This window comes from Dama dama, chromosome 18 (genome assembly GCF_033118175.1).
Source record: "Dama dama isolate Ldn47 chromosome 18, ASM3311817v1, whole genome shotgun sequence".
Taxonomy (NCBI): Eukaryota; Metazoa; Chordata; class Mammalia; order Artiodactyla; family Cervidae; genus Dama; species Dama dama.
Window position 1 is genome coordinate 56,171,836 of NC_083698.1, and position 288,358 is coordinate 56,460,193.

Sequence of the window (288,358 nt, forward strand, 5' to 3'; positions counted from 1 at the left end):
ATTAGTGTTTGTTTGTTTTTGAGCAGAAGATGAGACCTAACTTTCCTTGCATTCTCTAAATTTAGCAGAGTATCCAAGACACATAGAAAAATTTGAATAATAGGTTATTAATGAATGAATTCAATAATAGCAGACTCTGGCTTACTACTGAAGCTGAGAACAAATGACCATGAATTGAAGATAAGAAAATGTTCATCGTTCAGTTTAAATACAGGTCTGTTTCATCTATGTGGATTCTTAAATATGGCTCTAATACAGATACCTGTTAACTGGTTGACCTATGATATAATGCATTAATACAATAGTTAAAACATGATATTCATTGTAGAATTTTTATAGGCCTACCATTAAAGAGAATATTATGATATACACAACTTTTTATATCCCATTTTAATCATTTTTCATATTTAGATATATGTAAACATATACATACATATGTAAAAGGAAATAGATGGTCATACTAATTTTACTAGGAGAATAAAATAATAATTATTCATTTATACATGTCTACATCGCTTTATGCTTTAAGAGTTAAAGAAGACAGGATTAAAGTAGCTTCTTTAAGCTTTAGAAAAGACAATTGAGTAGCAATGTCAAAATCAATTAACAATGATATTTAGAATGTCAGAGTAAATTCAAACACTCTGATGTTATTTTTTTCTAAATCCCATGAGAAGAAATTTTCATTTAGTCTAATCATAAAAAGTAGAGATTGCCTAAGACCAACAAACTTAGATCTGCATTCTAGTAATCAAGGACGGCGCCTATCATCAAAGCATTAGACCATTATTCTCTCTTACTATTTAATCAGAAACTGGTAATTGTCATTTGGCACATAAATTAAATTCTTTGAGGCATATTAGATGATACTCTAAGATTTAAATAATGCTTTTCATCTTTAACATAATTTATAAATATGAAATAAGTAATTTTGCACAGTGGCTATTTGAAAATTTTATCTCCCTTGAAAGTGATTATGCTTAAAATTTCTATTTAGTGGCATTGTATTTAATTGTGCAAACATTACACCTCACAACTAAACTAATCCATCACTTTCTTCCCAATTACTCTTTACTCTGATACTAAATGAGATAAGCATTAGATACTTACATAGTAATTTTATCAGGGACAAACTCAACCAGTGGACAGCTTTATCCTTCATATCTTGTTCTTGTGCTTCTGGGGGAAATTCTCAATGACGTAGTTCTATTTCTTGGAAATAAAGTGGACAACAGTCTTTAACAGCAAGCTTCAGTGGGAAAAAATGTTCACCATTAAATATATCACATGAATACCATGTCATTAGGGTAATGAAAGTAATACTACAAAAATACTACATTATGTATTGTCTTTCCAATTGCTTTGAATGAACAGAGACCCATTCCAGCACAAGGCGAATAATGGGGATTTATTGTGAGGGTACACTGAAATTATACAAAAACAGATCTCAGTGACCCAGATAACCATGATGATGTGATCACTCACCTAGAGTCAGATATCCTGGAGTGCAAAGTCAAATGGGCCTTAGAAAGCATCACTACAAATAAAGTTAGTGGAGGTGATGGAATACCAGTTGAGCTATTTCAAATCCTAAAAGATGATGCTATGAAAGTACTGCACTCAATATGCCAGAAAATTGGAAAATCCATCAGTGGCCACAGGACTACAAAAGGTCAGTTTTCATTCCAATCCCAAAGAAATGCAATGCCAGAGAATGTTCAAACTACCACACAATAGCACTCATTTCAGATGCTAGCAAAGTAATGCTCAAAATTTTCCAAGCTAGGCTTCAACAGTACATGAACCAAGAGCTTCCAGACATTCAAGCTGGATTAAGAAAAGGCAGAGGAACCAGAGATCAAATTGCTAACATCCGTTGGATCATAGAAAAAGCAAAAGAATTCCAGAAAAATATCTACTTCTGCTTCATTGACTACACTAAAGCCTTTGACTGTGGATCACACCAAACTGTGGAAAATTTTTCAAGAGACAGGAATAATAGACCACCTTACCTGCCTCCTGAGAAACCTGTATGCAGGTCAAGAAGCAACAGTTAGAACCAGACATAGAAAAATGGACTATTTCCAAACTAGGAAAGGAGTAAATCAAAGCTATATTTGGACACCCTGATTATTTAACTTATATGCAGAGTACATTATGCAAAATGCTGGTCTGGATGAATCACAAACTGGAATCAAGATTACTGGGAGAAATATCAATAACCTCAGATATGCAGATGACACCACCTTTATGGCAGAAAGCAAAGAGGAACTAAAGAGCCTCTTGAAGGTGAAATAGGAGAGTGAAAAAGCTGGCTTAAACCTCAACATTAAGAAAACTAAGATCATAACATTTGGTCCCATGATTTCATGACAAATAGATAAGGAAACAATGGAAACAGTGACAGACTTTATTTTCTTGTGCTCCAAAATCACTGGAGGTTATGCCTGCAGCCATGAAATTAAAAGATGCTTGCTACTTGGAAGAAAAGCTATGACAAACCTAGATACCATATTAGAAACCAGAGACACTAGGCCAAAAAAGGTCTGTATAGTCAAAGCTATGGTTTTTCCAATGAGTCATGTATGGATGTGAGAGTTGAACCATAAAGAAATCTGAGCGCTGAAGAACTGATGCTTTTGAACTGTGGTGTTGGAGAAGACTCTTGAGAGTCCCTTGGACTGCAAGGAGATCCAACCAGTCCATCCTAAAGGAAATCAGTCCTGCATATTCATTGGAAGGACTGATGCTAAAGCCCCAATATTTGGCTACCTGATGTGAAGAACCAACTTATTAGAAAAGGCCCTGATGCTGGGAAAGATTGAAGACAAGAACAGAAGGGGACAACAGAGGATAAGATGGTTGGATGGCATCACTGACTAAATGGGCATGAGTTGGATCAAGCTCCAGGAAATGGTGAAGGACATGGAAGCCTGGTATGCTCCAGTCCACGGGTTGGACACAAGTGAGTGTCTGAAAAACAACATGTACTGGAATATGCATAATAAGAAAAAACATGTTTGTGAGAATCACATTAAAAATTCCCCAAGGAGAGAACAAGATGGCGGAGGAGTAGGTGGACATGGAGTACATCTCTCTGCAAGGATACATCAGGAATACACCTTCAGACACAAAAGTTCATGCAGAACACCAGCTGAAAGCGGACAGGAGTACGTGACTGGTGGAAAAGAATATACAGAACCAGGCAAAATTCAGTAGGGTGTAGGAACTAGGAGGGAAAACAGGAGTGTTAGCAGGAATGGACCTGCCCTTGGTAGGGGGGAGGACTGAAGCAAGGGTCTGATCCCCACATCAGGGCAATTGTCTGAGTCAGAGGAGAAATAAAAGGCTGTGAGTGAAACAGCTGATCTGTGGTAGCCTGAGTGGAATAAGAATCACTTAGTCCTTGCAGCAGCCATACATACCCCGGACAGGAATGCTGGTCCCCTGGAAGGTAAAGCAGCTGGTATCTGGAGTTTAGGGATTGTGGAGCAATCCCAGGGTGAGGGCTGCTGTTGATGCAGAGAGACGGATCGAGGGGATGTGAGAGAGGAGATTGTGGGGGAAATTCCTGTGGAGGAAAGCGGGCAGCCATGGAAGCAAGGTGATACTGCTAAGTCATGCATAGAGGGTGGAGCCATCACCATAGCTTCTCTCTCCCCACATCAGCAGCTGAACAATAGAGAGGCTGGCCCATGCCTTCCACACTGATCCACAGAGTAGGACCCCATCCAGGGTGCCCTTTTAAGTGTCTGACACACCAGTCTACAGAGTGGGACAGCACCAGGAGGACCCCTCTATGTGCCTGATGTGCTGAACAACAGAAGGACCCCAGGCAAGGGAACCCTCTGATTGTCTGAATGAGCAGAGCTACAGAGAAAGACTGGCCAAAGAGGCCTTCTGATCGCCAGCTACAAAAGGCTCAAAAAAGACTGAAAGGGCCATAACTCCTGCATCAGAGGGTGTCTCTGCACACTTGGCACTGCCAGGGTCCCCATAAGCCAAGCAGCTGCACCGCCTTCACGTCCAACTCTCACTGGGGCAGAGCTGCCACAGGCAAAACAGTCCTGCATCTGTGAGCACAGGGTTGCTTAGGTCGTGTCCGTCTCTTTGTGACCCTGTAAACTGTGGCCTGTCAGGCTTCTCTGTCAGGGAGGGGGGTTCTCCAGGCAAGAATATTGGAGCGTATGGGCCAAAGCTGGTTGCCACACCCTTCTAGAGCACTATATTTCTTGCTGCCCTGGCCGCCAACTCCCCTGAGTACCTGATGCTGCCAGATTACCTGCGACCCAAGCGGCTGCACCACCTCCCCCCATGGCCTTCACAAGGGCAAACCCAAGTCCTCCAGGGCAGCCTCAGGAGCAAACCCCAGTGGACGACCCTCATGCAGAGGTGGAAATAAAACCACAATTGAAACCCAGGGGCAGCATGGCTAAGGAAGAAGACCCCAAACCTTCCCACCAGCTGTACAAGCTGCAGATTAAATCCACACGATCAACTAGGCAGACTCTGTCTATGGAATATGTAAAAGATCATTGCGAGCTCCCACAAAAGAAAACACACTAGTTCTGATAGCTGTGGACATTGCAGGCAAGAACACACAGGAATAGAACCAGAATAGAATCTGAGCTGCTCCCACTGCAGGTCCAGAGATGAGCACAGTGTTGGAGGGCATCCTAGGAAGACAAGGTGGACTGTTACTCCCAGCAAGGGAAAGGACTTTGACAGCAGTGACTTAAGAAAAACATTACTCATTTTTTGACTTGTTCTGTAGAAAATTTTGGATTTTTGTTTCTTTTCTCCCCTCTGTTGTAGTTGTTGATTTTATTGGCACTATGAAATCCAATTAAGCTTTTTTTTTTCCTCAGTCACACTTTTCATTGTTGTTATGAACATCTGCCTCTATGCTGGGCTTTTGCAGTTCTGTGGAGTTTTCTTATATCTTTTTCTTTTCTCTTTTTCTTAATTTTAATTTTTAATTTTTTTAACATATTATTATTTTCTCTACATTTATTCCTTTGTTTGCTTTTCCTACTGTTCTTTCCCATTGCAATAAATATTTAACATATATAAATCTTTATATTCCTCTATTTAACTTTGCATATCTATTCTTTCTTTCTTTTCTTTCTCTCCTTTCCTCTCAATGTATTTATTTAGTCTTATTTTAATTGCTTTATTCCTCAATTGGCACCTTGCTTTAGCTTTGTTTTCCAGTTTGTGCTTTAGTTAGTTTTGTTCTGGTAGATAAAATTTTTGGTTTCCTTTGTTCGCTGGGTCAATCTATTTTACTTTATTTTTGTTGGACTGTTTTGATTTTGCTTATGGGAGTATGTGTATATGTGTATATTCAGTCACACTTTTTAGTTGTTATAAACCTTTGCCTCTGTGTTGGGCTTTTGCAATTCTATGGAGTTTTCCTTTTTCTTTTTTTCTTTCTTCTTCCATTTTTTTTTCTTTTCTCTTTTTTATAATTTTAATTAAAAAATTTTTTAAACCTATTATATTTTTTCTACATTTATTCCTTTATTTCCTACTGTTGGTTTCCCTTTGCAGTAAATCCTTAATGTATATAAATATTCTTCATCTACCTCTATTTAACTTTCCATATCTATTCTTTCTTTCCTTTCTTCTCAACATATTTGTTAGTTTTGTTTTCATTGTTTTATCCCTCACTTGGTACCTTGCTTTAATTTTGTTTTCCAGTTTGTGTTTTTGTAGTCTTGTTCTTAAGTGGTAAATATAATTTTTATTTCCTTTGTTTGCCAGGTCAATCTACTGTATTTTATTTTGTTGGACTGTTTTAACTTTTCTCATGGGTGTATATGTATATGTGTATATTACATTGTTTTACTTATTATTTGCCTGATTTTGTAACTGCAGTTTGTCTGGGGTTTATCTTTGGTTTCTCATTTTTCGATATTTGTTTTAATCTCACTTAGTGTTGTGGAATCTCCATTACTGACCAGAGATCAAGCTCTAAGGCTTTGGATTGGGAGCACTCAGCCCAATGCCCTAATGCCCTGTGGTAATCTGTTAACAGAAAACTAACCTTAGGGCCCTAGGGGTTATCAAATAGTGAGAACTCACACAAAGGAAACCACTTGAATATAAAACCCAGCATAACCCAACCATCAGTAGCATGCATTTTAAACAGCAAAACATTGGTAGCTTGATAGGGATTGCATTGAATCTATAGACTACTTTGGGTAGAAGAGCCATTTTGGCAATATTGATTCTTCCAATCCATGAACACGGTATGTTTCTCCATCTGTTTGTGTCCTCTTTGATTTCTTTCATCAGTGTTTTATAGTTTTCTATGTATAGGTCTTTTGTTTCTTTAGGTAGATATACTCCTAAGTATTTTATTCTTTTTGTTGCAATGGTGAATGGTATTGTTTCCTTAATTTCTCTTTCTGTTTTTTCATTGTTAGTATATAGGAATGCAAGGGATTTCTGTGTGTTAATTTTATATCCTGCAACTTTACTATATTCATTGATTAGCTCTAGTAATTTTCTGGTAGAGTCTTTAGGGTTTTCTATGTAGAGGATCATGTCATCTGCAAACAGCGAGAGTTTCACTTCTTCTCTTCCTATCTGGATTCCTTTTACTTCTTTTTCTGCTCTGATTGCTGTGGCCAACACTCCCAAAACTATGTTGAATAGTAGTGGTGAGAGTGGGCACCCTTGTCTTGTTCCTGATTTCAGGGGAAATGCTTTCAATTTTTCACCATTGAGGGTGATGCTTGCTGTGGGTTTGTCATATATAGCTTTTATTATGTTGAGGTATGTTCCTTCTATTCCTGCTTTCTGGAGAGTTTTAATCATAAATGGGTGTTGAATTTTGTCAAAGGCTTTTTCTGCATCTATTGAGATAATCATATGGTTTTTATCTTTCAATTTGTTAATGTGGTGTATTACATTGATTGATTTGCGGATATTAAAGAATCCTTGCATTCCTGGGATAAAGCCCACTTGGTCATGGTGTATGATTTTTTTAATATGTTGTTGGATTCTGTTTGCTAGAATTTTGTTAAGGATTTTTGCATCTATGTTCATCAGTGATATTGGCCTGTAGTTTTCTTTTTTTGTGGCATCTTTGTCTGGTTTTGGAATTAGGGTGATGGTGGCCTCATAGAATGAGTTTGGAAGCTTACCTTCATCTGCAATTTTCTGGAAGAGTTTGAGTAAGATAGGTGTTAGCTCTTCTCTAAATTTTTGGTAGAATTCAGCTGTGAAGCCATCTGGTCCTGGGCTTTTGTTTGCTGGAAGATTTCTGATGACAGTTTCGATTTCCTTGCTTGTGATGGGTCTGTTAAGATCTTCTATTTCTTCCTGGTTCAGTTTTGGAAAGTTATACTTTTCTAAGAATTTGTCCATTTCATCCAAGTTGTCCATTTTATTGGCATAGAGCTGCTGGTAGTAGTCTCTTATGATCCTTTGTATTTCAGTGTTGTCTGTGGTGATCTCTCCATTTTCATTTCTAATTTTGTTAATTTGGTTCTTCTCTCTTTGTTTCTTAATGAGTCTTGCTAATGGTTTGTCAATTTTGTTTATTTTTTTAAAAAACCAGCTTTTAGCTTTGTTGATTTTTTGCTATGGTCTCTTTAGTTTCTTTTGCATTTATTTCTGCCCTGATTTTTAAGATTTCTTTCCTTCTGCTAACCCTGGGGTTCTTCATTTCTTCCTTCTCTAATTGCTTTAGGTGCAGAGTTAGGTTATTTATTTGGTTTTTTTCTTGTTTCTTGATGTAAGCCTGTAATGCTATGAACCTTCCCCTTAGCACTGCTTTTACAGTGTCCCATAGGTTTTGGGTTGTTGTGTTTTCATTTTCATTCATTTCTATACATATTTTGATTTCTTTTTTGATTTCTTCTATGATTTGTTGGTTATTCAGAAGCGTGCTATCTAGCCTCCATATGTTTGAAGTTTTAACAATTTTTTTTCCTGTAATTGAGATCTAATCTTACTGCACTGTGGTCAGAAAAGATGACTGGAATGATTTCAATTTTTTTTAATTTTCCAAGACCAGATTTATGGCCCAGGATGTGATCTATTCTGGAGAAGGTTCTGTGTGCACTTGAGAAAAAGGTGAAGTTGATTGTTTTGGGGTGAAATGTCCTATAGATATCAATTAGGTCTAGCTGGTCCATTGTGTCATTTAAGGTTTGTGTTTCCTTGTTAATTTTCTGTTTAGTTGATCTATCCATAGTTGTGAGTGGGGTATTAAAGTCTCCCACTATTATTGTGTTACTATTAATTTCCTCTTTCATACTCGTTAGTGTTTGCCGTACATATTGCGGTACTCCTATGTTGGGTGCATATATATTTATAATTGTTATATCTTCTTCTTTGATTGATCCTTTGATCATTATGTAGTGTCCTTCTTTGTCTCTTTTCACATCCCAGAACTAGACCAAAGAATTTCACAATTTGTATGGAAATACAAAAAACCTCGAATAGCCAAAGTAATCTTGAGAAAGAAGAATGGAACTGGAGGAATCAACCTGCCTGACTTCAGACTCTACTACAAAGCCACAGTCATCAAGACAGTGTGGTACTGGCACAAAGACAGAAATATAGATCAATGGAACAGAATAGAAAGCCCAGAGATAAATCCACGAACCTATGGACACCTTATCTTCGACAAAGGAGGCAAGGATATACAATGGAAAAAAGACAACCTCTTTAACAAGTGGTGCTGGGAAAGCTGGTCAACCACTTGTAAAAGAATGAAACTAGAACACTTTCTAACACCATACACAAAAATAAACTCAAAATGGATTAAAGATCTAAATGTAAGACCAGAAACTATAAAACTCCTAGAGGAGAACATAGGCAAAACACTCCCCGACATGAATCAAAGCAAGATCCTCTATGACCCACCTCCCAGAATATTGGAAATAAAAGCAAAACTAAACAAATGGGACCTAATGAAACTTAAAAGCTTTTGCACTACAAAGGAAACTATAAGTAAGGTGAAAAGACAGCCCTCAGATTGGGAGAAAATAATAGCAAATGAAGAAACAGACAAAGGATTAATCTCAAAAATATACAAGCAACTCCTGCAGCTCAATTCCAGAAAAATAAATGACCCAATCAAAAAATGGGCCAAAGAACTAAACAGACATTTCTCCAAAGAAGACATACAGATGGCTAACAAACACATGAAAAGATGCTCAACATCACTCATTATTAGAGAAATGCAAATCAAAACCACAATGAGGTACCATTACGCACCAGTCAGGATGGCTGCTATCCAAAAGTCTACAAGCAATAAATGCTGGAGAGGGTGTGGAGAAAAGGGAACCCTCTTACACTGTTGGTGGGAATGCAAAGTAGTACAGCCGCTATGGAAAACAGTGTGGAGATTTCTTAAAAAACTGGAAATAGAACTGCCATATGACCCAGCAATCCCACTTCTGGGCATACACACTGAGGAAACCAGATCTGAAAGAGACACGTGCACCCCAATGTTCATCGCAGCACTGTTTATAATAGCCAGGACATGGAAGCAACCTAGATGCCCATCAGCAGATGAATGGATAAGGAAGCTGTGGTACATATACACCATGGAATATTACTCAGCCATTAAAAAGAATTCATTTGAACCAGTCCTAATGAGATGGATGAAGCTGGAGCCCCTTATACAGAGTGAAGTAAGCCAGAAAGATAAAGAACATTACAGCATACTAACACATATATATGGAATTTAGAAAGATGGTAACGATAACCCTATATGCAAAACAGAAAAAGAGACACAGAAATACAGAACAGACTTTTGAACTCTGTGGGAGAAGGCGAGGGTGGGATGTTTTGAGAGGAATCCGGTGGAGAGGGAGGTGGGAGCGGGGATTGGGATGGGGAAGACGTGTAAATCCATGGCTGATTCATATCAATGTATGATAAAACCCACTGGGAAAAAAAAAAAAAATAAAAGCTCATGGAAGAATGCAAAAAAAAATAAATAAAATAAACAGCAAAACAAAAACACAAACCCAATCATCAGTAGACAGGATTACTACTTTACTCAGCCCTACCCATCAGAGGAAAAACAAACAAAAACTCAACATAAATCTCACCCTATATGAAGCTTACACAAACCACTGGACCAACCTTAAGAGGGCAGAAACCAAAAGGAAGAAAGAATTAAACCTTCTTCAAGCAAAGAATTAAACTTTATTTGAAGCCTGGAAAAAGGAAACCTCAAAAACAATAAGTTAAAAAAAATAAATAATGAAAAGGCAGAGAAATACTACACAAGTGAACGAACAAACAGAAGTCCAAATAAATGAGGAGAAAATAGGCAAACTACCTGATAAAGAATTCAGAATAATGATAGTAAAATGATCAAAAATCTTGAAAACAGAATGGAGAAAATGCAAGAATCAATTAAGAAAGAACTAAAAGAGTTAAACAATAAACATACAAACAACACAATTACAGAAATTAAAAATACTCGAGAAGGAATCAACAGCAGAATATCTGAAGCAGAAGAACAAAGCAGTGAGCTGGAAGATAAAATAGTGGAAATAACTTATGAAGAGCAGAATAAAGTAAAAAGAATGAAAAGAACTGAGGATAGGCTCAGAGATCTCTGGGACAATATCAAATGTACCAGCATTTGAATTATAGGAAAGGAGCAGCAGCTGCGCTTTGCTGGAGCAGCCGTGAGAGATACCCCATGTCCAAGGTAAGAGAAATGTAAGTAAGAGGGTAGGCGTTGTGAGAGGGCATCAGAGGGTAAACACACTGAAACCATAATCACAGAAAACTAGCCAATCTGATGACACAGACCACAGCCTTGTCTAACTCAATGAAACTAAGCCATGCCGTGTGGGGCCACCCAAGACGGTCGGATCATGGTGGAGAGGTCTGACAGAATGTGGTCCACTGGCAAAGGGAAGGGCAAACCACTTCAGTATTCTTGCCTTGAGAACCCCATGAATAGTATGAGAAGTCAAAATGATAGGATACTGAAAGAGGAACACCCCAGGTTGGTAGGTGCCCAATATGCTACTGGAGATCAGTGGAGAAATAACTCCAGAAAGAATGAAGGGATGGAGCCAAAGCAAAAACAATACCCAGTTGTGGATGTGACTGGTGATAGAAGCAAGGTCCAATGCTGGAAAGAGCAATATTGCATAGGAACCTGGAATGTTAGGTTCATCAATCAAGGCAAATTGGAAGTGGTCAAACAGGAGATGGCAAGAGTGAATGTGGACATTTTAGGAATCAGTGAACTAAAATGGACTGGAATGGGTGAGTTTAACTCAGATGGCCATTATATCTACTAATGTGGGCAAGAATCCCTTAGAAGAAATGGAGTAGCCATCATGGACAGCAAAAGAGTCCGAAATGCAGTACTTGGATATAATCTCAGAAATGACATAATGATCTCTGTTCATTTCCAAGGCAAACCATTCAATATCATGGTAAACCAAGCCTATGCCCCAACTAGTAACGCTGAAGAAGCTGAAGTTGAACGGTTTTATGAAGACCTACAAGACCTTTTAGAACTAACACCCAAAAAAGATGTCCTTTTCATCATAGAGAACTGGAATGCAAAGGTAGGAAGTCAAGAAACACCTGCAGTAACAGGCAAATTTGGCCTTGGAGTGCAGAATGAAGCAGGGCAAAGACTAACAGAGTTCTGCCAAGAGAACACACTGGTCATAGCAAACACTCTCTTCCAACAACACAAGAGAGGACTCTACACATGGACATCACCAGATGGTCAACACCAAAATCACACTGATTATATTCTTTGCAGCCAAAGATGGAGAAGCTCTATATAGCCAGCAAAAACAAGACTGGGAGCTGACTGTGGCTCAGATCATGAGTTCTTTATTGTCAAATTCAGACTTAAATTTAATAAAGTAGGGAAAATCACTAGACCATTCAGGTGTGACATAACAAATTCCCTTACAGTGGAAGTGAGAAATAGATTTGAGGGACTAGATCTGATAGACAAAGTACCTGATGAACTATGGATGGAGGTTAGTGACATTGTACAGGAGACAGGGATCAAGACCATCCCCATGGAAAAGAAAGTGAAAAGGCAAAATAGTTGCCTGAGGAGGCCTTAAAAATAGCTAAGAAAAGAAGAAAAGCAAAAAGCAAAGGAGGAAAAGAAAGATATTCCCATTTGAATGCAGAGTTCCAAAGAATAGCAAGGAAAGATTAGAAAGGCTTCTTCAGCGATCAGTGCAAAGAAATACAGGAAAACAACAGAATGGGAAAGACTAGAGATGTCTTCAAGAAAATTAGAGATACCAAGGGAACACTTCATGCAAAAATGGGTTCAATAAAACACAGAAATGGTATGGACATAACAGAAGCAGAAGGTGTTAAGAAGAGGTGGCAAGAATACACAGAATTACTGTACAAAAAAGAACCTCACGACCCAGATAATCACAATGGTGTGAGCACTCACCTAGAGCCAGACATACTGGAATGTGAAGTCAAGTGGACCTTAGAAAGCATCACTATGAACAAAGCTGGTGAGGGTGATGGAATTCCAATTGAGCTATTTCAAATCCTGAGAGATGATGATGTGAAGGTGCTGCACTCAATACACCAGCAAATTCGGAAAACCAGCAGTGGCCACAGGACTGGAAAAGGTCAGTTTTCATTCCAATCCCAAAGAAAGGCAATCCCAAAGAATGCTCAAACTACCGCACAATTGCACTCATCTCACACGCTAGTAAAGTAATGCTCAAAATTCTCCAAGTCAGGCTTCAGCAATACATGAACCATAAACTTCCAGATGTTCAACCTGGCTTTAGAAAAGGCAGAGGAACCAGAGATCAAATTGCCAACATCCATTGGATCACTGAAAAAGGAAGAGAGTTCCAGAAAAACATCTACTTCTGCTTTATTGATTATGCCAAAGCCTTTGACTGTGTGGATCACAGTAAACTGTGGAAAATTCTAAAAGAGATGGGGATACCAGACCACCTGACCTGCCTCTTGAGAAACCTGTATGCAGGTCAGGAAGCAACAGTTAGAACTGGACATGGAACAATAGACTGGTTCCAAATAGGAAAAGGAGTACATCAAGGCTGTATATTGTCACCCTGCTTATTTAATTTATATGCAGAGTACATCATGAGAAACGCTGGGCTGGAAGAAGCACAAGCTGGAATCAAGATTGCCGGGAGAAATATCAATAATCTCAGATATGCAGATGACACCACCTTTATGGCAGAAAGTGGTGAGGAACTAAAAAGCCTCTTGAAAGAGAAAGAGGAGAGTGAAAAAGTTGGCTTAAAGCTCAACATTCAGAAAACTAAGATCATGGCATCTGGTCCCATCACTTCATGGGAAATAGATGGGGAAACAGTGGAAACAGTGTTAGACTTTATGTTTTGGGGCTCCAAAATCACTGCAGATGGTGACTGCAGCCATGAAATTAAAAGATGCTTACTCCTTGGAAGGAAAGTTATGACCAACCTAGATAGCATATTAAAAAGCAGAGACATTACTTTGCCAACAAAGGTCTGTCTGATTAAGGCTATGATTTTCCAGTGGTCATGTATGGATGTGACAGTTGGACTGTGAAGAAAGCTGAGCGCCAAAGAATTGATGCTTTTGAACTGTGGTGTTGGAAAAGACTCTTGATAGTCCCTTGGACTGCAAGGACATCCAACCAGTCCATCCTAAAGGAGATTAGTTCTGGGTGTTCATTGGAAGGACTGGTGCTGAAGCTGAAACTCCAATACTTTGGCCACCTCATGCAAAGAGTTGACTCACTGGAAAAGACCCTGATGCTGGGAGAGACTGGGGGCAGGAGGAGAAGGGGACGACAGAGGATGAAATGGCTGGATGGCGTCACCAACTTGATGGACATGAGTTTGAGTAAACTGCGGGATTTGGTAATGTACAGGGAGGCCTGGCATGCTGCAACTCGTGGGGTCACAAAGAGTTGGACACGACTGAGCGACTGAGCTGAGCTGAGCTGAGAAGAAGGAGAGAAAAAGAAAAGGGTGTGGAAAATTTTTAAGATATTATAGTTAAAAATTTCCCAGACATGGTAAAGGAAATATTCAATCAAGTTCAAGGGGCACAAAGAGTCCCATACAGGATAAACCCAAGGAGAAACATGCCAAGACACATGGTAATCAAACTAACGAAGACTAAACACAAAGAATATTAAAAGCAGCAAGTGAGAAGCAACAAGTAATATAAAAAGGAAATCTCATATGTTTAACAGCTCATCTTTCAGCAGAAACTCTGCATACCAGAAGGGAAAGGCAGGATATATTTAAAGTACTAAACCAAGATTACTGTACCCAGCAAGGCTCTCATTCAAAATTGATGGAGAAATAAAAAGCTTTTCTGACAACAAAAGTTAAGAGAATTCACTACCTCCAAACCAGCTTTACAACACATGTTAAAGGGACTTATATAGTCAAGAAATAAAACAGAAGAAAAAAGATCTACAAAATCAACCCCAAACAATTAAGAAAATGGCAGTAGGAACATATATATCAATAATTAATTTAAATGCAATTAGAATCAATGCTCCAACCAAAAGACACAGACTGGCTAAATGGATACAAAAAGAAGGCCCATAGATATGCTGTCTACAAGAAATCCACTTCAGACCTAGACACATTGACTGAAAGTGAGAAGATGTTAAAATATATCCCAAGCAAATGGGAAGCAGAAAAAGTTGGAGTAGCAATCCTCATACTAGACAAATTAGACCTTAAAATAAAGATTACAAGAGACAAGGAAGGACACTCCATAATGATCAAGGGATCAATCTAAGAGGAAGACATAACAACTGTAAATATCTATGCACCCAACATAGGAGCACCTCAATACATAAGACAAACACTAACAGACATAAAAGGAGAAATTCACAGTAGCACAATAGTAGTAGGAGACTTTAACACCCCACTCACACCAATGGACAGATCATCAAAACATAAAATTAATAAGGAAATACAAGTCTTAAATGATACATTAGATGAGATGGATCTCATTGATATCTTTAGGACACTCCATCCAAATGCAGAAGAATGCACCTTCTTCTCAAGTGCACATGGAACATTCTCCAGGATAGACCATATCTTGGGTCACAAATAAAACCTTAGTAAATTTTAAGAAAATTGAAATTGTATCAACCATCTTCTCCAACCACAATGCTATGAGGCTAGATATCAATTACAAGGAAAAAAAAAACACTGTAAAAAACACAAACACATGGAGATTAAACAATGTTTCTAGATAACCAACAGGTTTCTGAAGAAATCAAAAGGGAAATCAAAAAATTTCTAGAAACAAATGACAATGAAAACACAACAACTCAAAACCTATGGGATGTAGCAAAAGCAATTCTTAGAGGGAAGTTTATAGCAATACAATCCTACCTCAAGGAACAAGAAAATCATCAAATAGAAAGCCTAACTTTACACCTAAAACAACTGGAAAAAGAAGAACCAAATAAACCCCAAAATTAATAGAAGAAAAGAAGCAAAAAAGACCCGAGCAGAAATAAATGAAAAAGAAATGAAAGAAACAATAGTAAAGATTAATAAAACTAAAAGCTGGTTCTTCAAGAAGATAAATAAAATTGACAAACCTTTAGCCAGACTCATCAAAAACAAAAAAGAGAAGAATCAAATCAACAAAATTAGAAATGAAAAAGGAGACGTTACAACATACAATGCAGAAATAAAAAGGATTATAAGAGATTATTATGAACAACTATATGACAATAAAATAGATAACCCGGAAGAAGTGGACAGTTAGAAAAGTTCAATCTTCCAAACTGAACCAGGAAGAAATATAAATTATGAACAATCCAATTACAAGCATTGAAATTGAAGAAGTGATCAAAAATCTCCCAAAAAACAAAAGCCCAGGACCAGATGTGGTATACATACACAATGGAATATTACTCACCCATAAAAAAGAACACATTTGAGTCAGTTCTAATGAGGTGGATGAATTTAGAACCTACTATACAGAGTGAAGTAAGTCAGAAAGAGAAAAATAAATATCATATTCTAACACATATATATGGAATCTAAGAAAATGGTACTGAAGAGTTCATTTACAGGGCAACAGTGGAGAAACAGACATAGAGAATAGACTTCTGGACATGGGGAGAGGGCAGGAGAGGGTGAGATGTATGGAAAGAGTAACATGGAAACTTACATTACCATTTGTAAAGTAGAGAGCCAACGGGAATTTGCTGTATGGCTCAGGAAACTCAAACAGGGGCTCTGTGTCAACCTAGAGGGGTGTGGTGGGGAGGGAGATGGGAGGGAGGTTCAAATGAGAGGGGATACATGTATACTTATGGTTCATTCATGCTGAAGTTTGACAGAAAACAACAAAATTCTGTAAAGCAATTATCCTCAATAAAAAATAAATACATTAAAAAAAAATAAATTTAAAATTAAAAAAAAAATAAAATTCCCCCAAAGAGGGACTTCCCTGGTGGTCCAGTGGTTAGGGCTATCTTTAAGTGCAGGAGGGTATTGGTTCAATCCCTGGTTGATCTCACCTGCCTTTTGGCCAAAAAGCCAAAACATAAAACAGAAACAATACTGTAATAAATTCAATAGATTTTTTAAATGGCCCACATTAAAAAAAAAAAAAAAAAACTTTAATAAAAAAATTCCCCAAAGAAAAATACGAATGTCTTTTTTATGCTCTTGGTATATGCCTACATTAAGTTATAGGCTACTAGCTGTTTAATCATCCAACTGGTTGTAGACCAATTAATATTGGCCATAATGGCAGGGTTACATGGTACAGGTGGCAATATAAGGATTTTCTTACCAGAGAGCTGAATAACCTCAAATCCTTAGCAAGTGTCCAAAGGGGACATATAAGTAGCAGGAATCTGATGTCTATCAGAAGAAAGGCAATGCAACTCTCAGTGAAGATGAAATTTCAGAGTTTTCCCAGTACAGAAACCATAATATATGGAGCACTAACAATGTGAGATGTGCATTATATATATTAATTTTTATTTAACTATTATAACAACATAGGAAGGTATGTATTATTGACATTACAGATGAGGCCCCCAAATTTAAGGAACTTGATCAAGTTCACACAACTAGTAAGTGTTAGAACTAGAATATCAACTGAGACTTGGCTGATATTGAATCTAATTTATTCCTCAACAGTACCACACTGATTTTCACAGGAATTATAAAATCAATTAATTACTACGAGTTGAATTTCATGTGATGAGTCACAGGTAACAATCTCTCACTCTTATTAACTTGGAGTATATTAAGGTGGAATATATTCTCCTACTTGGGAGAGAAGAGAACAAAAACTACATATTCAGGGATATGAACTATGGTGCTGGAGAAGACTTGAGAGTCCCTTGGACTGCAAGGAGATCAAACCAGTCCATCCTAAAGGAGATCAGTCCTGGATGTTCATTGGAAGGACTGATGCTGAAGCTGAAGCTCCAATACTTTGGAGCTTTGATACGAAGAGTCAACTCATTGGAAAAGACCCTGATGCTGGGAAAGATTGAGAGGAGAAGAAAAGGGGGCAACAGAGGATGAGATGGTTGAATGGCATCACTGACTCGATGAACATGAGTTTGAGCAAACTCCAAGAGATAATGAAGTACAGGGAAGCCTTGCGTGCTACAGTCCATGAGTTCACAAAGAGTTGGACACGACATAGCGATCGAACAACAAGAAAAGGATATGAAAGAAATAGTTATTTTATATGACTCAGAACTCTTAAGAAGTAAAAGTCAGGTGCACTCAGCATAAACAAGGTTATTAGGAATAAAGTCAGGGAGTACCTTGTCCCTTGTCCTCTGTCTCCCAGGCTGGTGCTTCTTGAATGATGCCATGTTGTCCCTCTGTTTGCTGGCTTTCCTGCTGAATAGCAAGCATTCATTTTATAACTAGGAGAAAAAATATTAATAGTTCAAATCATAAAATATAAACAATAAAATCAAACAATAGATACAGTTTATTATCTCCCAATAGCATTTTGTGTTCTATGGAACAAATTAAGTGTTAATAAATATCTCTTTGGAAACCACATATAGCACCCATTGACTCCAAGAAGAATTTATACCTTTGATCCTAGATCAGAATATTTTAAAAATTGTAAAAGCCTTCACACTAGAATTCAGCATAACAGTACTAATATTATTATATAAAAGAGAAAACTGTCTTTACCTATTAAGGAAAAACTTTTGAATTTTCTACATTGCCACTCAAATTTTTATTCCATGGCCAGGGTGGAGATTGTAGTGATAAAATAAAATAAATAATAATAGAGTAAATTATATTTCTGAAGCATATCATGTTCTTCTTTTAGTGATATATGTTTTTAAAAGTGTCTCTGAACCTATAAATTGAGCTATCTGGGGAGAAAAATACACAAACATATGTAATGGCAATAATGTGCTTTTTGAGCATTAAGGCTTTCAAACAAACCCCTATCCTTGAAAGATGGCTTGCTTGGTACATCTGTTATCTAAAAAGGAAAAAGCACTGCTAAATGAGTTGTCTTTTATTTCTATTTTTAAAAATCTTATTTTTCTTTTATTTTTTAAATTGGAGTATAATTGATTTACAATGTTTTGTTAATTTCTGTTGTTCAGCAAGGTACTTCAGCTCTACATAAAAATATACTTTTAAAAGTTTCTCTGAAACCTGAGAGACTATTTATAAAATTCAAAAGACTACAGGAAGTGCTTGCTCTTACACAGGCAATAAAGATTCCTATTTTTCCCGAGAGGTTACAACAAATCTATTCCTTTTTATGAAAACTTGCCTTCTCAGCCTGTGGAATTCTCTTGAAAATGTGTTTTGCCTTATGAGTAATGTAATTTCAGCTACTACTTACATCTATATAAGGCACTTTACTCCTATGATACTAAAAAGCAGTATTAGTCACTCTAGACTTTCCAGCTATCACCTCTGTAAGATCCTTCTGGCTAATACCAATGAACATATTCTATACTCTAAATCTCTTTTCCTCCCTTTCTCCCCTGGAAAATATAATTTCTATTTAAAAAATCACAAAGTGGTAAAAATAATTTATTCATTTCCAAAAAGGAACTTAAATGCAAATATGGTCTCTTTTGCAAAAGCTGAAGGATCAAGTGAATAAGATATTCTAGCAAAATCTCAACTGTTAAAAGTTACAGAGGATAGAGTCTATTTATTCTATAACATGAGATGACTAGATGGCCATCACAGGTGTTTCTTCCGCTTCCACATCATAAAGTAAAAAAGGAAATTTTGAGATCATAATGTATTATTGGTCCCAACAGACAATAGTGGCATAAGTCTTCTGATCTAATTACCACAGGGTTTCTATTATCTCTCTCTTGAGAGCTCTAAGACACACTAACTTTAAAAAAAACTGAAGTAAAATAGTATATAACATTGCATCATTATGACAGTTACCTTGAACTCTTTATCAGGTAGATAATTTCCAATTGACAAAGGTATTTTCCTGAGGGTTTTATCTTGTTTTATTTGGAACATATTCCTCTGTCTCCTCATTTTGCCAGACTCTGTGTTTGTTTCTATGTATTAGCAAAACCTCCCTAGTGTTGAAGGGTGGCCTTTGTCTAAGATGCGTCTCATAGAATCCAGAAGCACAATCACTCTGGCCACCAGAGCTAGGTGGTCAAGAGACATCCAGGTTTGGGCTGTGTGTGCCTGCCTGCTGTGGCAAGGGAGGGGGCGGGGCTCTCGAATGGCCCCCTTGCTGAGTTGCATAGCTGTGGCTCTTTGGGGCTAGATGGCCTCCTGGTCGGGTGTGCCAACTGGTGCTTGCAGGTGAGAGAATTCCAAAGTAGTACCTGTCAGTGTCAGTATTAGCAAGGTAGAATGAGATCTCAAAAACGGTGTCAGCCAGCATCTCCCTTTCTAGGGGGGACCCCAATAGGCTCCTGCCTTTCTGGAAGATGCTTTAAGATTGGCAAGTGGATCTCCTTCACTTTTTCAAACAGATGCTTTTCAAACTGTCTGTTGTTCCTGTTTTGTTTTTTTGTGCTGCAAAGTGGGTCTGCAAATGAACCCTTTAAGATTGGATTCTTCATGTCCTATAGTACTGCAGTTTTCCTGGATATATCCTTGTTTTTCAAAGCCACATGTTTTGGAGGCTTATCTCTCCTGCATGGAATCTGAGGGCTGGGATGCCTGATAAGAGGCACAAGTTCATGACTCTTTGGAAGAAATTCCATAGTTTTCAGCCCCCTCCCAATTGTGGATGGCTCACCAGCAGTAGGGTGTTTCTTTGGTGAGACTATGTCTTTGCCTTCACTACAATCTCAATGCTGCTCTTTTATCCTTTCTTTTGGAGGTTCTGTTTACCAAGTGTTCAGTTCTTTTCAGAGGAAACTATTCAGTAGTTTCAGAGGAAACTACAACTATTTGTGGTTGTAGATTTGTTGTGTCCGTGGTAGGAGGTGAATTCACAATCTCCCCATGCTGCCATCTTGAACTGCTGTCTAAGACATACTAGCTTTTCATCTTTAGACTTCTCTTTCATTCACCTTTTTCCTTCATTCCAGATAGGGAAGAAATTTTAACCTTAGGGGTAGAAAAAGCTGACTTTGTTGAAAAAAATCGAATCCCTTTGCCACATGGCATAGTTGAAACTATCAAGAGAAGAATCTTCCATCTGTTTACATCTCAAAGCATTATCCCCACATACTTATTCAGATTGATCTTTTCAGCAGATATCTTTGCCTGCTGGAGACAAAAATGTCAAAGAGATTGGGAAAAACTGGTGTCTCTTTATATAGTAGGTCCTTTTTAGAATCATGGCTCAAATCTTTAAAAGCACTATATAAACTATATAAGTACAACTATATAAAGTACATTGTGCAATTCCTGAGACATAGCAAATGTTCACTTAATAATGTGTATTCTTGTTTTATTATTATAAGTCTAGGTTTGCAATTATTTTGAGTAGAATCTGCTATCAGGGTAATGTCACCCAACTTCAAATCCCATGTAGGTTGACCTAATTCCTAAGGTACCCAAGCTCCAAAATTACCATCTTCTCATTGTTTCCAGTCTCTTAAATTCAACTTTAATTTCTTTACTCATTTATTCATATAGTCATTCATTCAACAAATATTCAATGAGATGGAAAACTCTATACAAAAAAATACAAAGAATAAAATACTATTGTGCTAATGATAATTAACACAACCCTACCTCCATAAGAGTACTGTCCAGTGGCAGACAGAGGTATTAATCTAATAATCACCCAAGTGATTCACCCAAGCAGTTTCACCAAGTGAAACTGCTATTATAATATGAGCTGGGAAGGAAAATTATGAGATTATATTTTTAGAGAAGTCAAGGAAGCCTGCAGTGCTTGATCTGAGACCCCTCAAAATGTCTCACACTCCTGCAGATATCAACTAGACATTAATAACAAGGAAGGAAATAATGCTCTAGGCAGTGAGAATGACATAGACAAAGACCCTAGAGTGGGAAAAAAGTGCCAAGAACTTACAGCTTGTAAGACTATAGGACAGAGAGGACAAGAAAGGAGTCCAGAGCAAGATGAGGTTGGGCAGTTAGGTGTGAATGACAGCATCCAGGCTCTTGAGATGGACTTTATCTGGACTTTAGCTGGAAATTCACAGTACAACTGAAGTTTGACAACACAGGAGTGACATGAGAGCAATGGACAACAAAATGGGGCAGAACAAGTGTAAGTGATGGACCTGGGAAATGGCACTTTTCACTTGCACTGAAGAGATACAAAGGGCTGAGATGTCAGCCTACAAGAGAACAGAATAATAGCAAGGAAAAATGGTGGAGTCTAGGAATATTTAGGAAGTGAAGTCAAGATCCATGCTAATAGATTTCATACAAGACAGTGCAGGAGAAGGAGGTATTAAGAATGAGAACAGATGTATACGCTGGGATCTGAGTTGCAGAGAGTAGTTTGGAAAGAAGTGTTTTTTAAGGAGAGAATGATGTAGGCAGTGCCTTTCCATTTTTGGCTTGTTTTACACATTTGTGTAAAATAGCTACTACTCTGATGACAGTTTGCCCATAATTCTCTACATATTTGTAATTATTTCTCAGCTAGAAAAAGTACAAAACTTAGTTTGACTTAGTTGCCTTTCTACACCTCCTATGATTATTTTATTATACAGGAGTAATCAAATTAATTTAACAAAACGTTAGCAACTTAAAGGATCTTATGAGACTTCTCATGACATTTTGAAAGAGAAAAAAGTGAAATAATTACAGAAATATTGGTAACTTCTTAATATATATCAGATTTTTTTTTCTTTTGGCTAACATAAAAAGAAAAATGTATCTTCTACCAGTACTTTAGAAGATACAGATGTACTAGAATGTGGTAATAGTAGAAATTCATCATTATCTCCTAGCCTCTATGGTATTTTTATAAACTGGATTTCTATTAGTGCTTTATTCTTATTCAATCTCACAGCCTGTAAAGGAGCACATCTAATTTAAAGTTGTTGCTTATATTCAATGCCATGGCATGCCCAGAATAAAGTTTGATAGTGGTCTTATATCCGCTATCACAAACCTATATAAATATGCATCTTATTTCAAAGTAATAAAGATGTCTCTGACTAGAAAATGGTGAGGGTGATTCCTCCCAAAATATGTTAATAATTAAATAGGGAGTAACTCTGTTTTGAAGATCAATAAATATGTATTCCATACAAAGTCATAACTTTACAAAGGTGTAATCCATGTTAAACCCCATCTCCAAGTTTCACCAAGCATACGTTCTTGGTTTACAATCATATATATGACAGTTAAATTACATGTTTATCATTTTCACTGAAGACATTTGACATTTATAGGTTATGGTAAAAACAAATTGGGTAATTTTGCTGCCTTAAAAAGACAAACCCACTACAAAAACTGTAAGTTCTCTGCTTTCAAAGGAGAATAGTTTTGGTTTCCAAATGTGAGGGGATTTTACTTATTTTTTCTTACATACATAAAATACAAGGAATTGTAGACACTGATCTGCTTTGTCTATCAAATTTTTATAAGTAGGATATATTAGTTTTGGCTAATAGTAACAGGAGACAAGTCCTTCAGTGACTTGAATGAAATAAAATAATTAAAGCAGGTCTTTTGCTGGCATAATCTGTGATGTTATCCTCAGGTTGTTCTAATGAAGCAGACTTATTATGTATTGCAGTTTATGACCAAGCTTAGAGATGTCTCCAAAAGAAGAAATTTACGCCTATCATCCCACATGGGTTCTTTTGCACCTTTTCAAGGGCATTACGATATTGTTTTGTATGAACATGATTTTGTTCCTTTAAGAAAGTTTAGGTCCACATTTTCTCTTTAAATGCTAGAGTAAAAAGGACAGCTTCACTTTCAGGTCTCTACATTCTCTTTAAGAAAGGGAGGTGAGAATTAGATCGCACAGAACCCTCTATCACATTTAAGCTATGGTACTGCAGAATGCTTGTTAGAGATTCAGGCTCTGAATTATAAGGTAAGTATCCTTGTAGTGTCTGCAAGTTTGTGCACTCCTGTAAAAAACCAAAGCTTAAGTGGGATAGGGGATTCCTTATTTACAAATGAAATTAATTTCAAATATGTTAGTATTCATTGTGTAAATTAGAAAAGCCCAAAATGATGTCCTCTATTTAATAGATCACTAGGGCAATATATTGTGACAGTATTATTTTGGATCCAGCTATCAAATATTGGATCAACTATTTTGTCCCACTATAATCAAAAGCCATTTAACTGGAGAAATAAGAGTGAAAAGTCAGCCAGAGTCTCAGTTTTACTATAATTTGTTTAATACACATTTTTTTATTTTTTTTATTTTTTTTTTTCCAGTGGGTTTTGTCATACATTGATATGAATCAGCCATGGATTTACATGTATTCCCAATCCCGATCCCCCCTCCCACCTCCCTCTCCACCCAATTCCTCTGGGTCTTCCCAGTGCACCAGGCCGGAGCACTTGTCTCGTGCATCCCACCTGGGCTGGTGATCTGTTTCACCATAGATAGCATACATGCTGTTCTTTTGAAATATCCCACCCTCACATTCTCCCACAAAGTTCAAAAGTCTGTTCTGTATTTCTGTGTCTCTTTTTCTGTTTTGCATATAGGGTTATCGTTATCACCTTTCTAAATTCCATATACATGTGTCAGTATGCTGTAATGTTCTTTATCTTTCTGGCTTACTTCACTCTGTATAAGGGGCTCCAGCTTCATCCATCTCATTAGGACTGGTTCAAATGAATTCTTTTTAATGGCTGAGTAATATTCCATGGTGTATATGTACCACAGCTTCCTTATCCATTCATCTGCTGATGGGCATCTAGGTTGCTTCCATGTCCTGGCTATTATAAACAGTGCTGCGATGAACATTGGGGTGCACGTGTCTCTTTCAGATCTGGTTTCCTCAGTGTGTATGCCCAGAAGTGGGATTGCTGGGTCATATGGCAGCTCTATTTCCAGTTTTTTAAGAAATCTCCACACTGTTTTCCATAGCGGCTGTACTACTTTGCATTCCCACCAACAGTGTAAGAGGGTTCCCTTTTCTCCACACCCTCTCCAGCATTTATTGCTTGTAGACTTTTGGATAGCAGCCATCCTGACTGGTGCGTAATGGTACCTCATTGTGGTTTTGATTTGCATTTCTCTAATAATGAGTGATGTTGAGCATCTTTTCATGTGTTTGTTAGCCATCTGTATGTCTTCTTTGGAGAAATGTCTGTTTAGTTCTTTGGCCCATTTTTTGATTGGGTCATTTATTTTTCTGGAATTGAGCTGCAGGAGTTGCTTGTATATTTTTGAGATTAATCCTTTGTCTGTTTCTTCATTTGCTATTATTTTCTCCCAATCTGAGGGCTGTCTTTTCACCTTACTTATAGTTTCCTTTGTAGTGCAAAAGCTTTTAAGTTTCATTAGGTCCCATTTGTTTAGTTTTGCTTTTATTTCCAATATTCTGGGAGGTGGGTCATAGAGGATCTTGCTTTGATTTATGTCGGGGAGTGTTTTGCCTATGTTCTCCTCTAGGAGTTTTATAGTTTCTGGTCTTACATTTAGATCTTTAATCCATTTTGAGTTTATTTTGGTGTATGGTGTTAGAAAGTGTTCTAGTTTCATTCTTTTACAAGTGGTTGACCAGTTTTCCCAGCACCACTTGTTAAAGAGGTTGTCTTTTTTCCATTGTATATCCTTGCCTCCTTTGTCAAAGATAAGGTGTCCATAGGTTCGTGGATTTATCTCTGGGCTTTCTATTCTGTTCCATCATTTTTACTACAATTTTTACTACCATTTTTCTTGTGACCCAGAGCAAGAAAATCTGAAAAATCATTGATGCTTCCAATGTAGTGGGGGTTCCTGGGAACCTTGTCTCCTCATTCCACAATTTGCACTGCCATCTCTTGTTCCTTTCATATTGTACATCACACCAGAAGTGTTATTGATGCTATTTTTGTTGATATCACAGGCCCTTGTGTTTCCTTTAAGCATAGTCCTTCAATAAGCATATTAGTTATTTTATATGTACCTGAAAAAAATTCAAATATTAAAATAGGAAGACAGTTTTAGCTTTCACTTTTATTTTGCCATTATATACCTTGCTACTTAAATACAGTAGGATCCCTCTGTGCCAAACAAAGTGTGAATAAAAACGTCAACTTCTCAGGTTTAGTACAAGAATTAAATGAGATAACAGAATATATTATAAAGTATCCAAAACGTTATAAATCTCAAAAAAGGGAGAAGGCTTCTCCTATATTTAGCTAAACTTTAAAATATGAAAAATATCTCAAATAGTTTTTGGTTGAAAACTCACATGAATTGCCTAGGAATCGGTAATAATGAAAGTATATTTTATAGCTTATATGACACACCTAAAGCAGTGCTTGGAGAGATATTTAATAGCCTAACCATTTATATTACTAAAATATAGATGTACATATATATATATAATGAGTATCCAACCTAATCAGTTAAAGAGCAGTAAGGCAAAGGGTATGAGTATATTGGAAAAAGTAATTGATGGCAAACACTGAACTGAAAAATAGAACGTAGTTATCTAAGAGATGACTCTATAGGAAAATAAAGAATAAAACAGATAAATCATTATTTAACATAAAAAAGGAAAAGACAAACATACCAAGCATAAAGATGCAAATTTTCACAGATGACATTAAAAAATTATAAATTACTTTGCTCATCTCTGTAAAAATTAATTTACAAAAGTAGATAAATAATCTAAGATAACCCAATCAAGATAGCATAAAAAATTGAAACCTACAGATTACCATAGAAGAACTAGAGAAACTTGTCAAATAACTTCTCACCTCCCATCTCCATAACACAAACACATTGAAGTTAATGCATTAATCATAAATAAATTCTTCAGGAAATTCATGGAATTCCATAAATTATTTAACTAATACAAAACTATGCAATGCAGGAGATGCAGGTTTGATCCCTGGGTCAGGAAGATCCCCTGGAGGAGGAAATGGCAAGTCACTCCAGTATTCTTGCCAGGAAAATCTCAAGGACAGAGGAGCTTGGCAGGTTACAGTCCACAGGTTTGCAAAGAGTCAGATATGACTGAGTCACAGAACACACACACACACACACATGATATCTCCATTGCTCAAGAGCATATTTAACAAATGCAAACATAAGTAAAAGATTAGCAAAAAAATCAGTTTCCCTTACTGGTCATAAATCCTAAACTAAATATTAGCAAACAGAATATAAGGGCATAACAAAATAATAATAATCCATTACTAATTAGTCTTACTAGATTCAGATATAATTCAATATTGAAAGAATATAATAATATAATCTGCAGAGTAATATAGATTCAAATATTAAATAATTATAATCACTTATCAAATGTTAAAAGATATTTGATAAAAATTTAGCACATTTGTCTTAAATGGTACATAGTAAGTTTAAAATTATATATATTTATTTGACATTAAAAATATGTATATAAATTTAAACATATTAGATATAAATCTGGACTTCCCTGGTAGCTCAACTGGTAAAGAATCTGCCTGCAATGCAGGAGACCCCAGTTCTATCCCTGGGTCAGGAAGATCCCCTGGAGAAGGGATAGGCAACTTACTCCAGTATTCTTGTGTTGCCCTGGTGGCTCAGATGGTAAGGAATCCGCCTGCAGTGTGGGAGGCCTGGGTTTGATCCCTGGGTTGGGAAGATCCCCTGCAGGAGGGCATGGCAGGAGGGCAGTATTCTTGCCTGGAGAATCTCCATGGACCGAAGAAACCAGTGGGCTACAGTCCATGGGGTCGCAAAGAGTCGGACATGACTGAGCTACTAAGCACAGATATAAATCTAAAATTTACAGTATTAATGTGGTTATAGATTTTAATGTGCAGTGTTTCTATCAAATTTTGAAACTGCATGTATATTCACTATTACCAATCTTGTTTAACATTGTTTTGGACATAACAGCTTATGTGATTAAATGAAAGAGAGAAATGAGATAAGAAACAGGTGAAAGTATCATTATATATCAAAAACAATAATGTGTGTCTGGAAAACTAAAGTAAATCAACTGAAAAACTTTAAAAATATTCATTTTCACTAGAGGGATTAAGCATAGAGAGATATATTTTTAAAGTGATGTTCAAGATTCACATGGAATAAATTTTAAAACTCTCTTGTGGGACATAAAAATAAAATTTGAATCAATTAAAAGGCAATATGCTGTTTCTGGCTAGAAAGGCTCAGGAAGATAAAATGTTAAATTTCCTAAATTAATATTTAAGATATAATCTGTTACCAATAAAAACCACAAAGTAAATTTTTTTGAACAAGTGAATTCTAAAGTTCCTACACACACACTTTAAACATAACACAAAAAAGAAAAAGAAGAAAAAATTTCAGTAAAGTTCAGGAAATCCTACTGGCCTGGTGAAAGATTAAACAGAGAAACCATAAAAGAGGAGAAAATAGATCTTAAATTAGACCTCATACATATATGTAAGATTTCAGCATAAAACACTAGTGAGTTTTTATTATGGGTGAAATAATGAATTGTTAAAATCCATACATCTTGAGAATATAGAAAGCTACTATCTATAACTTACACTAGAATTAATTCAATATTTAAATATTTAAAAAAATGCAGCAGCATAAGAAGAAGGTACAACTTTGGCATGAAGAAGACCTTCCTAAATTTTATATGAAAAAATGGAAGCCATGAAAAAAGGTATACAAATTACAATAAAGCAGTCTCCTTGGGAGTATATATCATTACAGAATCAAAAGCAAACATCAAAAAGAAACAAAGCAAAAAACAGCAAAAAAGCAACATCATCTGACAACACCTGGTAACAAAGGGAAGGTCTCCTTCAGACTTCCTTCAAACTCATTAGAAAAAGAACATAAAATGACAGAAATTGTACTGGCACTAGTGTAAACAATCTGCCTGCAATGCAGAAGACCTGGGTCCATCCCTGGGCTCAATCCCTGGGTTAGGAAGATTCCTTGGAGAAGGGAATGGCTACCCACTCCAATATTCTGGCCTGGAGAATATCACAGACTGTATAGTCCATGGGGTTGCAAAGAGTCCCACACGACTGAGTGACTTTCACTTTCACTTTTCACTAGCGGTAAAGAACCCCCCTCCAGTGCAGGTAGATGCCAAAGAAAAGGGTTCCATCCCTGAGTTGGGAAGATCCCCTGAAGGAGGGCATGGTGACCCACTCCATTATTCTCGCCTGGAGAATCCCATGGACACAGAAGTCTGGTGGGCTACAATCCCTAGGGACGCAGAGAGTCAGACACAACTGAAGTGACTTCACACTCACGTACAAAGAGCAATTCACATAAAAAAGGAAAATATGTAGGAATAATAAAAAAGTTAATCTTGCCTTTTATCCCAACATCATAGTGGTCTACTGCTCTCTGAAAACTCATATATACTGAATAACTTACCTTAAGTATGTTTTAAGATGCATTTCTAAGTTCATAGTAAATTGAGGAAAATCTCAAAGAACCTATTTAGATGAATAGAGATATTAAACTGAACAAATAAGCAAATGCTAAACAAAGTACAAATATCCAAATCAGGGAACTAGAGCATTAAATATTAGGATGCTTAATTCTCAAATCTCTGTTCTATACATGTATGGAAAAACAGAAGCTAATGTTGGACAAGGAGATTTTAGAGTGAGCCCAGGCCCTCTAGCACGGCTGTCCAACAGGACTTTCTACATGGACGTTTCTACTATAGCGGTGCTCGCCAATACAGTAACCACTAGCCACCTTAGGCTGTACTTGAAATATGCCTCATGCAACCATGGATACAATGTGTAGTTTTATTTATATTTAATTAATTTACATTTAAAAAGTCACCCACGGCTAGCACCTAAGTTATTGAACAGTAATAGCTAAGGACCCTCAACATTAGTAAAAGATGGGGTTACAAAATAGGTTTCTTCCCATGTAAAGTAAAGCTAACAATGAAACTTGCAACTTGATTATTTCTGGAACAACTGTGTGTAGAAGAAAGAGGAAAACAAATAGTGGTTTAAATGTATATTACTTGCTGGCTATATGAATCTTAAGTAAATATATTAAATTAGACATATTTTTGAGTTCAAAATAAACATATTACAAATATAAATGGGATGAAATGGAATTAAAATTTTCAAATCTATTACAGGAGAGAAAAACTAAATGAAAAAGTTGACTATTAATAAAGAAAATTAGAAACAGAAAACAAAGATAGAAAAAGAAAGGGAAGAAAGTAAACGATTGTAAAAATAAATTTAAATATAGTAAAAATTATCTTAGTAAGGACTAGTAAATTAATTCAGTTGAAAAGCAGATTGTCTGACTGGATTAAAGATCCACTCCAACTCTGTTCATTGTATTAAAATGTGTATTCCAAGTTTAATACAGAAAGGCTGAAAATGATGGCTTGGAAACATATACAGAAAAATAGCAAATTAAGGAATCCTAAGGTACTATTATCAAGATAAAACAAAAAATATTTTAAGGTGAGAAAAATTATTAGAGATAAAAATGAAAATATAAAGATAATGGTTTCAATTGACTTGGAAGATATTAAAATTCTAAATTTAGATGAATCTGATTAAACACCTGACATTATTAGAGATTAACAGACTGATGAATCCATCATCACAATGGGTATTTCAACACACCACTTAAAAATTAGTAAGAATAGAGATATCAGTGATACAGTTAAGAAGCAAAATTTAATGAACATACACAGAACTATGCTATCAAGAGTTACAGAAATATTTTTGCAAATAAAATTTATTAAAAATTAATTTCACAAAATTTCAAAAATTGATACTTAATAAATACCTCTAACCACAATACAATCAACTTAAGGATCAAATACTAAAAGATAAATAATCCATATCATATATTAAAATCTATTTCAAATTCATTAAAGTTACAGATGTGAAGAATGCAAACTTAAAGTTATATTCTTCGAAATATATCAGGCACATCTTACTCGTTTAGAAATAAATAAATATTTCTTAAAATAGTCCCAAAATGTGTAAATAATTTTGAAATGTTGAAAAATCTGATTCTATTAACAACTTCTGATTATCAAAACACGATAAAGTAAAAGTAAAGAAGAAAATATTGAGAATATTAGAAAAATGAAAATCTTTTCAATTTTACCTAAACATAAATAACTGTCATAAATGATTTTTAAATATGCAATCAATAAATGTGTGTGTGCGTATACATATATATATACACGTATATATTAATAGGTGTTTACTAGAAGAGAAAACTAAAAGAATGATATATGAAAAAAGTTTAATAATGCTAATTTTTGTTAAGGATTGGAGTAAAGATCACTCTCATTAACTGTTGATAATACAGTATCTTTACATAGATACACACACATATACATGACATTGCAAAATAACATATATATAATAACATGCAAATAGACTAAAAAGGATTGCCTATTTATAAAAAAAGCTATAAATTCATTAGAATTGTCCTGAATAAGCATTTTGTTCTCATATCCACAATTAAATTCTTGTAGGCTATAAGTAGATTAAACAAACCAAGAGCAAAAGTCACTAATGAAAATGATACTAACAAAAAAGAAACAAAATTGTATGTATGACTTGATTAAGAGTTCAAACATAACATTTGAGTTCTACTGTCCATAAAAACTGAACCATACTACCAACTACCTAAATCACGTTTTATCAAATTATTAAAAGACTTGGTCTCATTTGTTCAAAGACTGAATCATTAAATATAATAATTAAACATGAAATTGAATTATTGTATATATTCTTTCCATAGTGAAAAAAAAAAGAGTGCTAACATCTACTACAGAAATTTGGTCCATTGAAGTCTTCTTACAAAGAAAGTACTTTTTCATCAGTAATTCAATCTGATAAAAATATTTGCAAACCTATGCAGGGGCAGCAGGCTCATTAACAGAAGGTTATAAAAGTTCTTAAACTTACTCCCAAATGTAGTTTCTTTGAACACTGAACAAAAAAAAAAAAAAAAAAAGAAAGAAAATAATTCAATAGAAAAACCTGTGCTACTGAAATGCTGAGTCCATAATTCTTCCCAAATGTACAAGAACCTGTCCAAATAAAGTAATTTCTGTACAGTTTCAGCATTCTTTTCAAATTTCTATTTCTGTTGGAAACATTAGGTTTACATCAATTCCCTAATACTTGTAAGTCTGAAGAAATGAAATGCTGCTGCTAAGTCACTTCAGTCGTGTCCGACTCTGTGCGACCCCATAGACGGCAGCCCACCAGGCTCCCCCGTCCCTGGGATTCTCCAGGCAAGAACATTGGAGTGGGTTGCCATTTCTTTCTCCAATGCATGAAAGTGAAAAGTGCAAGTGAAGTCGCTCAGTCATGTCTGACTCTTAAGGACCTCATGCACTGCAGCCTACCAGGCTCCTCCGTCCATGGGATTTTCCAGGCAAGAGTACTGGAGTGGGGTGCCATTGCCTTCTCTGGAAGAAATGAAATACTTGGGCATAAAAATATGACTATGAATACACTCACATACATACACACAGTTCTCAAAGAACTTAGCATTTAATCCCTTTTAGAAATATTTTAAATAATTTTGCGGGGTTTTTTTTTTTTTTTGGTGTAAATTTGCCTTTGTAGAATTTTTAAAACATTTCTCAAATATGACATTTCCAGCAGCAGTTAATTTTCTTTTTAAATATACAATGCATATGTACCAAACAGGTGCCCAACTTCCTGACTGTTCATCAATGATGTATGTGTGCTAAATTGCTTTAGTCGTGTCCAACTCTGTGCCACCTTATGGACTGTAGCCTGCCAGGATCCTCTCAGTCCGTGGGATTCACCAGGCAAGAATACCGGACTGTGTTGCCATTTCCTTCTCCAGGAGATCTTCCCAAGCCAGGGATTGAACCCACATCTCTCAGGTCTCCTGCATTGGCAGGCACATTCTTTACTGCTAGCGTCACATGGGAAGCCCTGTGTGCTTGATGGATGTCCATATTTGCAAATGGTAACTATGAAGTTTCTTTAGCATTATATTTCATGAAAGATTAAATTCTTCTACTGAACTTATGGCTCTAAATTTTGTTTAGTGACCTCTTCACACTACAATAGTATTTTGCGATCATGTGATGGTTAGAAAAAGCTCTTCCAATTATAGATTCATATTTAGACTATTTAGATCCAACTCACTATTGTAGGTGGGCTTCTCAGGTGGCACTAGTGGTTAAGAGCCAGCCTGCCAATGCAGGAGACTTAAGAGACTCAGGTTCGATCCTGGATTGGGAAGATTCCCTGGAGGGCATTGTAACCTGCTACAGTATTCTTGCCTGGAGAATTCCACGGTCAGAGGAGCCTGGCTGGGACCCATAATGTCACAAAGAGTTGGACATGACTGAAGTAACAGCACGCATGCACATGCACTAATGTAGGTAGTTTTGGTATCTAGAGCAGGCAGATGAACCCATTAACTTTCATTAAGTGTAACTTAATAAGAAATATTTCAATGTATCTTTGTTTACTTGACATCTTAGCAAAAGTCTATAATTTACAGTCAATTCTTCTAGAAACCACTTTCCCTCATGACTCACTGACTATTTTCTCCTCTTGTGATATTGGCATTTCTGGCCCATCATTCCTTAATTTTCTATTTGACATACTCCTTCTCACCTGCCCTCTGAATTTTGCAGAGTTTCAGTGCTTAGTTTTAAGTCCTTTTCTCTTTTTTAATCTGAAACACTCTTCCTATAAATTAATAAATTTATTTACAAATATTGAGACCTCCTGTAAGCTATATATGATCTCATTGAGTTTTGCTATATATAGACTAATTATGTTTAATTTTATATTTTAATCTAATATTTCCTTTTAAATTTAATTCCTATAGAGTGAGTGAGGTCGCTCAGTCGTGTCCAACTCTTTGCGACTCCATGGACTGTAGCCCACCAGGCTTCTCTGTCCATGGGATTTTCCAGGCAAGAATACTGGAGTAGGTTGCCATTTCCTTTTCCATTTCCAGTCATGTCTGACACTTAGTGACCCCATGGCCTGTAGCCCACCAGGTTCCTCTGTCCTTGAAATTCTCTAGGCAAGAATACTGGAGTGGGTAGCCATTCCCTTCTCCAGGCGATTTTCCCAACCCAGGAACTGAACCTGGGTCTCCTGTATTATAGGCAGATTCTTTACTGTCAGAGCCACAAGGAAAGCCCCACCTAATTCCTATAGATCTCTGTCTAAATAATATTCCCACTTTAATAATTAATAGATATCTTATTCTCAGTATATCAAGCTGACATTCAAATAAAAATATAAAACAACCAAAAAAAAGAGAATTTATAAGATGGTGACCATAGCCATGAAATTAAGAGATGCTTGCTCCTAGGAAGAAAAGCTGTGAAAAACCTAGACAATATATTAAAAAGCAGAGACATTACTTTGCCAACAAAAGTCCATCTAGCCAAAGCTATGGTTTTTCCCCTAGTCATGTATGAATGTGAAAGTTGGACTATTAAGAAAACTGAGTGCCAAAGAATTGATGCTTTTGATCTGTGGTGTTGGAGAAGACTCTTGAGAGTCCCTTGGACTGCAAGAATATCAAACCAGTCAATCCTAAGGGAAATCAGTCCTGAATATTCATTGGAAAGACTTATGATGAAGCTGAAACTACAATACTTTGGCCACCTGTTGCTAAGAGCTGACTCATTTGAAAAGACCCTGATGCTGGGAAAGATTGAAGGTGGGAGGAGAAGGGGACGACAGAGGATGAGATAGTTGGATGGCATCACTGACTCGACGGACATGAGTTTGAGCAAGCTCTGGGAGTTGGTGATGGACAGGGAGGCCTGGGAGGCTGCAGTCCATGGGGATGCAAAGAGTCAGACAATGACTGAGCAACTGAACTAAACTGATAAGAATGTGTTCAAGCTCACTCTTAGAGGATTCAAATGAAAACAACATCAAAATATCCTTTTTCAACCAATAGACTGACAATAATTTAAAAACACGACAATCCTTTCTCTCCATGGGGCCAAGGAGAAACAGGCATATCCATTCATTGTAATGAAAATCAATACAATCTTCTGAGAAAAATTTTGGCAATTCACAACAAAAGTTCACACATGCTTTCTTTTTGATCCAGTAATTACAATTCTTGGCTTCCCTGGTGACTCTGTGGTAAAGAATCTGGGGTCAGGAAGATCTCCTGGAGAAGGAAATGGCAACCCACTCCAGAATTCTTGCCTGGGTAATCCCATAGACAGAGGAGCCTGGCAGGTTACAGTCCATGGTGTCACAAAAGAGTTGGACACAAATTAGCAACTAAACATTAAAATAACAATTACAATTCTAACAATATAAAAATACTTAAGTACAAGGTTATTCATTGTATAATTGTTTATAAGGGAAAAATATAAAAACCCTAACCTATAGTAAAGCCACAGAGACTGTATCACATGAGGAAGACCCAACCAGTGATCAGTAGACTCCTTGATTTGAGGATATAAAGGGGAGAGTCTGGAAAGACCAGAGTATTAATAGGGAGGATTGACAGAATGCTAGTGAAAAAGGGTTGCCCATAGAGAGAAATTGAGAGGTCCATAGACAGGCCCCCATAATACTTATTAACAGGTGTGTGAGAAAGAATCACCCAGTAGACTAGAAGTAAGCCGTGTTAGCACTCACATGGGGCTGAAAAACAGTGACCTAACTGGAAAACCTCATGATTCATGGAGCACTAGGCAGAGTATGCAGCAATCTTGCCTCAGCTGCAGGGAGTAATTAGTGATAAATTGAGCTGTGCTCTCTTTTCACCTAACAAGTTAAAAGGAAGACCCAAAAGGATTTGTCTATTCCCAAGTAATTTATCTGCATACCAGGAAAGCTCAAGGATATTCATGGGAGTTGTAGGAAAAGAAAAATATCTTTCTCTGCTCACTTAGGTTCTTCAGCTGGAGCCTTATAAATTAGACTGCCCAAGAAAGATTAGGAAAAGAAAAATAAGCTTGTTTATTAACATGCACAGGGTGCATGAAACATATGGGAATACACAAGATGAGTAACTCAAAGATTTGGTTAGAACTTGGGCTTATATAGCATCTTAGTAGTAGAACAATGCAATTTTTAGAGAAGTAACATAAAGGAAAAAGACCTTCTGTCTCTAGTGTTGGCAAATTGTGGGAAGGCAAATATCTAGGAAACTAATGTCAGGTTAAGTCTACTTAGTAAAATCTCTTATACAAGTTTTTCTGTTGCTGTCACTAAGCTGATAAAGGTGTGACATTAAATCTAGTGATTAACTTTTGTCCTTCTTGATAGAGAGAAGAGGGTATCTTTATAAATGTACATGCTGCTATCACGCAAATAGGGGAAGATAGAGAGATTTCTTATATCTATTTCTTCTCAATTGCCTTTAGCTTAAAATAATACTTGTGCCAAAATGAAATATTTGGAGTGGCATATTCCATCCCCCTACATAACACAAACATATTCTGCACTGAATAATGTGGGATGTTTCATCTCCGAGGAGAGCAGCTCTGCCAAAAATTGGGGCTGGCCAACAATAGACAAAAATCTAGTTTCAAGGTTTCTTCTTAAACCATTTGCCTTATTTTATGGATTTAATTGTGTTTCTTAATAACACATATTGAATTCCAGACTCCTAAATCTGTGAATGTTATCTTCTTCTGAAATAGGATCCTAAAGATATAATCAAGTTAAAATGAGGGGGGCGGGTAATATTGGATTAGGGTGGGCTTAAATCCAATGACTGACTCACTGGGAAAAGACCATGCTGATGAGAAGGGCAAAGACTGGAATGATAAGTTTGTAAGCCAAGAAACACCAAGGATTGCTGGCAACCACATGAGGCTGGGAGAGAGGCTTGGAATAGATTCTCCCTCAGAAATTCTGTGAGGAATCAACACTGCTGACATCTGAGTTTTGGGCTCTTAGCATCCAGGACTGTGAGAGAATGAATCTGTTGTTTGAAGCTCCATGGCTTTTGGTATCTTATAAGATGGCCCCAAGGAAGTAACAATTAGCAGGTATAGAATTCTGGAAATGTTCATTGGCCCTCTGTTTAATAGTTAACTCTAGTAAATTTTGCCTTAAAGGGGAAGATATGTAATTAATTTGTAGGTATATGCAGCTAATTTGTAGTTACTGAATTTTTCTGCCTTATAGACAGTGGGGAAATTTCAGTTTTAAGGTGACACAATCAAAAGAAACAGAGATAAGAAGCTTAGAAAACTGAGGCTCTTCAGAGAGAGAAACTGTGGAGTTATCCAGTGATTAGATATGGTTGCTGAGTAACTTTGAAGTTTTATGCTGTTTTGTGCTATGCTAATTGCTACCCACATTCATGACCCTTGGGGTTTTGGTCACAAATTGTATCTTGTAATGCACTCATTCTCACCTGGGTGATTCTAAGGGAAGGTAAAGGACATTAATAAGGGCCTGGTAGGGATAAAAAATAATAGGAATCTGTTCAGCAGGAGACAAGATGGAGACTGATTAGAAGTAGAGCTGAGTTACACATGAATATAGGGCTTCCCCAATGGCTCAGCAGATACAGAACATGCTGGAGACACAGGAGCCATGAGTTCGATCCCTGGGTCAGGAAGATGCTCTGGAGAAGGGAATGGCAACCCACTCCAGTATGCTTGCCTGAAAAATCCCATTGACAGGGGAGTCTAGCAGGCCACAGTCCAATGGGCTCTCAAAGAGTCAGACATGACTGAGCAACTAAGCACGCATGCTCAGACAAATATATGAAATAGCCTTTTTCCCTTAAAAAAAAAAAAAATTCCTGGAGGTTTGAGGAAGAAAACTGGTTTTCCATACCATATTAAATGATGGTAGGATGAAATTAAATTAAATACTAATTGGATTTCTTAAGTGTCTTTTGCTATCAATGCCCTTCCAGGAAAAAAAAAAAAAAAATGGCTTTTAACTATGTTTTATTTTTTCAATTTTATTATACTATTTAGTTCTTATCATGTCTAATAGGGGTCATTCTGTCTTTTTGATAATTTTGCTTAGTTATGCTATGTTGATTTTATATCTAGCCTTCAAAGTGACGTATCATCTAATTTGCCCCATTTCTAAATAAACAACTTTCCTTTATCTTACCTTTTTTCTCGTCCATTTGCTCTACCCACACCTATCTCTAGCAACAACCAATCTATTTTATGTTTCTATGAGTTTGGTGTTTTTGTTTTGTTTTCAGATTCAACATATAAGTGAGATCAAGCAGTATTGTTCTTTCTCCATCTGATTTATTTCACATAGGATAATGCCCTTGAAGTCCATCTGTGCTCAGTTGCTAAGTCGTGTCCTATTCTTTGGCCCCCCATGGACTCTAGCTCTCAGACTCTTCCGTCCATGGGATTTTCCAGGCAAGAATATTGGAGTCAGATGCCATTTTCTCCTCCAGGGGATCTTCCTGTCCTGGGAATTGAACCCATGTCTCCGGCAGTTCCTGCATTGGCAGTTGTATTCTTTACCACTGAGCTACCTGGGAAACCCTGAAGTCCATCTATGGTATTGCAAATGGCAAGATTCCCTTCTTTTTTATGGTTGAATAATATTCCTTTGTATACACACACACACATACACACACACACAGACACACACATCACCCACACTTTCTTTCTCTAGTCATCCATGGGTAGACACTTGGGTTTTCTCCATATCTTGTCTGTTGTAAATAATGCTACAAAGAATGTGAGAGTGCAAATATCTCCTCAAGACAATGATTTCACTTCCTTCAGATACATGGCTAAGGGTGAAATAGCTGGTTCATATGGTAGCTCTATTTTCAATATTTTGAGGCACCTCCATCCTGTTTTCTATAGTGGCTGCACAAATTTACATTCCCAAGGCTTTCTTTATCTTTTGTTCTATATATTAGCATAGATGTTATAGCACTTTATGGTTCATCAAGATGTCCATGTATACACATTTACTTATTCCTAAAGGAAAAAAAAAATGAGTTTTTAGTGAAGATTTTGTCTTCCTCTTATAGATTAAAAAAAGGTGGGGTGGGGAGATTCAGAGAATAATTTGCTATTTCCTCAATGCTGGAATGTGGCAAAATTAGAAATCAAACTCATGTTTATTGGCTCCAATTTCCATGGTCTTTCAGTATAATATATACAACTTTTTGAAAAATTTACTCTTGAGTTTCACTTACTAGGATATAATTAATATTGTTAAATTGGCCAGCCAATGATGTTTTTGAACTCTAAAATTCTTTTGCTCTGTGGATGAAAAGAAAAGCAAATAGAAAAACATGTATTTTTCTAATTTGAAATAAGGCAATCACTGACATATGAAAGAGAATTTCAGAGGAATTACTGGTTATACTACTCAAAATATTATAGCTTTCCACATAGATGATTTCAAATTTCCATTCAATAAAAAATAGTAAAAGCCTGAATTTCAAGGATAAGGCATCCTTGAATTTACAATCCTTATACTTCTGTTGTTATGCATTTTGACAGACATTTCATTAATGTTGAAAACATACATCAATAGTACAAATTTAACTTTAAAGAGTAAATAGAATAAATGTCTTTGTGCTGGAAAGTTACATTTACTTGTAAGAAAACAAGGAAGTAAATGCAACATTTCTCTAATCCTCGGTTCATTTCTTATTACAACAGTCACTTACATATCTGAATGTCTGATTTCACAGACATTACAACTATTTTGAATTATACCAGCCTACACAGTGCCTTGATTAAATCAAGATATTTTTCAGCATAGGACAATGTGCCACTGATTTTTGACCTTCTAATGTTCTAAAGTGTCAAAAATTTAAAAAATGACCTTTATGCTGTAATTCATTTGCCATTTTGTGGCAATTTCATATTTTCTCAGTTTATGAGGGTCATATACCCAATGTAAATTTCTTTGAGATTAAGTGAGTCATTTAAAAAAATCATATTATTTTCCAGGCTGAATGAAGGCAGCTATTTATATTGAACTATATACTGAAATGTCAATTCAGTTTTTTAAAAAAATATTGGAGTATTTGAAATATGTGGAAACTTTAAAAATATTTAACAATAAAGAGAAGCATTTCAAATCTTTTGTGTCCATCCTATAAATCAACATACAGTACTAAATTGTTTTTCCCCAGCAAAATAATACTCTCATTAGTTTAAACAAATTGCTACACACAGTTTCTTAGAGAAAACCCGATTAGTAAAAGTGAGGTTGTGTTCTAGATATTTTGATTGTTCTGTGGCATATAGAACTGTTTTAACTACCATCCTCTTCCATACATAGTTCAAAACACAGCACACAACTTAAAAATTCAGGCATTTTATTTTCTTGGCAATAAATCTAATTGAAATGCAGTAGCAATTTACTTTTACTATATAAAATAAGTGGAAAATAATAATGTTTATTTGAATAAGAAATTCCACATTGCCTTAACAATGTAATCAAAGTGGCTGAAAACTGGCCTTCTAAACAATTAAGATGTGAAACATTCTTGATTTATTCCTCTGTAAATAGGGAAACATAAGCTCTGTAAAATTAGTCTCTTAAAATAACCTCAAAAATGAGCCCATTTAGGAGATAATAAAAACAATAGAGAATGAGTAGTCAGGTATGTAAGCCGTGAAACATTTTTTTTCCCCAAATTGTAATTGTATTCAAAATTGAGAAGAAAGAATGAAACAATATTACAAACTCAAACACATGGCTTAATCCTAGGCATCATTCTCCCTTTTCAGTTATTTGCTTCCTTTTGAAATCCACATGTGTTCCAAATCTGTCTGATAGATCAAAGAAGCAAAGAAAAATTAAGAGGAAAAAAGAAGAAAGGAAAGAAAGAAAAAAGGATGGAAGGGGAGAGGGAGAGATAAAAAGAAGCAGAAAGGAAAGAGAACAAAAGGGTGAAAATGTACATTTTTAACTACTGGACAAACACAAATGTCTGTGGCATCTTGGACCTTTTGTATACGCTTAACAAACTTACAGAAGGGGCCTTATAAAGAAATTTAAAGGATTTTAACTATAGACAGTTAATGAGTCTTAAAATTAAAACAGAGTTTGTTCTCAAACATAAAGAGTACTGAAAGGGCTTCTGTCTGTTCGTTTGTTCTCACCTACTTAGCAGACTTTTCATGGCTCCTTTTATCACATATGGAGAGTTTGATTAGGCAATGGGCTTTGGGATCTGTGTCTGCTGGTGGGTCTTTTTTCCTATGTGCAAATGCAGAAGTCACATGAGATTTCAAAAAGTTGCTCCATCATAGGTACCAGAAACTACCAGCTAATAAATTGTTGCTTTGCTCCATTTCAGCTCAACCTTAACTTTAACCTCCCAAACTCTTCATTTGCATTGAATTTGAATACAGACAGAATTATATCACATTTGACGACCTCTAATATTTTTCTCAGTTGGAACTTGGTGTCTTTTATTGCTCTATGGCAATATGCTATTGCTTCTAAAAACATTTTTAAAGGGCTTCTATCTCTTGCCAAGCCTTTGCTATCTCATCTGCACTCTTCTAGTTTTATGTGCTCTCTGGTTTCATCACTCTTCTTGGGTCCAGTGTTGCTCAAATTGGCAAAGTCCTTTGAGAACAGAATACTCCATAAATTCACAGCTTAAGTTCAAGCAGCAGGAACAGGATAAGCTAAGTGGAAATGTGCGAGTGCTGGCTTGTCACTTCTATTGATCCTCTGTTGCCCCCAGTTTTCATTTGCTATCTGACCTCAGAGGGAAGGATTTTCTAGACATATCTTTGTCCTTCATCTTTATGAAAGCTCATCCTCACCTGGTTAGTTATTATTTTAAAAGGTAACTGACAAATAATTAATCCTCAAAAGTCTGACTTTGCTCAATTAAAATTCTTCCTACCATCACCAACAATGTTAGCTAAATTATAGCACTTGATCATCTGCTACATGAAGATTTAACTATTGAAAATTTAACCATCAACTCAGGATAATGACTATTTAGAAGACCAGGATCTTCTTAGAAACATATATGTCACATCATGGAACCACATTCTCTAATTATCCTGAGGATTAGACTTTCTAATTTTGCTTTAACAGACTTTTCTCAGTGTGGAGAAAGGTATACAGATGTATGAACCTCTCAGACACTAAGTACATTATCAGGAATTGGCTGGAAGTCAGAGTTACTCTCAGACACAAATATAAGGTTCAGTCTTATTTTGCATTCCTTAAAATCAGGAGGAGAATGATCTTATTCTTCTTCAACTTTGAATCCCCTATCCCTTTGAAAGAGAAAATGCTTGGTATCTTTGAGAGTGATAAAATATATCCAGAATACTTCTATAAGCTCTCTTAGGTCAGGAGCCATAGCAACATAGTGATGGAGCCCCAAACATACATGTATACGGTGGACGCCAACTGTGTTTTTGTTGAGTTAATTGTCAAATGTAATATCAAATAATGATGACAACGTGGTTGAGAGTGGATTATTGATTTAGAATAATGAGGCTTAAAAAAAAAAAAGCAACAACAGAAAATATAGGACACTCTCTAAGAAGAAACACAGCTAAGGGGTTGACAAGAACTTACCTTATAAATATTTAATTAAATAGCTGTGATAATTTAGTATAGTAATAACACAAGGTCAAACGAATTCAATAATGGAGCTGAATAGAAATCTCAGTAACAATCTACACATTTGGAAACTGTATAAATGTAGAAGTGACACTGGATAACAATCGCTTTCAAATTTTCTGAGTGCTAGGAGCATTTGTCTTTTCTAATAAGGCAATGCTTGGTAGACTCCTGGATGCGGGCTGGTCGTCAGAAAGACTAGGCTATGATTAGAAGCTTGGAACTTTCAGCTTCATCCCCTAACTTCCAGGAAGAGGATAAGGACTAGACATTGAGTTAATGATGGATCATGCCAATATGAGGGAACCTCCATAACAACCCCAAAGGTAGCAGGTTCCAGGAACTTCTATGTCAGTCAGCCCATGCAGGTACCTGTTCAAATACAGCATGGAAGTTTGATGCCCCTTCCCACATACTGTATCTCGTTCACCTGGCTATTCCTGAGTAACACCTCTTTTTGTTTTAAACAAACTGGTAATCTAGTATGTAAACTGTTTTCCTGAGTTTTGTAAGCTGCTCCAGCAAAATCAATTGAACCAAGGAGGGAGCTGGATTATAATCAGTAGTAGGGACCTCTGATTTATATCCAGTGGATCAGAAGCACAGGTAACAGGTACTTGCAATTGGGAGCTGAAGCTGGGGGTGTGATGTTGTAGGGCTAAGACTTTAAATTGTGGGGTCTGATGCTATCTCCAGGTAGACAGTATTAGAATTGAATAAAATTGTAGGACACCCAGCTGGTATGGCAGATGATTGATTAGTATACGGGGAAAAAAAAACTCCACACACATTTGGTGATGTATCAGAGGAGAAGTGTTCTGTGTGAGTAGTAAAGGAGAAAGGAAGAGTATAGATTTTCTTAACAGATTTGTTCTTTGAAATTTTTAAAAATTGATTTATAATCTATTAAGCAAATAATGTGATGAACAGTATATGTAGTCAATGCTATAAATTTCCCTGTAAGCACTGCTTTTGCTGCATCCTGCACATTTTGATAACTTGAAATTGATAGCTGATAATCTGATGCTTTAATATTGCATGTGAACTTTTATTCACTTCAATATTTAAAACTATTTCTATCCATATTTATCCCATGTGTTATCTAAAAATGTGTTGTTTAATATCCATGTATTTTGGTAATTTCTAGCTGTTTTTCTGTTATAGGTTTTTTTAATTCCATCGTGGTATGAGAACAAACCTTAAGTAATTTCTATTCTTTTCAATTTTTAAGGTGTAATTTATGACCTAGAGCATGGTCTATCATGGTGAATGTTCTATTCAGAGATTGAACAGAATATGTGTTCTGCTATTGCTTGATGAAGTCATTAGTGTGTGTTATCACTGCTGTGTCCGACTCTTTGCGATCCCATGGACTGTGCCTGCCTGCCTGCCAGGCACCTCTGTCCATGGAATTCTCCAGGTAAGAATATTGAAATGGGTTGCCATTCCTTTCTCCAGGGAATCTTCCTGACCCAGGGATCAAACCCAGATCTCCCGCATGGCAGGCAGATTCTTTACCATCTGAGCAACTGGGGAAGCCCTGGTGAAATCGTTGAAAGATGTCAGTTACATCCAGTTAATTGATGGTGTTGATATATTGATTTTCTGCCTGCTGAATCTGTTCATTCCCAATGGAGGAGTATTGACGTCTTCAACTATAACAATGGAGTCATCTGTTTATTCAAGTAGTTCTAATAGTTTTTGCTTCATGAATTTTGATGTTCTATTATTATATACATATTTATTAAGGATTATTATTCTTCACTTTCATGCATTGGAGAAGGAAATGGTAACCCACTCTAGTGTTCTTGTCTGGAGAATCCCAGGGATAGGGGAGCCTGGTGGACTGCTGTCTATGGGGTCGCACAGAGTCGGACACAACTGAAGTGACTTAGCAGCAGCAGCATTGTCTTCTTGTATTGACATTTTTGTCATTATGTGAAAGTGAAAGTTAAGTCGCTCAGTCCTGTCCGACTCTTTGTGACCCCATGGACTGTAGCCTACCACTCTCCTCCGTCCATGGGATTTTCCAGGCAAGAGTACTAGAGTGGGTTGCCATTTCATTCTCCAGAGGATCTTCCCAACCCAGGGATCAAACCCGGGTCCCCTGCATTGTAGGCAGACGCCTTACCATCCGAGCCACCTATGTAACCCCCTCTTTATGCCTGATAACTTTTCGTGCTCTGAAGTCTGCTTTGTTTGATATTAATACAATTGATTGGGCTTCCCAGGTGGTGCTAGTGGTAACGAATCCACATGTCAATGCAGGAGACATGAGACCCCGTTCCATCCCTGGGTCGGGAAGACCCCCTAGAGGAGGGCACGGCAACCCACTCCAGTCTGGAGAATCCCGTAGACAGAGAAGCCTAGCGGACTATGGTCCATAAAGTCCCAAAGATTCAGACACAACTGAAGAGACTTAGCAGGCGCACGTGCAATAAAACCGATCACTCAAGATTAGAGTTAGCTTGGCCTATTTTCAGCATCTCTTTACTTTAATCTAAGATGTCTTAATATTTAAAGTAAGATTCTTGTAGACACTATATTAGTGTGGGCTTGTTCTCTGATTGGCTTTATCTGTCTTTTAATTAGTATATTTAGACCACTGACATTTTAGTGATCATGGATATAGTTGGATACATATTTTCCATATTATTGTCTTCTACTTCTTGCCTTTGTTCCTACTTTTGTCTTCCACACTTTTTCTGCCTTTTGTGGTTTTAATTGAAGATTTTATATGATTCCATTTTCTCTCCTTTTGTAGAATACCAATTGTATTAAAAAAACAAAACTTTTCTTATAGACGAGTGACATGCTTCTTTCTGCTGATACTCATCCCATGGCTTGTTTCCTTCTGTGTTTTGTGAGCTCTCATCATAAGCCTTTCTTTTCTTGATCTTCCTCTGTGAAAATCCCAAGGGACTAAAAGTGAGATTTACACTAAAGAAGATTCAGGTTTGCTCCTGCCCTGATTGAAGAGGTTTTGGTGACGACTTGAAACGACGTGAACTCTCCTGCCTCCACTCCTGCACGCTGAAATACACTCTCACATAGCAGCACTTAATCCCAGGTTTGGCTTGGGTGTTCATGCCTTAGATAAAGTCAATTTACAGGTTAATTTACTCTTCACTGCTTCCTACTCAGGTTTCAGCTTACAGCTTTGTTGATTACTTATGTTAGCTCTTGCATAGGTTCCTTATTCCTTGAAACCCAACAATGTATTTATATGCAAGATTTAATTGTTTTGTAGGAGAAGGGGTCTTCTGAGTGTCTAATCTATCACCCTGCTGATAACAGACATGTATCATTTTTTTTAATTCTATGAAATGTCAAACATTAATTTAAGTCAAAAGGATTACATGCCTGTCACTCAAATTTTCTTTAAACTTGATGGAAATATATAACCATCAGCATCTTAAATTTGCAACTCTTAAATTAGTTCAAATCCCTGTGACTGAGAATGTATTATTTAAAATGTGTCATGCTGGTGACTCAGGTCATTCTTTAATCACAAAAAAATAAGATAAGAAATAGTAAAATAAGTACAACCTTCCTAATAATGACTTTCAACACATAGTCAATCTATAAGGAAAAAAAGCAATTACCTTTCTGTGTTGAGTGTTTTGACACCATGAATATTATACAACCTATTTTGCTGAAGAATAGTATCTTCTTCAAAAAACAAGACTTTTTATAAACTTACATGATTTAATATTTGCTTAGCTATATTTCTGTGCCTTTTTATTACACACTTCCTGGATATTAACAGAATTTGCAAACACCAGAGTCTGAGTATCACTATCAATTTGCATTAACATAAAACTCTTCTTCATACTGTCTATAATTGTTTCATGCCTCATAAATCCAACTTGGTCCCTGTGTATTAATTTATCCATAACTCTTTCAAGTCTTGTTGCCAAAATCTTGGCATATATCTTTATAGCACATTTAGTTATTTAAATGGACCTATAATTTTCCAGACTGTTATCCCTCCCTTTTCTAAATTAGCAATAGGTACTTTGCTCATACCCGGGGAAAACTCACCTTGTCCTGTTTCCTCCACAAAAACTGGCCATACAAGGTGGCCAATTTCATCCTGAAATTATAAAATGACTCATTGGATAACCACATTCTCCTGTTCTTTGCCCTCAGCAAGTTTTCAAATGTCATTTAGTGAAAATTAATTTGTTTCCACAGGATGTTCTAATCAGTGACATTGAGAATATATTTTCAAGCATTTCTTAGCTTTTAAAGTTAGCAGGAAATAAATCCACTGGAGTTATGACACCATTTTTTCCCTTTATATAAGACCGATAGAAATGAGGAAATATACTCTGCGATGGCAGCATCCTGGGCCTATGTTCCCGGGGGCAAAGCATACTTAGATATAGGACAGACACTAGGGTGAAACACTATGTTTGACTGCTAAGGAAATTGTTCCTTAGAGGCCTGAAAAGTTAATGTGTCTCATTAAATTATGACCATGGAACAGTACCAGGTTGCACAGAAAGTTGAAACTAGAATAGGCTGGAGAAATCATCTAACAGTACAAAATCATTTCATAAGTAAGAAACTGAGGCCCAGGCAAGTTATGTGACTTGGTGCAAGTTGCACAAATAATTAGTAAGGGATTCAAGATTAGAATTTAGTTTTCTAATTCTTTGATAGAAATATTATTCTATGTAACACTCAGAGAATAGTAGGAGCCTAATTGTACTTTGAGTAAGCTTGATAATATATCTTTTAATTAAAAAATAGCTTACATAATTAACATTTTTAACATATTTTAGATGTGGGACACATTTTTAGGAGGTGGGACACATTTTTAGGAGTTGGGGCTCAGGAGATATTTCACAGACCCCATCATCTTGGGACTCATGTTTCAAAGGAAGGAATAAATATGTAGTTAATTACAGTATACTATGCAGTGAGATAAGGAGAATAGGTGGACAGGAGCGAAATCTGAAAGCTTCCTATTCTATGTTAACTAATTCTGACCTTATCTTAAAAGTCAAAACAATACTGATGGATGCCAAGAAGTTAAGAACTAAAATAAGTTCATTGTTTCAGAAAGCTCAACCTAAGTCAGCATTTTATACATTGGTTAGGGTAAGAAACAAGAGACCAGTCAGAGGGCAATTACATTATTAACAAATAAATACAAAGAATAATACAGACACACACAGACACAAAGAATCATGAGTGTCTCAAAGTTATTTTAATGAATATAAAGAGAAATGAATAGTTTGAGAATTTTATATAAAGAGAAAAGAATAGTTTGAGAATTTTTTAAGGACACAAAATTGATAGATTTAAAGATTCGGGCAATTAAGTACCATATACAATGATAAGGGACACCTCAGGAGGGAAATATTGGGCCTGGGGGAATAAAGTGGTCTATTTTACATGTTGATATTTTTTACTTGTTGATTTTAAGATATCTGTTGGATATTTAGGTAAATATTTTCTGTGTATGTGGTAAAGCAGAGTCTAAAAAAGATTTGGTTTAATGATAGCAATTTATGAACATAAGAATAAGTGTAAATTGAACATATGGATATGGATGAAATGTTATAACTTTAGAATTAAAGGTTTAACATGAATATGTGAGATACCAATATTAAAGATGACAGAAAAAAATTAAATAGAGTGACCAGAGAAGCAAAAAATAAATTAAAAAAAAATAAATAAAAAGAAGGTATTATCTTGAAAGACCATGATGAAGAGAACTTCAAAATAGAGACAATGCCCCAAACGCATTGCAGAGAGTTTAAGTGCGATAAGCATTCAGATGGTTATCTTGGGGTAGTAACACAAGGTCTTTGGTGACGTAAAAAATATTGTTAGTTAAACAGTAAGAGAAGAGACACATTAGAGAATTGAGGTATTAGTGAAAGTTTTAGATGTGGAAAAATGCATTAAATCTACTTCTTCATACTTCTCTATGAAAGAAAGAAAAGAGAAAATTAGAAAACTAGAGCTGGAAAACATACAAAGAAACAAAAACAATAGGAAAGAAGTTGAGAAATTCTATTACAATGTTAAAGTTACACACTGTGCAAATGTTCAAGTTGGGAGAAAGTTTAGAGGCTTATTCATGCCTGTTCACACACATAAATAATGTCCAATGAGGAAAAGTTAAGTAAATAACCACGGCCAATCAGTGACCTATGCAGGACCAAGTTGAGGTATCCACAACAAACAAGGCATTGATGTGTGTTCTATTCATACAGTAAGCAAAGTGTTTTGTGTGTGTGTTTTGTTTTGTCTTGTTTTGTTCACTGTTGTTATTTTTGTTGTTAAGAAACTGTTCTGACTGAGGCAATACTTGGATATTTCTGATCAAATATAGAAGAATTTGAATAGATATGTTTGTTATGGTTGATGAACACAGATATGAAAAATGATTGTTTCTGACAATTTAGAAAACAAATCAGGACCTGTGTATGATATATGTGAAATGATTCTGGGGAGAAGAAGGAAGTGGACATTTTAAATATCTTTTTCAACATATTATAAGGAAACTTAACTGTAATAATATTATAGTTTTTGTTTCCCAGTTTCTGCCCTTACATTCAGTCATTATTTCCTTGAATCACTTGATATGACATTTTGTTTTTTAAGGATTGTTGTTGTTGTTGTTCAGTCATTCATTCACACCCGACTCTTTGCCACCCCATGGACTACAGCACGCCAGGCTTCCCTGTCCTTCACCATCTCTCAGAATTTACTCATACTCATGTCCATTGCGTCGGTGATCCTGTCCAAACCTCTTGTTCTCTGTCATCCCTTCTCCTCCTGCCTTCAATCTTTCCCAGCATCAGGAAAAGTCTGTTGTTGTTATTCAGTTGCTAAATTGTGTTTGACTCTTTACAACCCCTTGGACAGCAGCATGCAGGCTCCTCTGTCCTTCATTACCTCCCAGAGTTTGCTCAGATTCATGTCCATTGAGTCAGTGGTGCTATCTAACCATCTCATCCTCTGCTGCCCCCTTCTTTTGCCTTCAGTCTTTCCCAGCATGAGGGTCTTTTCCAGTGAGCTGGCTCTTCGCATCAGGTGGCCAAAATATTGGAGCTTCAGCTTCAGCATCAGTCCTTCCAATGAATATTCAGGGTTGATTTCCTTTAGGATTGACTGGCTCCACCTCCTTTCAGTCCAAGGGACTCTCAAGAGTCTTCTCCAGCACAAAAATTTGAAACTATCAGTTCTTTGGCACTCAACCTTCTTCATGGTCCAACTCTCACATCCATACATGACTACTGGAAAAACCATAGCTTTGACTTTACAGACCTTTGTTGGCAAAGTGATGTCTCTGTTTTTTAATATGCTGTCTAGATTTGTCATACCTTTCCTTCCAAGGAGCAAGTGTCTCTTAATTTCATGGCTGCAGTCACTGTCTGCAGTGCTTTTGGAGCTCAAGAAAATAAAATCTGTCACTGCTTCCATTTTTACCCTTCTATTTGTCATGAAGGGATGGGACAGAATGCCATGATCTTAGTTTTTTGAATGTTGAGTTTTAAACCAGCTTTTTTACTCTCCTCTTTCACCTTCATCAAGAGACTCTTTAGTTCTTTACTTTCTGTCATTAGTGGTGTTATCTGCATATCTGAGGTTGTTGATATTTCTTCTAGCAGTCTTGATTCCAGCCTGTGATTCATCCAGCCCAGCATTTTGCATAATGTACTCTGCATATAAGTTAAATAAACAGGGTGACAATGACAGCCTTGCCATCCTGCTTTCTCAGGTTTGAACCATTCAGTTATTCCAGGTAAGGTTCTGTTGCTTTTTGACCTGCATACAGGTTTCTTAGGAGACAGTTCAGGTGGTCTTGTACACTATCTCTTTAAGAATTTTCCACAGTTTGTTTTTAAGGATAGTTCCACAGCTTAATGACCTTATTCATCTATTACTATTTTTATTTAAAGATGTACTTAGACTTTATCAGTTCTTCTCTGAAGATGAGTTCTAAAGGCATGAAGCATTGAAAAGTGTAGACTTATCTTTAAAATCTGTTTTTTGTAAAATCAGTTTTACACACATTTCTACCTAAATAGGACAGCGTAGTTAGTTTATGTGTGCTACATCCTGAGACATTCGAAATACCATTAAATATTAATATCGATATTAAACAGGAAAGCGTGAGATGGATGCCCTGAGAGCAAACATGGGCTCTGTATCCTTCAGTGCTGATCCCCAATATCTAGCTCCCATCCTGAAACTTAATAAATGTAATTGAGTGAAATAAATGAGAAAGTGTTCCCCAAAAGGTGCAAATATATGCATCAGAATATGGGACACTTTAGCTGGGGCATCTTTGCAATAAATTTACAGAATCTGTATGTGGCTGTGGTGAATTATTTATCACTATTATAAATATTTGTCTCCATTTGCCCAGGACAATCTCAGTCTTTTACACCAATTGTCCTGTGTCTGGCCTGGTTAGCAACTCCTATCATTTTCAAAGATGCACACGTTTTAACATCAACTTTTATACTCATATTATTCACTAGCTGTACTCTCCAGCTGACTCAGTAACTAAATTCTTTCTTTATTTTCTTCTATCTTGGATAATGTTACGTTTATCAAAAATAACTTGCAGGAAGTAGAATTGGACAAGTTCAGGCTAATAGGTATTTGAAAAGTATAGGTATACAATCTAAATAGCTCAGAAAAAAAAAATTAAGTTTTAAGCAGGAGACTGCCTGCATTACAGAAGATCTGGGTTTGATCCCTGGGTTGGGAAGATCCCCGGGAGAAGGAAATGGCAACCCACTCCAGGATTCTTGCCTAGTAAATCTCATGGACAGAGGAGCCTGGCAGACTGTAGTCCATGGAGTCACAAGAATAGAACATGACATAAGCAAATAAGCCATCACCATATTTTCTAAATCTTATAGAGTCATTAGAAAAAATGTAAACTAAAAAATGCTGATAAGAGTAAATATGTAGAATTTGGAACTTGGAACGTCCTTCTGCGTGCTTAGTTGCTCGGTCATGTCCGACTCTTTGTGAGGCCCATGGACTGCAGCCTATCAGGCTCCTCTGTCCATAGGATTCTCCAGGCAAGAATACTGGAGTGGGTTGTCATGCCCTCCTCTAGGGGATCTTCCCAACCCAGGGATCGGACCCAGGTCTTCTGCGTTGCAGGTAGGGAAGCCCCCAGTGTTCTTCTATGGGCATTTGAAATTCTGAATATGGTACTAGAGTGCAGAAAAAATTTGGGTTTCATACTCCAAACAAAATAAAGCTTTCACAAAAGTGCACAGCAGTTACTATATTTGAGAAAGTTAGTTGCATATTGTAACAATCTTCTCCTTGATGGCAACATGCTACTCAAGAAGGATTATATTTTACTAATTCAAGGTTTAAGTTAGAAATGAGTAAACTTCCATGGTTTTACAGTAAGACATAACTGAATTATACAATGTTTCAATCCCATTCAAAACTGTATTGAGGCTCAAATGAACTGGCGCTGGATATCAAAGCAGATACGGACCCCTGCTGACACCTACTGAAAAGAATCCATAGTTAGGTGAGGTTGAAGATCCTAACTACTCTATTAAAGTAGATACCACTGGGGCTTTAAGAAAGGTTTAAAAATTACTCCTATAGAATCAAAGGAGTAAACTGTAGTTATTCTCACTTTTGGTCATGTAAAATCCTTTCCCATTTTTATCTGGCCTTTAAAGATGAGTATCAATGATTATAATCAGTATCAGATCATACCTACAGTGTTCTAGGTGCAAATTAAATATTTTATTCCAGATGACACCAGGAAATAATTAAATTACAATTTTCCTATTACTGATGAGGAAACTCAATCAATATTAAGGATATTAGAATCAGAAACATTTTGAATAGCATCTGATTTGGTGATTCCAATTATTCCTGGTATAAATATGCTCTGATGAATATTTTGTATACAATACTGACAACTCTTAGACAACTGCAACTGTAACTAACCCAAATAATTATTTCAATTTTCACTATTTAGCAGAATTTCTGAATGCCTGGTATTCTTATTTTCAGTGTTACTAGACAGGGAAGGATATCTCTTCGAAAGGACTATCATTTTTGAAACTTGCCCTGCTGTGTAAGAATACATTTTCCTCTCATACTCTTTAAAGCCTCTACATCCTCACTAACACATCTTATCATCTGACTGTTCTACCAGGAGAAATTCATTGTTGCTATATTATGTCATGCTCAGATTCAAAGTGAAGCTTAGCGTATTTTCACTTGTTTATTGGCCATTTGGATACTCATTTTTGTGAATGTTATATTAACATCATTCATGCAAATTTTATTTAGATTTTTTTGCTGTTATTGTTGCTTATCCTTACTGATTGGTAATTATTTATATAATCAATACTATTGTGTCATATGCTTGCAGTTACCTCACTTGTACTTGCACATTAGCAATGTAGTGTCAAAGTTGTTCTGTTCTTCTATTTAGTGCTTTTTTTTACAGGTATAACTTACACACTATAACATTAACATTTCCAACAATCGAGGTGTAGAGCACCTGAAAAAATGCCCTCATGACCTTTTGAAGACAAACCCTTCTTCCAGTCTAGTTTCTTGGGTTCACTGACTAATCGATTTTTGGTTTCTATACTTTTGCCATTTCAAGGCTGTCATATTAACATAAATGGAAACATATTTTACACAGCCTCTTAAGATGTAACTTCTTCCACTTAGAATACTGAGTCTGAGATTCATTCATGTTATGTGTATCAGTAGTTCTTTTTTTAAATTCCTTGAAGCATTTTGTTGTATGGATGTACCAACACTTATCTATTGACCCGTTGAAGGACATCTGGACTGCTTAAAACACAAATGGAATTGGAATATCTCTGACAATTGTATGGAGAACCAGATGTCCACTGGGCCACACAGTTATGCTCAACAGAATATGGAGTTTATGAACTTCCTTCATAACAGGCAGCTGCATAAAATAAATATATGTTTTCTTTTACCAGTTGTCTTTATGGTGCCTTATGTTCTAACTAGACATGAAACTGAACATATATTAGGCAATAAAGGGAATGATTCTATGTCTGGTAACAGAATTTCACATAAATGAATTGCTTTTTCTTAAATGCATGGCTAAAGTTTTTCCAAGAAAAAATCATAATTAACGTTTACTAAAATCTCAGAGTATTTCTCATAAAATGGTTAAAGCTATAATCACATTATTCAGAAGAAGTTAGGAATCATTTTGAGAGGAGGGGATATATATTTTTGGGACAGAAAATAAATTATTTCCTTATGAATATACTTCTAAAATGATTATGCCTCAATAAGCTGAGGCAACTTTTTAAATAAATGTTAATTGGTTAACTTTATTGTTATGTATTTCTTTGATTAGGGAAAAGTGAATTTTTTTTTTTTAAAGATAACCCATATTGCTAATGTAAAACTAACTTGGTTTTTAGTTTTGTAGTTAAAGGAATTTTTAATAACAGTTCATTTACAATATATTTTAGGATTCTTATATTTTGAATTTATTTGATTTCTTCTAAATATGTAGGTCATTGGGTTCAGAGAAAAACAGTTCATGATTATCTACCTTTTAAGCTTTTGGAATTATGGTAAGTATAAATTGATAAGAAAGTTTAGTTTCTATTCAATTTGATAAGCTAGGAATGAAATAAGAAGCAGCAGCAATTATTTTTAATAAAACAACCACATGAACCCTATGCTTTTGATTATGAAATAAAATTTTTACTTAAGAACCTGCCCTTTACTTTGAAATATCATCAGCTGGGGACAGACAACAAACTTTAATAAATACTAGGCAATCCTTTAAGGCCTTTGTGAAAAACAGATAAAATTATTACTTAGTTTATTTAAAAAATGAAATTCAACTACATATATATATATATATATGTAATTTTCACTTTATTTCATGCCAAAATATTATAATATGTAACAGAAAAGCATTACATGGATGTAAATTGCTGCCATCAAGTGGCTTACATTCCACTGAGAAAATGTTAAATGATAGTGGGAGTTGGGGGAGGTAATAAATATGGAGAATAGACCAGATATGGGATGATGATAATACAAAATTGTTTGCAGTGACTGAATGTGCCAATAATTTGAACAGGTCAATCAACAGATCACAGAAAATTGTAGAGGAGTAGAAAACATTAGTTGATAAAGGATAAGAAAAATCAGATAAGTATACAGGATAAGAAAATTAGCTGATATTTTAAATGGGCAGTTTTTACTTTTTGACAACTTCATTAATATAAAATACTAGTAACTCATGCAACTAAAAAAAAACTTTTGAATAAAGGAGGAAAGTTGGGAAAAAAGAAAGCAAGAGCAGTAAAAATTATAATTGAGCAACAGATGGTTAGTAAAGTATGTGGTATGAAACTTGCTCAGGCTGTTATTGGGTTACTGTTACTCTTAAAACAAATTATCTCTATGATGATAGATTTTCCAGTGTTGCTTTTTACTCTTCTAGTGTGCCTACTCTAACACAATGGCTATTTCCTCCCCCAAATCCAATAACCAAGATAAGAAAACTCTTTTGATTGGGAATGAAGCCACCTTGGCATTTTACTAACTAGAGAGACCTAGACTACATCAAAGCTGTACTGCCTCCAAATCCCCAGAGGTGGGACTCAGGACCTAGCATTACTAAATCTAGGATTAGACTCCCTAGGTGATAAAAGACATATTATAAACTTTTGTTCGTTGCAATATAAAGAAATCATTCAAAATGATTAAATAACTAGGTTTTACAGGCCAAATCATTGAGTCTTGTTTCAAAGAAACAGAAGTAATGAATTTTTAATCTTTGAACCTGAATTTCCTTTTATTCTCATTCTTTCTCCTGACCCAGGTCTTTCAAAATTCTTGTTTTTAACCATGTAGGAATTAAATTTTCCTTGAGGATGAGGACTATGACATCATCAAGTCTAGAAAGGAAGTCTATTTTAATCCCCAACTGGAGTATGAGGATATGCCTCTGTATTTATTAATGTTTTCTCTCTCTCATTCAGTAATCCCGGTGTCTGACATGAAAGAATCAGGATCTTTCTGACCCTGATTACTTACTGGACTTCTCAATACTACACAGGGCTACCTGCTGCCCCTCTGCAGGTTACCCTTTGTCCTTCCCTTACTTTCTGTGGTTCAGATCTGGGTGTACACCAGTATCCATTCACCTCTTCTTTGATAAAAGAGTACTTTTGTTGAGGAGAGTAGGTTCTTCAAATTTCTATCAAATGTTTCATTTTCTAAAATTGGGCTTTCACAGGCTATTTTATAGTTGGTAAATGAAGTCACAGCTTATCCACAGATTTGCCATATCATATAGCCAACAATTTATCCAATAACTTATCCAATCACTGTATATGTATATTGTATACACACCTATGTACACATACATATGTGCATGTGTATACATATATATGGGCTTCCAGGTGGCTCAGTGGTAAAGAATCTGCCACCCAACACAGAAGACAGGAAACACGGGTTCAGTCCCTGGGTCAGGAAGATCCCCTGGAGAAGGAAATGACAACTCACTCCAGTATTCTTGCCTGGAGAATCCTATGAACAGAGGAGCCTGGTGGGCTATAGTCCATGGAGTCGCAAAGAATTGGACACAACTGAGCATACAGACACACATCACATCATACATATATATACACATTGATAGTTAATAGTTGCAAGTTTTATTCTCTTATTGTAGAAATTAGCAGTGCCATGCAACAGAAACTAGGGGACATATGTATACCTATGATTCATGTTGATGTGTGACAGAAACCTACAAAATTCTGTAAAGCAATTATATTTCAATTAAAAAAATTATTCATTTTGAAAAGTGAACAATATTTATTCTCTTTAATCTTTCTTCAGATCCCACTATATTTTAATCAAGAATTAATTTCTCTTTATATACAGACTCTCTCCTTAATTTAAATAAAAACTATATAAAAGTAAATGCTGCAACCATACTGCTCTTGTTAATGATTTATAGCAAACTCTGTATTAAATTATACTCAAAGAGAATCTTTTGAAGGGCTCATTCAATTACATGTTGCTCACTAAAAGGAGCCAAATGCATCCGAGTGTGACTTTTGGCAATGTCGTTAACAAAAAGGCAGTTCAATATGAGTTAATTATAGTTATGATGTCTTTTATAAACAATAATGATAACTTTAGCACTCCATCATCGTTAAGATGTAAGCAGTTCTTGTAGATTGGTTTGAATTACAATTATATAAAGCCAATGAATTCAATTGTTAGCTGATAACACACTCATCTTAGAGATTAAGGAAGCAGAGTTTCTTCCTGCCTTCCTTTCAGTTCTGTGCCAGCCACTTTCACCTTCAGGAGATCACATAGGGATGGTCACAGTCACCCACCATTCCCCCCAGTTCCCCACACAAACAAAAAAAATGACATTAAAGTCACAGCATTATTTTCTCTATGAACTATCATAAAGAACAAAGGAAGAAAAATATACTAGCATTCACAGTTGGTGACTCAGCCTACCAGACATACAGACCTCAGACTTAGACACGAGGATCACAACAGCGTGCTGAATCAAGTCACTGAGACAGATTTCTGCCACAACTTAAAGGCTTAGGTATGGAGTAACAAACAATAAATGCTTGCTGAAAGAATGCATGATTGAAACAATATAAAGCCAATAACAACATTTAAGGAACCAGACTATATTTTAAGCTAGATTCAAAAAGGGAATGTTAAGAGAAGCTTTAAAGAATCAAATCCAATATTCATGATATTGAACTGAATTAATAAAATGTCTTAAGAATGCTAGATTTAACTTTTCAGTCTCTCATGGAAACTACTTTTTCACCTTTTGAAAGGTATCTTTTCCATCACTCTACAAATCTTTGCCCACTCTGACGGTTTTCTCTCTACTGTCATTCAACTTTGCCATGAAGACCTCAAATATTCATAACTAGGGGCAATTCTGATGGCTATTACTTAAAAATCAGGGGTAATGTGATAAAAGTTGTGACTTTTATATGTAACTTTAGGATTGAGCCAAAGAAGGCAGAGTATTACATATATATCTTTCAAAACTTAGTTGAATGCTTACACTGTATATTGTGGAAAATTAAAGCTTTTAGATAGAAAGTGAGCATGTGTTGTGCTGTACTAAGTCGCTTCAGCTGTGCCTGACCCTTTGCGACCCTATGGACCAAAGCCCTCCAGGCTCCTCCGATGTGGGATTCTCCAAATAAGAATACTGGAGGGCGTTGCCATGGCCTCCTCCAGGACATCTTCCTGACCCAGGGATTAAACCTGCGTCTCTTACATCTCCTTCATTGGTAGGCAGGTTCTTTACCACTAGCACCACGTGGGAAGCATCAGAAAATGAGCATATCTGACCTAAATAGCACAAACTTATACACCAAAATTGGAGAAGGAAATGGCAACCCACTCCAGTATTCTTTCCTGGAGAATCCCATGGACAGAGGAGCCTGTGGGCGACAGTCCATGTGTTGCACAGAGTCGGACATGACTGAGTGATTTACCATTAGCATACACCAAATAATGAGAAAATGTTTCTAGGCACTAATAAATGTAAATGCTTGATATGTGTCCCATAGGACATGAAGAGTTCTGCTGACTGGACCTTATTTGCTTACTCTGATCTTATTCAGAATCCATTTTGACATCAGATACATTTATAAGGAACAGAAGTTTCTAAGCATTGTATCTTTTGGTACAGATAAGTGAGACACAGAAGGATAGAGATTAGAAACAAGAAATGGGAGTATAAATGTGAGTACAAATGCTTTGGTGTTTTTGTAGTGGCCCAGTCTTGAGGACAAACTTCCTCATAGTCAAGCAGGGTCAAGAACAATAAACAATTTCTGGTATAAACTGAATCCCAGGTTATAAGGAAGCAATGCCCTGATGATTAATAAATTGGCCCTTCCAACAGATTCAGTCTTGGTTCTTTGCAATGCTAATGCTTATCTCTGCTCCCCCACACAGTACCACTGGTGACTTCATAATAGCAGTGACTTTTTTTTTTAATGATACAAGGTTGTTAACTCAGTGAGCAATCAAACAAGAATTATCGAGCCTACTATTCTTTTATTTCAGTTCAGTTCATTCTCTCAGTCATGTCCGACTCTTTGCAACCCCATGGACTGCAGCATGCCAGGCTTCCCCAACTCTCAGAACTTGCTCAAACTCATGTCCATCCTGTGGGTGATACGATCCAAACATCTCATCCTCTGCCATCCCCTTCTCCTGCCTTCTATCTTTCCCAGCATCAGGGTCTTTTCAATGAGTTAGTTCTTTGGTTACATCAGGTAACCAAAGAATTGGAGCTTCTACTTCAGCATCAGTTCTTTCAATGAATATTTATTTAGGATTGATTTCCTTTAGGATGGACTGGTTGGATCTCCTTGCTCTCCAAGGGACTCTCAAGAGTCTTCTCCAACACCACAGTTCAAAAGCATCAAGTCTTCGGCACTCAGCTTTCCTTTTGGTTCAACTCTCACATCCATACCTGACTACTGGAAAAGCCATAGCCTTGACTAGATGGACTTTTGTTGGCAAAGTAATGTCTCTGCTTTTTAACATGTTGTCTAGGTTGGTCATAGCTTTTCTTCCAAGGAGCAAGTGTCTTTTGATTTCATGACTTTAGTTACCATCTGCAGTGATTTTAGAGCCCTAAAAATAAAGTCTGTCACTGTTTCCATTGTTTCCCCATCTATTTGCCATAAAGTGATGGAACCAGATGCCATGATCTTCAGTTTTTGAATGTTGAGTTTTAAAGCCAGCTTTTTTCACTCTCTTCTTTCACTTTCATCAAGAGGCTTTTTAGTTCCTCTTCACTTTCTGCCATAAGGGTGGTGTCATCTACCTGTCTGAGATTATTGATATTTCTCCTGGCAATCGATTCCAGGTTGTGTCTCATCCAGTTCAGCATTTCACATGATGTACTCTGCATAGAAGTTAAATAAGCAAGGTGACAATATATAACCTTGATGTACTCTTTTCCCAACTTGGAACTAGTCCGTTGTTCCATGTCCAGTTCTAACTGTTGCTTCTTGACCTTAATACAGATTTCTCAAGAGGCAGGTAAGGTGGTCTGGTATTCCCATCTCTTGAATAATTTTCCACAGTTTGTTGTGATCCACACAGTCAAAGACTTTAGCGTAGTCAATGAAGCAGAAGTAGATGTTTTTTTCTGGAATTCTCTTGCTTTTTCTATGATCCAGTGGATTTGGCAATTTGATCTCTGGTTCCTCTGCCTTTTCTAAATCTAGCTTGAATTCTTTTAGAGAGGCAACCTTTTATCTATTACCTATTTGAGGCATGTCTTCCCTTTCTTTCTTTGTTTCTTCCTTCTCTGCTTTCTCTTATTCTTAATAAGGACAATTGAGCATCTTCTATGTGCCACATGATATATTCTAGGCTAAGTGCTTAAACAGGTCCCTGTCTGCATACAGCTTAATTCTAGTGATAGAAGACTGATAATAATTCTTCATGTTTTTGATGATGGTGGGCACTATGGTGAAATTGAAAGAAAGGTGAAGGGATCACATAGTGTTCTTGGCTGGGGAAACAGATGCTATTATATATATAGCAATGAGGAAAGCCTTTCTGCCAAGATGATACTTGAGCAATGACCTGACAAAAAAGAAGTGATAACATGCATGGCTCACTGGAGGAAGAATATTCAAAGCAGAGAAAACAATAGATGCATAGTCAAGAGAATGCTTAAGTTTATTCAACTCTCAAGTGTTACAAAGGTTTACAAGAGTAACACTGAGAGGGGAGAATTCAGAGAGATGATAGACAATTTCTTTGCTATTTCCCTGTGGCAGCTGGGGTGGAATTTTTCTAGGCAACACTTCATAATATATCCCTTGATGGCTCCAGGGTTTCTCATGGCAATTCAAATCCTGCTTGTTGTACTTCTCGAATCAGTGGTCAGGATTATTATCCATGTGGTTGTATGGAGGCCTATATTCTTTATTTAAAGTTCATATCTCATTCCAATTTCCCTATAGACATCTTGGCTTGACATCTAGTAAGTGTCTTTTCTTGACTTTTCTGCTCCATTTCAAACACTTGTGGATTTTTCCATTCTTCATTTCAAGCTTTGCTACACATTTAATTTATTCAGCTACATTCTATGTGTTTGGGACATGGAAATGGACTCCAGTGATAATGCATTCCACCATATTTACCTAAAAATAATTATTTCCTTCATGTCAGCTTACCAGTGGGTCTAATTGTTTCACTGAGGTTACTATCTTCATAAAAATATATTTTTAAAGAATCCAATTCTCATATCTAGATTTTATTCAAGGAGTTTATAGAAAACACAGGCACATGTAAAATACATAGTTTAAATTACATAAGCTGCCTCTTGAGCACTGATTCTTTTTTCTTGCCAAATTCCATAAAATGTGAAAATTTATATAATAGACCAATATAGTATGAGCAAGATGGGAGACTGTTTGACAGCCAGATGTCCCAATTTTTTAGCCTAAGATATAAGATATAGTTGTTCATGTCAATAAATATGTAAAATAGGCTACCATGTATAAGCAGTTTTCAATATGACTTATAAGAATTATGTAAAACTAACCCAAATTTGTGCTACCATTCCAGTCCTGAAAATTCAATGTTTTATTTTCTATTGGGAATAAACTAGTTATAACTACATTTTCAAAGTCCACACTAACGGGAAAAAGGTGAATAAATCAATGAAGCACAGCCTGTGTTCTCATAATTCACTAAATTAAATGCTATAATTTCATCCACCAGACTCCACAGAAAATGAAACCTAATTTCATCAGAAACATTTTCAGATCCACCTAGCTAATTCATTTAATAGTGAACACTGAATTACACCTCATGGTATTGGAAGAATGTAAATTTGGAGATTACTAAAGAAACAAAAACACTCAGAAGTAACAAGTATTGACTTTCTGTCTGGTAGAAATCACAGAAATGGCTGGTAAACAATACACTAAGTGGTTGTAGAAACATTGTGCTATTTATTGCCTTTTCATGGTGACATGAGAAAGTGATAACAAGCTAAAATTATGCTTTTATTTGGCGACACAAAAGCTCATTTATCCAACATCTATCCACGCAAATTTCTAATTATTCAAGATGTAGTCTTCTTAATGATAAAATCTTGACCTGCCATTTAGCTACTGACCCTGAGAAAATTATTTAATGTGTCTCTCAGTTTCCTCAACTATAAAATACAGATAAGGATAGTGCCTCCTCATAAGTTATTTATAGGAAACAAAGAAGTAAATATATATAAGGTGCTGAGACCAGTGCCTGATACATAGTATGAGTTACAAAAGTGTTACCTTTTAATATACTTATTGCTTTATATTGTATGGACTAGATTGAGAGAGGGCAATATAACTATCCATATAAGCATTGTATGAGAAAGATGATGGGCAACTTCTCAGACCAGCCCAGGTATTCTTACCTGAAAATTGTATATAGACTTGAGAAGATCACAGACCAGAGACAGAAGCTGGCTGAAAGACTGAGAGTTGATAATAAGAGGATATTACAAAGTGATAAAGGGGTCAATTCTTCAAGAAAGCACAATAATCCTAAAAGGGTATGCACCTAACAATAGAGCATCAAATATGTGATAGAACTAAAACAAGTAATAGGTAAATGCACTATTATATTTGTAAATTAAAAAACTCCCCTTGTCAGTAACTGATGGGTCAAGTAGGTAGAAAGTCAATAGAGAGTGGACCTGAAGGTCACTATCAATCCTCTTGGTCTAACTGATAATTTTAGAATACACTCTTCAATAACAGCTGAATGCTCATTATGCTCAAGTTCACATGGAACATTCACCACAAAAGACCACATTCTAGACCATAAAGCATACCTCATCAAAGAGGAGGAATAGAAGTCATATAAAGTATGCACTCAAACCTCAATGGAATTACAAAATCAATAGCAAAAACTTAGCTGGAAAATCACCAAACATTTGGAAATTAAATGATACATTATTAAATAGCAAATAACACATGAGTCCAATAAGATGACTCAAGAGGAATTAAAACAAATTTTGAACTAGATGAAAATAAAAATAAAACCTATCAAAATCATTGTCATGCTATAAAAATAGTTCAATGCCTAAAGGAAAATGTATAACATTCAGTGCATGTAACATAAAAGAAAGATCTAAAATCAATAACCCAAGCTTCCAATTTAAAAGACTAGGAAACAAGGATCAGTTTAACTCTAAAGCAAGCAGAGGAAAAAAATAATTAAAATTAGAGCACTAAGCATGAAACTGAAAACAAGAAAACTATAGAGAAAAATCAACAAAACTAAAACATAGTTCTTTGAAAAGAACCACAGACTTTACAGACCTCTAGCCAGGCTAACAAATATGAAAAGAGAGATGACATGAAACATCGATATCATAACTGAAAGAGGATCATTACTGCTAATTCCCTGGATTTAGATGGCAATAAAAAAAATATATAAACAGTTTCAGTCTACAAATTTGATAATTCAGATAAAACAGTCCAATTATTTAAAAAACACAAAGTATCAAAACACACGAAAAAGTAAATTGCTTCAGTAATTCTATATCTAGTAAAGAAGTTAAATCATAAACTAGCCATCCAAACAAATAAATCACCAGACTCAAATGGTTTTACTGGTAAATTCTAGCAAACATTTAAAGAAAAAATGGCACTAATTCTCCGAAATCTTGTCCAGGAAAACATACAGTGAAAAAACTTGCTTCTTTCTCTGAGAATAGCATTGCCCCAAACAACAAAGCAAATTAAGGTATTATAAGAAATGAAAACTATAGACCAGTTCTTTCATGAACATTGACAAAAATATCCTCAAAAATATGAACAAATTGAACTCAAAAGGTATAAAGAGTGTCACACTCCATGACCAAGTGAAATCTATTCCAGATATGCTAAGCAGGCTAAATATTTGAGAATTAATCAATGTAATCAATAGAAAATCATATTATCATATCAGTTGAGTCATAAAAGCATTTAGCAACATCCAAAGTCCATTCATGATAAAAACACAGATCAAACTAGGGACCAAGGGGAAATTCTCCAGTTTGATAAAGAATATTTGCATAAAGCCTACAGCTAACATCATATTAAATCATGAAATAGAACTGCCATATGACTCAGCAATCCCACTCCTGGGCATACACATCGAGGAAACCAGATCTGAAAGAGACACGTGCACCCCAATGTTCATCGCAGCACTGTTTATAATAGCCAGGACATGGAAGCAACCTAGATGCCCATCCACAGACGAATGGATAAGGAAGCTGTGGTACATATGCACCATGGAATATTACTCAGCCATTAAAAAGAATTTATTTGAATCAGTTCTAGTGAGATGGATGAAACTGGAGCCCATTATACAGAGTGAAGTAAGCCAGAAAGATAAACACCAATACAGTATACTAATGCATATATATGGAATTTAAAAAGATGGTAATGATAACCCTATATGCAGGACAGAAAAAGAGACACAGATGTATAGAGCAAACTTTTGGACTCTATGGGAGAAGGCAAGGGTGGGATGATCTGAGAGAATAGCATTGAAACATGTATATTATCAAGTGTGAAATAGATCGCCAGTCCAGGCTGGATGCATGAGACAAGTGCTCAGGGCTGGTGCACTGGGAAGACCCAGAGGGATGGGATGGGGAGGGAGGTGGGAGAGGGGATCAGGGTGGGGAACACATGTAAATTCATGGCTGATTCATGTCAATGTATGGCAAAAACCCTACAATATTATAAAGTAATTAGCCTCCAACTAAAATGAAAAAAAAATGAAAATCTGAACATGCAATAAGTTTAACATAACAGTTCTAAAATTGATCTATATGCATTCAACACAATTTGGGAACAGGGAAGAAAGGACAAATTTTTGGTATGGAATTAACAAACACAAGCTACTATACTTAAAATAGATCAATAATAAGGATTTACTGTATAGCACAGGGAATTACACCCAATATCTTATAGTAATGTATAATGGAATATTATCTTCACAAAAACTGAATCATTATATTATGTACCTGAAACTAATACAATAGTATAAATCAACTATACTTCAATTAGAAAATATTTTTAAAAAAGAAAAAAAAATTATGTGGAAAGGGGAAGTCATTGTTATTTACTCTTGAAAGTATGTATCACTTTTACTATATTTCTTGGCCAGCCCTTAGTCATGGAGCCCCAGTTAACTGCAAGGGAGTCTGGGTAATCTGTCTCAGTTCCTAGAAAGAAGAGAATATGAAAATAGTGAACTCTAAGGATCTCTTCCACATCTGTGACCCAGTGAGAAAGCAGAAATTTTAGAAATCCCACCAAGAAATCACAGTTCGATCAGATTCAAGGACAAAGACATTGTCTCTAAAAGGATTCTCTTACTACAGAGAAATGTCTACTGGAAGTAATACTGGACCCTTGGAATTCACAGAGAACTAAACTGAAATGAAGATGACAAGAGGAAACATAAATTTTATTTAAAGGAAGGGAACGTTATTGAGTTAATTCGGGGATTAGGATGACATTTAGCAGGCCATGTTCCAATAAACAGAACACTGGTTGTTGTTCAGTTGCTAAGTAGTGTCCAGCTCTTTTGCAGCCCCGTGGATTGTAACATTCCAGGCTCCTTTGTCCATGGGATTTCCCAGGCAAGAAAACTGGAGTGGGTTGCAATTTTTTTCTTCAGGGGATCTTCCCAACCCAGGGATTGAACCCACATCTCCTGCATTGGTAGGCAGGTTCTTTACCACTGAGCCACCATGGAACGCTGGAATGCAGTGCGAAAAGAAGACTGGCTAAGAAAGCAGTTCTCATAGGAGACAAACATCACTCATCACTCCCAAACTTCCTAGAGGCTAGTTGTAAACAAACATTTATTAGTGTAGAGGCTCCAATAGAGATAAGTGCCTTTTTCTTTGTTCACTATCCTTTCTGTGTTCTGTTCTATTGTCACAACTCAAAAATGTTCTGAATTATTTTCCAGTGTCCCCCAAGCATTAAAATTCCAATAAAGACATAAAGTTGCTTTCAAAAAATCTGAGAAAGTGATATTGAGATATAAAAACATGAATTCTAAAACTTATATGGAAAGACAACATCTGTTAGCACCCATCATTTTTTTTTTCTTCTTCATCCTTATCTATAATTTTACCAACGCTTTTTTACTTTTTTTCTATCACTGAGGAAAGTGTATCACTTTAGGAGTTATACTTGCACCTGATCCAGTCACCAGCCTTCTCTGTAGTGGCCACTGGAGTTTTCTTTTCTCTCCCCTCACTCCCTCACCTATGGGCACGCCAGGAGTCTGTGAAGGGTGAATTACCACGTAGTCCTTGCCGTCAAAGGAAAATAGGATTAAACCCCTGCTTCACCTCCAGCTAAATATCAAATGCCAGGCAGGTGTTTAACCTGTGTGGATCAATATTAATTTTTCTACCTTCCCCTTAGCCTACAAACACATTCAAGTACATTCTAACATAACCTTTCTTTTCTCTCTTTGCCCTTCCTGAAGCTACCAGTGAGAATAATTTTCAAAGAGATGGTAAACTGCCTGCATGTATTTCCTCTCCACTTCTTCATTCTCAAATCCCTGTAGATGGCATTCACTCCTACTGGCTCCTCACATTATTTTAAAAAATGATTAGTGACTTTCTATTTTCAAATACAAAAGTCTTTTTCCAGCTTGAGTTGCATTTACTCTGAGATATTTTTGCTGTTTTTGTTTTAATAAACAAACAGCTTCATTCCCTAAATCCCTGAGTGGAAGAATATCATTAGTTTTCCTTGAATAAAACATACACTAAAACACATTCAATCCATCCATGTGAACTCAATTGATTAAAGTATCTTTACACAAACTATGATTCTTTAAGAAAAATACAAACATCTTGATTTAAAAGAATTTCTGATACATATTCAATTAGTTATTCTAGTGGAACACTGATTCATAAAAGTAAAGTCTTCAGCTCAGTAAAAAGATGCCTAATGGCTTAAGATTTCTTCTCTTCTTACTGACTCAGCATGTTGTTTCATATTTAGATATAAACACATTAATGCAAAGTACACTAGAACTGCTCTACTGGAGGATTAAGCTGGTACGAAAATTATTTGACTATTTCCTTTGAAGCAAAAGTAAACAAACTATTTTAAAATAATTTTAATGGTAATGTCACATTTACTGAACAAATCTTTTACAATGAGTTACAAAAAGAGACAAAGCAAGCGAAAGTCAGTAGGGAGTGAGGTGATTTTTAATTTTCAAAGATGAGGATATTAAATAGTACCCCAAGTGAGATTTTAGCATTGATACATGTTCAAGGGATTTTTTTTGTCAACATAGGTAATGAAATAAGAGAAAACACCTCATTAAAATATCCAGTTTTAACTGAGGTAAGAAATTTACCTACAACCATGCTAAAATTTATTATCTTTGCTTTATTTTTCTGGTATTCAAATATTAAGCCTTTTAAAATTTATTGCAGCATATGCATTATACAATTCAAGGTCAAGTGTAGAAGTGACCAATCTCTTTGGACAAATTTTTGAACTTGTTTTATGTGCCCAACCAAAAAATTTTGAAATAATCATCATAATTATTACAGTGCCAGTTATAATTGCTGTCACAAGCAAAGCCCTATTGCAAAGGAAACTAACTCCTGCTGCAAGCTAACTCTGTGCCGTTCACAACAGAAACTTCATATATTATCCATGGAATCCTCTCAGCCTCCCTGTGTGGTAGCTGTTTACTCCACTGAGTGAGGAGAAAATTGCCAGACTTGCTCCAAGTCAAATATCCAGTATTGGCAGCTTTGAATTCAAATGAGGCCAGTGCATAAGTTTGTTTTCCACATCTGTGAAGGAGTGGGGGATAAACTGGGAGATTGGGATTGACATATATGCACTACAATATATAAAATAGATAACTAATAAAAAACCGACTATATAGCACAGGGAACTCTATTCAGGTCTCTGTATTGACCGACATAGGAAAAAAATCTAAATGAGATTGCATGCGTATGTGCTAAGTCACTTCAGTCATGTCTGAATCTGTGTGACCCTATGGACTACAGCCTGCCAGGCTCCTCTGTGCGTGGGATTCTCCAGGCAAGAATACTGGAGTGGGTTGCCATACCCTCCTCCAGGGGATCTTGCCAAATCAGGGATCAAAATTATGTCTTTTACGCCTTCTGCATTGGCAGGCGGGTTCTTTACCACTAGTGTCACCTGGGAAGCCCGTGGATATGTGTATATGTATAGCTGATTCACTTTCTTGTACAGCGGAAACTAACACAACATTGTAAATTAACCATACTCCAATAAAAATTAATTTTAAAAAGACAAAACAAATGCAGTGGTGCAACTGTGCAACTTCAGAGTCTATATGTATACAATGTATTCATTTGCAGGAGAAATGAGAAATGTGGGGATTAGCTTGTATGACCAAAAAAAAAAAAAAGAGAGAGAATTCACACTTTTCCTCTTTGTCTGCTAGGGATAATTCCAGATCCCCTGCTCAGTTCTTCCACTGATTGTTTAGAATCAGAGAGACGATTGTCTAGGAAAATTGAGAAGCACAAAACCAACTTTCATTTGTTTGTATGGAAAGTCAGTGATGGGTCTGGTGCCCAAAGGGGACTGGGAGGAGGAGAAAAGAAAAGATTTCACTCAGGCTCAGAAGGTTAAGAATTTTCTGGTATTTTAGCAAGAGATGAGAAGGTTCAGAAAACTCTCTGTAAGACTCTGAAAGTTAGGGAAATTGAATCTTTAAGAAATCCTTCTTTACCTTAGAGAACCAATCCCCCTTTTTTTGTCTCTAGACTGCATTTAACATCTAAATGTTTTTTTTTTTTTTTTTTGGTTATTCATTTTATTTTTTTTTTTAAACACAATACCATTTATAATAGTTCCAAAGAAAATGAATTATTATATACACACTTAACAAAATTCACTCAGGATTTGTTTTTGCTGAAAATTACAAAATGCTGATAAAAGAAATCCAAGAAGAGCTTCCAATATATGTTGGAAGTCTCAACATAGTACAGATATAAGTTCTCCCCAAATTAATCCAAGGTTTAATGCAATTCCTAAAAAAAAAATTCCTACCAGCTTATTCTAAAATTTATATGTGAAGATACAGGCCCTATAATAGCTAAAACAATTATGTAAAAGTGAAAATCACTTAGTCGTGTCTGACTCTTTGTGACCCCATGGACTATACAGTCCATGAAATTCTTCAGGCCAGAATAATGGAGTGTGTAACCTTTCCCTTTTCTTTTTTTTTTTTTTTTTAAATTTTTTTTTTAATTATTATTATTATTTTTTTCCAGTGGGTTTTGTCATACATTGATATGAATCAGCCATGGATTTTTAGACACAGGCATGGAATTTCTTTGAACACAACACTGGGTGAGGAACTGGGTGAGGTCATGTGGAGACTTGGCTTTGTTTTGAATACAGTAGACATCTAACTAGCATTGAGATGGAACATTACATTTTAAAAATCTTTCCCTCCATTTGTATTACAGCCAAAGCCTCTGGTAACTGGTGTAGGCAATGAGACTAAAATGACCTTCTCTCCAATGGCTGCCTCCAACAGACCTTCTCCTGAAAGCTGGAGACCAATTATTTCACCGGTGGAGGGGTGGGGAGAGAATTTCTGGCCATCATCTTCTCCAAGCCTTAGAGATTTTAAGAGGTCAGATGTCTGACAACAGATGACAGTACAGTGGTCTTAAAGAAAAACATTAGAGTTTCATGTCAAGCAAGCTGGAGACGGAGAAGCAGCCCTTTTATCAGACAGGAAAACTGGGAGGAAGATACTGTAACCTAAAGTTTTGAAGTATAATGGGGCTCTACCATTGGAAATTGTTTTTATTGACAAGTTTGCATTGATGCAACCTAGTTTAAAACCAACTGAAATGACCAAAGTGAGCAGTGAGTCCAAGTGACATTGTTGATAAGACTTGGTATATGAACACGGGAGACAATTTCTCTAGGCTGGTGAAGTCTGTACTACCTACATCACCACTGTAGCCTGTTCAGAGCAACACACAGGATCCTTAAGGACTCTACATATGTGATATATAAGTGCTTGCTTTATGTGCATTAAGCAACCTGAAGGACTACTGTACCTTCTTCTGAGCCCTGCACCATCTGACATCAGCTAACCTCTTACCCAGACTCCACTGTAGCAAGATCACTGAAGGGCACCATTCACTCTGCACTACAGAATCATGTTTAAGGAGGCCAACTACCTTGATACACTAACAAGGCAATGACAGACACTCTCCAAAAATGATGTACTTCATCTTCATCCTCTATGCTGGTCCTCTTTCCAAACAAGCAACTGCCAGCCTTAAGTCCATAACCTATGCCATCTCCATGCCCCAGTTCTGCCTCTAAATCATCTGCAGGTTTTGGAGTACGTTCTTTTAGACTTGTTGATTCCACTTATCCAGTGACCCTAAAACAAAATATATTCACTAGGTTTGGGAAGAATATTTTCAACTGCTTTCTTCCCTTTTTCCTTTTTTCCCTTATCCCCTCTTTCTCCTTTTTCTCTTTTATCGTCAGATGTTTGAACAAGTTATCTGTTCACTGTCACTGCATTTCGCCTCATACTTGTTCTTCATCTTTCACTATGGATGCTTTGCTAAGTTAGCTCTTCCTAATTTCACACATGAGTTCCATGTTTCCAAATTAAATATCATTTTATATTTTCAATTCCTCATTCTTATATTGACTTCTGAAGACAACATTTATTCTTGTGTTTACTCAGTTTATTCTACTAATATTTTTAAACACCTACCTTCAACAGAACAGTATGGCAAGCAAAGAGAATAAAGAGATGGTCAATAAATACATGGTTGATGTTCTTGTGATGCATATACTTTCATACAAGAGACAGATATTAGACAAATAATCATAAAACTAAGTTTAATTAAAATCCGAGTTAAGTCCTCTAAGGGAAAAGAGTCTGGCCTATATTGAGACATGAGGTCAGCCTCCCAAAGAAGTCAGTCTTGAGCTGAGTTCTGAAAAATGAGCAGAACTTTATCTAAAGACACAGGGACATGGACACCCTGAGCAAAGGGTTAGTGGCAAAGGCACATCTTCCTGTACACTTATCCTTAGAAATGAGGGTAGGAGATGGGATGTAAATGAATGCTTAAGAGAGAAAATGAGAAACATAATTATAAGTTATGTTGTTATAGGTTTTATTTTTGTACCCAGCACCTTTTGGACATTATTGCATTTGATCTTCAAAGCCCCCCTGAGATAGATGGGTAAGTATTCTTATTCTGTCTTTTACGGATGAGGAAAGTGAAAGTGAAAGTCATGCAGTTGTGTCCAACTCTTTGCGACACCATGAACCATAGTCTGCCAGCCTCCTCTGTCCATGGAATTCTCCAGGCAAGAATATTGGAGTGGGTTGTCATTCCCTTCCCCAGGGGATCTTCCCAACCCAGGGACTGAACTTGGGTCTCCTGTGTTACAGGCAGATTCTTTACTGTCTGAGCAACCAGGGAAGCCCTAATGAGGAAACTTGGATGCACAGGATTCCTAAAATGAATGCACAGAGGGTTCACAGGAGCAGTGCCCTGATTAGAAGCCTCATTTCTGAGGCTCCACGAGAGGCTTAAAGACAAAATTTTGCAAATAAAATTAGTGGAGAGACAGAATCTTTTTAAAGAATTAGTAACTGCATCCCTCATCAGCTGGAAAGTTATTTATCCATGGTAAAGTATCCAACGACAGAGCTAAATCACCCACTGGGAAACCTGAAGAAATCCATCCCCAGGCTTTTGGAATCAGGGTTTTCTGAGAGAGGTGTGAGATTCAAGTTAGCTCACTGCCTTTAAGAATTTAGATTTTGCCAAAGGCAGAAAGCATAAAAACCTGTAAAGAGAATCTCTAACCAAATTCCTTTGACACAGAGAATTCCACCCAACTATCAATTTATATCTTTGAGAGGGTCTGTGTTTTTCCTGTTTCTGTTGTTGTTGTTCTGCTTGCCATTCAAATTTAGTTTCTCAACAAGATACTGTCTCCTTTTGTCGTTGCTGTTGTTCAGTTGCTAAGTCACGTTAGACTTCTTGTGACCCCGTGGACTGCGGCACTCCAGGCTGTCTTGTCCTGCATTATCTACCAGAGTTTGCTCAAATTCATGTCCATTGAGTTGCTGATGCCTTTCAACCATCTCATCCTCTGTCGTCCCCTTCTCCTTCTGCCTTCAATCTTTTCCAGCATCAGGGTCTTTTCCAATGAGTTGGCTCTTTGTATCAGGTGGACAAAGTGTTGGAGCTTCAGCTTCAGCATCAGACTTTCCAAAGAATATTCATGATTGATTTCCTTTAGGATTGACTGGTTCGATCTATCTCCTTTATCCTTCCTTTGTTATCATGTGCCCAGTGCATAGGTAAACCATCTCTCAGCTGCTCTCACCTCATTTTAGGCCCCTGAAACATCATAACTTTGTAAGTATAGGTGAGACAATGTTAATTTATCTGCCACCTCTTTTCATAAAGATAATGAACTAGAATCATCCATGATGTGACTCTTTTAATAGCACTTGGTGAAATCATAACATAGGTTTAAGTATAAGAATATGAGGCAAGGGGGAAAACATTAACATCCTGAAAGGACTGTTGGATGGCCAGGGTTAATCACTTATCCAGTTAGCAGTGATCTAACTGTTCTAGTTCTCACAAATGTGAGAAAACATGAACCGAAAATTCATGAACCAGAGTATGATGAGATGAAAGATGAATTAGAGGACACCTATCACTTGATGAAATAGTTTGTTTGAAGAATCTGTGGCACAGCAGGGAGTTGTCTTGGGAATGGAGCACTGATTTGGAATGTGGCAAGTTTCACAAGAAGTGTTCAGATTGATACTGCAGGAATCATAATAAATAACTCCTCAGAGAACATACAGCTTATGAAAATGTTACAATCTGGAAGTGCCATCCTACCCCCATTCCTCAGGAATCACCTGAACCTTCCTGTCACTGTGTGGTTCCAATCCAACAAACCTACATTACATACTTTCTTAAGAGACTGTCACACTTTATCTCATCAGCATGATCCACAAGAGTTTGAAAATATCATGAAGGTTCTATCAAGTTGACAATATATATTTTCAGAGCATAGAGAGACAAAAGAAAAGATTAACTCCTTTAGTAACTGTTACTTAATAATTTAGGTTTTCTTTCTTAAAATTGAAAAAGCTCTAAATGTTATTATACAGTGTTCTATTTCTCTACAGTAATATCTAAGCCATAGAAAGAAGATTTTATATTAGGGAAGAGTAATGTTGTTTGTGCCCTAATGGGTATACTGTACTAGGTCCTTTTGTATTAATTCAGTTTTTATTCAATTATTTCTATGTCCTATAAGTGCACAACTGCCAATATTGTTTCAGATTATCCATGCCTTAAGGGCAAGAGGAATGTCAGTACAATAAAATTAAAATGTCTAAAATAAATTTTAAAGGGGCTGTAGCCAATAACTTATTTATCAAAATAGATTCCCAGATGGTTTCTTAAAACCAAATAAAAGAAGTAAATGATATTATTTGAAAGTTTATTGCTCTCACTGACCACTTCCACCATCCACCCATTACCTCCTTGCCACACTTTGTTTTTGTCATAATTGGGTTGGTTAGTTATACAAATTGATTTAAAAGAATTACAAAGTCACCTATCCACTGCTCAAGACATGAGTTCAGCTGTAAATTCATGCTATATTTGGACTTATTTTTACTTGAAGTCAGGTTTTTTAAGGAATTAAATCTGAGAGAACTAATAGTAAATTGTAGGTTTTACTCTTCTGGATCCTAGGCGTGTGTGTGGGTGTGTGTGTTCATTTACACGTATATGCAGATGGGGTAGGACAAAAAAGTAAAAGCAAGTTTATAGCATTCTCTAACCAAATTTTGAATATTGATTACTGAATATAAGAGACAATGTTTTAGATGAGTTTTACACTTAATATACTAGAAAGGGCTATACTCAGTCACACTTTGTGGCTGAGAGTATAGGTTAATTCCAAGGGAATCATCCAACTTAGAGAGTTCACTGATCCCAGGAGTTAAGTTTCTTTAAATATGATCCTATAATTTATGGAGTTCCAAAATAAATATTTTAATCTATAATTATGCATTGCTTTGTAAGTGTGGAAATGCCATTTCTAGAGTGCAAGTGTTTCATTATTTTGATACCAAATAATATGACCGAATCATATTCTTTTAGGTATTCTACATTTAAATGTGAAGCAAAATAACTAAGATATAATTTTTGTTAAACTACTGTGTGGTAAACAAAAATTAATTAATGACCATGGTTTTTCTGAAGAATGTCTAAAGTGAAGGAGGAAAGTGTTATTTAATTTGGTTCATTTTATTCACTTTGGTTTTTTTCCTTCTATCATGAATGGATCTGAAACATCAACTGGCATTTCTCCTATAATAGCAGATGAGCCCTTAAAATACTATGAGGACAATAAGTGTAGCTGTGTGATTCCAAACTTAGAACCAAGAGGACTTAGTTCAGAAGACTGGCTTTGAGACAGATTAAATTTTACTGAAGTGTTTTAGCAGTGTGTTATTATTTTCAGGAACAACCATTAAAGATATTTTGTAGTCGTTTATAGTTTAAACTGTCATTCTTAAATGACTCATTTTTGCAGTTGTCTTTAATGGATCCATGATTATAGTTGGTAGTATGGACACTTGCCATTGGTTCAGGTTATTCTGCGTGTGCACAGAAGTCCAATGTGTGGGGCTCCTTCAATTTAGGAGGCAAAGCCTCCTCTCACAGAGGAATCAAATATTTGAGTTTCTTAAATGCCTCGACTCACTGGAAGTTCACACTCAAGCACCTGCTCTGAAACTTTAATTTGAAGCCAGTGATGTGAAGAAGTGAGAGTCATGCAGCATCCTTTCTAGGACAGATAGCGACAGGTGCATCCTCTTTTCTCTGTGTGAGAGTGGAGCGGTTCTAACCAGAGACAAGCGGCGTTGGTGTCATCAGTGGCATTGTTAGTATAGGCCAGGGTGTCTGAATTCAACTGCAAGATCAATTCTGGGATATAATCAAACAGGAATTGTGTCCTGCCAATTAGCCTCAAACCCCAGTTCTCTGGTCCCCAAGAGATTCCTGTGACCATCTACAGAATTCTCTTAACTTTTTTAAAAATCATGAACTACAGTTGACTTCACAAATCCTATCTAATATATTTGTGATTGAATAAGGGATGGAGAGAGGAAGTAAAAAGAGTGAAAGAGAGAAAGAGAATGAATGACAGAGTGAGAATAAAGGTACATTATTAGAAAAATTACTAAGCTGTCTCCTGCTTTTATTGTTGCTATGACACCATAAAATGTTAAAAAGTGTATTGCAAGCTGTGATTTTTGGGCAAGGCTACTCATAATTGTCAGTTACAGCCCCAGAGAATCCATACACATTATATAAGGGTTGAGGAGATAAATAATGCCTCTGAAATGGGTAATTGAGAAAACATATAGTAATTTTATCCTTTATTCTAAACTCTTATTTTTGCTTGTTGAGTAATGAAAAACAAACTCTGCAAAATACACTTACTTATACAAAATTTAAGCAGACTTTAGTTTGAAAGCATTAGAAAGAAAATGATAAAGACATCTGGTTTAGAAAGCAACATACACATGCACGGGCACATGGGAACTCTAGGGAGGCCATTATATTGATATTTATGTAAATAAAGTGATTAGCATTAAGCATTCCCTTGTGACTTTTAACTACTTAAGATTTCTCTCATCAGAACTCCTAAACTGTACAATATGAAGAATTCAGAAGACTCTACATCCAGTTAAAATAATGTAAACTAGTATAGATTCACCAAGGGATTGTTAAAAATCCATGTAATCTGGGAAATGTTCCAGAGTCCAAACTGGAGAGTCTGAGTTTGAAACAGTTACAAAAGTAGAATATTCTCAGCTAGCATGCAAATGGGACCTACACAGATGATTTAGCCAAAGTGATTGATCCTGGTGCTTTTGGAATGAAATCCCAGAAAACCTTTGTTTCTGGATTTTTTGTTACAAGCAAAAGACATTTTGAGGGAGGACAATAATACAAATGCCTCCAAGAGTGAGGCATGTAACTAACTGGCAGAATCAATGTACTTTCTGTGTTTAAACTAATTTTCTCATCCCAGCAAATGGACTAGAAAAATTAATTTCAGTTTTCTCAACTTTGAAGTGGGAATTTTAACAGTGTCAGCCCAATTTGGGCTTCCCACGTGGCTGCGTGGTAAAGAAATTGCCTTTCAATGCAGGAGATGCTGGAGATGTAGGATCAATCCCTGGATTGGGAAGATCCTCTGGAGAAGGAAATGGCAACCCACTGCAGTATTTTTGCCAGGGAAATCACATGGACAGAGAAGCCTGGCAGGCTACAGTCCGTGGGGTCACAAAAGATTCTGACATGATTTAGTGACTAAACAACAACACAGTAGAGACACTCTGCCTTTGTGATCAGCCACAATCACTGAAATCCCAGACTCTCAGAAGGAAAGTAGATGCTTACGATTAACTGCATTGGTTGTATACAATCTAGAGAGGTTGGACAGTAGAATTCACTGACTCAGACACAAAAGCAATCTATTACCCAGGGAAGATGTCAAAAGCCAGCCAAGGGTCAGCCTTGGAAGCAGGTTTTTCTGATAAACAGCCCTCCCATGTTAACCCTTGCCTGCATGTCCACTAATGTGCCAGTTGTTTAAAAAATACCCACCTATAACATTACACTCCTACAGATCTGTTGTAAGCCATATATAAAAAAGACAATAAAGTAGTCTTCAAATTATTGATATTTAAATGCTGTTGACCTTCACTTAGGTAAAAGCCTTTTAAATTAATGTATTGAAGAGAACAATAAAATCAGATATGTCCTTCAGGGAAATGTATCATAGCCAAATGGAAGAACATAAAATGACTCTTGATCATACAACTCAAGAGCTAAAAAGCAAACAATCTGATTAAAAAATGGGCAAAAGATCTGAATAGACATTTTTCCAAAGACACACAGATTGCCAAAAGGTACATAAAAAGGTGCTCAACATCATAAATATTCAGGAAAGTGCAAATCAAAACCACAATGAGATATTACCTCACAACTGTTAGAATGGCTATAGTCAAAAAGATGAGAAATAACAAGTGCTAGCATGGATACTAGTGGGAATGTAAATTGGTGATGCCACTATGGAAAACACTATGGAGGTTACTCAAACATTTAAAAATAGAACTACCATATGATCCAGAAATTGTACTTCTGGAAATTTCCAAAGAAAATGAAAATAGTAATTTGAAAAGATACATGCAATTCAATATTCACAGCAGCATCATTTACAATTGCTAAGATATGGGGACATCCTAAGTGTATATAGATGGATGAGCGGATAAATAAAATATTAAATATATAAATATATAAATTATTCAACCACCAAAAAGGGAAGTCCTGCCATCTGTGACAACAGGGACGGGCCTTAATTGTATTATGTTAAGTGAAAAAAGTCAGATGGAGAGAGGTAAATGACTACACTTACATATGGAATAAAAACAAACAAACTCAGATACAGAAAACAGATCGGTGGTTGCCAGAGCTGAAGAGTAGAAAGGTAGATGAAATGGGTGAAGGTGGTTAAAAGATACAAACTTACAATCATAAACTAAGTCCTGGGGATTTAATATAAGGTAAAGGATTCCTGGCTGGAGCAGTGGTAAAGAATTTGCCTGCCAATGCAGGAGACACAGGAGACGTGGGTCAGGAAGATCCCCCAGAGTAGGAAATGGCAAACCACCCCAGTATTCTTGCCTGCAGAAGCCTATGGACAGAGAAGCCTGACAGGCTACAGTCCATGTGGTCACGAAGAGTCTGACACGATTGAAAACGCATGCACACACAACGTGAGTATACCTAAAAACAGAGTATTTTAATTGAAAGTTGCTAAGAGAACAGATCTGAAAAGTTCTCACTACAACAACAACAACAAAAAAAACTATGTGTAGTGGTGATAAATAGTTAGCTAGATTTATGATGATGATCATATATATGTGTATATATATACATATATATATGTAATGAATCATTACATTTTACACCTGAAACTAATATAGTTCAGTCGCTCAGTCATATCTGACTCTGCGACCCAATGGACTGGAGCCGCCAGGCTTCCACATCCTTCACCAACACCCGGAGCTTGCTCAAACTTATGTCCATTGTGTTGCTGATGCCATCCAACCGTCTCATCCTCTGTCGTCCCCTTCTCCTCCCTCCTTCAATTTTTCCTAGCTTCACGGTCTTTTCCAATGAGCCGGTTCTTCACATCAGGTGGCCAAACTATTGGAGTTTCAACTTCAGCATCAGTCTTTCCAATGAATATTCAGGACTGATTTCCTTCAGGATTGACTGGTTTGATCTTCTTGCAATCCAAACTCTCAAGAGGCTTCTCTAACACCACAGTTCAAAAGCATCAATTCTTCAGCACTCAACTTTCTTTATAGTCCAATTCTCACATCCGAACATGACTACTGGAAAAGCCACAGCTTTGACTAGACAGACCTTTGTCGGCAAAGTAATGTCTCTGCTTTAAATATGCTGTCTAGGCTGGTCATGGCTTTTCTTCCAAGGAGCAAGCATCTTTTAATTTCATGGCTGCAGTCACCATCTGCAGTGATTTTGGAGCCCCCAAAATAAAGTCTCTTCACTGTTTCCATTGTTTCCCTATTTATTTGCCATGAAGCGATCGGACCGAATTCCATGATCTTAGTCTTCCGAATGTTGAGTTTTAAGCCAGCTTTTTCATTCTCCTCTTTCCCTTTCATTAACAGGCTTTTTAATTCTTCTTCACTTTCTGCCATAAGGATGGTGTCAGCTTTAGATGTGAGGTTATTGATATTTCTCCCAGCAATCTTGATTCCAGCTTGTTCTTCATCCAGACTGGCATTTTGCATGATATAATTTGCATGTAAGTTAAATAAGCATGGTGACAATATACAGCCTTGATGTACTCCTTTCCTGATTTGGAACCAGTCTGTTGTTCCATGTCCAGTTCAAACTGTTGTTTCTTGACCTGCATATAGATTTGTCAGGAGGCAGGTCAGGTGGTCTGGTATTCCCATCTCTTGAAGATTTTTCCACAGTTTGTTGTTATCCACACAGTCAAAGGCTCTGGCATAGTCGATAAAGGAGAAGTAGATGATTTTCTGAAACTCTCTTGCTTTTTCGATGATCCAATGGATGTTGGCAATTTGATCTTTGGTTCCTCTGCCTTTTCTAATCCAACTTGAATATCTGGAATTTCATGGTTCATGTACTTTGAAGACTGCCTTGGAGAATTTTGAACATTACTTTGCTAGAGTGTGAGATGAGTGCAATTGTGTAGTAGTTTGAACATTCTTCAGCATTGCCTTTCTTTGGTATTGGAATGAAAACTGACCTTTTCTAGTTCTGTGGCCACTGCTACATTTTCCAAATTTGCTGGCCTATTGAGTGCAGCACTATAACAGCATCATCTTTTAGGATTTGAAATAACTCTACTGGAATTTTATCACCTCCACTAGCTTTGTTTTTAGTGATGCTTCCTAAAGCCCACTTGACTTCACATTCCAGGACATCTGATACTAGGTGGGTGATCACACCATCATGGTTATCTGGGTCATGAAGATCTTTTTGTATAGTTCTTCTGTGTGTTCTTGCCACATCTTCTTAATATCATCTGCTTCTGTTAGGTCCAGAGCATTTTTGTCCTTTATTGAGCCCATCTTTGCATGAAATGTTCCCTTGGTATCTCTAATTTTCTTGAAGAGATCTCTAGTCTTTCCCATTCTATCATTTTCCTCTATTTCTTTGTATTGAGCACTGAGGAAGGCTTTTTTTTATCTCTCCTTGCTATTTTTTGGAACTCTGCATCTGAATAGGTGGATGTTTTCATATCTCCTTTGCCTTTAGCTTCTCTTCTTTTCTTAGCTATTTGTAAGGCCTCTTCAGACAACCATTTTGTCTTTTTGCATTTCTCTTTCTTGGGGATGGTCTTGATCCCTGCCTCCTGTACAATGCTACAAACCTCCATCCATAGTTCTTCAAGCACTTTGTCTATCAGATCTAATCCCTTTAATCTATTTCTCACTTCCACTGTATAATTGTAAGGGATTTGATATAGGTCATACCTGAATAGTCTAGTGGTTTTCCCTACTTTCTTCAATTTAAGTCTGAATTTGGTAATAAGCAGTTCATGATCTGAGCCACAGTCAGCTCCCAGTCCTTTTTTTTTTTTTTTTTTTTTTGCTGACTATATAGAGCATCTCCATCTTTGGTTACAAAGAACATAATCAATCTGATTTCTGTATTGACCATCTGGTGATGTCCATGTGTAGAGTCTTCTCTTGTGTTGTTGGAAGAGGGTGTTTGCTATGACCAGTGTGTTCTCTTGGTAATACTCTGTTAGCCTTTGCCCTGCTTCATTTTGTACTCCAAGGCCAAATTTGCATGTTACTACAGGTATATCTTGACTTTCTACTTTTGCATTCTAGTCCCCTATAATGAAAAGACATCTTTTTTGGGTGTTAGTTCTAGAAGGTCTTGTAGGTCTTTATAGAATGGTTCAACTTCAGCTTCTTCAGCATTACTGGTTGAGACATACACTTGGATTACTGTGATATTGAATGGTTTGCCTTGGAAACGAACAGAGATCATTCTCTTGTTTTTGAGATTGTATCCAAGAATTGCATTTCAGACTTTTGTTGACTATGAGGGCTACTCCATTTCTTCTAAGGGATTCTTGCCCATAGTAGTTGATATAATGGTCATCTGAGTTAAATTTGCCCATTCCAGTTCATTTTAGTTCACTATTCCTAAAATGTTGATGTTCATTCTTGCCATCTCCTGTTTGACCACTTCCAATTTGACTTGATTCTTGAACCTAACATTCCAGGTTCTTATGTAACATTGTTCTTTAGAGAATCGGACTTTACTTCCATCACCAGTCACATCCACAACTGGACACTATTTTTGCTTTGGCTCTGTCTCTTCATTCTTTGTGGAGTTATTTCTCCACTCTTCTCCAGTAGCATATTGGACACCTACCGACCTGGGAAGTTCATCTTTCAGTGTCATGTCTTTTTACCTTTTCATACTCTTCATGGGGTTCTCAAGGTGAGAATACTGAAGTGGTTTGCCATTCTCTTCTCCAGTAGACAATGCTTTGTTAGAACTTTCCACCATGACCCTTCCATCTTGGATGGCCCTACACAGCATGTCTCATTCACTGAGTTAGACAAGGCTGTGGTCCTTGTGATCAGATTGGTTCATTTTCTGTGATTGTGGTTTTCATTCTGTCTGCCCTCTGAGGGATAAGGATAAGAGGCTTATTGAAGCTTTCTGATAGGAGAGACTGACTGAGGGGGAAACTGGGTCTCAGTCTTATGGTGGGGCCATGCACAGTAAATCTTTAATCCAATTTTCTTTTGATGGATGGGGCTGTGTCCTCTCCCTGTTGCTGGACCTGAAACCAAGCTATGGTGGAGGTAATAAAGAAAATGGAAACCTCCTTCAAAAGGTCCCATGCATGCACTTCCACACTCAGTGCCCCCGACCCTGCAGCAGGGCACCACTGACCCATGCCTCCACCAGAGACCCCTGGACACTCACAGGCAAGTCTGGGTCAGTCTCTTGTGGGGTCACTGCTCCTTTCTCCTGGGTCTAATATAATACAGACCCAGGAAAAACTAATATAATGTTATGTCATATACAATGTTATGTCAATTATATCCCAATTAAAAATGACTTTATTTATAATAAAGCAAATGTTCACTAAGTCTTTACTTTGTGCCAGGCCGTGAACTAAATAAAGCCCTGATACGACTTATTTTATTTAATCTCTATACAGTCCTATAATTCAGTAAATATAATGCTCCCCATTTTATAACTGGGAAACTGAGGCTTAAGGAAATTAACGCACATGCCTACAGTTACTCAACTAGAAAGAGCAGAGGATGCAAAAGGCAGTTTGATTCCAGACTTTGAGCATACAACCTTTGGAAAACACTGCCTCATTTATTTGAAATAATAACACAAATGTATTTTTATAGCCCAATTCTTCATCTTCCCCATTTATAAACTTTTTTCAATTTTTACTTGAGTCTGGGAATATGAACTATTCCATATGACAAGTTAGGATACTGAGAAACATTATGTGCCATCAGTTACATAGTTTCCAAAGAAAGTATAAGTATTCACAACTTTATAAGCATCCTCACACCTATATTAAATATAGAAAAAATACTTCATTAATTCTAATTAAATTCAAAGAATAGAAATTTATTTATTTATTTTTTTAATTCAAAGAATAGAAATTTAAACTTGAATTGCCATCTTCCAATAGTTAGCCATTTCCTCCAATGAGTATTTCTAACATAAGTAATTTACTTTTAAGTGACATGTCTTAAATTCATTTAGCAAAGGAAAATTGAAACCCATAATTTTTAGGTTTGCTTACCACATTTTTCTAAAATACAATTTACCTCCTTTTAAAGTCTTCCTAATTTCTAATTCCTAACATAATTTTGGAAACTGTGGCCGTGTCATGTTGTTTGAATTCAAAAAGTTATAATGCAGCAGAAAATGTCTGAAGTTGCTAAGGAGTGAATTAAAGTACTCTTCAGGAGGAGACAATAAGAAACTTAAAAGATCAGTTATGTCTACAGGGGGTAAACTGTCCTTGAAAGAAATAAAGGAAGCATAAAGAGGAATTTATAATATATCTCTTGGGTTCAACAATATTAATTTGTCTTAACCATCTTTGAAGTCCTGACCACAGTGATACCTTCCTAGGTGCATTTTAATTAGCATGAAATTGTCTCAATAAGCTACCCAGAATTCAGAAGAGAACAAACCATTATCTCAAAAGCATTTGTGATAGAATATATTGCAACATGAAATGAATAAATTGGTGCCCATATGAGACCAGAAAGTCTAGAATTGAAAAAAATTAGAAAATTATTTCCATCGTGGTTCACAATACCCTCAATAATTTTTAATACATACCATATTTTGGGAAAAATGCATTTTATGAGAACAGGTAGGGAATGTATTTTCCTATTAGTGTCTTAACTGTCGAGATTTTATATAAATATAAGGTTTTCAACATCACAAGTGTCTTTCACCTCCAAAAGTCCCATCTTTTTCATCATTTTAAGTATTGAATCATCCTCACTTGTGAATAAGCCATCTGCTAGAAGCAATAATTTTAGGAACGATGTCCCAAAACAGCTTCCCATAGATAGCTGTTGGCAGCTCTGGCATTTGGGAGCATAATCTTTTTAAATTGAAATCTGCCCTCACAGGTACAGGTTTCCAGATCCTCAGAGTGTCATGAGTTCTATATATTTGTGAGGAAGGTCGAATTTACGAAAAAGGACATTTAAGCTGAAATTTAGCTGATTTTCTTTCTCAATTGTGTCATTAAATTTCAAATTATAAATAATCAAGAATGTGCTGAGATTCTTAACAAAACCCCAACATTCATCTTTTGGAAACTTTTAACATGCATGATTCATGAGAAAATGAATGAGTATATATTTCCTAAATCATGGATGAGTAATCTATCTTCTCTACACTTACATTTTGCCTTTCAGCATGATCTTCACACCTCCTTTGTTGCAATACACATTTAAAATTCTCAATATGTCCTTAACACTGAGTGCCTTGGTCAAAGGAGCATTGTACAGAGTGGAACAAATATCCTAGACTGAAACACCTTAGTTTATTCAGAACATTTTATTTTAAAAATATTATTGAAGAAAATAATCCATCCATAAACAAAGATAATACTCAAGAAGGATATAATTCTCATCGATCTCTTAGTTTTTGACTCTTAGATGAACTGCTTCCTTTAATGCTAACACAAGTCATGTAAAAGAAAAAATTTTGTGTTGCCATAAAATAAAATGAATTACAATGGCTGCAGAATTCTTCTACATATATTCACTTCATGCTTTGATATCTTTGTAGCAAGAACAAGTTAAACTGATATGTAATATGAAAACTTACATAGAAAAAAGGTTTAGACAGCCAAAATGTCACTACTGTAAATGCAATGGGAAAAGTTTTATCTAATTCTGATTTATCAAACTATGAATTGACAATATATTTAAAGATGTTTTATCTTCTTTATAGATTACAGAAATATGAAAACAATCTGCATCTAATAAATTTATTGTTTTCTATAACCAGAGACTTCCTGAATATTTATGTTCTTAGAATAGCATTAAAAATTTTTAAATTATGTATTACACACATCAATTTTTCTTTTCATGAATAATCTTTAGCTTAATAAACTATGTATATGTACATGCTAAGTCACTTCAATCATGTCTGACTCTTTGCGAACCTATAGATTGTAGTCCTCCAGGCTCCTCCTGGCACCTCTGTCCGTGGGATTCTCCAGGCAAGAATACTGGAGTGGGTTGCCATGCCCTCCTCCAGGGTATCTTCCCAACCCAGGGACTGAACCTGTGTCTCTTACATGTCCTACATTGGCAGGTGGACTCTTTACCATTAACACCACCTGGGTATATAACTATATATTTTTACAGTCTTTGACTCTTTGCGACCCCAAGGACTATACAATCCACGGAATTTTCAGGCCATAATACTGGAGTAGGTAGCCTTTCCCTTCTCCAGGGGATCTTCCCAACCCAGGAATCGAACCCAGGTCTCCCAGATTGCAGGCGGATTCTTTACCTGTTGAGTCACAAGTGAAGCCCAAGAATACTGGAATGGGTAGCCTATCCCTTCTCCAGGGGATCTTCCCAGTCCAGGAATCAAACCAGGGTTTCCTTCATTGCAGGTGGACTCTTTACCAACAGAGCTATCAGGGAAGCCCTTGGGTTTTTAATATCTACTCATAAATTATTTCAATTGAATACCTAGAAAATCTAGATAGATAATATAAAATATATTATAAAATCTTTTATATCATCTGGTAGAAGAAGTCATTTTCTTCTCCTAGTATTCTTGATTTGCCTATTACATTTGGCATATATTGGACATTTACCCTTTTGCATGTACTGAAAATAATATCTTCTAACTTCTCTCCACTTCCTCATTCATTCATGATCCTGGAAAATTAGTGACTTGGCTATTGATTTTAGGAGGAAAAACAGTATTGTGGGTCAGCCTTTGCTCTTTCTTTTAGATAATCTATCCTCAGTGTGAAGAACACAAGCAATCTTTGTTCCCCTATTCGTCAAGCTTCCAATGAAAGACGCTTCATCTGCAAGGTGAAAAGCATGCTGCCTTGTATAAGTAACTTCAATTTACATATGAAGAATAAAAAGAAACTGTGAATTCATAAAGCAGATATGTGGTGTTCTATTTACATTACTTCTGTAACTAATTTCTCAGTTAGCTTGGACCTCAGAAAAAAAAAAGCTTTGCAAATCACCAAGATTTCCTTAAAAAAAAAATGAGTAAAGAAAAAAATTTCTAAGAAGGTATGAATAAGATAAACTCTTGGTGGCTCAGCTGGTAAAAAGTCCGCCTGTAATGAGGGGGGCCTGGATTTGATCCCTGGGTTGGGAAGATCCCCTGGAGAAGGGAATGGTTATCCACTCCAGTATTCTGGCCTGAAGAATTCCATGGACTGTATAGTCCACGGGATCTCAAAGAGTCGGACACAACTGAGCGAATTTGGGTCCATGGGTGATAACGATTAAGATTGGGGTTACCTTTTCAGAAATTATAATTGACTAAATTTAGGCACAATTAATCAGTTACCTTAAAAAAAGTCAGTTTGCATTGAAAATAAACATTATACCATTATCTTTATCATTTAGTTCACATTTCTTTGAGAATTTAAAAATGCCCTATATATGCCTATTTATTGTTAGTAATCTTTGTTTTTGTTCAGTTGCCCAGGGGTGTCCCACTCTTTGCGACCCCATGGACTGCAGCACAGCAGGCCTCTCTGTCCCTCACCATTTCCTGAAGTTTGCCTAAGTTCATGTCCATTGCATCGGTGATGCTATCCAGCCATCTCATCCTCTGATGCTGTCTTCTCCTTCAGCCCTCAATCTTTCCCAGCATGAGAGACTTTTCCAATGAGTCAGCTGTTTGCATCAGATGACCAAAATACCGGAGCTTCAACTTCAGCATCAGTCCTTCCAATGGAGTATTCAGGGTTGATTTCCCATAAGATTGACTGGTTTGGTCTCCTTGCTGACCAAGGGACTCTCAGGAGTCTTCTCTAGGACCATAGTTCGAAGGTCTCAATTCTTCGGCACTCTGCCTTCTTTACAATTCAGCTCTCACAACCATGCATGACCAGTGGGAAGACCATAGCCTTGACTATACAGCCCTTTGTTGGCAGAGTAATGTCTCTGCTTTTCAACACACTATCTAAGTTTGTCATAGCTTTCTTGCCAAGAAGCAAATGTCTTATGATTTCATAGCTGCAGTCACCATCCACAGTGTTTTTAGAGCCCAAGAAAAGGAAATCTGTCAGTACCTCTACCTTTTCCTTCTCTATTTGCCATGAAGTAATGGGGTTGGATGCCATGACCTTAGTTTTTTTAATATTTAGTTCTAAGCCAGTTCTTTCACTCTCCTCCTTCACCCTTACCAAGAGGCTCTTTAGTTCCTCTAACTTTCTGCCATTAGAGTGGTATCATCCTCATATCTGAGGTTGTTGATGTTTCTCCCACCTATCTTGATTCCAGTTTATAACTCATCAAGCCTGGCATTTCTCATGATGTGTTCAGCATATATATTAAACAAACAAGGTGACAGCAATTGTGTTTGCTTTCTCAATCTTGAACCATTTAGTTGTTTCATACAGGATTCTAACTGTTGCTGCTTGACCAGCATACCGGTTTCTCAGGAGACAGGTAAAACGGTCTGGTATTTCCATATCTTTAAGAGCTTTCCACAGTTTATTATGATCCACACAGTCAAAGACTTTGGTGTAGTTGATGAAACAGAGGTAGTTTTTTTTTTTTTTTTTTTTTTAATTCCCTAGTTTTCTCTATGATCCAGCGAATGTTGGCAATTTGATCTCTGGTTCCTCTTCCTTTTCTAAATAGCTTGGACATCTGGAAGTTCTTGGTTCACATAATGCTGAAGCCTAGCATGCAAGATTTTAAACATGACCTTATTAACATGGGAGATGAGTGCAATTGTCTGATGGATAGCACATTCTTTAGTACTACCCTTCTTGGGAATTGAGATTAATCTTTACCAGAATACTTATAATAGTGAATGTTGGAGAAAAGTAGGAAACAGGTTTAAAACATTAGTAAGTACAAAGAAGATAATTTGCTTAAGCTAAAAAAGGATTGGTTCCTACTGTGGGTCTAGCCATGTTACAAATTTTCATACATGTTACTTGATTCCATATTTTTAAAATTTAACAAGATATAAATATTATCTGAATCTTAAGAAAATGGATAATATTATTTAAAGAGACTCAAACCAATAATGACATTCATTTTTAAGGCTACAGTTGAAAATAAAAAGGCAAAGTCAACATGAATTTCTGATTAAAGAAAATATCAATGATATTCAATGAAAATTATAAAAAAGTATGCTCTTATTTCTGAAAAACTTAAAACCAGTCAATAAAATTAACAATATTTATGCATCTATATCTGAAGAATTTTAAGTCACTCAATGAAGTATATTTATAATAAATAACATTTAAGACCTTAATAATTTGCATGTGGTAGCTAGTCTCACAATACAGTCTTCTCACTGAATACACCTCTTTGTGTTCACATCATTGTGTGGTATTCTTCATTAGAATCTGGGCTGGCCCTGTGCTTATTTTTGACCAATAGATCACAGTGAAGCTGGTTCGTAATGAGAGTTGGGCCTCTTGGAACACTTGCTGTTGTGATGGAGCCTCACAGATCCCCCACACAATTTTCTGCTAAAAGCCCAGATCAGACAGGTCTCATAGTCTAAAGTCCACATAGTCACTTTAGCCAATAGCATAGGCTGAGATCAGAGTCAACGACAAATATTAGTTTTCAGTAATGTGAGAGGGTACACCTTGGACATTCAGTTGAATTAAACCCTTAATGTCCCAGTTATCTGACAGCAGCTGCCTGAGAGAACACAGTGCTCAACTGAACCCACTCAAGCCACCCAACCATGAGAGACAATGTTTTGCTTAATGTTATTTTTAGCTAGTAAGGTTTTAGATTTGTTATGGAGCAGAAATGACTGGAAGAGAAATCAGTACCTAGAGTGGGGTGATACAACTGGAAAAAAAAAAAAAAAAAACAACCTTTATATGACTTTAGGATTGGACAGCTAATGGAGGCCTGAAGGGCATGGAGAGGATTATTTTCAATGGAATAATAATTATGGAAGCTGCAAGGACAGTAAGAAATTTTATTTTAGAATCTGTAAGAAATGTTACTTCTGCCATACAAGAAAGGAATTTAGAAAAATGTTACTTGGGATAAAATAGAAAATATATTAAATAAACTGGTATATTTGGCTAAGAGTTTCACTCAGTTGCAAGTGCTAACTGGTTTTCTTTAGCTGCGTATGATGAGGTACGGATATTTAGAAATAAGCTAAAAGTGGTTCCATTTTCAAGTAAAATTTAGAGGAAGTAAAAAGAAGTCAGGAATTTCTCAGTTTAAAAAAAAAAAAATGCATCATATTCTCAGCCTCTCTCAATGGAAAAAGGTTCTCAGAGTTTAAAAAAAAAAAAAAAAATGCCCCTGGGATAAAGACCCTCTCAACAGTGTGACTGTAGAAACCTTTGTTAAGACTTCAGAAAGATTTAAGGACTATCTCATAGAACTTCTTAATACTTAAAATTACTTTCAAGAATTTTAAGAGCATTGCTCCAACACGTCCTGACAAGGAAAGATCCTGAGGTAAAGCAGTAGGTAGCCACAGATTTTGTCTAATGAGGGAATTCTATGATATTCATAGGAAAACCACAAGGGCTCTCAAGAGTACAGGACATACTGTTAGCTTGCACCAAAATAGGGAAAGTTCAAAATGAATTCAACCCTTTGGGTCCTGACCTATATATAGGTAGGAATCAGGCTAAAGAACGCACACAGATGCAAATTTCTTGTAAAAAGGGAAGGTATTAAAAAGTAGAAGAGAATGTGGAGTCAAGAGTCCAGAGAGCAGAATTAAGAGCCTAGATATAAAAAACAACCACCTAGAAGATGTGGAGAGTAACTTAATAGGGAACAATACTGAGATCTAACCAATGAGATGGTGACATGCACTGGCTGGATTTGAGACTTGCTATGTATAGGTTATTGCTGTGTGCTCTCATTCCTACCATTCTTGGATAAGAATGACTATTGCATTTATCCTGTTCCTATATCACCACTGTATGTTGAGGGTGTGACTTTTCATTGAGATGAATGCAGATTGAGAGAAATAATATTCCAGAAATAACATAGCAGAAACCATTTTTGTAAAGGCTGAATAAATGTCCCTATACCCTGACCCTCAGAACCTATGAATATGTTATGTTATTGCACGGCAAAAGGGACTTCACAGATGAGCATGGGTTTTAAAATGGAGAAATTATCCTGGATTATCATGGTGAGCCCAAGCGAATCACAAGGTTTCTTATAAAAGGGAGGCTGGAAGTCGGGGAAAAAAGACATCATGCTACTGATTTAAAGATAAGTAAGGAACCACAAGTCAAAGAATGCAGATGGTCTTTACAAGCTGGAAAGGCAAAAGAAATAAATTTGCCCCAAAACCTCAAGAAGGCATATGCCCCTTCCAACACCTTGGTTGTAGATTTTTAATCATCATATCCAAGAGGAAAAAACATTTGTGTTGTTTTAAGCCACTAAATTTGTAGTGATTTGTTACAGGAACAGTAACAATCCTTACACTCCTGCCCGGCCCTAACCCATGGATTGCAGCCTGTTTCAGCTGCTTCTGCTGCCTGGGCTCAGTGGGGTGGGGGGTTTATTTGGGCTCTAACCTGCTGTCCGTGGTCAACATATCCTCAGACAAGGAGCTACAGTTACGATGGGCCTCACTACCTAAGTTTCCCTTCTCTCATAGATGGCATTCGTGAGCTGAAAAATGATCCTCCTCTACGTTATTCAGTTTTACAGTTCTTTACATTGAAACAGTCTAGTACTAATAACTCTGTCTCTGCCAAAAGCAAAAGGCATTTTTACTTCTAAATGAACATTAAGTCTATTTTTAAACTTAAATTTCTCTAAGTATTGTAACTCAATTTAGGAAATAATTAAGGCATAAAAAAATAATAATTAAGGCATAATAAATACTCCTATCCAGGAAAATATTATGTTTTTATACATTTTTAGTAAAAATTGGACTTACCACTCAATGGTCTTGATCTATCAGGCAGTATGCCAAAAGCAAAATATGCAATCCATATAACGATGTTTATTTACAGATGAGGAATCAGAAGATAGCTGATATCTGAAATTTCTAAAAGCACTGGCTTTGAAACTATGTTTTTCTTCATATCCAGCCTTAACAAGTTATTAACTATGATCTTAGGCACATTATTTTTCATTTTTCTGTACTTCAGTTCCCTCACTTATAAAAAGGACATGATATTACCCAACTCATAGAACTGCTGAGAAGATTAATTTAAACAATAAGTGCTTACAATACTATCTACCTCAAGAAAGTATCAATAAATGTTACTTGCTGTTGTTTAGTCATTAAGTCACGTCTGACCCTGCCACCCCACGGGCTGCCAGGCTCCTCTGTCCATGGGATTTTTTGGGGGCAAGAATACTGGAGTGGATTGCCATTTCCTCCTCTAGGGGATCTCCCTGAGGCAAGGATCAAATATGCGTCTTCTGTATCTCCTGCGTAGCAGGCAGATTCTTTACCCGTTGAGCTACCATGGAAGCCCAAATGTTAGCTATTACAGGTATATTTCAGATTCAAATCCAAGTCTTATATGATACCAAAGTCTCATACTTAACCACTTCCACTATATTTTGTCTTTTATATACTTTGTTCCCTGGATTGTTTCAAATTTTGTTGCCATTGTAAAAAGCATCTGACTTTTTATAACTCCGTTTTATCCAAACTGGCTATTTCTGATATGTAGAAAATATATGTATGTCACAATTAGAAACCTTCCTAAAGTCTATTATTTCAAATAGCTTTCTTATTGAATTCCTTAAGTTTCCTGGGCAAGCAATTACATAATACACAAGCAATAATAATCTTATTCCAATTCTTAAGTTTTATTTCTATCTCCTAAGTATTGAAATGATTAAAACTTCAGAACACTGTTTAATAGATGTGATAATCAAGAGCATATTTCTTTACCTCCTGACTTTAATCAAGATGAGTAATTTTTCACTGTTGAGTATGATCAGATTTTTATTTTGAAGTAGATATTTTAATCACATCTTTATATCTTGTTTAAAGTGTGTTTAACTTTTTCATATATAATCATAAACAATGTTTAAATTAACTTATTCCCTACATATTTTGAGGGAATCGAATCACATGAATTTGATTATTTTAATTTGATTAAATAAAGTGAATAAAGTTTTTCAATATTATCTTATTGAGTTGTTGTTATGTACTGTTTATATTGTCATCAACATTCAGTAAACACATAAAACACATTAATAACAATAATCATTAAACATTACACCCTTTTGATAGCCCAAGAATTCTTCTAAACATTTTGATACTCGTTTTGTTTAATTTTTACAAGAGTCCTATGAACTGGGGACTATTCTAGTCTACATTTTATAGCTGAATAAATCAAAGTGCAAGTGGCTATAAATCTTGCCAGACTTTACTCATCTGGGAAATATCTCATTTGGAATTTGAGCTAATCACATGATTCTAGAACTTGAGTGTTTTAATATTTCATTCTACTTAATTTTGATTGCCCAAGTAGCAGTGAGCTAAGCTAGTCTCAGGATGGCTAAGTCTAAATCCTTTTGCAAAATGCTTCCCAGTTATATCTGTATCTCTAAGAAGGACGCTCATACATTTACTTCAATGACTCCAGTGTTGTTAGTTACTGTGTGATGTTTACTCTTTTCTTTCTCTCTCTCTCATTCTGTTACCAAAACCATTAGGGAAAAAAACAGATTTTGTTCAAACCCAACAGATTGACCCTATATGTGTACTTGTGCTCTCTGTATGGGAGATATCAACATAAAATTGGAAGCTGAAATGGAAAAGTGGTAACTGATTAAACAAGCCAGAAGTCAAAATCTGAGTAACTACAGTAGGTAGCAGTCAGGTGTGAAGTGTTAGTGTGAAGTCAGGTGTGTGTGTGTGTGTGTGTGTGTGTGGTAGGGAAGGAGTGGAACTGGAGTTGAAAGCCAGAATTGATGCAGAAAATTCCAGAAAGGCAAGGATAAGGACTGTAACACCTTCTAGGGTTTATGACTCTTGGAAAGTCTAGGAAACCTAAAAATTGAAATACTTGTTTTTGGCTTAGACTTCCTTTTGTTGTGTTTGCAAATTGAAATGATTGTTTTTGCTTCACTACGCATTCTCCCATACTCACGTCTTCTTATTGTCCGATGTGTTCTCCTTGTACTGGTCTTTTCCCACTGTTGTAATCAGACCTTATATGCAGTATCTGAGTTCAGGAGTTAAGGTTAAAAAGTGGCCTACTGACTTGCTTTGTCTCTATCATCCTGCTTCTTGCCTAAGCAAAACAAAACAAAATCCAAATAAGGATTTTAGTTTACCTAGTTTACTAATGGGCTTTCCTGGTGGCTCAGACAGTAAAGAATCTGTCTGCAATGCAGGAGACCCAGGTTTGATCCCTGAGCCGCTAAGGTCACCTGGAGAAGGGAATGGCTAACCACTTCAGTATTCTTGCCTGGAGAATCCAGTTTATTAAAGACTATTCATGGAAAAGTCTCTTAGTAAAAATGTCACAGATTATTCTTTTGATTACTTTTTGTCTTCCAGGCATGTAAGTCCCTCTGAAATTCTTAAAAAGTGACCATAAGAAAGCCAAAGACTAAATTCAGGAATTCAAATACTGTCATCTGCTTTCCTTTCTTATTTGATGCCCAGCAACATAGAATTATCCATAGTATTCAATATAATTTTATTAATTTATTTTCTGAATCTATAGTTATGTTCCTTTTTTCATAATTAATTTTGTGTTTGGCTGTTCATCTTTTTGCAATATTGGTCTAGTAGAAATGTCTATTTTATTCTTTTTTCTTTGAAGAACAACAGATGGTGTTTTTTAATCATTTCTATTCAACTGCTTGATGTTTCATAATACATTATTGCTTTAATATTTATTAATGCATTAAATTGTTTTATTATTCCCCAATATTTAAAGTTATATGGTTAGCCCATTTACTTGCCTTCTGTCTTTTTAGTAATGAATGCATTTGTTCCTAAGATTTACCTTTGATTACTGCTGTTCTTACTCTGCAACCACTGTTGAACCCATCCTCTTATTTTAAAGTCAAGGAAAACATTTTTTACCAACAATTTATTTTCAGTCATATCAGAAATATGACTAATATCCATCCTATTACATTAGCAATTTTTTAAATATTCTCCTTCAACATGACTTATGCTTTGGTACAATATTCTAATCAGTCCATTCTATTTATTAGCATTAGCAATACAATTTTCCAAGAATATCATTTATGATACAACATTGCTTTGGTACTTTTTAATATTTGGCTCTTTGTCTCAAATTTTTAGAAGGCTGTATAATCCAATCTATAAAACAAAGTTGTGTACTTTTTGTGAGATCTAGATAACAAATACAATTTTCTCACTCAATAAGTATTATTAGAAATAGAAACTCCAACTACAGTAATAAAAGAAGACAGTGTACTAAATCAGTTAGAAACACTTAGAGTCAGAATGACCCAGGTATATTTTGAGGTCCTTCTTAGCTATCTGATCCTTCCATCATTTGGACCAAGCATTCTACCTACCTGATAGACCAAGGATTTTCAACACAGAGTGTAGCTTTTGTGTATGTGCTGAGTCGCTCAGTTGTGTCTGACTCTTTGTGACACCATGAACTGCAGTCCACCAAGCTCCTCTGTCCGTGGGAGTTCTCCAGGCAAGAATGACTGGAGTGGGTTGTGTGCCCTCTTCTAGGAGATCTTCCTAACCCAGAGACTGAACTCATGTCTTCTGCATTGCAGGCAGTCTTTACTATCTAAGCCACCAGGGAAGCCCCTTAGAATATTTTAAATTATTTTAATGAGGAACTTTCAAACAGGACACATTTCAAGCCCAACCTAAGACTAATTAAATGAGAATTCATACTTAATTCCTTAGATATTCTATTGAACAACCAGAGTTAAGGATCATTATTATATCCTTTAGTTGGTAGGCTTCAAACTAGTAACTATATTCTCTAGTACAAAATGTATTAACCAATATTCAAACAAAAAACTTTGCATATACAAATAAGCACACTCATATATATGTATATATGTGTGTGTGTGTGTGTGTGGATGATGTGATATTATATGGTAATTCAGTTCAGTTCAGTTCAGTCGCTCAGTCGTGTCCAACTCTTTGCGACCCCATGAATCGCAGCATGCCAGGCCTCCCTGTCCATCACCAACTTCCGGAGTTTTCTCAAACCCATGCCCATTGAGTCGGTAATAGACAAAAAGAGTACTATGAGTTCATTATGATCCAAACAGTGAAGAAATGAGATGAGGTAATTTTGATGAGAAAGTAAGCTTCTAGTAAAGCTATCTCAATAAAACCAGAGCATTTCATTTAGAAATTAGCTACTGAGCAAACCTCTGGGAGTAATAATATGTGACACTATAAAGTATCCCAAAATAGTACAAGAAAATGTTATGCCTTCAAGAAGCTTGTAAGGGAGATTGAAATACAAATATAACATGGAGAAAATCATTACAAAATTAAATTCTAACTAAAGATATTGATTGTGTTTCCCTGATGGCTCAGTGGTAAAGAATCTACCTGCTATGGAGGGGAGGCAGGTTGGATCCCTGAGTGGGGAAGATCCCCTGGAGGAGGAAATGGCAACCCACTCCAGTTTCTCACCTGAAAAATCCCATGGATAGAAGAGTCTGGCGAACTACAGTCCAAAGGGTCACAAAGAGTTGGTCAGGACTGAGCGCCTGAGCGCACACATACTCACCAAAGGATATTAAGTAAGTTTCAGAAATAATTCCACAAAACTCGCAATCCAGAGTCAGCCTGACACAGCCACCAAGCAGCTTATGGAAGAAGAGGCAGCATTACTGGGCTTGAAGGATCATTAGGCTTTAAATAGATAAAGAATAAAAGATGCATGTTCGAAATGGGAGGGACAGTAAGAACTGCGTATATGCTGAGGAGCTGAAATCATCTCTGCTGATTTAGATTATGTATGTTATGAAGTCCTGGGGATAGTGGGGAATGGTGATATAAGCATGGAGACAAGATAAACTTACAAATCTAATCATATCTATCATGGCGATCTTTTTTTATACCAGTGTATTTAACCATTCTGTCCCTTGAGTTACTCAGAAGATTGTATACAATGCCAATGACATCTATGGTATCCAATGATAATTCATTAAATATATATTAATATATATGTATATTTACAGTTAAGTGGTAATTAATTAAAAATAAAGCTGTAATACTTTTATATATAATATTACATTATTAGTTCACATATATATTATAAACATAACAGGTAATATATTAGCAACATAATTACAGAAATTATGAATGAAATTAATGCAAGTATACAGTCAAACTGAACTCCTTTCCATAAATTAAGCATTGCTTGAATCAGGACTTTTTTTTACAGCACTTGTATTTTTGTTTGTTTTGCTTTTGTTTTTCCTTATTATGTTTTTCTCTGATATTATCATGGCTTAATCTTTCTCATATTTCACTTCAAGGGCAATGTGTTCTCTTGAGGGAAGCCTTTGCTGACTTCCGTATCAACTAACGTGTGCTCATATGTTGCTACCCTAGTCCTCCTCTGCTTCCTTTAGAGCAGTCAGCATGATGGGTCTGTGCTTGTTTCTACTCCTGTGTTTGTCCAATCTCCACAGTTATTGTTTAGTTGCTCAGTCATGTCAACTCTTTACAACCCCATGGACTGCAGCATGCCAGGCTTCCCTGTCCATCACCAACTCTCGCAACTTGCTCAAACTCATGTCCATTGAGTCACTGATGACATCCTACCATCTTATCCTCTGTCATCCACTTCTCCTCTTGCCTTCTATCTTTCCCAGCATCAGGGTCTTTTCCAGTAAGTCAGCTCTTCACACCAGGTGGCAAGCTTCAGCATCAGTCCTTCCAATGAATATTCAGGATTGATTTCCTTTAGGATTGACTGATTCGATCTTCTTGCAGTCCAAGGGGCTCTCAAGAGTCTTTTACAACACTTCAGTTAAAAAGCATCAATTCTTCAGTGTTCAGCCTTTTTTACGGTCCAGCTCTCACATTCATACATGACTACTGGAAAGACAGTAGCTTTGACTATATGTATCTTTGTCGGCAAAGTGATGTCTGTGCTTTTTCATATGCTCTCTAGGTTTGTCATAGCTTTTCTTCCAAGGAACAAGCATCTTTTAATTTAATGGCTGCAGTAGCCACCCACAGTGATTTTGGATCGCCCCCCCCCCTCAATAAAAACATCTGTCACTGTTTCCATTGTTCCCCCGTCTATATGCCATGAAGTGATGGGACCGGATGCAATGATCTTTGTTTTTTAAATGTTAAGTTTCAAGCCAGCTTCTTCACTCTCCTCTTTCACCTTCATCAAGAGGCTCTTTAGTTCCTCTTCATTTTCTGCCATAAGGGTGGTGTCACCTGCATATCTGAGGTTACTGATATTTCTCCTGGCAATCTTGATTCCAGCTTGTGATTCATCCAGCCTGGCATTTCACATAATGTACTCTGCATATACATTAAATAAATGGGGTGACAATATACAGGCTTGATGCATTTGTTTCCCAATTTTGAACCAGTCTGTTGTTCCATGTCTGGTTCTAACTGCTGTTCTTGACCTGCGTGCAGTTTTCTCAGGAGACAGGTAATGTGGTCTGGTATTCCCATCTCTTTAAGAATTTTCCACAGTCTGTTGTGATTTACACAGTCAAAGGCTTTAGCATAGTCAATGAAGTAGAAGTAGATGCTTTTTGGAATTGTTTTGCTTTTTCTATGATCCAGTGGATGTTGGCAATTTGATGCCTGGTTCCTCTGCCTCATCTAAATCCAGCTTGTACATTCTGGAAGTTCTCAGTTCACATACTGTTGAAGTCTAGCTTGGAAGATTTTGAGCATGACCTTGCTAGTATGTGAAATGAGTACTATTGTGCAGTAGTTTGAACAATCTTTGGCACTGGAATGAAAACTGACTTTTTCCAGTCCTGTGGCCACTGCCGAGTTTTCCAAATTTGCTGGCATATTGAGTGCAGCACTTTCATAGCATCATCTTTTAGGACTTGAAATAGCTCAACTGGAATGCCATCACCTCCACTAGCATTGTTCATAGTGATGCTTCCTAAAGCCCACTTGACTTCAGACTCCAGGATGTCTGGCTCTAGGACATGATCACACCATCATGGTTTCCAGGTCATTAATATCTTTTTGTATAGTTCTGTGTATTCTTGCTACCTGTTCTTAATTTCTTCTGCTTCTGTTAGGTCCGTACCATTTCTATCCTTTATTGTGCCTATCTTTGCATGAAATATTCCCTTGGTATCTCTACTTTTCTTAGAGAGGTTTCTAGTCTTTCCCATTCTATTATTTTCCTCCATTTGCATCATCCACTTAGGAAGGCTTTCTTATCTTTCCTTGCTATTCTTTGGAACTCCTCATGATAGGCATATCTTTCCTTTTCTCTTTTGCCTTTCAATTCTCTTCTTTTTTCAGCAGTTTGAAAGACCTCCTCAGACAACCATTTTGCCTTTTTGCATTTCTTTTTCTTGGGGATGGTTTCAATTGCTCTGTCCTGTACAATGTTACAAACCTCCTCCATCTATAGATCTTCAGGCATTCTATCAGATCTAATCCCTTGAATCTATTTATCATTTCCACTGTATAATCATAAAGGATTTGATTTAGGTCATACCTGAATGGCCTAATGGTTTTCCCTACTTTCTTCAATTTAAGTCTCAGTTTTGCAATAAGGAGTTCATGATCTAAGTCATTGTCAGTTCCCAGTCTTGCTTTTGCTGACCCTAGAGAGCTTCTCTATCTTCGGTTGCAAAGAATATAATCAATCTGATTTTGGTATTGACCATCTGATGATGTTCATGTGTAGAGTCATCTCTTGTGTTGTTGGAAGAGGGTGCTTGCTATGACCAGTGTGTTCTCTTGGCAAACTCCATTCTCCACAGTAGAAAGTAAATACTAGGAGTATTGCAACCAAGTTTGTCTTATACAGAAGTGAGCCTTTTGAGCCCAGCACAATTCTTGGCTCAGAGAGAAACCAATAAAAATTAGTTAAGCAGATAAATGAAATCTACAATCATGTATCCCTCTTGCCTTTCAGTGGTGTTTTCATCATATTATTTCATTTTTTTGCCCTGAATTGTTTAACAATCTATATTAAGGATGACCTAAGTAAATTTTCCATATTCCACATTATTCTATGACAGCAAAGAAATACATAATCTTTCTTCTCATGACCTACGGCCTTATCTGTTAAGTTAAGCATCTTCCCTAGATCTCTTTGAAGCTGTGGAGACAGACCCCAAAGGCCAGGCTGACAGGATAACTAGTGAGTAAAGCTTCTTTCAATATGTAATAAAGCTCTCAGATCACTGCTCTTGAAAGAATCCAATTTAAAGTTGAACATTATTGAATTAAAATCTTTAAAGTATAATTGAAATATAAAAATCACAATTATTATTTTGACTGAATCCCCCTGTTTTCAATAAAAATATCTCCTTTTGAGACAAGAGAGGGATGGATGGCAATAGCAAAGGAAAGTGATACATACAAATGTCAAATTTACAAGACTGTGGATTTTTAATGTGATTTCCTGCTTTATAACAATGCTAATGTTTTATTGTTTTAGATTTTATTTTAAATGATCCTTAAAGTCTCTAAGTGTCACATTACGAACTTTATGCCTTGAGTGGTTGTTACAGCAGAAATAGAAATAAATTTCTTAAGATATTCCAGAACACCCTCCAGCTTTTACTCTATTATTGCTACTAATATACAGCATAGAATAGTTTTACCACTCAGCTGGGAATATAAGGAAATTGAAAACAAAATGCATGCCTTATGTGCTAAGTGCACTGCAATAAACCATGCTTGAATCCTGACCACCCCAGTAAATCAGATGTTAATGGGTTTTCCTATTTATTAACATTGTAAAATTGCCTTAAACATTGCTCTCAATTTGAGGAATTAAAGATAAGTTTTGCTCCTTTTTACTATCATAGAAAAATCATATTGAAAAATATTTTTTTCAAGTAAAAATATGAACATATCCAGAACAAGTAAATAGATTCTTTAAAATCATAGTGTCCCCAAATCCTTCAGCAAATGCAATAATATTAAGGGTTTTGAAACCTTTAGAGTTAGTTTTCAAGGGTGTATTAGACAGTTGTTATCATTGATACTGAAGCACAAGATATTTGTTTTGTTCTATTTGTTGCCAGTTGGTTGCTGTTTTTTATGAAAGTTTATTTAGCCTTAGGCACAGAAAAGCAGGGATCAATAGCATGGATTTTAGCTACAGCCCCAGATATATAGCTAACAGAATAATTTGGTTGATTAGAAGTGAATAGACTGAATAGGGATTTTTCAAAAATAAGTGATGGAAAAAATAATTCAAAACAAATATTAGAATATTTGCATGTGTGCCCAGTCACTAAGTCATGTCCAACTCTTTGTGACCCCTAGGATTATAGCCTACCAGGCTCTTCTGTCCATAGGATTTGCCAGGCAAGAAAACTGGAGTGGGTTGCCATTCCTTGGGATCTTCCCATCCCAAGGATCAAACCCACATCTCCTGCATTGGCAGGCAAATTCTTTACCACTGAGCCACAAGGGAAGCCCATTCCCATGTCTAGTGATCTGCTATTGCAGAGATAACATTAATTGCATCTTTAAAATAATTACTAAGGTTTTAATGTCTAAACATCTAAGTTTGGAAGTGTCTAAGATTACATATTCATGTTTTCATTAAATTGAGAGGCTATTATTTTTAAAATATATCTATTATTGTGCTTCAAAAGAGATAAGGTTTTAATAAAATTAAAACTTTATTGTGATGTCAACTTTGGTGGGAAATTCAGATATCTATTTTATGAGTTTTAGACATTTACTTTGAATACTTTTTCTCCTTTGCACAATCTGACTAAAGCTTTCCATCACTTCAATTCTTGCATTTCTTACTCTTTCTCAAATTGTTTCTTAACTCTCTCAATTATTTCCATACTTTGGTTTCTGACTTTCCCTTCCAATCCAATGTCCTCTTCATGATTTACTTATCCCATAATGCTCTTAATACCAAGTTTTGATATATGTACCAAACTCTACACACCAAACTCTTCCCTCTGCTTGTTCTGTTCTTTTCCCTCTATTTAAGAGTCTTTGGTTTTCTTTCTTTTTTTGCTATGTCAACCCTGGGTGATTCCCAGCCATCTTCCTTATTTGTAGCTCAGACTATTCACACTGAGCCACATACTCCTGAATCCAACTGTTAATTTGACATCACCGCTTGGACATATCTAAAATGTATGTAAGTACCATTACAACCTTAAATAGCTAAAACTGTTACTCATTCCCACTCCTTCCTTAAATCTGCTCTAGACTTCCTTTTACCACAACCATTTTTACTTAGGACACAATTCTTGGACTCACCATTGATTGCTCTGTTTCCTTACACTTCACCTCCCACACAGCAGTATAGATTCTTAGATTTACCTCAAAAAATAGCAGAATTTTATTTATTTTTTCTTCAGCTGTGCCACACGACATGGTATCTTAGTTCTCCAACCAGGGAATGAACCCAGGCTCTTGGCAGGGAAAGTGTGGTGTCTAACCACTGGACTGTCAGGAAATTCCCCAAAGAATAGTCAAATGTAACTTAAATTTCTATTGCTACAATCAAAGACCTGGAATACTACAGGCTACTGAGACTACTTTTGACTTTTACCCCATTGTTAGCTCCCCAACAGAACACAACACAACCTCTTCACACAATAAGAGAAATAAGTCCTCTAAACAAACATGAGGTCATAATAATTCTCTTCTTAAAAGAGCTGGAGGAGGGCATGGCAACCCATTCCAGTATTCATGCCTGGAGAATCCCATGAACAGAGAAGCCTGGCAGGCTACAGTTCATAGATTTTCAGAGTTGAACACGACTAAATGACTTAGCACTCATGAAAACCATCAGCAGGGAACCTAGTAAGGAAAGAATAATGTTCAGAAAACCACCAGGGAGGTCAGTTTGGCTGTTAAGACTCTAAAAGTATTCTAGGAGCACTCCACATCAGTCTCTAGGAAATCTGCATCATGCTTATACCATGACCAGCCCCAAAGTGAAGCTACAGTCTTAGGACAAAGCTGATCTCATTTCTCATTAACCTCCATCTTGCCATCTTTCAGATGTTTCCTCTGCAGTATCAGAAAGAAGCAAGGTCAAGTTTATGACTCCTTCTCAGATAAATTAACTCAATTCATTCAACATATTTTATTGAGGTGCCAGATACTTCTTAGACCCAGGGAATCCATCATGATCAAGATAGATGTTCTTCTCCATTGATTAAACTCATATTCTAATATGAAAAAAAAAAAAAAAAAAAAAAAGAGCCTTCAAATGGGTTTCTATTTCCACTAGAAAAAAAAAAAAAAAATCAAACTTCTTATCATGGCCTTCAGTTATTTCAAGTTAGATTTAACCCTAACTTAAATGTTCAAGCTTATGTTCTTTCATCTACTGTATCCAGCTACACCTCACTCTATCCAGTTCTTTATTTGTGTCCCTTTAACACATCAAATGTCTTTTGATCTCAAGATCTTTTGACTTATTGTTTCATCTACATGGAATGTTCCTTCCCTGGAACATACATGGCTGGATCCTTATCATCATATAAGTATCAAATCAAATGAAGTTTGTCTCTATGCCAAGCATACACTTAGCAGAATGATATATATGGAAATATTTAAGGGTTCTGCCAACATTTCCTGGACTCAAATCTTAATTCTGTTATTTACTTGTGTAAAGGCACATGCAAATTAAAAATAAGAGGCTTAATTCTTCCTGTTAAATACAAGGAAAGCAACTTCTCCCTTCCTTTGAGCATTACATTTAGAAAACTTGCAACTCTAAGTTCTTTCTTTGTTTTTTGAAAGTGTATGCAAAATATTTAAAAAACTAATTAAGACCTTTGTCAGATTTATAACCTTATAACTAGGGTATGTCTTTCCCAAAGACCTGGGGGCCATCTCTTTGATATGTAATTCTCACAGAAGATGTATCTCTATTTCCCATTTCCTTTAAATCTTAGGACTCTAACTTTGGCAGATGCCACACTCCAAGCTGCAAAACTACCTCCTGTCATAAAGAGAAATTTATTTTTCCTTTGGATAAGGCCAATTCATTGACAGAGAAGGTCACCCTAATTATCAGGGTAATTTAGGGTGAAGTGTGTGCGATAAATGGTGCCTTCAAGTCTCCTCACTTAAGGGCTAGTTACTGTTTATCTTTAAGACATATCTATAATGGGTTGTATATGCTTGGCTACAGATGTGGTGAGACTTTTTTTTTGCCTTTGCAATCTCTCAGCAGATTGCCTAGGATGAGCATCACATTCTGGTTTTATGTTCATTGAATAAATAAACTGTTTTCTTTCTCTTCCACTTTTGGAGAAAATGGAGTGGTTTCCTGGGTTAGCAGGAAATTTTACTTTGATTATTTTCTCAACACTTACTAGCCGTGAAACAACAAGTTACTTATTTAAAATATTGCTTCTTCATTTTCCTCATATGAACAACCAGGTGTAATAAAACCCCTTAAGTTCCTATAGGGAAACAAATTAATTAAACCATGCAAAGAAGGGTATCTATTACAATAAAAGTGTTTGATAATCATTAGATATTATTATTATTCTAACAGCATAATACAATCCCTAGTAATATAAGAAATTATCTTTATGCATTTTAATATTCACCAGTTTATTATATGTCTCCTTCTTCAAAAAAGCTCTGTCAGTTTCTCCATTAATGTATTTCAATTGCTTATTCATAAACAATAAATATTTATTTACTGATGTAATAAGTAAATTTGAAGAAACAAATTAAAAGATGACAAACACTATTAAAAGGGAGGCATTTCTTCTACATTTATTCACAGCCTGTTAGTAAGTCAGAGCCCATAAAGTTGCTTTAAATATTTTATAAATATTTATCAAAATACTATATATAAATGTATGAAACTTAAAAAGTATGCTTTGCTGGCCATTTATTTTTAGGAACCGAATCTTAAAGTTTTAATAGCTTATTAAAACTATATCTCTGAATCATCAATAATAGAATAATATATTCAGCATAATTGATTTTAACAGAAAAAAATTATAGCATACTTCAAACAACAATAACTTTTTAAAAGTTTCAATGCCTAAGGGATCCTTCATTTGTTTGGAAGATTCATTTATAAAAGAAAATATCTCATTTCAAAAAAGACACACAAATTGGTTATTAGGTGTTTTATTTGCTTGCTTCCTCAATTACAGAAATATACATATATGGATATCTTAAATGTGCATGTATGTACACATAGATGCCTATTGGTAAGTGCCTTGAGTTTTAAACAAAAGAAATTTGGGTTTGCATGTTCAAAGTAGATAAAAGTTAAAATTCTGCTCACATTGCTGTGATATAGTCTTTACAGTTTAATGAAAATGCAAATGAGCTAACAGTTTAAATGAATAATACATGTATTTATATGCTGTATAAACTAAAAAAATATCCCTCAGATAAATGAGTTATAAATTTCAGCTCAATTTCAGCATTTGGTTGTACAGTATATACTTTATGGGTTATAAAAACTGGCTATTGTCTCATACCAGTTAAAGGGCCTCATTTATAAACAAAATATTAACATAAAATAATTGTTAGTAGCTATTTCAGAATGCCTTACATATTCATCATATTATTGACTTTAGAGAATTTTGAAGCAGTTATCACTACTCAAGTACACCAAACTCCCATTTCTCATCAAATATGTATTTTCTCCTTTGTCAAATTCACAGGTCATTTTCAATTTTTGAACTTTGAACTTGTACTTTTACTCTGGAGGAAAAAATGAGATAATCACTAAGTGGATAAATAATTTTTAAAAGCATAACTTTGAAAAACTGTTTAACTTAAACATTTGTTGTTATGGTTCAGTCACTAAATCTGTCTTTTAAACATTACAACTAGCCTTTGATTTCACACAAGCCTTTGAGGTTTAATGCTATTATTACACAATTGGCAGAGAGATGTAGGAACTTTAATTTCTTACTTCCATTTCCTTTACAGTAACTGCTTTAATTAACAGAAGTCAATGTTCACTTTCCTTTGCATAGGAGCCGTGTATTAAACCTCCTCAAACATTCAAACATTCCTTGCTCAGTATAACTTCTAGATATGCTATAAGATGACTTCCCCTAAAAGCAGGAATGAAAATACATTATACAGTGGTACCTAGAGCCAACAGTAGCTGTTGTTACTATTTGTAATCTTATGTCCAGATGATTGTGTGCTAAACATATTTCATGTTACCTACATAGCCATACTTGCTTGAAGGGGAAGAATGAAACCTATGTACTTTGACAAACAGGGTGGCCTTGGTGATCATTTTTCTGTTTCATGGCCCTACCTACTCCCCTACCACAGCTAATGGAGCTTCCCTGGTTGCTGAAATGGTAAAGTATCTGTCTGAAATGCAGGACACCGGGTACAACCCCAGAGTCAGGAAGATCCTGAAGAAGGGAACCCACTCCACTACTCTTGCCTGGAGAATTCCATGGACAGAAGAGCCTGGTAGGCTACAGTCCATGGGGTCACAGTCAGATGCGACTGAGCAACTAACACTTAATACTTGATCTCTTCCAAAAAGCCTGGTTTAAAAAAAAAAAAAAATCAGCTAGACGTAAGAGATTTTCTGTCAATAATCTGAACCAAAACAGCTGATTACTAATAGGTGTCAAAGATGAAAGAGTAACTTCTTGAAAGTAGATTAAGGGTCATTGTACAGTGAAGGCATGAGAGAAGAGAAATAATAAATAAAAAGATGAAGAAATTAGATCAGGAAGAAGAGTTCATGTGAACTATGAGTCATGTCTGGAGTTACGTCCGTCGGAGGGCACTCAAGTTGAGGCTGTTATGATTGATTCCTTAGTATAGCTGAGTCCAGCATTAATATCCAAGCTAAGCTTCATGGGCATTGACTTCATAAAGTCTCTTCTTTGTGGATTTCTATCATGTCCCATTTATATCCTCACAATAAATAACACTGGACTTAAACTAGCTTCATTAGTCCTTTCTTCCCTGGAATAAAAAGTATCTAGAGAAGACACATGTTTAACGTGACATTTCAGCTCAAAGTAAAATTCATCTTTTCAAGCAAATGTAGGACTTTCAAATCTGTTCATTTGAAATTTTTCATTGTCATGTTATATAACCCCAGGTGGTGCTTCATTATGTCTTTGAATCACAGAATTTTAGGTTTGAAAGCTACACTAGATATCATCTATTTTATGTTATCATTTTAAAGGACCAAAATTTAGAATCCCAAGTACGTTTTGTTATTTGCCCAAGGTTACATTCTAAATCAACTTAGCAGAGACTAGAATTGAAATATTCTAACACCTAATGTGGAGGCAGAAGGGAAGGAGAGATAGAAAAAGAGAGGGGAGACGGAAACAGAGACAGGAGGAGAGGGTGAGAGAGGCCAAAATTTGTGATGTTATTAAAAAATCACTTGGAAAATTTATTTTAGTGTCTACCCAGAAGTATATTTCAATTTTGGTATTTCTTTGTTTCCACAGGCACCTATTTAGAGAGAATATCTTTCTATTCTGACATATGAAACAACCAGGACTTTGACATAGGGTGTCAATATCACCATGGCAGAAGGAAAAGCAGACTTGTCAAAAGAAAAGTGAAAAGAATAGTGATTGTCTTGAATAAACTTAGAGAAAAGCAAGTGGTGAAAACTAGACATTAGTAAGATTAATATTAGAGTCTTTGTGAACCTTATAAGAAGCATAGGTACATATCACATATTTCTACACTGAATCATTCATATTATTGTGTATGTATGTGTATATATATATAAATACATATATATGTAATATATGTATGGACTTCCCAATAGAGATTCCCTGGTGGCTCAGATGGTAAAGCATCTGCCCGCAATGTGGGAGACCCGGGTTCGATCCCTGGATTGGGAAGATCCCCTGGAGAAAGAAATGGCAACCCACTCCAGTATTCTTGCCTAGAAAATTCCATGGATGGAGGAGCCTAATGGGCTACAGTCCATGGGCTTGCAAAGAGTCAGACCTGACTGAGCAACTTCACTATGGACTTCCCTGGTGGCTCAGATGATAAAGCGTCTGCCTACAATGCTGGAGACCTGGGTTTGATCCCTGGGTCAGGAAGATCCCCTGGAGAAGGAAATGGCAACCGACTCCAGTACTCTTGCCTGGAGAATCCCATGGATGGAGGAGTCTAGTGGGTTACAGTCCATGGGGTTGCAAAGAGTTGGACATGACTGAGCAACTTCACTTTCACTTTCAATGAATATTAATCAGTTTAAAGCATTTTATTATCTCTAACTCAAAGTCTTGAGATATATATATACATATATATATATATACACACATATATATATGATTTCTAAATAATGCAGAATAGCAATAACAGACATTAGAGAGATAAAATATGATTATATGTAACTTTGCCCTTTATTGATTGTGATACAATGATACAATAAGTTTCCTTTCTCTAACTAGTTTGTTTTCTCTGTATACTCTCTCTGTTTAACTTTTCAAATAGAATGATTTTTTTTTCCACTAAAGAGTTTTTGTTTTTAAACAAACATATAATATTTCATTTCTGATCATATTGGCCTATAAATTGATCGTTAGCTTAAAAGTTTACTCAAGGTAGTTTAAGGATAAAAGGTAAATTTATTGTCCTAATAGAGACATATCATATGGAATCAAAGGCAAGAAGTACAACTAAATATCATAAAAACTGTAATCAAAATTAAATATCAGAATCCCAGAATATTTCTAGTTCCATATAAGTTAGCACTTGGGCTATCCCTGCGTTGATAAATTTAACATAGCTGATATACAAGCCAGGCAGATGAATATTAAAATATGAACTAACAATGGAGCTTCAAAATATATGAAGCAAAAAACTGAAAGAAATGAATGGGGAAATGAATAATTCTGCAATAGTTGGAGACTTCAATATCCCATTTTTAGAAATGGAGTTAACAACTAGACAGAATGTCAATAACAAAATATAAGATTTGAACATATATAAAACTTTCCACTTCAAAAAAAAAAAATAAGATACCTTTCCTCAAGTGCACACGGGGCGTTCTCCTGCATAGATCATATGTCAGACCACTAAATAAGTCCAAATAAAATTTTTAAAAATGAAACAAATTATCCAACATATCTTCTTCAAGTATAGTGCAATGAAATTAGAAATTAATAACAGAAGGAAAACTGGAAAGTCACAAATATGTGGGAATTAGATAATACACTTATAAACAACCACAAAGTCAAGAAGAAATCATAAGGGAATTGAGAAAATACTTTGATATGAACTAAATATATATATACACACATATACAACACTTCAAAATTTGCAGGATGAAGTGAAATGACTGCTTAGAAGGAAATTTATAGCTCAAAAGGCTTACCCTAAAAAGTGGAAAGATCTCAAATCAATAACCTAACTAACAACTTAATGAAACAAAAAAAGAACAAAATAAATACAAACTAGCAGAAGGAAATAATAAAGATTAAAGTGTAGATAAACAAAATAAAGAACAGAAAAACAAAGAGAAAACCAATTAATCCAAAAGTGATACATATGAGTGTCACATGTAAGTAGACCATGATGGTATGCAATGAAATCTGAATTTAGTGATACATACTATAATAAATGATGCATTGGAGGAAGGATATTTTTAAATTGAATGCAAATTCTACAACATTTCAGAGAAGAGATTGCTATGATTTATGTAGGTCAAGAGAAGATTAAAGGAAATTTACATCAATAATGCCACGAGGAAATTTAAAAAGTTGACTAGTGGCACTCATAGGAGAAACAAGGAAGACAGTAGTGTAAACGAAGAAAGGTCACACTGAAAGTGCAAACAAACAACCAAAAAAAAAAGAGATTAGGTTATAGATCTTAGTCTGAAGTGAAGTGAAGGTCGTTCAGTCGTGTCTGACTCTTCACAACCTCCATAGACTGTAGCCCACCAGACTCCTCTATCCATGGAATTCTCCAGGTAAGTATACTGGAGCGGGTAGCTGTTCCCTTCTCCAGGGGATCTTCCCAACCCAGGAATCAAACCCAGGTCTCCCACATTGCGGGCAGATTCTTTATGCCTGAGCCACCAGAGAAGCCTAAGAATACTGGAGTGGGTAGCCTGTCCCTTCTCCAGTGGATCTTTCTGACCCAGGAATTAAACCCGGGTCTCCTGCATTGCAAGCAGATTCTTTACCAGCTAAGCAACCAGGAAAGCCCCAGCTCTTAGTCTATACATTAGTTATTCTGTGATGGATTTTCACTATATGTAAAAATTATTGGCCATCAGAAGAGCCAATACAAACACAGAAGATAATGAAAATTTCAAATGCTGATACATTGAAATTTTTCATTTAAAATGTTTCATATCTATTAAATGTCATTTTTCACTGGTTACATCAATTTCAGAAACACAGTTACTTATTGTTATTAATGTGTGTGACACTACATACATAGCTCTTTATTTATTCCCATAGAAGTGCTAAGGAAGGTTTTCCTAGAATGTATCTAGGAAGTAGGAAGAGTGCACACTAGAGAAGATTTTAGCAGAAGAAATTTAATAAATTGTGCCTTTCTATTTATTACATTATTGTCAGAAAAAAGATTTATATTTCAGGGGAAAGCCAAAGTACCGCAACATAGAAGGCTGGGCAACAATAGGAAATGACATCAAGGCTCAAACTGACGATAGCATTCAAAAATTAAGGACTGGGCCAGGAAAAGTTTTGATGATTGAATATGTAAATCTACTTATCAACTTATCTAGCGTCTTGGTCTATTTGTATTTTTTATTTATGCTTTTAATTTTGGCTTATACAGCAACTATAAGTTTACTAAAAGAAGTAAACGTAAGATTCTCTCTGGGTTTGCCTTAGGGAATCAAGCTGATTTCATACATCTTTCCTTGAAATGCATTAGACCTTTTGAAGATAAATATAACTGTGTAATGGAAAAGAGATTTTTGAAGACCTAATGTGATTAGTCTTATCTTCAAAACAGTTATCTTTCCTTCTGAGGTAAAAATGACTTAGGTTTGAAGTTCAGTCGGAAAAATATTTTCTATATGTGCTACAAAGATGAAATTGTAACAGTTAATAAGGATTATATGGAAATCACGGACAGCAATAATGAGAAAGGAATAAGAGAACAATAACTACTTCTATTTAGACTTAAAAAATAAACTGTAGAGCTTATTTATCCCATTCCTGAATACATACACAATTCTTAACTGCATTTCTAAACTACTTATTTTTGTAGCCCGACGAGTCAGCAACTGTAAACTTCTCTGATGGCAAAAATCTAGAACAACCAAAATCATCTTGAAAATGAAAAATAATGTGGAGGATTTACATGTCCTGATCTCAGGCCTTACTCTAAAGTCAGAAATCAAACACTGAAGTACTGACAAAAAGAAGGACTAAAAAAAAAAAATCAGTGACACATAATAGATAATTCATAAATAGGGCATATATTGTCAGATGATATTTTGATCAAGGTGTCAATTCAACTGGAGAATAAAATTATTTTTAAAACAAATGGTGCTGGAAACACTGGATATATACTGTGGGAAAAAAGAAACTCATTCCTTCATACCCAGCCCCTAAAAATAACATTTGATATGGATATCATAGACCAAACAGAATATCCAGAATCTCACAGCTTCTGAAAGAAAACTCCAACTTAGTACCAAAACAGCACAAAGAAAAAATTAAAAAATAATAAATTATACCTTATCAAATTTGAAACTATCTGCTCATTAAAAAAATCATTAAGGAAATTATAAGCAAACTGCTGACTTGATATAGTATTTGCAGCATACATAGTAAGATTCATAGATTATTAAAGAATATAAATAAATAATGATAAGATAAATAATTAAAAATGGGCAAAAGATGTTAACAGACACTTCCAGAAAATATATGCCAATGACCACATGATGAAGGACTCAAACTAATTAGTTACGAGAAACAAAAATGAAAACTATGATCAGTTACAATTTAGCACCCACTAGAATTGCTAATGTTATAAAACAAACAAACACAACACCAAAGTTTGTGAAGCACCTGGAATTTTATATATTGTTGCTGAGAGTGCAAGATGGTAAACCACTTTGGATAAGTATTTAGCAATTTCTTGTGGCTCAGCTGGTAAAGAATCTGCCTGCAATGCAAGAGACCTCAGTTCAATCCCTGGGTTGGGAAGATCCCCTGGAGAAGAGAAAGGCTACCGACTGTAGTATTCTGGCCTGGAGAAGTCCATGGACTGTACAGTGCATGGGGTTGCAAAGAGTCAGACAAGACTGAGTGACTTTCACTTTCACTTTTCAATTTCACAATAAAGTTAAACATATCTAATCACAAAGCAGTCAATTCTACTTGCATTTACTTGAGAGATATTAAAAACAAATGTCTACCAAAGGATTTGCACATCAAACTTAAAGCAATTTTACTTATCATAGCTATGAAATGGAACTCAAAAACTAAGAAACAGTGGATAAATATGATATATTCTTACAACAGAATGAGAGTCACAAGTACATGCAATGACATAAATGAATCGCAAAAATATGACGTTTAAAGAAGGAAGCTTTACACAAATGATACCCAGTGTATAGCTCCATTTATATGATGTCAAAAAAAGCAAAATGAAACTGTGATAGTAGAAATTAGAAAGTGTTTAACTCAAGTGGGGACAGGTGGATTGACAGGTGGAAAGGGACATAAGCAAATGTTTGATGACTATTTTATTACATGGGTATATACAATAATCAAAACTTGAGATTTCGGGATGTAATTATAATTAAAATCTAAAACATTTCATAGCAATTCTTTTTTCACTTTTACTTTGAAAATACCACAAAGATTAATAAAAATGTAAATGATAACATTTTAACATTCATTCATCCATTCCTTCATTTAACAGACATTTGCTTTGCATCAGCTATGTTTATGCACTCTTCTAGATGCAATGGATACAACTGTACATAATGTCCCAGAATTGTTACTTTGGACTGTACAACCTAGTGGACAAGATAGCAAAAAAATAAAATAATAATAATAATAGCAGTAAGTGTGTATTTAGAAGAAAAATGAAAAAAATTGGAATAGAATGTGTCCATATATGTGTGTTTGGGAGTTTAGTTATTACAAATGAGATGATCAAGAAGTCTTTTCTGGTAAAGTAATATTATAACAAAAAGCTAAAGAAATTGAGGGAGGGAAGTGTGCAAGTATCTAGGAAAATATATTTTAGGCAGAAAGCCAGAAGAAAGAATAAACTCAAAGGCCTAGGCATGGGATTACTCGTGTGTTCCAGAAACTTCAGGAGAGTCATTGTAGGTATCATTAAGTGAGAAAATGGAAGAGTCAAGAGAAGAAGCCAGAGATTGTGACTAATCAGTCACGTGGTACCATGTATGCCAGTATAAGGATTGCAGCTTTTACTCTGAATGAATATAAATGCTGTCATAAACGTTTAAACACAAAGGTGATATGAGATGATTTAAATTTTAAAATCACTATTCTAGCTTCTCACTGAGAATGATTGTGTAGGATGGAGGAGGACAAGATTAGAAGCAGAGAGAACAATTAAGTTACTCTAATTGTAGTCCAAATGACAAATACTACTAGTTTGGGCCAACTTTAGAAATAAAGATGATTAAAGTCAAAAAGATTCTGAATATATTTTGATGGTACTGATGATATTTGCTAAAGGTCTATGGGGGAAAAAAAGAAAAGTTAAAATGACTACAATTTTGGGCTACCAGTCAGTAAGAGGGGAAAACATTGATGGAGGTTTCAAAAGTGACTTCATGTCAGGAATTAGAAGTTCAGATTTAGCCTTATTAAAGTAGAGTCCTCTGAGACATACCAAGAGAAATACTATGTGGACAACTGGATATTAAATCTGGAGGTCAGGAGATTCAACCAGAAGATACACATTTCAGTCATCATCATGTAGCTGAAATCCCAGGAGAAAACAGAATGGTGGAAAGGATAGCAGGAACTGAGTTCTAAAGTAGTTCATTGTTTTGAGGTTGAAAATTGAAGAAGCAACAAATGAAGGAAAGGAATGAGGAACAGCCAGTAATGGCAAAGGAGAATCAAGAGAAGATGAACTGAAATACAAAGGTGAAGAAAGCATTTTCATAAATTGTGTTAACTACTGCTAATCATAAGCTATAATTTTTTATAAGAAAGTCAGCCTTACTATTGATAAGATCTCAGATACAGGGTGGCTTCAAAGTCTACATACTTAGTTTTACAATGTTCTTTATGATTCATTTGCCCAGTAACCAAACTCAAGTACTCAAACAGGAAATTTTAACCCTGGATACACATTCACCTCAGTCGCTTAGTCATGTCCGAATCTGCAACCCCATGAATCGCAGCACGTCAGGCCTCCTTGTCCATCACCAACTCCTGGAGTTTACTCAAACTCATGCCCATCGAGTCAGTGATGCCATCCAGCCATCTCATCCTCTGTCGTCCCCTTCTCCTGCCTTCAATCTTTCCCAGCATCAGGGTCTTTTCCAATGAGTCAGCTCTTCGCATGAGGTGGCCAAAGTATTGGAGTTTCAGCTTCAGCATCAGTCCTTCCAATGAACACCCAGGACTGATCTCCTTCAGGATGGACTGGTTGGATCTCCTTGCAGTCCAAGGGACTCTCAAGAGTCTTTTACAACACCACAGTTCAAAAGCATCAATTCTTCGGCACTCAGCTTTCTTTATAGTCCAACTCTCACATCCATGCATGACCACTGGAAAAACCATAGCCTTGACTAGATGGACCTTTGTTGGCAACGTAATGTCTCTGCTTTTTAATATGCTATCTAGGTTGGTCATAACTTTCCTTCCTTCCAAGGAGTAAGTGTCTTTTAATTTCATCACTGCAGGGTACTCTTTTGCCCCCCTCTGATGTCTATGTCAGAAGCTTTCTCTATCTCCTTTATACTTTAATAAAACTTTATTACACAAAAGCTCTGAGCGATCCAGCCTCATCTCTGGCCCCGGATTGAATTCATCTCCTCCGGGGGCCAAGAATCCCACGTATCATCCTTCAGCAACAACCTTTCATCTTGGGGGCTCGTCCGGGATCCTTCTGGACAAGATGGGCCTGATAATCTATGTGAGCCTACTTCTGCTGACTCCAGAAATCCCGAGTCTGCCGTTTGATCCTCAAGACAATGCCTTCCTGTCCTGGGCTCACTCCTATGCTGCATTCCACAATTGGTCTAACTGCTGGGTCTGCGGAGCACTCCCCTCTTCATCAGTGGAAGGCATCCCATGGTGGACATCTCCACTTCAAGGAAAGGACTTTCTCCAAGTCTGCAAATACCTTCAACAATCGCATGTGATGCCTCTTCTTAAACTGATGACATCTAACAACCTTAAGATGGACTGATGTAACTATGGACATAATGTGACTTTTCATTTTGATTTTAACTTGGTTTAATGACTATTTTGCCTTACATCTGTAACTGTATAATGGGGTTTTCTAACTGTCTAAAAGCTTTTAATTTACAAATAGTTGTCTGAGCTCCTATGAGTGCCACAGCCTCCTCCAACTATTACTTGGGGCCCCTGGATCAGACATCCTCACTATGAGGATTAGGAGAATATGTTGCCTCACCAATTTAGGGACAACGCCCCTTGTCAGCTCGGAAGCAGTTGTGGAATGAGAACGACGCCCCTTTTCCCTAGGCAACATAATTCTCCTAAAAGAAAAGGGGGGAATGAGAGAGTCATTTCCTAGGCAGGTTGATAAGAAGTCTAGGTGTCCCCAAGAAGAGAGAGGTCTGGGATATTCAAGGAGGAAGAACGGACAAACTTTTTTACTTTTTTTCCTCTACATTCCTTAGGATTATATAACAATAATGTATCCTGCCTGAGGACAGTCTTTGGATTAAACCCTCTGGCTAATTCTGTTATTTTAAAACATAAATTATGGGAGTAGGTCTGGTCTTTACAAGGATGTATCCTGCCTGAGGACAATCTTTGGATTAAACCTTCTGGCCAACTCTGTTATCTTAAAATGTAAATTATGGGAGTAGGTCTGGTGAGGTCTTTGCAACCTCCAGACGTTCTTTGGATTCATTGGAGAGTATATAACTCCATTGCTAACACTAGCAAACGGGTACTCTTTTGCCCCCTTCTGATGCCTATGTCAGAAGCTTTCTCTATCTCCTTTATACTTTAATAAAACTTTATTACACACACACACACACAAAATAATTTCATCGCTGCAATCACCATCTGCAGTGAATTTGGAGCCCCAAAACATAAAGTCTGATACTGTTTCCACTGTTTCATCATCTATTTCCCATGAAGTGATGGGACCAGAGCCCATGATCTTAGTTTTCTGAATGCTGAGTTTTAAGCCAACATTTTCACTCTCCTCTTTCAGTTTCATCAAGAGGCTTTTTAGTTCCTTTTCACTTTCTGCCATAAAGGTGGTGTCATCTGCATATCTGAGGTTATTGATATTTCTCCCAGCAATCTTATTTCCAGCTTGTGCTTCTTCCAGCCCCAGCGTTTCTCATGATGTACTCTGCATATAAGTTAAATAAGCAGGGTGACAATGTACAGCTTTGATGTACTCCTTCTCCTATTTGGAACCAGTCTGTTGTTCCATGTCCAGTTCTAACTGTTGTTTCCTGACCTGCATACAGGTTTCTCAAGAGGCAGGTCAGGTGGTCTGGTATTCCCATCTCCTTCAGAATTTTCCACAGTTTATTGTGATCCACACTCAAAGGCTTTGGCATAGTCAATAAAGCAGAAATAGATGTTTTTCTGGACCTCTCTTGCTTTTTTAATGATCCAATGGATGTTGGCAATTTGATCTCTGGTTCCTCTGCCTTTTCTAAAACCAGCTTGAAGATCTGGAAATTCATGGTTCACATATTGCTGAAGCCTGGCCTGGAGAATTTTGAGCATTATTTTACTAGCGTGTGAGATGAATGCAATTGTGCAGTAGTTTGAACATTCTTTGGGATTGGAATGAAAACTGACCTTTTCCAGTCCTGTGGCCACTGCTGAGTTTTCCAAATTTGCTGGTATATTGAGTGCAGCACCTTCACAGCATCATCTTTTAAGATTTGAAATGGTTCAACTGGAATTCCATCACCTCCACTAGCTTTGTTTGTAGTGATGCTTTCTAAGGCCCACTTGACTTCACATTCCAGGATGTCTGTCTCTAGGTGAGTGATCACACCATAGTGATTATCTGGGACGTGAAGATCTTTTTTGTACAGTTCTTCTGTGTATTCTTGCCACCTCTTCTTAATATCTTCCTCTTCTGTTAGGTCCATAACATTTCTGTCCTTTATTGAACATATCTTTGCATGGAATGTTCCCTTGGAATCTCTAATTTTCTTGAAGAGATCTCTAGTCTTTCCCATTCTGTTGTTTTCCTCTATTTCTTTGCACTGATCGCTGAGGAAATCTTTCTTATCTCTCCCTCCTATTCTTTGGAATTCTGCATTCAAATACTACCAAGATGAGCTACCCCATGCCCGAGGTCAGGGGCTGCGGCCAAGAGGAGCAACACACATCCAAGGTAAGGAGCAGCAGCTGCGCTTTGCTGGAGCAGCCATGAGAGATACCCCACGTCCAAGGTAGGAGAAACCCAAGTAAGATGGTAGGTGTTGCAAGAGGGCATCAAAGGGCAGGCACATTGAAACCATAATCACAGAAAACCAGCCAATCTGATCACACGGACCACAACCTTGTCTAACTCAATGAAACTAAGCCATGCCATGTGGGACCACCCAAGACGGATGGGTCATGGTGGAGAGGTCTGACAGAATGTGGTCCACTGGAGAAGGGAATGGCAAACCACTTCAGTATTCTTGCCTTGACAACCCCATGAACAGTATGAAAAGGCAAAATGATAGGATACTAATAGAGGAATTCCCCAGGTCGGTAGGTGCCCAATATGCTACTGGAGATCAGTGGAGAAATAACTCCAGAAAGAATGAAGGGATGGAGCCAAAGCAAAAGCAATATCCAGTTGTGGATGTGATTGGTGATAGATGCAAGGTCCGATGCTAGAAAGAGCAATATTGCATAGGAACCTGGACCTTAGGTCCACCAATCAAGGCAAATTGGAAGTGGTCAGACAGGAGATGGCAAGAGTGAATGTCAACATTCTAGAAATCAGTGAACTAAATGGACAGGAATGGGTGAATTTAACTCAGATGACCATGATGTCTACTACTGTGGGCAGGAATCCCTTAGAAGAAATGGAGTAGCCATCATGGTCAACAAAAGAGTCTGAAATGCAGTACTGGATGCAATCTCAAAAATGACAGAATGATCTCTGTTCATTTTGAAGGCAAACCATTCAGTATCATGGTAATCCAAGTCCATGTCCCAACCAGTAATGCTGAAGAAGCTGAAGTTGAACGGTTCTATGAAGACTTACAAGCCCTTTCAGAACTAACACCCAATAAAGATGTCCTTTTCATTATGGGGACTGGAATGCAAAAGTAGGAAGTCAAGAAACACCTGGAGTAACAGGCAAATTTGGCCTTGGAGTATGAAATGAAGCAGGGCAAAGGCTAGTACAGTTTTGCCAAGAGAACGCACTGGTCATAGCAAACACCCTCTTCCAACAACACAAGAGAAGACTCTACACATGGACATCACCAGATGGTCAACACTGAAATCAGATTGATTATATTCTTTGCAGCCAAAGATGGAGACGTTCTATACAGTCAGCAAAAACAAGACTGGGAGCTGACTATGGCTCAGATCATGAGCTCCTTATTGCCAAATTCAGACTTAAATTGAAGAAAGTAGGGAAAATCACTGGGCCATTCAGGTATGACCTAAATGAAATCCCTTATGACTATACAGTGGAAGTGAGAAATAGGTTTAAGGAACTAGATCTGATAGACAGTGCCTGATGAACTATGGACGGATGTTCATGACATTGTACAGGAGACAGGAATCAAAACCATCCCCATGGATACACATTAGGTTGTATCTTTTATTTAAAAACACTATCTCTCAACGAAAGATCTGATTTAATTTTCCTGAGATGGAATTGAGCTTGGTATTTTTTTTTTTCAGTCTTCCCACATCACTCTAATATGCAGCCAGGACTGAAATCACTGACTGTGTTCAATGCAGTGATGAGAATTCATTAATTATTGAGGTAATTTATTTTGCTCTTAGACTTCTGTGATATACTATGTCAAATCTTTTCAAAGGCTTCTCTCCTTTATAATAACATTTCAAATTCTTGTAGGTGTCAATGAAGTAATACATATCAGACTGCCCTCATACTCCTGATTGCTCTTTCCTGAAACCACCTTAGATGATCAGTATCTGTCAAGAAGTGAAATCTAATAGGAAACTATTTTGATCATAACATACAAAAAACACAGAAGTGTCCAGAGTCAGAATCTTGCTACAGGTATGATCTAACTAAGGTTCTCCTCGTGAACACAGGAGTATATTAAAACAGACCTATTTGTTTGTTTGCTTGCCTGTTTGTGTTTATTTATGGAGGTAACATCATAACGGTGATTTTTTAACCTACTATCCACTATAACCTTTAGAAAGTTATCACACCTTATGAAGCACTGTGTCCTCTGTTTTAATTCTTCTTTACCAACTAGGATTTGGGTACTAGTTAAAGAAGTTCCTATAGCACTCTCCTAAATTTCATCTTGTCAAAATTAAATCACCATTAGAAACAGAAATGAATATAAATTGCATTCCTTGTCTAGTAAGTGGTTTAATATATATCCCTTAATTTGAAATTTATAACAACATGACTCAGGCTAATTGCTTATTTACCATTTATATTATTGCATTTATCTTCATTATTATTTTGTTTATCACGTTCTCTACAGCAGATTTTAATATTCCTTAATAATCCAGCAAGTATACATTATAGCCACTGTAACCAATCTCCACAATACCATCCACAATGTATATGTCCATAATATATTATTAATGGAAAGATCAACATAAACAACAGGGCTCACAGGATGATCCCACAGAGTACAGTGTATGCATGTAAATGTGGATAGGCCAGTATAAGAAGATTAAAAGGTAACCTGTGAGTATATGTATCACATGGTCAGCAACAGCCAATAGCCATCTGCAGAAATAAAAGGGATTTTACTTTCTATTTTCAAATTTCTATAATGTTGCTAAATTTTCCTTTTGGATTAAAAAAAACAAAAGTATAAAAAAAAAAGCTTCAAAAGAAAAGGTACCTTCTTCATTAGGTACAGTAGGCAGAGTGCCTACCACCCACAATACTTGTAGAGGTCCATGAATGCATTTTAATCTCTTTGTAAATTAGAGGAAAAATGAACTTATTTTAGTATAGAACATTAATATATTGATTTATATACCAATGCAGTTATAAAATATAAATTCAAAGTTTTTGTAAAAGAAGGGTACATGGAAAGTCAGAATTCAGCCCTAGGTATAGGCTCCTCTTGGAGAAGAAAAGCATCTTGAAGCTCTTACCTGTCAAGTACACAATCACGCAGTCGATCCTCGAAGTCACAGGACAGAAAGTCTCCAGATCAAGTTAAGATGTTCAAATCACACAGTGTATTGAGTCAGTTTAAAACATACAGCAAAGCAACTTAACTTAATATGCTACGGCAGCATGCAAGTGGGAGAGAAGGAAAACAATACTTCAGCCTCTTGCTCTCCATTTCCCCCTCTCTCCCTTGATCCCCTCCCTACTCCACCACTTTCTCTCTTGCATCATCCTTCCCTTTGATAGTATGGTAAAAAGGGCCAGAGTTAGTTGAAGGCAGTCAAGATGACTCAGCAGAAGGAAGGTGACTGGAATCAACACACATAATTATTTTATGAGAAGATGCAGGAGCAAGACTCCTGGCAGGTAGCTGTAGCTCCTATAACTTGCTATGGACTAGTGGTTGGTTTCTACATGTCTCAGTCAGAGCTAAACAGGGCCAGATAAGGAGCACTGAAGAGTGTCCAAATTAAGGGTATATAACTGTCATGAAAATGGGGTGCTCCTTGAATATCTGATACTTGTTCATTCTATCCCTTTTTGTTTATGTCAGCACACAAATGAACTACTTACCTCATCTATGTCTAACATGTTTCAGAAGCTTCTTGTTTATCATCTGTACTTCATTTTACTATCTTCTGTTGCTCATTTCTCTTCCTTTCCATAATACTGTAAACTATTCTTAAAGAACATCACAAACATACAATAAAATCAACTGATCTGATCACAATAAAATTAAATGAGAGCTCTGCAATAACAATTTAACTGAAATGACAATAATTGCAACCATTTTAACAAATTAAAAATATTTAAACCCAAGAGTTTTTAATGATTTAAAACAAACAACTATAACAAAATTCCTATCACCTCTGGAGTATATAAGTAATATCTGCTAAATATTTGAAAATCTGGTAAATAAGAGTAAATAATCTAATAAATAATAGTAAAAAATTAATATCTTTATATAAAAACTGTTATTCATGATAACATAATTGTTGATGAGGAAAGTTTCTCTTTGTAAAAGCATCACAGCTAATAATTAGGATTGTTAAATTAGATATTACCTTTTCATAATCCCTAATGAAGTAAAAGATGTTGGTAATGATTATCAATGGTTACTAACATCAAAGAGGGATGGAGTAAGATGTGGAAAAAGAGAGAAAAACAGGAGAGAGAGAGATTTTTACCTCTGGAAATAAGTATGAGACATCATTTCCAAAGTGATTTTGCCAAAACCTTAAACCAGTTTCTGATTGAACTTCTCAGTCTACCTCACAGTTTATACAGAAAAAAAAAAAAAAGCTAGCAGATTCTTTACCACCGAGCCACCAGGGAAGCCCAAGGTGACAGAGAGAAGCATGTTAAACATGTGGAAATATAATCAACGAAATCCAGATTTAAAATTTCTATGGACATGCCACCTGGTTTCTTCATTTAAAGGCAAATGTGAAAGAAAAATAGACAGAGAAAGAACATCTTTCAAAAGAGAATTAAAAGCATACCAATCATTCTCAATTTACAAATGAAATTACATAACTTTCAAAATTATCTTAAAAGAATTTCGTAGAAATAGAGGGTTAGGTCATCAATAAAATAAGACTGCCATGAGGGGATGATTTTTGAAGCTGAGGACATGGGAATATTATATTATTTTCTTTACTTTTGTATGTCATTGGCGTTTTCTATAGTAAAGAAAAGAAACTCTCTGGTTCTTTGTTGTCATCTAAGGTCTATAGGTAAGGAGGGTTTTGTAGAACATGTGTACAATAAAAGAAACCAAAGAACATAAATGTGGTAATATCTACAAAGAAGCCTAAATAACTTGATGTCTCAGAGTAAACACAGAACACTGTACAAATCAGGGAAATGTTTTATTCCTTTTTCTAATACAGACACTTACTTTATTAAGGATCATACACAGAACTGCTTAATATAATTTAAATCATAGAATTTATTATTTTTATAGTAAAACATAAAGATAAAATGTTTTAAAACTACCAAGTCATAGTGACAACAAAATGTACATGCATTTTGTACATATGGAGAGCATACATTCTATTCAAAATGTATTGGGTTGATTTTCATATAAGTCCAAAAATTAAAATTTATCTAAAATCTGAATTAACTAAAAAATATCTGTATTTGGTCTAATTTACAGATTTTAAGGGACAGCATTATTGAAAATCCTAGCCATTCTAAATGTAACTCATTAAATGAGAGCAAGCAGTTACAATTGCAACAAAAGTAGACAGAATTATATACACTCCTGTATTTATACCTAGGTACTTCCCAGGTGGCTCAGATGGTAAAGCGTCTGTCTACAATGCGGGAGTCCCCGGTTCGATCCCTGGGTCGGGAAGATCTCCTGGAGAAGGAAATGACAACCCACTCCAGTATTCTTGCTTGGAAAATCCCATGGACAGAGGAGCCTGATAAGCTACAGTCCATGGGGTCGCAAAAAGTCGGACACGACTGAGCGACTTTACTTTCTTTCAGGGGCATCCTAGGTGGCTCACTGGTAAAGAATTGGCCTGCAATGCAGGAAATGCGGGTCTGATCCTTGGGTTGGGAATATCTGCTGGAAAAGAAAATGGCAACCCACTCCAGTATTCTTGCCTGGGAAATCCCATAAACAGAGGACCCTGATGGGCTAAATCCATAGGGTCACAAATAGTCAGACACGACTGAGCACACACACTCACGCGTGTACAGGTAATTTGGTCTTTTTATCCTTATTTGAAAATGCTTCTATTGGCATACAAACATAAAATCATGATAGTGACTTTTTGATTTATTCATGTATTTCTTTCTCTAACTTTTCTAAACAGTCTCTTTGCCTGGCACATGGCCATTTTAGGAAGAGGGTATGCAAGGGTCCTGTTTGAGTGAGTTCCATTTGAGCAGACTTCAAAAGGCTCTAAGAACATGCAGTCATTTTAAATAAATTGTTTAATTTGCTTTCAATTTGCAATAATCGTAAACTTTTAGAACTGTAATTGACCATAAATATAATCCAGTGTAATTTCTTTATCTAAAACACGGAAATTAAGCCCAAGGTGCTATACAAATAAGAAAGCTAGCTGAATGGTAATCAAAACAGTTGGGTCAACTTTACAAAGGCCAATAATTAAATTTTTTTCCAATGACTAATTTTTCAACTATACCAGATGTTCCTTGAAAAAATACACCAATTGTTATACTTCTTTTTATCCCGACATACAACACAGAACCCTGCCCTGTAGAATATTAATTAAAGTTACATATTTTAAAGTCAAGAAAATTTGGGTTTAAATCCAATTTTTGCCCCTTACTAGACATACAACATTGGAAAGATTATTTAACTAATTTTAATACTCAGTTTCTTCATCTGTAAGATAGGAATTAAAACAGTAATTAGTTGTTAGTTTTAATTATAATAATGTTCTCAGAAGTACGTGCTATTTTTAATAAATTCTATTATTAATTTAGTAAATATTTAATAAAAAATTAATGAGGTTTTCACTAGCACTCAACTGACATTATATATCCTATGTAAATTATTTTAAAATAAAGTTTATAAATCTCATTTATAATTATAAATATTTACCATCTTACATATAAGATTATAAATCTTATTCTAATAATATACTAGATTTTGCTTATGAGAGTAGCATTAACATGTATTAAACATGAATAGAATTAACATTTGTTTAAAAATAAGCACTGGGTATAAATATTAATAGCTTATATATTTAAGGCTTTTTGAGCAGATTTCAACTTGAAATACAATATATATAAATGTATTAGAATTATAACCTATGGATTAAAAGAAAAATGCAATTTCTGATGTGATATATAGATAAGTGACATAAAAAAAGATACAAATCTTTAGTACCATTTTTCTGCAAAATAACCCAGTGCCCTTCTAAATACAGTCATCATCTATACTATTGCTTCTTATCTTGGCATCTGAAAATCCTTCCACAATGAAATTCAAAGATAAGCCTTAACTGCATAGATCCCCAAATAGCAGGAGCTATTTATTCTTAGGAACAGCTCAAAACTGCTATCATAAATTATATTTCCATCATATGGCATTTGATTGTCTACTTTTCTCTTTGGTAAAATGAGAAATCTTAAATATTCCTTTTCTGAATAATAAACACAACAGATATATGACTTAACATTGAGAAAATATATATATGTCTTAATTTTTTTCTCTAACAGGAAATCACAATAGTTCGGGAACATTTATGCTTTATAAATGACTATGACACTGAAATTTAAAGATGGAGAACTAGCAGTCATTCCATTGGTGTACTGGTTGAAGGAATTTTTTTGTAGTGTAGAGATGTTTCCCATTGAGCATTAGATTTTATCCCACCCTCCCCCCAATGTATATAAAAACTTTTTTCAATTTTTATACCAGGAAGAGAATCTTGTGCTTAAGAAAAGAACTTTAGAAAAATCTCAGTATTGAAGTAGAAATGGAGAGTTCTAAAGTCATATTTACTTTAAGAAAGCATTTCCCTTTTTAGTTATGGATGCGTAATTATAGCCACATAATCATTAATTTCACAAACAGATTCAGCATGATTTTTATATACTAAGTGCTTAACAAGACATTTGAAACTAACCAGCTCGTTCAGTTGATCAACACCCTTCTCTTCCAATCATATAATGACTCTGATGTTTGCCTTTAGGATAACTAACACATTTAGCTGCAGAATAAATAAAACAATCAGATAGATAGGGAGAAAGCAAGACTAAATATCACAACCAGATAGGTAGATACTTAGAAAATAATCTCGGCAAAACCTAAATATTTAAGCTAAATTTGTTTGAACTTGAATGACTATTCTTCATTTTAATGCTAAATACACTCCTATATATACACTGCTTATGCTAATTTTTATTTCCAGTTTCAACAACTTCTCTGCTTTGGGAATTCTTCATCCCAGTCTTTGGCATAAAGTTAACACATAGTCACTTATTTACTTTTTTGACTGAAAGCAAAAGCCTACCCCCTCCAAAGAATAATAATGACAATATTGAGCTCTGAATTTAAAACAAGTGCTCTAAATATAAGCTTGTAAACTGATCCACCCCTATGCAAATGCAACCAAGTTATATATTCACAGACTCACGAACTTATCTCATTAAGCTTTTTTGCTATCTCATAACCTTTCACTCTCTGATCATGTATTTTACATATTTTATATAAATAGTTCTATAACGGCCTTTGACCAAAACTGTAAACTTCTGAACTAATTTGACCTAAAGCACATATCTCTATTACTAACTGCTTCACATTGAATATAAGCTTGAGAGAAAAAATTTAAAGAGATAGCATTTTATACAGCTATTTAAAAGTATATTGCCCAAACACGTATTAAGTACTTTGTAGGCAAAAATGAACATTTTCTGTTGAAATCAGCTTCAGCAGGGAAAGTGACTAGAGATCTTTTTCATGACTATTGCTTCATAACAATAATCACCTACTGATGCAGGTACACTAACTCCCTGGAAAGCCAAAGTGTTGTTCAATTGTGTCCGACTCTTTGCAACCCCATGGACTGAAGCCTGCCACGTTCCTCTGTCCATGGAATTATCCAGACAAGAATACTGGAGTGTGTTGCCATTTCCTGTTTCGGGGATCTTCCCAACCCAGGGATTAAACCTGGGTCTCCTGCACTGTAGGCAAATTCTTTACAGTCTGAGCTACCAGGGAGCCTTTAGCAAAGGCTATTCCTTCTATTTTCTATTTCAGTGAAGTTACAGCCTGTATCTGCAAACAATCCCATTCACAAATAGGTTCTTATGATTTAGAACTTATAATAAATTAAAGTCATTCAAAACTAACTGTAGTAACATCTCCTCTTAAAAGTTAGTTACGTTTATATAGATGACAAGTTCAGGCTAAACTGGAATTATAAATCAAGTCATAAAAAAAAAGGTGTGATATTATGGTCTGGTTTGAATGAAGTGGTTTGTTCATTCTTCTTGCTAAGGTCAAAACTAAAAATCGGTAATTGTGAATGTCAATATCTTCTAATATTAAGTGAGATCCAAAGACATGGTTATCTCAAAGGTGACAGTTATCACATAGATGCCTTACAAAAGTTAGCACTCCATTAAATAAGCATTTATTTTTTGATGAAAAATAACAAATGGAAAAAAAATACAAAAATAGCACATAATATCCTACGTATTATATAAGAAAATTAGTATTGTATGTATCATAAAATATTTTTAAAAGTTATAGAATTTCTAGATTTCTCCAGCTATGAAGTCTCTTATTTCAATTGCCCAGGAGCCAGATAATTTCAAACTTTTAAAAAATGTCTTACTTTTGATCTTTCCATGTCCATTTCCCAATAATGGGAATAAAACTACATTCACAGTAAGCCAAAGAAGGGAAATTTGGTTAAAAACAAGACTACTTTGCTTTTCAAATCACCTCTTCTCACATCCTTAATCTAGGATGCATTAATTCTCATTACCTCTGCCATTCTTCTATTTTCAGAGGTTCAGGGAAGAGTGATAAGAATATAACTGATTCTTTCCCAGACTTATCTGAATATCAAGAAGTAGTTATATAAATAATATTTATATATGAATGATATTTATACATATGTACTCTTCATTAACACTCCTTATTACAACAACCCCTTCAGGATTATTCAAGATAGAACTTTTCCTTTTTCTTGTCCATCTAAGATTTTGATCCTGGTTTCCAAAAATAACCTCTTTCTTCAAGCAAAACTTTGCCTTCCTAAGTAAGGGCATAGGGTACTCACATTAGAATGAAGCATAGAAATCTATATGTTTGCATAAGTGATATACACACATTGGAGAAAACAAAAGATGATGTGATTTCTTAATTGGCTTACCTCACTGCAATTGTTGAACGTAGGTATTTATGGTCCTTTTTAGAAGGGATGTGTATGTGGTAGATACAGAAACAACCAATTTTCAGGCTAACAATTATTCAAATGTCCTTTCCTCTGTAGACTTGTCATGACATAGTTTGCTTGCCTGGCTGGCACTAGAGGTAAAGAGCCTGTCTGCCAATGCAGGAGACCTAAGAAATGTGAGTTTGATCCCTGGGTCAAGATGATCCCCTGAAGGAGGGCACGACAACCCACTCGAGCATTCTTGCCTGGAGAATCCCATGGACAGTGGAGCCTGGCGGGCTACTGTCATAGCGTCACAAAGAGTAAGACACTAATGAAATGACTTAGCACATAGGCTAAGGCACATATTGCTTGCCACCCTGTAGTCAAAGAAATTAGAAACTAGACACACTCCAGAGCTAGCTAGCCTTTGTATCCACTTGTCTGGTGGTTTTCAACTCTGGCTTCACATTAGAATTATTTTGGAAAATTTTAAAAATACTGATGCCTCCATCCTACACTTAAGATTCAGCTCAGTTACTCTGGGGTAAACTCAAAGCCTCAGTGATTTGAAAAGCATCTTGAATTACTCTAATGTGCAGCCAAACTTGACTGATTTAAATAATGTGGTTAAAAGAAATTAATATAATATTGAGAATGATGTAATTGAATCTATGTATATATGCATTCAATATAGGGTTCTAGGGTCCAGTCAAGGTATTCTTTGAACCTATGAGATTAACATTACAATAGAGAATTTATCAGACATGGATTCTTTCAGCCTATGATTCACTCTCAGAATAAAATATAGCTTCTTATTATTTTGTTACGTTTTGGTAGTAACATAGATCTAGCATTTGACAAAAATGCACATACTGGAGAGAAAATAAACTGAACTGCCTCATCAGTTCAAAGGATATTTTAAATTGTTTTATTATATATAAATCTACTGTGTCCTTTCCAAATTTTCAGTCTGTTGTTCACTTCCAAAAATAATGTTGTTTGACAGTAAAAGAATGAATAACAGCAGAACACTTGCATTTAAACATACTCATTATAGAATCATCAATATGAAACAATGGTATGCTTCCAATTTCATGAAACTGTGATAGTAAAACAACAAATGCTTTTGCCTTTTAAATGAAAATCAGACATGAAGACTATTCATTATTCGTTAGAATATATGTTATATACCATCAAACTGAAGTGTATAGCATGTTTTCACTGGGTAGTGTTTTTAAAATTTGGAAAGCCACACACATACACATGTCCTCTAAAGGCAATGTTGAAAATTTAGCAGTGTCAAGATTTATTCAGTCATCTGATACTTCTCTCAGTTAAAGGACCTTTCAGAGCAATACCTTTTCCAGTGGCTTTGTCAGCCTGGGTGGCTGATAAGCAATGGGAACACAGTAGAAGTCATCTGTGGGTGACAGGAACATCAAAGGTAGACTCTATCACACAAATAGTTATGAGAATATGAAAATGTCACATATATGGTAAATCCATGAGGAAACACAATGTAACAAGGACCTGTATCTGCTCAACTAATAGTTGTAAAAGAAAAAGAGGTCACATTCACCTAGAGCTCCACTTAAGAAATGAGCTAAAATTTTGAAAAGGCACATAAGTGATTTTAATTTACCTCTTCTCTTTCTGACAGAATAGTGGTACAAAATTAGTAGAAAATGAAAACATCTTAGTTTGAGGAGGAGATGGATTTGAATGGGAGAGATGAGAACAGCAGTCATGTTTAATTTTTGATTGGCAGTTTTAGCAAAGGACTTTCAATTTTCTTAACAGCATTTTACCCCCTGTCGTCCTCCACATGCTTTAAAGATGTCTTATTAAAAGAATTCAAAGAAAATCAGTATTTTTGCAATATCATCATTGGGAATCAAAAGTTTGAGGGAGAAATTTGTAGAATGGCAGTGGGGCTACAGTGACTCTCCAGAAAATAAAACAAAAGTACAGAAGTAGAAAGGAAGTGGATAAAGCATGTACATAAGAGCCAATCAGATATTTCACACACACACACACACACACACACACTCTTCAGCTATTTGCCATTATAAGAAGCCACAGTATGAACAGCAGATGACAGTGTAGCTCAGGGAGTCAAGGAATGCCAATATGTACACAGGTGTTGTTCTTAGGCTATGGAGACCACTCATCCATGGAGATGGTAGAAACATAAACATTCATTCATTCACTCAGCATGTATTTCTTGAGCTCTTACTACAAACAGAAATCTGGTAGACACTGACAATCCAATGGTTTAAAAAAAAAAAGGTGTGGTCTCTACCCTAGTTTAAAGGATCTCAAAGACTTAAAAGTCTTCCTCACAAGTGTGAAAGAACATTCACATATTAGAATTTCGGTGCCATACAGACTATTGGTACAGAGTGATCTTGGAAAATGATTGGAGTTACAGCATATAGACACCCAGAATACTGAGACTTACAATAGTACTGTAAATATGACATCTTTTCATCACAGCAGATAAACCTTAAGTCACACTGGTTGCACATAATAGTGGTATTGGGAGGCAGGAATATATGTCATCAGTGAGAATAATAAGACACTTGGGAAAGGAGAATTATAAGACACTCTGAATCTATAAACTCTCTCAGTGAGTTCTTAGAAAAGAGACAAGGAACTAGTTTTTAAGTAATCAGTCAAAAATAAAAAGACTTTTTAGAAAGGCAAGAAGAAAAAGAAAACAACAGAAGCAGCAAAAAAAAAAAAAAAAGAAAGAAAGAAAGAAAGAAACAGAGAAAGTCTTGGAGTTAGAGGGTTAGAGAATTACATTCTGAGAGAAGTGTATAGATAGCATGATGTACAAGATTTTGTCTACCAAGAACGGAAATAAGATCCAAATCTAAAGGAGAAAAGAAAAAAAAAAAGTTCTGTAGGGCAAATTCATAACTGCCAGCAATGCCCATAGTCACTTACAGCCATCTACTACAAGTTGGCTACTACTCTGGTTTAATGAAAGCTAACAGAATCAAACATTTGTCCTGAAGCCATGAAGGGCTAGATCAGATAGATAAAGATCTACTTTCTCTATGGAATGATGAAAAAAGTCTCATGTTTATGTGTGGGATCAGGAAAAATTAAAATTTGTACTATTTAGAATTTGTGACAAGCTAAAAATAGTGCCTAATATGGAAATTATATCTAAATTTTATTTAAAAATAATTCTGTGTTATTTTATACTATGTATTTTTCCTACTTTAAAAAAGCAGTTGTAAATGACAGTAGAACCATTACAAAACATTGGGAGTATGCTCTGCAGGAGTGATTCCATAAATAGAATAAGGGACAGTCTCTTTATAGGGATTAAACTCTTTCAAAAATCATGTAAGACACATGGATACTCATTTTCACACACATGAATACTTACATGTGTATAGTAAACATTAAAAAAGAAGGAACCAAGTAATCAACATATTTTAGAATATGATTGATATGTATACAAACAACTAACTTGGTCTCAAAGGTCCTCAGTCATTAATGTTCCTTGTTCTGTAATGAGAAGGCTGTTTTGTGGGAGGATGGTTTGAAAAATCAGTTGTATGGTTTAGCCAGTTTCATAAGAATTAAATCAAAATATTCATAGTACTCTGACTTACTAATTGCTTGTCCTAGACTGGACTACATAGGACTCTGAGAACTTTCTGCATAATCCCTGTTACATTTTTTATCACCTAAGTATAGGCAAGCTGGAATTAAGATTGCTGGGAGAAATATCAGCAACCTCAATATGCAGACGCAGCTATTCACTCTAAAGCATAGCTCAGTTGGTAAAGAATCCACCTGCAATGCAGGAGACTCCAGTTTGATTCCTGGGTTGGGAAGATCTGTTGGAGAAGGGATAGGCTACCCATTCCAGTATTCTTGGGCTTCCCTTGTGGCTCAGCTGGTAAAGAATCCACCCACAATGCAGGAGATCTGGGTTTGATCCCTGGGTTGGGAAAATCCCCTGGAGAAGGGAAAGGCTACCCACTCCAGTATTCTGGGAGAATTCCGTGGACTATACAGTCCATGTGGTCGCAAAGAGTCGGATAGGATTGAGCAACTTTCACTTTCACCACTCTAATGGCATAAAGTGAAAAGGAACTAAAAAGCCTCTTGGTAAGGGTAAAAGAGAAGAGTGAAAAAGCTAGCTTAAAAAACAACATTGATAAAATGAAGATCCTAGCATCTGGTCCCATCACTTCGTGGCAAATAGATGGGGAAAAAATGGAAACAAATGACAGATTTTATTTTCTTGGGCTCCAAAATCAATGTGGATGGTGACTGCAGCCATGAAATTAAAAGATGTTTGCTCCTTGGAAGAAAAGCTATGACAAACCTAGAGAGCATATTAAAAAGCAGAGACATTACTTTACCGACAAAGATCCGTATAGTCAAAGCTATGGTTTTTCCAGTAGTTGTTTACAGATGTAAGAGATGGACCATAAAGAAGGCTGAGTGCCGAAGAATTGATGCTTTTGAATTGTGATGCTGGAGAAGACTCTTGAGAGTCCCTTGGACTGCAAGGAATCAAATCAGTCAATTCTAAAGGAAATCAAGACTGAATATTAATTGGAAGGACTGACACTGAAGCTTTAATACTTTGGCCACCTGATGTGAAGAGCCAATTCATTGAACAAGATCCTGATGCTGGGAACGACTGAAGGCAGGAGGAGAAGGGGGTGACAGAGGATGAGATGATTGGATGACATCATTGACTCAATGGACATGAGTTTGAGCAAACTCAGGGAGATAGTGAAGGGCAGGGAAGCTTGGCCTGCTGAGGTCCATGAGGTCACAAAGAATCAGACATGACTTAGCAACTGAACAACAACAACGAGAAGTATAGACAAAGGAAACTAAAAAATGCAATCCTGTCATCATCCTCCATAAAGCACATTTTCAAATTCATTAAGATACTGCATTTAGAATAGAACGCAAAATGCACATGTGTTCACAATTTTATGCATTTAAAATAACAATAGAAAACAAGTACTCATCAGTCCAATTGCTTTTCTGTGTTGTCCTCCGTAAGTAAGCCAAGTCAGCAGATTAGTAAGGTCAATATTAGCCAAAATCAGCTTTGAGACATTTTGTGAACCAATTTCCCGGTTATTTACTTGGAACCACTAGCTAATCAGCCACAACCTAATGATTAAAAATGAATATGACTCACCAGTCCTCAGTTTTTTCAATCTCAACATAAAAAAACCTCCATTTCATTTTAAGGGGAAAAAAATGCATTGTTTCAATTAGGGAGAGTTTTACTTAGATCAATAACATTTTTTTTTTCCAGTTTTGTTCAGTTCAGTTCAGTCACTCAGTCATGTCTGACACTTTGCAACCCCATGGACTGCAGCATGCCAGGACTCCATGTCCATCACCAACTCCTGGAGTTTACTCAAACTCATGTCAATTGAGTTGGTGATGCCATCCAACCATCTCATCCTCTGTCGTCCCCTTCTCCTGCCTTCAATCTTTCCCAGGATCAGGGTCTTTTCAAATGAGTCAGTTCTTTGCATCAGGTGACCAAAGAAGTTTCAGCTTTAGCATCAGTCCTTCCAATGAAAATTCAGGACTGAGTTCCTTTAGGATGGACTGGTTAGATCTCCTTGCTATCAAGCGATTCTCAAGAGTCTTCTCTAACACCATAGATAAAAAGCATCAATTCTTCAGCACTCAGCTTTCTTTATAGTCCAACTCTCACATTCATATATGACTACTGGAAAAACCATAGTTTTGAACAGACAGACCTTTGTTGGCAAAGTAATGTCTTTGCTTTCTAATATGCTGTCTAGGCTGGTCATAACTTTTCTTGCAAGGAGCAAGTTTCTTTTAATTTTATGGCTGTAGCCACCATCTGCAGTGATTTTGGGGCCCCCCGAAAAATAGGCTGTTACTGTTTCCACATCTATTTGCCATGAAGTGATGGGACTGGATGCCATGATCTTAGTTTTCTGAATGTTGAGTTTTAAGCCACCTTTTTCACTCTCCCCTTTCACTTTCATCAAGAGGCTCTTTAGTTCTTCTTCATTTTCTGCCAGAAGTGTGGTGTCATCTGCATATCTGAGGTTACTGATATTTCTCTCAGCAATCTTGATTCCAGCTTGTGCTTCATCCAGCCCAGCGTTTCTCATGATGTACTCTGCATATATGTTCAATAAGCAGAGTGACAATATACAGCACTGACATACTCCTTTCCCGATTTGGAACCAGTCTGTTGTTCCATGTCCCGTTCTAACTGTTGCTTCCTGACCTGCATACAGATTTCTCCGGAGGCAGGTCAGGTAGTCTGGTATTCCTATCTCTTTCAGAATTTTCCACAGTTTGTCATGATCCACAAGTCAAAGGCTTTGGCATAGTCAATAAAGAAGTAGTAGTTGTTTTTCTAGAAGTCTCTTGCTTTTTCGATGATCCAATGGATGTTGGCAATTTGACCTCTGGTTCCACTGCCTTTTCTAAATCCAGCTTGAATATCTGGAAGCTCATGGTTCACATACTGTTGAAGCCTGTCTTGGAGAATTTTGAGCATTACTTTGCTAGTGTGAGATGAGTGCAATTGTGTGGTAGTTTGAGCATTCTTTGGCATTGCCTTTATTTGGGATTGGAATGAAACTGACCTTTTCCAGTGCTTTTCCAGTGCTGTGGCCACTGCTGAGTTTTCCAAATTTGCTGGCATATTGAGTGCAGCACTTTCACAGCATCATCTTTTAGGATTTGAAATAGCTCAACTGGAATTCCATCACCTCCGCTATGTTTCTTCATAAAGCCCCTTGACTTCACTTTCCAGGATGTCTGGCTCTAGGTGAGTGATCACACCATTGTGATTATCTGGGTCGTGAAGATCTTTTTTGTGTAGTTCTTCTGTGTATTCTTGCCACCTCTTCTTATCTTCTGCTTCTGTTAGGTCCATACCGTTTCTGTCCTTTATTGAGCCCATCTTTGCAAGAAAAGTTCTCTTGGTATCTCTAATTGTTTTGAAGAGATCTCTAGTCTTTCCCATTTTTTCCAGAATATTTTCCCATTTTTCCAGAATATTTCCTAATTCATAGCTTTATAGTTATTCAGTAAGAGATTTTTGAAAATCATCATTCCAAATCTTTTAAAACATTATTTGAGAATAGCTCCAATTTTCTGACTTTCTGGTACTTCCCAGAGGCAGAAACTCAAATAGTCCTACATGGTATAAAATGAAATTTAGCCAAAGAAATTCAGTGACACAGATGTTGAGCCAAATGAGGCCTAGGAAAATGTGAGTGCTCTGGTGGGACCCTTGGGGAAGCCGGGTGACTAAAAATGTGGGAAAAATGACTTTTTACTGCCTTAAGGATCCATTCCTGTAGCAGGACAAAGGGCCTACTTACTGCCCATCAGAGAACTGAAGAATTATTTACTAGCTCTGATGAACTGGTTTTCCAGAAATAGCCATCACTAAGGAAAAAAATGAAGTTTGAATTATAGGAGAATTTACTTCAGCAATTTAAAACAAATGATATAATATTTCACTCTAAAAAAACTGGTAATTTTCTTTCTTTTCTTTTTAACATCAAAAGTAAATATGAAAAGTAAAAGGGAATTAACATAAAACAATTCTGTTCTTTAGCTAGTTTATTTTCCACAAAAACTAATTTATATATTTTAATGTCTTAGCTTTAGGTATACTTTTAAAAATTATGTCTAATGATTGCCAGTACTATGAAGATGATATGCTTAAGAAATGTACTTTAATTAACTGATAAGATCAGTGAAGTGGTAAATTAGTCAGCCATAGGTGAAACATTTGACAAGTATCCTCAAAAGAGGAAAAGTTATTTTCTAAAATGCATGTCAGCTTTAACACTGTCATGGACTCATGGTATCGAATTTTAAAACTGAAAAGTACCTTAGAGAGGATGAAGCTGAATTCCGTGTTCATGGGTTGCAGATCACTGAGAGCAGAGCTTAGGAATATTATCAGGTACTGCTTAGCACTCTTTGAATGGGTAGAAAATGCACCCAAACTAGAACTCATAATTTTTTTAAGTTCTGTGTGTCAAAGAGCAACATTTCCCAACAACTGCCATGGATCACTCAGCAATTCATTAAAACAAAGTAACAAAATAAATTCAACAATGAAATAATCAAACAATGGAATTCAGTATTTTTTAACAATTTTATGAACAGAGCTGTTATTATTTGCCTGGAGAAGTCTTAAAATCCATAGCAAAAGAGAAAGAAAAACGCAGGCACATTGTCTGAGCATGAGAAATCCATCTTAGTTTCTCCCCTTCTCCATTCCTAGTCTCTCCTCTCTCACCCCCTTGTCCTTGCCTTCTGCTCTCCCTTTGTTACTCTCATCCTCATTCTCTCTCATCTCCCTCTTTTCACTGCAAACAACCAACACATTCTGTTAAAATTCAGCCAGTACTACACTGAAGTTGTGTTACTCAAAATTCATTTCAGAAAAGTTCTTGACTGAATATGCCATTAATTACCCTAATTAAATAACCCTGTATTGAAATAGTCCCACCTTGTGCAAGTTTGCTAGGCACTAGAGAATCACATGCAAATAATATGGTGCAACTCAGTTATAAACAAAGGAGAGAAGATAATATATATATTTTACCATAAATATCAACATAGAACAAATTATTGAAAAGTGATTCCAAGTACAATATAAGCAAGTTGGGAAGTTAATAGCATTGAGTTATTCAACTTGTATTGCATATATTTTAAGTTTCATGCACTTTTCTTACTATGTGTTGATAACTCAGGCAAAGCTTAAGTTTGTTTTGTTTACTCATTATTTTTTAAAGCCACATAAATGAACTTATTAAAAATACTCAGAATATTTCATTGTCAAGTTGTAGAATATTTATCAACCAAAAGAGGAAGAAAAAACTGTCACTAACTGATGATATACTTTGACAGTTACAGAAATTTAAAAAGAAAAAATCAATAAGCAATGTTTTAGCCCCCAGACACTAGGCATGGCCTTTCCTTCTGATTTTACCATTCTAAATGTGGTAGCTGAATACCCTGAAATCAGAATCTGAATGCATCTTTACTTTGACAGATTGCTGCTGCTGCTAAGTCACCTCAGTTGTGTCCCTCTGTGCGACCCCATAGACAGCCCACTAAGCTCCTCTGTCCCTGGGATTCTCCAGGCAAGAACACTGGAGTGGCTTGCTATTTCCTTCTTCAATGCATGAAAGTGAAAAGTGAAAGTGAAGTCACTCAGTCGTGCCGGACTCTTAGTGACCCCATGGACTGCAGCCTACCAGGCTCCTCCATCCATGGGATTTTCCAGGCAAGAGTACTGGAGTGGGTTGCCATTTGACAGGTTAGACATATGCTAACTCTGACTTCAATTTACCTTCTAACTCACTTACAGGGCTCAAACAATCCTTTCGCCCATTTTACTGACACACTCTTAACAACCCCAAAATGGTTTGTTTTGTTTTTATAGAACTGAACTCCCAGCAAATAATCCAAATGTTTAATCTGGTCTAGCTCAGATGAGATAACATAAAAGTAACCCAAAATTGAAGTACTAAAGAAAATATCTGCAGAAAATAGACTTATCTTAAGCTAATTATAAGCTACTTTTAAAGGAAAAAAATTATAAATAAAAATCCATTGTGTTGTATGTACTTTAAAGGACACTAAGTTTTGGTTATAATTTTTCTGGTCAAAATATGATTATGCAAAGTAAAAAGTCTTTAAGATCTTTCTTAAGCAAATTTGCTTTTGCTAAATTTAAAAATATTTTACATGCTACATGTCATGTCCCTATTGATTACAAAGCTAAAGATTAATATTGAAATATCAATACTTTAGTTTTAAATGCCATGATTCACTTGCATTCCACATAGAAATTATTTTTAAAATATCATAAACTGATATTTGGCATGTGTACTTACTTTTCAATACCAAAAATCTGTTTAAACTTATGATGGGGTATTATAAGCTAAACATAAGAAATAACAGCTTCAAATACGAATCCAGTGCTAACTTAAAGTAAATGAAAACCTCTGATATTTCATTTTAATGTTTTTAGGATTTAAGAGATGCCAGGATTTCTTGCTGTAGTTTCTTTTTACAAGTGTTTTACTTATTTTAACTTAGGCAAGGTGAAATTAGATTATTCTAGGCTGTTTTATTAATTCCATTAATTCAAGCATAATTATTTTATATAGAAGACAGATAAAACTGAGTCTTATATAAAATAATAAAAGCAAAACATATGTTTTGTAAGATCAAAAGAAAATGAAATAAGACAAAGAATTACTATACTACCATTTTAAAAACTAATTTTTAAGAAAAATATGTATTAATGACACAATACATTGAGATATATGTGGTGCATGGGTCTTAATTATGTCAAAAGCTAAAATATACTCAAAATATATTTTTTAACTATTGACAATCCCTGTACTGGTGTTTTTTTTTAAGAACAAAAGAGAAAGAGAGGAAGAAGAAGAATGGTAGGATTAGAAAAATTCTTAACATTTCTATTAGTATTATATCTGGAGTTATTTGATGTTCTGGAATATTTATACTTAACCTTCTAATGAACTGCTTTTTGAAATGCAATGAACAATTTATTTCTTATTGTAAGAAATGCATATCTGAAAACAATAATGATTGCATACACTGAAATTTAAATTATTCACTCTTTATACTACAAAAATAATAGTTCAATATTTAGGCATGCTCTTGACTCATTATTAAAGCCCTTGCTTCAACATTTGATTAAAATTAATTCTGAGTCCAGTAACACTATAATAACATTTAGTGTCAATCATTTAAAAATTGTTCTGTGTCATGAGGGAGAAAAGCTATTATCTGGCCTAAGAATTAGTAAAAGTGTCAAGCAAGTAAATAACCTGTCATACAGCTGTTAATACTGATTAATTTCTGAAGCAGCATACCTTTTTCATAAATGAAGGAGAAATGGAGAGGCCAATGAGACTAGCAAACATTCACTAAATATGTAAGGGCAGCCTGATCCTAAAACAAATTTCCCTCATATGAACAAGTTTAAAATATTCATTCTAAAAATGTTTATTTTATACCATTTTACTGTAAGTGGGACATAAATTTATTGCAGAAAATGTATAAACATGTAGATCATCAAAAAAGAAGATGGAGGAAGGAAGAAGAGAGAAACAAAGAAACAGGGGGGAAAATTATCCTATCATTAGAGATACTGGTTTTTGTTATTTGAAATGAAGAAAGATTAAATAGAAAAATAAATTATAAGGAAAATAATCAGTTTTCAATTTGGGATTCTACATGATTATCTTTGTCCGTTGATAAAATTTAATCTGTAAAATTGTTTTTAATTTGTAAATAGTATTCTATCACGTGAGGCTTCCCTCAGTGGTAAAGTATCTGCCTGACAATGCAGGAGATGTAGGTAGGATCCCTGGGTTGGGAAGATCCCCTAAAAGAGGAAATGGCAACCCACTCCAGTTTTCTTGCCTAGAGAACCGCATGGACACAGGAACCTGGCGGGCTAGAGTCGATGGGATTGCAAAAGAGTAGGACATGACTTAGGGACTAAACATACATACGTAGATACATACATTCCACATTCTATCACACGGATTGACTTTGAATTCTTCAACTATTATGAGTTGTATTTAAGAACTGTATCTAAATGAGTAAGAAACATCAGCCTAGTACCATGATACAGCTCTCTGAGGGGACACGGTAAACAAGGAGAGGTAAGTAAAATAGTGACAAATTGTCTCTGCAGAGTTCAGTTCAGTTCGGTCACTCAGTCATGTCTGACTCCTTGCGAGCCCATGGACTGCAGCACGCTAGGCTTCCCTGCCCATCACCAACTCCCAGAGCTTGCTCAAACTCATCATCATGAGTCAGTGATGCCATCCAACCTATCATCCTCTATCCAACCATCTCATCCTCTGCAGAGCTGGAGAACCCCAAATGGTGTTTTTAAAATAACTTTTTTAAAATCAGTCTTTGGCTCTAGAATTTAAATGCAAAAATCCTGGCATATCATTACGATATACCTAACAAAAATAAAACCATATCTGAATCCTTGTGTTATAAGCCTTTCTGGAAAATATGAAATATATAAGAAAATAAATAAATAGATAAGAAAGCTCCTATTTGTTTCCAGTACTCAAGATGGTGACTGCTTAACAACATCCACAAATTGCTGTTTGTGCTCTCAGAACTGGACTTGGTCTTGGAACACATTCTGCGGACACTGTTAAATAAAGTATTAAAACTCTCAGCAGCATGCTTTAGAGGAAAGGTTTTGGGTTCTAAACTCAACTATGCAATTCTAATTATAAAAATATACTCTCCTAGTAAAAATATTTTATGTAACATTGGCAAAATTCTTGAGAGGTATGAATTATATCATTTAAGTTCTGAGAGAGAATTTTAGAGTCATTTTAAACTTAGGTTATAAATCAAGAAATAACAAGATATGGAAGATATCATTTATTTTACTTACTATCATGCTGTTATAGAGATTCCCTGGTGGCTCAGATGGTAAAGAATCATCCTGCAATGCAGGAAACCCAGGTTCGATCCCTGGGTCGGAAAGACCCTCTGGAGAAGGAAATAACTCCCACTCCAGTATTCTTGCCTGGAAAATCCCATGGACAGAGGAGCCTGGCTGGCTACAGTCCATGGGATCACAAAGAGTCAAACATGACTGAGCAACTAACACTTTCACATACTATTATAAATAAGTGAACAGTGAGAGAAAGAGGAGGGAGGACATGCAAGGGTTGTATTTCATGAATTATAAGAGAAAAACTATTCATGTGCTTTCAGTTCAGTCGCTCAGTCGTGTCCGACTCTTTGCGACCCCATGGACCGCAGCACACCAGGCCTCCCTGTCCATCACCAACTCCCAGAGTTCACCCAAACTCATGTCCATTGAGTCAGTGATGCCATCCAACCATCTCATCTTCTGTTGTCCCCTTTTCCTCCTGCCTACAATCTTTCCCAGCATCAGGGTCTTTTCAAATGAGTCAGCTCTTCTCATCAGGTGGCCAAAGTATTGGAGTTTCAGCTTCAACATCAGTCCTTCCAATGAACACTCAGGACTGATCTCCTTTAGGAAGGACTGGTTGGTTTTCCTTGCAGTCCAAGGGACTCTCAAGAGTCTTCTCCAACAACACCACAGGTCAAAAGCATCAATTCTCAGTGCTCAGCTTTCTTTATAGTCCAACTCTCACATTCATACATAACTAGTGGGAAAACCATAGCCTTGACTAGATGGACCTTTGTTGGCAAAGTAATGTCTCTGCTTTTTAATATGCTATCTAGGTTGGTCATAACTTTCCTTTCAAGGAGTTAGCGTCTTTAAATTTCATGGCTGCAGTCACCATCTGCAGTGATTTTGGAGGCCCCCAAAAATTGTCACTGTTTCGACTGTTTCCCCATCTATTTGCCATGAAGTGATGGAACTGGATGCCATGTGCTTTACAGTGGTAAAATGTCAAGCCAATTTGTAATCAGTACTGTAGATCAATGTCTCATAAACTTTGTTCCAAAAGGTTTCCTTAGAGTTTCCTATGTGTGCGAGTAAGCAGAACTCAGAGCCAGAGGACCAAATCCAACCAGGGCAGGTCAACTTCATCCTGGTTTTCATATTTATTGTGTTTATATGGACTTTTGCTTTAGCAACGATTTCTTAAAGACTTTTAAAACTGCCATTTTTGACAGTGCATATTACAACTTTACTCCATGACAGTGATTTCGAGAAAATTTAGAAGTTGTGCCAAAAGTATTTAGATGTCACCATGCTGTCTTTTATGAGTTCCTACACATGCAGATGTTGTACTGTATAAACCCATTCATTCCATTCTTTAACAGACTGAATAGGAAGCTCATGTGAAAGGAAAGGGATGTTCATAAACACTCTTTAAATGGTTAAAGTGTAAATTATCACAAATATCTATTAAGATCACATGAAATGTGTTTAGAGTTTTAAAAAATATTTTCTATTGCTTTCTTAATTTCAATCTGATATTTTCAAGTGATGAGTTATCCTGCTTCTCACCAGAGAATTCTCAATCAAGAGGTAAACTTTATGCTTTGAGAACTATTTCCTTCAGAAGCTATTTAGTATTGGAAATGTATCTCATTAATTTCTCTTCCCCAAATAGCTCCAGCAGCTTGAAAGCATGAACAGAGTTTTTCTAACTCCAGAGTTGGTAGATGAATTTCTTATATTTCTAAATGCTGATTCTTTGACATCTTGAATAAGAGATAAGCCATTTTTTTTAAAAGGCATAGAATAAAGAAATCATATTTGTGTAGTGTCACCTCTGAGAATTTAATTAAAAGCATCATAATTACTTTATTATATGATATTAGTAAAAAATTTGTTAGATTTCCAGCAAACTTAAGCTTTAAGTAATAATACTTGAATCAACATTTTTATTGTTGTTTATAATTGTGAATTTGACTCCTTAGCAATTTTTCATTAGAATATTAACATACTAATAAATTGTATATGGCTATAAAGCCCTTTAGCAAATTTTTTATCTATGAATATCTTCAATTTATAATTCTAATATAGTTATAATGTATAACTACGAAGTTCCTTTTCAAGAGGCAAAAAAACAATTACAGGTAAAATCAACAATAATGTTTCCATATTCCTTAGAACCTTGAAGGACTAAGGCTTATTCTGAATATATTAAATGCCCATAAGTCATTATTATACACAGTGTGATTTTTAAAATAACAAGCAATTAAAACTATAGCACTAATCCAGCCCTGTAGAGTAGTATAAGGCCAGTTTGTTCATGCTCTTTCTAAGTCAATTTTATCCATTAGCTTCCTGACTGATTCCACTAACTGCAGTCCCACATTTTTGCATGGCTATACATTCCTCTATTAAGAAGAAATATGATTATTTGAACATATTTCACACTGGTCAAAGGATAATCCCTAAATCAAAGTGATTTATATAACAACCAAATGATGAATAAATGGCAGGAGGGAATTAAGAAAGTGAATGAAGAAATTTTAAGAAACAAAGCAAATAAGATCATACTTATTGCAATTATATGTATATAGGAAGCCATCAGCATCTATGGAGGAAAAATTATAGATATATATATTCCTGTTAGCAAGGGAAATTAAATATCCATGAAAGTGAAGGAACAGATGGTGGGATTAAGTAAACAAATCATAAAATGATTTAAGTATTTAAATACTTGCTTTACACAGCTCTCACTAGGAAATAAAATACGTGCTAAAAAAAAAAGCTCTTTGCTCTACTTCTTCCTCATTCTGTGTGTGTATGTGTGAGGGGGAGAAAAAAAGAGAGAGTGAGAGATGGAGAAGGAGGTGAACAATGAGGGATAGGAGGAAAGAAGGCAAGGATGAGAGAGGAAATGCTCATCAGAAATGGTAGACACTAAATAAACTGAGGAGTCAAAGGATGAAAGATGCCAAAACTGACAGAACTCTGTCATTATAGAAACAAAATCTGACATCCTAACCCCAATGATTAATAATTATGCCACATATTTTTTCCCACTCAAGGTCATAGCTCAATTTACACAGTCCTTCAGACCCATCTAACTCCTTTCCCTTGCTTATCCTCAAAGTCTTTCTATTATCAAGCTCATCAGATTCAACCTTCTTGCACAGTGCACCTCATTTCAAAATTTTCATTCTTTCCAAAATTCCTTTCTAAAAAAAATAGAAAAGTAAAAAAGAAGAAACACACAGAAAAATTTCCCTTCACTGAAGTCGATCTCCCCAAATTACAAGTAGATTTCAATAATCCCCAAGAGAAACATGCTAATCCTAAAAAGGGCATGGTGTCTGATGTCAGGAGTTTTTTTCTTTTCCACTCAAAGCTGATTACTTACTCAGAAAACCTCAGCTACCACAGACTAATTTCCTCACCTAGATAGTAGGTAAATAGAACAAGATAATCTGCAAATTACCTTCTGTGATATTATATGTATTGAAAGAATTTGTACATAAGTGTGTATGGAAATAATTGTCTCTTAAGAAATGACATCAAAAAAAAAAAAGAAATGACATCAAAATTATTAAAATAAATAATATCTTCTACACAAAGAGAGTATAGAAGATATTATTTGTTGACTCCTTAATGTGTTCTTAGAATTGTAATGGTCAAGTCAGAAGCATGCAGGAATTACAGATCTGCAGTCAACAAAGAAAACAGAAAATGCATACTGAGAAAATCAGAAGCACTACTTATTTGATAGAATATTACAAAGACAGCTGAAGAGTAATTTCTTTCTTCTAATAGTTGTTAATTTATCAGATATTGTGTAAGTGTACCCGTATTTTATCACTTTCACGTCTAACTAGAAAGTAAGAATTTTACCCAAATAAGAAGATAAACATGGTAAGACTATTCTATATATATCCACTGATGTAGGTAGAATTTCCTATTTCCCAAACTGTTCATGTATCTTTCTATCTATACAGTTGTCTTTTTCCATCTTTTTCTATCTGTGCCATCTATCTCTGTATCTATCTGTCCATCAGCACTTCTCCAAAGCCTCCCCAAAAGTCTGGTAGACACACAATGGAAAGACTAGCACCCAATGGGCTTTGATAAATGAATATTAAAGCCTAGGGTCACATGACCATTTCCAACATTGAAAACCGTGGCTCTAAATACATGGAAATGACCAGAAATAGGATTGGTCTGCACACTGGGGAAAAGCCCCACAAAATTACAACAATAAAAAATACCCAGCATGCTTTGGTAGTTTCTTAAAAATAACTATTCCAGATGGGTTAACTGTTTTCATATTACTCCTCAAAAAAGAACATGCATCTTAGACATACACAGCCTTAGAACAAGTAGTCCTCCTCTAATTTAAGGTTATCAGCTTCATAATTTCTGTCTTCACAGGAAATCTGTGCCAGATCAAAAAAGAAAGAAACAAAAACTTATTTTAACTTAGAAAATTGTGAGTTGATTTACAAATAATGTTATTATTGTACCAATTGTGTTACATGTGAGATAAAAATCACTTTTTCTCTTAATAATAGAATATAGATAAATGTATATATTTAGTTTCATTGGTGATCAGTAGCTGTCTTGAAGCAATACCCACATGCTTGGTACAGATTCTTCTCATCTTTGTGCCCTAGCTTTGCTCTCTTCCGTGTTACTCCTTCCTCTTCCTTGTTACATTATCAGGTGTTTGATATTTCCTTGTCTGCCTCTTAGGTGAGGAATGCCAGTATTTATCACTGAAATTAGAGTTCTGCTTTAAAAATACAGATGATATGATACACCAAGAAATATTTCAAGTTTTGGCACTTCTTAAAACATTTTTTAAAAGGACATACAGAAAGGGTGACTGCATAATTGGTGTTAAAATGCATTTTCCAATGTTATATGTCCTCACAAGCTTTCATTTTCATTATTAATTGTGACTTTTAAAACCATGCAAAAGGATATTTCTTTGCATTCTTATTTCGCATTGCCCGCATAATTTCACAATAAACATATACTCAACAGAGTCTGATCCTTAATACCCTAAAAATAGATTGCTTTAAAATGGCAAATTACATATTACACATTTAACAATAACTAAAACCTCAAAAATTATTCCTTAAGTAAATATTTTCTAGGTTTAGATTTTTTTCAGGTTTAGGTCAGGATTTGCCAATATATCTTTGTGATTTAGACCTATGTTTTACATAAATTCTGATTTGTCACAGGTCGATCTGAAACGCCCAAAGCTTTTGCTGTACTTTCCCTATACATTTTGGAAGTGTTTAGGGAGAATCATGTTTCTTCCATGCCAAAGAATTTGAGAAGACTTTATTTGGAGAATATGTCTTTCCATTTTGTGATTTTAGTATGTTTCCCCAGTGAATAAACTAACTTGCAAAAGTTGGCAAGGGATTTTCTTAAGTACAAATAGTTAATCTAGAAAAAGTTTAATTGTATTGCCTGTTCAGAGACGTGAAAAAGAGATTTTAAATAATCTGTTGTAAACTCTTTAAAGGAAAACAATCAATATGCATGATCTAGGCACAGATTTATACTCTCCTAATTTGATAAGTGTTTCAACCAAATATCATAACAAAATTTTGTTTCTACTCAATTCTCACTTATTTGAATTTTCACTTCTTTGCAGAGCCCAGAATCACTACAAGCTCATTGACCATCTACCATTTCCTCAGTATGCTTTGCTTCCAGATATTTTCTTTGTATCCTTGAATTTATCCATATCCAATGTAATTCCAAAATCAGGTAACAGATAATGTCTTATGCATTTGTACAGCTTCTTATTGAGCCTCCCTTTGCTCCTCAGATGAACTAGATTAAAAAGTCAGTAAGTATCACCCTTTAAGAATCCATAATTTCTGCCACACTTGGCCCTGACAGATTTGACCATTCAGCAGTGAATGTTGTAGGTAACTATGAGCATAATTCCAAACTGTTGCATGTATTCTCTACTAGTATTTTGGAAATGACCTCTCAATGATGAAAAAAAACAAAGCACTCTTGGAAGATGAGACTATATATATATATATACACACATATATATATATATGACATTAAAAGTTAAGAGTTTTATTTGTCTAATAGCCTTCTTAGGATAAATATAATTTGCTTACTGGAAACCAAGCTTTTACAGAAGAAATCCACCTTTCAAAGTTTTCTTCTATTTGTATGTTTTGCTACTAGATAATTCTTTAATAATGATTTCTTAATGATTCTCCAAGGCCCCAAGAGACTTCATTTATCAAAATACCAAAATCACTAATTAACCCATGCTCAACCTTTGAAAAAAATGTGTAAATTTTGTTTTGGTTTTTTTTTTTAAATTAACGTTTCAAAGGGGCTTCCCTTGTAGCTTAGTCAGTAAATCTGCCTGCAAGGCAGGAGACCTGGATTCGATTCCTGGGTTGGGAAGATCCGCTGGAGAAGGAAACGGCAACCCACTCCAGTACTCTTGCCTGGAGAATCCCATGGACAGAGGAGCCTGGCGGGCTTTACAGTTCATGGGGTGGCAAGTAGGACACAACTTAGCGAATAACCACCACTAGGATTTCAGTTTGTCTGATGCCATTAGTTTCCATTCCTCTGAGGATTATAGAACTGCTGCTTTTCCGTGATATGACAGATGCTGTTCTTATTGCACCAACATCACTTTTCTCAGCCATTTACCATATCCTTGCTCTCAGCATCATATCTCTACGCCTAAGTAGTCACTGACTGCTAACACCTGTTATTACTTTGTATAATCAGGAGAGAAGTGCTGCCCATAAGTAGAGCTCCACTGATAACTCATAGGAGTTGGTGTTTGTTCTACATCATTTCTCAGAGCCTTTCAGTGATATTAAGCTCTATTTACTCACAGAGGCAACTTATTAGATAGAATACTCTTTATTCACCTCCTATACTTTACTGCCACACTTCTTTACTTCTCTACTGGCATTTCCAGGGACTGTGTTCCAAGTAAATTTCTTGCCCTCAAATATGCTTCTCAAGGCTTATGCCTGGAGAAACTCAAATTAAGATCCATATCTTTGAGATGCTTGATTTTCCCCACATTTCTACATCATTGAAATCGGGATGTAACATTGTATGCATCAACTATATTTGGTTTGACTACTTGGTTCACATTAAATTCTTAAATGGCCTTATCTGTGCTACTAGGATTCTTCTCTACCCACCATGGGTGCCCTAGCTATAGAATCTGACCCTAGTTGATCTGACCTTTATTTCTTCCAAGAAATTAAAACTTGAGTAAAGGACCCAGAGATTGACCTGGCTGATGCACATTAAAGGTTGTATCCTAGAAGAATGAAGAACTCCTTTATTGAGGCCCCAGAGCTCAAAGGCTTCTTTACTAAGGCTTGCTGCCTCTTCTTCAGTACGATGAGGTGATCTCAAAACATTTCAATAAATTCCCCTCCAAGAACTGTTTTATGTTTCATGAAATGCCTTGCTCATCATTTTCTTTACTGCCTCCCCCCCGAAAAAGAATGTTTAATGCTCAAAAGCCACAAGTTATTAGTAAAAAACTCCAAATCCATTCATCTCTCCTACATCTAGAGTTCTACTCTTTTTCATTTTTATTTTGTTCTTAAGACACAAGTCAATAATTATAGCCACCTGGAATCCATCTTGGAAATAAGGTACTCATTTTAGAAATCCTATAGTCATCAAAGAGTGAAAATACAGTTTAAATCTGTGAAACACTAATTATCAGCTAGGAAACAGACGATTCATTTTAAAAGCTTTCTCTCTGAGTGCTATTCTGTGATGGCCACCATGCTGAGTAAATGTGACAGAGATGAATGATCCATGTGCTTCATTCTACTCTTGTTCTGCAAAATGATTTTTTTTTTTTTTTTTTTGGTTTCTGAATATTTACTTACAATGTGCAAGCTAAATCTTCTCCTTTAAAGGTAACAGGCAGACTAAACTATAAAGTTTTAGCTCCAATTCTAAATTCCTGGGTGAAGAACTGTAACAGGCCAGCTTGGTTCAAGTGTTTATTCCTCCAGCACCCAATTAAGGCTAAGGCAGAAGAGTAACATTTTACAAAACAGTTGCTGAGACCTCATCACTGTTGTGAAGAGGAAGCTGGGAGTCCGTCCGTAGGATGTGGGACTAGGAAGAACTTCCAAGAGGGGTCTGTTCCTTGTACACAGGCTGTTCATACATCCTAGGTTTCCTGAGACATTCTTGATTTGAGTTTGTGTTTCAGCTATAATTACTAACACTGCCATCTTTTGCTCTCAGAAGAGAGCTTTCCATTGGATGATATATGTCACCCTTGTTATAGAGATCATTGAAGGTAACCCTATCCTTTTCCTTGAGATGACAAATGTGACCTGGAATGTTGAAGGGACTTTTTCAAGTTCATTCAGTTAGTAGTATATTTATCAGTAAAATTCAGGTGGGTAGTATACCATTTTATTTATTAGTTTATATTGTTGAATCCATTCTTTCATCATTCCACCTTGTGATTGACAGCATGCTGTCATGATATGGTTAAAATTCAGCCAGTCAAGGAACAGAGCAGCCCCAGCTCCCTTCAGTAACATCAGGATCATAATTAGCATACTAAACAATGAGCCAGGTAAAGATAAGAGGACTCTGTCCTGCAGAACTTTTCTTGGGATATAAAATGCTATTATAAAATAGAGTATAATTCCAAGTCACTTTTTTTGTTTCCTTAATATTTGCTGAATGAAACCTAGCCTTGAATATATCATTAAATATTTGTACTCTTCTTAAGAAAACATTCAGCCTAAAAATTTAAATTGTAACTAAGGGTAGTCTCCCTTCCAACCAGCTAATTAAGCCAGAGAATAGTATCTGAAAATGACTCTTCTCTTAAAACAGACATCTTATCAATCCAAAAAACATAAGAAATTTAGCTTTTCAGAGAAAAAAAAAACCCCACTTCTGAGGAAATGACCTTCTTCTGAGTTTAGTGTTAAGAAAATTTGTAAAGCAGAAAAATGTGGTCACATTTCAATATGCTAAAACCACCACTTCTCTATATCCTTACTGATAGCATTTTACCAACCTACCCTCTGGTCTCTGAGTCTTTTTATTTTGTCATTATATTTTACTTTGAATTTTTTCTCTGGTAATGAATTTTTATATTTTTCTAAAGAATAGATGATTCCCAAGATCCCTGTTCTATAAGTCTTATCTACAAAGCCGACACAGTTGGAACTCCAGAAATTAAATTTTAAGTATAAGCAAAATACAGTATTATTTGGGATAGGAGAGACTTAGAACTCCTCTAACCATGCCAGATGTGTGGCCCTCTAATCCATTCACTTGTACCTATTAGAAAACTGGTTCTGCCTTCCAGCTCAAGTTCTGGGTATAATTAGCAAAGCAGAATGAATGCTCCTTTCAAAGTATTCCAAATTGGAAAATTAACTTCACAGATTTCCAGTTGCAAAAGCACCCCAAAATCATGGCAAAATGATCAATAGCTACTATCTATTTCAATGCCAGGAGCTGAGAAAAAAAATCACAGGCAAAGATGGAATTTAGATGAGTTGCCTAAGGGAAAGCTTTAGATTTTTGCATACTGATAGGTGATTTTCAGAGGAAGCTAAATTATGACTTTTCCCAATCAACTCATCCTTAAAAACGTCAACAGCAGCACGATGCTCTGGATGCTTTGAACATGCTCACTCAAACATACGCCAGCTGAAACTGTGAACAGAATGAGCTGGCGAGCAAGAACTTCAAATAAGGGAAATTTCTCATACCTCTTACATGACATTAAAAATAAGAAAAGTAAAAGACATGTTAAGACTTTAGTCTCATTTCTGGTTATTAATTGCTACAGCAGTAATTCAAACACATTTTGATTTCTTACAGTTAACTATGCTTGCGTGTTTTGTTGCATTTTGAATAGGAGAATGTGCTAAAGAATCAGCGAAATACCTTACTGAAATTTACATGACTGTCAGATTTCAGGGCTTATTTTTTAACTTGTTGGAGTTTTTGAACAAGATAATGCATCTATCTATAACCATAACCTACTTATTTTATGGGAAGATTATAAGAAATTACTTGATGTTACCAATATACCCTTTAGGAATCTTAAGAAAAATAAGTACAAGATGGCAAGATAATTTGCAGAGCAGGAATAGAGACGCAGACATAGAGAAGGGACTTGTGGACACAGCCAGGTAAACAGAAGGTAGGAAGAACTGAGACAGTAGCACTGACATATATACACTCCCACGTGTAAAATGTGTAGCTAGTGAGAAGCTGCTTTATCACACAGGGAGCTTAGCTTGGTGCTCTGTGATGACCAAGAGGAGTAGGATACAGTGCAGAAGGGAGGCTAACGAGGGAGAAAATATATATATACTTATGGCTGATTTATGTTGTTGTATGGAAGAAACCAACATAACACTGTAAAGCAATTATCCTCCAATTAAAAATAAATTTAAAGAAAGATGGCAGCATATATTTTTAGAGGGTGTTAAAATGTAGAAAATGCACGTAAGTAGTAGCTTCAGAGGTAACTAAATTAAGCATCCATGAATCAGTCGGGAATTTTCAGTTGTACAATTCAGAAGAATGCTATCAGTAACGAAATTGAAAGTTACATTGGGACTTCTAATTTAGTTTACTTTTTTATCACCTATACATTTAGTGGACATAAATACATATTTATTTCAAATTAATTTGTCAAATTATAATCAAAAGTATTAAGATTTTGTTTTCTTCCACCTTCCAAGCTCATTTTCAACTCAAGTTATCATCACTAACTATTTTGAGCTTAAAATTACAAAAATAAAAAATCCACTGCCAGAGAGTGGATACATAGGTGATTTCCTTTAATTTCTCTCCTCTTAAATCTTGTTGAAAGCATAATCTATAAGGGTACTTTCTCCATAACTGAAATATTTGAATCACTTTTCAAAGTCATCGGTTTTTAAAAAGAACCAGTCATTTGGTATTATTTCTACAGTCATGTCCATCTGGAAACAAACAAAAACTATTCTGCTATGCAGAGCATTACTAAAATATGTAGTTGATATGTTAAAGAGTTCTACAATAGCTCTAATCAATAAATACTAAGATTTGCATCTAACTTATCAATTGTTCATGTATAGTCTGATTTGTAAACTCTGTTTCTTTCAGTTTATTCCATATAAGAAAATTCTATTATACTAGAAAATTCTTATTGATATTATTCCATAATAGTTTGTATCTTCTCCCAGCAAGTTCTGCTTAAAGGCAGACCCTGCATCTCAGAATTGTTCAACATTCAGCATTCCTAGTCCTCAAATAATTGAGGTATCTTATTATCTTAGTTATTTTCCCCCAGTTTTCCTTACTATACCTCAATTTAAACTCAATGGCTTAACTTTGGTCTTTTTCTTTTCTCTTTTTTTTTTAAATTTCATATTTATAAGCCTTCCCTCCTTTATTCAAAGTATCTAGATTTGGGGAAGTATTGAAGGAATAGAAGGACAGCATAGTCTTGCTCATTGCAGAGGAAATATACCATACTTTTCTTCTCTATGTGAAAAGAAATGTATTAAACCAGTATAAATATATGCATAAGAAAATTGTTAGCAAAATTAGGACCTTTTGTCTGCTACCTCATTTATCAAAATTATTTGCTAAATTACAAAGGTTCTTACATATTTGTTTCACACTATAAGACTCTTTGACTATTACTATTGTTGTTCAGGCACTCAGTCATGTCCGACTACTTGTGATCCCATGGACTGCAGCATGCCAGGCTTCCCAGTCCTTCACCATCTACCAGGGCTTTCTCAACCTCATGTCCATTGAGTCACTGATGCCATTCAACCATCTCATCCTCTGTCATCCCTTTCTCCTCCTGCCTTCAATTTTTCCCAGCATCAGGGCCTTTCCAATGAGTCAGTTCTTTGCATCAGGTTGCCAAAGTATCTGAGCTTCAGCTTTAGCATCAGTCCTTCCAAAGAATATTCTGGATTGATTTCCTTTAGCACTGACTGGTTTGATCTCCCTACAGCCCAAGGGACCCTCAGAGTCTTTCTCCAACATCACAGTTCAAAAGCGTCAATTCTTCAATGCTCAGTCTTCTTTATGGTACAACTCTCACATCTGTACATGACTATTGTAAAAATCATAGCTTTGACTAGGTGGGCCTTTCTTAGCAAAGTAATGGCTCTGCTTTTTAATATGCTGTCTAGGCTTGTCTCAGTTTTTCTTCCAAGGAGCAAGTGTCTTTTAATTCCATGGGTACAGTCACCATCTGCAATGATTTTGGAGCCCACAAAAATAAAGACTGTCACTGTTCCATTGTTTCCCCATTTACTTGCCATGAAGTGATGGGACCAGATGCCATGATCTTAGTTTTTTGAGTTTTAAGCCAGTTTCTTAACTCTCCTCTTTCACCTTCATCAAGAGACTCTTTAGTTCCTCTTCACTTTCTGCCATAAGGGTGGTATCATCTACATATTTGAAGTTATTAATATTTCTCCCTGAAATATTGATTCCAGCTTGTGCTTCTGCCAGCCTGGCATTTCACATGATGTACTTCTGCATTCAAGTTAAATAATTATTGCAGTGTGACAATATACAACCTTGACATACCCCTTTCCCAATTTTCAACCAGTCCATTGTTCCATGTTCAGTTCTAACTGTTGCTTCCTGACCTGCATACAGGTTTCACAGGAGGCAGGTAAGCTGGTCTGGTATTCCCATCTCTTCAAGAATTTTCCACAGTTTGTTGTGATCAATGCAGTCAAAGGCTTTAGCTTAGTCAATGAAGCAGATGTTTTACTAGAATTCTCTTGCTTTTTCTATGATTCAGTGGATATTAACAATTTGATCTCTGGCTCCTTTGCTTTTTCTAAATCCAGCTCGAACATCTGGAAATTCTCAGTTCACGTACTGTTAAAGCCTAGCTTGGAGAATTTTGAGCATTACTTTGCTAGCATGTGAAATGAGTGCAATTGTGTGGTAGTTTGAACATTTTTGGCCACTGCTGACTTTTCCAAATTTGTGGCATATTGAGTGCAGCACTTTCATAGCATCATCTTTTAGGATTTGAAATAACTAATCAGGGATGCCATCACCACCACTAGCTTTGTTCATAGTGATGCTTCCTAAGGCCCACTTGGCATAACACTCCAAGATGTCTGGTTCTAGGTGAGTGATCTCCCCATAGTCACTTAGATTGCTACTTTCTTTAAAGATTAAACATAATCTTAGCATACAATTCAGCAATGGTGCTCATAGGTATTTATTCAATAAATTAAAAAAATAATGTTCACACAAACTTACAAATTTATAGGAGCTTTTAGTTTTTGGTGATTATAGTAAAACTGTTATAAGCATTCAAACGCAGCCTGTAGTGGTGGGGAAAAGGCAAGAAAACCGATTCTCCTATAGAGCCTCCATAAAAAAATGCAGCAGGCTTGCGACACTTTGATTTTAGCCCAGTAAAATTATGTCATGTTTCTGACTTATACCGAACTAATATCAGCTATTAACAGTAGGGGAAATGATATGGGTATACAGGCATTCTTTGTGTTAACAGCTCTAAAAAATTCAGATGTCTGTTCACGAATGCACATATATTGCCTTCTGTCAATGAAAAACTGAACTGGTCTGTATTTCTAGTCATCTCAGGGACCCTTGAATCCTTTATAAACTGATTCATCTTGAAAAGCTAAGCCTAGAGATTTTATATTCTTCATTTTCTATTTGTAAAGCATATTGTGAGAATAATAATGACAACCTCACTAAAGGCCATCAAAGGTCATGACATATTTTACCATATGATAAACCTCCTTTTTAACAAATTTGTTATACAGACCCAATAGGTGTTTTTGCTATTTTACTGATAAAAAAAAGTAAAGTTCACAAATCTAAGAATCTGTGAAGTTGCCTCAGTGATTTGAGATAGGAGGTTTCTCAGAACAGCTAAAATTTCCCATTTTACAGATAGGTATTGTATATAATAACATTTAGTAAGAGTATATTCTCATGACAAAAAAAATACTTGTTCTACATTGTAAAACCTTTTAGTATGAAAATTACTGAAAAATATTGATGAAAGAAGGGAAAGATGCAATACTGTCAACAAACAAAAATGGCAAACCAACTGAATAAAACAGCAAATATATAAATTACCCTCTTCCACAGATCTGAGGAATAAGAAAGCTAAGGGTGAGTGCCAGGCAATTTTTCATAATCCTAGAAAATAGAATAAGACACAACACATTCCCTCAGGGAAATATTTAAAACAGAATTATTTGGTAGTATGCCAATACTAGTACTAAATTCAGGTTTCAATTGCACTTACCAAGTATGATATTACCTACTTAGTTTGGTTAATCTGAAGTGAACTTGCAAATCCTCTGGATAAAGACCATTAAAATGAGAAACAATGATTTATAAACTTTCCCAGATATTGTTCAATACTGAAGGGAAGTGTTAAATCTCTCTTTTCAGTGTCTGCAAAGCACTGGTGTCTTTACATTAAAGTTAGTAGGCTATGTTGGAGACATTATACATTCAGCTCCAGAGCTGATTCCCTATAAAAATTAAGGGTTTGCCTATAAGGTTTAACTCAACAAGGTTTTCCTCTCACCTGCTCAGGAAAAAATGTTTTAACTTTTAAATAGCTCTCACTAGAAAAACAAAGTGATAAACATGAAAACAGTTTCTTTCTCTTTTTAACTTTTTCACTTAGATCATGCTACAGGGAGGCTGTGTTTAAATATTCAAACAGGTGTATTCCATACATCTCCTACCTCAATATCTCTAGGAAGAGGTAAATCTCTGTTTGTACAGGTATGTATAATCATTAAGTCATTGCTGAAGCACTAGACAAACCATGTGCTTCTTTTGGGCTTCCCAGCTGGTGCTAATGGTAAAGAACCCATCTGCCAATGTGGGAGACATAAGAGATGTGAGCTAGGTCCCTGGGTAAATAGATATTCTGGAGGAGGGCATGGCAACCCACTCCAGTTCTCTTGCCTGAAAAATCCCATGGACAGAGGAGCCTGGCGGGCTACAGTCCATAGAGTTGCAAACAGTTAAAAGCATCTGAAGCAACTTAGCACACACACATGCTTCTTTTAAAGCAGCAGATTTATCTGAGAATTTGTACATATATATTTCATGACTGAGCCAAAAGATCCAAAATAAACTTTTGTTTCGTAGGCAGTATGTATCTACATTTCAAATTACACACACAATCTGTCAAGCCACACACATTTTACTTTGAGAGATACCATTAAGTAGCAAGTCATTTGGCTTCATTACTGATGGTGTTGTTTTTGATTAGTTTCCTTTGGTCAACTCCCTATTTATAACTGTATTTACTGTATTTACTTTGTATTTACTTTAGACATATTTATGAAAGCTGTCTTAGACTCTTTGCCCTCTGATCCCTTCATTTTTCATTTCTGAATCTGTTTCTATTAACTAAATTTTGTCCTGATTATGAGTCATATTTTCCTGCTTATTTGCTTGCCTAGTAATTTTTTCTTGGTTGCAAGACATTAGTAAATGTTATGTTATTGGATGTCTCTATTTTGTTGTCTCCTGTGGAGGAGTATTCAGCTCTGATCTAGGAGAAAATTCACATATTGGTGGTCGCACAGTCTGGCAACATTGAGGCTGGATTAATTCATTGCAATAAGATAAAGAATCCTAAAGTAATACAAAGAATCCTAAATCCTAACATAAAGAATCCTCACTTAAATGAGACATGTATTCTTCAACTCACTAAGATGCTAACACACTCCCGGAGGCATTTAAGTTTATGAATCTTGATCTATAAATCCATGAAATTATCTGGCAGAATTCCATCCCAAAAACTTCCCATTTACTCCTCTCTGCAGTCCCCACCAGAGAAGGCAATGGCAACCCACTCCAATACTCTTGCCTGGAAAATCTCACGGACAGAGGAGCCCGGTAGGCTGCAGTCGACGGGTCGTGAAGAGTCGGACACCACTGAGCGACTTCACTTTCACTTTTCACTTTCATGCACTGCAGAAGGAAATGGCAGCCCTCTCCAGTGTTCTTGCCTGGAGAATCCCAGGGACAGGGGAGCCTGGTGGGCTGCCATCTATGGGGTCGCACAGAGTTGGACACGCCTGAAGCGACTTAGCAGCAGCAGCAGTCCCCACCTTTACTAGATCTATAGCCATAGAGTCTACAGTATCCTGAATTTCTGTCTGCTCACAAACATATAATTGTTCATGCTGACTGGTCTGGAGGATATTATTTGTAATCCTAGAGGGGATATAATAGGAATAAATAAAGAAATCTCAAAGAGAAAAACACTCCTGGAAACCTTTCATTCAAAGCTCTCGGCAGCTTTTTCTTTCCTTTTATTTAGAAATCACTGCCAGTGTCAGTAAAAAAAAAAAAAAATATATATATATATATATATATATATATATATATATATATATGTATATTAGCAGCTGCAGGCCTGCTTTTCTTTTCCTATAAATGACAGTGAGAGGAAATTCCCAGTTGAGTTGGATTATTCAAATTAGCCATAACACAAAATCCTTCACAATGAGCTCAGGAATTTATTATATGATTTTATGCTGCAACTGATGTATCATATTTTTAATTAAATTTTGGTTAGATAATGCTAAATTTTCTGAGGGCTCCTACACATCAGCTAGCTCAACCTTTTGAACAGGAGTAAAAAAGGAAAGGTGATATAAAACTAAAAATATCTTCTGAGAAAACCATCAGAGTACTTACATAAAACTCATCAAAAATAGGTAAAACTCAATGTTTTAGAAAATGTTTCTTCTATTTTTATGCCCAGGAAACAAAGATATTTACATGACAGTAGATGAATGCGATTGAGGTGAGATAATATCCATTTCCCTTCCAGAAAAGGAAGAAATCACCCTCCTGTGCATTGCTTACAGTTTTAGGGAAAACAGGTGAGCAGGAAGAGCATCTCTCCTTTCTTTCTTTCTTGAATGGATATAAGTGACCTTATTTTTTCCAAGACTTTTTTTGCTCAAAAATAATTCTTTAACCTGGTCTCAACAAACTGCCATAAAAAACCTTTCAACATTACGAAAATATCCCTGAGAAGTACAGTGTTGATGGTTGTTGTTCAGATGCTTAGTCATGTCTGACTTTCTGTGACCTCATGAACCCCTGCACACCAGGCTTCCCTGTCCTTCACCATTTCCGGAGCTTGCTCAAACTCATGTCCTTTGAGTTGGTGATGCCAATCAACTATCTCATCCTGTGTCATCCCTTTCTTCTCCTGCCTTCAGTCTTTCCCAGCATCAGGGTCTTTTCTAAAGAGTCAACTATTCTCATCAGGTGGCCAAAGTATTGAGTTTCAGCTTCAACATCAGTCCTTCCAATGAATACTCAGGACTGATTTCCTTGAGGATTGACAGGCTGGATCTCCTTGCAGCCCAAGGGACTCTCAGGAGTCTTCTCCAATACCACATTTCAAAAGGATCAATTTTTCAGCACTCAGCTTTCTTTATAGTCCAACTCTCATACCTATACATGACTAATGGGAAAATCATAGCTTTGACTAGATGGACATTTGTTGGCAAAGTAATGTCTCTCCTTTCTAATATGCTGTCTAGGTTGGTGATAACTTTTCCTCTAAAGAGCAAATGTCTTTTAATTTCATGGCTGCAGTCACCATCTGCAGTGATTTTGGAGATCACAAAAATAAAGACTGTCACTGTTTCCATTGTTTCCACATCTATTTGCCATGAGTGATGGGATCAGATGCCATGATGTTACTTTTCTGAATGTTGAGTTTAAAGCCACCTTTTTCACTCTCCTCTTTAACTTTCAAGAGGCTCTTTATTTCTTCACTTTCTGCCATAAGGGTGGTGTCATCTGCATATCTGAAGTTATTGATATTTCTCCCAGCAATCTTGATTCCAGCGTGTGCTTCATCCAGCCCAGTATTTCTCATGATGTACTCTGCATAGAAGTTAAATAAGCAGGGTGACAATATACAGCCTTGACGTACTCCTTCTCCTATTTGGATCCAGTCTGTTGCTCCATGTCCAGTTCTAACTGTTGCTTCCTGACCTGCATACAGATTTCTCAGGAGGCGGGTCAGGTGGTCTGGTATTCCCATCTCTTTCAGAATTTCCCACAGTTTATTGTGATCCACACAGTCAAAGGCTTTGGCATAGTCAATAAAGCAGAAATAGATGTTTTTCTGGAACTCTCTTGCTTTTTCGATAATCCAGCGGATATTGGCAATTTGATCTCTGGTTCCTCTGCCTTTTCTAAATCCAGCTTGAACATCTGGAAGTTCATGGTTTGCGTACTGTTGAAACCTGGCTTGGAGAATTTTGAGCATTACTTAACCAGCATGTGAAATGAGAGCAATTGTGCAGCAGTCTGAGCATTCTTTGGCACTGCCTTTCTTTGGGATTGGAATAAAAACTGATAATTTTCAGCCCTGTGGTCACAGCTGAGTTTTCCAAATTTGCTGACATATGGAGTTCAGCACATTCACAGCCTCATCTTTTAAGACTTGAAATAGCTCAACTGGAATTCCATTACTTCCACTAGCTTTGTTCATAGTCATGCTTCCTAAGGCCCACTTGACTTCACATTCCATGATATCTGGCTCTAGGTGAGTGACCATACCACTGATTATCTGGGTCATGAATATCTTTTTTGTATAGTTCTTCTGTGTATTCATGTATTGCTGAAGCCTGGCTTGGAGAATTTTGAGCGTTACCTTACTAGCATGTGAGATGAGTACAATTGTGTGGTAGTTTGAGCATTCTTTGGCATTTTCTTTCTTTGGGCTTGGAATGAAAACTAACCTTTTCCAGTCCTGTGGCCACTGCTGAGTTTTTCAAATTTCTGACATATTGACTGCAGCATTTTCATAGCATCATCTTTTAGGATTTGAAATAGCTCAACTGGAATTCCATCACCTCCAGTGGATTTGTTCATAGTGATGCTTCCTAAGGCCCACTTGACTAAACATTCTAGGATGTCTGTCTCTAGGTGAGTGTGAGTGATCAAACCATCATGATTATCTGGGTTGTGAAGGTCTCTTTTGCACAGTTCTGTGTATTCTTGTCACCTCTTCTTAATATCTTCTGCTTCTGTTAGATCCATACCATTTCTGTCCTTTATTGAGCCCATCTTTGCATGAAATGTTCCCTTGGTATCTCTAATTTTCTTGAAGAGATCTCTAGTCTTTCCCATTCTATTGTTTTGCTCTATTTCTCCACGTTGATCACTGAGGAAGGCTTTCTTTTATCTCCTTTCTATTCTTTAGAACTCTGCATTCAAATGGGTATATATTTCCTTTTCTCATTTGCTTTTTGCTTCTCTTCTTTTCACAGCTATTTGTAAGGCCTCCTCAGACAGCCATTTTGCTCTTCTGCATTTCTTTTGTTGGGGATGGTCTTGATTCGTGTCTCCTGTACAATGTCATGTACCTCCATCCATAGTTCTTCAGGGACTCTGTCTATCAGATCTAGTCCCTTAAATCTATTTCTCACTTCCACTGTATATTCATCAGGGATTTGATGTAGGTCATACCTGAATGGTGTAGTGGTTTTTTCCACTTTCTTCAATTTCAGTCTGAATTTTGCAATAAGGAGTTCATGTTCTGAGCCACAGTCAGCTCCCGGTCTTGTTTTTGCTGTCTGTATAGAGCTTCTCCATCTTTGACTGCAAAGAATATAATAAATCTGATTTCGATGTGTAGAATCTTCTCTTGTGTTGTTGGAAAAGGGTGTTTGCTATGACCAGATGTTTAAGCTGGTTTTATAAAAAGCACAGGAACCAGATATCAAATTGCCAATATCCCCTGGATCATCAAAAAAGCAAGAGAGTTCCAGAAAAACATCTATTTCTGCTTTATTGACTATGCCAAAGCCTTTGACTGTGTGGATCACAATAAACTGTGGGAAATTCTGAAAGAGATGGGAATACCAGACCACCTGACCCGCCTCCTGAGAAATCTGTATGCAGGTCAGGAAGCAACAGTTAGAACTGGGCATGGAACAACAGACTGGATCCAAATAGGAGAAGGAGTACGTCAAGGCTGTATATTGCCACCCTGCTTATTTAACTTATATGCAGAGTACATCATGAGAAATGCTGGGCTGGAGGAAGCACAAGCTGGAATCAAGATTGTCGGAAGAAATATCAATAACCTCATATATGCAGATGACACCACCCTTATGGCAGAAAGTGACGAGGAACTAAAAATTCTCTTGATGAAAGTGAAAGAGGAGTGAAAAAGTTGGCTTAAAGCTCAACATTCAGAAAACTAAGATCACGGCCTCTGGTCCCATCACTCCATGGCAAATAGATATGGAAACAGTGGAAACAGTGACTGACTTTATTTTTTGGGCTCCAAAATCACTGCAGATAGTGATTGCAGCCATGAAATTAAAAGACGCTTACTCCTTGGAAGGAAAGTTATGACCAACCTAGATAGCATATTAAAAAGCAGAGACATTACTTTGCCAACAAAGGTTCATCTAGTCAAGGCTATGGTTTTTCCAGTGGTCATGTATGGATGTGAGAGTTGGACTGTGAAGAAAGCTGAGCACCAAAGAATTGATGCTTTTGATCTGTGGAGAAGACTCTTGCGAGTCCCTTGGACTGCAAAGAGATCCAACCAGTCCATCCTAAAGGAGATCAGTCCTGGGTGTTCATTGGAAGGACTGATGCTAAAGCTGAAACTTCAATACTTTGGCCACTTCATCGAAGAGTTGACTCATTGGAAAAGACCCTGATGCTGGGAGGGATTGGGGGCAGGAGGAGAAAGGGACAACGGAGGATGAGATGGCTGGATGGCATCACCGACTCCATGTACTTGAGTTTGAGTCAACTCTGGGAGTTGGTGATGGACAGAGAGGCCTGGTGTGCTGCGATTCATGGGGTTGCAAAGAGTTGGACACGACTGAGCAACTGAACTGAACTGAGCTGAAACTCTCCAAAGTAAGGCTATATTCCCTCTGTATATGAAAGTGAGTATTTAATAAGTAAGAGCTATTCTTACTAATACTACTCTTCTTGTTTGGCAACTTTGATCACTAAGAGTTGGTATATGCTGTTTTTTTTTAATAATTTTATTTTTTTGTCTGTGCTATGTCATTGTTACTATGCAGGCTTTTCTCTAGTTGCACTGAACAGGGGCTAGTCTTTAGTTGCACTGCACAGGTCATTTCTCTTCTTGCAGAGCACCGGCTCTAGAGTGTGCAGGCCTCAGTAGTTGCAGCATTTGGGTTCAGTAGTTGTGGTTCCTGGGCTCTGGAGCACAGACTCAATAGTTGTAGTGCCTGGGCTTAGTTGTTCTGTGGCATATGGGATCTTCCTGGATCAGGGATCAAACCTGTGTCTCCTGCATTGGCAGGCAGATTCTTTACCACTGAGTCACCAGGAAAGCCTGGTATATACTGTTTTAAACAATAATAATAGTATTTGGTTTACAGATTAGTCTTTCGTGAATTTTATCATTTCTTGGAACACAAAAACATAAAGAAGAATATAGAAAAATAATGATTTACAGCTCCATCTTTAAATAAATTAAACTGCAATTTTACTATCCCAACCTCACTTATCGTTACTACAAAATATGGCCACATTTCTATTGAATACCAAATTGTAACGCTCTTTCAGCTGTCTCTGCCCATATTGAGATTCAATCATTCTCTTTAGATATATGGGAGTGATGATCTGAAAGATTCACAAATAATGTGATTGAGCTATAGGGAGGAGGGGTGAAAATGAATAACTTTCCAGGGACAATCCTAAATTACATAAAATTCATAGAAGAGAATATTTTTGATACACTATTCCCTTGGGGGGAAAAAGTGACAAAAGAGGGCTTTTTAATCCTTCTTTCTAGTTCTCTGTGTGAAATCTATATTAAAAAAAAAAAAACTACAAATCTTTATTCAAGGATATAACACTTTGAGAGAATAAGTGGGCTGATATATCATGTTATTCAAATGCAACTGTATATATAAAAACGTTAATTCTCTCTCATATTATGCCATAATTCAATGCAATTCAAATGGACTTCTTCGGGAATCACTAAAAAAGTGATTTGAAAAAAATCAATAGGTGACTATATCAAAGATAATTCAGAAAGAATAGACTAATGTGAGGAATCTAGTTATTGAAAAATTGAAAAATATCTCAGTACATTATAAAGACATAATAAGTCATATAGGATAGCTGTTCCCGGACAAGCAACTACATGAACAATACGGATTGGAAAAGATTGCCCAGAAAGAGATGCAATTGTGTGTTAGAATTTATTACAGTAATACAGACATCACAAATAGAATGAGGAATATTTTTGTAAGCAGATCTGAAACAACTAGCTTGCAATTTTAAGAAAGTCAATTGATGTTTTATTTCATACATCAAATTCAATTTAATATGAATTACTCTTTTGATATTTGAAAGATTCAGTTAGGGAAAATGTGGAGGAAGGACTGGGCAAAACTATAGAAAACCACAAGTTGGGAGACTTATAAGCAGACTAAATGAGACATGACAAATGAGAAATAGGGGGTGAAAAAGATGAGTTAAAATCCAGAAAAACAGAACTTAGTGGTGAAAGATACATGAAATATGCAGTTTGCAGACTTTAGAATGTAAATGAATAATGGTTCTTTTAATTGACAGAGGTCAGAAATGAAGAACATTTTTGAAGAAATGCTTATGAAACAAAGCCTTTGAGTTCAGCATGTGATGTGTATGACACCTAGGACTGGAGTTGAAAACAAAAGTCCATAATTAACATAATATTGAGTTGGTCAGAAAGTTCATTTGGGTTTTGTATAGCTTATGGAAAAACATGAATGAAATTTTTGGCCAACCCAGTATGTCTGTAATGGAAATATGGACTTAGTAGCAGTCTGGTTCCACAGAGAATCTGAAGACAGAGGTGGCTAAAATGACTCAGGAAGAGGATGTGAATGACAGAAAGCCAAACATAAAAATCTCACAGTGGTGGCACGATTACAAGCAAAGTGTTCTCTCCCAGAAAACAGAGTTGCAATAAGGAGCATAATGTCAACAATATGAAATATAGCTGAGAAATCTTAGAAGACATCAAATGAACTGAATTCTCTAAATTGGGCAATTAAGAGGGTTTTGGAGATCCTGGCCAAAAGACGACAGAGGTAGAGACGATGTTGTATGCAGTTTGGGTATGAGTGACAAGAGAGGAGAAAACAGATGAAAATGTAATGGAGGAAAAGTTATGTGAAATCATATTTTGCTTAGGAAAAGAATAAAAACCAGACTCTCTGAGATTCATATTTGTGTCTCTAGGCATTGATTAGTACATAGACATAGAAAATATTTTGCAAGTTTATATTTTTAAAAAACTGGTAATTTTTATTTTGACAATCACTATTTTACAACATACTTAGATCAAATATTTAAGCCAAATATCAACTGCAGCTCCATTTCAATGTTGAAATAAAAAGGACAATTTTAAGATTTTCTCATGTGATATTCTGTGATTATCAGCTATCATGGGTCACTATATATTTAAATGGAATTAAATTGAGTCCTTTAACTCATGAAATGATCAAATTTTACTTCATAATTCAAAGATTCTTAATTTTGTTTTTTTTTTTAGAGAAAATATCAGTGAATAGTCTGATCCTACATCTCCTTGGTACCTGAAAGTCAGTGTTGCTACCATCTATCTATGGATTCTGACATCACGGTGTTTCATTGTTTTATAGTTTGTTGATTTTCCCTAAGAAACAAATTCTAGAACACTAAATTTTCATTTCTTTTTTCCTTAAGGTGACATGAACTGTCTTTGAAGTGTCTCCATGCAAATGTGTTAAACAGATATAAATCACACATGAGAGATACCAGTCAAAAAATGGATCAGGAAAAATAATGAATTTCCAGTTTCCTTAATATAAAATACTGTTGGTGAGCCAAAGACCCTACAATCTAGACTTGTTGTTTAAAAAGTAAAGAGAATCCCTATTGATCAGGTGGGACAATGGAACTGTCATGGAATATCATTTGATGAGATGTCACTAGAAAATATCTACTGAGATATGAAGAACTGCAATGCTGTGAATTTCTTTGCCTTAATAAAGAAGAACCTTTGAAGATTTTCAAGCATGTAGAGATTTTTCTGATTTGGAAAAAAAAAAAAAGATTCAGTTAAGAAGCAAAGTGAATAAGACAGTGTTTTAGCAAAATCAAGAGTTTGATTCTATTGATAAATACATACTGCTGCTGCTGCTGCTAAGTCGCTTCAGTCGTGTCCAATCCTGTGCGACCCCATAGACAGCAGCCCACCAGGCTCCTCCATCCCTGGGATTCTCCAGGCAAGAACACTGGATCATTTCTGTTATTAGAAATTCACAAATAAAATTTAAAATAATTTACTGTTCTTTAAATGATTTTTCCATGTAAACTACCTAAGAGGTTATCCAGTAATAGTTGTTTTTTTTTAGTTGCTCAGTTGTGTCCAACTCTTTGCAAACCCATGGACTGTAGCCCTCCAGGCTCCTCTGTCCACGGGATTTCCCAGGCAAGAATACTGGAGTGGGTTGCCATTTTCTTCTCCAGGGGACCTTCTGGACCCAGGGATCGAACACACGTCTCCTGCACTGGCGTGTGTATTCTTTACCACCGAGCCACTAAAGAATTTGTTTGAATCCAATAATAGGATCCAATAAAATAAAGTGATAACAGTGGTTTCCTTTCTCAAGTAACAAAATCCTAGTTAAATAAAGAAGAAGGATACCAATCTCTTTGGTGAAGTTTAATAGATTCTATAGCTAAAGTGCCGAAGAATTGATATTTTTGAACTGTGGTGTTGGAGAAGACTCTTGAGAGTCCCTTGGACTGCAAGGAGATCCAACCAGTCCATCCTAAAGGAGATGAGTCCTGGGTGTTCATTGGAAGGACTGATGCTGAAGCTGAAACTCCAATACTTTGGCTACCTCATGCGAAGAATTGACTCATTGGAAAAGACCCTGATGCTGGGAGGGACTGGGGGCAGGAGGAGAAGGGGACAACAGAGGATGAGATGGCTGGATGGCATCACCGACTCAATGAACATGAGTTTGAGTGAACTCCGGGAGTTGGTGATGGACAGGGAGGCCTGGTGTGCTGCGATTCATGGGGTCGCAGAGTCGGACACGACTGAGTGACTGAACTGAACTGAACTGATAGCTAATAGCTTTCAAAAAAGTCAAGTTTATAGGATTCAGAGGGACAGACGAAGATCTCAGAAACACTTATATATATTACAGTGGGGGCGTGTGTGCTCAGTCGCTACAGTCATGTCCAACTCCTAGCAACCCAATGGACCATAGCCCTCCAGGCTCCTCTGACCGTGGGATTCTCTAGGCAAGAATACTGGAATGGGTTGCCATGCCCTCCTCCAGGGGATCTTCCTGACCCACGGGTTGAACTCATATCTTCTGTACTTCAGGAGAATTCTTTATCGCTGAGCCACCAGGGAAGCCCCATATATTACAGTAAGCCCCCTACAAAGGAATCTTTTAAGCTGCAAAATTTCAAGGAGGTGAATGTGTGTTCCCATGTCCAATCACAGTAGTTAGTTCGCATGTCTGGCATACACTGTCATGAGCATGCCTCCTCACAAGTGGCTGTGCTTCTGTGCACTTACTGTATAGACTTCTTTTTGTACAGTACTGTACAGAGTACAGTAGGAGAGTGTCTTTATTTCAAGTCCAGGATGTCCAGAAGCAAGCATGAAAGCAGTGATGATGTAGCTGGTACTGCTAAGAAGCACCAACCGAGCAATAACCATAGAAACAAAAGTGAATTGAGAAAGTGGAGCAACAAGATGAAAAAGTGAGAGAAGAACTGAAGAGATTCATGATGCATGAAATGGCAAAGGGATTGTCTTCATTTGAGGAGGCAATGTTAGTTTTTGAGACACAGGCCACAAACGTAGAATGGTACACGAAGGTTGCAGCAGCCTTTCTGAATGCAGACCAGCGCTACCATGTCATCTATAATGAGAGAAGAGCTACTACCCAGACATCACTGGATTGTTTTTTTAAGAGGGTAGATAGAATTGAATCCAGCAAGGAACCAGTGCCTGTGTAATTTCATTCATGCCTGAGGTTAATGGCAGGTGTGAGTGAAATTGAAACTTACCCTTCATCACCTGACCCATCCGTCTCAGATAGCCCTACATAGCACGGCTCATAGTTTCATTGAGTTACACAAGGCTGTGGGCCATGTGATCAGACTAGTTAGTTTTCTGTGATTGTGGTTTTCAGTCGGTCTGCCCTCTGAGGGACGGGTCATGGTGGAGAGTTCTGACCAAATGTGGTTCACTGGAGAAGGGAATGGGAAACCACTTCAGTATTCTTGCCTTGAAAACCTCATGAACCCGTATGAAAAGGCAAAAAGATAGGACACTGAAAGATGAACTCCCCAGGTCAGTAGGTGCCCAATATGCTACTGGAGATCAGTGGAGAAATAACTCCAGAAAGAACAAAAAGACAGAGACAAAGCAACACCACCACCCAGTTATGGATGTGACTGGTGATGGAGGTAAAGTCTGATGCTGTAAAGAGCAATACTGCATAGGAACCTGGAATGTTAGGTCCATGAATCAAGTCAAATTGGAAGTAGTCAAACAGGAGACTGGCAAGAGAAAACATTGACATTTTAGGAATCAGCAAACTAAAATGGACTGGAATGGCTGAATTTAACTGAAATGACCATTATATCTATTACTATGGTCAAGAATCCCTTAGAAGAAATAGTAGCCAACATAGTCAATGAAAGAGTCCGAAATGCGGTACTTGGATGCAATCTCAAAAATGACACAATGATCTTTGTTCATTTCCAAGGAAAACCATTCAATATCAGAGTAATCCAAGTCTATGCCCCAACCAGTAATGCTGAAGAAGCTGTAGTTGAATGGTTCTATTCAACTACAAGAAGACCGACAAGACCTTTTAGAACTAACACCCAAAAAAGATATCCTTTTCATTATAGGGGACTGAAAGTAGGAAGTGGGAACTCAAGAAACACCTGGAGTAACAAATTTGGCCTTGGAGTACAGAATGAAGCAGGGCAAAGGCTAATAGAGTTTTGCCAAGAGAATGCACTGGACAAAGCAAACACCTTCTAACAACACAAGAGAAGACTCTACACATGGACATCTCCAGATGGTCAATACTGAAATCAGATTGATTATATTTTTTGCAGCCAAAGATGGAGAAGCTCTATACAGTCAGCAAACACAAAACTAGGAACTGACTGTTGCTCAGATCATGAACTCCTTATCGCCAAATTCAGACTTAAATTGAAGAAAGTAGGGAAAACCACTAGACCATTCAGGTAGGACCTAAACCAAATCCTTTACAAATATACAGTGGAAGTGAGAAACAGATTTAACAGACTAGATCTGATAGACAGAGTGCCTGAAGAACTACGGACAGAGGTTTGCGACATTGTACAGGAGGCAGGGAACAAGACCATCCCCAAGAAACAGAAATGTAAAAAGGAAAAATGGTTGTCTGAGGAGACCTTACAAATAGCTAAGAAAAGAAGAGAAGTGAAAGGCAAAGGAAAAAAGGAAAGATATATCCATTTGAATGTAGAGTTCCAAAGAATAGCAAGGAGAGGTAAGAAAGGCTTCTTCTATGATCAATGCAAAGAAATAGAGGAAAACAGTACAATGGGAAAGACTAGAGATCACTTCAAGAAAAATTAGAGATACCAAGGGAACATTTCATTCAAAGATGGGCACAATAAAGGACAGAAATGGTATGGACCTAACAGAAGCAGAAGATATTAAGAAGAGGTGGCAAGGATACACAGAAGAACCATACAAAAAAGATCTTCACGACCCAGATAATCACAATGGTATGATCACTCACCCAGAGCCAGACATCCTGGAATGCAAAGTCAAGTGGGCTTTAGGAAGCATCACTATGAACAAAGCTACTGAAGTTGATGGGTTGTGCTATTTCAAATACTAAAAGGTGATGCTGTGAAAGTGCTACACTCAATATGTCATAAATTTGGAAAACTCAGCAGTGGCCACAGGACTGGAAAAGGTCAGTTTTCATTCCAATTCCATAGAAGGGCAATGCCAAAGAATGCTCAAACTTGCACATAGTTGCACCCATCTCACATGTTAGTAAAGTAATGCTCAAAATTCTCCCAGCCAGGCTTCAACACTACATGAACTGAGAACTCCCAGATGCTCCAGATGGATTTAGAAAAGGCAGAGGAATCAGAGATCAAATTGCCAACATCCATTGGATCATCAAAAAAGCAAGATAGTTCCAGAAAAACATCTACTTCTGCTTTATTGACTATGCCAAAGCCTTTGACTGTGTGAACCACAACAAACTGTGGAAAATTCTTTAAGAGATGGGAATACCACACCACCTTACCTGCCTCCTGAGAAATCTCTTACCTGCCTCCTGAGAAATCTGTATGCGGGTCAGGAAGCAACAGTGAGAACTGGACTTGGAACAGCAAACTGGTTCCAAATTAGGAAAGGAGTACATCAGGGTTGTATATTGTCACCCTGCTTATTTAACTTATATGCAGAGTATATCAAGAGAAACACTGGGCTGGATGAAGCACACACTGGAAACAAGATGCTGGGAGAAATATCAATAACCTCAGATATGCAGATGACACCACACTTCTGGCAGAAAGTAAAGAAGAGTTAAAGAGCCTCTTGATGACAGTGAAAGAGGAGAGTGAAAAAGTTGGCTTAAAATTCAACATTCAGAAAACTAAGATCATGGCATCTGGTCCCATTACTTCATGGCAAATAGATGGGGAAGCAATGGAAATAGTGACAGACTATTTTTTGGGGTTCCAAAATCACTGCAGATGGTGACTGCAGTCATGAAATTAAAAGATGCTTGCTCCTTGGAAGAAAAGTTATGACCAACCTAGATAGCATATTAAAAAGCAGAGACATTACTTTGCCAACAAAGGTCCGTCCAATCAAAGCTATCGTCTTTCCAGTAGTTATGTTTGGATGTGAGAGTTGGACTATAAAGAAAGCTAAGCGCTGAAGAATTGATTTTCTTGAACTTTGGTGTTGGAGAAGACTCTTGAGAGTCAGTTGGACAGCAAGGAGATCCAACCAGTCCATCCTGAAGGAAATCAGTCCTGAATATTCATTGGAAGGACTAATGATGGAGCCGAAACGCCAACACTTTGGCCACCTGATGGGAAGAGCTGACTCATTGGGAAAGACCCTGATGCTGGGAAAGATTGAGGGTGGGAGGAGAAGGGGACGACAGAAGATGAGGTGGTTGGATGGCATCACCTACTCTATGACATGAGTTTGAACAAGCTCCAGGAGTTGGCGATTGACAGGGTGCCTGGCGTGCTGCAGTCCATGGGGTTACTAAGAGTCAGACACGACTGAGTGACTGAACTGAACTGAACTTCATCTCCTATTGCTGATGACCCTTCAGCTTTACCATTTCCTCACCATCCTCCAGTCACTAAGTCTTCTTGCCTGTTCACTTGATGCCAGCCCCTGTATGCTAGTCATTCTGCTGTACTATTGCATTTTTCAAGGTATTATACTATAAGATTTAAAAATGTTTTATTTTTGTGTTTGTTTTTAATGTATTATTCGTATGAAAAGTATCACAAACTTAATTGAAACACAGTATTATACAGACCATTGTGTTAGTTGGGTACCTAAGCTAAATTTCTTGGACTTATGAACAAATTGAATTTAACGAGTCTGCTCTCAGAACATAATTTGCTCATAAGTAGGGGACTTATTTGGAGAAGGAAATGGCAACCCACTCCAGTATTCTTGCCTAGAGAATCCTGTGGACAGACAAGCCTGGTGGGCTGCTGTCCATGGGGTCACACAGAGTCGGACATGACTGAAGCGACCTAGCAGCCACCGCAGGGGACTTATTGTACACCTAAGAGGAACCTCTTATATGATCCATAAGAGTTAAGAGAGCTGACAAAAAATAATCAATGTGAGCACACAAGTACTCATACACAAACAATATTATTTCCTTACACAAAAAAACAGCAAAAAGTATAAAATCAGTCCAAATTATAAAGGATATATATAAATTCACTAAATAAATAAATAAATAAATCAGTGGTTGCCAGACAATTAGGGTCAAGGGAAGAATGAATATATGGAGCACAGAATATTTTTAGGGTAGTGAAAATACTCTGTATAACACCATAATGATGGATACATGTCATTACATGTTTGTCCAAGCCCATAATGTACACCACCAATAGTAAACCTTAATATGACCTCTGGTGGTGGTGGTTTAGTCACTAAGTCGTGTCCAACTCTTGCAACCCCATAGACTGTAGCCTGCCAGACTCCTCTGTTCATGGGGTTCTCCAGACAAGAATACTGGAATGGGTTGCCATTTGCTTCTGCAGGGATCTTCCCGACCCCCAGGAATCAAATGCAGGGTCTCCTGCATTTGCAGGCAGATTCTTTCCTGACTGAGCTACAAGGGAAGCCCATGACCTATGGGCTTTGGGTGATTATGATGTGTCAGTGTTGGTTAAACAATTAAAACAACTGTAATGGGCTATCTATGTACCTTTCCTTCAATTTTACTGTGATCTAAAACTTCTCTAAAAGAGTAAAGTTTTAATTTTTAAAAACCTATTCATTTCCCATGTTAAAACTACCTTCAAACTTGACGGCATCATATGCATACAATATCTACTGCTAACTGAAATTATTTTAAAATGTTTAAATATGATATCTGATTAAATATAAAATATTTATCTTTCTCTTTCTCATATTAAATATACATCTATATTTTATATTTTCAATTTAGCAACTTTAACATCCTTATCCAATGGAGAATCTAATAACCATGTTTCTATAGTTTTGAGTTGTCCATTTTAAGAACATATCATTTAGACATTCTCATACAAAAACTTATTCAATATTTTGTTTGATTTGTCTTATCTCACAAATAAAAAGAGAAAATATAAAGTGGCTATTGAGTAACTACCTGAGAGTCTATTGTAAAGTCCTGCTTCTTACCAAAAGAAATCAAGTCAAGTAGATAAACTTATGACCCTTTGTAGGGTGTGTCAATTTGGTTAATATAAAAGGCTAAATATAATCATAGAAAGCTGATAGGTTTTTATACTTCCTGACTTCGAAATCAAGTCAAAGTTGAAATTAACTCTTTTATGAAAACAAAAAAGAGTCTAAATTTCCTCAGGTATTCCTACAAAAACTAGACAACAGTTACATGAAGTACTTGGTGCTTTATGCTATCTGATGAAACTGTGGTTATAGAGACCTATAGCAAATGACATAAAAATGCATCTACAGGAAATGGTTATGCAGGCCATTATACTAAGCCACTTATGCTGACTAAAGTCTTATTCAAAGAGCTCTTGTAAAACAAAAAGAAAAATCCTGGAGAAGTCAAAAAATTCCATTCATTAATACACCAAATTTGGCCACCAGTTCTGAAAAAAAATACTGAAAATGACTGGGATTGTAAGACAAGTTATATCAAAGCTAGGATGCTAAATAGTCACAAAAGATAACCTCAAGTGGACACGTGCTGAAATATTTAATGAGATAATTCATGATAAAAGGGACAAATTGTTCACAATATTAATCAAACACTAGCTGACAAACTTTCTTAATATCAAAGGATATATCCAGTTTATGCCTTACCTACAGCCAACATAATCCTTAAAAATAGTAAAAACTGGACACAGACAAGAATTATGGTCTACTTGACTCCACTGAACATCTCCAAATTTATTTTGTACAGGTGTCTTCCTCTATGGATTATGAATATGTTTTAGTAATAGTAACATAATTTTTTGGATATATAGTCTTCAAGCCTCAAGTGCTACACTATTACCTCATTTCCTATCACCTCAGTAGTTTCAGAGAATTCTCCAAGAGAAAGGTTATAACTTTACATACATAATACCACTTCCTATAATAATGCCACTTTCCTGGGGAAGATTGAAGGCAGGAGGAGAAAGGGATGACAGAGGATGAGATCATTGGATGGCATCACTGACTCAATGGGCATGAGTTTGAGCAGGCTCAGAAGTTGGTGATGAACAGGGAAGCCTGGTGTGGTGAAGTCCATGGGGTCACAAAGAGTCAGACACGACTGAGCGACTGAACTAACCACTTCAGTGGGAACCACAGCAGCTCAAAGGCCCAAGTGTGACTCAACTAGTTTCATAAGTTCCAGTCTTTCCTAGTAGCCCTGAGGATACATGTAACACAATCCAAACATGAAACATGAACACCTAAGAGAACTTTAACCAGTGAAAGCCAGAAAGAACTGGCAGATAAATCTAACAAAAACTTCGTTAATATTGTGTTTGATTTGTCTTACCTCATAAATGAAAAGAGAAAATGTAAGTGTTTATTGAATAATTACCCCAGATTTCATTATAGAATCCCCTTTCAGGGGAAGAACACTTCCCTTAATGAAGTATTTTAAGATTGACACCCTCAAGTGGACTATTCCAAAACAGAGGGATTACAAATGGCCTCTCCAGATATATCATGCATGACCTAGCCTCCAGTTGTGCTTTCTTTTCAGATTGTGGCTCCATAATACATTATCTTTATTATTTTCCTCCATTCTTATCTTGCTTCCTTTCTCTTCACTATTTTGATCACAATTACTACAGACTTCACCTGGGATTAATTATGCTAATGTGTAGCTAGAATGCAAGTAATTGGAGGATCTGTGTATAGGAGAGACCACTCACAGAGCTGGTAAGTTATTTCTGATTGTTGCCTGGGCACTCAGAAGGCCTTTTTAGCTGTGTGCTTCAGCTCTGCTCCACCGGGCCCTCTGCACTGGGTTTCTTGGGCTTTCTCCCCACTTGCAGCTGTGTTTCAAAAGCAAGTGTTCTAAGAGATAAAGATGGAAGTTGCAAATCTTTTTCTGACCTAGACTCAAAAGTCCTGGGAAGTCAATTCTTCTGCATTATGTTAGTTAAGGGAATCACTAAGACCAGCCTAGATTCAACAAGAGGGCACCTGGACTCCACCCCTCCATGAATGGAAGAATGAAGAATCTGTGGCTATCTTCAATCTCAGACCTCAAGATCAGATACAATAATATCAATAGAAATTTCAGGTGGGTGTGCTAATCCTCTTTAAGCCTTTTTCAGGAGTTAGCTTTTGCTGCTTCACAGATATTTCAGTCCTATCTGTTCTTCTAGGCCTTGTCCAATTACTTGTTTTCTCATCTGATCAGCTCCTATGGAAGAGCAGACCATTTCTTAGGTTACAAACCCATGGCCACTATGATAGTCACATTCACATCATTATCTCACACTTCAGTTTTATTTTTCTTAAAATTCAGGAACTGGCTTTGAACTTAATCTCCGTGACCACCTTTCATGGTAGAATCCATAGAAACTCTTAACTCCCAGTTCAAGCCTAATTGAATCCCCAAATGTTCTAGATTCCAATGGGTTGAATTTACTGGAAAGTGAAGAGTTAGTCGTTCAGTCTTGTCTGACTCTTTGTGACCCCATGGACTGTAGCCTGCCAGGTTCCTCTGTCCATGGAATTCTCCAGGCAAGAATACGTTAGTGGGTTGCTATTTCCTTCTCCAGGGATTCTTTCCAATTCAGGGATCAAACCTGGATCTCTTATGTCTCCTGCATTGCAGGTGGATTCTTAACCATCTGAGCCACCAGGGCAGGATTGTAACCCACCAGACTCCTCTGTCTTATGGAATTCTCCAAGCAAAAATACTGAAGTGGGAGTACTAGTATTCTTGAAAAGTGAAAGTTGTTCAGTTGTGTCTGACTCCTTTTGACCCCACTGACTCTAGCCCACCAGGTTCCTCTGTCCATGAGGATTCTCCAGGCAAGAACACTGTGAGTGGGTAGCCATTTCCTTCTCCAGGGGATCTTCCCAACCCAGGGATCAAACCCAGGTCTCCCGCATTGCTGGCGGATTCTTTACCATCTGAGCCACCAGGGAAACCCATGAGTTTATTAATATTAACTTTATTGAGATACAATCCACATGACATAAAATTCACGTGTTTAATGTATACACTTCTGTGGCTTTTAATCTAATCACAGAATTGCACAACCATCACCTCTGTCCAATTTTAGAACATTCTCATCACCCACGGTTTGAATTTTGATCTATGAAAGATGGGATGAGAAGCAGCCAGGAGATAAATTGCTCACCTTTCCCCTGTGACAGACTGTTGTGAGATGCAGTGGCTCCATATGGCCTCTCTAGAGATGTCCTGCTTGACAAAACAACCAGCTGCGATTTCTTGTAACAATTTGCAACAACTCAGTGACAGAACATCTTATATTTGATTTGCATCCTGTCTCCTTCATTTGTCCTTTCCAATGCTCTTAATTTTCTGGAACCAAAATACTCAACAAAATATGAGCATGTAAACTCTGCTCTAGGCTCTATTTTCTAGAATATGGGTAAAATGCATGGCATTCAAGGATCTCCACAATCCGACTTCCACAGTATCCCCCTCTACACACACAGCCATGACATGCCATTCTTTATATTTTAATTCCTTCAGACTAAGCAGTTTTCAAGATGGCAACTTCTTTTCCTATGCTATTTCATCAGTCTACAATATACAATGTACTTTCCTAATTACTCAACCCCTAAAAATCTTATTTTTCTTTTAAAAGGGGCCCAGAGAAAAGCCGCCGTTGGATATTTTAATCACTTTTTCCTCTGGCTGTCTTTCACTTACACTTTTAGTGAAGCATTAATACATCTTACCTTGAATCACAGTCAAATTTTATTTTTATCACTGGTCAAATGTTAAGATCCTTTGGAAGTAGGTTCCTTGTTCTCTTTTGACTTTGTGACCCCCAAATGTGGTGGCACAATGCCTTGCACATAGTAGGGGATCAACAATTGTTGAATTAATATTAAATTCCATAACAGGAAAAACAGTATTGCAAATTGATACACTGGTATTAATTTCAAATGACATTAGCAGCTATTAACCATTTTATTTGCCCTGAGGGTTTCATGACACAAAGCCCTTTAAATCTTCAAAGCATATTTTCCAGAAGATCTGATTTATTTCATTGTATTTTTTTTAACATGAAGAAAAATCACACTGAAATTGGAAAACAAAGAGGCATCTATACATTTAATTTTGTCCTATGTAGAACTGCTGAAAAATTATCTATTTTTCAGAAAACATTTTTTAATGTATCTCAAAAAAAAGTATGGAACATGGGTATTAATAAACCACACATAGATTTATGCTGCCAGAGAAATATTACAGCTTACCAAGAATATTTTACTCTTCTCAGAAAATACAGAAAACTTTCTCTCTAATATTAAACAGACACTTGAGATGGGTTGGTTCTGCAGCAAACTCGGGCTTAGCCATAAACAGCAGTGAGCTAGAACATTATTAAATAGTATTGTGTCGATTGCATTTCATCTGGAAAAGAAAACACCATATTTAGTGGAATTTACTAATATGTTTCATTTTAATTTCCAGGACACCAAAGCAAGCTCAAGTTATTACATTATACTAATCATTTAATGGTGGTTCAGTTAAATGACAGCAAGCAACTGATGATGACACTGGTTCACCAGTCTCTGCCACCTCCACACAACAAAATTCTAATAACCTGCAGCTTATAAAGTTTATGATGAGATGGTATAAGTGATTTTTGCTCTTAGCGCTAAGAATCAAGCCACCCAAGCATTTTATGTGGAGGCTCAAATAATTGAAATAATGGAGAATCTGAGATCAACTCCACATTTTTCAGATATTTCAGACATTAACCACGAGTCTACCTTAATGTCTTACTTCTCATTTTTATTTTAAAATCAACTGAAATCTGTACTACTGTATTTTCAAGAGCCACTTACAATTTTGCTTCCTTTTGGGGGCATGTTTGGATCACTTCATCAAACTTTCAAATACAGCCACTATGTTTTATCCTTCTTCACATCAGTACCTTCAGAATCTCTTTTAAACTAGATGGATTCTCAGCACCTAGACACAACATTTTCAGTACCTAAATTGTTATTTTATTTTCTGTGCCATCTTCCACTTCCTCTTTTGTCTTTCTTCATTATCAGCAAGTCAGAAATCTTCCTTGCTCTCCACACCCACATTGATCTAAAAGCCCTGTGCATTATACCCTCCAAACAACTCAAAGCCAGGCTGTCCTAACTATCCCCATACCCACTTCTAGTCATCTTCAATCTGGATTATCTATTAAACACTTTTAGTAGTCACTGATCATAGAAAGAAGTCTAAACATCTTTAAAGCAGGACTTTTTCACAACCTTTCTCACCTCCAAATGCATCCCATCTTCAGATCATATACTCAAATAAGCTGAACTACATGTTATTCACCAAAAATAGCCAAACTTCTTTGTGGCTCCATGTTATTTACTGTCTGATCAACATTCTTCCCTCTGCCATGTCTACCTTACAAAAGCCTTTCCCCTTTCCAGATAGAAACATTTCATTTCTTTTTCTACCACAGACTTTAATTCATGTCTCTAACATTTTACTTTCTATATTACCGCAAAAGTATGTATGTATATATCTATCTTCTGTACTAACATGAAACTTTTTGAGACCAGATGCCTTCAAAATAGCTTCACTGGCAGTTCCCCATTATTAAAACAATGCATGATGTACAGCTAGCTCTCAGTAAGCACATGTTAATTCAAAGGCTGGGAATAACCTTGAGTTAATCTTATAGCTTTCTGGACCATCCCCAAAAGATAATCAGTTCACTCATGAAAATTTGAAGATAATTATATCACAAAATCTATCATATATTTATGTCAGGAAGGTCTTTTTTCCTAAACAAACTAATAATCCTACCCATCATAAAAAAAAAGAAACCTTTTATTTAATCCTATGGTCTAGATTAAAAACACCAGTTCCTATCCCTTCCTTAAAACTACTTTTCATTCCTAGATATGTTCCTTCTTTTTTCTACATTCCTTTAGCTCACTTCTACTCCTGGAATCAATACCAAGTTTAAAACAAACACTAGATAATTAAGTTTGCTGTGTACCAATTTTTATTTAGAGTTTATGAACACCAGATAAATTTTAAATGACATTATAGAAAATAAAAAATAATTCAGGCTAAAATTTTATTATACTTTTTAAAAGAATAAATTACATTTAATCAGCATTTTGATTCTAATAGCATGAGTACAATTATAAGTTTTATGAAAATATTCAATTTAAAATTATTCTTTTCATGGATTAATTCATGATGAATTATACAGACAAATTTCCTATTAAATCCAGATTGAGATTTACATATTTTGGTCCAAGTGACTAGAATATATTCTATAATTAATTAGACTAATTTGTATAAAGTATCTTTGAGTGACTGAATCTCAAAAAATATAAAATCTCAAAGATCATGAAGAAGATAGTAGAAGCTGAATTTCATAAACATACAACTTATATCAAGGAATTGCCACTAATATCACTAGCAAATTACCTCAAGATTTCTTCACTAATTCTTCACTAATTTTTTCATTCATCTGACATTTGTTATGCAATTACTTTATGTTGTTTCCTATATTTAAAACTGGTGATATAAATACAAATAAGATGCACAAAGATAAGCACAGGATGGAATAATGACAAAGCTTATACAATATGCCAAGAAACTGCAGAAAGGGGAGCATTTATCTTGGTCCTGGGTGGTGGAAAATACTGAGCACAGAAAGTAAACATTTCAGTCCATTTTAAAGAATGATTGGGAGTTTCCTTTATAAAATGAACTCTAAGTGCTTACTTAGTGGTAAAATTTTATGATACACTTGCTTTCTGAGTGAAAACAACATCCCTCAGAGCAACAGACCTTGTCTGTAAGCAAAGCAAGGAGAAGCAAACTGCAAAACTGATTTTAGATTTCTTGTAAGTTTTAGCTAACCTTTCTACTATTACGCCCCGTGTTGTTAAAAACAATGCCCCATTGAACCCATCTGTTTCATTAAGGCAACTGGCAATTTTTGAAAGAAATGATTCGCCCCCAACACACAATGTATGGTTACCCTAATCTACTAAAAATGGTTTCAAATGTTAAGCCTTAAAACAGAGCAGATATGTTTGATACCAATTAATATGTTCAGTTACTATAATTAATATTTGATAAGAGTAAAAGCCACTGAACACAAAAAAACCACAACCACACAAAAGCTTCATACTCTCTTATCACCATTAATAGAGAACTTTGCTTTCCATCTTTAAAATACACTTGATAAAGAAAACGACTGAATTCATCAACAGATACTATGTCCACAAAAGGGCAAATGCTATCTAAGGAAGGGTGATGGTTTTATTATTAATTTTTCCAATAAGTTCAAAATAAATGCATGAATTTTCAATGTTAGTTCCCTCTTATTTAACAAAAATAATCAAAGAGTCATGAAATGGATAGATGGGCATCAAGTGTAAATAAAAAAATCAAGATTTTTTTCATCATTGTAGGCCTCAGATCTAATATTCTTGAGGGTCACTCTGTTCAGTGTATATTGCCAATACTAAAGTTCAAATGAGCTATACAAATTAGATTGATGTTTATCAATGATGCAGTTGAGATTTCTATTTCCACATAATATATTAAAATATTAAATTGTGAGATATAGAAAACTATAGAAATGTAATTTAGATAACTCAAAAAATTAGACATGGTAACCCACCCAGTCTAGTAAGTACAACAAAAGAGAGAGAAGGTGTTAGAAAGTGTTCTAGTTTCATTCTTTTACAAGTGGTTGACCAGTTTTCCCAGCACCACTTGTTAAAGAGGTTGTCTTTTTTCCATTGTATATCCTTGCCTCCTTTGTCAAAGATAAGGTGTCCATAGGTTCGTGGATTTATCTCTGGGCTTTCTATTCTGTTCCATTGATCTATATTTCTGTCTTTGTGCCAGTACCATACTGTCTTGATGACTGTGGCTTTGTAGTAGAGTCTGAAGTCAGGCAGGTTGATTCCTCCAGCTCCATTCTTCTTTCTCAAGATTACTTTGGCTATTCGAGGTTTTTTGTATTTCCATACAAATTGTGAAATTCTTTGGTCTAGTTCTGTGAAAAATACCGTTGGTAGCTTGATAGGGATTGCATTGAATCTATAGACTGCTTTGGGTAGAATAGCCATTTTGACAATATTAATTATTCCAATCCATGAACACGGTAATAAATGTAAGACCAGAAACTATAAAACTCCTAGAGGAGAACATAGGCAAAACACTCTCCGACATAAATCACAGCAAGATCCTCTATGACCCACCTCCCAGAATACTGGAAATAAAAGCAAAACTAAACAAATGGGACCTAATGAAACTTAAAAGCTTTTGCACTACAAAGGAAACTATAAGTAAGGTGAAAAGACAGCCCTCAGATTGGGAGAAAATAATAGCAAATGAAGAAACAGACAAAGGATTAATCTCAAAAATATACAAGCAACTCCTGCAGCTCAATTCCAGAAAAATAAATGACCCAATCAAAAAATGGGCCAAAGAACTAAACAGACATTTCTCCAAAGAAGACATACAGATGGCTAACAAACACATGAAAAGATGCTCAACATCACTCATTATTAGAGAAATGCAAATCAAAACCACAATGAGGTACCATTACACACCAGTCAGGATGGCTGCTATCCAAAAGTCTACAAGCAATAAATGCTGGAGAGGGTGTGGAGAAAAGGGAACCCTCTTACACTGTTGGTGGGAATGCAAAGTAGTACAGCCGCTATGGAAAACAGTGTGGAGATTCCTTAAAAAACTGGAAATAGAACTGCCATATGACCCAGCAATCCCACTTCTGGGCATACACACTGAGGAAACCAGATCTGAAAGAGACACGTGCACCCCAATGTTCATCGCAGCACTGTTTATAATAGCCAGGACATGGAAGCAACCTAGATGCCCATCAGCAGATGAATGGATAAGGAAGCTGTGGTACATATACACCATGGAATATTACTCAGCCATTAAAAAGAATTCATTTGAACCAGTCCTAATGAGATGGATGAAGCTGGAGCCCATTATACAGAGTGAAGTAAGCCAGAAAGATAAAGAACATTACAGCATACTGACACATGTATATGGAATTTAGAAAGGTGATAACGATAACCCTATATGCAGAACAGAAAAAGAGACACAGAAATACAGAACAGACTTTTGAACTTTGTGGGAGAATGTGAGGGTGGGATATTTCAAAAGAACAGCATGTATACTATCTATGGTGAAACAGATCACCAGCCCAGGTGGGATGCACGAGACAAGTGCTCCGGCCTGGTGCACTGGGAAGACCCAGAGGAATCGGGTGGAGAGGGAGTTGGGAGGGGGGATCGGGATTGGGAATACATGTAAATCCATGGCTGATTCATATCAATGTATGACAAAACCCACTGGAAAAAAAAAATAATAATAATAATAAAAAAAAAAGAAAAAAAGAAAAAAGAAAAAAAAAAAAGAAAATACAAAGACATTATTTTGCCAAAAAAAAAAAAAAAAGAGAGAGAGAAGGGCAAATGAACACGGGATGGAGTCAGCTAAGTGAATATCAAAAAAGTATTAATACAATGACTAAAAGGCATGGCTTCTCTTCTGCTTTTAAGGTTTGGTTCTTAAAAAATTTTCACCTTTCATAGCTGATGCATGACGGAAAGAAAGAAGAAGGCAGGAGAGAATTTGCAGAATGAGACTTTGTGAAATGATCAGAGCCCACATTTTCACAAAATGACTGACAAGTCTGGTCTAAAAGAAGAACCAATCCCTCACGTATGAGACAATGAAAAACTTTCAAACTTAAAAACCAGAAAATCATATCATTACCTCATTAATTATGCCAATACTCTTCACATGTCACTCTTTAATGTGAAAAATGCTAATTGGTTACAAACAGATGATCCTGTTTCTTCTTACATGTTTATTCACTAATGATTTCAATATTGAATAATGACTAATAGGAAAAACACATGACAATATGTTTACTTCCACTTATCTTCCTTCTCTGATGCTGATCCTGTAACATGAAATCAGGGTTCTGAAAAGGATGAATCTCTTTCAGTTGGTGTAGAAGAGTATTTTAGTCATAAATACATATATTGGCCACATCTAATTACAGAGAACGTTTGTCACAATATGGGAACAGATGAAAATTGTGACCCACTCTTGGTATAATGACAATAATAATGACTACAACACATTAACTCAACATACTAGTCATTTCTTAAAGAACTGAATGTCCTATTTTCTGTCAGGCCTTTGCTCTGATATAACCATCAAATAAAATAAAATACCTGTCTGACTTTTAACCGCTTTAGGAACAATATTTGTAAAGAGTTAAATTTGTGTAAATACTGTGAAGTCGTAAGAGAATTTTTAAAAGAACAATTAATATGCTTAAAGTCCTCTGGTAGCAAAGTATACATTTTTATAATAATATTTATTTTTACATTACAATTAATTGGTTTATTATGCCAAACTATAACATGACATTGAAGTTCTAAGAACTGACAATATTCCACGCCTAATTGACTTAGACAAAAAAGTTAATGTTTTTGCACACTTTGTTTTATTTTATATTCTCTATTTCTTGAGTTTATTTATGTCTTTGTTTTGAAAAGACACCCAATCCACTGACAAGATAAAGTATAAACATTTTTCTGTGATGTGTAATATTAAAAATTTTAGTTAATTTGGGATGAGAAAGGACATAATAAGTCTCTGTGCCTGATTACAAGAGTCTAATCTATAGATGAGCACTTCATTCCAGTGCTTCTTGGAAATCTAACAGCATCTTCAACAACACATCATCAAAAAATTTAATATTTATTACTTAAAGGAAACAAATTAAGATTTTAAAGTTTTAGAACTGCATTATGTCTTAAAAGTATATTACAATGTTGACTCAATGAAAGCTAACTTCTATTTGCTAAGGGGGTAGTATTTACTCTGTAGTGACAGCAGTCTAAATTTCAATCAATTTTTACTGCTAGAAATGACTTACTGACTGGGCTTACATATCATCATACTTACAACCAATTCCATTATATTCTGTCATATTGGTATCACTTGGATGATTCTAAAACTAAATTAGATTCATTTAGACCCATAGCAAGGTAGCACTAGTGGTAAAGAACCTGCCTGCCAATGGAGAAGACTTAAGAGACCGCTGGGTTGGGAAGATCCTCTGGAGGAGGGCATGGCAACCCACTCTAATATTCTTGCCTGGAGAATCCCATGGACAGAGGAGAATGGTGGGCTACAGCCCACGGGGTCGCAAAGAGTTGGAAACGACTGAAAGCAACTCAGAATGCACACAGACACAGACCTACAGCTAAAATACTATTGTTTTTGTAATATGTGTCAAGTACACCATAACAGAATTTGTAAAAAGTAAACATTTTGAGACAAGATTTTTTAATCTAAAAAAGTAGGATTGATTCCAGTATAGCATTATTTGCAATGGAAGGATTTTGTTTCATTAATCATATAGAAAACTCATTTTGTTTCATTAATCACATAGAAAACTCATTAATTACAATTCTATAACTTAACAGAAAATAGAGTGTACATTAGCTACTAGGATAGGGCTTTGATAGCTCAAAATAAATTCTGCAAATAACATTTTTAAATTCCCAAACATCAGAATATGGATTGAACCTCATAATCATACATCCCTTAAATTTAGTCAGCAAATTAAAAGTTTACCCAGAGCCAAGGCAGAACAAGAAAATCACATGTAACTAATGATCACTTACAAAGGTTAACTTCCCTACATTCCTTTGGGAAATATGGGACATCCAGGGCTATTGTTAGAACTCAGTCTGCATCTGTGCTTTATGAGCTCTCTACAAGATTATATGAGGAAGGATTTGGGATTGTTGCTAAGTTCCAGGACAGACTGAAGTGAGGATATTCAAAGGAAAGAGAGACCTGAAGCTATCATTCAGTGTGAGGGATGAAGGTAGAATGTGTGTGTGCTTCGTCACTCAGTCATGCCCAACTCTTGCACCCTCACAGACTGTAGCCTGCCAGGTCCTCTATCGATGAATTCTCCAGGCAAAAATACTGCAGAGGGTTGCCATTTCCTTCTCCAAAAGGAGAAAAAAAATATCTTGGATTTGGGGGTAGGAACAGAACAGCCTTGAAAAGAATATTAACCATGAGCATAGAGGCTTAAACTGGTGATACATTCAGTTCAGTTCAGTCCCTCAGTCGTGTCTGACTCTTTGCAACCCCATGAATCTCAGCACACCAGGCCTCCCTGTCCATCATCAGCTCCTGGAGTTTACTCAAACTCATGCTCATCGAGTCAGTGATGCCATCCAGCCATCTCATCCTCTGTCGTCCCCTTCTCCTCCTGCCCCCAATCCCTCCCAGCATCAGGGTCTTTTCCAATGAGTCAACTCTTCACATGAGGTGGCCAAAGTACTGGAGTTTCAGCTTCAGCATCAGTCCTTCCAATGAATACCCAGGACTTGTCTCCTTCAGGATGGACTGGTTGGATCTCCTTGCAGTCCAACGGACTCTCAAGAGTCTTCTGCAACACCACAGTTCAAAAGCATCAATTTTTTGGTGCTCAGCTTTCTTCACAGTCTAACTCACGTCCATACATGACCACTAGAAAATCATAGCCTTGACCAGACAGACCTTTGTTGGCAAAGTAATGTCTCTGCTTTTCAATATGCTATCTAGGTTGGTCATAACTTTCCTTCCAAGGAGTAAGTGTCTTTTAATTTCATGGCTGCAATCACCATTTGCAGTGATTTTGGACCCAAAAAAAATAAAGTCAGCCAGTTTCCACTGTTTCCCATCTATTTCCCATGAGGTGATGGGACCAGATGCCATGATCTTAGTTTTTTGAATATTGAGCTTTAAGCTAACTTTTTCACTCTTCTCTTTCACTCTCATCAAGAGGCTTTTTAGTTCCTCTTCACTTTCTGCCATTAAGGGTGGTGTCATCTGCATATCTGAGGTTATTGATATTTCTCCCGGTAATCTTGATTGCAGCTTGTGCTTCTTCCAGCCCAGCGTTTCTCATGATGTACTCTGCATATAAGTTAAATAAGCAGGGTGACAATATACAGCCTTGATGTACTCCTTTTCCTATTTGGAACCAGTCTGTAGTTCCATGTCCAGTTCTAACTGTTGCTTCCTGACCTGCATACAGGTTTCTCAAGAGGCAGGTCAGGTGGTCTGGTATTCCCATCTCCTTCAGAATTTTCCACAGTTTATTGTGATCCGCACAGTCCAAGGCTTTGGCGTAGTCGATAAAGCAGAAATAGATGTTTTTCTGGAACTCTCTTGCTTTTTCAATGATCCAGCGGATATTGGCAATTTGATCTCTGGTTCCTCTGCCTTTTCTAAAACCAGCTTGAACATCTGGAGGTTCACAGTTCATGTATTGCTGTAGCCTGGCTTGGAGAATTTTGAGCGTTACTTTACTAGAGTGTGAGATGAGTGCAATTGTGCAGTAATTTGAGCATTCTTTGGGATTGCCTTTCTTAGGGATTAGAATGAAAATGGACCTTTTCCAGTCTTGTGGCTACTGCTGAGTTTTCCAAATTTGCTGGCATATTGAGTGCAGCACTTTTACAGCATCATCTTTCAGGATTTGAAATAGCTCAACTGGAATTCCATCACATCCACTAGCTTTGTTCGTAGTGATGCTTTCTAAGGCCCACTTGACTTCATATTCCAGGATGTCTGGCTCTAGGTGAGTGATCACACCATTGTGATTATCTGGGTCATGAAGATCTTTTTTGTACAGTTCTTCTGTGTATTCTTGCCACCTCTTCTTAATATCTTCTGCTTCTGTTATGTCCATACCATTTCTGTCCTTTATCGAACCCATCTTTGCATGAAATGTCCCCTTGGTATCTCTAATTTTCTTGAAGAGATCTCTAGTCTTTCCCATTCTGTTGTTTTCCTCCATTTCTTTGCATTGATTGCTGAGGAAGGCTTTCTTATCTCTCCTGGCTATTCTTTGGAACTCTACATTCAAATGGGAATATCTTTCCTTTTCTCCTTTGCTTTTAGCTTCTCTTCGTTTCACAGCTATTTGTAAGGCCTCCTCAGACAACCATTTTGCCTTTTTTAGAAACAGAAAAATGGCAAGCAGGGTTCAATCACAGCAAAACAGCCATGCGCCATACCCTAAATGAGCTTTCAATGAAAGAGCTTCTCTAGAGCTATCTCTGCAAGTGCCATGTAGCCCTAGGATGAACATGTGTCCCAACTTGTCCTGGACCATTGCTGTTGATACCCCTTTCTCAGCACAACAGCATCCCCATTTGCTTTGCACTGTGTTTCCTGCTCTGAGTAATTAAATAATACAGTGAGCTATGGGAGAAAAGCAGCTCCTGAGAGAATGCTTTATATGCTAAATGAGTGATTCAGGGAAAGCCCCCAGGGGACACCAGTAAGGGGATGAGAAAGGCAGAACAGGAAAGGGGAAGACCGCAAGGAGAATCTGAGCTCATGCACAGGCCTACTGCACAAGGCTTTAGCTTGGTCCCTCACGGGATGTGTGGAGCATAAATACATCTGAGTTAATTCCATCCTGAGGGGTGGATGCTGAGTTTTCATTACCTTGTGCCCTGGTCATTGGCAAGGGTGTCCCCAGGTGCTTCCAGCTGTCTGTAGGAGTCGGTGAGGTGTCTCCTGTGGCAGAGGACAGTCCTCCAAGAAAGAGCAATCATGAGCGGCAGCTTGGCTATGAAAGGGCACAGAGAGAGACATTATAGATAAGGAATCTGCAACAAAGAACCAGCAGCGATTACCATAGTCATCCTGTGTGGCAGCCTCCAGAGGGCTCACAAGACTCACTCTGACCCACCCTGTATAGGTTGTTTATTCATTTAAGTTCCATGTATGATTCAGTGAGTCTGTCATACCTCATGAAATTGTATGAATTTTCAAATCAGTATATGAACACACATTCCTAGAGAGGGCGCTTCCTCGTAGCTCAGTCAGTAAAGCATCAGCCTGCAGTGCGGGAGACCTGGGTTCAATTCCTGGGGCAGGAAGATCCCCTGGAGAAAGAAATGGCAACCCACACTAGTATTCTTGCCTGGAGAATCCCATGGATGGAGGAGCCTGGCAGGCTACAGTTCATTGGATTGCAAGGAGTATTAGCATCCTAGACAGAGAATGGTTTTCTTCAGATTATTTTTAAAAAATCTCATGATCCAAATGAGATTCTATAGACTTTGCAAGAGAAACTTCAAGAAACCCAGGGTTTTGTGCAATCCATACACGTGTCTGTAACTCTTTATAATGTTAGTTGCTCAGTCATGTCCGACTCTTTGCAACCCCATGGACTGTAGCCCACCAGGCTCCCCTGTCCATAAGATTTTCCAGGCAAGAATACTGTAGTGGGTTGCCATTCCCTTCTCCAGGGGATCTTCCCAATCCAGGGATCAAACGCAGGTCTTCCACATGGCAGGCAGATTCTTAACTGTCTGAGCCACTAAGGAAGCCATAACTCTTTAGGTAAAGAAACAGTTCCCCCAATAACCTCATATGAGTAAATCAGATTTTTAAATTTTTTGCATAGGCCCCTCAGAAGTAAGAAATACATATCTGGGGAATTGAATGCTGCTGGAAATTCAGAATCACTAGATGACTTTAAGTCAGCTGGTGATGCTGAATTTTAATCCTTCTAGTGAATGATTTATCAGGGCAAATAAATGTTACAATTTTTTTTTTTCCTTTGCTTATCTATGAGTGGATTCCAGATTTAATCAAAAGTTGATCAATAAGATTGTCAGAAGAACCTTGGTGAGGTTGTAGAAAATATGGAATAAACCACTTTCACAAGTGAGCTAGCAAACTTTTCCATTTTCCTTTTCTTCAGTAACTATATGTTGGATACTCCCTTGAACACAGTCAGACAACACAGCTCCTAACTAGGCCAATAATGAATAATGTATCACTTCTATCCTCACATACTGATCACCACCTTCAGCATCAGTACTGCTGCTACCTCCTAATTCTTACTTGCCTCATCACACCTTAAAAGTGTGACATTAGCATTTGTTTATTTATTTCTAAGACATTTAACAACTTCTTAGTATGAGAGATGCAAAAATGCAGTGACTCTTTCAAATTCTCATCTTTAATTTTCCTCTCTCAAATGGTTTTTATCCCACTTTGAACTGTGAAATGTATTCTTCTTAATTAAAAATTCTCAACATCTAATTTTAAAGGTATTTTCTATCTAGTCATTCTTATCTTTGAGAAGTTTTCATTACGTTACCATTTTTCCACACCACTTAATAAGAAACACAAGTCATATTCAAATGAGAAAATTAACCATTAAATTGAAAAGCAACATTAAAAATTAAATAATTATATGTCTGTCAAAATGAATTTCAAGGACCAATTTGTGTGTTGAAATATTAATAATAATCACCATGAAAAACTATGTCTTTTTTCTGATATTTACCTAATATTTTCTGTGTTACTTTATTCTTATAATCATGATGTTTCTCTTATTGAATTCAAACTTTGTACAACTCTCAATATCTTTCATAGTTCATATTTTATTTCTATCGTCATTTCCCAACATTCCCCACCTGTAAAAGCTTCTCTACATGGACTGATTTGACTAATACCCAAGTTTCATTATTAGGACCTCTCAGTCCTACACCCTAATTCTTTCATTCCATCTTTTCTCTTTGGAGCAATTTCTGGGAAACACTACTTAGGCTTCACAGGTCCTGGTCTACAACTCAGCAGTAACCATAATTCCTAAGTAGTTCAATGAAAAATGGTAAAAAAAAAAAAATTAAAAAAAAAAAAAAAGAAAAAAAAAAAAGAAAAATGGTTAGTGCAACATAAAGATGTGTTCTTCTTTTTACCTTTTAGATCAAGAATTACATGTCCTACACATTCTCCCACACTCCCCAACTCTAAATCTCCTTCAGTCTGAATCCAGAAACCATTATTATAAGTTAGTCTCTGACAACCAAAGCAACATGGAAATTGCTGGAGAAACTAAGAGCAAGAACCTAAAAGGTACCCAGATTGCCTTGTTTATTAAGAGGTGACAGCACTTCTTAATGCTGGCTCTTAATGATGCTCTACTCTCTTCCTCCAACCTTAGTTTACCAAGATGAAACATCTAGGAAAATAAACAAAAATCATCAGTAAATGATAAAGTCTTCTGAATACAGTTCAGAAAACAGTGCCCAGAATTTTCCACTTTTAGGACCAGTGTAGCAAGTTGGAAAGTATTTCTAATGCCTGCTCTGGGTCATGTTAAGGCAAAGGGCAGAAAGACAATGTCTGATATACTTAAATCCAGGAATATTAAGTGATGGCTATATTCATGTCACATGTTGCTAGCTTTTTAATACAATACTGAGAGTGGGTTCTATGTGTGTTAGTTGCTCAGTCGTGTCTGATTCTGTGACCCCATGGACAGTAGCCCACCAGGCTCCTCTGTCCATGGAATTTTCCAGGCAAGAATACTGGAGTGAGTTGCCATTCCCTTCTCCAGGGACATTCTTTGTAAGTAGTAGTTATTTTTCCTGATACCTATCATCACAAGACTGAAGATGAAATTAAGGGACTGTAACATGTAGACAAAATGTGCTGGATAGAGAATTTGGTTACTAATCGAAGCACTGATACTGCAATCACAGTATCTTGACTCAGTCAAATCTGCTTCATCTTCAACCCCCAAAGTATTTATATGCAGCCAAGGTGAGTAGTTAAAAGAAACTAATTTACTTTTCCTTTTACTTTGACACTGTGAGAGTCCGGTCCCCTTGTTAATCTTTTTATCACCAGAATTTTAGCCCATTTTTCTATTTCTGTAATGGCAGGACTTGGCCAAGTATGTTTGAGAAATATGTTGTTTAGTCTCTAAGTTTTGTCTGACTCTTTTGCCACCCCATGGACTGTAGCCCACCAGGCTCCTCTGTCCATGGGATTTCCCAGGCTAGAATACTGGAGTGAGTTGCCATTTACTTCTCCAGGGGATCTTCCCAACCCAGGGATCGAACCCACGCCTCCTGCTTGGCAGGAGGATTCTTTACAACTGAGTCACCTGGGAAGATGGTTTGGGAAGTAAATATATACATATCACAAAACACTCGTCATGTAGTGGGAAAAAAAGATATGTAATTAGCAAGGTGTCAGCCCCAAATTTCAGCATCTTAGACTGTGGACATCTTCAATTAAAGGAAGTGGTGGGTCATAAAATGCAAATCCATTCAAAGATTTTGCCTTAGTACCTAGAAACAATATTTTGCAATCATCCATGATTATGTTACTGATACATAAACACACTATAAATGAAAAAAAGAAAATCGATTTTCTGACTTCTTTAACTCTTTCAAGAAATAAGACTCTAAAAGACATTATAAGACAACACCAAATACTGACTTTTATGTGGAGCAACAGGAACTCTCATTCATTGCTGGTGGAAGTGAAAATGGTACAGCCATTTCCAAAGACAGTGTAGCAGTTTCTTACAAAACTAAACCAATTCTTATTATCCAGTTCAGCAAATGTACTCCTTGATATTTACCCAAAATAGTTGAAAAGTTATGTTGGCACAAAAACCTACACAGGGATGTTCACAGACACTGTTCATAACTGCCAAAACTTGGAAGCAACTAAGCTTCCCTCCAGCAGGTAAATGAATAAACAAACTGTGGTACACACAGATAAGGAATATTATTCAGTGCTAAAACGCAATGAGCTATTAAGCCATGGAAATACATGGAGTAAAAACTTAAATGCATATTACTAAGTAAAAGAAGCCAGTCTTAAAAGGCTACATATTATATTACATTCTGGGCAAAATTATGAAGACAGTAAAAAAGACCATTGGTTTCCAGGGCTTAAGTGGAAAGTATGGGATGAATAAACAGAGCACAAAGAATTCTTAGGGCAGTGAAACTACTTTATGATACTATAATGGTGAATACCTTTTACTATACATCTGTCAAGACATAGAATGCAAACACCAACAGTGAACCCTACAGTAAACTATGGACTTTGTGTGATAATGATGTGTCAATGTAAGTTCATTGATTATAACCAATGTTCAACTCTGATGAGGTATGTTAGTAGGGGAGGTTGTGCATGTGAGGACAAGAGATGTATGGGAACTCCCAGTACCTTCTGTTCCATTTCTTGCTGTGAATCAAAAAAAAAAAAAAATTCTCTAAAAATAAATTCTATTCAAAAGAGACATTTCATATTATTTTCAAAATGTCTATTGAATAAAGGATATCTTTAATAAGTTTTAAGCTGGTATACCTTGTGCATAGCATAGTCCCTAACACTTGCAGTTATAAATAATGGTGAATGGATATGTAAAATGGAAAAAGAAGAAATGTGCTATTCATGATGATAACAATGAATTAATTTTTTTCAAGTAAGTTTAGGAAACAACTGACTTCGTCGCAGCAGGTATGTATCATAGTTTTACTATGTTAATACATTTTATAACTATCCATGAGGTTTATATCATGCCACATTCTACAAACTTACTTGATAATAAACTCATTTTTTGTAAGCATTTCTTGAAGCCAGATGAACTGACTGAACATGCTTTTGGAAATACTCTTATTCATTTTGTTCCTTCTATTTGGTTGTGCGAACTGTCATTTTGACAGATAAAATTCATTCTGCCAATATTCTTGACCACATAAAAATAAATGAAGCAGGACTCCTACCGTTAAGAACTTTATCCTGTGTGTGGATGGGGTAGAGGGCAAACATTTACCATACAGCTTAGAAAATGATAGGATAAAAATATACAGAATACAGATTGTACGAAATACATAAGTTGTCATTGTTCTAAACCTGGGTCATCAAAATACAGACTGTGAGCCAGATCTATTTCATATCACCTGTTTTTATAAATAAAATTTTATTGGAACACAGCCATGAACATTCATTTATGTATTTTCTATGGCTGCTTTTCCAGGGTTGAATAGTTGTGATGGGCCATCTGGTCCCCAAATCCTAAAATATTTATTATCTAGCCCTTTGTAGAAAAAGTTGGCCAACTAGATAGATATAAAAATAGCTCACTCTTAGCCATGGATGCTCTAAACTGGAGGAAATAAATGGAGCCTTGTGGAAAGAATGCTAGTTAATAAAGAATATTATTATTTCACCATAAATTTTGTATGTTCCATAAGACATGGCCAAATATTAATACATTCTAATGTGGTAGGGTGATCCACTGTTCAGAAGTCAGGAAACTCACTTCCTTTTTCTCCTCATGTAAAATTATCTTTGGATTACAGAATCTAATTTTTCTGCTAGTTTTAAAATGTGTTTATTTTCATTTAACATCCACCTTGGCTAAAGCTTTTATGCATGTATTATAGACACTTGAATATTGAATTTTCATTTTATTGAGGGCAAATTATTAGCAGTTGTTCTCTGCAAGGACTAGAATTCTAAAAATAATAGAGAGGATATGAGACTAAAATCAAGAAAGATTTTAGACTCTATCACTTGCTTTTTTCATTTCCTGGCAATAGATGGAGTTTTTAAAAAGTATTCTTAAGGTAAAGGGCAAAGAAACTATTTTTGGAAACCTCTGAGTGAGGGACTAGTAGAATCTTTAGCTATGTTGCAAAAATAAGTCCTTTTATTTCAAATAGTAATGAGTGACTTTCCCCCCTTCCCTGAAATGATCAAAGTCACAATTTTTAATAATTAAACATGACAGTAGGATAAAACAACTGGCTTATTTATTGAATTTACTGGCCATTTCACTTTGTTCATTTGTTTAGATCAATTATTTTGGCATCGTCATACTAAATCTCTATTCTTTCCTCCCTTGGTTGGTGGGCTGTCATTTTTTCATTTATATCCTTAGATTCAAAGAATCACTGCAAATGCTTGAATAATGTAACTATAGCTATGAAGGCACTCAGTTTCTTTAATTAAATTTATTTTCCTGAAGCATATGATATGTTTTAAAGTATCAGTAGTAACAAGATTCCACTTTGGGATATCTGGTGCTTTAATTTCTCTTCTTTCATTAGACACCTCATGAAGCAGCTGGGGATTTTCTTCATATAATAAGTGCAAACTAATTTTAAGACACTACCTAAATAAAGAATTTTTAAACCAGGCTATCACACCTTTCTAACGAATGTATTTCAACAAGCACTTTGCTTTAAAAATTTAAAACAAGCTTTAAGTATAGCATGTAATTCTGATGTTTCATCATGATTCCAATTATTATAAAAATCAGATAAATCTATCTTATCAATAGCAAAATCTGAATATAGACTGATGATATATTTTTTTCAGAAAGTGTCTTCTGTATGAACTCCAGTACAGTTCAGTTCAGTCGCTGAGATGTGTCCGACTGTGCGACCCCATGAACCGCAGCACGCCAGGCCTCCCTGTCCATCACCAACTCCCAGAGTCCACCCAAACCCATGTCCATTGAGTTGGTGATGCCATCCAACCATCTCATCCTCTGTTGTCCCCTTTTCCTCCTGCCTGCAATCTTCCCCAGCATCAGGGTCTTTTCAAATGAGTCAGCTCTTCGCATCAGGTGGCCAAAATATTGGAGTTTCAGCTTCAAAATCAGTCCTTCCAATGAACACCCAGGGCTGATCTCCTTTAAGATGGACTGGTTGGATCTCCTTGCTGTCCAACGGACTCTCAAGAGTCTTCTCCAACACCACAGTTCAAAAGCATCAATTCTTCGGCACTCAGCTTTCTTTATAGTCCAACTCTCAAATCCATACATGACCAATGGAAAAACCATAGCCTTTACTAGACGGACCTTTGTTGACAAAGTAATGGCTCTGCTTTTTAATATGCTATCTTGGTAATAAATTATTTAATATTTATATTATAATATTATAATTAATATTATACATTATATGTGTATATAATAAATTTTTAAATAATATTTATATAATATTATATACTTTATATATGATATAATTAATATTATAACTAATATTATAGATATTAGATATTATCTAGATATTAGGTTGGTCATAACTTTCCTTCCAAGGAGTAAGCGTCTTTAAGTTTCATGGCTGCAATCACTATCTGTAGTGATTTTGGAGCCCAGAAAAATAAAGTCAGCCAGTGTTTCCACTGTTTCCCCATCTATTTGCCATGAAGTGATGGGACTGGATGCCATGATCTTAGTTTTCTGAATGTTGAGCTTTAAGTCAACTTTTTCACTCTCCTCTTTCACTTTCATCAAGAAGTTTTTTAGTTCTTCTTCATTTTCTGCCATTAAGGGTGGTGTCATCTGCATATCTGAGGTTATTGATATTTCTCCCGGCAATCTTGATTCCAGCTTGTGCTTCTTCCAGCCCAGCATTTCTCATGATGTCCTCTGCATATAAGTTAAATAAGCAGGGTGACAATATACAGCCTTGATGTACTCCTTTTCCTATTTGGAACCAGTCTGTTGTTCCATGTCCAGTTCTAACTGTTGCTTCCTGACCTGCATACAGGTTTCTCAAGTGTCAGTCAGGTGGTCTGGTATTCCCATCTCCTTCAGAATTTTCCACAGTTTATTGTGATCCACACAGTGGAAGGCATTGGCATAGTCAATAAAGCCGAAATAGATGTTTTTCTGGAACTCTCTTGCTTTTTTTGATGATCCAATGGATGTTGGCAATTTGATCTTTGGTTCCTCTGCCTTTTCTAAAACCAGCTTGAACATCTGGAAGTTCACGGTTCACATATTGCTGAAGCCTGGCTTGGAGAATTTTGAGCATTACTTTACTGGAATGTGAGATGAGTGCAATTGTGTGGTAGTTTGAGCACTCTTTGGCACTGCCTATCTTTGGGATTGGAATCAAAACTGACCTTTTCCAGTCCTTTGGCCACTGCTGAGTTTTCCAAATTTGCTGTCATATTGAGTGCAGCACTTTCACAGCATCATCTTTTAGGATTTGAAATAGCTCAACTGGAATTCCATCACCTCCACTAGCTTTGTTAGTAGTGATGCTTTCTAAGGCCCACTTGACTTCACATTCCAGGATGTCGGGATCTATGTGAGTGATCACACCATCGTGATTATCTGGGTCATGAAGATCTTTTTTGTAAAGTTCTGTGTATTCTTCCAACAACACAAGGGAAACTCTACACATGGACATCACCAGATGGTCAATACCAAAATCAGATTGATTATATTCTTTGCAGCCAAAGATGGAGAAGCTCTATACAGTTAGCAAAAACAAGACCGGGAGCTGACTGTGGTTCAGATCATGAACTCCTTATTGCCAAATTCAGACTGAAATTGAAGAAAGTGGAGAAAACCACTACACCATTCAGGTATGACCTAAATCAAATCCCTTATGACTATACAGTGGAAGTGAGAAATAAAGATATAAGGGACTAGATCTGACAGACAGAATGCCTGATGAACTATGGATGGAGGTTCGTGACATTGTACAGGAGACAGGAATCAATACAATCTCCAAGAAAAAGAAATGCAAAAAAGCAAAATGGCTGTCTGAGGAAGCCTTACATATAGCTGTGTAAAGTAGAGAAGCCAAACCAAAGGAGAAAAAGAAAGATATACCCATTTGAATGCAGAGTTTCAAAGAATAGCAAGGAGAGATAAGAAAGCCTTCCTCAGTGATCAATGCAAAGAAATAGAGGGAAACAATAGAATGGGGAAGACTAGAGATCTCAAGATAATTAGAGATACCAAGGGAACATTTCATGCAAAGATGGGCTCAATAAAGGACTGAAATGGTAGGGACCTAACAGAAACAGAAGATATGAACTCCAATTCAAGGCCTAAACTATGCTCTTTTAAAAATAGCATTTACAGTGGTGTAGTTAGAACCCCCAAGACTAAAAATCCAGTCTTGTCTTCTGCCTATGCATTGCTATCATGTGTTGGAAATCTGTGAAGATGATCGATTATGGTCTCTCTGAATCACTAATGTCATCTGTTAATTAAATAAATTTTATAACATCATATACTTTAAAATGAAACCTCCCAGTTTTTAGGAACATTTTTTTTATAGTTTACTACTTGAGTTTCTATATTGATATGATTTTTATGATTATGTATGTAAGATTTTGTAATTACATATCTTTCATATCCATTTTTCTTTTCATGTATTCTGGACTATTCAAGTTTTCACTTAATATTTTATTGCAATAGCACCCCTATGTTCATCTTATATTGTGACTTTTTACCATGATAAGTTTGAAATGTTTCCCTTGTAGCTGAGCTGGCAAAGAATTTGCCTGCAATGCAAGAGACCTGGCTTTAATCCCTGGGCTGGGAAGATCCCCTGGAGAAGAGAAAGGTTACCCACTCCAGTATTGTGGCCTGGAGAATACCATGGACTTTATAGTCCATGGGTTTGCAAAGTGTTGGACACAACTGAACAACTTTCACTTTCACTTCTTAAGCAAAGCTTAAATTGGCTCATCTCTTTCTCTTTCCTCAAGTATCACCACAAACAGATAGCATTATAAACATACTTTGTAGAAGACAGTAGGTTTTTTTTCCTCTTAAATAGACTATGAATATCAATCATTTTTCTCATTTTGCTTGAACCATTTTCTATGCTTGATAAACAATATAAATGTAGGACTCCAGGAGATCTTAAGCAAGATAAAAAGACAGACCATCATACTTAGGTACATACAACAACCAAATACCAAAGGTACAAATGTAATATATAAGAAAATTCTAATACCAGTCAAAGGAATAAAGACAACAAATCCATGCAGATAAACATAAGAATAAATGCTAACTATTCACCAGTAGCAATAGAAACCAAAAGGCAATGAAACATCTCTAAAAGAGAAGTAAAACAGTCAATTTAACATATTCTATCCTGCAAAAATATTCTCCAAAAGTGAAAATTAAAGAAAGGAAACTTCAGATAAGCAAAGGCTGAGAGAATTTGCTACCACTCTTCAGTTTAAAGAGAATGAAAGCACTTAAAAACATGTATGTACAAGAACTGAAGAGCATCTAAAATGATAGTTTGTTAAACAAAAAGAACCTTCATTATTTTCACCAGTTTCATTGAAAGACCTAGGATTTTAGATTGTAAGAAGTCTGCAAAGTCAGATTGCACAGAGGGATATAAAGTGTATATATTCGTAAAATAAAATATATATCACATAGGGTGGGAAGGGTTTAAATGAAAGCATACCATTGGTAAGTTACAATACAACAAAGGCATATGATTAATATATAATACATTATTTAGTTAAAGATATATATTATAATCTCTAGAAACTCCTCTAAACACACACACATGCACACACACTCACAAAGGCGATTATATTCAGAGAGAAGGGAAAAGTTAGAACTGAATATGAAAACATATTTGATTAAAATAAGAAAAGTAAGGCATACCAAGGAAAAAAGAACACAAGAAAGAAATTAAATGAGATACAGAACTCTTATTGATAGCCCAACCATATCGATAATGACAGTAAATAAAAATGGATTCAGAAAAATCTAATTAAAAGTCAGACAATATCACAATGAATTAAAAAGGAACAAGACAGAATTATAGGTAGTTAGCAGAGTACACACTAAAGTAAAGTAAAGACACAGATGGTTTGCAAATTAAAGAATGGAAAGAAAAGTATACAAAGTAAATATTTATCATGAGAAAACTGGTATGTTTAAAACACAGATGAAAATAGAGAATACAGACTTCAATTCTGGGAGAATTACCAGTAATGATTGATATTTCATAATAACAAAAGGTGAATTCACAAAAAATTCTAACAATTTTAAACATGTAGGTACTTCATAACAAAATTTCATAGAATGTGAAGGAAAAATGGATTCAACTAATGGAAGGAATAGACAAACCCATCATCATAGTTGATTGAAGAAGTTAAGGAAATTAGCACTCCTTTCTTACTGTTAACTTTACTGGAAATTGTTAATGTATAAGAAAACAATATTATCATCCAACACTGCCTAATAGACATTTATAGAACACCACATCCAACATAGATGTACATTCCTTTTTGAATGTACATAGAACACTGTCCAAGACAAACCACATTCCAAACTATAAAACAAGTCTTGATAAATTTAAAAGCATTAAATAATATAGAATATATTCTCCGACCGAAACAGAGTATGTATAGTAATTAAAAATAGTAACATCTCTAAGAAAACCTCAAATAATTAGAAAAAGCAAAGTGACTTCCAACTAACTCATGGATCAAAGAAAAATCACAAAAGAAAACATTTTTAATATTTTTAACTAAACGACAATATACCACAGTATATCAAAATTTAGAAAACGCAGTTTCACAGGTGCTTAAAATTTATGCAAATAGAGAACCAGATGACTATCAATGATTATTCAGGCCCTCTGGGAATATAGTAACAAAAACTCCAAGCATAGGGATAATTTTGAAGATTAGGGATAATTTTTCTTTTATTACGGTAGAAAGAGCATCAGAATATGATCTGAATCTCTGCCACACCTCTAACTAGCTCACCATTACCTTGTCTTGGTTTCTGTTTAGCAAAATATGGATAATAATATCTAGTAACGCTGCACTGTGGTAATGATAGGCTAAAGAGTCAACACTTCACACAGTCCTAAACACAGAAGACAAGCAATATCAATAATTATTAATAATATTACTATCTCCTAGAATAACGCATTTTCTATCTTCTCTTAACATCTCTTTAATTCCACTGTTTCAACTCAGACAGAAGCTCTGATATCCCACATTTACTCCAAGGATTTCATACCCTGTGTCACAACATGAAAGATGCCTTCTGTTGGGAGCATTTTTCATACCATCATTACATCGATCACTCCACATTTCTACTTCAGTTACTCAGTATCCTCTGAGCTCTCTGTTAATCTTCATTAGTGTATCACTGACATTCATAACCAATTTAATTTAGGTTTTAAATATACCAAGACTTCCAGTGAGGACACTGACATCTTTTTACCTGTCATTAGTTTCCTTATAGCTAAAAATCTCATTAGGAACTCTGCTTTGAAATATTTTTTAATATTTTTCACTTAGAAATTTACATGGCCAACAGCATGACTGTCAGTTGTGATATATATTTATTTTATGACTAAATCATATTTATTTATTATACTTATATAATAAATAAAAACATATTTATTATAATTATAAATATAATAAATTATATTTATTATAGGGCAATAGTAGTCAAAATTTCCATGATGAGACACTCTCAAAGATTCAATATGTTGATTATATTTTTGATGTCTTATTTAATAAAACTATATAAAATATTCATTTTTGCTTCCTCCACATGACTTCTTATTGGATCTTTTCACACCGTAAGTCAGTCAACACACTCACATGATTTGTGGACTGTTGGTCCTTTAATGGACAGGAACCTGGTGGTCCAGATGATGAGAGAGGGAACGAAGTAAAGAGGCTAATATTCCCTGGGTTATGCAGCCGGCTTCTGCGCTCCAGGCAATCAGCAAGAAACAGAGAGACAGAGAGAGAGAAAAAGAAAGAAAGAAAGACACGGGGACCAAAGCTCTGATGGAGCAAAGGTGTTTTAATCAACATGGCGTGGGCATATATACTGTAGTTACTCTCAGCAAAGATAAAGATTAAAATTCCAGACTTACAAAACACAAGGCAATCCCTATTAAAGAGACAAGAGGGTACTTATCACCATAATGAGAAACTAATAAAGGAAATGCCTGGATTCCTCAGCCCCAGGGAAGGGGTGCCTCTCCTCTTAATTCCTGAATATTCAGGAATTAATAAGGGCCAGAGGATTCCTGACAGTGAACCAAAGATGCAATTATTGTTCATGGCTGACCTTACCACAGGGTATGTGAAAGTGAGTGTCAAAATGTAATTCTAAATTTAGCCCTGTAATACATCAATTGTGGAATAGGAATATTTACTGATCTGCTACAAGAAGAGTTAACATTTAAAGCAGAGGTTTGAGTCTTAGGTACCTTGAAAGTAATTTCACAGTTGAATTTACTGGCATGGTAACTTCTCAAATCATGATCAATAGAGCTAGGGAGAAAAATGAATTACAAGTGCAAACATCATTTTCTTAACAAGTTCACAGTATCAATTTGTGCATCCAAACAGTCAGCTCCATAGGGGATATTTGTCAAATTGTGATTCTTTTCTTTCATGTGCCTGCTATCAACTATTCACTCACTCAATTCTTTCTCTCCTTCACTTTCAGGTTTATTTGCAGCCTCTGCAGAAATATTGGGTTGGCCCAAAGCAACTTCTTGTCCACCCCTATACAAGCCTTACCAAGCCTCTATGCTCACATATTCTGTCCATGTATTTCACCAACTACAATCTGAAGACATGACTTAAAATTATTTAATGTATTCATCTATGTTTAGCTTAATGACTAAATAGAAATAAGATATCCTAGAAATGTCTTCCCCGATAGCTCAGTTGGTAAAGAATCTGCCTGCAATGCAGGAGACCCCGATTCCTGGGTCAGGAATTTCAGTATTCTTGGGTTTTCCTTACGGTTCAGCTGGTAAAGAATCTGCCTGCAACGCGGCAGACCTTGGTTAGATCCCTGGGTTGGGAAGATCCCCTGGAGAAGGGAAAGGCTATCCACTCCATTATTCTGGCCTGGAGAATTCTACGGACCATATAGTCCATGGGGTTGCACAGAGTCGGACACGACTGAGCAGCTTTCAATATCCTGGAAATACATCCCAGTGTTTGCCTGAGTTACAGGAAGGGAGAGGATGTTCTTATCTATCTGACTGAAGTCATGTAGACTGTGCTTCATATTCTCAACCAGGACTGTTCTAAGTTATTGTGGGATCACTTCTTTCTTGACGGGTATGTGTGTCTGTGTGTGTGTGTTAGTCGCTTAGTCGTGTCCAACTCTTTGCGACCCCATAGACAATAGCCCACCAGGTTCCTCTGTCCATGGGATTCTCCAGGGAAGAATACTGGAGTGGGTTGCCATTTCCTTCTTGACATGAGCCATGACTTATAGTTCTAGAAGAACCCATTCTTGCCTTAATTAAATATCTCTTGCTTACAAAGCAGCCTACCCTCTCTACCTGAAGGCACTATGTGAAGAACTGTAAAGGATCTGAGTTTTTATTCTTCTTATGCTCTAACAAGTCGGCCGGCTACACGATCATAAACGTAAATGCTAACAGAAGACAAGCAAGAGACAAAGGACAGTTTACTACTTGGAGCAGTAGCAGTATCCAGACTGTCAGCACTTCTCTGAGTTCCTGAACCCTGATTCCCACATGACAATACAGAGGGTCAGGTGCCAGGTGACATTTGCACACACAGTGGATTACTTTAGGAGAAACTCTGAGCTTATGGAACCTGAGTCTTTTATCAGGGAAAGTAACTAATTATACATGTGCATTTTGCTCTGGAGGAAGATGCTATCTCTCTCTTCCAAGAATGTTCACTATACAAATGTCCTTGAAAATACAGTCCAGGACAGTGATAGTCAGTGCTCTGCTCATAAGACGGGCAGAAACATGAGAGACCTTTCGGAGAACATGGGAAGTGCACTGAGGTCAAAGTCAGGGCAAGGAATTATGTCCACAATTTTAAACTGTTATTGCAGATAAAAGAACTCCTTCAAAGAGGAGATTTCTTTGGGAAAAATAATTAGATGTACATTCAATATTTACATCATCCTAATCAAATTTCAAATATTTTAAACCAGATCTCAACTTATTATAACTTAGCATGGTTTTACAGAAATCTTCCCGTTATTGCTGTCTGATGCCACACAATGGTTAAATATGTTACACATCTCAGAAGTTTGGCCGTTATAATATAAAACTACTAAGGTTTGTGGAAAGTAGAATATCCAGTTCACTGACTTAATTCTTCATCCTTTGTTTGGCATTATGCTGAGTTAGTCTTGACTCATAGAAATTGATAACAAAAAAAGAGATCCATATTGCATACACCATGGCTACTAGAGAAATCCAGTGTCTAAAAACATAATTTATGATACCAGTGTAGATAAGTAATCAATATGGCATGAAAACATTAGAAAAATGGGTCAGAGAATGTGTTTTTGAGGAAATGATGGTTGATCTATATGTGAGAAATGAATGAGTATTAACCAAGTACATTGAGAGTGATTCTTCAGTCAAATGTGTTGTGTGATTTGTCTACTGAAAAATCTGTCAAAGTGTTATTTATTTCTGTTATAGTATTCTTTTTAATTATTCTTTCTAGCACTTTCTTTTGATTATTTTTTGACTATACATCTCTGTTTAAATTACTCATCTCATCTTAATATTTCATATAAGATATTAATCATGCTTATTTTAAATTCCCTGTCTGATAATTGTAATATCTCTGTCATGTCTGAGTCTAGATCTGATGACTGGTTTTCCTCTTCAGACTGAGAGCTATTTTACCTTTTGTTTTGCCTTGTAGTGTTTTGATGAAATCCAGGCCTGATATATTGGGTAACAGGAACTGAGGTGAATAGGACTTTAGTATGAGGTTTTATATTAACCTGGCTGAGAGTTGGGCTATATTTAATGTTTGTTCCAGAGGCTTCAAACTCCTCTAATGTCCTTATGCCTTGGGCTTCCCAAGAACTCCTTCTTAGAATCTGGGCCTTATAGCACTTACAGTTGTTATACTATAGTCATGATGATGTGCTGATAAGAAATTGACATGGGGAGGATTCTATAATCTTCTGATTAAATCTCACTATTTAGTGGACCTGTATCTCTCTCCAGTGATATAGTTTTTCCTCTTTGCCTCCTAATCTCTTTCCTAGCTGCGACATTCCCATTATATTTCCTAGAATCCCTATCTCTTATTGACCATCTTCCTTTCCTTAAAATAGACAGGAAAGCTGGAGGGCCTGGAATGGGATGACTCCCTTCCACTGGGATAAGGCTCTGCCAAAATCCTTTCCCCCCAGTGTAGACTTTGTTAAGGAGAGTTCTCTGTTAAGGAGAATCATTCCTCAACAATTACTCCTCCATTCTCCCTGCCAGTGCCATAGAGGAATCTTTTCAGGTCTTCCTTATGAACAGCTGGTAGGGTTCCTGGAGGTCATCCACTAAGTATGCTGACTCCAAGACTGCAGCCCCAGTGAGTCTCTCACCCTAATGCCAGTCCACAGTCAAGCTCCAGAAATATACCCAAAGTATCATTTTATGGCTACCAGCTTATACCTCCAGTGACTTTAGATCCAGTAACCAAATTTCATCTATATCGTACTGAATATGACCTGTCTGTGTAGACTTGAGAGGTCATTTGCTTTTAAAGTTATTTGGCTCCAACAAAAGTCACTGATTTCCAGTATTTTCAACTATTTCTTATAAGGATAGAAGTGACAGATTCCAAGTTCTTTACATATCAGAGCTAAAACTAGATGTCCATTCTTTCTGTATTTTAAATATTACAGTATTTAATTTTTTGCTATAAGAAATCCAAACATACAGAAAAGTGAAAAGAATAATATAATTACATGCTTATACACAGCACTTAAATTTAATAACTATTTACACACCATCATACTGGCTTCAATTATTTTTTCACATGTTTTGTGTGTTTTTTTTTAATCAGTTGCAACTATTACAATATTTTACCCCAAATAAGAATATTTCTTACATACTGGCCACATTACTACCCCACTTAACGAAACTGACAATAATCTCAAAATAGCATCTAATTATAAGCCCATATTCAGATATTCCCAAGAGCCCCAACCAGTACAGCTTATTAGTTTAATCCAATAATCAGTTATGAGCTATGACTTGTGTTTGATTTTTTTCTCTTTTAAATGCATTTTAACTTAGGACAAACTACCATTTTTTTTCATGGCATTGATTGTTGAACATAAAAGGCCATCTGTACCACAGAATGTCTGATGTTTTATATTTTGTGTCTTTTTGGTGTTCAATTTTTTTCTCCATTGTCTATCTTTTCTGTAAATTGGAAATTAAATCTAAAAATAAGTCTTGAGTATGCTCATTTCAGCAGGACTACTTTGTGGATGAAACTGTGTACCTCACATGCATCATGCCAGAAAGCATCTAAAGCCAGTAGTTCTGCTAGTAGTGATGCTATAATTGGCCAATGCATTAAGATGGGACTAGCCAGCATGCTCTAGGTTTCCCATGGCAACCAAAAATAATCTGTTCCCTCCCTATCCTTTACCAGGAGGCCATGCCCTACAAGGGAGAACCACCCAAGTTCCCACTTTCCCCAGATCTGCCCAAGTACAGTTGTGGTAGGTTGTGTTCTACTAACCTGAATTCTATTTTACTTGAAGAGGACTCCTTATCTAATTCACTTAAGTGTACTTTGGGCAGCATTTGTCTGGAAAATTATATGCTGATTTCCATTTTCAGAAGATCACTTTTTTGCAACGTAGAAAACAGATTTGAGTAAGATTAGACAGAAAGTATAGATTCAAATAAAATATACTTGGCCCAAATGAGGAAGATACAGGGCTTGAGTACATGAGTAATGATAGAAATTAGACAGACAGAATGCAAGAAATATTTAGATAGTAAATGGATATACACCTCAGATTTCTATAAGCAAAAATCTTTACATTTGCAGTTAACATCAAACATCTCCTTGCCTTTCTAATGAAACAAAGAGAATCAAAATATTGTATGGAATAACTAAAAGCAGAGATTTTGAGTAGGTCATAAGTACTGTATTTGTGATACTAAATAATTTCAGGTTTATTCAAAACTTTAACATTAAAATGAAAAGAAAGATTGCTGCTAATTCAAGTACAGAGTATGTACAATTCAAATCCATAGTTATGTAGTTTCCATTATTCATAGAAGCATCCCCAAATGAAGGACCTGACAAAACTGTTAAGGAGAAAAACTTCACTGAACCAAATGACAATGAAGACAATTCAAGACTTTTGCAACAGGGGAGAGAGACTGAACTCAACTTTCCTGAAACAAAAGCTAGGCGGATCTGCCAGGTGAGGGGATGAAAGAGTCCTGGAGGACTCTGAGGGAGGAGGAGGAGGATGCCCAAAGTGACTGGGCCATTCGTGTCTGCTTGTGATTTATGGAAGGTAGGCTCCTACCCTTGCTCAGAGACTAGGAGACAGAAGCCTATCTTTCTTGATGACTGCATTGCAAAAAGATGGATCCCAAGTCCCAAAGAAACATATTCCTAGGTTACAGGAGACTTACACCTCCAAAGAGCAGAAAAAGAATTTACAACTGCAACTCTACAGTAAAGGAAGGGGAGCTTATAGTCAGAGGTCATGAGAGGAACAATAAAAGAAAAGTAAAAGTGAAAGTCGCTCATTCGTGTCTGACTCTCTGCGACCCCATTGACCATAGTTCATGGAATTCTCCAGGCCAGAATACTGGAGTGCGTAGGCTTTCCCTTCTCCAGGAGATTTTCCCTACCCAGGGATCAAACCCAGGTCTCCCTCATTGCAGGCGGATTCTTTACCACCTAAGCCGCAAGGGAAGCCCAAGAGTACTAGAGTGAGTAGGCCATCTTTGTCAAAACACTCAAACAATAGAGGCTAAAAGCAAAATAAGATGCCCAGAAAAATACCTTATGAATATAAATATGCTGACTGTCAATGTTGTGTTTAGCTGTATTAGTAAAACAGCATAAGGTAAATAAAAAACACACTCCTTTTATATAGTATAGTAATGAGAAAAAGGAATGCCAAGGGGGAAAAAATGATCTCCTGATTTTCAATTTACAAATTTTGCAGCTACTAATTCACCTTGAAAGACTTCAAACTGAAGCAAGCTTCAGAAATATGCAAAGCCTGGCACTCTGTTCAAATAAGGAGACAATTTTTCTCTGTGTCCCTGAGGCAGAAGTAGTTATTTGACATAATCTTTTCTAATTATTGGAGTGGATTTTCTCAAGCTAATCATATGCATTCTGTCTCAGCTCTAAATGAGCATAAATAATTTGGATAGTGAGACTGTCACAAAGAAGCAAATAAACCAACTAGACAAAGGTAGTTAGCCTTATGTGACGGAATTCTCCACTGCTATCAAAATTAGTGAAAGTGCTACTTCAAGCTAATAGCTGACTTCAGGATTTTGTACGGCAGACAATAGCAATACTTTAGAGTTGTATTTTCATTTTCCAAGATAGTTTTTATGGTTTGAATTGTGCCCCCTCCAAAAAAAAAAAAAAATATATATATATATATATATATGATGCAGTCCTAAACCCCAGTACCTCAAAGCATGACCAACTTTGGAGATAAGAACCTTCACGCAGATCTTCGTGACACCTTAGACTGTAGCCCACCAGGCTCCTCAGTCCATGGGATTCTCCAGGCGTGAATACTGGTGTGGGTCGTGTGCCCTCACCCAGGGGATCATCCCGACCCAGCAAGTGAACCTGCGTCTCCCTTGTCTCCTGCATTGCAGGCAGATTCTTTACCCACTGAGCCATCTGGGAAGCCCTTTACAGAGGTAATCAAGTTAAAATGAGGTCATCATGATGGGCCCTAATCCTATGTGGTTGGTGAGGGAAATGTGAACAGATAGAAACAGGCATAGAGGGAAGACAGCCATCTGCAAGCCAAGGAGAGCTGTCTGGAATAGATAATTTCCTCAGAATAAACCGCCTGCAGGAGGAACCAACCCTGCTAATACCTTGATCTCAGACTTCGAGGCTTCAGAACTTCGAAACTATAAATGTCTGTTGTTTCAGCCACGCAGTGCACAGTACTTTTTTAATGGCAGCACTAACAAACTAATACAAAGGAGCTGGGACTAAAAAATTGGAATTTTTTTTTTTTCAATTTGGGGGTTACTGTCTGCTTACTCAACTGCAGTTTTTTTTTTTTTTAATGTTATCTTTCTCACTTTTGTTGACTGTTGTGCCATGCTTCAATGCCCACTTGGTTTGATTCATTCAGTTGTCTTCTCAAAGCAATTTTATTTGAATTTGGCTTCTAAATATGAACATGGGATGGTTCTTAAATCTTTGCATAAATAAATTTTTACTAAATCCAACTGGCCTGCTAAGTCAGAATCTCAAATCCTTTTTAATTAGCTCAATAAGAACTTAGTAACATACACACACACCTCTAAATTTTTGGTGGATAATAAATACACCCAAGTCCATACAAAATACTAACTTTTCTATTATATGAAAAGCCTAACACAATTCCTCTTCCAAATGTGAAAACTATTGTCCTGGAGATTCATATTTGGACATGTTTATTTTGAGAACCAAGGTAAGCTTAGGTATGAAGTGTCCTCACTTAGTTTATCATGAATATATACAAACTTTAATTCAACCCACTAGTACTGGATTATATTAGTCAGCTACTAAGAAGAAATTTTTAATAAAATGCCAGGTATATAAATTGTTAATATTCAAGGTCTCAATGTGATATTTCTTCTATAAATGATACTGCCTTCAGGATTATCTTACTTCCTAATGTTCTTGATGGATCCAAAGGATACTGTAGAAAACTAAATTTTGAAAGCTTTACATAGATGAAAGCCAATCATAAATAATGCATTTTTGCATTTAGATAAGATGTTCAGTTTGCCTATTTTAAGGTTTTGTTTTGTTTTTTTAAATGAAGCTATTCTGTTTTGGAGAAGGAAATAGCAACCCACTCCAGTATTCTTGCCTGGAGAATCCCATGGACAGAGGACCTGGCAGGCTACAGTCTGTGGATCAGCGAAGGGCTCTTGTCTTGCCCTTGGAGGTTTAGTTCCTGATGTCCCCTCTCCTGGAATGCTCTTTCCTAGAAAGTCTCTTTGCTCAATCTCTCATCTTCTTCAAGTCTTTTCTCAAGTCTCTTCTTCATAAAAAGAAACCTAACTGCAAATTCAATATAGCAAACTGTCCCTCTACCCCTGGCATTTCAGCTCTCCCTTATACGCTCTAATTTTTCTTCTTAAAGTAGCATTTGCCACATGTTAAAATATTATAGGGTTTTATAATATATTATTTCTGTTTTCATCACTCTTGTGTGTGTGTGCTCAGTTGGTCAGTCATGTCCGATACTTTGGGATCTCATGGACTGCAGACCTCTGGGCTCCTCTGTCCACGGGATTCTCCAGGCAAGAATACTGGAGTGGGCTGCCATCCCCTTTTCCAGCTGATCTTCCTGACCCAGGGGACAAACCCAGGTCTTCTGCATTGCAGGTCTGAGTCACCAGGGAAGCCTTCATCACCCTTAAACCCTAATAAACTCTTGAGTGTAGTGATCTCTTTCTGTTTCTTCTTGTATCCTTTGTTTCAGGAATACTGTCTGACGCATAGTTCACACTCACTAAATATTTGTAAATGACTGTATAAATGACCAGCTACAGAGAAAAGGGCTTGCTACTCCTTGTTCCTTTTGGATAAGTAAACAAACAAATCAACCCTCTTTGGAGTCTTTGAGGAAGGAGAAGTCTGCACCTGCCTGCCTGCTGTGGATTTGAAGAGAAGCTGCTCTGGTGAGCTGAATAGACAGAAGAGGAACTGGATTTCCTTCTCACTGGCTGAAACTCCAAAAAAGGAGAAGCTGCTTTGCTTTCCACCATATGATGGTTTGCTGCTACAGGAGATCTGCCAGCAGTTTGATCTTAGTGACTTCTAAGGAATCACAAAATTATGACAAATGCAAAATGCATCTCATTTAAAGGCACTCAGTTACCTGAGGAAGACTAAATTGAATACCTAGTATGGCCAGCTTCTACTGAAATGGAGCTGAAGAAAAGGCAGAAAAGAATGTTACAAAGCAAAACAAAACAAGTAGACAGTACCAAAACTTTCAGAAAATAACAAAGGAGGGAAGATATCCTTTCATTTTCTGAAGCCAGCATTATTACCTCTATATCAAAGCCAGCAAAAGAAATTACATAAAAAGAAAGCTCCAGATGGATATCCCTCATGAACATAGGTAGAAAATTTCACAACAAAATGTTGGCAAATTAATGTAACGGTATATTAAAAACATTATACAACATGAGCAAATCAGATGTATCTCAGAAAACAAGTTAACATAGCATTCAAAGAGCAATGAATATAATTCTCTATATTCTCAGATTGGAAAAGAAGAAAAAGCACTGATTTCAATAACTGTAAAAAAAAGTATTTACCAAAACCCAACAACCACCCCTGATTTTAAAATCTCTCACCAGTCTAATAACAGAAGGGAACATTCCCATACTAATCACAAATATCTACAGAAACCCACTGCTAATGTTTTATTTAATGTTGAAACACTGAATGCTTACCTAAAACTTCAGGAATAAGGCAGGGACATCTGTTCTCACCACTTGTATTCACCTTAATAATAGAGGTCTTCAACCCTGCACTAAGGGAAAAAGAGGAAGAGGAAGAAAAATCATAAATATCGGAAAGGAAAAAATAAAATCTTCTTAATTCAGAGATATGATCTTACGTGAAGTAAGTTATAAGGGATGTGCAGAAAAAAGATACAAAGTAATAAGTAAACTTATGGACATCAAATATTCAAGGTCAGTATGCAAAATTAATTTACTTCTAAATGCCAACAATCAAATTGGGGATTGAAAATAAAAATACTATTTTTCTAATTATATCAAAAGTGTATGCTACTTAAAGATAACCTTAGCAAAGAATTACAGAATATTGTTGAAAGAAATTTTAAAAGATGAAATTAGAGAGATATATGAGAGAGTCCTTTCCTAGGCAGGTTGATAGAAAGTTTAGGGGTCCCCAAGGAGAGAGGGGTCTGGAATTCTCAAGGATGAAGAAAGGACACGCTTGTTTGTCCCTCTACATTCCTTAGGATTATATAACAATAATGTATCCTGCTTGAGGACAGTCTCTGGAAAAAAACCTTCTGGCTAATCTTATTATCTTAAAATGTAAATTATGGGAGTAGGTCTAGTGAGGTCTTTACAACCTCCAGGCATTCTTTTGATTCACTGTAATAACTAATTAGAGAGTATATAATTCCATTGCTAACACTAGCAAGGGGGTACTCTTTCTGCCCCCTTCTGATGCCTTTGTCAGAAGCTTTCTCTATCTCCTTTACACTTTAATAAAATGTTATTACACAAAAGCTCTGAGCGATCAAGCCTCGTCTCTGGCCCCGGATTGAATTCTTCTCCTCCAGAGGCCAAGAATCCCGGCGTCTTTGCATGTTCAACAATAACCTTTCATATAGTATATCATGGGGTAAGAAAAATAAAATAAAATAGGAATTCTCCCCAGATTGATATATAGAATTATTGCAAACCCTTTCAAAATTACCACAGGCTTCTGTGCAGAAATTTGGAAGCTGATTCTAAAATATATATGGAAAGATGAATAACCCAGAGTAGTCCAAATAATATTGAAACAAATGGCAGCACTATACTCTCCAAATTCAAAATTATAATAAAGCTATTACAATCAAGAATTGTGGTTCTATCAAGGAAAGAAACACATAGATCAAAGAAACAGAATTAAGAATCCAGAAAATAATTCTTATATTCATGGTAAATTCAGTTTTAACAAAGGTGCCCCAAAACCCAGTGAATAAGAGACAGTTTAAAAAAAAAAAAAAAAGAGAGACAGTTTTTTCAACAAATGGTACTCACACCATTGTAAAACCACATATGAAAAGATATATCTAGCCTCTTAACTCACAACATACACAAAGATCAACTCAAATTGGGTCATAGACAAATATAAGAATTAAGTCTATTACAAAAACTGGGCAAAATATGTAAAAAGAAACTTCAACAGAGAAAAAGCATATATTTATACATGGCAAATAAACACATGAAATTATGTTTCACATCATTTAAATATCATTAGAGAAATGAAAATTAAAACCACAATGAAATACTAATATAAACAATTTAGAATGGTTAAAATTAAAAAGAAACAGATCAAATTTTGGAAAGAATGTGTAGCAAGTGGAACTCATACACTGCTGGCAGGAATGCAAACTGGCATGGCCATATTGGAAAGCAGTTTGGCAGTATCTTATAAAGATAAACATGCACTCAACATACAACTCAGCTATTTCACTCCCAGAAGAAATAAAAACATCTGTCTACACAAAAAAGTTATATTTGAATGGTCTTAGAAGCTTTATTCATAATAAGATAAAGCTGAAAAAAATCCCAAGGCCTATGAACTGGTGAATGGGTAAACAACAGGTGATAGATCCATACAATAGAATAAGCAATCAAAAGTAACAAACTATATATTCAGATAAATACATGATTTTTTGCATAGATGAATCTTTTTAAAATATATATATATTTTTTAATGTGGACCATTTTCAGTCTTTATTGAATTTGCTACAATATTGCTTCTGCTGTTTATGTTCTGGGTTTTGGGCCATGAGGCATGTGGGATCTTGCTCCCACCCAGACCAGGGATCGAACCTGTACCTTTGCATTGAAAGATGAAGGCTTAACCACTGGATCACGAGGGAAGTCCCTTGCATAGATGAATTTTAAAAGCATTATGCTAAGTGAAAGGGTTTCCCTGGTGGCTCAGTGGTAAAAAACCCACCTGCAATGCAAAAGACTCAGGTTTTGTTAGGGGAAGCACACTAACTGAAACTGCCCACCCTGTCCAGGCACCACAGTAACCATCTGCATGAGTTGTTTTACGATAGGAGGTCCTGGTAAGGAACACGGAACCAATAAGCCACCACCAACCAGAAGAGTTCAGGAAAGGTCAAATGGAAACACCACATGTCTGACTACCTCCCAGAATCTTTCTCGCTGGCATCCATCTTGGCTGAACAAGGCATGCACCATCAGGAAGGACTCTGAGTCAGAATGATTGGCTTAAGACAACTAGAAACTAATTCCATCACCATAAAACCCGAGACTGCCAGCCATGTGGCAGAGCTGTTCTCCTGGGTTCCCTTACCCGACTGCTCTCTGCCCCAGTGCCCTTTCCCAATAAAATCTCTTGCTTTGTCAGCACATGTATCTCCTCGGACAATTCATTTCTGAGTGTTAGACAAGAGCCCGGTTTCTGGCCCCAGAAAGGGTCCCCCTTCCTGCAACAGTTAGATCCCTGGGTCAGGAAGATCCCCTGAAGGAGGGCATGGCACCCATTCCAATATTCTTGCCTTGAGAATCCCATGGACAGAGGAGTCTGGCAGACTATAGTCTACAGGGTCACAGAGAGTCAGGCACGACTGAAGAGAAGATGCACGTGCTAAGTGAAAAGTCAGAATCACCAGAAATAGACCCTGTATGATACTGTGTGATTCCACTTCATATAAAATTCTACATAAAGGTCTGTGGTTGACTGTTCCATAGAAGGAAGAGAGGATGAACTGCAAATGGGTACATGGAAATGGGTGATTCTAATATTCTCAGGCTTTCACCTATTTTTTTAATGATATTGTGTCTAAGTTATATCTCATATAGTGAGAAAGTTTGAAAAATGCAAATTCACATTACACAAACTGTCTGTATCTGAACTTGGAACTTTATTCCTGCACTAAGGAGCTGTATTCTAGACAGCTACCTTCTGAAATGCCAGGAGAGCAAGAGCACTAAGAGAGAACAGCAGACTCTGCTCTGTCTTCGCCACTGGACTCTGTGTTTGGGGAGCCTTCACCCAAATGGCTTCACATCTCTGGCGGCCTTCGCTTCCCACTCACACCCAGTCACCAAAGCAAACAAACAAAAACCAAATGTCATAGTTTTTTTTTTAAAAGAAGTTCGTAGAATCTTCCACAGAGGAATTCATATTTTCTTTCCTGGTGTTCCTATGAAACTTCATATGCCTCTAACTTAAAATTTTTCAAATTTGATGTGTACTACTACATTTTATTTACATTTATCTAATCTATTGGACTGTTCCTTGTTATGAAACCTATTTTGGGTAAATAGTTTTTGTGGTCTTACAATGCCTTGGTCCAGTGGCACAGATCTGGTAAAGCATATTTCAGTGTTTTTGTGTGTGATTAGTCCAGTTGTCTTCAGGAACTTCTTTCCAGGATCCAAGCTATTAGATATAACCATTTTTCTTACAAGCTAATATTTCTTATAAAGTCTAAGAACTAAATGCCATTTTGAACATTTGTTTATTTAAATAAATTTTTATATTAAAATGTAATTTAATTTTTATATTGAACCGTTGTTTCTGTTTCTATTAAATTCAAATTCTATTATAGATTAGAAAAGAGAAAAGTGCATATGTGTATATGTCCCTTTTATAAATTATACCATATACCTCCTAGATTATCAGTTACTTGAATATTTATTACAAGGTAACTATTTAATATGAAAAAAATAATAAATGCATTTCAGTAATTTTTTTTTCATCTTTTCCTCCTCTCTCCAGCTTCTTTGTTCCCTAAAGAAAAAAGATCATATACTGGGGACATAACACTTACAAAATTCAAAAGCACTAGAACAATATACCTATAAATTTTGAAAACAACTATTTAAAGTTTTGTAGTGACTGAATCTTTTCTTTCACATCACTATTTTTCATTATTCCTATTTGCTGTTTGAAGTGGTAACTATTAATCAGTGATAATTCAACTTGTATATTCAGATAATATAATTTTTATACTAACTGAAAAAAATTAAGAGTTGAAAATATGTTAAGAAGTTTTATTACTATATAATCAAATTAGTACTTTTGAAAATATAATAACATTTCCAACTACAAGTATAAATTACAGTTGAAAATTTACAAAGAATGTTACCCAGAAATAAATAATAAACAATGTATCTTTGTGACTTATAAAGAACATATTCTATTCACACATCCCTCAGATTTTAATATTTTGCAAACACACATTTTTAGGTTTCCCTTCCCTTAAATAAGAAGGACAAATAGTTGATGTTAATGAAAAATGCCCTTCTTAGAAAGTGTACAGCAGTTTTATTTTAGTCCATTTTGAATGAAAGGAATAACTTTATTCAAAAATAAACACCAAAATCCAAACTAACAACATTCATTTGTTCAAGCTGGTAATCTGTCACTTTAGTTATCAGAAAATGAAGTGAATCATTTATAATCTTGCATTTATAATATTAATCCAGTGAATACGTTTGATCTCACAGATCAAAAATTCAGCTTTGACATCTCTCTTTTTTTTTTTTGTATCTATTTTGGTACTATTTATGTGTAGACTATTTAGAGTTTTCATGTGAAATGTGCATTTGATCCTTATTTATGAAAACAGTAAAAAATTATAATTAATAAAAATAAAAAATTTGAGTTAAATTCTTTATCTTAAAATACTGTTCTGGAATTTTATGGGAGATCATAGCCACAGACAGGCATTGCAAAAAACATCAAGTAAGCCGTTGATAATCATCAGTCCATCTCATATAGGTCATCACAGGATCAGTATGCTGAATGTGTACCCTCTATGTCATGGAGAAATCTATGTATAAAAGGGACTTTATACAATAAAAGCTCCCAGGGAAGAAAAAAAAAAGAATGAGTTGAATCATACACTCAAAAGCATTTCTTACTAATGATTAGCACCTTTAGCATATTTAATGATGTTCAAACAACGCTGCTGCTGCTGCTAAGTCGCTTCAGTCATGTCCAACTCTGTGCGATCCCATGGACTGCAGCCTACCAGGCTCCTCTGTCCATGGAATTTTCTAGGCAAGAGTAGAAACAATGCTAAATATACTTATATTGCTCAAGAAAAGAGCTGTTTTTAACCAACCAAATAAAAGCTCATTTTGAAATGACCCTTCACAATTCTTCCTGATCTCAAGGGAATCTCAGTTCCTGTTAACTCTGTACTACAATGGAGCAATTAACACACATCCCAGCAGCTTAGCTTCTGTTTGACTGTGATTGTTTTTAAGTTGTCAAGGGACTGAAACCATACTCTAATAAGACAGACCATGACATGATCAAACAGTCTCTCTAAAAGCATGGTATAGTCACAGTTCAACTGGTTTAAACTGAGAGGCAGTTCTCCAAAATGTATTTACCCTAGTTAATGCCTAGCAAGATTTAGTTATCTATTCTGTTCTATATTATTTTGCCTTGGAGATTTAGCAGATTTAAGGAAATGAAAGATGCTTCAAAAGTGACTAGAATAAACTGGAATAAATCGTTAGCCTTAAGAACTCGGCAGTAAGCATAAAGACAATGTAGTTCAAACCCCCTTTTTTTCCCCACAGATAAATAGAATTCTAACTTAGTATGTTATCTGTCTATCCAGCTATCTAATATATCTATCTCATCTACCTGTTTACTATCTGCCTATCAACTGCTATTATCAACTGCTGTGTAAAAACCTACTCTAAAATTTAGTAGTTTAACAAGCATTTTGTATCACATTGATTTGTGGGTCAGGAAAAGCGGCAGGACTCATTCGGGCACTTCCTCTATTACACATGGAACTGACTGGACCACTCTGTGGTGTCAGGCTGGTCCCTGAGCTGTTCTGAAGAATCTAAGATGGCCCCAAGCATATCCCTGATAACATGGCAAGAAGATTGGAAAGCAAGAGACTGCTGTAGGTCCCTTCTTTATGTAATCTCAAGGACTCTTCTTGGATTTTCTCCAGTAGGGTAGTTAGATTTAATATATGGAGGCTCATAATATGTATGGGCTTCCCTTGTAGCTCAGTCAGTAAAGAATCTGCCCGCAATAGAGGAGACTCAGCTTTGATTCCTGGGTCGGGAAGATCCCCTGGAGAAGGAAGTGCCAACCCACTCCAGTACCCTTGTGTTGAGAATACCATGGACAGAGGCAGGCTACAGTCCATGGGGTCATGAGTCGGACACAACTGAGCAGCTAAACCACCACCATAATATACATGATTCCAGAGATAAAGACGGGAACTGCTGGTACTTTTAAAGACTAGACTCAGATTGAAAATAATATGCTTTACTCTGTTAGCCAAGTAACCATATACCAGCCTGGATTCAAGTGATAGGGAAACAGACCTCATCACTCATTAAGGACTTTTGCCATTTTAAATATGCCATAGTTCTCTCTCCAGCCACTAATAATTTCCACTTCTTCCACATGCAAAATACACTCAGCTCTTCCCAAGAAGAGCTTATCCTATTTCAACACCAACTTCATGCTCAATATCTTATTACCTAAATTAGGTCCAGGTGTAAACAACATGCCCTGTGTAAAATTCCTCTTAAGCCAAAGATCAGTGAATTAAAGAAGTGTTATATGCTTCCCTCCATATGTACCCATAACAGAATGAAGGGTTTCTTCTTTTGTAAATCTATGAGAAGCCACTAGAACCCAGTTGGCCCTTTGCGAATTATACCCGAAAGCTCCTTAGTTTAAGCCAGTAGGTGTATTTCCAATCTTCCCCACTACTGTCAGTGACAGTGTTGCTGAACTTTCCACCAGTAAATAACAAAGGACTATTTTTAATTCAAATACACTTTTCCTACTGTCCTTCAAGCCCACATCTACTTTCAAGTTTCACTATCAGTCTCCTTGACGTCCAGGATTTACCCACTGTTGGCCCAAAGCTAATGTCACATGTTTCAGGATTTTGTTATGGCAGCATCCCACTTCCAGGTAACAAATTCAGTTCAAGTTATCTACATCATAGACTACATCATAGACTGCTACACCATAAATTATCCAGTACTTAGTGGCTTTAAACAAAAAAATATATTTTTTTTATATCTCGTGATTTTGTGCGTCAGCAAAAGCCAGTCTGAGCCGAAATGGAATCTTGAAAAGGATTTCTACTGAATAAATTGCTATTATGACTAGTGATTCCAGGCTGTTTAAACAATAACATTCAGGCAGTGTAAAAAGACAAACAAACAAAAACAAAAAGCATTATCTAAGAATAAAGCTATATGTAAGCAATGGTACAAGCTGCCTCACTGGCTAGGTAATTGGGCTTCATACTCCATGCACTGAGGTTACTGTGTGGTATTTAAGGAGTGGCTGAGCTGAATGCAGGGTTCCACACAGCTGCAGTCACATACCTACACCTTTACAGGGACAGTTATCAGGGCTCATATTGGCTCTTCACCCTCTCTGTTTCCTCTCATGGACACTCTATGTGTTCTTCTGGCTAGGCAGCTTGACTTCCTATACTTCAGGGATCCCAGAGACCAAGGTGAAGCCAATAGCACACTTAAAGGCTACGGGAGTAGTTACTCTGGCTGAGTGCCAATTCTGCTATCTTCCAAATCAGTCACAAGCCAGCCCAGAAGCAAGGTTGGGGAAAAGGATTCCACTTCTAAGTGGGAGGAATGTGTAATAATTTTCAATCCATCACAAGCAACATGCTCAAGGTCATTCTGGGAGTTAGTGGAGTAGTTTGGGTTTGGAAGCAGGTCTTCTAAACCCCAATTTTTCTTTGTAAATGTTCAGAAAACTAAGATCATGACATCTGGTCCCATCATCTCATGGCAAATAGATGGGGAAACAATGGAAACAGTGAGAGACTTTATTTTCTTGGGCTCCAAAATCACTGCAGATGGTGACTGCAGCCATGAAATTAAAAGACTTGCTCCTTGGAAGAAAAACTATGATCAACCTAGACAGCATATTAAAAAGCAGAGACATTGCTTTGTCAACAAAGGTCTGTCTAGTCAGAGCTATGGTTTTTCCAGTAGTCATGCATGGATGTGAGCGTTGGACTATAAAGAAAGCTGAGCGCTGAAGAATTGATGCTTTTGAACTGTGGTGTTGGAGAAGACTCTTGAGAGTCCCTTGGACTGTGAGGAGATCAAACCAGTCAACTGTAAAGGAAATCAGTCCTGAATATTCACTGGACTGATGCTGAAGCTGAAATTCCAATACTTTAGCCACCTGATGCGAAGAACTGACTCATTGGAAAAGACCCTGATGCTGAGAAAGATTGAAGGTGGGAGGAGAAGGGACGACAGAGGATGAGATGGTTGGATGGCATCATCGGCTCAATGGACATGAGTTTGAGTAAACTCTGGGAGTTGGTGACGGACAGGGAAGCCAGGCATGCTACAGTCCATGGGGTCACAAAGGTTGGGCTCGACTGAGCAACTGAACTGAACTGAACTAAAATGTTCACATTGCCTTTAGAATTGGGCTTCTCTTTCATTTTCATTTTTTTTTTCTCTTTAAGATCAATTTGTCCTTATTTTTTAATGTACTCTGAATAAATATCAATCTTTCACAATCTTAGATGGGCAAAGTAACTGAGCGACTTTTCATACCAGAGTTTGGAGATATAAAGTTTACTCTCCCTGTGGTCAAGGGAATCATTCAACATTTATTACATTCAATATCCTTTGTCCATATTAAAAAATGCTTATAACAAAATATTTCAGTTTAATAAAATAATGAATCCATGTGCTTATCCAACACTTAAAAATAAAATACTATTTATTTCTATAGTAGTCTGTATTCTTCCTTTTGATTCATTCCTCTTCATTTCCTCCCAAGTAGCCACTATGGTGAATTAAATGTATGTGCTTATATATCTACATAGATCCATGTCTATATCTACATCTATGCCATGTTTAATATTTTTTTTCTTTTGCTAATTGTTGCTCTATATCTTTTTGCCCATTTTTATGCTCAAATCTTTTTTGAAGTTTTTTTTTAATTTATGTATTTTAGTTATTAATGTTAAACATTTACATATCTTGCAATTACTGTCTCCTGGACCATAGACCGCGGCATTATTGTTGTTCAGTTGTGTTTGGCTCTTTGCAACCCCATGGACTGTAGGCTTTCAGGCATCCCTGCCCATGGGATTTCCCAGGCAAGAATACTGGAGTGGGTTGCCATTTCCTTCTACAGATCTTCCTGACCTAGGGACTGAACCCATGTCTCACATTGCAGGCAGATTTTTTACCCCTGAGCCATCAGGGAAGCCCACCCATAGGATTACTATGTCACTTATTTTAATGTTGTCTTTTAGAAAACAGATGTTTCTAATTATAACATTTTTATTTTCCTGATTAGATTTTCATTTCTCCTAAAATTGATTTCTGGGCACGGTAGGAGGTAAGCATATACCTTCCTTGTTTCATATGAATAACTAATCCCATCATCATTATAAATGTAGAAGTTAATTCTTTCCATCACAGATCTATGGTGCCACATCTCTCCTCAAACAGGGTTTAATATGTTTTTATTTCTCCATTTTGTTCCATTGGTCCATTTATCTATCTCCTAACACAAATACTACTACATTATTTTTGAGATGTATTTGGTAAATACTCTCAGCTTATACTTTTTCAAATCTTAATCATTTTTGGCCCTCTTAATCATCTTGTAAGTGATATCATCAACTTGTTCATTCCATAGAAACCATGAAGGGATCAGGATTGCTAATGTATTAAGTTCATATATTAATAAGGACTGAAATACCCTACATATATTGTTAAGACGTTTTATGAACACCTCTACATTCAATTCTTCAATGCTTTTCAATAAAAAGTTATAATTTAAAAAAAAAAAAGTTATAATTTCCCCCTAAACAATTTACACTTCCTTTATATGTATTACATAGTGCTTTACAGCTTTTATTGTGTTTATAATCTTATCCTATTTGTTGTTGCTGTGTATAAGAACATCATGGATTTATGATCTTATATATGGCTACCTTTCTGAGCTCACATTAATTCCAAATATTTCTTTATTAAATTTTCTAGGTACAAATATAAACATATTATGTGAGGATATCGAAAATTTTGTTTCTTACTTTCAAAATCTTACAACTTTTATTATTTTTTGTGTTCCAGCCCTGCTTAGGGCCTCAAGCACGATGTTAAATAAAAATGGCCACAGCAAGCATTCTTGTCAACTTCCTGAGTTAAAAGAAAACACTTCTTCTGTCACAAAATAAGTGTGATTTTTGCTGAGATTTTAGGAGACAGGTTTCCAGTTAACACCAAATATACTTATAGCTTCATTTTTTCTTAATGATAAATAAACACTGAATTTATAAAAATAATTTCTATACATATAAAATGAACATATGTTTTTGTTCTTATTTAATATAATTTGTGTAATACACTAGTTTTCACCATTAAATATTTCCAGGAATAACTGGACTATGCCCAGCTCAATCATGAATGCTTTCTTTTAATACATTACTAGATTTAATAAGCTAATATAATTTAAAGCTATTTGTGCATTTACTTGTAAGTGAAATTACCCTGTAGCTTCTCTTTGAGCGCATCATGGAGTAACACTTAACACCAAAATTTCTAAAGCCAATCTGTTTGGATTTCAGTCCATGCTTTACCAATTACTACCTGTGTTATCTCAGAAAAATTACCAAAATTTTTTCCTTCCATTGCTCATATGCAAAATGGAAACAGTAATTGTACCTACTTCTACTTCACTTGGTGGGTAAAAGGAATAATTGAGTTAACATTCATAAAGTGCTTAGAATAACATTCAACACATAGGTACGACATGAGGTTAATAAAAATACCATGGGGCACTCTTTCTGCTTTAATTATCAGATATGTATCAAATTCCTTAAATGAGATAGACAAGATTGATGCTTTTCTATTACTGAATCAATTTTTATGAGATTCAATTGTCTATTACTTGAACATTTGACAGTGGATCTGGTCTTTTTTTTTTTTCGTTTGTTCATTTGGAGGGGCATAGTACATGATTACGTTCAAATTATTATTTTTTGAAGTTCTTTCAAACTTTCTACCTTTTTTTCTTGATTGTTTTTGATACTACAAGAAAATACAGGCAAATTCTCGCAACTTGGTATTTTTGTGACAAGGAGACAAAGAATTCAGATGCTAAGAACAAATAATATATGTATAGGGTAAAGGGGAATGAATTCACAGTGTTATTGCCCAGGTGACTCAGTAAGCTAAGAACCTGCCTGCAATGCAGGAGACGCCGAGGATACAGGTTCAATCCCTGGGTCGGGAAGATCCCCTGGAGGAGTGCATGGCAACCCACTCCAATATTCTTGCCTGGAGAATCCCATGGACAGAAGAGTCCAGCGGGCTACAGTTCATAGGTCGCAAATGAAGCACCTTAGCACATATCAAGTACAGAGAGATGTCTTCTTTGAATAAAGGTTCTACTCGTTTCCTATGGCTTCTGTAACAAAATACCACAAACTGGATGGCTTAAACAACAGAAATGTGTGTCTTATAATTCTAGAGGCTAAAAGTCTGAAACCAAGGTGTCAGGTTAGTTCCTTCTGAGAGGGAAGGAAATGGGACCAGAAAATCTGTTGGGACCAGATCAGGAGGAGCCTGGTTCCAGGTGCCTGGTAGAGCACCATGGTAAGGACCTGGAATTTATTCTGTGTGATATAGGAAATCACTGGGAGTTTTGATCTGATGAGTGGCAAGATATGACTTTGTAGAGAATAAATAAAGATATCAAGTGTAGAAGAAAAGAAACTTATTATGCAGTTACCACAAAAATGCACAGGGAAGATTATAGTGGTGGCTAAGAATAGTATGGTAAGGAGAAACCATGAGAATTGACTTGACAGTATCAGTAGATGTATTTTGAAGAAAGATCTGCATATTTTGCTAACAGGTTGGAGTATTATTTTGGAATGCTTAGGTTAATATCTCAGGCTACAATTTTTCAGACCATGTGGCTAATATAAATTTGAATTTCAACTTCCAGTAGGAGTCAGAAAGATGGCAGAATAGGTAGTCACCAGTTTGTGTCCCCTGACACAAACTTGCAGTGGCAAACACCTGTGATTATATATTCTGAGGGAAAATCTTTTTTCAACTGAATTCCCAAACCCAAACTGTATTAAATCACTTTCCAGATTCCTTTCCTTTGATAGACTGGTAGATTTCTTCTACTCCCATTTTTATTTAAAGGCATAGAATAGAGCTTTGAAGAAACATTTCTGCATGTTGAGAAAGTACAGAGGGTCTTAACTGCCCCCCTACCATCTATTCCACATCCACCCCTACTTAGGGGCTGCTAAAAGCTCAATCTTTAGGTCAAAAAGATAGCACACATATTGAGGTAGTCATGCTTCAGAATTAGCTTATCTGCTACAGATCATTCTCTACATTTGGAGTCAAGAGATTTTTCTTTATAATATTTAAACTTAGCCTGCACTTAATGTAAAAGTGTATCCAATGTTCCTGGTAGCTTGAAGTTGGGAGAGTTTCTACAGGCATATATTCTAATTAAGGGACAGAAACATGTACACAATACTCATGATAAAATGAAATGGCATGCTTTAACTGAATTTATAATGCAAGTCCATCAGCTGAAAATAAAAGATATTAAATGACAAACAGGATTGCTTTTCTTACAAAACTGCCCAGTCATCTTGGTAACAGTACATATTATTATTGCTTAGCATCTGCGCTTATGATTCTTTTATTGAAGAGATTGTGCTTCCTTTTGTTTTGAAACACTTCTTTTGATATATCAACCTTTCACATTGAGTTACTAGTGTTCAGTGTTAATGTTGAAATTAAGTGTAGAACTGGTGTAACACCATCATTTTAAAGATTAAGTTATTTTGCTTTTGTTTGTTTGTTTGGTATCAGTACAAGAAATTGAAAAAAATAAAAGTTGCTACTAAAACAAGGAGGAAAAAAACTTTTTGGCAATTCCATTAATTAAGGGACTAATCATAAGCATTAACCATGATGGCAATATTGACATTTAGACTATGAGGTTATTTAATGTATAATTAAATAATTTAGTAATTATTATAAAGTTTAATATCAAGAAGAAAGCATATAATTCATTAATATAAAGCCCTATAAATTCACAAAGTAAGCATATCATTTTAACCAAAACTTACCATGAAACAAAATTTCACCAGCTCCCCCAGAAACCTCCCTTTGCATACCTGTCTAGTCCACACTGCTTCTTCTCACTATGAGTAATCACTATTTGGGCTTAAGAGAGCATAGACAAGATTTAGGTATTTTTGAGTTTCATATAAATGTAGTCATTCAATATGTAGTTTAAATGAGGCTTGTGAAAATTTAATGTTCCCAATGACACTATGTTGTAGGTAATATTATTACTCCCATTTTATAGGTAAAAGCATTGATGCTTGAGAAACTAGTGTTCCTGCTTATAGAAATATTCACCCTGGTTAAGTTTAGTTCCCTCTCATTGAAGTCACAATCCATTCATGTTCCTCCTGCCCCCACAATGTACAGGGGGGTGCTTATAAGTGTCCAGAAATGCTAAAAGGTAGGTTGCACATGAGTTGCCATAAGGGACACTCATACTTAAGACCAGTTCATCCTGAATCTCTTCTAGCTTTTCAAGCTGGTCTTATGCAATGAAAGAAAAAAAAACTAATACTAATTAATTAGCAAAAATCCTCCCTTCATCTAGTATATTCCCTCTCCAACTTAAATTTTGTTGCTTACTCAGCATTAACCCTCCCCTTACCGCAGGCCACTCCTGTGTAGTATCCAAACACCAGCTATGTAACAAAAAGTGTCTTAAGAAGAGGATCATCATCTTATACTTAATTGGGCAATTTCTTTTAATCTTGGCTTCTACTTCAGTGTGGGTTATGGTGGGTGAGGCTGGGAAAGGAAAATTATACGAGAAAGAAAGGCTGGAGTGAATTATTCAAATTAATCTGTTAAACTACATAGCAACAAACAAGTTAAATTTCCTAGAATGGTATTGTGCAGGAGAACCTGAAGTGGCATCTACCAGGTGGCCCCTTCTGAAGCCTTTACCTATCAGAAGGCTTTTCTTGACCACTAAGTCTTCCCCTTCAGGATGATTAAGTGCTCTTCTGTATGCTCAGAGATTCTTTGGCTACATTTAGGTGGCTCAGAGGTTAAAGCGTCTGCCCGCAGTGTGGGAGACCTGGGTTCGATCCCTGGGTCGGGAAGATCCCCTGGAGAAGGAAATGGCAACCCACTCCAGTATTCTGGCCTGGAGAATCCCATGGATGGAGGAGCCTGGTGGGCTCCAGCCCATGGGGTCACAAACAGTCGGACACGACTGAGCAACTTCACTTTCACTTTCATCCTAGCATTTACTACACTGTGTTCATAGCATCTAAATATGTTTCTGTCTCCCTCTTATATACCATAAGTCACTAGGACCCAATGGCCACAATTTATATTTACCTATTTACTATCATGGCTATGTTCTTCCCGTCACAAAACTTTGTTGAAAGAGAAGTTGACACTTGCATTGTACCTTCCCATGGCCCATTCACTCTTTAGCTCAATGCAATCTACCTATGCTGTTTCATCACATCAAAAGTCCTCTCATTAACAACACTATTATTATCCTACATTATGCCAACAATCACCCTCATTACTAATTTCCATAGAGAGACAGATTTCAGGCTACCTTATTTAAGATCTCTGGAACAAATAACTGCTAATCACCCTCTCTCAGACTTCTTACTTCTGTTGACACTTTGTCCTTTGATTAACTTCCTATGTCTCTGGACATTCCTTTTCAATTCCTTTTGTGTGCTGCAATTTCTCTCTGGTGCCCTTATGTGCCCCTATTCATTTACATTCCTCAGTCCATTCTGCACACTTTACCTAAGATAGCATCTGTTGGAACCATATACTTCTAAAGAGATTTATCAGGTTACACCAGTTGACCACACGGCCAATTGATTCACTGATTAAACTGATGACATCTTCTTTTATCTCTTTTCTACACAACAAGTATCCTTATCTTTCTCAGGAAAAAAAGAAAAACTATGGTTGATGAGGAAAATTGACTTCCTGGCAATGTGCTATCAGGAAATCCATTTGTCTGGGAAAGGAAACAACTCTATCTGAGTGGTAAAGATGCCTGCCACAACCACAGGGAGACAATCAAGGGCATGCCAATCTGTAAGATTTCACAATTCCACAGAAAATTTACTTGTGTTCTTTTATTGTCACCTATACCTGAATTATACATATCAAATTGGTTCCATGACTAAAGTGATTCACATCCAAATCCTGCTGCAAACAAGCAAACAAAAATCCATTCTTGCACATTTTCAGATGCCAACTATAGCATTTGGGTGGAATTCCAAACTGGCACAACACATATTTCTGCTTGCCAGAAACCCATCATTCCATGTTGAATTTATAGAGCATCATCTTTCCAAAACCTCCTAATACTCCTGGAGGCAGGGAAAAAAGTGATTATATTCTTATTCCTGAAATGAACACCAAGGAGAACTTAAAATTAAAGATATGAAAAGTGCTAACAAGAGACTCAGAATGAATTCTTCAATTCCCCATGAGGGTGCTACTCAGCAAATTGGCTTAAACCTAGGAGCTACCTTTTGCATCACATTTGATGTGCCTAAAATTTTTACTTCTTAATAAATATTCTTGCATATTAAAAAGCAGAGACATTACTTTGCCAACAAAGGTCCATCTAGTCAAGGCTATGGTTTTTCCAGTGGTCATGTATGGATGTGAGAGTTGGACTATAAAGAAAGCTGAGCATTGAAGAATTGATGCTTTTGAACTGTGGTGTTGGAGAAGACTCTTGAGAGTCCCTTGGACTGCAAGGAGATCCAACCAGTCCATCCTAAAGGAGATCAGTCCTGGGTGTTCATTGGAAGGACTGAGGTTGAAGCTGAAACTCCAATACTTTGGCCACCTGTTGGGAAGAGCTGACTCATTGGAAAAGACCCTGATGTGGAAAAGATTGAGGGCAAAGAGGAGAAGAGGACGAAAGGGGATGAGATGGTTGGATGGCATCATCGACTCAATGGACATGGGTTTGGGTGGACTCCGGGAGTTGGTGATGGACAGGGAGGCCTGGCGTGCTGCAGTTCATGGGGTCGCAAAGAGTCATACATGACTGAGTGACTGAACTGAACTAAAATATTCTTGGAAAGCAAAAATATTTTCATATCATAGCCTTTGTATCCATAAGCATCTTCTTATTCTAAACTAATATGTTTCTTTCATCTGCTGTGAACATTCTGACCCATTTAGATTATGGATTATTTTTTCTATTTTTTAAAAGATAAAACTATTGTAAGAGCATAGAATAGAAATGTCTGTTTAATGTAAAATCTTCTTCAGAACAATAGAAAGAAGGAATGTGAATTCTCAGGGAAGTGGTAGAGGTAATACAACCTTCTCTGTTGCATCGCAACCGCCATAAAGAAAATGAAGGAGGTAACATGGATGTAGTTGGCAGGTATGAGAGGCCTTGAGAATAATGGTAGGAGTGAGTCAGAATAAATCTTCTCAGTCCTCACTGAAACCACATCCCTTCACCATCAGAGTTGCCATTCTGATCAAAAAGTTAGATCACAGCTTCTACAAGCAGTCCTCATACTTAGCAAAGAACACATTTTGGGACTAGAACTATGAGTTGAAATGAGGTCACTTGATTTGATTTTCCCTTTAAAAATGGGGGGGAAAAAAAAAAAAACATGCTTATGAACCAAAATCCCAGTAACCAACTTTTGTAGACATGATCATATTTTATGAACTTGAAATTCTGAACCTCTAGGAAATAAGCCTATTAATTGCAAGTAAATTACCACAAACTGGGTGGCTTAAAACAACAGAAATGTATTCTTTCACAGTTCTGGAGGCTAAAATTCTGAAATCCAGGTGTCGGCATGGCCTTGCTCCCTCTGAAGGCTCTAGGGAAGAATCTTCCCTGCCTCTTCCTAGTCTCTATGGCTGACAGCAATCCTCGGCATTCCTTGGCTTACATCTGCATAACTCCGGTCTGACTCTGTCTTCACATTACCTTCCTCTCTGTATTTCTTTTTGTCCTCTACTCTCATCTTCATAAATGAACTTAGGATCCATCCTAACCCCCTCATCTAAACTAATTACATCTGCAAAGACACCGTTTCCAAATAAGGTCATATTTGAGATTCCAGGTGGAAATGAGTTTGAGGAGAATATTATGTCCTAGTTTACTATGTATAAATATTATGTATTCATTTTAGGAAAATATCATGTATTAGATTTTGTGGTTTTTTTTTTTTTTTAAGGAGAATTCAAGTTGGGCTAGATTTTTGTTTTTTTCTGCATTTGAATGCATGAAGAGCTGAGAGTCTTACATAATGTTAGTTGAAAAAGACACCAGACTTCAAACTAATCATTTATGACTGCTTGGTTACCTTCTCCTCCAGTCTCAGTCATGTATAAGAAACATCATGAATCATATCAGTAAAAGAGATAGGTTTGTTGACATCCACTATGCCCATCAGTTCACTCTGTGGGATGGATTGCTGTGAAGCTCTCCATCCTACTCTTCCAAATGACTGCCATGTTCACAGATCATCATCTAAACCTAGAGGAAGTCAATTAACTTGGGATTTAACTCTCACCATCATCCTAGAAATTCTGTCTTTTTCTTGTGTTTGATCTTCGGTTCCTTACCTCCATCCCATCTTTGCATTCATCTTTACTTATTAACTTTCCCATTTTTATGGAACACATTTTTTAGTATCTTCTGAAGAAAGGGGAATGGGAAATTAAAATTCCCTTTTCTTACATTTCTAAAATATAACTTGAAGCAGGGCAGGTATAGAATTGTTACTTGGAAACCATTTTTCTTCAGTTATTCTAAGGTACTGTACATTGTTGCTTGCTTCCAATATTTCTGTTGTAAAAAAAACACTGGTCCTCTAGATTTATCTTTCTGGGTTTTTTTTTTTTTCCGTTTGTTTTAATTTTGGTCCTTTTCTTCTGAGAGATTCCCACTAGATTATATCACAACACTTTCATAAATATTTTTTTCTGTGATCATTTTTCTAATTTTATGGTGTTATCTGAATGCTTCTCTTCATACTATCTAGTCTTTCTTTTAAGAATACAATCATCTCTAAGATCACTGCTAGGATATTAATGTTATTTGTTTTCTTTCCGCCTAATACTTGTCTTCTCTAAATTGCTTCTTTTTTCTATTTGCTCCTTTTTTCCTACCTTCCTTGTTAAAGTGTTCCTCCAAATATCTCATCATATGTTTGCCTGCTGATGATCAAGAATAGCAGGAAGTGGGCTCAAAACCAGACTGAACATGCTAAGCATCCTAATAAGGATGCACCAATTTGAACTTCATTAGAAGGAGATCTGGACAGGTATTAGGAAAATTTGGATGTCAATATATTTGCTTTCTCCTTTTGCGGGAAGGCCAGTTTCCTAAAGGTAGATCTTTTAGTCTTCTATTAGGGGGACAGAAGTCTGGTTTTACATGCCCTGAGAGGCAATTTAACTATGAGACAAAAATTCTGGCATGTGTATATATATATATATATATATATATATATATATATATATATATATATATATAATGAATGGACTATGTGTATGTGTGTATATACACATAGTCCATTCATTCTATTCTTTATGATACTATACATCTACTCTCAAAAATCTAGGCCAGGGACAGGGACTTGCTAACCTTCCTTAGCAAGTAAATGTTCAGAGGTACTCAAGTAATGGAGGGGAAGGCAAATGAAATGGGAGAGGTTATCTAGGAATTTGCTTTTTGTATCACGAGATCATCTTTAACAGCAAACTGTTTCACTGTAAATTCCTTAAGTTCTGCCAGTTTCTGAGTTTTTTGAAAATTTTACAGTTTAATTTGGTTCTTTCTCAGTTTTTTTCTATTTCCAGGTTAGCATTTGCTAAGTGGGTAGTCCTTGACCATCTGCTTCCTGACTTCCAAAATGCTATTCCAATTGTTTTTCTTTCCTGTCTTAAGGGGGCCAAGTCTTAAAAATATTATCCCTTTATTATAGATTTAGATAAGTTTGAAAGGATCAATACTAGACACATGTATTTAATCTGTCTTCTTAAAGCATAAAACCTCCAGGAGAAATTTTATTTTATAAAGGAACAAAACTTAACAAAGTAGTTTTTAACCTAAAAAGACAGGCTGTCTGTCACTGTGATCAAAATAATACAAAATGTGAACTAAGATCTACGACAAATGGTAGATTGTTGGCTGATTATTTTTTCCCTGAAGGATGATGGAAGACTGGGGTAGCAGAAGCTAAGACAAAAATCTAGTGATCATCAACATCGCTTGTAGTAAGTATACTATATTATACAATCAAGAATGACACAGGGAAAAAAGAAATCATAAAAAATGTGGAGTAATCCAAATGCCATTTTATAAAAACTCAGTTCAGTTCAGTTCAGTTGCTCAGTCATGTCTGACTGTTTGCAACCCCACAGACTGCAGCACGTCAGGCTTCCCTGTCCATCACCATCTCCCAGGGCTTACTCAAACTCACGTCCATTGAGTTGATGGTGTCAGCCAACCATCTTGTCCTCTGTTGTTCCATTCTACTCCTGCCTTCAATCTTTCCCAGCATGAGGGTCTTTTCAAATGAGCCAGTTATGGCCAAAATATTGGAGCTTCAGTTTCAGCATCAAATCAGGAAACTGATTTCCTTTAGGATTGACTGGTTTGATCTCCTGTCCAAGGGATTCTCAATAGTCTTCTCCAACACCACAGTTCAAAAACATCAATTCTACAGTGCTCAGCTTTCTTTGTGGTCCAACTCTCATATCCACACATGACTACTGGAAAAACCATAGCTTTGACTAGATGGACCTTTGTGGCAAAGTAATGCCTCTGCTTTTTAATACACTGTCTAGGTTGGTCATAGCTTTTCTTCTACGGAGCAAGGGTCTTTTAATTTTATGGCTGTATTCACCATCTGCAGTGATTTTGGAGCCCAAGAAAATAAAGTCTGTCACTCTTTCCATTCTTTCCCCATCTGTTTGAAATGAAGTGTTGGGATAAGATGCCATGATCTTACTTTTTTCAATGTTGAGTTTTAAGCCAACTTTTTCACTCTTCTCTTTCACTTTCATCAAGAGGCTCTTTAGTTCATCTTCAGTTTCTGCCATAAGGGAGGTGTTATCTGCATTTCTAAGGTTATTGATATTTCTCCTGACAATCTTGATCCAGCTTGTGCTTCATCCTGTCCAGCATTTCACATGATATACTTTGCATTTAAGTTAATTAAGCAGGGGACAATATACAGCCTTGATGTACTCCTTTCCCAATTTGGAACCAGTCTGTTTTCCATGTCTGGTTCTAACTGTTGCTTCTTGACCTGCATACAGGCTTCTCAGGAGGCAGGTAAGGTGTTCTGGTATTCTAATCTCTTTAAGAATTTTCCACAGTTTGTTGTGCTTCACACAGTCAAAGGCTTTAATGTAGTCAATGAAGCAGAAGTAAATGTTTTTCAGGAGTTCTCTTGTTTTTGCTGTGATTCAACAGGTATTGACAATTTCATCTCTGGCTTCTCTGCCTTTTCTAAAACCAGCTTGAACATCTGGAAGTTCTCAGTTCAAGTACTATTGAAGCCTAGCTTGGAGAATTTTGAGCATTACTTTACTAGCATGTGAAATGAGTGCAACTGTGATAGTCTGAACATTCTTTGGCTTTGCCTTTCTTTGGGATTGGAATGAAAACTGACCTTTTCCAGTCCTGTGGCCACTGCTGAGTTTTCCAAATTTGCTGGCATATTGAGTGCAGCACTTTCACAACATCATCTTTTGGGATTTGAAATAGCTCAACTGGTATTCCATGACCTCCACTAGCTTTGTCCATAGTGATGCTTTCTAAGGCCCACTTGACTTCACATTCCAGGATGTCTGGCTCTAGGTGAGTGATCATACCATCATGGTTATCTTGTCATGAAGATCATTTTTGTACAGTTCTTCCATGTATTCTTGCTACCTCTTCTTAATAGCTTCTGCTGCTGTAGATTCATACAGTTTCTGTCCTTTATTGAGCCCACCTTTGCATGAAATGTTCCCTTAGTATCTGTAATTTTCTTGAAGAGATCTCTAGTCTTTCCCACTCCGTTGTTTTCCTCTATTTCTTTGCACTGATCACTTAGGAAATCTTTCTTATCTCTCCTTGCTATTCTTTGAAACTCTGCATTCAGATGGATATATCTTTCATTATCTCCTTTGCCTTTTCTTCTATTCTTTTCTCAGCTATTTGTAAGGCCTCCTCAGACAACTGTTTTGCCTTTTTTCATTTTTCTTGGGAATGGTTTTGATCATCACCTCTGTACAAGCACAGTGACAATTGGTGGCTACATCAAGGCTATGGGTTTTCCAGTAGTCATGCATGGATGTGAGAGTTGGACTGTGAAGAAAGCTGAGCACTGAAGAATTGATGCTTTTGAACTGTGGTGTTGGAGAAGACTCTTGAGAGTCCCTTGGACTGCAAGGAGATCCAACCAGTCCATCCTGAAGGAGATCAGTCCTGGGTGTTCATTGGAAGGACTGATGCCAAAGCTGAAACTCCAATACTTTGGCCACCTCATGCGAAGCGTTGACTCATTGGAAAAGACCCTGATGCTGGGAGGGACTGGGGGCAGGAGGAGAAGGGGACAACAGAGGATGAGATGGCTGGATGGCATCACCGACTCTATGGGCATGAGTTTGAGTAAACTCCAGGAGTTGGTGATGGACAGGGAGGCCTGGCGTGCGGCAATTCATGGGGTCGCAAAGAGTCGGACACGACTGAGTGACTGAACTGAACTGCACTGAGCATCATGCAAAGAGACCATCAGTTTTTATATACCTCCTAATGTAAGTGCACAATCAAATTATATAGTAGTTTTGGCAAAACATTAAATACAAGCCCATCAATACTCTAGATGTTATTAACAATTTACAGGAAATACGGAGTCAGACCACTTAAAATGACATAAGGGTATAACCTTACCATGGGAAACTTAACATTCTTTAGAACTTTCAACAACAATGGAATTGTTCTGGAAAAGCATTATTCAATATAGTAGCTACATGGAGCTAATGGATATTTGAAATATGTTTAATGTAACATTTAAATTTTATCTATGATAATTTTTATTTTTTAATTAATTAAAATTTAGATAACCAGATATAGCTAGGGGCTACCATATCAAGTCCATCATATAATTCTCTAAGACATTTCTTCATAAATATCAAAGAAAACAGGAGAAAAAATGAGATCTTATAAAAAAAAGACTCAAAATATATCTTCCAATTATGATGTACAATTGTTATTTGGATTTTAATAAAAAGAAATTGTACGCAATCACATTATAAAACATTAGATGAAATGTGAGCATTTATATTTGATGATTTTAAGGAATAAGTGTTATTTAGTGTATGATAGGGCTTCCCTGGTGGGTCAAACTTTAAAGAATCTGCCTATAATGCAGGAGACCTGAATTCAATTCCTTGGCCAGGAAGATTCCCCTGGAGAAGTTTATGATAAGGATGTTATCAGTTCAGTTCAGTTCAGTCACTCAGTTGTGTCCGACTCTTTGTGACCCCATGAACTGCAGCACGCGAGGCCTCCCTGTCCATCACCAACTCCAGGAGTTTACCCAGACTAATGTCCATTGAGTCAGTGATGCCATCCAACCATCTCATCCTCTGTCGTCCCCTTTTCCTCCTGCCCTCAATCTTTCCCAGCATCAGGGTCTTTTCCAATGAGTCAGCTCTTCACATCAGGTGGCCAAAATATTGGAGTTTCAGCTTCAACATCAGTCCTTCCAATGAACACCCAGGACTTATTTCCTTCAGGATGGACTGGTTGGATCTTTTTGCAGTCTGAGGGACTCTCAAGAGTCTTCGCCAACACCACAGTTCAAAAGCATCAATTCTTCGGCACTCAGCTTTCTTCACAGTCCAACTCTCACGTCCATACATGACTACTGGAAAAACCATAGTCTTGACTAGATGCACTTTTGTTGGCAAAGTAATGTCTCTGCTTTCTAATATGCTGTATAGGTTGGTCATAACTTTCTTTCCAAGGAGTAAGCGTCTTTTAATTTCATGGCTACAATCACCATTTGCAGTGATTTTGGAGCCCCCTCCACCAAAAAAAAAAAATAAAGTCTGACACTGTTTCCACTGTTTCCCCATCTATTTGCCATGAAGTTATGGGACCAGATGCCATGATCTTAGTTTTCTGAATGTTGAGCTTTAAGTCAACTTTTTCACTCTTCTCTTTTACTTTCATCAAGAGGCTTTTTAGTTCCTCTTCACTTTCTGCCATAAGGGTGGTATCATCTGCATATCTGAGGTTATTGATATTTCTCCCAGCAATCTTGATTCCAGCTTGTGCTTCTTCCAAACCAGCGTTTCTCATGATGTACTCTGCATATAAGTTAAATAAGCAGGGTGGCAATATACAGCCTTGACGTACTCCTTTTCCTATTTGGAACCAATCTGTTTTTATAGTTATGTTTAAAAATAGTTTTCATCAGAAATACTTAGAAAATAATTACAGATGAAATCATCTGTAATGATGGCTTAGAGTTGGTTCTGCATAAGCCAGAGCTGGGTGGGAATATAGATAAAACAAGAAATAGATGAAACAATACTGATAATAAGCTCATTGTCGAAGCTAGTGATAGACAGGTGGGAACACATCATAGTATTCTCTTAACTCTTGAACATGCTAGAAAATTTCCACATGCACTTTTTTTAATAACCATGTTCCAACTGCAGACATTCTAATATACAACTAGAGTTGAGATCCTTGAGGAAGAGGAAATAAAATAGAGTAAACATTTTAGGAAGAGTTCTAAGGGAAATCAGAAATATTTAAAAGACATTGGATAAAGTGGGAAGGACCTCTTCCTTCCGCTTTAGGATATTTTTACTGCACAATCACTTCAAATTTATTTGAGATTTTATTATAAACGCAACTTTGAGGAACTGATTCTTCAATTTCAGAATTCTGGTACATGCTCAAGATAGGAACATAAATGTTGGAGAAGCACCAGCTGGTACAGATAGATACAACTTTTCAAAGCATTCTTATTATGCTTTATGTGAGGCTAATGAGGGCTTAATTCAGGAGAGATGAAAAACTCTGCATGTGTCTTCTGTAAGTGTCTTGAAAAATGAAACCTCCACTGTGAGCAGAAAGTATAAATACAGACATTTATTCATCATTAAGATCATTTTGAGAATCTATGAGCTTGTCTGTGTGTTTTAATAATTAGGATCTGATATAGCAGATAGTATAAAGTAACAGAAAACTCAAAGACTGCAGCCTCTCACTTACCATCGATTGAGTTATTTCTTTTCCTCTGACTGTGTAATTTTTTTTTTTTTTGGTACACATAAGTTTAACAAGCAGTCATTCAAACAAAAGTTCTTAAACGAATTCCCTGGGGCCATAAAGATATACATGTCTGTAAAAGCAGGTTTTACAAGGACTACAAAAGATCTAACTTTCTGATCAGTCTCTCTAAATTGCCACATGGATTAAAACCACTCTAGATGTTCAAAATTTCCAAGCATTAAATTCATGATTACAGTGTAACCTCCCTATATTGCTTATTCATAATATTCCTACTGGGATAAAGGGAAGGAAGAAAATTAGCATACACTGTGCCTGCCAAATTAAATATATTTTGTACTTTAATTCTCTTGTCAATTTTATTGTTATAATTTCTGTCTTATAGTTAAAGAAAGCAGATTCAGAGAGGTTCGCTCATTTGCTTGATGTCACATAGTGGAGTAGACTTTAAATCTAGTTTGATTCAAAATCTAATATGATTTCCATTATGCCATTCTGTCTTCTAATCGGCTTTGCTTTTTGTCTAGTTTTTACACATACAGAAGAAAACTTTAAAAAAAAGAGACTTAAAAATTCCAGACATGTTCTGTTGGGGAAGATGGTTTACTACCTAAAATAGAATGCAAATTATACCAGCAAATTTCAGAAAATGTGAGTAAATTTGTTTCCTAGGCTGTCATACAAATTACTACAAACTTGGGAGCTTAAAACAACAGAAATGTGTTCCTTCATAGAGGCTCTGGCAATATCAGTGCCTCCATCTTACTCTGCACCTACTTCTCTGCCTTCAGCTTCTGTATTTGCAACTCTGCCCTTATAGTCTCTCTCCTTTTTCTTGAAGGGTTGCACATTTTTAAGTCAATAATCTTTATCAGCTCATTTCCCTCATCGAGAATACTAGAAGCCCAACAAACATCCTTCATTTCACCCTGTCTGTATTCTTTCGTCAAAGTTGACATTGCTTCTGCTGGTATAGCAGTCTCAAAAACCTCATCATCTCCCATGTACATCATAAGCATCCATACCATTAGACAAGAGCATTCTCCACACAGACCTTTCCTGGTTAACCCTTATCACTTCATGGGAAATAGATGGGGAGACAGTGGAAACAGTGTCAGACTTTATTTTGGGGGGCTCCAAAATCACTGCAGATGGTGACTGCAGCCATGAAATTAAAAGACGCTTACTCCTTGGAAGAAAAGTTATGACCAACCTAGATAGCATATTAAAAAGCAGAGACATCACTTTGCCAACAAAGGTCCGTCTGGTCAAGGCTATGGTTTTTCCAATGGTCATGTATGGATGTGAGAGTTGGACTGTGAAGAAAGCTGAGCGCTGAAGAATTGATGCTTTTGAATTGTGGTGTTGGAGAAGACTCTTGAGAGTCCCTTGGACTGCAAGGAGATCCAACCAGTCCATCCATCCTAGGGGAGATCAGTCCTGGGTGTTCATTGGAAGGACTGATGCTGAAGCTGAAACTACAGTACTTTGGCCACCTCATGCGAAGAGTTGATTCATTGGAAAAGACCCTGATGCTGGGAGGGATTGGGGGTGAACGAGAAGGGGATAACAAAGGATGAGATTGCTGGATGGCATCACTGACTTGATGGGTATGAGTTTGAGTAAACTCCAGGAGTTGGTGATGGACAGGGAGGCCTGGTGTGCTGCGATTCATGGGGTCGCAAAGAGTCGGACATGACTGAGAGAATGAACTAAACTGAAATGATTCCTGGCTCCTGCTGAGATAGTTGATTGGATTCATGAGTGACTTATCTAATTGATTAGCAAAAACTGTCTAGCCACACCCTTGGACCTCTACCACATGCTTTCCCATTAGTAAACAGCCTAATTTTAGCACCATTTGCAATCTGAATAAGCTAGGTACCCCTCAAATAATTCAAGCTCTGATTCCATATTGCTTAGCAGTTCTTTTCTTAACTTATCTCTTTCCTCTCACATTTTACCATACACAACAATGAGAAACCAGGCCATATCTTTAGCACTTTGTTTGGAAAGCTCTTCAGCTAAATATCCAAGTTCATTGCTTATAAGATCCGCCTTTCATCCCCAAATAGAAAATAATTCAGCCATGGTTCTCTGTCACTTTATGACAAGGAACACTTTTCCTCTAGTTTCTTTATAATATGTTCTTATTTCTTTCTGAGACCTCACCAGAAGCACTGTTAAGGTCTTTATTTTTATCAAATGTCTCTTCAAGGGAACCTAGGCTTTTACTGTTATATACTTCAGAATTCTTCCAGTCTCTACCTAGTATACAATTCTAGAGCCACTTCTGTATTTTTAGGTACTTTTTACATCAGCACCCCATTCTCAGTAACAAAATCTGTATTGATTTCCTAGGGCTGCCAAATGAACAACCCACAAATTTAGAGGCTTTAAACAACAAAAGTTTACTCTCTCATAGTTATGGAGGCAAGAAGTCTTAAATCAAGGCACTAAGAGAGCCACATCCTCTCCAAATTCTCTAGGGACCAATACTTTCTTTTTTCTTCCGGCTTCTGGTGTCTACCAGCAATCCTTGGCCTTCCTTGGCCAGTAGATGCATTTTGAAATCTCTGCCTCTGTCTTTATATCATCTTCTCCTCTATATCTTTTCTTCTACTGTCTGTATAATTTACCTCTGACTCATTCTTGTAGTGACACCCAAGGTTGGATTTCAGGCCCACTCAGGAAATCCAAGATGATCTCATCTCAAGATCCTCAAGAGTGTGTGTGTGTGTGTGTGTATTCTGTATTTATATAATACATAATACATAAGTCTATAAAAGTCTATGGCTACATAAATTTAATTATAATTTCATGAGACTGCAAAGTGTGAAGCAAAATTTATCTTATTAATGGTGCTGAAATTCAGCATATCTATGATACTACATTTTAAATCTGATGAAAACAGTGTATCAGTAAAATAAATTTAATAGGAGTTAAGAAATCTTTCACCAAAATTGTTGGGGAATGGCTATCAAATTGAATGCAGATATAAAACCTACTAGAAACAACTGATCCTTAAGGGAGTAGTGAGTTTATATTTGCATTCACTGCTCTGTCTCTGTCCATAAAAGCTATCAGATATTTGTTAGGTACTACTGTCAAACTGGTTTTGAGAGACAGACAATGTTAAAGCAAGCACATGTCAAAAAGAACTTTTTTTTAAATATCACAGGGATAAGGATGGACCTAAATATATTCTGAAACTAGTGGAAATGTATTGATCGTTAAAAAAAAAAAAAAGTCTGTCCATGCTCCCATCTTGAATCATAAAGTCAACATTCTTTAAAATTTATTTCTCTTGGTTGACAGCAAATGTACAAGTAGTATATGTTTTCAGTTCACTCATTTTACCAGTAATCTAGGTATACAATATTTCACACTTGGCCTAATTCTATCATGTGATTGAAAACTTCTATAGACAAAGACGTGGTAATAGAACTACTCTTCCACAAAGAGGACTTATCTATAGTCCTGCATCAGGTTATCAATGCTCCCAGGACAAGTTACCTATCATTTAAAACCTTCAAACAACCACTGCATTTACTGCATCCAATTTTTCTAGTAATAGCTATTTTATAATAGCAGAACTTATCATTCTGTGTAATGTTGTGAAAAAACATTCATTTTCTCCATATAAAACTGATTCTTGAAAAAATATGGAGTACACTTTATTTTCTTAGCAGCTAGTATGAAATATCTCTTTGTGGAAACCCGTCTTTGTTGAGAGAATACATTGTGCCTAATGAAACCTGTACAATCTATTCTCTCAACAAAGACAGGTCTTCACAAGAGATCTTTCATATCAGAAGCTAAGAAAATAAAGTGCCTGGGGCTTCCGGGTGGCTCAGTGGTACTAAATCCACCTGCCAAGCAGGAGACACAGGTTTGATCCCTGGGTTGGGAAGATCCCCTGGAGAAGTAAATGGCAACCCACTCTAGTATTCTTGCCTGGGAAGTCCCATGGACAGAGGGCTACAGTCCATGGGGTCACAAAGAGTCTGACAGGACTTAGTAACTAAACAACAACAATGAAGCCTGAGGTCCCAGTACCTTAGGTTGGTGCCCCAGTTAGAGCTTACAGAAGAACTACTCATCTACACATTGGAAAGGGAGATATTTACTCCTAAGAGACAGTAGGGGTAGAAAATATTGGAGGCAAAGTAACAATGAATGGATCAAGACTGTGGAAATACAGCACAGATAATAGGGGAAAATATTCACAAACTATATATCTAATAATATAGTATAATATATATCTAATAATCTAATGAATACCTAGTATTCATAATGCATAAAAAGCACTTACAACTCAACAATAAAAAACAAAAAACTTAATTTAAAATGGGCAAAGAATTGACTAAACTTTTTTTCCAAGGATTACATACAAATGGACAACAAACTCAACCCAATTGACCATTTGGAAAATTCAAATCAAAGCCAAAATAACATATAGCCTCACAGTAGGATGGCTTTAATTTAAAAAAAAAAAAAAAAAAAAAATATATATATATATATATATAAAAAACAAGTATTGGTAAGGAAACGGAGAAATTTTTGGAACCTTCGTACATTGCTGATGGGAATGTAAAATGGTACAGATACGGAGGAAAACAGCTGGAATTTCCTCAATAGGTTAAACAGAATTACCATATGATCCAGAAATTCTATTTCTGGGTACGTATCCAGAAGATCTGAAATCAGATATTCAAACAAATTTCTACACAAATGTTCATAGCAGTATTTATAATTGCCAGAAGATGAAAATGATGCAAATGTTCATTAATTAATGAATAGATAAATAAGATGTAGCATATATAAACAATGGAATATTATTCAGACATAAAGAGTAAAGTACTTACACATGCTATAGCATGAAAACAACAAGCTATGTAAAAGAAGACAAACAAAATGCCATATATTGTATGGTTCCATTACAAAAAACGCAGAGTAGGCAGTTTTACAGAAAGAATAAAATTATTGGTTGCCAGGAGTTCAGGGAAATGGGGAATGACTATTTAATGGATTTCTTTTGGGGGTAATGAAAATGTTCTGTAATTACACAGTGGAGCTAGTGGTACAACACTGTTTCAATAAATAAGCTAAGTGCCACTAATGGTAAATTGTGTATTATGTGTATTTTATCACCATGAATAGAAATAATTGTAAAGAAAAACCAACTAGGAAAGGGACTTCCTTGGTGATCCAGGGGTTGAAACTTTGCCTTTCTGTGCAGGGTGTGTAAGTTCAGTCTCTGGTCAGGAAGCTGAGATCCCACACTTTTTGGAGCCAAAAAACCCAAAACAAAACAGAATGAACGTCTTAACAAATTCAAGAAAGACTTTCTAAAGAGTACTAGGGAAGAAGAAGGACCAGGAAAAGAGAAAATGCTGCAGGACCCTGAAATATCTTCTTTCACTATGACCTTACAATATTTCTGTCTTTCTGAAAGACCATAAAAAAGTTGCATTTCCTGGTATGCTTGGATTCCTTTGAAAACTGGTGTCCAGGCTGAGCTCTGTGCCTTGGCTAATATTATGTCAATAAGACCAGCCTATGTTGTTAGAGGAAGCAGAAATTTGAAATCCATACTTACTTTTAAAAATTTGATCACCTGTTTTTTATCACTGTACTAGACCTTGTAAGCTATTCTTAAAAGTAAGTTTTCCTTAAAATCATGATCAGTGTTCTTCCCCTCTTATTCCATGTGACATGCATGGAGTTCAGATGTCCCCATCTGAAACTCAGGGTCTCTCCTTGACCAGTTCAAGGTATTTCAGGACATCAAGAGACTCACTAGGTCGACCCTACCAACCCACCCTCTTAGTTACTGGGTATCTACCACTTAAGGGTCTTTCACCCATTCTGATTGCCAGATTACCAGATCAGGGTTAGCAAATGCCCCCAGGTCATGGTTGGTTGGGGACAGAGTTTGAAATTTGATTTACCTGCTGCTGTTGCTGCTGCTAAGTCGCTTCAGTCGTGTCTGACTCTGTGCGACCGCATAGACGGCAGCCTACCAGGCTCCGCCATCCCTGGGATTTCCCAGACAAGAGTACTGGAGTGGAGTGCCATTGCCTTCTCTGTTGATTCACCTAAACCTTCACAAAGACTCGAGTTTCAAGGAATGTGCATTGTGGGACACTGTGGATTACAACTGGGGACTACTATAAAACAGTGATGTAGAAGAATTGTTAGAACTCATGAAAATTTTCTTTGGCTACCTTGCTTCTGATAAAGGTGGGAGTGAAAAAGTTTGATAAACATTTACTGGGCTTCTCTGTTGGGGTGTCTGTGTCAGGTCTTCAAGCAGGTGCTCAAAATACATGAAAGAGGAACACCTCTAAGGGTGTCTGTCATAAGGACATTTCAGATATAGGATTTATAAGTAAGTGAAAGTCACTCAGTCATGTTCGACTCTTTGCAACCCCATGGACTATACAGTCCGTGTAATTCTCCAGTCCAGAATACTGGAGTGGGTAGCCTTTCCCTTCTCCAGCGGATCTTCCCAACCCAGGAAGTGAACTGGGGTCTCCTGTATATTGCAGGCAGACTGCTTACGAACTGAGCTATCAGGAAAGATTTCATAGGATTTACATATGTGATTAATTCTAATAGGTGAAACTATGTTCTCAAACAAGGAAGAGATTTCCCAAATGGTATATCCAAATAACTGAAGCCATATAACATTTTTGTTCTAATCCAATTATTTATTTCAACTTTTTATAAATGTTCATAGCTTCTGGGTAAAATGTTTTAATTTATCTTTCATTACACACAGGTTGTTATAGCCAAACCCTCCAGGAAACAAACTCACTCAGAAGGCCAGCGTGGATAGTGGAATGCAGTTTATTACACTGTCGGGTCTGAGGCAGAGTTTCCTCTTTGCCAGGGACCCCAACCAACTTTTGTGAAAACTTTATATACCTTAATTGTACTGCTCAAGCCCACATCCTCAAATTCTTTAAATCTAGCCTGGAAAGTGTTAAAGGGAGATACAATCAGGTTACAGCCATGGTTCCTAACCAGAAGGGTTAACTGGTTATACATTGTAACCTACATCGAAGGGTGCCATAAAGATTTCAAATGTAATTGACTACATAGGGTATTATTACATTCTTTTCTTGTGAAGGGAAATCTTGGTATGGAATCTGGTGTCTATCAGTCCAGGTGGTCTGTCTGGCCGTAGGTATGTGATCTCCATGGCTACCAGGCACATAGTCCAAAGTTCACTGGGAATGTAAGATGGAGTTTCCTTCTTTTTCAAGATGGAGTCAGCTCAGCCTGTTCCTTTCCTCCTTCAAAGTAATCCACTAAATTCCCAAAGTACTGATAACTCAAATAAAGCTACTACTAGCCTCAAAATAAAATATAATTCTCTGAAAAATTACTTGGTTACAGAAGGACTTTACTATCCGCATCTCTGTAGAAGAATTCATTAGTTGGTAATATTGCTAAGGCTGCACAGATCTGGAAGAAAGTGTTAGATGAGTTGTGGTCACATCTGATTAGGTTTGAACCTGAGGGAATAATTCCATACATCAAGGTAACAAGGGAATGAGCTCACCTGCAGTGCTTTGTCCCTGATAAATTTCACTCTCTGCTAAACATGAATAGTTAATTTTTTAAGGAGGGTACAAGAAGCACATGCATACTACATTTAGAGGTGAAACTAATCTCATACTTTGGTATAAAATGTATTTCAAGTCTAATAACTGAATACCAGAAAATAGCCCTTTCTGCTAAAGTCAGTCAGTAATTTATATGACTCTGACAAGTTTAAATTGCCTAGCTTGCACCTCTAAAGTGAAATTCAAAAATTAGCAACAGAAGATGATATACTCCTGTCAGGAAAAAATAAATACTGTAATTCTAACTTATATCTGAAATATTTATGATGACGGTGGGCTTTTTTCTTGTCTTTTTTTCTCCTTTAGATTTCCAAGGGAATTTATTAGCCCTTTCACTCTTTTTCTATGTTCAAAAATTTCCAAGGAAATACAGTTATGGGCCAGGATTCTATCCATCATTTTAGTATGAACAACAAGAAATGGGTTTAGGGAAGAAGACTGAGAAAAAAATAAACATTTGGTTTATGTTAAGCATTTTGCTACATGATTGATTCACATTATCTCATTACATATTTACAACAGCTTTTCAAGGTGGATGTAACAGGATTCCAAAATTGAACTTCTTGTCTCAAATTTGACTGTGGTTCTGATGGCACAAAACAACAGGTCTGAAGCAAATTGCAAATTGCTTGACCACACCTACACGGGACCATCAACCTGCCATTCTGTACTGCAAATCTTACCTGCATATCTAGTATTTAAGGCTACAGGCCACTGGGCAGCAAAGAGTGGGACACAGCTGATTAACACGAAGGGAGAAATAAGAGAGCCCGGCAGAGGAGAGAAAAGAGAGGAATTGCAGAGAGAATTTCTTTGAAAGGGCATGGGAAAGAGCCATGAAAAAGAAGATTAACACTCATTGAAGTCATTGAGAAGGCATTTCAAGATTCAGAGAACTCAGATTTGTACCCTCTGAGACATAGGAACTACTGCCTCACCAATGTTGTAAAAGGTCCAAATATTTGAGTTTGTGGCTATCTAATAGCCCCAAGAGTATAGAAGGCTGAACTGAGAAATAGCTACACTTTCACTTATCAAATGTTACTGTTTAAAAGAATTAATTGTGTATATTTTGATAGAAGTTGCCAAGGACTTGTTTTGGATCACACTAAATAGGGCACTGTAGAAAAACAACAGGATTCCAATAACGGGGCTTTTCCTCCAAGATTCATCCCTCCATTTATTCATTCATTTTTGTTAACAATATTTCCTGAATACCTACTGTAAGCCAGGCATTTCTTAGTACAGGAAATGCAGTAATGAATAAAAATAGGTAATCTTTGCCTTTTAAAATTTTAATTCTATTGAGAGAAGACAGATAATAGATAAATATGTCTAACTGAAAAGTGCTTTGGAGAAAAAACCATGAAGGGAAGACTGGGAGAAAGATCCAGTAAAAGAGGGTAAACAAGAGCTCAAGGAGAGATCCAAAGTGACCAGTTAGAAAAGATGCTTTGGCTGCATCATATGGAGTAAGGTGAAATGTTCATAGTGAGGGAATCTCTGAGAAGCCAAAAATGGCCAAGGTGAGAGTCAACTTTCAAAGTCTACCAAGCCTAGAAAATGTGAATGCCATTTCATTAGCAGGTATTTTCTCACCTCTCTCTTCACTCCCTTGACCCATCCCAATACTGAAGAAGCCAGAAGCAAACAGCAAAGGAATGAATGAGGAGATAGAAGGTAGGAAACTAGAAAGAAAAGGAAGTTTAGCAGAAGAAAGAGAAATTGAGAAGCTGATCTTATCTGCCTTCCCTTTGTTGGTTTCCACCCTGCAGAATATTCAAGGTGTGGAAGGAAGGAAAATGTTTTAACCTCATATGAAGGCTGGAATTCTGACTATTGAACTGTAATACCATTTTAATAAAATGAAAATGACAAAGTGCTTAGAACACTTTTTTAATCCAAGAGGGACTGGAAAAGTCATGGGAATTCTCTGAGATTTCATGCTAGGAGAGACTGACAACAAATTCAGCAAGGTGATATGAACGGACGAGGGGGGAAATAACATTCAGTGATTGTGCTCTACTGAGTTCTGCTCTTTTAACTTACAAGCAACAGTCAGTAGCACTCCAGAATGGAGAAACAGAAGCTTAGAGAATGAATTAACCTATTCAAATTCATACAAAACTATGAAGTAGTGAGTCCCAAAGCAAATATGGAAAATCAAAGTGATAACTGACTTGTCTGGAAGAGGCATGCTTTGGCCCCCATGCCTCAAAGAGAAGGAACATTCAAGAATAAGTATTTCTTTGTGAAAGAGTCTAAATTCTTTAAGGTCCTTTATGGACCAAACGGCTTGAGGTTCAACCGAAGTTCTGTGTTGAGAAAAGGAATATTTCTTCACCAATGTAGATCCTGAATGTGGTAGCATCATTCTCTCACTTCTACAGACATGATTGGCCCATCATATCTTTTGCCCACTCTTTTGTTCTTTATGCTCCACTTGATATTTGCTCATTAGAATTATGGGCTTCCCAGGTGGCTTCATGGTAAAGAATTCACCAGCCAATGCAGGAGATGCAGGAGACACAGGTTCGATCCCGGAGTTGGGAAGATTCCCCGGAGGAAGAAACGGCAACCAGTCCAGTATTCTTGCCTGATTAAATCCCACGGACAAAGGAGCCTGGCAAGCTAGTCCACGGGGTCACAAAGAGTCGAACACGGCTGAGCAAGCGAGCACACATGTGTGCATTACTTATAGGGCATGGTTCTGAACTGAGAGTGATATTGACATAGTCCTTAGATTTATAGTGCACTTTCATATACAAATAATTATTTAATCTCATAATAACTCAAAAGGAAGAACAATTATCATCAGGAATAATTTATCATAATACTAGAAAATTAAATTTAAGCTAAAAGAGAATAAAACTAGAACTAAAAAAATCTGAATGAATTGCTCAGAGTCATAATGTTCCTGTTAGAGACAAACTTTTAACACTACTCTACTACCTCATAGTTTAAGGGAGACTTAAGAAGACTAAAGAAAGTACTTTTACTGTAATTGATAAAAATAATTTAGATAACCATTTGTGTCTAAAACATATACCAAATAATTACCAGTTTTCACCACTTTTAAATTTAATATTTTATATCATTTAGTCTCTTTTCCTTTATCTCTACCAATGCTTTCTGGGACTTTCTACTGAGAAGAGTTGTTTGTTTGAAGGTCTTGATTAAATTCTTTGGGTCCTCCTAATTTCTAAGAAAAATCTATGCATTTCTCTAGGTAACTTTTGAAGCCTGTTCCCAATCTTTCAGAAGTGGTGAGAAAATTCAGTTGCCTACTTTTGTTTCTTAAAGGAAAACAACTAACCTTATCTGTAAAATTATATTAATCAGCAAATATCGAAAATAACTCAGTCAATGGACTTTAAACAACATGGCTGGATCTTTCTGTTTTTATGAAATTAACATAAACATGTCTGAGACTTACTAATAGATGTAATAGGCATTGTTCAAACACTTATCAAGTTATAATTAATAAAGTAAATATCAAGATTGTAATGTTACTGAAATACCACAGGCATCTATATATTTATAAATGTGCAATCATTTATTCATTTGAATAACTGTTCTTCATTATACCTGTATTTAATGTCTCCAAGTACTGACTCATAATTTCTGTCATACATTTTCTGAAATAGAGTATTCAAACAAACTAAAAGTATATGTTTTAATAAAACTGAAAATAGAAAAAGACAATTTAATGGCAAAGCCATAAAGATCAATTTGTACATGTGCGAGGGCTTCCTAGGTGGCTCAGTGGTAAAGACTCCACCTGCCAGTGCAGGCACTGCAGGAGACTCGGGTTCAACCCCTGGGTAGGGAAGATCCTCACAGGAGGAACCCACCCCAGTATTCTTGCCTAGATAATCCCATGGACAGAAGAGCCGAGTGGGCTACAGTCCATAGGGTTGCAAAGAGACAACCGAGTGACTGAGAACATACATATATGCATATATTTCCCTATGCAGCAAAAATATTTTAGTGCATATGTCCTCCAAAGACAACTAAATCCCATCAATTGACTGGTTTAGAGTGTTCAGTAATAGTACTTTCCCTTTGACAAAAAGAAGTTGCATATTACAAAAGTTCAGATTAATATTTTATGAAGTACTTTATAATTTGTGCAGGATATATTATCAGCAAAGTTATAAGAACTCTCTCCTATGAAATACTCAGGTGAAATGAAAATCACATGCTTCCCTTTATTACTTTTCTTATTTTTACATTCTATTTGTGGTTTAACATGCAGAATTTCTTAAAATTAGAAATATACAGTCAAAAGGTTTTTCTTCTTAATTGACTTTTATTTCAACAAAAATAGGACTAATATTTTATTTTTAACCTCCCTTATTATAGTCATTTTCAAACATATACAAAAGTAGAGAAACTAGTGTAGAGAGCCTTCAAGTATCCATCAGACATCTTCGATAGTTCCAACATGCTTAGCCAGTATTACTTTACTTCACAATTGTTATTAAATAATCCTCAGATATCTCAGAATTCCTTCTCTAAATACTATATATCTTTAAGAGAGTACTTTTTTTGAAACACAATATCATTATAATCCTAAATAAATAATAATAATTTTTATATACTATTGTATATTCTTTCAGTATAAAGTATTCTTTCTACAGTTTGGTGGCATTTAATTCATTTAAAGTATTTGTATCATTTTATTTGCAGGTACCTTCTCTCATTTTCATTCTTCAGCTTATTTATTGAAGAATCTGGATCATTTTTCTTAAAACATTTCCTATAGGTTTTGCTGACTTATCTGCTTTGCTGTCTCCTCACTACTGATAACTGATACTTGGACTCCCATATGAGGAGTTTCTCTTATTTGGCAAAATATCTATAGGTGATTTTGACTTTCTTTTTCACACCATATCTGAAATTGTCTAACATCTGGTTGTTTATTTTTTTATGCTTGATTCAATATGTTCAGATGTTGCCACTTTGACCCATTCATTATAGAGTTTCCCATCTGTTTTTCACTCACTGGTGTCAGCAGCCAGCACTCATTATTTACTAAGATCCATTAGAGACTGAAAAAGGTAATATTATCATCCAGTTGTTCCTTGGACATTTATTAGCTGGATTTTTTTCTATAGAGGAAAACACTCATCTACTATTTCGTTAATTTCAGACACAGATTTTATAGGAAAGGAAGAATAAATTCCTTCTTTTTGTTTAGTAAGAATCTAGGGCCCTCTTTGAGCAACAGACTTCCGTATCCTTATATCGTGAAAAAAGCAAGCAATCTCTCTAAGGTCACTTTTATAAGGACACTAATCCCTTGTGGCAGAAAGAGAAGAAGAACTAAAGAGCCTCTTGATGAAAGTGAAAGAGGAGAGTGAAAAAGTTCACTTAAAACTCAACATTCAGAAAACTAAGATCATGGCATCCAGTCCCATCACTTCATGGCAAATATATGGGGAAGCAATGGAAACAGTGACAGACTTTATTTTGGGGGGCTCCAAAATCACTGCAGATGGTGACTACAGCCATGAAATTAAAAGATGCTTGCTCCTTGAAAGAAAAGTTATGACAAACATAGAAAGCATATTAAAAAGCAGAGACATTACTTTGCCAAGAAAGGTCCATCTAGTCAAGGCTATGTTTTTCCAGTGGTCATATATGGATGTGAGAGTTGGACTGTAAAGAAAGCTGGGCGCTGAAGAATTGATGCTTTTGAACTGTGGTGTTGGAGAAGACTCTTGAGAGTCCCTTGGACTGCAAGGCGATCCAACCAGTCCATCCTAAAGGAGATCAGTCCTGGGTGTTCATTGGAAGGACTGATGTTGAAGCTGAAACTCCAATACTTTGGCCACCTCATGCAAAGAGTTGACTCATTGGAAAAGACTCTGATGCTGGGAAAGATTAAAGGTGGGAGAAGGGGACAACAGAGGATGAGATGGTTGGATGTCATCACCGACTCAACGGACATGAGTTTTGGTAAACTTCAGAAGCTGGTGATGGACAAGGAGGCCTGGCGTGCTGCAGTCCATGGGGTCGCAAAGAGTCGGATACGACTGAGTGACTGAACTGAACTGAACTGAATCCTTGGGGCTGAGATGGTAAAGAGTCCACCTGCAATGCAGAAGACCTGGGTGCAATCCCTGGGTTGGGAAGATCTCCTGGAAGAAGACAATGCAATCCACTCCAGTACTCCTGTAGAATCCCATGGACAGAGAAGCCTTTTGGGCTACAGTCCACGGGGTTGCATAGAGTTGGACACGATTTAATGACTAACAAACACAGTCCCATACATAAGGGTTCTGCCTTCAAACCTAATCACCACTCAAAGGTCCCACCTCCTAATACCATCACACTGGGCATTAGGATTTCAACTTATGAATTTTACTGGTACACATTCACATTGAGATCAAAGGACTTCCACTCACCATATCTTTTCTAATTTGTTTTTTCTTTAATCTCTTACAGTTAGCCCTTAGAAACTTTATTTTCCTTCTTTCTTTACAGCCTATAAATATGTATCTAAATATAGTGTTTACCTTGTTCTGTAGGTATCACTGTATTCTCTTAACTTTTCTATATGGTTTTTAATCTTCCTTTCATCGCAAAAAGGCAAAATGGTTGTCTGAGGAGGCCTTACATATAGGTGAGAAAAGAACAGAAGCTAAAGGCAAAGGAGAAAAGGAAAGATATACCCATTTGAATGCAGAGTTCCAAAGAATAGCAAGGGGAGATAAGAAAGCCTTCCTCAGTGATCAATGAAAAGAAATAGGGGAAAACAATGGAATGGGAAAGACTAGAGATCTCTTCAAGAAAATTAAAGAAACAAAGGAAATACTTCATGCAAAGATGGGCATAATAAAGGACAGAAATGGTATGGACCTAACAGAAGCAGAAGATAAGAAGAGGCAGCAAGAATACACAGAAGAATTGTATAAAAAATATCTTCAGGACCCAGATATTGACAATGGTGTGATCACTCACCCAGAGCCAGATATCCTGGAATGCAAAGTCAAGTGGGCCTTAGGAAGCATCACTACAAACAAAGCTAGTGGAGGTGATGGAATTTCAGTTGAGTTATTTCAAGTTCTGAAAGATGATGCTGCAAAAGTGCTGCACTCAGTATGCCAGCAAATTTGGAAAATTCAGCAGTGGCCACAAGACTGAAAAAGGTCAGTTTTCATTCTGATCCCAAGGAAAGACAATGCCAAATAATGTTCAAACTTGTGCATGGTTGCACCCATCTCACATGCTAGTAAAGTAATGCTCAAAATTCTCCAAGTGAGGCTTCAATAGTATGTAAACCCTGAACTTCCAGATGTTCAAGCTAGATTTTAAAAAGGCAGAGATCAAACTGCAACATCTGTTGGATTGTTGAAAAAGCAAGAGAGTTCCAGAAAAACATCTACTTCTGCTTTGTTGAATACACCAAAGCCTTTGACTGTGTAGATCACAACAAACTGTGGAGAATTCTTCAAGAGATGGGAACACCAGACCACCTGACCTGCCTCCTGAGAAATCTGTATGCAGGTCAGGAAGCAACAGCTAGAATTGGACATGGAACAACAGACTGGTTCCAAATAGGAAAAGGAGTACGTCAAGGCTGTATATTGTCACCATGCTTATTTAACTTATATGCAGAGTACATCATGAGAAACGCTGGGCTGGATGAAGCACAAGCTGGAATCATGATTGCTGGGAGAAATACCAATAACCTTTGATGTGCAGATGATACCACCCTTATGGCAGAAAGTGAAGAAGAATAATTAAAGAGCCTCTTGATGAAAGTGAAAGAGGAGAGTGAAAAAGTTGACTTAAAACTCAACATTCAGAAAACTAAGACCATAACATCTGGTCCCATTACTTCATAGCAAATAGATGGGGAAACAGTTGAAACAGTGACAGACTTTTATTTGGGGGCTCCAAAATCACTGCAGATGGTGATTGCAGCCATGAAATTAAAAGACGCCTGCTTCTTGGCAGAAAAGTTATGACCAACCTAGACAGCATATTAAAAAGCAGAGACATTACTTTGCTAACAAAGGTATGTCTAGTCAAACTATGGTTTTTCCAGTAGTCATGTACGGATGTGAGAGTTGGACTATAAAGAAAGCTGAGCGCCAAAGAATTGATGGTTTTGAACTGTGGTGTTGAAGACTCTTGAGAATCCTTTGGACTCAAGGAGATTCAACTAGTCAATCCTAAGAGAAATCAGGCCTGAATATTCAGTGGAATGACTGATGCTGAAGCTGAAATTCCAATACTTCGGCCACCTGATGCGATGAACTGATTCATTGGAAAATACCCTAATGCTAGGAAAGATTGAAGGCGGAAGGAGAAGGGGACAAGAGAGGATGAAATGATTGGATGGCATCACCGACTTGATGGACATGAATTTGAGACAACTCCGGGAGTTGGTGATGGACAGGGAAGCCTTGCATGCTGCAGTACATGGGGTCGAAAACAGTTGAACACAACTGAGTGACTGAACTGAACTGAACTGATCTTCATCTTATTGTATGCTTAATTGCTCGGTTGTGTCTGCTTCTTTGCAACCGCATAGACTGTAGCATGCCAGACTCCTCTGTCCATGGTGATTCTGCAGGCAAGAATACTGGAGTGGGTTGCCATGCCATCCTCCATGGGATCTTCCCAACCCAGGGATCATACCCAGGTCTCCCACAATGCAGGTGGATTCTTTACCATCTGAGCCACCAGGAAAGCCCTCATCTTATCATAGCCTTTAATATAATATTAATTTCAAGAAGTTAACATTTTAACATTTTATTATCTATAATTTTGCAGAAAAATATAAAAATCATGTCTCCTTTTAAAATGTTTTCTTAATGCCCAAGTGCATAATTTTTCAGAATCTTCTAAACAAACATAGTAAATCAATATTCTAAACATAATACACTTTATTTGATGAAGACAAAGCTCTCCCTGTCTCTCTATTTATATATGGCTCTAAAAATCTTATAATAATGACAGACTACACTAGTCATACTTAATATGTGTGCGTGTACAATTCTATTCATCCAAGCCTTTTGGTCTATTACAATAGTCAGTAATGACAGTAACATGAAATCTATTATTATACTTGTGATTTATTTTTAATCATTTTCTCTATGCTCTTCAAAGAGAATTTTTTCTTGCACGTATTTAGTCCCTGGTTTTTGATTTGTTGTTGGTTTGTGTGTGTGTGCACTACTCTTTGTTATATTTCTATTATAAATTGTGCCTTTTTGTCTTTTTTTCATCATGCAATGTCCCTCTATATTATGTTTAGTGCTTTAATTCTTCCTCAATATAATATCCCCATACCTATTTTCCTACTGTTAGTGTTTTTCTAGTATTTCTCTACCCCCACACCTTATTTTCAACTTTTACTAAAAATGTGGCTTTTGCAGAAACATAACTTCTTACATTAATCTAATCTCAGTTTATTTACATGTAACATAATGGCTGAAATATTTCTTGATGCCCATCTTATTTATACCTATCACATATTTTGCATTTACTCTTTCTTCTCTTACAACTTTGTTACTGATTTGACAGAGTTAACACCCGTTACTTATTAACTTTTAAGTTTTGCCCCACTTTTTGATGTCATGAGTGAATACCTTTCTATTATTGCTGCTATGTGCATACTAAGCTGCCTTAGTTATGTCTGACTCCTTGTGATCCTATGGACTATAGCCTACCAGGCCCCTCTGTCCATGGGATTCTCTAGGCTAGAATACTGGAATGGGTTGCCATTCCCTTTTCCAGGGGTTCTTCCCGACCCAGGGATGGAACCCACATCTCTTGCTCGACAGGCAGGTTCTTTACCACTAAGCCACCAGGGAAGCCCATTTACCTGTGGATAGACATATAAATAAGGATTATACCAACATATAGTAAAATAATAATAATATATTCTATTCATGTGATGTGGTTTATATGAAAGGAGGCATAGATGACACAAAAGTGAAAGTTGCTTAGTCGTGTCCAGCTCTTTGCGACTCCATGGACTATACAGTCCTTGGAATTCACCAAGCCAGAATACTGGAGTGGGTGGCCATTCCCTTCTGCAAGGGATCTTCCCAACCCAGGGATGGAACACAGGTCTCCCACATTGCAGGTGGATTCTTTACCAGGGAAGCCAGCAGGGAAGCCAGATGACATTGGGCTAAATCTGAACTCAAGTGATAGAATTAGTTTCATTAACTTCTGCTTTATTTTTCTGTTGAGATGATCTCTTAGAAAAACTCATGAAATCATGCTAAAGTTCAGACTAAGAGCAATGTGGAAGAGATAAAGTTAAGTGAAACACTGATATAACGAAATCTGATTTATAGAGTTCACACCTGACATCCAAGCAAAAACTGTTAAGTGTTCTATATTGAAAGGGGAGAATATTTTAATTCTCTATCCCCTGCAGGCATTAAGTTTTCATTTTTATTACTCTTTGGATTAACATTCAGATTTGAGTTATTCTATGTTTGCTTTGATATACTCAAAACATTGTCTAATAAATAAATATATCATATTGTGGTGATATATGGTTAGTGATATATTATATAAGTATTATATTTGTTTTCTAATCATTTTTCATAAGCTTTAAATTTTATCATATTCTCTTATAGCAATAAAGCCATTTCCATTGCAAACTTGTAACAATAATGGATAGCAACCTTCAGGGGATACATTTCTGAGAAATTTATTTTCCCTCATGTTGCTCAGCCACCCAAAGAATGAATTTGTTTCCATGACAGATAAGGACTACACTGATCATTTTTAAAATGGTCTTGGGGCACCACAAATCAATAACAGAAAAGAAAAATGCAAGATAATAATATTTCTTTTCATTAGGTTGATTGATGGCATTCTAGATTCATGCATCGAAATTGTCTCTTTAACAGTTATTAAATAACCTAAAGCATACATCTTGGCTGTGTGGGTCCTCTTTTATACTGAATAATCAAGACAAAGATAAATTCTATTTGATTGCAATGTGGTTACTCTACAGAAATATAATAACCAAAAAGCATATGAAATTTAAAAGACAGAATACACTTACCACAAAGCATAATATTCTACACTGAAATCTAAAACAGCCACATGACATAATTTTAAATTATTTTTTAGTATAAGATAGTTCTGCAATAATAATACATTTCATAGTAATATTGTGTTGTTTTGTTTTGTTTTTTAAAGTCTCACTTGAGCAATATGTAATAAGAGTATTGTTCTACCAAATTGTCATGGGAGAAGACATACATTTCATAGGCTATTTAAATTCAGTGATGGTAAAAAAATTTCTGTTGCAAAAGTGTGCCTTTAAAAGTAATTTGAGATAAACTGAAATTATAGCATTTTAAGGGATTTTCTCCCCTGATTGCTCTCATTTTTCTCTGAGAGTGTGATATATGCCCGAATTACATATAATAAATAGAAAAGTGCTTCTTTTAGAGAAAGTTCCAAAACACTTCTTTAGAAATATGATTTCAACATTTTCCTTATTTGAATTTGCTGTATTCCTTCCTATCACTCAAATATCAAATTGAAATACCTTTTGAAAAAGTATTACTTTTGGGAAAATTACCAATGACTTTGCTGAAAAGTGAAAATTTTAAGTAATTTAGTGAAGAAAAAAAACCTATTTGATGTAAACTCCTTTTGATTGTCTGAATTTTTTCTCCTTCATTGGTTTTGGTAGATGCACACAAACATATGTCCACACTCTTTTGAAGAGTTTGATATAGCACCCATGAAATATGTCAAATCAACATCATTTGTACAATTTGACTATAAAAGATAATCTTAGATGTAAAATAGATGTATTTCCCATTCCACTCCTTAAAATATCTGTGCAAAATATCCCAGTTAAAGTGACAAGTTTCTAACAGTGCTTGATAAAATTTTCCCATTATCTTAAACGTTTTTAACACCCATATGCCAGAATCTAGGAAAAAGTTTTTCTATTGAGTTCTAATGATCATTTGTATTTCTACACACTAAAAATTAACAATCCAAGAAAAAATTAAGGAGAAAAATCATTTACAAGACTATTTCTTAAAAAAAAGGAATAAAATACTGGACTTAGAAATAAATTAACAAAAGTGGTTCAAGCCTTGCATACTGTACCATGCTAATATTTTGAAAACTGTAAAACATTATTGAAAGAAATTAAATTAAAAATTAATTTCTGTGTTAATGAACTAGATGCCTTAATTTTGTTAAGGTGGCAGTAATATTCAAAATGTTTAAGAAATTTAATGCATTCCACATAAACTTCCTACTGCCATTTTGCAGACATGTAAAGACTAATCCTAAAGTCCATATGGAATTTCAGAAGACTCTGAATACCAAAAACAATATTGAAAAGGAAGGACAAACTTGAAGGACTTATACTTCTTGATTTCAAAACTTATACAGCTGCTACCATCAAAACAATAGCATACTGGCATAACAATACACATACAGATTAATGGAATAAAATTGAGAATCCAGAAATAAATACATAATATATGGTTAATTGATCTTTTCAAGGTACCAAGACCATTCAATGAAGGAAAGCATTTAACAAATGCTGAAAATACAGTATATCCACATGGAAAAGTATGAAGTTGGACACTTACTTCATATCATACACAAAAGTTAACTCAAAATGGATAAAAATATTTATATTTAAGAGTTCAAATTGTACAAATCATAAAAGAAAATATAGGAATAAATCTTCATGACTATAGGTCATGACACCAAAAAACAAGCAACAAAAGAAAAAAATAGACTAATTAAACTTTATCAAATCAAAATTAAATTTTATTGTGCTTCAAAGGACACTAACAACAAAGTGAGAAGAAAATCCACAAAATGGGAGAAAATATTTGCAAATCTTAAATCTGATAAGAGCCTAGGATCTAGAATATATAAAGAACTAAAAACTTGACAGCTAAAAGACAAACAATGGAATTTTTAAATGGGCAAATGATTTGAATAGGCATTTCTTCAAAGAGGATAGACACATGACCATAACAGTAAGATGTTCACTGTCATTGGCCACTGATTCTATATCAAAACCCATGAGATACCATTTCACACCCACTGCTGCTGCTGCTGCTAAGTCGCTTCAGTCATGTCCGACTCTGTGCGACCCCATAGACGGCAGCCCACCAGGCTCCCCCATCCCTGGGATTCTTCAGGCAAGAACACTGGAGTGGGTTGCCATGTCCTTTTCCAATGCATGAAAAGAAAAGTGAAAGTGAAGTCGCTCAGTCGTATCCGACTCTTAGCAACCCCATGTACTGCAGCCTACCAGGCTCCTCCGTCCGTGGAATTTTCCAGGCAAGAGTACTGGAGTGTCACACCCACTAGTATGGCCATAATTTAAAGAAGAAAAACTGATGTTGATGATGATGTAGAGAAATTGGAGTCCTCTTACACTGCCTAATAGAAAGTTAAATGGAACAGCTGCTTTGAAAAACAGTCTGGCATTTCTTCAAAAACTTAAATAAAGAAGTATAATATGACCCAGCAATTTTACTCTTAAGTACTTACTCAAAATATTAAAGACATATTCAAGTAAAAGAAAAAAAAAATTAACACAAATGTTCATGACAGCATTATTCATAATAGCCAAAAATGGAAACAATCCAATGTCTGTCAACTGATAAATGGATAAACAAAATGTGGCATATTCATACAATGGAATATTATTCTGCTATAAAAGGAATGAAGTACTAACATAGTTTCAACCTGGATGAACCTAAAAACACTATAATAACTGAAAGAAGTCAGACACAAAGGTCATATTTGAATGATCCCTTTGATATAAAACATTCAGAATAAGCAAACTCAGACAGACCGACAGAATGTAGAGGAGTGGTTTCCAGGGACGATGAGAAAGGGAGGAAGGGATCAGGGAGTAACTGTCAATGTAAGAGACATATTTGGTGGAGATAAAAATGTTCTGAAATGTGACAATGTTGATGATTCTGCAACATGGTGAATGCAATAAAACTACTGAGTTATATATCTTAAGTCATTAAAATGATGAAATTTATGTTATGTAAATTAACCTCAATTTAAAAGAATGGAGTGAAGTAGTGATGTATACAGCAGCAGGGATGAACCTAAAACACACAATACTTTATAAAGTAAGCTTGATACAGAAGAGTACATATTGTATAATCCCATTTATACAAAGTTTCAGAATAGGCAAATCAAACATGATGATAGAAATCAGGACAATGGTTTGTTGGAAAGAAGAATTGGTATGAAGCAGAAAAAGAACATTCTGGGATGACAAAAATGTCTTATATCTTGAGAAGGCATGAGTACACAGTTGATGGGTTTCTCAAAGCTGAACAGTGTGATTAAGAATTAGGCATTTCATTGTATAATCAGATCTTCTATCACACTTGTTTTGATAACATGAATTTGTTCCAAAATGACTGATATATTAGGGACCAACAGGAATGGCATTTTGGAATTTTAGCTTATGCAAGAAAAACACTAGTGAACATCAAAAACAGCACCCAATTTAAATGAGCCAGATAAGGCAAAAACTGAACACACTTCAGACACCTACCAGCTGTCTTACTTCCCCACATGTGTTACAAGCCATTCCCATCCACACCTAGTATTAGAGCCTTTTAATTTCATATGATCCATTGTACTAGATTAAATAATGACCTTCAACACTCCATGTCCATCTGGAACCTATAAATATGACCTTACTTATAAACAGGGTCTTTGCAGCAGATACATAAGGAAGAAGGCTATGTGAAGAAAGTGGCAGACATTTAAGTAATGTATCTGCGGATCCTTAGGATTCTGCCAGCAACCACAAGAAGTTAGAACAGGAAACAGAGAATTCTTCCCTAGAACCATCAGAAAAAGCACAGACCCGCCTACACCTTCATTTCAAACTTCTAGCGTCCAGAACTGTGAGAGAGTCAACTTTCCTTGTTTTAAGCCACTCAGTTTATGGTCATTGTTACAGCAACCCAAAGAAACTAACACACCGACCTTCTACCACTTCACAATAACTCATAAGCTGAAACCTTTCTGAAGTCCACATTCACAAGCAAACATGAGTATTTTTCAAATTAAAGTGTCTTATTTATCATATTACTTTTTATATCCATTTAACACGTATAAAACTGTACTATTATTTTACTAGGCTCCAATTGTTCCTTATGTCACTGTTACATGACACCATATTCATTTCAGTTCAGTCACTCAGTCGTGTGCAAATCTTTGCAATCCCACAGACTGCAGCCCGCCAGGCTTCCCTGTCCATCACCAACTCCCGGAGCTTGCTCAAATTCATGTCCATTGAGTCAGTGATGCCATCCAACCATCTCATCCTCTGTCATCCCCTTCTCCTCCTTACTTCAATCTTTCCTAGCATAAGAGTCTTTTCTAATGAGTCAGTTCCTTGCAATAGGTGCCCAAAGTATTGGAGTTTCAGCTTCACCATCAGTCCTTCCAATGAATATTCAGGACTGATTTCCTTTAGGATGGACTCTTGGATTTCCTTGCTCTCCAAAGGACTCTCAAGAGTCTTCTCCAACATCACAGTTCAAAAGCATCAATTCTTCAGCACTCAGCTTTCTTTACAGTCCAACTCTCACATCCATACATGACTACTGGAAAACCATAGCCTTGACTAGATGGACCTTTGTCAGCAAAGTAACGTCGCTGCTTTTTAATATGGTGTCTAGGTTGGTCATAGCTTTTCTTCCAAGGAGAAAGCATCTTTTAATTTCATGGCTGCAGTCACCATTTGCAGTGATTTTGGAGCCCTCCCCAAATAAAGTCTATCACTGTTTCATCTGTTTCCCCATCTATTTGCCATGAAGTGATGGGTCCAGATGCCATGATCTTCATTTTTTGAGTGTTGAGATTTAAGCCAACTTTTTCACTCTCCTCCTTCACTTTCATTAAGAGCCTCTTTAATTCCTCTTTGCTTTCTGCCATAAGAGTGGTGTTATCTGCATATCTGAGGTTATTGATATTTCTCCCAGCAATCTTGATTCCAGCTTGTGCTTCATCCTATTCAGCATTTCGCATGACGTACTCTGCATATAAGTTAAATAAACAGGGTGACAATATACAGCATTGACGTACTCCTTTCCCAATTTGGAACCAGTCCATTTTTCCATGTCTGGTTCTAACTGTTGCTTCTTGACCTGCATACAGATTTCTTAGCAGGCAGGTAAGGTGGTCTGATATTCCTATTTCTTTAAGAATTTTCACAGTTTGCTGTGATCCACAGTCAATAAAGCGGAAGTAGATGTTTTTTTGGAACTCTCTTGCTTTTTTTGATGATCCAACAGATGTTGGCAATTTGATCTCTGGTTCCTCTGCCTTTTCTAAAGCCAGCTTGAATATCTGGAAGTTCTTGGTTCACATACTGTTGAAGCCTGTCTTGGAGAATTTTGAGCATTACTTTGCTAGCGTATGAGATGAGTACAATTGTGCGGTAGTTTGAACATTCTTTGGTGTTCCCTTTCTTTGGGATTGGAATAAAAACTGACCTTTTCCAGTCCTGTGGCCACTGCTGAGTTTTCCAAATTTGCTGTCATATTGAGTGCAGCACTTTAACAGCATCATCTTTAGGTTCCTCTACCAATAGTTAATTTTATATTTTTTGGTTTCATTGTCAGCAATTAATACTATTTTCAAATTCTAAAATCCATCTTCTTAGTTCAAAATTTCCTTTAGCTATTAATTTCCTTTAGCTATTAATTTAGCTATTAATTATCTCTACTCTTTTTTGCAGTCAATCTAATTGAAAGTTCATTTATATACACTCTGTTTCCTCCTCACTTCTCAAACTATCACAATCTAGATTCCATCTCTTCTACTCAACTGAATCTCAAACTCAGCATGATTGACAAATAGCTTCTGTTTCCTCAATTTAGTGAGCACTATGCAGACTCTTGAGAGTCCCTCGGACTGCAAGGAGATCCAACCAGTCCATCCTAAAGGAGATCAGTCCTGGGTGTTCATTGGAAGGACTGATGCTGAAGCTGAAACTCCAGTACTTTGGCCACCTCATGCGAAGAGTTGACTCACTGGAAAAGGCCCTGATGCTGGGAGAGATTGGGGGCAGGAGGAGAAGGGGGCGACAGAGGATGAGATGGCTGGATGGCATCACCGACTCGATGGACATGAGTTTGAGTAAACTCTGGAAGTTTGTGATGGACAGGGAGGCCTGGCATGCTGCAATTCATGGGTCGCAAAGAGTCAGACACGACTGAGCGACTGAACTGACTGATTCAGTCTTCATCTCACTTGATGGCTTGGAAGCTTTTTATACCATTGACTTCTCTTTTTTTTTCATGACTTTCAATGCTTTAAAAGTCAGTTTCAATAAATAAATAAATAAAAATCAGTTTCATAACATATCCTCTCATAGTCTTCCTCCTCTGTCTCTTTAGTTAACATTTCAGCATTACTGCTTGTGGCATAATTTTCTTTGCCTGTCATTTAAATGAGGATGTTCTCAAGCTACTGATTTTTAATGCAAATCAGTGCCATCCTGGCTAACAAGATAAATAGAGGAGCTAACATGAGCAGAGTTCTGAGATAGGTTTTTACTGTGTTTCAAGAGGAGTGATATGAAAATCACTTGTACAAGAAGAGTTATTCAGCATGCTAATTCCAATTTATTCAGAGACACTGAACATACTACTTAATCTATTTTTGGTTATAGTTTTGCTATCTCCCAAATTAGTATATATTTGCTTTTTACCTTACTGAAATGATAGAACATTTCCAAGATGTTTGCAAATTGTTTTTTAAAGCCTCTGAGAATGTATTATATAAGCACCAATAAAAGAAAATGTTATCATAGCCACAGCTTACAAATATTTTTTTTAATCTCTAATGTCATTATATGACATGATAATTTGGCAATACTCAGAGTTGTAAAGTGAGTTTTTAGTTTTAAATTTAGAGGCATTTACTCTAAAGTATTTCTTTCATTTTATGGTTGCTTTGATTCACATCAAATACTAACAAACATAAATACTCTCTTAGCAAAGGTTGTCCTGGCCTGTGGTAATGAATTATCTTCATTTTGAGTTATTAAAAACCAACACATACAACCAAAGTAATTCACTAAAAATAAGTTGCAATGTCATCTCTTTTCCACTATTCAAACCATAATCATTAGCTAGATATATTTCAAGGCCTGCATACATAAGGACATACTCCCAAGGGCATATCCTTTGTTGTCGAGTGGTATCTCCTTACTGAGTTCTTGAAGGAGAATACATAAATGATAATTTTATAATCTCAGAGATAAAAGGAGCCTAGGAGTTCACCTATGATGGTAGAAAAGCATCATTGCTCACAAAACAGCCATATGGCCTGAATTTGAATTCAGTCTCTGCTATTTTCTGCTATTTAGCTCTTGCATGAGTTGGGCAAGATACATAATGTTACTACACTTGGTTTTCTCATCTGTAGAGTTAGTAATAATACCTACACTGTAAGAATTGTTAACATTAAATAATTGTGTGTGTGTCTGTGTCTGTGTCTGTCTGTGTGTAGGGGCCTCCCCAGTGGCTCAGGGGTAAAGAATCTACCTGCATTGCAGGAGATGTGCATTCAGTCCCTGGGTTGGGAAGATTCCCTAGAGGAAGGCATGGTAATCCACTTTAATATTCTTGCCTGGAGAACCCCATGGACAGAGTACCTGGCAGGCTACAGTCCATGAGGTCACAAAGAGTTGGACACGACTGAAGCAACTGAGCACAAACGCATGCACGTGTGTGTGTATGTGTGTGTGTGTATGTGTGTGTGTGTATGTGTGTATGTGTATGTGTGTGTATGTGTGTGTGTGTCTGTGTGTGTCTGTGTGTGTGTCTATGTGTGTGTGTCTATGTGTGTGTGCGTGTATGTGTGTGTATGTGTGTGTATGTGTGTGTGTATGTGTGCGTATGTGTGTGTGTCTATGTGTGTATGTGTGTGTGTGTCTATGTGTGTGTGCGTGTATGTGTGTGTGTGTATGTGTGCGTATGTGTGTGTGTCTATGTGTGTATGTGTGTATGTGTGTATGTGTGTGAGCATGTGTGTGTGTTTGTGTGTGTGTGTGTGTGTGTGTGTAAAATCTTATATAGAATATATAGGTATATCTTATATCAACACATATATTTAACACATGTCACATACTTAGTAAATATGAGCTACTACTATTATTATTCACTCCAATTCTTAGTTCCTACATGAGCTCATGCCATTCAGCTCACAGGCAGCCATTTCATTAAGGAGATTCCACCAGATCATGTAGAACTCTGGATGGTCACTTATATTTAGGATATCCAATTCTCTTTAGAATATCCCTTTGGTACAGTTTCATAGTATGTTATTGTTCCATAGCTATTTCAGTATCATCAGCTATTTTATACTAGGAATAAAACAAATACAGTTAAAGAGAGGATAGCTTATAGGAAGAAGAGAAAAATATTTGTCAATATATATCATATTATATATATACTATAGATATACTTATAGATTACATATATTATCTTAACAGCCAAAAAACAAAAGGGAAAGATTATATGGGTTGTGCGTGCAGACTTAGTCGTTCAGTCATGTCTGACTCTCTGTGGCCCCATAGACTGTAGCCCACAAGGATCCTCTGTCCACGGGATTCTCCAGGCAAGAAAACTGGAGTGAGTTGCCATTTCTTCCTCCAGGGGGTCTTCCCAACACAGGGATAGAACCTGCGTCTCTTATGCCTCCTGCACTGGCATCCAGATTCTTTACCACTGCGCCACCTGGGAAGCCTTAATTATGTTGGCTAACTTCAGGCAAATTTTGGGTTTTATGGGAACTGAAATGGAGCAGAACCCTATAGTCCTTGCCCCCTGACCATGTCCTCTGCCTGCCTTTTGTCTATGGAAAACTTTAGTCATAGAATAAGTGTAATCAGAGAAGTATGAAACGCAGAAGCAAAAGAAAACAGTCAAAGGAGTTAATAATAATGATGTAGTCTTTAAGCATAATCAAGGACCTTTAATTCTTTCTTAAGGGCTATAGATACAATTCTGAGCCATATCCTGTGAGCTGTCTTATAGATACTAAAGCACCAGATGGAGAAGTTAACTACATGATGACCAGACTTTACCCAGGACGTGAGCTGCCACAGTTCTGGGAACTGGCCACAAAGAAATGGGAAGAAATGGACCCTGGAACTGAAGACTGAGTGAGTGAATGAAAGTCACTCAGTCGTGTCCAACTCTTTGCGACCCCATGGACTATACAGTCCATGGAATTCTCCAGGCCAGAATACTGGAGTGGGTAGCCTTACCCCTTCTCCAGGGGTTCTTCCCAACCCAGGGATCAAACCCAGGTCTCCGGCATTGCAGGAGGATTTTTTACCAGCTGAGCCCAAGGGAAGCCCAAGAATACTGGAGTGGGTAGCCTATCTCTTCTCCAGTGGATCTTCCTGACCCAGGAATCAAACCAGGGTCCCCTATATTGCAGGCAGATTTTTTACCAACTGAGCTATCAGGGAAGCTGGAACTGAAGAGTAACTGTACCTAAAACAACCGAGCTGACACTGGTCAGACCACTGATGACCAATTTGAAGAAGACCGTCAGAGCTGACTGTGCTGTTTCTGCATGTAGCCTCCCCCCTCCACCCTCACCCCTACACACACTTCTATCCATAAAAGCTCTTGCCCCACTGACTGCCAGGGTGGTGGGGTGGGAGTCCGTCTCTGGACAGATGTCTGACATCATCCCCCCTCCCGGTTGCTGGCGTCTGAAAGAAAGCAAACTTTCGTTTCCACCAACCTGGCTTGTTTATTGGCTCTTGAGCAGCAAGCAGCAAGACCCATACACACTCTTTCAGTAACAGAATGTGTATTTTCCTTCTTGAAATAATAGGGACAGTAAACATAAATAATAAATGTGTTTACACTAAAATATGTTTCTGTTTCTTCAAGACTCATTTCACTTAGCAATTTTTCAAGAGTCATTCAGTAGGGACCATATTTAATTAAATGCTCAAAACAATACATTCTTATTTTTCAAGAAAGCCTAAATTATTGCATGCCATAACTTTAAAAATAGAAATCAGGATCTTTCAAGGAAGAAATAAAAATACACTAAATTCTACAACTAATCTAAATAAACAACAAAAATATATGTTTTCTATACCTTAGAATTAGACAATCATTATTTTTTTTTTCTTTTTTATGTTTCCTTTAATAAGAATACTTGCTGCTCCTAAAAGGGGAGTTTTACTTTGGTTTGGGAAAATTATAAAATAATAATAATTTATAATATAAGAATAAATACAAACTATCTGTCTTATATCCACTCATATCCACTTATATCCACTTATATCCACTCTTGCTTCTCATTGTTACTCTATAGGCTTAACATTCCTCTTCATTAATGTACGCTTTTACAAAGTCAAGAAACACAATGAGTTGTTTTTGTTAATCAGACGTCTTCCCACTTGATATGGCACGTAATAAAACCAGTGAGCATTTACTCTTGACTCAGAATAGAGAAAATTTTGGAATGTTTTCTAAAATAGCATTTAACACTTTTATTTTCAAAATATTAACATAACATTATTATATCTTTTCTTTTCATCAGAATATAATTCTTTTATTTAAATTGTACCAATATACAGTTTTTCATTTTTTTAAGACAATAGAATAAGTAACTGATTATATGTATTCTTTTCAAAATAAAAAATATATATATGATGGCAATTCCCTGCCAGTCCATTAGTTAGGATTCCACGCTTCCACTGCAGGAGGCCTTGATTCAATCTCTGGTCAGAGAATTAAGATCGCAGAAGCCACCAAGTGGCACAGTCAAAAGAATAAATAAATAAAAAGAATAAATAAAATATATGAAAGGCTTACTGAGTGAAAAGTATTCATCTAGCTATGGAAAAAGGTCACTTGTACCCCATTTCCTACTAGAGACTATAATAAGAAACCACTCGGAAAAAAATTAAAAAAAATGATTTACACCAAATTAAAAGTGTGCTGCTAAACACACTCACCAGAGCACAATTTGAAATAGGTACTCTTCGTATTTTGCACCTATACTTGAATAATTACAATTCTGCCCCAAGTTAAAATCCTTTTTAAAATTATTTTAATAGTATAACTACATAGACTATTTCTTTTAAAAGAACTTAGAGAATCCACATATTAACAAGAAAAGGAAAATACAGATAAGTTATTACTGTCAGTACCCATAAATTTTGCCAAAGAAACACAATACTCAATGTTTCTCTCTTCTCTAGACATCCTGCTGGTTTGCAGCAACCTACTGATGCTATATACACTTACTTCACCGCTAATTAAGGATGAAAAGTTTAATCAGAGCTTTCCATCATCTCTCTCTAAAAATCTAGGTATAGGCTTCATATATATTTTAGTTCTAAAGAAGATCCCCAGAACACTTGGGACTCTATATCTTTCTATCCATAAATGTCTGTAGGATTATGCATATTCCTTTCCCTAATATTAAAGCTTGTAGGGGCCAAGAGTTTTATTGATTCTTATGACTCATTGGTTACATGTCTTTGTCATCCTTCCCTAGAAGAACAATATGGATCCTTCAGAATCCACCTAAATTGTTACAACTCCTAAAAAAACCTCTGCCTAATTCTCTTATTATCACCCTCGGACTTCTCTGAATTCTCTGACTCATTATTGCAATACTTTTATCAGCCAATTTACAAAATCATATGTACCATTATCTTTTATAAGTATATATGTAGTTTCCCTAAGGCCTGATATCCTACAAAGTATCTAATATGTTTGCCCATGACGAATGCTTAAAAATATTATTCAATGCTCTGATTAAATTCCTGCTTTTGACTGGTGCTAATGTCTCTAGTTCTTGAATTTGTTCTTTTATCAAGCTATGCCTCATAAAACACATGATATCTTGCTCAAAACATGGTAGCATGGCCAAATATTATATGATTAAACTCAAAGGAATTCAATTTAAACTGTTCTCCCCAAAATATCATCATCTTTGATTACCCTTCAGAAAAAATAATCTTGTGCTTCATCATGTGTAGAGCCAAATATCCAAAAGTAGGTTTCTTGAAAAAGTCACATGTGTTTATCGCATGGGAGAATTAGACTATTAAACTAAGATGAGAATGCTGGAGAGTGCAACAATATTTGTCAACAAACATTTTCTCGGTAGCTAAAATGTAGTGCTGTAAAGGAGAGGATACAGAAAAATCCAATACCGTAGTGTCCGCAATGGAGAAGGCAATGGCAACCCACTCCAGTACTCTTGCCTGGAGAATCCCAGGGCTGGAGGAGCCTGGTGGGCTGCCATCTATGGGGTCGCACAGGGTCGGACACGACTGAAGCGACTTAGCAGCAGCAGCAGTCTCCACAAATCAATGGATCAAGAACATGCAATGCTGTATTTTCTTATGTTTTACTCTGTGTCTGTCTTGCCTTTCTAACCAAGCTGCTTTTTTCTGGTTAGGACGATCTTCCAACCCACACAAGAAACGCTATTGTAAAACAGATGGACAGGGAAGCCTGGCGTGCTGCAGTCCATGGGATCGCAAAGAGTCAGACACGACTGAGTGACTGAACTAAACTGAACGGAACTGAGAAGGACCCTATGGGGCCTTCCCAGAACAGATTTTCCCTACACAATGTCTTCTGCCTGCCTTTTGTCTGTAGAAAATCTTTAGTCAAAGAATAAAATTTAATTAGAAAAGTGAGAAAATGCAAAAAGAAAGGAAAACAGTCAAGCAAGACAAAAATAATAATAGTTCAGCCATTAAACAAAGTCAAGGACATCCAGTTCCTCCTCAAGGGCTATAGATAATATTCTGAGCTTTGAGCTATTTTGCAGATACTGAAAATCCCACCAGGTAGAAGTTAACTGTATACTATCCAAAAGCAGGTAGATAGATCACAGACCATTTGGAGCCAGAAGGCTGATGATGCTGACTCCTGATAACCTCACCACCAACCAATCAGAAGAACATCCACTAGCTGATCACACACCCCACAACCCCATTCCCTCACCCTGTCTTTAAAAATCTTTCCCTGAAAGTCTTCAGGGAGTTCAGGTCTTTCAAGTAGTATCTAACTCAGAATGCTTCTTTGACACCTGGCAATAAATGCTGCACTTTCCTTCACTACAACCAGTGTCAATAGACTGGCGTCACTGCTTACAGGCAGGTAGACCCAACTTTGGTTCAGTAGCGTTATGATTACTGAATTTGCTTGGGCTTCCCTGATAGCTCAGTTGGTAAAGAATCTGCCTGCAATGCAGAGACCTGGTTTAATTCCTAGGTCGAGAAGATCCACTTGGAGAGGGGATAGGCTACCCACACCAGTATTCTCAGGCTTCCCTTGTGGCTCAGCTGGTAAATTCACCTGCAATACAGGAGACCTGGGTTTGATCCCGGGGTTGGGAAGATCCCCTAGAGAAGGGAAAGGCTACCCACTCCAGTATTCTGGCCTGGAAAATTCATGGACTATACAATCCATGGGGTCGCAAAGAGTAGGACACAGCTGAGTGACTTTCACTTTAATGTCTTAATATAGCATCTCTAAGAAATATACTGGCATTTGGAAAGGGGGAATTTAGTCCAAGCAATAAATGACTAATGATAGATTCTGACATCAATTGCAGTCTACAAGGGGAAGAGGAAAAAAAGCGCTGATTGTAACTGTGAGCATTGAAACCAAATCCTATAGGCACCCACCTGTTTTACCTATGGGTGGCAGAGTTCACTCAAGGCTACTCCACCTGGTTCAGTTTTACTCACTCTACATTCTCTATTACATATTATACTTGACTCCTTCAGACACATCCAGCCTATCTTCCTGCATCTCTTCTTGCCCTTCCTCAAGCCATATTTAAAGAAAAAAATTCAGAATATGTCACAATCTTGATTAAGCTAAGCACCACCTCCACAATAGCAACAAAACACAGCCTCTCTCTGCACTTAAAGTTCAAATCCTGATGGCCTCTGAGCACTTGTATGATCTGGCTCCTGCCTATCTTTCTAGCATCCCTGCAATCTTATTAACCATTTTGTTCAACTCGCTCGACCTTCCTTCTGTTCTTGATCACATCCAGCTTATTCTATCTTTGGGCTTTTTCAATGCTGTTTGAGGTACCTGGAACACTTGGTTCAAATTTCATTTCTTTAAAGAAAACTTTGTCTCTCAATCTAAAGCCTTCATTATCATCCAGGTCAGTCACTCCTTCACATCACCCTGCTTTCCCATTTCCACAGTAGAAAGTAATATTTAAAACTCACTTAGTGCTTATTTTTGACTTCTCCTCTTTAGAGCAGAATCTCCCTGGTCTATTCTCTCCCTAGGACCCAGAACAGCTCCTGGCACAGAGCAAGTGCCTAGTGCATATTGGCTAAATAAAGCAAGACTAGGAGCAGAAGCAACACAGTTTCTCAAGACAAGAACCTAAGTCCCAAGAAAAACAAGAACAAGGAACTGAATTTAAAACAAGGACACAAGGAGAAAGTTAATTTCTCCTAGAGAGCTACAGAGGCTGCTGACACCCCTCTAAGATTCAGAAACTTCTGTCATTATATGCCCCCTACACATTGAGGGGCTTTGCAGGTGCCACAGTGGTAAAGAATCCTCCTGCCAAAGCAGGAGATGCAAGAGATACAGATTTGATCCCTGGGTTGGGAAGATCACCTGGAGTAGGAAATGCCAACCCGCTCCAGTATTCCTGCCTGGAAAACTCCATGGACAGAGGAGCCTGGCAGGCAACAGTCCACGGAGTCGCAAATAATCAGACAGAACTGAGCAACTGATCACACACACCACACACACACACACACACACACACACACACACACTGAAACAAAAAATGTCAGTGAAAAACTCAAGATAGAGGGGTAATTAGGTAAATAAATAAAACATAGTGAATATATAAATCCTAAGGTAGTTTCAGTTATTACTTATCAATTTAAATAAAAGGAAGAATCCTTGGAAATAAGAAGTGATTCTTTTTAACACTTTTAAAAAAATGTGATATAAATGAGTGTATGCATGCTGTCACTTCAGTAGAGTCCAACTCTTTATGACCCTATGGACTATCCTCTGCCCATGGGGATTCTCCAGGCAAGAATACTTGAGTGGGCTACCAAGCTCTCCTCCATGGGGATCTTCCTGACCCAGGGATCAAGCTCATGTCTCCAGCATTGGCAGATGGGTTCTTTACCACTAGCGCCACCTGTAAAGCCGTGATATAAATGAGGAAGTGTACGTTATTCTAATTACAAACTACTACAATATGCATTAATGAATCATAAAATTTCACTTCCACTTAGAAATAACCCTCCTTCGAATATACACACCTGATGGACATTTAACAAGTGTATTGGTAACCTTTAGTATTAAGTAAAGTGCCATTCATGCTGGATTGTCTTGCCTTTAATAAACTTATTTCTCTTGTTTCCTGATAAGACAACTGAATTTCTGACTATATTTCTTCCTCTCTGTCTTGAACTAGCACCTACTGTTATGCCCACCCCATGCCATCCCCATCTTTTTGCCTGTGGCTCAATCCATCTAACCTGACTGGCTGCCTAAAACCCTCTCATCTGACCTCCTCACTGAGATTCTTCTCCTCCCTTAAATGAATCCTCAGTTTAATCTTCAGGTTAGCTGAGTAATCAATGGTTCAGGTAAAGCCTATTTCCTTTTCATTTTTTTCCTATGTATGAGGATTTTTTTCAGCTTTAGTGTTAGAATTGACAAGGAAAGTACTTTCATTTTAGTGCTATGTTTTCATCTTTCTCTTAATCTAGAAACAATTTCACTCCTGCAAACATAGCTCACATATTTATGAACATGAGCAGGTTAAATGGTCAGCTTTTATCTCTCTATAATTCTGCCATGGAGTCAAATTGTATTTTCAAGAAAACAGAAATCTTTCATCAAGTATATGTACACAACACTAAGCATCCTAAAAAGAAAAATTGGGTAGTATAAGTGAAGCTATGTCTGTTACATATTTTATCCTTTCTGCAAGATGAGTGTACGTTTTTAGTGGATGGGGAAATTCTAAATTCAGTGAATGCAAAAGCATTATTTGAGTTTGCCATAAAAACATCCACTCCAATGACCTTTCCAGCTTCTGTCACAAGTGGAAGTGACTGATTGACAAAGGAGCCTTGCACTAAACATTGCAAAAAAAAAAAAAATACCAGATCCTTCTGTGCATATCTACAATACAGAGAATTGAGCTGTTTAAGAAACAACCCTAGAAAGTAAAGGCTCTGAACTTTCCATCTGAAACTGATAATTTTTAAAAGGGAAAAAACTGAGTCATAGATATGATTTTAACACAGCAATATTCTACAATCAGTTCACGGGGATTATATTCTCAATACAAAAAAAATAAAAGTAAACAGTCACACATCATTGTTCATTCCAAACAGTGCTTTACCCAAATACTAATCGAAATGCTAAGAATGGTTACTATATTCCACACGGAACATTCCCTTGAAGACGCATTTTACAATGTAATGGACTATAGTATTCACATCATCCTTTCAAGATGGTAAATAATGCCAACAGTCATTATTATTGTTGTTATTGTTAACAATCACGGCTATTGTTATTACTCTAACAACCATAATAATGGTCATTTCTTTTCACCCTTCAGAAAACACTATTAAAAATGAGCCACACGAGAGAAAGTGGTGTACATCAAAATCTCTCAGAGCTCCTCATCAGGATGCCACATTGGAGAGGGTGAGAGAGGGAGCAGGAAAGAAAGAGGCAAAGACAGAGGAGCGCGAAGTGAGAGAGAGAAATATATCCCATACTATTAAAAATTCGAATACAGATAGAGAAAAAGACAAATCATACCTGTGTCAAGAAAAAGGAGAAAGACCACTTTCAGCTTATGGGTAAAAGGAACAAGAAAGACACAATCCTAGCACTTTTACTTCATACAATGATTTTTTCTTCCAAGGTAAAGTCTAGAAGACTAGAGTTAGTCATGTCCAGCAAATGAAAGACCTTGGCTATTCCAAGGATGCATGTGCTGCTAAAGTTTTGCAAAACTCTTAAGTTCCTAAAAGCAATAGCAATAATACCTTCCAAAACACAGCAATTCTCAGCCTATTCAGGTATCACTTTTCCTATGCATCAAGCCTGAAATCCTACCATTATGTTTTATTAAGCTACTGTGATTTTTTTTTTTTTAAAAGAGCATGAGGTTCAAGAACAAGAACGGAAATGATTGTGCATAATGTGACAGATAAGAACCAGGAGAAATATTTAGCAACGCCTGGGGAGAGGAGACCCAGGGGGTAGACACCTTTCAACATGATGAAAGGCTACCCTGAGAACCAGAGGCCAGAGAGAGCAAGCTTTCACTGAGAAAGAACAGTGCCTCTAAGAAGGGGACCATAGAAAAGTTCTACCAATTTTCTATTTTTACCAACAGAATAGTTCTGTAGCACAAGAAGAAAGTGTATAGGAGAATGAGGCTGAGTTCATAAAGTAATCCTCTTACTTTCCATAACATTCACACATGAGCCTGTCCTCCAGAAGTTTCTTAAATGGTTCCATTTCCCCAAACTTGCAAATAATAGCAATGCAAAATGTCAAAACTTTGATCTTTCCTTATAATAGCCTACTCAGCAAAAATGCAACAAGCCCCTGAATTCTACTCCCAGCTTGATAACTGAAGAAAGAAAGGTGACTACAGAGAGGTTTCTATCCTTACATAATTTTAAACCTAGTGAGGAGAATAAAAAGAAAGGCAAGAGTAATATTGTTTTTTATATGAGAGGTGAGTGCAGGGTCCCCTGGGAGCAAAGAAAGGCATCATTGGCTCCCACTAGGAAACCCAGACTTACTGGAGAAGACTATGTATGAGCTGATTTAAAGAATCAGGAGAAGTTATCCCCATAGAGAAAGAGGAATGGGGCCCTAGATCGCAGGAGTGTGATGCACTTGGAAAGTAGAAGTAATTGTGGTTTACATGGAGGAGTGACAGCAGTTAAGACGAGAGCAATTAACTACAGGGATGAATTTAAAAAGAATTTTCAGGCTTTTCAGGCTCACCAGCAAATCTGGCCTTCAGCCTAGGGATACTGAAAATAACTACTGATTTTTTTTAAATAGGTTTTGAAATATAATTTATGTAAAATAAAGTACACTCATTTGAAGTATATCATTCAATGAGTTTTGACAGACATATAAAGCTGTGTAAATGTAACTATAATTAAGAGCAGAACATTTCTATTACCCTCCCAATTTCCTCAAGTCCCTTTGTAATTTTTTTAGATGCTCACATGTAGAAAGCTCCTATAAAAATACCTAAGAGTAGATTATGTGGCTCATATGGTAGGTACATGCTTAACATTTTAAGAAACTGCAAATTCTCCAAAGTGCTCATATGACTTTATATTTGCATTAAAAATATGAGAGAATTCCAGTTGTTCTATAGCATCTCCAATGAATGTTATTATCAATTTTCCTACAGGCTTATAGTGGTATCAAGTTAAACTTTTATTCAGTATTTCTCTAATGACTAAAGGTGTGAACATCTCTTCATATGCTTTTTGATTTTTTAGTATGTTCCATTCATCTTCTGAGACTCTTTCTTTCCCCTCATTAGTTAATTGAACATACTTACAAAAGCTACTTTAAAGATCTTTTCTGAAAAATAAAAATATGGATCATCCAAGGGTTCACTTCAGGTAATTGCTTTTCCTCCTGAAAATGGTCACAACTTCCTGTTTCTTCATAGTTCAAGTAAAAATAGATTTTATCCTGAACATCACAAAATATATATTATGGAGTCTCTAGATTTCATTATATTGTTCTGAAGAATGTGGCTTCTGTTGTTTTAGCAGAAAATATAGGCAATTAACTTGATTGGAAATAAACTTTAACACTGTTTCACTCTAGTAGGTGACATTTCGAGTCTCAATTGCTTTTCATATTTAGCATCATTGACTCTATCCTTACAGATATGGTCTAAGTCAGCTAGACATTGGGCAGAGTGTGCACATTACTATAGGTACCCAAGTGTTTTGACAAATAAACTACTTAGAATTTCTCTCTCTCTTTTGGCCTTATCTTGACATTGGTCCAGGTTGCTGCAACCTGTTGATGTTATATGCACTTACCTTGTCACTAATGAAGGAAGAGAGAGTTAATTAGACACTTCTTTCATTCTCCATCTAAAAGTCTAAGTATAGACTTCATATATGTTTTAGTTCTAAAGAAATTCCCAAATCACCTGGGACTCAAATTTCCCTCCAGGAATATCTATAGGATTATCCATATTCTTTTCCCTAAGATTTAAAAAAGAATTTTATTGATTCTGGTGGCTGATTGATCATGCATCTTTGTCATCCTTCCCTGGAAGAACAAAGTGGGTCCTTAAGGATCCAGTTAAAGTGGTACAATTTCTAGGAAAGTCTACTCGACTCTCTTATAATCACCCTCATACTCTGGTTTCTCTTCAGATCATATAAATCATTCAACTTTTTCTTACAATCACCCTCAGGCTACCTTGAATTTCTCTGAACCCTTCTGGGAACATTTTATATCAACCAATGAACACAATATTATGTACAATTATCTGTTATAATTTTATAAGTATGAGTTTACACATACCTGGGACTTCCAGTCTCTGGTTCTCTCCTTTCTGGGATGAATCCTCACTTTCCTTCAGCTATAACTGCCCTGTCTTCTGTCCTCTGATGTCTCTGGTCACAAAGCCAGTAAGTTTTCCATGGACTTTTCAGCTGCCTTATATCAAAACATGATCTTCATCACCAGGCTAAAAATCATAAAAACAGGAAAGTCACCAGTTGCCATTCCCTTTTTCTAAGCTTTACCCACCTCCAAAAAAATCTGTAGGCTGAGTTTAAGGTATCTGTGGAATATCCTGCTAGAGATGTCAAGTTTGAAAATAGATGGGCCAACACTGGATTGACTACCTCCAACTATGGATTTATCCATAGCTGGACCAGGTACCTCAATATATTCAGAACTAAATCCTCCATTGCCTTTATTGATTATCAAAGAGGAAAATTTAATAACCAACTTTACAATCCACCTTAAAATTATGGAGAGTCAAATGATTACTTTGTCAGAGTTACATCTGAACATATGTCTGGTGGGATTTCTAGTGAATATTTTGCTTTCCATTTTAAAAAAAAGCCAGACCCAGCTGTTTATTCCTTCCTCCTGTTTCCTCTGGATGGGATGCCAGGAAATGTAGCAGCCATTGTATGACTAGGAAGCAACAAGCATTAGGACCAAAGCCAGTATGCTAACAATGCTGCAGTAAAAAGGCAGGTGGAATTGGATCAGTAATGATCCAAATGATCAGTAATGACTAAAAGGTCTTCTGCAAAAGCCATGGACTGACTATCTCTGGACTTATTATTCAGTCTGTGGGACAAACATGCCCTATCTTCTTTCAGTTGTTTGTTACATTATCTGTTACTTACAACTGATATAATAAATAAAGAAAACAACTCAAGAACGGTCTAGGCAGGAGAGAGGTCAACAGGGTACACACAGCCAGTGAAGCCCTGGTTTGAATGAGATCACCAAGTGAGATTATTTTAGAACAGAAAGAGAACAGGGCTGAGAATGAAGTGTTGGAGAACATTGGCACTTAAGAGGAACTGGTAGAAGAGAGGAGTAGCTGGAAAAAGACATATGACTATAAGGAGAGAGCATAAAAAAAGACAGAAGGGTGACCTAGAAACCAAAAGAGGAAAAAGTAAGTGTCAGTGTTCAAATGCTACACAGTAGAGCTAACCAGCGCACAGGAGAGGGCCCATAAAGTTTGGTGTGAATATCAAAGATAACTGCAGTGAAACAGAAAACAGGTTCTCATAAACCTGGCTTGTGGATAATCTGTTTCTCAGCTACAAACTGGACTGTACCAATCATCCCAGTACATGTACCTCTCACGGTAGGCTGTTGGTTCCAAAGTAGATCCTGGCAGGGGATGCAGATGGGTCAATTGTGCCAACTGGAAATACAATTCAAAGTACAGGCTCTGTCCACAGAAGTACAATGGGATCTTTCTTAATATGAAAGGCAGCATATTTATATCCCTTAAAAACAAAAATGACAGCATAAGTTTAGAATGACCTATCAAATGGGGAGCAGGATGAGTTTTCTTGAGCCTTTCACTTTTAAAAGAAAAGCAAGCTTCTAAGGTTTAATGCCTTCCTGGTTTCCTGCAGCTGTGACACAGGTCTCAAGCAGGCTTTGAAGATGACCAGCACTTGAGTCAGTGTTGATACAGGGACAGAAAGCGGGGAGAGGGGGAGATAAAATGGAATCAGTAAACTACAGTGAAGAAAGAAACTTACTAAGCATTCTTGCATTCTTCCTGTCAGGAACCAATAGTAAGAAAATAATTAGCACAGGGAAAATATACAAGAAAAATTATAAAAAAGGAATGACAGACATAAAATATGATGAAAAGGGAGGCAAACCAACTTCCAGTGCCTAAGTTAGCACTTTAGTTCAGTTCAGTCGCTCAGTCATGTCTGACTCTTTGCAACCCCATGAACCGCAGCACGCCAGGCCTCCCCGTTCATCACCAGCTCCCGGAGTTTACCCAAACCCAGGTCACTTAGTGGACTTAAGAATCATAGGAAAGATTCTTTTTTTTTTTTTTAATTATTATGGAATTGGTAAAAAGGACCTGAAAAAGTATGTAAAAATATAAAAACATTTCTCTCTTTTGTCATTTTTGAGAATTCTTTTAAATGAAAGAAGATGTATGGAAAACCCACAGAGCAATTAGTGAAAGTGAAAAGATAGTTATGAATAATTAAAATCCTTTCCGCTTCAATAGCTTTTCATTGTTAAATGTTGTCACTGATTAATGCCAGGCTGTGACACCAAATATGTCTCTCAAATAACACATATATCAAGAAAGGAGTTGAAGACAAAAGCAAAACAAGAGAACCCACATAATAAGCTTGTTAACAACATGACATGGGTAAAAGGCCCAAATTAAAAGTCTGCGTCTCAGTTACCAGGGGATGGGGGAAAGGAGGGATAAACTGGGAGATTGGGATTGCAATATACACACTACTGTATTGTATATAAAAATAGATAAATAATAAAAACCTGCATAACACAGGGAACTCTACTCAATACTCTGTAATGGTTTCTATGGAAAAAGAATTTTAAATTAAAAAAAAAAGAGTGGATACATGTATATTTATAGCTAATTAAACACTTTGCTATATGTATGAAACTAACACAACATTATAAATCACCTATACTCCAGTACATATTTTTTAAGTGCCTGTTTCTATTCTGAGCATCCCACTGGGCACTTTTTGCTCACAAAGCTATATATGTAGGGTGATATGCATTCTTTACATTTTCCAAATACATTCCTCACCAGTGTAAATACAGTACAGATGAACATAGAGATAGATAATTTGCAGGGTCTGATACAAAATGAAAATGTGGGTTCCCTCATTTAAAAAAACAGATAAAACAATGCCTTTAAAAGTACTAAAATACAATTTTTTCCTTTCTTTTTGCAGTCTTTCTCTCAATGTCATACTGTTTAATATTTGCTATTTATCATAATTCTAACTTTTTAAATTAAAACTTTAAATGGAAGAAATTTTATCATTCACTTTATATTATGCAATGTCATTTTAAACGAAAATATTACAGAATTTAACTCAGTTGCTGCGTCACAAAATTATGTAATTCATACACCTTGGTTTGTACATGTATATGTATTTCATCCTCACCAGAACAGCAGAAACATTCCACAAAATTCAACTGGTTTTATTTTACTTATTTTTAAAATTAATTTTTTTCTATGTGTTGTGAAGTTCATCTTTTTAAACTGACATATAATTGCTTTTACAATGTTGGATTAGTTTCTGTTCTACAACAAAGTGAATCAGCTATATGCAAACATGTATCCCCCTTCTCTTGGATCTCTCTCCCACCCTCTCCCCTCTCACCCAGAATTAATTTCTAATTGTCACAAAATAAGCATAATATAAAATTTACCACCTTAACCATTTTTAAGTGGATAGTTCAGCAGTATTAGGTACATTTATATCGTACAACCATCACTACCATCTTTATTTCACTTCTTGATGCTTATATTCTACTGATACTCTATACTTTGGCTAACTGATGTGTAAGACAAAAATAAAATAGGAGAAGGAACTGGAAGTCCTATTTTTTTTTTTCAGGTCATTACTTTGCGTGGTCGGCTAACGCAAGGAAGTAACACAAGTGAAAACAAGGGCATAATAGAACTCCTTGGCTGTTCCTGTGTTAGAATGCCATCCATGGCTTTCTCTCTGTGTTAAAGACAAGTCTTGTTTCAACCCGGAAGTGTGGTCTCCAAGGGGCGGTCAGTGTGTGCCCCTCCACCCCCATCACCTCTGACTCAGTCATAGTCTTAACATCTTACCTCCTAGTAGCTTTGAGCAATGTTTAACTCCCAAATATCTTGGAATTCTGCGTCATCTGCAAATAGGGTAGCAAAGAGAAGAGGAGGTACACATTACGCCGATGTCCAAGTGTCTCCTCCTGTGCTGTTTTCCCTTGGCCTTGATTTATAACACATGTGAAAAGACAAAGTGGTTAAGAATTTCAGCGGGCACCAGCAGGACGTTTAAGTAGGTGCCAGGTTTCCCAGAGCAAGATCCCGAGCAGTGGGACGGGTTAGATGCCCAGGAAGTGGTCGCTGCAGACCAGGGAGACTGAACAGGATGCAGGGTCCGCACGCTCACAGAGCACTGTGCAGTTTACAAAGCACTTCTCATTTACCTCACTGTCACATCAGTTCCGTTTGCAGGTGAGGAGCTGATAGCCACCGGTCAATGAATTAAACGAGGAAGCTTTCAGTCTGAGGTGGCTCTAAAGCAAGAGCCGCAAACACAAGCCACAATTGAAGCGCCAAAGTTACGCGCCAAAGTTACGACATCTAAGCGCTAAGAAATAACCAATCACGAGGAGGAAACGAGCCTGTAAATTTCAGCCACCCAAATACTTCCTAGTTGCCTCTGCAAGTTCTCTGCGTGTCCTGTACCGGCTCCTGTCTCGGTCTCAGGACTGCTCGTGCCTAACTACTTCTTGGTCGGCGCTGCCTGTTTCAAATCTATTTTAGCTCTTAATAAAACAAACCCTTCACATGTTTAATGTCTAAGCTTATTTTATAACATTCCTTATGCACTAGACAGGGCTTCCCTGGTGGCTCAGTGGTAAAGAGCCTGCCTACAGTGTAGGAGACCGGTCTGCATCCCTGGGTGGGGAAGAAGAGGAAATGGCAACCCACTCCAGTATTCTTCCCTGGAGACTCCCATGGACAGAGGTGCCTGGCGGGCTTCAGTCCATTCGGTCGGGAAGTGTCAGACAGGACTTAATAACTGAGCATGGACTAGAGAGATGCATGACTAAGGGAAGTTTCATGGCTGACTGGGGTCAGAATGTGGCGGAGAAGCAGGCATCCTGGGCTCTAGTTAGGCCCTTTCTCAATTACCTTTGCCCTGTGAGAAGAGCTATCAGACTGCAAAAGAAGAGAGAACTTTTGTCCTGTCCTTTGGGTGCGTTTTCTGTGCAATTCCAGAGACAGCAAAAGGTCACGGGTTGTGGTACATGGAATATGTTAGTAGCAGAAAGGTTAAAGGAAAGAGATGATCAGAGTGAGGAGGAGTGTCTCTGAAGTCTCCCAGGAGGACAGAGACTTTGAGGGAGGATTGGAAGTGAATACTGAGCAGAGACAAAGTCTGTGTGAAAAAATGTCCTCTCCAAGAAAATCAAGTGAGAACAAGCAGAGAAATTGCAGTCTGGGAAGGTCATGATTTGCATGCCTGCATGAAGTGTGTCAGCTGAAGATGCCGTGTTTGGCATAAATTTCTTTCATTTTACAACCAATCTGCTTATAGTCATTTCCTTCCATCATTTAGCTAGTTAAATCAGTGGTCTCTTCTATACTTCTTTGTTCTAATAACCAAACATCCCATAGATGGAATTAATATAGGCCTAGAGGAGCCTGGCATGCTACAGTCCATACATAGGGTCGCAAAGAGTGGAACACTACTAAAGCAACTTAACATACGGCATGTTTCAATATTCATGGTTCTGCTTCTTGGTTGGCTTTTAATGAAACAATCAAGAAAACAAAAACATATATATACCAAAAACCACTGAATATGCTAATAATTTTTAAAAAATATTTAAATACTCAGGGTACAAATCTAATTCTTTCACTAATGCTACCTGTTAAAATCATGTATTAGTTACTACTTGGTTTAACTTGACTTCCTGCCACTCGGCTAGAATAGCAAAGCCCTTTTCAACTCATCAAATACTTTCTTGATTGTTCAGTGTTTCTTAAAGTTGGCTTTTCTACAGAAGCTGTAACTAAGTTTGCATCTAAAGCCATTTCAGCGGCTTATATTTGAGAGCATTCTTTCAAGCAAGGAAGATTGCCCATTCACTAAGGAAAGAAATCCTCTCATTCAATACTATCAGAATTTCTTATCATCTATATATAACTGCCAGCATCTCACTCACTTCGAAAGAAAGCATAGCACATAAATATAATCAGCATGAAACCCCTGTAATTATATTTTCCCTAGGTGAAAAGAAAATCAGAAATCACAGACACTTCATTACCTGCTCTATGTTTCTCCATTTTTCCCTCCTGATACTTAAAAAAGGAAAGAAAAAAAAAAAAAAAAAACTGATCTCGTTACTTCTATTCTCTGAACTCAGAAACACAATAACACTTTATTGTTAAAATATAATATTTTTAAACCCCTGATAACAGAAATAACCTGGTGAATTGATTTCTTCACCCAGTGACCTATCTCACAGCAAGAAATTCTTCGGTGGATCAAGGGAAAGTACTGCTACGGAAAGCCCAAAAATGATGTGAGCAGCTTCAATCTGAACTTCTTGGGAATATCATCTGTCCTATTCATTCTCTTTTTCCATAACCTAACACCAAGCTTCCCAGGTGGTGGTAGTGGTAAAGAACTCACCTGCCAATGCAGGTTAGACATTAGAGACTCGGGTTCGATCCCTGGGTAGGGAAGATCCCCTGGCAGAGGGCACGGCAACCCTTCCAGTATTCTTGCCTGGAGAATCCCATGGACAGAGGAGCCTGGCGGGCTGAAGTCGTTTGGGTCGCACAGAGTTAGACACGACTGAAGCACTTACCCCGACACGGTGCCTGGAAAAGAAAGAACTCTTATCAGGTCTGGTGTTTTAGTCAAAGAGCTTCTTTGCTCTTTGACTCAGAAAATGGAATGTTGAAAGGGATCAGGTAAATTAATCCAGAGTTAAAGACATAGAGAAACTCATTCTCTGTCATTGTGAATTGCTCTTACTGTGAATTTAAGCATGCCATTGTTTTTAGGCACTCTGTTTTCGAGCAGGCAAATAACCAGATTGTAGAAGAGCAGAAATATGTAAATTTTTCACCTGAACCACTCAAGCAGGTAGCCAGACTATCCATTTTTCACCAGCGCATACAGGATGATAAGTGGATTGCCAGAAGCAAAACTGCCTCTTCCACCCTGCAATGCCCCGTTTTTTGGGATACTTAGTGACACAGATAGTGTTTCTCAATCTGTATATAACCACACAGCTATAAATAACATGGTATCCCTCAGGCACCCTGTGAACAATGAAAAGAAGTTTCCAAGAATAATAATACTAAAAGTCAATGAACTATATTAATACGGTCTAAGAATAAAGTCGTTGCCTGGCAATTCAGCGGTAGCACTGAAAATTCTTAACCAGAAGAGATTTTTGCATTACTTCTGGAAATCTCCTTTATCTTTCTCTGAACCTGGAACTTTAAATGAATGAAGGCATTCCTATAAATATCCCCTGAAAAAAAAAAACCAGACATAATCTTCCAACTCCAAAGGGGGAAAAATTAAATGAAGCAAAATTTGTCAATAATGACCTACTGATAATTTTGCCTGTTGACTTAGAAAAAAAGGCACAATGTGAAAACTGCGAGTTAAGTTTTATTTGGGACAAAATGAAGACTGCAGCTGGAGAGACAGCACCTCAGATAGCTCTGAGAAACTGCTCCGAAGAAGAATCTGCCAGTCTTGTGACATGTTTGCTAATCACGAGGAGTTGTCACCACCATGAAAGACTGTAGTGCTTTTCTAGATATGAGGAGATATGAGTCAGGCTTATAAAATTGGCTCCTGAAAATATACTCTCTGAAGAACTTTCCTGCCAGTTTCTCCCCTAATCCCTGAGGGCCTCATTTCTCCTCTCTACCCTAAACTCCTTTCAGGGGCTGCTGAAGGTCAGCAGCTGCAGCAGCACAGGATTTAATCCTCCTAGAGGTAGATGGCAAGGCCCATGGCAGGTGCCAATCTGTAGCTGCCACAGCCAACACTATGGGCTTCCCTTGTGACTCAGCTGGTAAAGAATGTGCCCGCAATGTGGGAGACCTAGGCTCGATCCCTGGGTTGGAAAGATCCCTTGGAGAAGGGAAAGGCTACCCACTCCATCATTCTGGCCTGGAGAATACCATGGGTTGTACAGTCCATGAGGTCAAAAAGCGCCAGACACAACTGAGCAACTTTCACTTTCACTTAGCTAACACTATAGTGATCTCGGCCCCAGAATAGAGATTTACCACATGTATAGCAAAGGTTTGCAGAACACATCCACACAACAGGCAAATGTAGATTCACATGTTCCACACAGATCTACTAAATCAGAATATTTGGGTGTGGGGAGATCTGCATATTTGATAAGGGTCCCAAGTGTCTCTTCAATATACTGAAGTTTGAGAAACACTATTCTAGAGTTTACTGGTTAGTTTCCACATAGCATTTCAGGATTATATCGGGATATAGTGATTATATGTCCACCTGACATTCAGTTCAGTTCAGTCGCTCAGTTGTGTCTGACTCTTTGCAACCCCATGGACTGCAGCACACCAGGCCTCCCTGTCCATCACCAACACCCGGAGTTTACTCAGACTTATGTCCATTGTGTTAGCAATGCCATCCAACCATCTCATCCTCTGTCATCCCCTTCTCCTCCCACCTTCAATCTTTCCCAGCATCAGGGTCTTTTCAGATGAGTCAGTTCTTCCGATCAGGTGGCCAAAGTACTGGAGTTTCAGCTTCATCATCAGTCCTTCCAATGAAAATTCAGGACTGATTTCCTTTAGGATGGACTCTTGGACTTCCTTGCTATCCAAGGGATTCTCAAGAGTCTTCTCCAACACAACAGTTCAAAACCGTCGATTCTTCAGCACTCAGATTTCTTTATAGTCCAACTCTCACAACCATACAGACTACTGGAAAAACCATAGCTTTGACTAGATGGACATTTGTTGGCAAAGTAATGTCTCTGCTTTTTTATATGCTGTCTAGGTTGGCCATAGCTTTTTTTCCAAGGAGCAAGCATCTTTTAATTTCATGGCTGCAGTCACTATCTGCAGTGATTTTGGAGCCCAAAAAATAAAGTCTGCCACTGTTTCCCCATCTATTTGCCATGAAGTGGTGGGACCAGATGCCATGATTTTAGTTTCCTGAATGTTGAGCTTTAAGCCAACTTTTTTATTCTCCACCTTCACTTTCATCAAGAGGCTCTTGAGTTCTTCTTCGTTTTCTGCCATAAGGGTGGTGTCATCTGCATATCTGAGATTATTGATATTTCTCCCAGCAAACTTAATTCCAGCTTGTGCTTCAATCAGCCCAGCATTTCTCATGACGTATTCTGCATATAAATTAAATAAGCAGGATGACAATATACAGCCTTGATGTATTCCTTTCCTGATTTGGAACCAGTCTGTTGTTGCATATCCAGTTCTAACTGTTGCTTCCTGACCTGCATACAGATTTCTCAAGAGGCAGGTCAGGTGGTCTGGTATTCCCATCTCTTTCAGAACGTTCCAGAGTTTGTTGTGATCCACACAGTCAAAGGCTTTGGCATAGTCAATAAAGCAGAAGTAGATGTTTTTCGGGAACTCTCTTGCTTTTTCGATGATCCAACAGATGTTGGCAATTTGATCTCTGGTTCCTCTGCCTTTTCTAAATCCAGCTTGAACATCTGGAAGTTCATAGTTCATGTACTGTTGAAGCCTGGTTTGGAGAATTTCGAGCGTTTCTTTACTAGCATGTGAGATGAGTGCAATGTGTGGTAGTTTGAGCATTCTTTGGCGTTGCCTTTCTTTGGGATGGGATTTTCCAGTTCTGTGGCCACTGTTGAGTTTTCCAAATTTGCTGGCATATTGAGTGCATCACTTTCACACATCATCTTTCAGGATTTGAAATAGCTCAACTGGAATTCTATCACCTCCACTAGCTTTGTTCATAGTGATGCTTCCTAAGGCCCACTTGACTTCACATTCCAGGATGTCTGGCTCTAGGTGAGTGATCACACCATCCTGATTATCTGTGTCATGAAGATCTTTTTTTATAATTCTTCTGTGTATTCTTGCCACCTCTTATTAATATCTTCTGCTTCTGTTAGGTCCCTACCATTTCTATTCTTTATTGTGCCCATCTTTACATGAAATGTTCCCATTCTGTTGTTTTCCTCTATTTCTTTGCACTGATCACTGAGGTAGGCTTTCTTATCTCTCCTTGCTATTCTTTGGAACTCTGCATTCAAATGGGTATATCTTTCTTTTTCTCCTTTGCCTTTCACTTCTCTTCTTTTCACAGCTATTTGTAAGGCCTCCTCAGACAACTATTTTGCCTTTTTGCATTTCTTTCTCTTGGGGGTGGTCTTGATCCCTGCCTCCTGTACAATGTCACGAACCTCCATCCATAGTTCATCAGGCACTCTGTCTATCAGATCTAATCCCTTGAATCTATTCTCACTTCCTCTGTATAATCGTAAGGGGTTTGATTTAGGTCATACCTGAATGATCTAGTGGTTTTCCCTACTTTGTTCAATTTTAGCCTGAATTTGGCAATAAGGAGTTTATGATCTGAGCCATAGTCAGTTCCTGGTGTTGTTTTTGCTGACCGTATAGAGCTTCTCCATCTTTGGCTGCAAAGAATATAATCAATCTAATTTTGGTATTCACTATCTGTTGATATCTATGTGTAGAGTCTTCTCTTGTGTTGTTGAAAGAGGGTGTCTGCTATGGCCAGTGTGTTCCCTTGGCAAAACTCTATTAGCCTTTGCCCTGCTTCATTCTGTACTCCAAGGCCAAATTTGCCTGCTACTCCATGTATTTCTTGACTTCCTACTTTTGTATTCCACCCAACATACACAGACAAACTCATTCAAGGATAATTATCTATATAGGTGCCTGTCTTCATTAGGTTACTTTTATTATAAAATGATATCAACTCTCTGTTAAATATATACATATATATATATACATATATATATATCTTTGCTTTGGCTGCTTAGACTAGTAAGTATGAAGTATCTAATGTCACATATTTTGTGATAAAACTTAACTCTAGCTGATATCATGTCCCTTTCTTCATTTCCTTTGGGCCTGTTTTCTTGACCTACTTTCATCATTATCCTGATTGTCACCCTTTTTATCTGAGGCTTCTCAAAACATTTTTGGAGTAATGAAGGCCATAAATAAACCTTATTATACTAAATGATCAGAGTTGCATAGTCATAACTTTACAAAATCACTCTGGATATAATTCCTATTCTACAAATCTTATTGTTCAACTTCTCATGTAAACCCTCCACTACACAAATTTGATATTTAACATTACAGTGATAATAAGAAAAAATGTTTCTAATAATTATTTCATTTTTTATTTTTTTTAATAGGACTTGACTGAGAATGGCCTGGGTAATCACAGGATATAGTGAATTATCCATTGTAGGAAGTAATCAAGCAAAAGCTAAGTGACTCCTTAGCAAGAATATTGTAGAAGGATTTTGATATCAGGAACACATTGGACATTCTGAGTCTCTTTCACCTCTGTTATCCTTAAATCCATTACTTTAAAAAAGTATATAGTTAATATTATCAGAAAAAATAAAGGCAGCAAAAGAATTTAAAAAGAAACCTGCATTTCTCAGGAGTATACAAACAAATACACAGCCAGAAAAAATTCACATTTTTAGGAATAGACTAAGTAAAATCTTTCCATGCGTGAGTGCTAAGTCACTTCAGTCCTGTCCGACTCTTTGCAACCCTATGGATTGTATAGCGCACCAGTCTCCTCTGTCCATGGGATTCTCCAGGCAAGAATATTGGAGTGGGTTGCCACGTCCTCACCCAGGGAATCTTCCTGACCCAGGGATAGAGCCCATATCTCTTACATCTCCTGCATTTACCACTAGTGCTACCTGAGAAGCCCATATTATATCTTTTTTGTCAACATTAAGAGGCATGCAATGCTTGCCTGGGTCCCTAGTTTCTATCTCACATTGCATGAATGAACAAGCTACAGTGAAGCCTGAGAGTGATTTAGGGACTTAACTGCAGCATGTGCCTCATATTTCTTCTGATAAAATTGTTTTTAAATGTATAATATTTAGTGCCAGGAAATCAATTAACTTTAAAAATTGCCAGCTGTGCCAATAACCAGTAATATGAATGTAACCCTTCTGCATCGACAGCATGAAGAAATTAAGTGATCTAACACATTCAGCTAAATCCAGCCCTGAGAGAAGGTTGTTTCTCTGCAGTGAAGCTCTTTTGAAATGAGAGATGGAAACAGCAATGAAGGAAAAAGCATCTGAGTAATTGTACAAAGTCTTCCAAGTGGCACTCAGCCCAGAAGACACTTTTGTTCTGTCCGAAGACACAAAAATCTGCAGAGACCCATCTGACCCCAGCATTTCAGGGTATAACAGGGCTCTTTCCACAAAAGAACCCTTCTTCTGAAAAGCCACGGTTTGCGTGTATTTATAATAACAATTAGAAATAAATATGATCAAGATATGTTGCTGTTGGATTCTAAAACAGATATAATCTTGTAATATAAGATCTAAAGAAAGAAATGTTGCAAATACAGGAATTAAGAAGTTTATGTCATTTCTATACTAATTCTGATACCTAATAGGACCAAACCAGATGCAGCACAGAGAGATAATTGCATTTTTTAATTTTTTTTTTTTTAGTCTTTCTTTGTGATCTAGAGGAGTGGTCAGTAAACTGCTGTCTGTGAGCCATAAGTGCTCTGCCACCTGTTCTTGTTAAAAAAAAAAAAATTTACACCATTCTTTAAATCTTATCCATGGAGCTTTCACACTATAGCACCTCACTAAATAAGTGCGACAGAGATGATGAAGCTCACAAACCTTAAAATATTTCTTCCTATCCAAGCTTTCACAGAAAAAGTTTGATGACACCTGATTTAAAGTGTGGTCAAGGTTTTATTAACATACTTCCTTTCCAACTACATTTTTAATAATTTTTTCTGAAAAGTATTTGCAGGGAGAAAGACTTCTTGTTTTTTGTATCCCTGGCAATACTTTAATTTACCTTTCTTCCTTGAATGGTAATTTTCAGTGTTAAAATTATTCAGCATATTTAAATAGCATTTCCTCATCTTCTAGCATTTAGCATTGCTGATGAGAAGTTGACTATAGTTGCTGTGCAAGTAATTCGTTTTTTCCTCCCTTCTTATACTTAAAATTTCATTTTTATTTTTGATAGTTTCTAGTTTGAGGATAATATTTTGGTGTGGTTTTATTATTATCTATCCTGATGCACAATGAGTGTGCATCTTCAATAGTTAGTTTACAGATTTTCTTTGTTCTGAAAAAATTTGCAGCCATTATTTTGGGGAACATTGATCTTTTCTTCCATTCTTTTCTCTTCCTTAATCTAATATGTCGATCATAGCCCGTCACTGTTATTCTCTCTCTCCTGTTCTATAATGTCTCCTTTGTATATTTTAAATCTCAATATCTCTCTATGTTAAATTCAAGGTAGCTCACAGTCATTTTTGACTCTTTAAATTCTCTCCTCAACTGTGTATGTATTGAAGTCTATATTTTTTATTTCCAGGATTTTAAATACAGTCAGCTGTTTAAATATACCTTTTCTCATCCTGGGCTTTCAGTTGTTCTTTTTCATAAATAGCATTTCTTCTATCATATATTTTAATTTACTAATAAAATATTTCAAAATTATTTTAGACAGTTTTTGTATACAAATAAATTTTCTCCCCATTAGTTCATTTGAGAGCAAGCAATTTTCCTTGACTTGACTCATACATTTTGGAGTATTGGTTTGTAGACTCATCTCGAGAAGTGATTTTTTGTCACCATTATGGTCATTACTATTATAGATTTTATTTCCTTTCTGCTCATCTATTATTTTCTAGGGGTTTTGGGGTCTCCCTTATCTGGACTTCCTGCTTCACTCTCCCATGCAGAAGTGGGTTTACTACAATTACTTAGAGCTTCTGACCTGTAGAGAGCTCAGGAAAATTTATCTCCTGGCACAAAAGTAAAAATAGTTGAACACAGGCTTGACACCTTTTACTTATTTTCACAGGTATTTAACTTCATATAAACCACACCCTAGGCAATTTTATCAATCACAACTTTTTTTCAGACTTTTTTGAGAACTCAGTTCCATGCCATGAGTTAACTCCAGCCCTTTATCTTGGTTGATATACACTTATACATTATCATCCCACAGGAGAGAAACTCTTCCTAATTCTAGACCCAGAGTCTCAACTTGCTTGATGCTTGTTTGTGTGTGTTTTATTTCTAGTTCATGGAAATATCTTTCTTTGGGGTACTGATATATCTTTTTAAATTTAATTTTCAATGCTTAATCTATTATATGTTTTGTTGCAAAAACTTAGAGATTCAAATCATAAACATTACTATATCATTTTGCAAAGATGGAAGAGTGAATATTGAACTTTAAGATAGCTACAGTTATGGGGCGTTTGCAGGTGATGCTAGTGGTAAAGAACCTGCCTGTCCATGCAGGAGACATAAGAGATGTGGGTTCAGTCCCTGGGTCAGGAAGATCCCCTAGAGGAGGGCATGGCAACCCACTCCAGTGTTCTTGCCTGGAGAATCCAATGGACAGAGGAGCCTGGCAGGCTACAGTCTATGAGGTCACAAAGAGTCAGACACAACTGAAGTGACTTAGCATGCCCTAGAGTTACAACCCAGAAATTTAGGTTGTAACAGAAATGCCAAAATATATTTACCAAAAGACATGTACTGAAACATCCATAGACATACTATTTATAATAGCTTCAAACTACAAGCTATCCGAATGTCCATCAACAGTAAAATAGATAAATAAGTCATGGTGGTGTCACACAGCAGGACATTATTTACTAATGGGAATGAACAATCCACACCTAGTCATAATAACATGAATAATCTTCACAATTAAAATGGCAAGAGAAAAAAAGACAGGCCAAAAGAGTGCTTTCTATAGAATTCCACTTAGATCAGTCTTAGAATAAACCTATGGGGTTATAAGTCAGGACAACAGGTATCCTTGTTAGATCAGTGCACAAAAGGGATACTGGCCTTGAGGGATGCAGACAATGTTTCTTGTCCCAGGAAGTGATTTCAGAGACGTGCTTACTTTGAGAAAATTCATCAAGTTGTACATCTATATGATATCCTATATTTTATACTACAATAAAATTAATATATATACATATATATATATATATGATAGAGGTTCATCAGGTGAGTGGTTTTTCAAACTGTACTCATAAAGCCCTAAGGATCCAGGCACCTCAAGGTTATCTCTTGCTTTCAATTAATTGTAAGTTTGGTTTGGTTTTATTTATTTTGGGGCCTTACTTTACAGCTTGCAGGATCTTAGTTCCCCTGTGAGTTTATACTCTCCTTTGGGGTTTTATACTCTCCCTTCCAGAAGCCGGTAAAGATGACAATTGAGGGAGCAGTACATGATGCTATGAGAAGAGCTTCCTTCATTTTCCTCTTATTACCTAACAGGCTTAAATGTCAGAAGGAAATAAAGATCCTCCCTAAAAGCTGACAATAAACACAAGTACCATTCAAGTACTGCAGCGTCCAGAAAGTATCTTCGACAAGGTGGAATGGGCTCTGGAAGGGACTTTGGCTTCCCCCACCTACAAACTAATACTTTGAAGTGCAAATTAAAGCTAAGAAGTCTTAACTTCCAATACAGACTCTGTCACTCAAAGACACTGCTTGCTGAGAGCCTTTAGGAGGCTGAACTAATCTCATGCCAAGACCGAAGAATGAATTTCTAAGTAATTTGCAAAGCAAAATGCAAAACATAACTTGAAGGGACCCAGAATGATGTCCTTTATTAATTTGCCAATATGTACTCAGAATGTGTCAAGAAATTCTGCAATATGGTTCTCCAGAATGAGCTTTGCTTTTGTGGGCCCAGAATAATTTTCAGTGCAAAGTCACTGATAAAGCTGTATGTATTTCTTACAATTTGGGGCACTGGAGATAGGCTTTCCAATTATTTTTTAGTTTCACAGAGATTGGTAAATTTCCCTGTAGCTCATCGGAGTCTAATCATGTTCCATTTAATTAAAAATGAGTAGCTAAAAATATTTGGATTTTTTTTTCAGTGAGCCTCAGATGGTGAAGGTTTTCTCAAATATTTTGAACAAGATGTCCAATGTCATTGTTCTGTGGATCATAGACCTTGGACCAAAGATTATTCAAAATATTGAGGTGAAGTAGTAATATGCAAGGGCTTCCCCAGTGGATCAGGGTAAAGAATCCACCTGCAACACAAGAGACGCAAGAGATGCAAGTTTGATCCCTGGTTCAGGAAGATCCCCTGGAGCAGGGCATGACAGCCTGCTCCAGTATTCTTGCCTGGAGAATCCTATGGACAGAAAAGCCTAGTGGACTGCAGACCATAGGGTCTCAAAGATTCGGACACGACTGAACGAACTGAGCAGCAACATGCAAAGAGGAGTTAAGTGTAATTTATTAAGTATAACTTACCAGTTAGAAATGATTTAGGGTTCAGTTTTCCACCTTAATATCAAACTAAATAGCATTTTTAAGACTCAGTATTTGCAAAATGTAAATAAAAATGGTACCTACCTCTGTTGGCTGCTAGGTCTCCATTCCAAGATCCTCCTAGTAGGCCTTCCTTCTCTGGAGATACTGAAATATGAAAACATACTCTGAAATTGGGAGGATATTGACTTTTGTCAGAAGCATTGTTTGAATTTTATTAAAATGATGGTTTATCTACTTTTTTCTATTAATATAAAAAAATCATTTTTGGATTTGTTTTGATTTACATACAGCAAAAGTCACATCTTTGGTGTAAAGTTCAATAAGTATTTACATGTGTATATACTCTGATAAGGGCTTCCCTTGTGGCTCCGATGGTAAAGAAAGAAAGAAAGGAAGAAACTGTTAATCGCTTAGGTGTGTCTGACTCTTTGCAACCCATGGACTTCAGCCCTCCAGTCTCCTCTGTCCATGGAATTCTCCAGGCAAGAATACTGGAGTGGGTTGTGATCCCCTTCTCCAGGGGATCTTCCCAACCCAGGGATCAAACCTGGGTCTCCCACATTGCAGGCAGATTCTTTGTTATCTGAGCCACCAGGGAAGACTCGGCTGGTAAAATTTGCCTGCAATGCAGGAAACCTGGGTTTGATCCCTGGGTTGGGAAGATCCCCTGGAAAAGGGAATGGCAACCCAATCCAGTATTGCCTGGAGAATCCCATGAACAGAGAAGCCTGGCAGGCTACAGTCTTTGGGTCACAAAGAGTTGGACACGACTAAAAGACTAACACTCTTTTATATTCTCATAATCACAACCAGAGGAGTGATTATAACCTATACCCCAAAGAATTATCTCATACATTTCATTTGTATTCACAATATACTCCCAATCAAACTCCTGGAAACAACTCATCTTTTCTGTCCTTCTATATTATTATTGTCTTTTCTTTTCCAAAATGCCAAATAAAAGAAATTATGCTGTATATAATATATTAATACTGGGTTCCTTAATTTAGCATGATGAATTTGTATTCATCCATTCTGATGTACATACATGGCCCTGGTTTGCTCTTTATTAATGGTTTAGAAGTATTCCATTAGATTCATTTAGTTTTGAATAATAAATTAACCTTAAATTCTTGAGATAAAACCAAATTGGTCAGAGTATAAATTTATTATCTTTTGTTATACATCGCTAGATTGATTTGTTCTAAAATTCTAAAGTTACAAAACTAATTATTTTTACTGATATATGGCTATTCATGATTTTTTACTTCTTTCGTATGTATGATTTTTCAAAGGTTTATTTCACACACAGTGTCAGATATAGTCATTTATCATTGTTCTTTATGATCTTTTTAATATCTGTACAATCAACCAAGATATCTCTCTTTCATTTCCAATATTGGTAATTTTTTGTCTTTATTTTTTGATCAGTATTCTTAAAGATTACCAGTTTTAATAATCTTTTCAAAGAACCAATTTTGATTAATTTTTCCTATTGTTTGTTAATTTTCTATCTATGGATATTCTCTTATTGTTTCTTCTTTTCCTTTCCTTATTTTATCTGTTTTCTTAAGGCCATAGTTTACTTAGAACATTGATTTTAATTTTTTCTCTTCTGTTAAAATACTTAAAGCTATAAATTTCCTATATGGTATCCTGTAGCTATAGTTCGTAAATACTAATATATTACATTTTAATTATCATTCAGTTTTCAGCATTTCATATTTTCTCTTTTGTTATTGATATTTACCTATGGGTTGTTTAGAATTATGTAGTTTTCTTCCCCTCAAGCATTGGGGGATTTATACAAATTTTACATATCAATTTCTAATTTAATTATACTGTGGTAAGCCAACATACCCTGTATAATTTCAATCTTTTTAACTTAATGAGATTTATTTAATATGGCCCATAAGTATTATTTGCCTGCCTTCCTCATTCTGTCGTTGTGTATGCTGCTGCTGCTGCTAAGTCGCTTCAGTCGTGTCCGACCCTGTGCGACCCCGTAGACGGCAGCCCACCAGGCTCCCCGGTCCCTGGGATTCTCCAGGTAAAAACACTGGAGTGGGTTGCCATTTCCTTCTCCAATGCATGAAAGGAAAAGTGAAAGTGAAGTCGCTCAGTCGTATCTGACTCTTAGCGACCCCATGGACTGCAGCCCACCAGGCTCCTCCATCCATGGGATTTTCCAGGCAAGAGTATTGAAGTGGGGTGCCATTGTCTTCTCCGGTTGTTGTGTATAGTTTTTCTCTAAACATCAAGTTGGGTGACATTGTTGTTCAAACCTTTTATGCTTACTGTTGTTTTGTTTTGTTTTGTTTTGTTTTTTGGTCTCTTTATCAACTCCTAACTGAAAGAGGGGTATTAAAATTTCCAGATGTTATTATATTCTGTGTATTTCTCCCTTTGATTCTGCCTGTTTTTGCTTCATGTATTTAGATGCCCTTTTATTAAGTACTTTGACATTCTGCTTTTCTGATAAGATGATCCTTTTATCATTATGAAATACTTGTTTATCCTTAACATACTCTTTGGATTGAAGTCCACCTTGTCTAATATTAATATGTATGTATACATCAGCTTTTTCTTAGTCTGAGGTGTAACTTGTCATCCTAATACTTTCAGCCTACATTGAGTTTATATTTAATGTGTACCTCATGTAGACAGAGTAGAGCTTGATTGTGCTTTTATTATCCATCCTCATATTCTCTGCCTTGTCATAACATGTTTTCTAAAACAAAAAGTTAAATTGAAAATAAGCACATACATGGTGGAGTTTATTTTTAATACTTTGTTATTTGTCTTATGTTTATTCCATGAGTTTAGCTCTCTTTCTTTTCCTTCCCTCTTTAGGGTTATTCAAGTTATAGTCAGTATTCCATTTATTTCCATTTATTTCCTCCACTTGATATTTAAATGTGTAGACATTACTATATACTGAGATAAAGAAATGCAAATATGTAAGGGAAAATACGTGAGGACAAACCCTGTGCTGTTCAATTTGAATTAGTGGTATCAGGATGAGCTACTGATTGCTTACAAATATATGCTTCCAAACTCTTCCATTGAAGGGTCTAGAAGAACTGTCACTCAAAGAAATTAACACATATAATATAATGCCCACATGTTGGTTTTTAAATGTCACTTCCAACTAAAAGATATGACGTTTGGGACTAGGAAAGTAAAAGGTGAACATGAAACATTTAATTGCATCCGAAATCAAAGATGTGTTCTTGTACTAAATCGGATACATTAAAAGGGCAAAAATACTTCCTGAAAGGAATTTTCTGGTGATCTTTTAGACAAATTAAACACAAGAAATAGTAAT